At 37.7% G+C, this 283,407-nt stretch overlaps 2 protein-coding genes across 2 annotated transcripts; one reads left to right on the forward strand and one right to left on the reverse strand.

The window, feature by feature from the left end:
• Positions 1-17,894: 17,894 nt before the first annotated feature.
• ACTN2 (actinin alpha 2) lies at positions 17,895-120,329 on the reverse strand. Its single transcript, XM_044001027.1, is given in 22 exon segments — positions 17,895-19,795; positions 22,973-23,131; positions 24,130-24,195; positions 27,526-27,672; positions 29,518-29,697; positions 32,625-32,759; positions 34,196-34,378; positions 37,796-37,936; positions 39,625-39,733; positions 43,123-43,273; positions 48,441-48,588; positions 49,103-49,333; positions 51,198-51,290; positions 54,270-54,355; positions 56,772-56,853; positions 60,816-60,894; positions 62,952-63,039; positions 69,865-69,951; positions 70,768-70,887; positions 72,495-72,609; positions 119,820-119,842; positions 119,845-120,329. Coding segments are annotated over 22 exon segments (2,682 nt in total). The 5' UTR covers positions 119,945-120,329; the 3' UTR covers positions 17,895-19,636.
• A 94,564-nt stretch (positions 120,330-214,893) lies between these two features.
• Positions 214,894-274,133, forward strand: HEATR1 (HEAT repeat containing 1). The gene is made up of 45 exons (XM_043964592.1): positions 214,894-215,205; positions 215,890-216,041; positions 218,243-218,459; positions 219,235-219,376; positions 220,523-220,624; positions 221,932-222,072; positions 223,005-223,216; positions 223,362-223,495; positions 226,264-226,378; positions 226,804-226,914; positions 229,896-230,013; positions 231,209-231,316; positions 232,083-232,178; positions 233,543-233,631; positions 234,397-234,608; positions 235,052-235,173; positions 236,231-236,419; positions 239,416-239,596; positions 239,788-239,924; positions 240,248-240,440; positions 241,462-241,631; positions 242,775-242,933; positions 244,562-244,804; positions 245,636-245,767; positions 248,018-248,121; positions 249,305-249,448; positions 250,538-250,662; positions 250,751-250,872; positions 254,377-254,505; positions 257,246-257,476; positions 259,449-259,578; positions 259,769-259,929; positions 260,257-260,303; positions 260,821-260,944; positions 261,236-261,376; positions 261,540-261,832; positions 262,294-262,444; positions 265,223-265,381; positions 265,589-265,723; positions 266,461-266,565; positions 266,656-266,824; positions 270,047-270,201; positions 271,314-271,472; positions 272,283-272,391; positions 272,947-274,133. The coding sequence occupies exons 2-45, from the start codon at positions 215,900-215,902 to the stop codon at positions 273,033-273,035; spliced, it is 6,447 nt and encodes a 2,148-aa protein (XP_043820527.1). The 5' UTR covers positions 214,894-215,205; positions 215,890-215,899; the 3' UTR covers positions 273,036-274,133.
• Positions 274,134-283,407: the final 9,274 nt, after the last annotated feature.

The following is a 283,407-nucleotide window of genomic DNA, read 5'->3' on the forward strand; positions in this document are numbered from 1 at the left end:
TAAACAATCTAGCAGCTTTCTATCTTGTACTTGTAAATTTGTTTTTAACCTAATTATACTACATTACTTTCATGCCTATTACATTTCATCTTATTAGGTTTAGTCCAACATTAAAGCCTATCAAGGTCATTCTGAATCCTGTCATCAAACTTATTAGTTAGCACTCCTAGCCTTGTGTCATCTGCAAATTTGACAAGCGTAGCCTCTGTGTCTGGTTTTTTTTTCCAGTGCATCAATCAAACAATAAACAAGCATCTACTAAATGCCTGCTATGTGCCAAACCCTGTGCTAAGTGCCGAGGATATAAAGACAAAATGGAAATAGACCCTGCTCTCAAGGGTCTTATATTTTATCAGGAAGTCAGTATGTGTGTATATCACACGCATATATATTTATTATACATTACATATGTTAACACATGACATATGAAATGATTAATATAACACGGTAAAATATAAACAAGGGAATTTGGGGAATGAGAACCGTAGTAGCTTGGGGGATTAGGAAAGGTCTGTAGATGTTCTAGATATATATTAATCATCTCTAATTATATGTAGCACCTAGCACATACTCATTTCATGTTTGAGGACCCAGACTGAGTATGCTCTGTGGATACAAAGCCATTCAAAATCATAGCTCATGAGCTTCCACCAATATGATTACTGTTACTGGTCAACAATTAGTTCAAAACAAAGGCATTTAATTACATCACATAGAAATAAAAGAAGCAATGGAACATTTCCCCCATGAATCTGGGACAGATATATACACCATCAATTGGAAGAATAGCTACACAAAGAGATTATGCACAGGAGCACACACTTAGGGAAGACAGGTGGTTTGAGCAGATGCATGGAAGAGCAACTCAAACTAAGAAAAACTTTCAGCAGCTTTGTATCCATAAGGAGAAACATTTATGATTTCCCAAAATCTAAATTCCAAAAACCAAACTCTTAGAATACAAAACAGACATCCAGCCAATTAGAGTCCATCGGCATGTAATCTGTCTTTGAACCCATTTCTTCCAAGAACAATTTCCTCTCTCCCAAACCTCTATCTGACTTAGAGTCAGAAAGTCCTTTGTAATGCCTGTTTTATTCCTCCTTGCCAATCTGCCTCCTTGAAAATCATTTCAGAGGCTGTTTTCTGATAAACTACATGAGGCTGACTAGGAGTTTGTGGCACTGTGATTTTTGTCAGCTCCCCTAAGTTCCTTTGGATCTCCTATGCTGATTAAGGAGGGAAAGTCAGAACAACAATAACAAAAAAAAAAAGGCAAGCTGCAGCCACTGTGAAGCATTAGCTTTCACCTTCAGTTCTTTTTTTCCAAATTGCTGTTATTTTTTATGTGTGCCCAGCAATGAGTTTCCCAGGCTTTGCGGCATGCTACATGTACAATAGAAACTGATGAAGTTGCGCATAAAAACATTGAAAAATGTGTTTAAGGAGCTATAGGAAAGAAAAGAATTAGTATAGAGAATTCACTTATGGCAGATCAAAGTATTACTTAAAACCAATTAGAACACCATCATGTGATCAAGAGAAGGGTTTTGAAGCAGAATCCATAGCAACCCTTATTCTCTGGATGCAACATTTGTCCCTATGAACATGTTTCTAAAAATAAGTAGGTCCCAAAGATCACCTTGGGAGGGTACTAGATTACAGGAGTCTAGAGCACAATATGGTAAAATGTAAAGAGCACCGGATTTAGAATCATTAGACCTGGTTTTTAGTTCCAACTCATATTTACTAGTGACTTTGAGCTAGTCGTTTAAGTTCTTTCACAGAAACAAGCATTTATTAAGTACCTACTATGTACTAGGCACTGTGTACAATTATTATTTTATTTGATTCTTACAACATCCCTGTGAGATAGTTGCTATAATCATCCCCATTTTATAGTTGAGAAAACTGAGGCAGACAGAAGTTAAGTGACTCACTTAAGGTCACACAACTAGTAATTGTCTGAGGCCAAATTTGAACTCAGAGTGCTGACTCTAGGCCCAGTGCTCTTTCTACTGTACCACCTAGTTATCATTTACTAATACTTAATTATATTTGTACCACATATAACATAAAGGACAGCAAGGTGGTGCAGTGGATAGAGTACTGGGGTTGGAATCAGGAAGACTCATCTTCATGAGTTTAAATCCTGTTTTAGATACTTAATAGCTATGTGACCGTAAATCACTTAACCCTGTTTGCCTTGGTTTCTTCTCAAAGCATTATAGAAATGCAAACTATTGCTGATATAACCTTGGTTATGTCACTTATAGAATCATATAGATCATAGAGGGACTTTATAAGCCAGATTCCTCATTTTACAGATGAGGAAACTAAGGCACAGAAAGGTTAAGTGCTTAAATCACAGAACTAGTCATTGGCTGAGACAGGATTTGAACCCAGATCTTGCTGATTCCAAGTCTTTTGTTCTCTCTATTATTCCACACACTCTCTGGGACTCAGTTTCCTCATGTGGGAAAGGAGGAGGTTGATGTAGTTGAACTTTAATTTTCCTGCAGGCTCTAAAGGCATGTTCCTATGATCCTAATTCCAGTGGATGCTTTTCAAAGTCCGTTGACCAAAATGATTTCTTGGGAAAAAATAATTGTCAAGTTATAAATAATTTATAGACTAAAATAATCATAGATTCAGAACTGGGATCAACCTTACAGGTCATCTATTTCAAGACCTTCATTTTATACATGAGGAACCTGAAGCCCATGCTACTAATCCCTTGACTCACCAAACTTCCATCTTTATTTTTTTTGTGAGGCAATTGGGGTTAAGTGACTTGCCCAGGGTCACACAGCCAGTAAGTGTTAAGTGTCTGAGGCTGGATTTGAACTCAGGTCCTCCTGACACTAGGGCCCATGCTCTATCCACTGTGCCACCTAGCTGCCCCCTCACCAAACTTCCTAAGACCAGGAGAGTTAATCCATTCAGCTTTTGGATATATATCTTTTTACTATTCCTCACACCAGACACTCCATCCCTCAATTCTGACATTTTTGATCTTTGTGTTCCATGCTCTCCGGCTCCTTATCTTCACCTCCTAACTTCCCTGACTTTCTCAGCAAGTCTCACTTTCTGTAAGAAGCCTTTCCCAATCCTGCTTAATGCTAGTGCCTTTCCTGTTATCTCTAATTTATCTTGTATATATTGTCTTTTTTTTTCCTACTTTTTTTGTTTGTTTGTTTGTTTGTTTGCGGGACAATGAGGATTAAGTGACTTGCCCAGGGTCACACAGCTAGTAAGTGTTAAGTGTCTGAGGCCGGATTTGAACTCAGGTACTCTTGAATCCAAGGTCGGTGCTTTATCCTCTGCGCCACCTAGCTGCCCCTCTATATTGTCTTTGTGCTTAGTGGTTTGCATGTTGTCCCCTCCATTAAAGAAAATTCCTTGAGAGCAGGGACTATCTTTTACCTTTCTTTTTATCCCTAGCGATTAAGTACAATGTCCTGCACATAGCAGGTGCTTAATAAATGCTTTTTGACTAACTGACTAATTTTAGAACTACTATCTTGAGGCTGTGTTGTCCTGACTAGTGAGTCAGTTAATGCAAATGTTCATGGTCCCAGAGCCCAGACCATGCTTTGTACCCCATCTGACTATTCACCTTGGCCATCTCCTTACTCTCTACCTTGCCACACTTACCTTCTCATCCCACCTTCTTTTCCTTCCTTTTACCTACCCATCCCTACTTTGCTATGAGAACAGTAATAAAATCAATACTCCCATTGCTTCTGAAAGGATCTATTCATTGACTACCCTAACACTGACTCCAGTCACCATCCCAGTGATTTCTCAAATTAAAATACCCTTACCTGGCCTCTGCCCCCTTAAAGGTTTAGTCTCCCTTTTAATATAAGCTTCTTGAGGGTATTACCAGTACTTAGCACAGTGCTTAGCTCCTAGTGAGTGCTCTTCCTTCATTCCTTTGTTAACAGAGTGCTTTTTATATGGTACTAGAATTCCTAGATTATTCACTCAGATTTGAGAACCTTTCTGAATTACAATTCAATGTCCAAGTTCACATGGGTAAGTTAGTAGAGTAGTGGGATTTGAACTCATGTCCTATGACTTCAAATCTATCGCTCTTTCTATTACACCAAGATAATCTTAGGAATTGTGAAACTACCAAGCCAATAAAGATGGTTTAAAAAAACAGCATCAGAACAAGCAAGAAGGATAGAAATTTAAAGAGAGAGAGAGAGAGAGAGAGAGAGAGAGAGAGAGAGAGAGAGAGAGAGAGAGAGAGAGAGAGAGAGAAGGGTGAGAGAGGACCATAGGATCTTAGATTTTGTTTAGTTCTTAATTTGGGGGCCATTATTTTGTTTTGTTTTGGTGAGGCAATTGGGGTTAAGTGACTTGCCCAGGGTCACACAGCTAGTAAGTGTTAAGTGTCTGAGGTCGGATTTGAACTCAGGTACTCCTGAATCCAGGGCCGGTGCTCTATCCACTGTGCTATCTAGCTGCCCCTAGGGACCATTATTTTAAAAAATATTTTGAAAACTTTATTTCAGCGTATTTGGTTTCCTTTTTAATCCCATTTATTTTATTGAATGCATTTAAAAACATGTTTCTGAGAAGGATCCATTGGCTTTACCAGATTCCATAAATGCCAAAGTCTATGATGTCAGAGGAGTCTATGACACAGAAAAAAAGGATTAAGAATCCTTGAAAATGCCTTAAAACTACAAAGTACTAAGCAAATATAAGCTAGTCTATAACTATAGAACTCAAGGTTTGCTAAATACATACTCATGGCAGAGTTAAGGATAACCCCACAAACTGGCATTCCCTTTCCCTTCCCAATGGTATTAAATCCAATTCAATTCAATTTAATAAATGTCACCTCTGCTGTCAAACCTCTGTTCCACGGGTTGTTAATGTTTTCTCCCTCATTTTACCTGCTGGATCTGTGATTTCTTTGGTGTAGGGTACTACGGGGGGGGGGGGGGGGCGGCAGGGGGGGGATTCCCCCTAGAAAGGCAGCTAAGTGGCACAGTGGATAGAACACTGGGCCTGAGGTCAAGAAGATACTGCCTAGTAGTAAATTAGAAGACACTAACTATTTTGGCCACTAGGTGTTGCTACGGTTTTCTAAATGTCCCCTTATATTTAATATTTCGTTGAATCTGTGATGTCATCCACATAGGTATCCCCTCCATTGGTACTGATTACTGATTACAACCCATCCATATTTTCTTATCCTGTTATTCTTGTCCATGTTCTCACCTGAATCCTCCATGTATGATTTATCCAACCTATTTGAGGCCCCCTTTTGCCCCTGTATTGCCAAGGGAATCAATTTAATTCAGTTTAACAAAGATATATTAAATGCCTACTCATGGAGCCCCCATTCAACTGGAGAAATAGAATAGATACAGATAAGAAAAAGCAAGGCAATATGAGTGACTGGGGACTAAGCAAGTCACTTACCTTCTCAGTGCCCCAGGCAACTCTCAAAAGGCTAGAAGCTGAAAAGAAGCAACTTATATACATTTGGAGAGAAAGGAAGGAAGAACATAAGCATTTATCAAGCCAGGTCCTTTGCTAAGTGCTTTTACAACTATTGTCTCAATGGATCCGTAGGTACTATTATTATCCCCATTTTACATTTGAGGCAGACAGAGGTTAAAGTGGCTTGTCCAGAGTCACATGGCTAGGAAGTTCCCAAGGCCATATTTGAATTCAGATCTTCCTGACTCCAGGCCCAGCGTTCTATCCACTGTGCCACTTAGCTGCCTCTCTAGAGGGAATCCCTGACCGCCCCCCCCCACACACACACACCATGCAGTTCCCTACACCAAAGAAATCACAGATCCAGCAGGAAAAATGAGGGAGAAAACATTAACAACCTGTGGAACAGAGGTTTGACAGCAGAGGTGATATCTAAGCCGAACCTAGAAGGAAGGCCAGGCTTCTGAAAGGCTACAATGAGTAGGTATTACATTCTAGGCATTGGGAATGGCCTATGCAAATACACAGAGGCTGGAGTTGAGGAAACAGTAACTTAGTTTGTCTGAAACCTAGAGTAAATGAAAGGAAGTAAGGTGGTAAGGGTACATTAGAGCCAGCTTGTGGAGGATCTTAAATGCCTCTTAAGTCTGTATTTTTCCTACAGACAGATTTTTTTTTTTAATTAGGTTAGTGACATGATCAGTTCTGTATTTAAGGAAGATTGTTTGGGTGGCTATATAGAAGATAGATTGGAGAGTTCAGAGACTCAGGGCAGAATGCCCAATTAGAAGGCTAATGCAATTGCCCAGGAGAAAGGCGATAAACTAAAATTAATGGTCATGTAAGAAGAGGAGAAGAAAGTGTGGATATGATAAATGTCATTGGGGGTAGATCCAGGCAATTAATTAAATATAGAGAATGTATAAAATGTGGAGGAAAAGCAGGTTTAGAAGAGGAGATCATGAGTTCTATGTTGGACCTTTTGGAATGTCTAATGATTACTCAGGGATTGATATCATCTATACTAGTCTGAAGTTTAAGAGAGAGATTAAGATTGAATGAATATGTAGATGTAAGAGATAATTGAATTGGGCAGGGGTGATGAGATCACCAAAGGAGAATGATCATTGAGAAGAGAATAGTGTTAAATACTCAGACTTGGAATGTGGGAGGTGCATGAAGAACTATCAAAGAAGACTGAAGAGAAGTAGCCAGATATGTAGGAAGAGAACTAGTATCATGGAAGCCAAGGGAAAGAAAAGTATTTGAGATACATGGGTGATAAAGCAGTCAAAGAGGATGATGAACAAAAAAAAAGCTGTTAGGCAATTTCAGTAGAGTGGTAAGGTTAAGAACCCAAATGTAATGAGGAGTGAATGAGAATTTAGGAAATAGAGACAACAAGGATAGATTGTCTTTCTAGAAGTTTGGTTATGAAAGGTTGGAGATATACAGGATAATAGGTTGAGAGAGATGGCAGGATACCTATGCATGTAGAAAAGAGGCCAATAAAGAGGGAGAGAAAGAAGATTAGAGAAAGGGAATAATTGTTGCAACCAGCTCCAAGAAGAGATGAGATCAAAGGTGTGAGCAAAGAGCTTTGCCTAAATAAAGAGATGGCTTTCTTCTTCCACAAACACATGAGCCAAAAAACGAGAATTTGAGTGAAAATGTAGAGGACTTTGGGAGCATAGAAAGGTATGGAATAAAGGAATGAGGGAACTAATGAAGAAAGATCTTAATTTTCTCAGTAAAATATGAAAGACACTATTAAAACAAGGGGATGAAGATGGTGTGAGAAGTTGGTTAGGAGAGAAAGGGTTTGGAAACATCTCAGTGAAGAGCATGATAGAGAGTCATTCATATTCATAGTTGAATGAAAGAATCACCTCAAAGCAATGAAGATCCACTGAATGCAGATACCTCAGAGATAGTGTGGGTTCAGTTCCAAACCACAGCAGTAAAGTGGATATTGCAATAAAATGAGTCAGATGAATTATTTGGTTTCCTAGAGCATATAAAAGTTATGTTGACACTATACTGTAGTGTTTTAAGTGTACAATAATATTATGTCTAAAAAATGTACATACCTTAATTTAAAAATACTTTATTGCTAAAAAATGCGAATCATCACCTGAGCCTTCAGGGAATCATAATCTTTTTGCTGATTGAGGATGTTGTCTCAGTGTTGGTGGCTTCTAGCTGATCTGGGTGGTGGTTGCTGAAAGTTGGAGTGACTATGGCAATTTCTTAAAATAAGACAATAGTGAAGTTTGCCACATCAATTGACTTTTCCTTTCACTTGAGCATGTAGAGGCCATTGTGGGATTATTAACTGGCTCAATTTCAATATTGTTGTGTCTCAGGAATTAATTAGGGAGGCCCAAGAAGAAGGAGAGACCAGTTGGTGGAGCAACGTTTATTTATTGATTAAGTTCACTGTCTTATATGGGTGCAGTTTGTGGTGCCCTGAAACATCTACAATAGTAACATCAAAGATCACTGATCACAGATGACCATAATAAATATAATGATAATGAAAAAGTTTGTGAGAATTACCGAAATGTAGCACAGAGACATGATGTGAGCACGTGCTGTTAGAAAAATGGAGTCAATGCATGAACTGATGATGAGTGAGATGAGCAGAACCAGAAGAACATTATACACAGTATCATCAACATTATGTGTTGATCAGCTGTGATAGACTAGATTCTTCTCACCAATCCAACGGTACAAGAACGTTCCAAAGGACTCATGATGGAAAAGGCTCTCCAAATCCAGGGGGAAAAAAAAGGAACTGTGGAATATGGATGCTGATTGGACCATACTATTTCTTTTGGTTTTGGTGCTGCTGTTTTTCTGTTTTGAGGTTTTTCCTTTTTTGCTCTGATTCTTCTCTTATGACATGACTAATGCAGAAATATGTATAATGTTATTATATATGTATAACCTATATCAGATTACCTGCTGTCTAGGGGAAAGGGAGAGGGAGAAAAATTTTTTTCTTTCTTTTTTTTTTTTTTTTAGTGAGGCAATTGGGCTTAAGTGACTTGCCCAGGGTCACACAGCTAGTAAGTGTTAAGTGTCTGAGGCCGGATTTGAACTCAGGTACTCCTGACTCTACAGACGGTGCTCTATCCACTGCACCATCTAGCTGCCCTTGAGGGAGAAAAATTTGAAATTGGAAATCTTATACAAACAAATGTTGAAAACTATCTTTACATGTAACTGGAAAATAATAAGATACTTTTATTTTTTAAAAGATGGAGTCAACATACTTTGCTCAACAGTGTTGCCACAAACCTTCAATTTTTTTTTTAAATGCACTATCTGCAAAGCATAATAAAGTGAAGTGAAATAAAACAAGGTATGCTTGTATTATGAATGAATTTGTAATAGAACCAATTCATCATGATTAAATAACTTCTTCCAGTGGGGTTTAGCAGCACAGGAGCAATATTATAAAAGGTGGGTGGTACAGGGGATCCAACACTGAAGATTTGCAGGGGATGAATGGCAATAGGACAAGGGAATTAGATTCAAGGGCATAGGACCCTGTGCAGTTATAGTTAACTGTAAGATTAAAGCTGGGAAGGGAAGAACAGAAAGACATCAAAGGACCAGAGGTAGCAGTAAGGAATGAATTACATAGAGGGAAGAGATAGAAGAACAGTGGAATATGATTAAAAAATTGAGTTTCAGAGTTAAAAGTCATGGAAGTGGCACAGTTATGGGTACTGCTGAGGTATGACAACAACTCGGTGGCTGAGCTGGAAGAAGAATGATGCAGGTCATTGGCAAAAGATAAGAATAATCAATATTGGATGGCTTCAAAGAAAGACTGTAATATATACATATACTCATGCATTATTTATGGAGCTATAAACTGGTCCAACCACTCTGGAATGTAATTTAAAATTATGGAAAGTGATGAAAATGTCTATAGCCTTTGATACAAATTCATCTACTAGGCATATACTTCATGGATTTAATGGGGAAAAAGGCATCATATACACCAAAGCATTTATACAGCACTTTTTGTAGAAGCAAATAATTTGAAATGAAGTAAAATGTCCCTTGTCTGGGAAATGTCTAAACAAATTGCTGTACATGAATAATGGAATATTACTATGCTGTAAGAAATTATTATGCTAAATACAAAAATGCACAAGAAAACTTATAGGAACTGACACAAAGTGAAGTATGCAGGACCAGGACTACAACATTATAAATAGAAAGAAAAAAATAACAATAAAACTGATCAAAGCCAAATGTTATAAAATTATAATGACCAAACTTAAACCCAAAGAAAAAAAATAAGAAGGCAGTTCCTCCTGTCTCTGAGGAGGTTGGGAGACTACAGGTATGGAAAACATTGATATATTGGTTAAATCTGCCAAACTGTTTTATTTCCTCTTTTTTATTCTTTGTTATAAGAAGGGCTCTCTGGGAGGAGGAAGGGAAAGAATTCCTTGGGAAATGTAGGTGATGTAAGAACAAAAGATGTTAATGAACATTGTTTTTTAAAAATGACATAGATCATTGGAGGTGAGAAATTGGTGAATTAAAGTTGATGAACAGGAATACATATATACATGCATATGCATATACACAGATGACTATATGTACATATATATACACATTTTGTATATTTATACACACACATAGGAAATTGGAAGGCAGTGGTGGAGAGGAAATGGTGGGGCCAGAAAATAAACTAGAGAAAGGAGGGAGAGTGCTTTGAGAAGGGTAGATTATGAACAGGGTGATCAGGGTGGATAAAATGAACCAAAAAAAGAAAAGAACTTGCAGATGAACGTCATAGGAAAGTAGGGAGCAAGAAATAATTCTAATCCTTTTCTTAGACCAATATTTGGTCGTACAATGAGAGAAGAAACACCATGCACTTGGTGAGGATGACCAGAAATACAATCTTTTCTGGAGGAGCCAAGTTTGATAAAGAGCCAGGATGAAGGGGAGTTTGTTAGTGATAGAGTGGGGATTCCAGAGAGTACAATGGAATTCTAGGGCAGATGAAGATAAGAATAATGGTGGGTGTGGGGCAGCTAGGTGGTGCAGTGGATAAAGCAGGGGCCCTGGATTCAGGAGGACCTGAGTTCAAATCTGATCTCATACACTTGACATGTACTAGCTGTGTGACCTTGGGCAAGTCACTTAACCCTCATTGCTCCCCCAAAAAACCAACCAAACAAACAAAGAATAATGGTGGGTGTGTGGCTGGGGTAGACAGAGATGGGAATGAAGAAAAAAGTGGCAGTGAACATGGAATTTTTGTTTTGGCTGGTGGTAACTGTGAAACACAAGACTAAGGGGGACTATAAGATAAGGGAAGAACCATGTGATATAGTTCTGTATCTATCATGGTGATGAATGATTATAGTGTTGATAGAGGGCCAGTGGCATCAGCTTCCAAGTTTTGTCAGTGTAAACACTAGAGAGCTGGGGGTGAAGACAGGAAGAAGTTATGGCCTTGTATCTTGGTAAGTACTTTGGTAATCTGGGTATCCAGGACCCACAAGAATTCTATTCAGGGCCAGGTCCATAGCCTTCTCCCAAGATGGTGGAGGATGAGGCTCACATCCTTCTTCCCTTATTTACTTGGGCTCTAAGAGAATTTGGATAGATTATCTTGTTTCATACCTGCAGGCTGGGACAATGGAGAGTTTTAGATAAGAATTTAGGAAATGACTATCTAGCTGTGTGACCTCACTCTGGGTCCATTTCCTCATTCTGATATCAGAAAGTTGGACTAGCTAAAATGCTTTTGGCTTAAAAATAACGATTCCTCAAAAAGTTACCCTCTCAATGCATAGTGCCTCACAATCTTCAGTCTTTTGAATGGATTCCCACCCCTAACCCTCGTAAAGTTTCTTTAGTCAGTAAATGTCTCTATTAGGAATAGATGTTTTCTTTGGTTCTTTGGTGGCAGTTGTAGCACTTTGATGGGGCCTCAGAGGGCTCCTCTGGCCAATTTGTTTTAAAAACACTTAGGGGCTAGACAAAATCATGTCTAAACTCTGTTCCAACTCTAAATCCTATTAACTCAGTATTGTACAAGAGTGTGGCATTTTGGTCTTGTCATCTATGACAGTTATCAGGGTTTCCCCCCTCCCAACACTGCCCCCCACAGATGATTAAGAGTAGATTGAGGGGCAGCTAGGTGGCACAGTGGATAAAGCACCGGCCCTGGATTCAGGAGTACCTGAGTTCAAATCCGGCCTCAGACACTTAACACTTACTAGCTGTGTGACCCTGGGCAAGTCACTTAACCCCAATTGCCTTACCAAAAAAAAAAAAAAGAGTAGATTGAGTGTCCCAAGTAATTCCCAGTCTTATGTGTTGGTACTTCAAATCCCCATTGTAGTTACTCCTGTGAGTTAAAGTATAGTCTGTTGACATACACAGACCCAGAAAGAATAATTACTAGAACCCATTAATAAAATTCTTCTTGTATTTGTGTTTCTTATTAGGTAGCTATCATCAAATAGATTCTAGGAACATTAATTGAGAAAAGTCTGAAACACAGGGACTCTCAGAATGGATCTTAGTATGGGGCTGCAAAAGGGTGGTCCTTGGTTATCCAGTGGAGAACAGTGAGACTTTGAGTGTGCTGACAGGAATAAAGAAGAAAAGCAAAAGGGGAGATGAAAGAGTCTATAGATAAATCTCATCTATTTTTTTTTTCTAGAACAGAACTAATCTTTTTTTGTGTGTGTTTTTTTGTTTTTGTTTTTATTTTTATTGCTGGGCAATGAGGGTTAAGTGACTTGTCCAAGGTCACACAGCTAGTAAGTGTCAAGTGTCTGAGGTCAGATTTTTTTTTTTTTTGGTGAGGCAATTGGGGTTAAGTGACTTGCCCAGGGTAAGTGTCAAGTGTCTGAGGCCCGACTTGAACTCAGGTTCTCCTGAATCCAGGGCCAGTGCTTTATCCACTGAACCACCTATCTGCCCCTAGAACTATTTATTATTGGCTGGTTTGCCAGCTAATCTTTATATTAGTCAATTGTAGACCAGTTATGATATAATCTATCGTCATTGCTGATAATCATATGAAAGGCTTACATACCAATCTCTTATAAAATTAAACATCATGATAATTAAACATACAGATATGACCCAAAGGTCAAGATTTTCTGGTTTCAAGACCTATTTTTGACACATAGTAATAATGTTATTGTCATTTAGTCATTTCAGTTGTGTCTGCCTCTTCATGATGACATTTGGGGTTTTCTTGGCAAAGATACTGAAGTGGTTGGCCTTTTCCTTCTCCAGCTCACTTTATATATGAGGAACCTGAGGCAAAAAGGGTTAAGTGACTTGCCCAGGGTCACACAGTGAGGAAATGTCAGGTACTCTAGCCTTTGTACCACCTATCAGCAGATAGGTGAGATACCCTCACTACTGTGACCATAGATATCTGCCTCTAGGACTCCAAAGTAATTCCCCACTTAGAAGTTGTACTTAAATGTCTTTAAAACACTTGTATTTACCCAGCTATGGCAGGAGTGAGTAAGTATCCAATTTGAATGTTGCTATGGAGGGAAGGAAGTTCTGAAAGATCCGCAAGATGTAATTCTTATTTAAGATTTCCTCCCAATGGGCTCAACTCAGGATAATGGCTATTCAGACACTCATTCTCAATTTAAGGAATAAAGTATTTATGTACAACAAAAACATTTCCACCTCCCTTTTATCCAGCTCCCTTATTTAGGCTTGAAAAGTCAAGGGCAAAAATGGCTCAGATAAGATAACACAATCCATTCAGTTTGCTGGCAGTTACTTAAAGCTGAAGATCAAGAAGTTCTACACCAAACATGCTTTCATGACATCATCCTAATAGCTGAAGATTCATTGAAAGTAGGAATGGATGGCTCATAGGATCATAGGTTAGGAATAGGAAGGGGCCCAAGGGGTCAGCTAGACCAGCCCCCTTATCTTGACGATAAGGACATAATTTCTGCCAGTTTTTTAAGTGCTTCATGACAACTGGTAAATGGTTTATATCAGACCAGTTTGTAACCTTAAATTTATATACTTAAAATGTTGTGAGAAGTTCAGCTATGCCTTACTGTTATATGAATTGTGGAATTTTGATCTTAAGAAAATATTACTAATATTGCTTTTAGCATTTTCAGAACTTCATTGCATTAAACTTTGGCTATAGAGTAATTCTTGTTATTTTGTTCAGTTGTTTCAGTCATGTCTGATTCTTCATGATCTCATGTGGGATTTTCTTGGAGTGGTTGGCCATTTCCTTCTCTAGCTCATTTTACAGATTAGGAAACTGAGACAAACAGGGCTAAATGAGTTGCTTAGGATCACACCACTAATAAGTGTCTGAGGCCAGATTTAAATTCAGGTCTTCCCCACTTGCAGCTTAGCACACTCTATGCACTGTGCCACCTACCTGCCTAACTTCCTATAACATTTCTAGGGGAATGAATAACTCTCAAATCTCCTTCAGCAGATTATTGAAGAAACTGTTGCTTTCAAATACAGACCAAATAATTTCCAGTCTTATGTGTTGTGAACATTATCTGTTCACCTCACACATTAAAAAAAACATCCACAACCAGGAATCTCTGTTGATACTTGCTCGGCAGAAGAAAACAAAACATAACAAAACAAAAAAACAAAGGTAGGATTTTAAGCCATAATAATTGCCTCATTTCTTCCCTGGTTGTTCTTCTTTATAACTTTTTTTGGGGGGGAACTTTGCTCTTTCCTCTTACAGACACCTCCATTGCCTCAGGGAGCTTATTATTAGGATAACCAGACTAATCATCCTGGAAGATCTCATCTAGCTTGGATACTTTACCTCATCATTACTCTATTCCTCTCTGATAGGAAGGTGGGGCCATGAACTCCAAACCCCCATTTAAGGAGAGAACTCAGATCAGTTTCATTCCTCACTTGGTTGAATTAATTTGGGACTTGTTTGGGAAGTCATCTGCACCATGACCCCTCAATCCAATACCTCTTTGCCCCAGCTTTTCAGTTTACTTTTTTGTTTTGTCTTCTGTTAGAGTGTAAGCTCCTTGAGGGCAGGGGCTATTATTTATCCCCAGTGCTTTGCACAGGCCTGTACCTAATAGGTGCTTAATAGTTGTTCAGTCTTCTGAGATTTCACAAAGAAGGACACAGCTTAATAAATATTTATTGACTTTTGACATAAACTTGTTCACTTCCATGTTTTAAAAACTGTATCTATCTCTGTCTATACTTGCATAGCAGAAGCTTAAAGTAAAAGACAGGGTTTTAAACCACAATAATTTCCTCCCTGTCTGGGAAAAGAGTTAACCAACAAGTAAAAGAAATCTCCCTGACCCAGAAGTTTTAATGAGAGATGAATTCTAATAGATCAGTGTTCTGTATTCATCTCAGAGGTGGGTGGAATTAAGCAGATAAGCATGATGGAGAAGCTAGGTAGCTTTCTAGATACCTTTGAATCACACCTATGCAGTCTATTTTCATGATTTTATTTGCAGAACCGTGAATTTCTAGAAGATATATCTAATAAATCTAGTTCCAGTCTCTCTCTTGCATCAATCATACATTACCAACTACCGGACATTTCAGTCTGCATGTTCTGATCACAAAGTCAACATTTCAAAACAGAATATATTATTTTACCCACCAAAACTCACCCCTCTTCCAAGCTTCCCGATTTCTGTGGAAGATACCACCATTCTTTCAGTCTAAGTTCATAGCCTGAACTTTACCCATGACTCCTCAACTTTCTCTCACCCCACATATTCAATTAGCTGCCAGATCTTATTTCTCTTTCCACATCTCTTATATCCACCCCCTTTTCCCTACCCAAAGCCACCATTTTACTTTACATTCTTACCACCTCTCTCCTAGACCACTGAAATGGCCTTGTTTTTCCTCACTCTAGTCTATTCTCCATAAAGTGGCCAAAGTGATATTCTTTATGGGTAGATCTGACTGCGTCATTCCATATTGCCTCTAGAATCAAATATACACTCCCTGGTTTAGTGTTTAAAGCTTTTCATAACATAACCCCAAACCATCTTTCTAGCCCTATGGTACCCTACACCCCTTAACAAGAACTCTGATTAAGTCGAATTGGTTTTCAGTTTCTCACACACAATAGTCTATCTCCTTTATCTCCTGTCTCTCAATTGCACATTCATTTTCAAATGTATATAATAAAATAACTTGGAAAACCACATTTACATGTTGTAGAATCAATTTACTGGGGTGTCAATTTTTTAGATAATTGAAATTAAGTTATGAATAAGACTGAACTAAAATTTACTAGTCCTCAGCATTTTAAGTTATTCACTGTTGATTTGGGAAAAGAAAGGCTTTGTGCACAGGTTGGTCAGCAAACATCAATTAAGTGCTTACTATGTGCCAGGCATTGTGCAAAGTGTTAGAGACAGAAAGGCAAAACCAGCCCATTTCTTCAAGGAGTTCACAGTTTAAGGAGAGAGATATCATGTAATAACTAGGTTGTTGTTGATCATTGCTTTCAGAAATGACCAGTGACAACGAAGAGTGATGACTTGCTAGTGAATTTGGATATAAGCGAGGCAGAGTTACATAAAGCTGTCAGTCTCACTTGCTTCTCCAGAGTCATGGAAATCTAGTGGCAAGATAAGAATCAAGACAATTGGCAATGGCCTGGGATGCAGTGAATGACCTTGGCATCTTTGATGTTTGACCAAGCTCTAAGCATTCCACAATACCTGCTTCAGCCACCTTTGTGGCCATTAGAATAAACCATCCTCAATAATAAAATACTTTTTATTTAGAATAAACTATCCTCATCTGCCCATTCTGCTTGGGGCAGTCTTCACATGCTTGGGGCAGATATCCCCCTAACTCAGTGATGGGTTTGAGGCCTGTAAGTTCCTCTCAACTTGGTTTAAACTTCTACTGAGATGGTTTTACCAGGGTGTGACCACAGGTGAGAGTTGGTGACAGGTGGACACCAATGGTGGATAAGCAGCCCTGAAAAGGGCTCAGCAATCTCTCATGCTAGATGTATATCTTCCCTGAGCACCACAAACACTCCATATAACTAGATATATATTAGAGTAAGATGGAAGGTAGTATCAGAGGGGAAGAGAACCAGGAAAGGATACTTTCTTATATATAAGAAGATTCTAACTTATTTTTCCATGAGTGGACAAAATTAAGTCTATTCTCATAAAATTACTATTATTTCAATCTTTGTGATTTGCAATATCTTTATTTCATTCTCTAAGTCCTTGAAATGATGCCAGACACCACAAATTGTAACTTTTTGCTTTTCCTTTTTTGTTAGATAAATACTTTGTTCTTAATTTGTCATGTTAATGCAAACACACTTATTGGCTGTGTGACTCTGAACAAGTTACTCAACCTCTACCTCAGTTTCTTCATCTGTGATAAAGCTTTGATGTTATAAGTCTTTAGACCATCTGAACATATCCAAGTACACAAAGTCCAATTATACCAAGATAGAAGGCAGTTGCTACCAAACATTTCCAAGTGAATAGAACAGGGGTTTCTCCTTGCCATTTATTTATTCCCTGCTGTCCTGCTACTTATCTTACTTCCAGTTTAATTTCAGTGACCACTGTTCACACACAATTTCCAATCAGGAACTATTTCCCCTGTTGCCCCCTAGGTTACTTAACTTGTAGTAGTCACATGTTAAAACATATTAAAGCCATATTAAACATATTAGCCATATTAAAACTAATTTTGATTATTCCTTAAGAATCAAACAGGAATTCTTTTTCCATTATTAAAAAAAAACAATTTTAATACATGATCCAGTTTCAGAAATAAAGAACTTTAAAATGTCCTTATCAAATGCTTTATTTGAATATTCAATCATTTCCTTTTTTTGTTCTTCAGCAAATGCCACGGATCCATCTTCTTGCTTGAATGTTATGATGAAAAAAATAGAACTTTTCTATAAGTTGATTTGACTATATGGATCATAAGCATCACAATATCCTCACAGGTCTGAAGGGAGAGGTTCTTTCTGATTTTCTGAATGTCGATTAACTGGAAGTACAACAACAGTCTCGGAAATGAAGGTAAGTGCTCAACCAAGTGACACAGAAGGAATTTAATGTATGGCATTAAACTAAGTCACCTATTGTTTTTTTGAAATCATGAAAATTTATCTATTTAGTCTCCTGTAGCAAAGGATACAAAGGCCTTCTTAACTGTAACCTTTTCATATCCATGACACAGCTCCATTCACTTAAGCATTCATCAAGCAGTTTTAGAAAGTACTATGACCAAGAGATCAAAAGTACTACGATCAGAAAGATGAAGAGATTGTGTATATAAAGTGCTTTGTTCAGGGCACATCATCTATAAACGGCTTTCTCTCTTTTAACTCTGAAACACTTAATGAAGCAATTTAAAATAAAATTACAAAACTCCCATGAAATTAGAGGAAATAAAATTTGTCTTATGAAATGTTGGTTTTTTTCCTTCAAAAAAGATGACTACTATAGCATGTGTTTAAGATTCAAGAAGTTATGGATAGAAAAACATGTCACATCCTCTAACAAAGAATTTATTTTTAATTGGTGGTGGGACTTTAAAAAAAAAAGATACCTAGACTGTCCATCATAGGCATATACTGTGTTCCTAGCAGCAATGAGGTAGTGTTCATTTTAATTTGCTATTTGTGGCTGTTTTTGTTTGTTTTCCCTTCAATTCTTGATTAAGGACTCAGATGTAAAAAAAAAAAAAAAGTTATTGCTTTATTTCTCTACAAGCTGTCAACAAGATGGAAAACCAGGGGGAAGTCACAGCATACGGTAGCTTAAGGAGTAATAGCTTAATGAACATTCAACAAAAACCAAGACAACTGTTCAGTAAACATATACCATGCCATCTATGGAATATAGCTCTAGATATAACTACATACTGTGCTTGTTCAGATGGATTTTGACATTCCGTTGGGTGAAGGTAGGATGGATGCTACTGTGAATGTAACCGTGTAATTTAGATATGCTACAGGGGACGAGTTAATCCTATGGACATAAAAGTAGGTTCTTCTAGAATAAAGAAACTTGCCATAACCATTTGAGGGAATTCATCTTTTCTTATTTGCTTTCATTCATGTGAAGTAGTCTTCTCCTCCTAAGGGGCTATAAGACTAAGGAAAGCAAATCCTTATAGAATTCCAAGTTTGCCATTTTCTAATTGGTGTCTTGTTAGGAATTAATATAAAGAAAACTGTTGATTTAAAAATACAGACTCTATGTACTTGATTATCTATGCTAATTGCGTCCAAGGAAAAAGCATGACTCACTGAAATCCACAGATAATTTTAAAAGCTTTGTCATAAACTAGCTACATCAGTCACCTTTCTCCTTGCAGATGACCTCATTTATTCGCTCACATCTTGTATTTCAAGTGAAGCAAGGGCTTGCATTGATCCCCTGGTTGAATGATTATCATTAAGAGCAAGCTGAAATCTCTTCCCCTTTCTCTCTCTCTCTCTCTCTCTCTCTCTCTCTCTCTCTCTCTCTCTCTCTCTTTCCCCACATCCTTATCCTTTAAAAAAAAAAAGCTAAAGGACTTTCTGGTTTTTGGCTTGTTTGTTTCTATTCCCTGAAAGTTCCATTTCACACATGTTAAAATTCAACTGCAAAAGCCACAAAAACATGAAAATATCTAGCTACAGCTAATCTTTGGATAAGCAAGAAGAGAAAACACTGACCTCCACAACACATTTCCCTAGGCACAGTCGCATAAGTATAATCAGTCATGAAGGACATTTCTAAAAGGCGGGGTTACGATCCCAAATTGTAATAAAGGATTTTTTTTCTGATTTTGAATATTTTCTATTTTGAGTTTTCACATTCTTAAGCTTCTTTCTCTCCCTGTACCATCCCAATTACTTACTGTTCAAGGAATTCTCTTGCATGAAACCCCTTTAAAAGTGTACTGTACTAGCTAAAAACTAAGAAACCCACAATGAAGACGCCTACTTAGTGCAGCACACTCTGACGCAGACACTATACTTTCTAGCATGTTACACTGAGTGGTAACTACTGGGCTTTAAGAATGCTTAAAAATATTTTCTTTAATTTAAAACAGCCTGTCAAGGTTTCCAGAAAGCAAACCGTTACTCCAACTTTTATTGCATTCCATGAATACAGAATCACAGGTCGCTCTCCCCATAGAGGGCTGATGAGAACGCGGTGTAATCCAGGGCTCCAGGGACGCTGCCTGGCCCAGAATAAGGTGGCATTCTCTTGATGCAGTACTGAGCCTGATCTGGAGGCAGCTCCCGACGTAGCTCATCTGCAAGGATGTATGGCTGGAAAACACATATGCAGCAATTTGCATTTTAGGGGTAAAAAAAGTCATAGAAAATAGTACTTTACAACCTAAGTTGTCTTGGTGCTTATTAAACTTAGTTCAACTTTTCACTTAATTTCTTTTTTTAATCAATATTTTAATAGAAAGAACACAAAGTTGCATCCAAAAAGCTAAGTTCTGCTATTAGTTCTACCACTGATAAACCTATACGCATAAAATAGGGATGTGCTACTGATACTATAGGATCCCAAAGAACTATTCTGGATTGGGGACACAGACAATGTGTTCAAAACATACCTTGACCTATTTGCTGAGGGCAGCAAATATTTTTAAGGGAAGGAGAGGGGATGATGTAACAGAGGACTTGGTCAGTGGGAGACTCAGCCTCAGAGCACACTCTGCCTACTGTCAAATCATATTGGAGGTTTGATATACCTACAATTGAAGGTAGGACTGCTTCCAATCTACTAAATAGGTGATTATTGGCTACTGAGTCTGAACCAAGAGAGAAAACAAAAGACCCCATGGGAAGGGGCCTCAGGCCCTCTCATGCAGTGCCAGTGGCCAATTTTCTACACCCAGCATGACATAGAGCTAATAAGCACATGGCTCAACTTGTTTCTACCCCTGTCATATCTATCCTTTTCTGTCTTAGGTGAAAGAATATTAGAGATGAAATGAGCTGAGCTGTGACCTTGTGAGCTTCGAAAGATCAGGAGAATTCCAGAGGTTCAGGAATGAGAGTTCACACCAGAGGTCATGGACACCCGAGCCCTGTCCATCAGCACAGCTCTGAGAAGTGACTTGGCCCCAGTTCAACTGTATATTAACCCAAAAGCCAAGATTCTAGCTCTTACAAGGAGGACCACTGGGTATGCTACATTTGGAAGTGAACTTGGTGGGGCAAATGCTTTATACCAACTATTTTAAGATAGAAGCCACTTTTTTCAGGGACCAAAGTGATAGAAGGGAGAGTGTACCCCGAGGTGTTGGGGAGGGAAGAGTTTTTAACTTCTTTTCTTGCTATATTTCTCAATTTAAGACGGCTAATTAACTGGTTAAATGGACCTGGGGCACTAATCATCTGTGGGTGTGGGAGTTGGCAGAAAGACCACCAGACCTTATGAAAGCTACATGGGAAGAGAAAGCACTTCATAAAGGACAGATTATGAGCATTCATCAGCAATTTCATGTAGATTCATGATACGGTTGGCAAGTGTTGCTATTGTACTGACAGTTAAAGGGAAGATGAAGGATAGGTCTCAAAACATAAAGTTAATGAGAATATATCATAAAATGGAATAGATATGTTCCTGGACACTTGGCAGTACAATGCATTTCTATGAAATATTTGACCTTTCCCACTGATTTTATAAAAATTAGAGTTCTGTTTCTATGAAAAACGTTTGGATCCAAAACATAATAAAACTCTATTTTTTAAATGACACATTGAAAGAAAACCATTATAATTTTCATACTACTACTACTTATGAATACAAGTACTTATAAACTTAAAATATCATATCAAAAACTCTCCTTTGAGTTGCACAATCTTTCTTGTTTTTGTAACATTTACAAAGGGCTTTCCTCTATCATTAATTATGAATTATAATCTTCACTTAACTGATGAAGACGGAGGCTCAGGAAGTCTCATTAATATACCCTGGGCCACAGAGCTGAGTGGCAATCAGGATCCAAACCCAAGTCTGCCAACTTTTAGTATATTGCTCTTTTAAGCTGCCCAATCTTGTATGTTTAATGTTCATGGGCTTCTTTCTATAGAATAGTCAGTATTCCCTTTTAAAACCCTCACCTTTCAGCCCTTGTTCTAAAAGGATTTATCTTAACTGTCAAGACTTAATTGTTTGTGTAACAATCCTGACTGGAGCTGTTAGGGGCCCTATTGATGTGTCTTAGTATCCTTGGCAAATTCTTTATAGTGAAGGCCACATAATCTTGGATAGGATTCTGGGTAGGAATCCTGATATAGTAGAAGAAAATGCTGGATGTAAAATCAAAAATATTTGGTTTTGGTTTTTGTCTTTTTTTTTTTTTTGGTGAGGCAATTGGGGTTAAGTGACTTGCCCAGGGTCACACAGCTGGTAAGTGTTAAGTGTCTGAGTTAAGTTAAGAGTTTGAGTAAAATCAAAATTGAGTTCAAAATGAGCTGAGTTCCAATCCTAGCTCTGCTTCTTTCTGCTTGCAAGACTGGGAGCTTTATCTTTTGAGGCCTCAGTTTCCCTAAATGTAAAGTGAGTTAGGCTGGATGGCCTCTAAGGACCTATATGTCTCTGAATCCTATCATCCTGTAAGGTTATTTTCTTAAGTTTCAGTTGATAAGATTGTGAAACCCAGAGCATCAAATTCCATCTTCTCTTCAGACTCCAGGCGGAATGGAATCCAGCTCTTTTAGCTCTTAGTAATTTTTTTTTTTTTAATGACTTGGGGATTTCATATACCCATGATCTCATAACCAAGATTCAGAAGCCACTGCCCCTTACCATAAGAGCTGAGGTGCTCATGCCATTTGAGCTTTGTGGTTTTTATCCTCCATTTCAAAAGCTCTGAATTCAGAATGCATAATGTGGTATGGACCAGTTTTGCAGGTTCTTTCCATGAACCTCAATGTGAAGTTCCCACTCCAAGCTCAGGAGCAGAAAGTACTATCATTTTCTGTTATGAGTTTCTGGTCTTTAGATTTGTATATTCTAAAATTTCCCTTCAGGTACAGAATGTAATCGTGGCATTCAAAATGACAGAACCTGAAACTTAATAATGTAAGATCTTTTTTTAAAGTAAAAATAAAATAGTAAGGATAATAATAGTTAACATTTATATATCCCTTTTTTTTTTTTTGCAGGGCAATGAGGGTTAAGTGACTTGCCCATGGTCTCTACATCACTTTTGTATATGCCAAGCACTGTGCTAAGTGCTTTACAATTATTATGTCATTTGATCCTCACAACAACCCTGGAAGGAAGGTGCTATGATCACATCTATTTTACAGATGAGGAAACTGAGGCCAAAAAGGGGTTAAATGACTAGCCTAGGGTAGCTAGTAAATGTCTTAAGGCTGCATTTGAACTCAGGTCTTCTAGGCTTCAGGCCTCACTATCTACTGCACCTGGGCTGGAGGACACTTCAGTAAAATTCAGTCAGGAAGACAGGAACTGACCTTATCTGAAGCTAGGATTCTGAAGGAAGCGATGACCTGCTCAGCTGTGTCTGTGTCAGCAGTCTCTCTTGTCATGAAGTCAATGAAGGACTGGAAGGTGACGGTTCCTTGTCCATTGGGATCTACCAATGTCATAATTCGGGCAAATTCTGCTTCCCCCTGAAATAAGATGCAAAACAAACATTCCCATAATCCACAATTATCAACAATTAGGTATCAGTTCTTCCAACTGAAGACATGAGATTGTTACTGTTCGTATGTTTAACACTAGGAGGACTGGAATTTAAGAATGCCCCAAAAGAACAAACTATCTCGACTGACTTGGTACATTGTTTTAAAAAAACAAACAAACCATAAAGCAAAGAAAATAGTAAAACGAACATTTTTCTTTTCAAACTAAAATTGTAATATTGTTGCATCAACTGACACATGTGGTCCTTATTGCCGTCAGTCTTTTTGTAATGGATTTGGAGCCATCTGCTTAACACTTTGATGCTCCACTGACCTTGTGCTCATCACCACAAATAAAATAGTCATTCAAAGGGCTGCTTTATGAAACCAAGAGCTATTGAGCCCCTGAGTTTTCTACTGGCCAGTTATCCCTGCTGCCTTTACAAGAGAAGCAATGGTTTAAAAGGAAAGATCAAGTATCTTCTCTAAATGGCAACTTGGAAAAGTTGTGCCAATGAATTAGGAACGTGGATGTTAGAATCTAGGTTTAGTGAATTTATTTCAAAGACCTGTATGGCTTTCAAATTAATTAATACATTTATAAATAGACTGATTCGAGAATTTTAAGTTTATTGGAGCTCTCAAAGTCAGAATGAAATGTTAAATCTCAGATTTGTTATTGAGAACTTTCCAACCTAAACAAAGCCTTAAAAATTATGAGAAATCTTTTTTCTCTGAGTAATTTTTGCCAATTGCTCAAAAGGCAAAAATCTGAATGTATTTTGTCACTATTGTGATTTTTTGGTATAATAATGGGGAATATGACTGCAAAAGGCATTTTCTGCTATAGTGTTCAAATTAATGAACCCCAAACATGCATCATAAGAAACACTCTCCAAAGTTCTAGCCATTTATTTCCTACTTTTATTATCAATTTACAAATCAAATTTTGTTAAAATATAAGACAATTTCAACTCGGTTCATACCAGATCATAACCCATAGAAATCAGGCAGGCTCTGAAATCTTCATGATCCATCAGGCCATTCTTCCTCTGTTGATCAATGCAACAACACAGATGGAGAAGTTTGGGGCAAGATTACACCAGTTCCCAAATGTGGACAGTTACACCAACATGGAATCAATCCGATGAGAGGAGTTTGATTTGAAGCATTGCCAATAAGGTCATTGTTAATTTACAGGAGATGAGGCTGACACACAACATAGAGACATACAACAAGTAAAACAATTCCCAAAGACAGATGGGTCAAAATAAAAAATAAAATAAAATAAGAAAGAACCGTGAACATACCATGACCAGACAAAGAGAACACACCCAGAAATGAGACAAAATCAGAAAGAACTATTTAGTGTCATTGAGATAAAACTTGTTGGAAAATCACTATAAATTATTCACTTTTAACAAGTATAAAAACTCTTAACAATTATTTTAAAATAAAGGTTCTAAGAAATTATAATACCTTCTAGCTATGGGCTTATTGAAATGGTTAGTTGATATTTATTTATATTATTAAAGAACACAAAAACTTATAGATAAGTCATAACAGTTTCTATAACATTCAAGCAACGGTAACTCAAAATATCATACTCTGCCTCCTACCATATCTAGGTTATTTTCCTACTGATGCTAGTATCCAAAGACAGAACTTAAATGCTATCAACCTCATTTGGCACATGAAGACTCTTTTTACATGAAGATTATACAAATGGAGAGCACACAACGGAGCCCCAAAATTAAACACACTGAGTTGATAGCTAAAAAGGCAATATTAATAAAAATTATGATGACAATTCTCCTGATAAATGGATTAATATATAGCTCTATTATTCACTTCTAACAAGGGCACAAGTTCTTAACAGTTATTATAATTATATTAATGGATATGTTCACCAACATCCTATTGTCAGAGGGGTTGGCTAATGTTGAATAGTCAGTGTAAATTAAAACACAAGAAAAGTCATGTTGTTTAAACAAGTAAAACAATTGTACATATCAAGTTAAACATGAAATGAAATGAAGGGTACATTTATACTTTGCATAAGTTTTCTAGTGTTTGTTTTACAGAAAAAATTGGCCAGCTCCTCAGACTAATGTGGAATATCCCCGGTTGTAGATGATTATAACAATGCCTTGCACACATAATGAATGTTTAATAAACATTTGTTGGTGGTATTAATTATAACATATACATGTCAAGTTCCATGATACCTCATGCCCATTTGTGCTTTTCTTTATTCTTCCAACTGGAAAAGATAGGGGTTTCTGGGTCAGTAGTTTCTCCTGTCTCTTAGATAGAACAAGGCCCAGATTCCCCACTAAAACTCCTATTCGATCCTAGGTCGGGTTCTATTTGGCACCTTATACTTGGTCAGTGCTTAACAAATAATAGCATATAACTTGGCAGAACAAGAAGACTATTCTGACAATTGTTTTGAATGTTTACAAATGGCTGAACTGTTTTTTCAACACTCAGATAATATTTACCAGTACCAAGAGTCCATTTAAAACTCTAATGATACCTTTGGTCATTCTGTCACTATTCAGTAAACTTAACTTCTTAAAATGGTAGAATGTTATTCCATTATTTGAATATAAAGGAAAATGCTATCATATTTTTTCCTGGAGTGTGTCACAAGCACTTACATGAGGAGATTTTAATGACCTTGGGTTGAATTCAATATGGTCCTGCCTCAAGGAGGGACATAAATGAGTCAACCTCTAAAAGGGCCATAATTCATGCTAGTATCTGAAGCACAGGAATAGTAAGCATCTTTTTTTTGATCTTCACAAAAGTAAATGGACCCTAACTTTAAGAAGAAATAGGTCAGATCTTACAGTGATAATTATCCTTCCCATTATCCTTCAATTCAGTGCCTGGATATAGCTGATAATTCTTTTTCATTTAGTCAATGCCTATCTATTGGACATGCAACACGGGGTAATGGATTAGAGTTCCATTTCTCACTTAAATAGTCAGGAAGTTCTGAGATTGATTGGGTCTTGTTTCAGACACTTATTACCTGTATGACACTGGGCAAATCCCTTAACCTCTTAGAGTCTCATTTCTTCATTTGCAAAACTGGGAAAATAATAGCACCCACTTCACAGGGTTGTTGTGAGGATCAAAGGAGATAATGTGTGTAAAGTGCTTTAGCAATTCTAAAGTGCTATATAAGAGTTTATATTTGTGTATTGGTTCTTATGGACATCTTACCAAAAAATTGGTTTTGTCAAAGGTTTTAGGAGACAGATTAATGTTTTGGAGAAGCACTGAACTTTTATATAGGTTTTCTGTGAAAATTTTCTGTTATTTTACTAAAATGCACTATGAGTTTATTTAGTTATTTTAAAAATATAGAGAAGATAAGGACATCTGAGAACAGACTGAATTTATACAAGGCTCCTCACCTTGACAGAATTACTTATGGAAGGTGCACAGTAGTATTACAAGGTAGAGGAGAACTGAAATTTACCACCCAGGATTGTTAAGGTTTAGCTTCCCAAAGACCTAGTTTTGTTACAAGGAGGTTTAAGTGGGGAAAGCACCAGAGTGCAAATCAGACCTAGGTTCAAGTGTCCAGTCTGACACTTCTTAGCTGTGTGAATTTAGGTGATTCATGAATAATATTTCCCCTGACCATGAGCTGTTTAAAGATGAAATGAGGTCATCCATGTAAAGTACTTTATGCAGTTAGAAAATTTCAGCTTTTATTATCTTCCTCAACTCTTAACAAATACTAAGATGTAAATTCACTGATATGCATACATATAAATGCATATACATATGCATATATATTATATGCCAGCAAATAAAAGTAGAGTTCATGTGGCAGTCTTAGCTAATGTTAAGGGGTAAAATTCTAGCTAAACTGTCTAAAATATCTAATGAGTGGTCGCCAATAAATTATAAGCTTTAGCAAGAGTTAGGTTTTTAAGTATTTATTAAGGAGAATAAGAATTTGGTAAAGAGAGAGAGAAAGGCCTAGATTCCTATCTATTAAAGGGAGAGCACATTTCTAGCTCCCTTCTCCGCCAGCGTCCTCAGGAAAGAGCCCGAGACTGAGCGCCAGTCTCTTCCTTCCTCCTCCCACTAGCCCGCGTCACTTCCTCCCGCCAAGAACTCTTCTACAGTAAGTATCCAGCAGGTGGCGTCATTCCAATCGTTACACTAAGCTATGACTTTAAAGAGTACTTTATTTTTTACTGCTGTTTCCCCTTTGAAGAATATGGCAGTTATTCTGCTTCTCTGTTGTTTTTTCCAAGGCATTAAGGCTTTTGATGAAAGCATACAGATCATTCTACAACCCACCTGACTGTGTAATAACTGGGAGTTATGGTTAGAAAACAGAAAGAGTACTGTACCCTGTCAAAGTGGTTGAAAGATGCTCTGAACTCATTCATTTGTTCCTGGGTAATACCCTTAGCATCTCTGGTAAGGATCTGGGTCTCCACCTCATTGATAGTCCTGGCAATAGTTGTCAACAGCAGTTCCCATCCAACACGAATGTGCTACCAGAGAAAATATGAAATTGTTAGTTCTCCATCTACCAAGTACAATCGCCCTCTGCCTGTTCCTAATCGGAGCCTTACAGTCAATCCAAATGGAGAAGAGCAGAACTAGTTAAAAGATTTCATCTCATTCTTTCCTCATGTTTTACACAGTTGATTCCCTATTAATAAACTGTAAACTCTAGGAGGGCAATTTGTCTTCTCTAAGCATTGTCTCACCCTCTAGCACCTGACATGGGGTTTTATATACAGTGGATGCTGATGTAATAGTTATTGAATTGAACTGGGCTCTCTAGTGAGAACTTTTCAGGACCCCTCCATAGAACTGGAGCTCTAGTAGTGAGATTAGGCAATATTTTGTACACATGATAAAAACCTACTGAAATAGGAGATGCTGACTTTCCCACATTCAATATTTCTTCTGGAGAAATCAAGCAGTCAAAATTTCAGGAAGGAGTTACTATCCAAATGCTACTTGAATAGTGGCACATTCCTCCTACTGCGAAAAAAATCTTAAATCCAGTGTTGTCCTTAAGGGAAAAACACCAATAACACTCAACATCTATACTTACAGAACTTATTGGGAAATAGCCCAGACTAATTTGGGGGCCAAGGGGACTCACCTGCCTGAGAAGATGGAATGGAATTTTACTTGCATCATCTACTTCCCAGGAGGTTGTAAGGATCAAATGAAATAACATGTATACATAGAGCACTTTGTTGAATATAATGTGCTATATGATACATAATGTTCAACAAAGTTCTCTATGGCAAAATTGATAGAGCACTGAACCTAGAGTCAGGAAGACCTGAGTTCCAATCCAGTCTCTGTCACTTAGTAGTTGTAGCTCTCTGGGCAAGTCACTTAACTTCTGCCTACCTCAGTTTCCTCATTTGTAAAATGGGAATAGCAACAGCATTTACTTCTGTTTCATCAAGAAAATACTCTGTGTTCGAATAAACAAAGAGGGGAATGTGGTAAAATAATGGAATTTGGCAGACACCCAGGGGTCCGACTTAATTGACTTAGTAGTGTTTGAATTGGGTGAGAAACTACTAAGTACCCACTTAAAGATGATTAGATTTTAGCTACACCTGGCCTACCCTGTTAGACCTAGCTTAATTTGGCCAACCCTGAGGAGTGTCCTCAGAGGCTGTGGACTACATCATCAACAGGGAACCAGTCTCAGCCACACTACTTGAAGGACCTCCCCTTTGGGGGAGGGAGAAAAAGGCAGAAAAAGGGACCCCAACAAGAAGTGGCTCACTCTGACTCACTGTCTCACTCTGGCCTTGGAGGAGCATTCGGAGCAGACTAGAGACTGGCTGTTGACTCCCATAGAAATTACAGACCCCTGGTGGTGAGTTAAATCCAGCCCTTTGAATTAGCTGAGCTGAAAGCGAGTTTGGGTCTGAGATAGCCCTCGCTAGAGCCAGGGAGATTACCCATTTTCCTTTCTCCCTATTCCCTTGTCCTTGACTTTATTAATTTCACCTTTGCTGTGTATTTTATTCCCATTAAATAAAACCTGATTTGTTTGTGGAAAAGAGGCTGTTAATCTCCTTTCTTATTGACCTGGGAGAAATAACTAAAAAAGGCAGTTCAGAGGGGAGGAAACTTTGGACCTAGAGGTCCCTCATTATTTTCTGAGCCCCAATATTATAGTGAGCCACCCAATTAACTCTCTCCATATTAAATTTGTCCCCTATACTTCCTAGAGTGGTTATGAGAATAAAATGACATGCAAACCTTGAAGTGATATATGTGTATGTGCTAGTTATAATTATTATTCTTATTATAGATATACAACTACTATTATTGTCACAGATTCATGGCTCACATACCTCCATGGTGTAATTAGTGTGCTTGTTGTCAAATACCAGGGCTTCCTGGATAAGCTGATGGTCTCCCTCCAGTTTGTCAATATTATTTTTGTAGTTAATGATGTTATGTTCATACTGCTTCAACTGGTTCATCTGATCTTCTAAAGCTCCAGTGATCTGGATAGAACTGCGAGCAATTTCCTGTTCAATGAACACGAATGGACAAAGATAAGTGGTCACACAGACACAAATGCAAAGGAATCTGGGAAAAATTAGTCAACTTTTAGTACCACAATGTAGAAGTATTACAGAATCTCAGAGTTGGGGAAAAACCTTAGATACCATTTGGTCCAACCTTTCTCTGCACCAGAATTCTCTCTACAATGTGCCAAACAAATGGTCATCTAGACCAAAACTTCTTACACTATGGGTTGTGACCCTTATGGGGTTGTGTAACTAAATGTAGGGGTTGCAAATAAGTTGGCAACAGTAAAAGGTTATGTAGGGGGCAGCTAGGTGGCGCAGTGGATAAAGCACTGGCTCTAGGTTCAGGAGGACCTGAGTTCAAATGTGGCTTCAGACACTTGACACTTACTAACTGTGTGACCCTGGGCAAGTCACACTAACCCTCATTGCCCCCTCCCCCCAAAAAGGTTATGTATACCTAATTTATATGCCTATATACCTGGAGTCACATAAAAATTTCTGGGGCTAAAAGGGATTGCAAGTAGAAAAAGTTTTAAAAGCCCTGATCTAGGCTTTGCATGAAGACTGCCAATGACAGGAACCCCAAATCCAGCCCTCCCTCATCCCTGAGAGAGCCTGCTTTCCCTTGGGCCAGTTTTAATTGTTAGAGTGTTTGCTCTTACATCATGGCTAAACTTGCTTCTTTGTAACTTCCTTCCATTGAGCCCACTTTCTTGGGCTAATTGGAACAAATTTAATCACTCTTGCTCCCAATTCTCCAGACTTCATGAACTTCCCCCCACCTCCCATCTTCCCCACTTCTCAGCTTTCTTTTAGGTGTTGTCTTCTAAAAGAATATAAGCTCCTTGAGGGGGAGGAGCTCCCTCTCTCTGTTTGTCCTTGTATTCCCAGAGCTTAGCACAGTGCCTAGCACACAGCAACCATTTAATAAATGCCAGCTATTGTTGTGGCTATCCTGTCCCCATCAAGCCTTCTATACTCCAAGCTAAAATCCCCAGTTCCCTAAATGTATCCGCATTATGGGAAGGTCTTTCACTATCCTGCTCATTCCTCTCTGGATCTGGAGGAGGCAAACAGCCAGAAGAGTTTTTGGTTTTGTTTGTTGTTTTTATCCTGACTCAGCTACAAGAAGAAGCTGGAAAGAGATAGCCTCATAAGTTACAAGCAGGGACAAAGCACTTGATGGGCTCTGCTTATAGGGCCAAAGGACAGTAAGAGTAAAAGATGAACAGAACCTCAGAGGACAGCAAGTCCAAACTTCCCCACTTTGCAAATGAGGAAACAGAGCCAGAGAGGCTGAGTGAGTTGCCCATGGTCAAACAGCTAATAAGCAGCTAAGGCAAAATTTGAAATGAGATCATTCTGACTCCAAGCCCAATTTCTTCTCCATTTGATGGGGGCTAAAAGGATTGCAGAAAATTAGAGAACAGAAGCAACAGGAATGTAGGAATATCCAGTAGAGAGAAAAGGAAGGAAAGACTGGAGATAAAGCATTTCACTCTCACTGATGGCAGGAATTAAAATATCCCTAGCTAGGAATATACAATGTGGCCTAAAGAATGAGATGTAATGCATGGATACACACTAGCATTTCTGTAGCAGATATATTTGTCAAATACATTAGATTATTTCTATCCTCAAAAATAGTTATTTTACCACTAAAAAGGCTAGGTGGGGGAAAGAAGTGGGGCAATTATGTTGATAAATGTCCTTGTGTTAAGTGCCACAAATGGCATTTACACATTTTCAAAGAATGAGCCTTTACTGCTCTGAAAAGTTTAAAGTTATTCTTGCTGACAACCAGCGTAGCCCACACCAGAGCACAACCACATGGTGAAGAATATGTTCTTCCATAATCATGATTCTAAGTTTAAATTCTAGGCCCTTGTTCAGAAGAAATGTAAAGACCACGCCCCCCCCCCCCACACACACACACACTTTCATTAACTGCCAAGTAAACAGATCTCCAAAGGAAGGTCTTTCCTTCCTCTTTCTTTTGTGGGATGCTAGGTAACGCTTTCTGGTTGGGATTCTTGTCTATGGAAAGTAGCCACACAAATGACTATAATCCCACAGGTTTGGAAAACAGTCTGAAGCAAATAAAAAGGCAAACAGAGGAAACAGCAGAATTGCTACAGCACAGTCTGGGAGTAATTACTGTCACTTCAAGTCCTTTTTTTGGAAATGTGTTGGGATGTAAATCATAATTCCCCCTGAGATTACCCATCACCTATGTTGTAGGCATCCATTTTGAATGTTCATAATTGTTTGTGTAATGATTGGAATGATGCCATCTGCTGGAGACTTACTGTAGGAAAGCTCCAACATGAGGAGAGGGCCTCTGAGGGCAGGACCATGCGTCTTCTTTGGCGTCAGGAAGTGACGTTTGCTTGTGGGAGGAAGAAGGGGGAGGCTGGCATGCTGGCTCACTCGCTTTCGTGTGGACCCTGGCAGAGAGCGGAGCTAGGAATGCTCTCTCCCTTTAATAGACAGATGAATCTAGGCCTTTCTCTTTCTCTTCACCAAATTCTTATTCTCCTTAATAAATGCTTAAAAGTCTAACTCTTGCTAAAGCTTATAATTTATTGGCAACCACTCACTGGATATTTTAGACAGTATAGCTAGAATTTTAGCCCTTATATTTGTAAAGCATCTCCCCATTAGGATGTAAACTCCCAGAGGGCAGGGACCTTGCTTTTGTCCTCTTTTGTATCTCCAATGCTCAGCACAATGCCTGGCACATTGTAAATGCTTAATCAATACTTGATGATGATGAAAAATAAAGCTTACCCCTATTACTCTGATGCCAGTAGATGTGAGAAGGAATAATAACCTTTGTCTAAGTCGGTAAAAGTTTTTAAAAGTAGTCTGATAGACTTTCTGAGGTTCTCTGAACAATAACATCCTATTGCGTGATTTACCTCCATCTTGTTCTGGATCCATGGTCCGACAGCATTAGCTTGGGCAGCAAACTGGCGCCGGAGTCGCTCATTAGCATGCTGGCGAGCCAGCTCCTCTTGCAGGGATTGATCCCGTACTGGCACGAGCTGTTTCACCTGTCATAGGCCACAACAGCAGCAAGTGTTAAAAGGCACCTCTTATATCAACAGGGATGACTACACAGATCAGATGACAGTCCCCAGGGGGAGAAGAGAGAAGGGGACAAGGGGATAAGGAAAAGGAAAGGTGAAGGAAGAGGGCCAGAGATGGGAGGAGAAAGGAAAGTGATAGAAAGAAAGAGTAAAGGTTGAGCAGGATGAGTGATAAGTGGAAACAGCAAGGAAGAAAGAAAAAAAGAGAGGTGGGAAAGGTGTGTGTCTAGGTCAGAGATGGTAGAGAAAGATAGCACCCACCATCTTTTTAAAAAGTCAAAGAAACCAAACCTAAAGGAAAAATTTTCCCTATCTTCAGATAATATGTATACTTGAAAGCACATCTTTCAAAGATTGTGGCTTTGAAAAACCCCTCCAAGGATGAGGACAGTAGGCAGCACACAAGGACAGGTCTCACATAGCTCTACTCTGTGAATCAATCATGACCTACAACACCTACAGAATAGATTTTTTTTCCCCTTTGAGATGAGACATCAGCAAAGTGAGATGACTAATGGTGTCATGTTTTTAATTAGATAACTATATTTTGCCCAAGACTGAGACAGAGATGGCCCAAGTTGTACCATTTAGGGCTCTTCTCTAGAGCTTAATTGCAAGCAAATTAATGAAACATTTCTCTTTATTTCCCCAAACGAGGTACATCTTTCTAAAGAACTTTCCTCCACTTAAGAGAAGCAATATGATAACATGGGAATAACACTGAACGTGCGGTCAAGAGACCTGGACATGTCTCCTGGTACTGATCTGTGTGACCTTGCAAGTTATTTAATTTCCCTGAGCCTCCATCCCTTCACCCATAAAATAAGAATAAAAGTATTACTTGCCACACAGTGCAGCTATGGAGAAAATACTTCATTAACCATAAAGTGCTGTGTAAATATGTTCTCTATTACTGCATTTTAAATTTACATATTTGGGATGCAACATTTGTCCCAAAAAATATACTGCAATTAAGCATTCTAGACATTGATGCCATAAAATTTTTGCCATTTTAAAAATTTCCCTGCCTTTACAATGGTACAACATTAACTATCTTAAATTATCCAATATTTGGAACATTTCCCTACCAATATTCACAAGAGAACAAAGTCTCTACTTTTTTTCCCCTAAACAAGAAATATTTCTCATAAAAAATTTCTAAGGTAGAGTATTGTAATATATTCTATCTTTGGAAGGAGTGTGTGTGCGTGCGTGTGTGCGTGTGTGTGTGAAAGAGACAGACAGACAGACAGACAGACAGATCTGTGACAAGTAGATCATTAGATACTGACCATGGTAAGAAGTCAGGCAATCCTCAAGTATCTTAGCTATTAACTAACCTTGGCACCAATCTCTTTTTGCTATTTCCCTCAACCTCCAGCCCCTGCCCAAACACCTACCTTGTCCCATTTGGCACGAAGTTCATCCATGGTGACTGTGCTATATGGGTTGCTTGAGCTGATTCTGATGTTGTAGCTCTGAATAACCTTCTCCACCTCATTCTGAATGGACATGATGGCCTGTCTTTCACCATCTGCTTCAGGCAGTGTTGCTTTGAATTGCTCATGGGCAGTGATTAAACTCTGCAGGGGAGTAGAAAGGGAGGAAAGTCTGATTTAACTTAGTGTAAGAAACCTTTGCATCCTTCTACATTTGCTTCTGCACCAATCCTTGAGGATCTGCCAGGGGGAAAGCTTGACACTTTAAAAAAAGTTCTTTTATAGGACATACTAAGTGGCCTAGAGTCAGGATACCCGAGTTCAAATGCAGCCTCAGACACTTACTAGTTGTTTGACCCTGGGCAAGTCATTTAGCCTCTGTCTGCCTCAGTTTCCCATCTGTAAAATAGGGATAATAGTTATACCTACCTCCCAGGGATGTTGTAACAATCAAATGAGATAATAATTGTAATGTGCTTACTTTAGTACAGGGCCTGGGACATAGTAAGCACTGTATAATCATTGGCTATCATTACAGACATCCAAGTCAAGTTTTTTCACCATTGACATAACTTGGATTCTAAAGCAAATAAAACAATCCAGCATGTACCTAGATAAAGCCAGAATCATAGAAACTACCTGAAGGCATGAAAAGTTTCTTTTTTTTACCTTTGAATTCTGACACAATATTATCGTATCTACATTGAATATTGAATCATGGCCCAGAACCTTCAAAAAAGGGATGAATTATCAACTTTGCTTTTTATCACTGGTATAGGTAACACAGTAGATAGAGTACCAGGCTTCGAGTCAGGAAGACCTTAGTTTAAATCTGGCCTTAGACACTTACTAGTTGTATGACCCTGGGAAAGTCATTTAACCCTCTTTGCCTCAATTTCCTCATCTGTAAACTGAGGGGGAGAAGGAAATGGTAAACTACTACCGGTATCTTTCCAAAACAAAAACAAATGGGGTCACAAAGAGTCAGATATGACTGAAAGAACTGAACAACAATGTTCCTTGTTCATCTGCATAGAAAAGTGCCCACTTTTGGAGGTAATGAAGTTTCATTTTGCTGTATTTTGTAAGAGTTTTGTATCTCGATTCAACTTACAATGAATTGGTAAACCTAACAATTCAAGAAAAATTCATCCCAACTCCTGGAAAAAGAAAAGCATACAGAGCTATTTCTTTACCCTTCTGGTTTTATAAAAACTACACTTTGCCAAACCTATACTTTGGACCTAAATTACTTGACAGTAGCCCCTTAAGTAAAGCTGCACAAAGGTGTTACTGGCAAATGGATGATAAGCCAGTGAGAAGTTAATGCTAACTCTTGACTCTGCAACATCAACTACTGGCACTTAACCTTTCTCTGAATAAAGAAACAACCTTCAGCTTCAAACTGGGCTTCTTAAAGTACACTCAATGATGCATACAGAAAACATCTATTCCAAAATTAGAAGATTTTAGATTGTCAGCCTGTACTTAAATATAATATATAAGAAAAACCACCAAAACGATTTTGGAACTTATTATCATTGTTCAAAGTAATCATTTCATATAAAAAATAGACTTTGCATTTGAATAGCTCTTTCTACTGTTACCCAAGTGTAAACCTTCTTGGAGATTTCTCCGCATGGGAGCTTAAATTAGACCACTGCCTGACAATCCTGGTCTCCATGGCACCTGGAAATTGAATCATGAAGCCTAGGATTCTGGCACCTTCTTACCCCAAACTACAGAGAAGAACACTTGGTTCTTCTCCACGTAGGTACATTTGAGATTTATTGTCACAGTAATTTGAAGGAAGTCCACAGCATCAGACAACACAACTTGGTGTGGATGCAGTGGAGACAACCTTGGGACTGGGCTTTTTAGCTGCCACCATACCTGCCCAGGTTGGGGTTGTGCTATCTGCACTCATGGGATAGGGGAGGTACAAAAAGACAGACTAGTAGTGTGGGGAGGAAGGGACTGCTGGATAAAGAGGCTATAAACTGTTGTCTAAGATGTGTTTTGTTCTCTCCTTAAGATTTTTTGAGTATTGTTCAAGATTTTTCATTCAACTTTTGAGTTAGGAGAGAAGATTAAGAAAAAATATCCTATAAACAGATTGCCTCAATCTACTCTCCCTTCCCCTCCCATTTCAGTTTTCATTTCCTTAGAAACTAAAATAGTTTACTTGGCTCCTAGGTCCAATTTATAATTTTCAAGCCTTGAGCTAAAATCTTAACATTCAGAGTTTCTTTTATACTTTGTAAAATGTTTGGTGGCGGGCAGCTAGGTGGTGCAGTGGATAAAGCACCAGCCCTGGAGTCAGGAGTACCTGGGTTCAAATCCGGTCTCAGACACTTAACACTTACTATCTGTGTGACCCTGGGCAAGTCACTTAACCCCAATTGCCTCACTAAAGAAAAAAAAATGTTTGGTGGCACTGAGAGTAAAACAACTTATTTTCCTTTCTATGTATTCTATTTGTAAACTATGTTGTATTTATAAACCATGCATAACGCCCTGAAATGGTTTGGACCTTGATCTACTGGAGCAAACTCTTCTTGGATGCTATTGTGGTTTTTAAGAGACAAATCCCAAGTCTCAATGCTATAATTTACTTGGCATTATTTGGTCATTATTGACCTTGGGCATTATAGACCTTAACTGAGAAGCATTTTAATATAGCAAACTCATAGTTATCTAGTAACCAGAACTCTCTGTTAGTCAGTAATATGAAGAATACATTAACTGATGCTCAGAGTAGTGAGTCTGAGGTGTTGCAAGATGCTAACGTGTTTTCCAAGTTAAAGATTAAATTATGTTCACTGTAATTCCAGTGTTAAGTGTATTTTATTACTTGAGAACCTTCCCATTCCTCAGATTATCTTTAAGAACTCTAGTTCTCCTTGTGAAATTCATCAACTACCATTGTGTTGAGCTACAGCTAACTGATCTTCAAAATTAGCATGAATATGGAATTTTTTAAGCTGACCTTCCTTCTCAAAGAAAAAAGTATTTTGAGGGAGCTACTTTAAAAAATATATTTAAAATGTGACTTTTATAATGCTTTGACTATGGAATCAATCAACTATTTTTCTTGTTTCTTTTTTTTTAACTGTGTACTTTTCTTTGAGACTATAGCAAAATTTCACAAATGGCACATTTCCCTAAATCCTAGTCATTACCAATCAAATAAGTGAATAATATGCAGTGATATCTCACCTGCCAACACAATTCATACCTTTTTGTCTATTAGACTAGAATTTCTAATGTAAAATTATGTATTCTAAGACGGAGCTCCTTATGTAGACTGACTTAGAATTTTCCACTTTCTAATTATCCTTATGTTCAAGGTAAATGGCATTCCAACGCTGTATAAGAGAAGGTAATCTTTGGTGCAAACAAATATTTTATTAAAATGGTCACTAAGTACCAATTATATTCAAAGCACCATAGTAGGTGCCGAGAAGACAAAAGTGGTGGCACCCATTTCAGGAGAAAGAGCCTAAATATGCCATATTGTTTTCCCAGTGTGATCAGGAGGCTCTTCTGAAGCTCAGTTACCTGAATTTCCTCAATGCTGTGGACAATAAACATGTCTTGCAGGTCTTCCATAGCACCTTCCATCCAGTTGTTGAAGGGGGCAGCTCTCTTGGCAAACTCCAGGTGAAGCTGATCAATGGTTTCTAGCAATTTCTCAGTCCTCTGAATATACAGTTAATAAAAGAAAGGATATTTAGCAGTAGTAACATCATTGCAAATCTTTAGAAATATAAAAGTTCTTTATAAAATATAAATAACACATTATATTATATGAATAATACAACATTCTATAGAAATAATACAAAATAATATATATAATTATAGGTAGTATTATTATATATTATAATTAATACAATGCATAACAAATCATATCACTATCAAATGCAAATATAAAAAAATAAAAGCTCTCCCGATTTAACTGAGAAGCATTTTTATACAGCAGACTCATTGTTATTTAGTAACCAGAACTTTCTGTTAGTCAGTAATATGCATAGTACATTAACTGATGCTCAGAGTAGTGAGTCTGAGGTGTTGCAAGATGCTAATGTGCTTTCCAAGTTAAGGATTAAATCATGTTCACTGAAATTCCAGTGCTAAATGTAGTTTATTATAGCTAAGTGTATTATCATATACTTATATACACTGTTTATAATAGTTAAGTGTATTTTATGTTAATTCTTTTAAAATGACAATCATCTATAGTATTCATAGTTTGCTTTCAACTAGGATTGAGTAAGAATATTCTTTTCCCCAAATGCTGGCTAGCAGACTATATGGCACCATCCCTAATTTATAAATGTAAGCAGAGGTGCAAAATTAAGTGACTAATCTGAGGTCACCCAGTAGAGCAACTAATAAGAGAAGTAATGAAAACTGGAGTTCTTAACTCCTCATCTAGTGTGAAGTTTGGAGGATTATGCTGCCTTTCAAGACAGAGAGAAGCTGATATTCAAGTACATTCAATCAATAAACATTCATTTCTTTATTACTTACAAGATTTTAATGGATTTTGATTGGCAAATGGAACATTCCTATGAATACTATAGATTTCTCTCAAGTGATGGATGAAGTGGGAAAGAGAGTGAAGTTGGAGGGATCAGATCTAATGTAACGTTAACCCTTCACAATTGGATTCAATATTTCTCCCATTTTGAACAATTTTAACCTATTAATTTTATGTACATAAACTTCATTGTTCTTTAATATACCCTGAAGGGGGGAAACAAAATAATCCTTTAGCTTTTAGGAGAACTGAAGTTACTATTTTAAGTTTCATCAGAGTTAAGGTCAGAAAACTGAAGTACTGCCTATTTTGTGTACATAAAGAAATCATTCCTAGCTAAATATTTATTATGACAGGACACATTATGGAGTGTCACCTACTGGTGACCAAATTCACCCAAATTCTGCTTTATAACAATGTTTCCTTAAATTGCATTTCTTTCCATTTTTTAAAACCACTTGTTGGGTTTCCATTTAATCTCAGCTAGGCATACTTTTTGGGAAATCAAGTTTTGGAATTTCCTCAGCACTACTTGTTATGATAGACTCCAATAAGATTCTATCATAATACTTAGGAATTTGAGATTTTTAAATGTAATTATGTACCACCAACATAGATATGCATTAAATATCCAAAATGTTGATTTATTTGTCCAAATTCTAGTCTTGATTTCTGTAATTTTGCATTTCTTTGATATGGAATCTTCTTTGGTGGTTCCTCCCATCATGCTGGCCTACAATTACAGTTTAGTACTGTATATAATATAAAGCTACAAAAAAACAGTGGAGGAAATGAAAGATTCTCTGCTGAGAGAAGTCATGTTAAATAGTTAACTCCAAAGCTTTACCTCCAGGGCTTCTCTACGTTTTTGAGTAAGAGTTCCCAATCTGTCCCATTGATCACAGATCTTCTGGCATCGGTCATTGACACTCGCAGCATCATGATAATCCAGTTCACTAAAGCAAAGTGGAAATAAATGTTTATTGTTCTGTGAAGATGTGCTAAAATTGTATATAGGCCAACAATTCAAATATACTGGGTTAAAAACTAAAGAAGTTTTTGATCTGGATGATTGCTATTCAATGTCAGATTTTTTTTTTTATCACTTCCTATTGTAATGATTGGAATGACGCCACCTACTGGAGACTTGCTGTGGAGAGCTCCACCATGAGGAAAATGCCTCAGAGGCATTGTGGCTTTTCCTTGGCGTCAGGAAATGACGCTTGCTCATGGGTGCTGTCTATCAAGTCTACCAGCCAATCAACTGGAGGAGCCTCCTATGGTCTAGGAGGAGACAGGAAGGAGGAAAGGGAGCCTGCGCAGAGAGCGCTGGCCTTTTTGGCTTCCGGACTTGATGGTGGTGGTGGCAGAGGACTTCATAGGAAATTTGAGGAAAGATAGGAATGCCAGGCTGTTAGAATTCTGTTCTCAATCTTTTTCTTTCTATTTTCCAATAAACCCTTAAAAACCTAAACTCGTTTTATCAGTGATTTTTAGTCAGTTTCCCCCAAATTGGGGGAACACATTAGAATCCACATTTAGAATCTTAAATTACACACTATACCATATCATTATTACTCCTTGATAAATGTAGAAAATAAGCTTTAAAAATTTCTGGCTATTGGCTTTATAATCTCCCTATATCTATCCTAAATATAATATTTGTGGTTTTGTGAAAAATGTGGTCTGTACTCACTATTTTGGCATAAGGCTACCACTCTCTCAGTTCTATAGGTCAGGCCTCTGGAGATGATTATTTTTAAAGAAGACCTGGCAGTGAATCTGTGACAAAGCCAACACTCCAACCTAGAATTCTGCTGACATCAAAAAGATCTGAGTGGGAATAGCTTCCATTGCATTGTGTCCTTGGCTAACCTCAAAAGACACTGCTTAGCTACTGCGGGTAGAACATCACATGGACAAGAGAGGCTACCTAATATTCAAGTGACTTACCCCATAAGGACAAAGCAAAGCTCTTTTTGCTTACAGACAAATGAAATGGGCAGCTCTACTTGATGCCACCAGTGAGGAAAACAACAACAAAAATTCCAGGAAATATCTACAACCACTTCACAGAAAATAGTTGTGCAGGTTGCATGGACTCTCTGTATATTAAGTGATTTGATGCTAAAGTTCATTGAAAAATATAAATGCTAATAGATTTTTTTGGGGGGTGAGGCAATTGGGGTTAAGTGACTTGCCCAGAGTCACATAGCTAGTAAGTGTCAAGTGTCTGAGGCAGGATTTGAACTCAGGTCCTCCTGAATCCAGGGCCAGTGCTATATCCACTGCTCCACCTAGCTGCCCCTAGTACTAACGGATTTTAAACCCAGATTTCACAGAAGTTAAAGACTAGTTTAGCTACATAAATCCATACCTATGCATGCTCCATTTCCATTTCACTTAAGTGGACACATTCATGGAATCGATCAACTGGAATGGTCGTTGAAATTTCAACTGGCCCATCCTCCTATCTTCAATATGCCACTAAAAACAGATATTTTCATCTCTGGAATGATTCCTAAGGAACTTCACAATCTATCAATAACCTATTCCAGTGCTAGACATCTAAAAGGAAATTCCTCATCTCTTAACTTCCCATTAGTGTAGCTTAAGTTTGTATCCTCTCATCCTGATTAAATAAAATTTTGGTTCTGTTCCTTAAACAATAATTATCTTTCTTCTCTTTTCTCTTCTCTTTCTTCTCCCCCCACCCCCATTCTCATTCTTTCAGCTTATATCTTGCTTATATGAATGAAAAATCAAACCAGTCCCTACCTGGCATACATATAGTCTTAATTTGTAATATTACTTTTGTACTTGGTGTTTATATTTCAATTTAGGTGGAAAGATGTGAAAGTTATTTTTTCTTCCAGTTTGTATGCATCAGGAATTGCTCAAAATCATCAATTTATTATGGGTCAAAAGAAAAGAAATAGAATTTATAACAATGAAATAAGAATAAGATATGTTCTACATACAACCATCTCTTGATTAGCAATACTAATGGTGATTAAGAGATCACACAAATGACTGAAATATACAAATTACCTCAAAAACTTGAGTCAAGGTTGAAACCCACTTGAAACTTTTTATTAGCTATTTTAAAAAACAGCAAAATGGGATGACTTAAATTTCTTCTTTTCTTTCCTGTTTTAAAGCAGGTTCAACAGGAAATGATATGACTCAAAGATGAAAAGGCAAAAGAGAAGGAAAAACAAAAGCCTTGAATAGTTGACAGACTAAATATAAGCTTATAAAGAGTCAAGAATTAACTATTTTATTCAGGGTTTACTGAGGATAAGGGATACATTATAAGAAAAAGCCTCAGATCATTCAGATATTTGTTTTTACCAAGTTCAAGGAAAATTTGAATAATACTTTAAAACCAGTATACTTTATTAGCGAGTACAAAAGTTGCAGTTTTAAAAATGCTATTTGGGGGCAGCTAGGTGGCGCAGTGGATAGAGCACCAGCCCTGGAGTCAGGAGTATCTGAGTTCAAATCCGGCCTCAGACACTTAACACTAGCTGTGTGACCCCGGGCAAGTCACTTAACCTCAATTGCCTCACTAAAAAAAAAAAAAAACAAAATGAAAAAAAACATGCTATTTGGCTGAACAATAGTTAGGCTGAAGCTTCCCATGAAGTTGACCTAAGGTATCCTTTTTGATCAGGAGATTATATCTGGGATTTGTAGAATATGTCAAGGGCAGTGATATAGTGGCATTAGTCTTCTTTTTAAAACCATCCCTGGGTTCACCAGTAGAATAACAAAAATATGACAGTATGATGGAATTCATTTGATGATATAGTGAGATTGAGATCATGAAGTTTTTTCCTTATCATAAGTCAGATTACCTTTTTTGGGGAGCAATATGATATTTAATCTTTCTCAGTCCCAATCATATCTAATAGTTCTATTCCCAACTCCTCAAGAGTAACTTCTTGGCAATATAGTCAACTTCGCTAGGAGCTAGCATTCGTGGGATAGTGATAAGCATAATTTCTACCAGGTGATGATCAATATTAAAGTCAGTTTGTTTAAAATCAATCTCTCTCTCTCTCTCTCTCTCTCTCTCTCTCTCTCTCTCTCTCTGTCTCTGTCTCTGTCTGTCTGTCTGTCTCTCTCTCAATCACCTCTTGCTCTAGAATTCCCCAGCTTGACTCTCTTAACTAAATTTAGCCCAGGAAAAGAGAGGAAGGTCTCCCCTGCTGGACTCTGGATAATCTACTTGAGAAGCTATCCGTGGAATTCTTATGTTGTGCCTACGACATGATCAGGTTCACTGGAAAGAGTATATCAGCTAAATGTCAGCAGCTGCATGGCTTGAAATAGAACCTACTTCAGCTCCTGGGCAATGGCAGCGATCTGTTCCACGCGGTCCTGGTGAGCTGCCAAGTCACTCTCAAAAGCCTCATGTTTCCTTAACAAAGCGCGGACTTCAGTCAGAGAAGCAGACTCATAATCCTTCTGCAGCAGGATCTGTTCTTTGCCTGAAAAGGTTGTGGTAAGAGATTATTAATACTCTGATTTCACGTGTCAGCCTGTTCATAGCTGCAGAGTGCTCTGTAAGCACCATAACTTCAAAGAACCAAGTGAGGGAGGAAGAAGAATGACTATAAAACAGAGGTCCACACCTATTTCAGTTAGAACTGGGGATATCACTCACATCAATACTTTCCCAGGAGCCTTCACATTCAGATAACTAATGTCTATATGATGGGTGGAGGGTGGGTAGCAGGGAAGAGCAATTTGGTTTGCATAAATTTACATACAATTCATTTAAGATGTAACCTAATTTCCTAGGACAATGCAATTTAGTGATGTCTAGCTCAGTGTCACTCTCTCTACCCATGATGATTAGACATGATATTTTGTCCCCCCCCATCCATTTGTTCTACCCTTTCCACAATCTCATGCTGATTTAAATTTTGTAATTCCCATGGATGGATGTGTTCAGATATGACAGAGATTTTTATTCCTAGAACTGTACCTATCTCCCTATGAATACTTATACTTCCTAAATTCTGAGAGTTGTTTGGCATAATCATCACCTCGACCCAAACTTAAGTGCAGACAACTTGCCTCAGGGAGATTTCATTCTTCATTCTAGAGAGCAATTAAAACTGAATGAATTTTTTGAGCTTTATGGTTTTTTTATTATTTTTTTAACTGAATAGAATTTTATTTTCCAAAATATATGTAAAAACAAATTTTAACATCAATTTTTAAAAAAAATTGTGTTCCAACTTCTCTTCCTTCAATCCCACCCCCCACCCACTAGAACTCAAGCATTTCAAAAAAGTCAAAGAAGGAAGGGGAGGCTAGAAAGCAACTATGTTTCATAACAAGAGATTATTAATTGATGAAAAGGAAGCAAAAATAATTTGTAAGAAAAGTAGGAGTAATGAACTCTCTAAGGCAGCCAGGTGATGCAGTGGATAGATCAGTAGAGGATCTGATTTCAAATGTGGCCTCAGAAATACAGCATTCATTCCTATTAAAAACACCAGAGAGCATAGGAATAAGTGGAACTTTCCTTAAAATAATAAGCAGTATCTACCTAAAACCATCAGCAAACATTATATGTAATGGGGATAAGTTGGCGGCATTCTCAATAAGATCGGGGTGAATCAGGGAAGCCCATTATCACCTCTATTATTTAATATTGTACTATAAATGTTAGCTTTAGCAATAAGAGAAGAAAAAGGAATTAAAAGAATTAGAATAGGCAAGAAGGAAATAAAACTATCACTCTTTGAAGATGATATGATTGTGTACTTAGAGAATCCTTGAGAATCAACTAAAAAACTACTTGAAACAATTAACAACTTTAGCAAAGTAGCAGGATATAAAATAAGTCCACATAAATCATCAGCATTTCTATACATGATCAACAAAGCTCAGCAGCAAGAAATAGAAAGAGAAATTCCATTTAAAGTAACTGTAGACAATATAAAATACTTGGGAGTCTACCTGCCAAGATAAACCCAGAAACTCTATGAACACAATTACAAAACACTTTTCACACAAATAAAATCAGATCTAAATAATTGGAAAAATATCAATTGCTCATGGATAGGCAGAGCTAATATAATAAAAATGACAATTCTACCTAAATTAATTTACTTATTCAGTGCCATACCAATCAGACTACCTAAAAATTATTTTATAGAGCTAGAAAAAATAATAAAATTCATCTAGAGGAACAAAAGATCAAGAATATCAAGGGAACTAATGAAAAAATGCACAGAAAAAGAAAAAGAGCTGTAGATATTGCACTTGGGGGCAGCTAGGTGGTGCAGTGGATAAAGCACTGGCCCTGGATTCAGGAGGACCTGAATTCAAATCCAGCCTCTGACACTTAACACTTGCTAGCTGTGTGACCCTGGGCAAGTCACTTAACCCCCATTGCCCTGCAAAAAACAAAACAAAACAAAAAATGCACAGGAAGGTGGGCTGGCTGTACCAAATCTGAAGCTATACTATAAAGTGGCAGTCATTAAGACTTTTTGGTACTGGCTAAGAAATAGAGTGGTGGATCAATGGAATAGTTTAGGCACAGGAGACACAGTAGTAAATGATTTTAGTAATGTTTGATAAACCCAAAGACTCCAGTTTCTGGGACAGGAACTCTGTATTTGACAAAAACTGCTGGAAAACTGGAAGATAGTATGGCAGAAACTAGGCATAGACCAACATCTTACACTGTATACAAAAATAAGATCAAAATGGGTATATGATTTAGCCATAAGGGGTGATACCACAGGTAAATTAGGAAAGGAAGGAATAGTTTACCCCTCAGATCTATGGAGAGGAGAACAATTTATGACCAAACAAGAGATAGAAAATATTATGAAATGCAAAATGGATGAATTTTTTTTTGGTGAGACAGTTGGGGTTAAGTGACTTGCCCAGGGTCACACAGCTAGTAAGTGTTAAGTGTCTGAGGCGGGATTTGAACTCAGGTCCTCCTGAATCCAGGTCCAGTGCTCTATCTACTGTACCTAGCTGCCCCTAAAATGGATGATTTTGATTACATTTAGTTAAAAAGGTTTTGTATAAACAGAAGCAATGTAGTCAAAATTAGAAGAGAAGCAGAAAGCTGGGAAATAATTTTTACAGCCAGTGTTTCTGATAAAGGCTGCATTTCTAAATTACATAGGAAACTAAATCAAATTTATAAGAATGCAAGTCATTCCCCAATTGAGAAATGGTCAAAGGATATGAACAGGCAGTTTTCAAATGAGGAAATCAAAGCTCTCTATTGCCATATGAAAAAATGCTCTAAATCACTATCGATTAGAGAAATGCAAATTAAAACAACTCTGAGGTACCACCTCATACCTATCAGATTGGCTAATATGACAAAAAAGGAAAATAATAAATGTTAGAGAAGCTGTGGAAAAATTGGAACACTAATGCATTGTTGGTGGAGTTGTAAATTGATCCAACCATTGTGGAGAGCACTTTGGAGCTATGCCCAATAGGTTATGGGACTATGAATACCCTTTGACCCAGTAATACCACTACTAGGTCTGTATCCCAAAGAGATCATAGGAAAGGGAAAAGGACCCACATGTACAAAAATATTTATAGCAGCTCTCTTTGTGGTGGCAAAGAATTGGAAATTGAGGGAATGCCCATCAACTGGGGAATGGCTGAACAAGCTGTGGTATATGATTGTGATGGAATATTATTGTGCTGTAAGAAATGACAAGCAGGATGATTTCAGAAAAGCCCGAAAAGACTTAAGTGGACTGATGCTGAATGAAGTGAGCAGAATCAGGAGAACATTGTACATTAGACTTGGCTCTTTCTCAGCAGTGCAATGATCCAAGACAATCCAAAAGCACTCATGATGGAAAATGTTCTCCACATCCAGAAAAAAGAACTGTGGATTCTGAATGCAGATTGAACTGTACTGTTTCTACTTTTTTGTTGTTTTTGTTTCTTTTTTGAGGCTTTTCCCTTTTGATCTGATTCTTCTTTAACAACATGACTAATGCAGAAATATGTTTAATGTAATTGTACATATATAACCTATATCAGATTGCTTTCTGTCTTGGGGAGGAGGGAGGGAAGGGAGGGAGGGAAAAAATTTAGAACTAAAAATCTTATGAAAACAAATGTTGAAAACTTTTTTACATGTTAACTGGGAAATAATAAAATACTTTTATGATTAAAAAAATCTGGCCTCAGACACTTAGTAGCTGTATGATCCTGGGTAAGTCAGTTAACCCTATTGACCTCAGTTTCCTTATATGTAAAATGAGTTGGAGAAGGAAATGGCAAACCACTCCAGCATCTTTGCCAAGAAAACCCTGAATGGAGTCACAGAGTTGGACACAACTGAAAACAACAATTTCCTCTTTATTTTACTATTTCAATAGGAAGGACTTCATCCTCAGTATTACAGAGAAGCAGCATGGTAGACAGGCTAAGTGCACTTGACCAGGAGTTGAGGACCTGATCTGGAATCAGTTATTAGCTGTGTGCGTTTAGGGAAATCACTTTACCTTTCAGTCTCAAGTTTCTACTTCTAAAAAATGGGGATAATATCTGCACTCCCTACCTCAAATAGTTGTTGTGAGGATCAAAGGAGATAATGTACATAAAAGGATTCTTCAGACTTTGAAACACTATGTTTGTGTAAATTATTATTACCATATAGTACACATAGTAGATGATTATAAAATGCCAAAAAATTATTACTACAGCTGCAGAAATAATATGCTCAGGGTCATCTTCATTCCCTTCCAGACTGCACTCCTGACTCTCTTGGTCTTTCTCTACAATGCCTCAGAAACCTCTTCAACCCTGTAAGCTCAATCTACCTCTGGTATCAACCCCTGGTCTCCATACCATGGAAGTATCCTCCACTCCTGTAACTTCTCCCTTTGATTAACTGGTTCCCCCCAGAACCCCCATTTTAAGGAGGATGAAGCCCCTGCTGAATGAATGCTTTCATCAATACCCAACCCCCATTTCAGCTTCCTCATATGTTTTGTCTTCTCCTATTAGAATGTAAGTTCCTTGAGGGCAAGGACTGTCTTTCTGTTTCCCAGCTCTTAATACAGAGCCTGGCACATAGTAAAGGTTTCTTAATAAATGTTTGTTGACTTGACTAGACATGCCCTAAGGTCTGAAGGAAATCAGAATGAATCTGAAATAAAGTAGCAGAATTATAAAAATAAAATAGTCATAGTCATGTTCTTGCTTTGTTGCCTTTTTTTTTTAAAACAGGAAATTGTATTTCATCTAGAATTCAACAAACCTCTACTGGCAGATGCTTAGCCAGATGATAGTCCCTATAACAACTTAGATGGTGTTGGGTACAGCATTGGCGATAAAAAATGCCAATGAAGAATTGAAGTATCTCATTTAAATCGAGAGCCTAGTAAAAGGAGATGCTGCAAAAGCAGCAGCAAGAACTGTAGAAAAGAGCTAAGATAGACTGAATTGGCCAATTGCTATTAGCTGGATGATAAAAATGAATCTTCCAATACACCTCCTGTAGTAATTCCATTCAGAAGCATTTAAAAAAGAGGTGAAAGCATTTTCCCCAAGGTCACACAAGTCAATGGTATTTCCAATTCTTTTGATCACAGCTCAGTTCTAACTAACCTCTCACACCTAATTTGAACCAAATCCACTTACCATATGCCCAACTTTCATGAGTTGAAGCTTTCTGCCTAAATTTCTCAGCCAGATGTTCCAGGCGTTCAAGTCTTCTTATCTCATTTAGCAACCATTCCTCATAACCTTTCTCAGCCTGTTCTAGCCTTTGCCAAGCACCAGCAATATCCTAGGAGAAATTTGGGAACAAAGAAAAGACATTTTCATCTTTCCTATTTTGGCCTTTTTAAAAAAAATCCTATAACGCATGCTTGATAATGGCTTTATTTTTTTCTCCAAATGATTACTAATTTTTTTAAGACAACCAAATATTTTCAATGACTTACAAAATGCTTCATTTAACCAAACTGCTGTTATCAACTACCAACTACCTGATACCCTTCTAAAACAAGACAAAAGATCCCCAGAGGCTTAGTTTTTAATTTGAAGGAGGATAAGCTCCAAACCACTACACCCAAGAAAACAGCTTGTGTGGCCTCATAAACAAGGGAAGATACTCTTATATACTATGAAAGGCTCAGGCTTCATTCTGCTGAGGGGGGAAAAGAGCCCAAAATATCAGAATCATGTGACAATCTGCAGTTACCAAGCAGAGTACTCCATCAGAGGAGGATTTCCAAGTTAAGCATCTTTTAATCAAGTAAGTGTCCCTCAAAGAAAATGGAGGTGTTAAGTTTACGTACTGAAACCATTTTGCCTTCTGATGGCATGAAAGCTGGTCTGTTACTGATCCTCAGCTTAGTCTGCAAGGTGTTGAAGTTAATCTCCAGCTGGCACTTCTCTTGGACTTTGGGGGGCTTGTGCTTCCGACGATAATCTCGGAAGTCTTCCAGCTTCTTCTGCATGGCTTGCATCGTCTTCTCCGGGGTGCGATTCTCTAGCCAGGGGATTGTGCGGCGAATCCATTCCAAAAGCTGTTCCCAAAATAAAAAAATTATTTTCAGAAGGAAAAAGAAAACACTTTCTCCAACAAACTAAATCCCAAATCTAAAACATGGATTTGATAGATAAACATAATAACAATAACAGCTAACATTTATATAGTGCTTTAAGGTTTGCAAAGACCTATATACTAGATACTCACTAAAAGAGAAAAAAAGCATGGGGGGAGAGTACCCATTGGCTGTGGTACGAATGAAGTTCTAGAAATTTCTTATCTCTTCTATCTATATTATATAGTTAAATCCACCCATAACTCCTAGCTATCACCTATCACCCTTTGCCTAGGCAATAGAGAACTTGAGGTACCAAAGCAAGCCATGTGTTACAAATGTGACATTTACAGTAAACTCAGGAACCAGACAATAGCAGACAAATGCTGGATGGAATTTTCAAATAAAAATCCTCACACGGTTGGAGTGCAATTCCATGTAAATTGGCAAAAGTTCATGTTTAATTCAAATTATCATCTGGGACTTGCTCTTCAAATGGGCCCATGCTTATAATGAAATCATTTACCAGAAAGAATTGGAAGTACACCCCTGAGACTAATTCTGCTATGAAATGCATATCAATCTATTCATCTTGGGAAAAAAACCTCTATAGGGTCTGAGTCTCATTATGATAATAAATTTCTGAATATGAAGTACACATTATACCTTGCAAATTAAAAATCTAGATTTTTAGAAGTGAAATGCAGAAAGCACCACTCATAAATTACCTTTCTGCCTACCTATTCAGAGGATGACCACAAATTAAATTTAAAAGGATATTTCCTTAAGAGTGATGCACATATATTTCATGCAGTTGAAGTGAAATAAAAAATAAGAAGAGACATGGTAAAGAGAGAAAAGGACCAAAGGGCTTAGACCCTGCCTAAATTTGGGCCAGAACCATTAGATTAGACATCTAATCAGTTGTCAACACACACACATAACACTATTACATTAGATTGATCTGATGTAGATTTATCTGGGGAGATATTAACTTGTGTCTTGGAATGAATGCAATTTCCTCTAGTACTGACTAGGCTTAGAGGGTGTAATTCAATGCTAAAATTATTTTCCATCTTCAGTTGGTAGCATATCACTAGTGTTCATCTAAGAGGTAATCTGGATATATAAACCTCTTTTCTCCTACCTCAACTTGGAGAAAAATGCTATCTTTAAGTTCATCAAGACTCTTCAATCTTGTGAAAGAAGGGCTATTTTTTACAATCCTAGTTTTAGGGGGAAAAGATTTAGCATATACTATTCTAAACAGGATTCTAGCTAGAGTCATGACCAGTCCCTATTCAAATACTTTGGCAAAGACTCTTGAATACTATTGTGCATCTCACTTTATATATGTGCAAAGGATGGAACTTCTTCCACCCAGCAGGCTAGACAACATTCCATGATGCCAAGCAGTGGATAGTGCTTCAGGGGAGCAGCATGGTTCCTCACCACAGATGACATTGTGGGGTGTATCCCTGAGGGGTGAAGCATACAAGTACCTTGGCATCTAACAGAAGCTACCCTACAGTCAGGGTTCTACCACCTCTTGAGATTGTTTAACTCCAACATAGCTAAGAAGATAATCAAATACTACTCTCATAACCCCTAATGAGCATAATTTAGGTTTGTCTGAAATATCTCTCCAATGACATATTGCCAATAATCGTGTTGCTAAAGGATTAGCAACCTTCAAGATCCATGTCCATTCCTACATTTTACTCCACCTGAGATACAACATAAAAAATAAAAATAAAAAAAACACTAGGAGTCAATTTATCACCATCTGGGCCTCATTATTTGGATTAAGTGTTGACAGCATTGTAGTTCACCAGTCTTTCTTTACCTCACTTGCTAGCCTCTCATATTCTTCCATCAGTTTCTCATTCTCTTGATTCACAGCAAGAACCTTACATATCCTGTTAGCTGCTGTCTCGGCCTGTAAAACACAATAGGTAAACAGGACAGCTCTATTGATACTGATGTGCAGATACAAAGTGAATGTAGTAGGGAGGGGAAATGAAATTGCTGCCAATGGAGCAGATCATGTGTGTTAGTTTAGGGAACAATAAGATCGAATACAAATGTTTCTGAATACTGTAGGTGACTACATCTACACTACAGTTTTCATATAGACTTAAATGGCAAGCCAAGTAGGTTAGAGTAAAAAACAACATATTTTTAAAACATCAGGCAAGTTAGTACCTAGGGGCAAGGGAGAGGAGGGTCCTCCCATGAAACCATCCAAGGATACTATGATCTTAGGCCCTTTAATAGCTATTTTCCAACTGCCTTGACTTTAAGATCATAAGAAGGCTACTGAACAAAAAGCACATCTGTTCTTCCTCTGATAAGAATACTTAGAATTTATGAGATATTGTTCCTTCACAGGGCTCAAAGTGAGTTACCGATGTTGGGGTTTGATTTTATTTCTCACAAGAATTTGCCCAAAGTAGAAGCTTTTCTTTTATGAAAAGGAAGCTGAGGTGATGTGCTATACAGTAATTAATGCCATGATCATATATTGAGTCAATTGGAGATACTTAAATATCCAGGCTTCTAGGTTCATGCCCTATTCCAATCAATGCCTCACCACACAATCCCTAAACTGTGCCACTTTATTGTCTTCAATTCCAAAGTGGCCCTAAGGAACATGCAAGTTCCTGGATGCAAGTAACAAGACACACTTTATCTACCAGAATCTGTCCATCTGGCAGGATTCACAAAGTTCAGATTCATAAAAGTAGCAAGAAGTATTGATAAGTAAATATGCCTAAAACCAAGGGAGACTACCAGAATATCACTCGGAATAAAAATATTTCTTAAGTCAAAATGACCTAACAAAGGGTTATCCCTTTTAAAGAAAAGCCTTCTTTTTATTGGAAATATTAAAGATGTTAGAATAAATCATTCAACATTGGCAGGTTTATAGACAGTGAGGTTTAAGGGCCTTTAAAAGGGCACTTATTTTTACATTTCAAATGTTCCCTTCACTGCTAACGGAAAGTAAAAGTGTCACACCACCTATATTCTTAAGTTATGAGTGAAATGAGAGAAACATCTCAAAATAAGATATGCAAAAACATTTTGGAACTATTAAAGTATTCAACCATAATACTTGCCAATGTTAAAAAAAAGGTTTGGGTTTGTTTTTTTTCAAAATATGTAACTCAGGTAAGATGTGAAGCACAATAAACATATACATACACAACACACAATTAAAAAAAAATCAAGCCAAAAAACAGCATAGCAACCCAGATTGGCCAAGTGTTGATACCTGCTCTGCTCCAGCAAAAGCATGGTAGAAGCAGGAAACGTAAGTCATGATAGCTCTTTCATCAGGTTTGGGAGTATTCACAATGTCTGAAAGGGGAGGAAAGAAAAAAAAAAAAGAACAAAGAAAGACACAAGCACACACACACACACATACACACAAAATGAAGAGTAAAAACCAAAGTAAATAAAAGGAAGAACAAATTGGGTTTTCAATTGACCCAATAACTTTTCTGTGTGTTGAATGGGCATCTGCCCCCAACCCTGAGCTTCATGGAGAATATAGGAAACTGGAATAAATCTCAAATTAGATTTATTGGAACAAACATTAAGAATAAAAATAAAAAGAGACAAAACAAAATTGAAAACAAATCAAACCAATTGTCTGTCTCTTTCCCAGTCTTCTTGTGTTGTTTTTTAAAAAAACCTTTGATTATTTTAAGGTGAGAACTTATTTTGTTGTTTATTAGACATCATAATCATGGGCGCTAGGTGGTACAGTGTTGGGCCTCTAGCCAGGAAGACATCCTCCTGAGTTCAAATCTGGCCTCAGACACTTACTCAATGTGTGACCCTGGGCAAGTTACTTTATCCTGTTTGCCTCAGTTTCCTCATCTGTCAAATGATCTGGGCAAAGAAATGGCAAACCATTTTAGAATCTTCACCAAGAAAACCCCAAATAGAGTCAAGAAGAGTAAGATATGACTGAAATGACTGAACAATAAGACATAATTATTCTCATTGGGCAGTCAAACCCACATGTAGTTGTTTTTTAAACTGGCTAGGCCAGATGAAAATGCAAGGCCTTCTAGTTTTTTCTGAGGAGCACATCAACAAACAGAAGGCTGGCAATATTTGTAATGAGATTAAGTGTTTTATCTTTGCACTCGTCACTATTTTGTTTTCTGCCTTGAAATCTGAATTTGTGCATGGGCTTAGTTACTAGTGTTAACTCTGTTTTACTTACCAGTTCATTTAAAAATTGCCAATAGTAACACAAATCAAACAAGAAAGGTATACAGCTTGTACATTCCCTATGATGCTTACTGTCACATTTGTGAATACTGTATTTCACAAAGGTCCCCTCCAATATCCAGTAAGAGAAAGAAAATAGACCATTTACCGTCCCATTTCTGAATGTGAATATTTCATAAAGGCTCCTCTAATACCCGATAAGAAAAGAGAAAACAGACCCACTTGATTTTCCTCATCTTTTCTTCTCCTACACAAGGCATACTAGCATGCCATATTTTTTTCTTCCAATTTAGAACTTAATTCTTCCTGCACTAGGTTTAGACAAAGGACAGAATTCAATTAGATAGACATGTGGTAATTCTCCAGGCCAGGAGCTGGCCACTGGGTTTCAAAACACTATTGTTAAAAAAAGAATGTGGGATTGTGAAACAGCATGGAAATCTTTTGGAAAATAAAACATAAACTGCTGATGGCTACACAGATGGGGAAAAAAAGAGATTTCAAAGAAAACCAGTCTATAAGAGACAAACACCTGCCTATGAAGCACCAGAAGGGTTTTCTTATTAGAAAGGAAGGAAATAAAAGGAAAAAGGAAAACAAACAATGGAAAAAAATTTAAGATACAGAAGGTGAAGGGTGAGAGGTGGCTGCTCATCATTTACATCCTCACCTTCTGTGCACCAGCAAATGCATGGTAGTAACAGGAAACATAAGTCATTATGGCTCTTTCATCAGGTCTGGCAGTGTATACTAAATCTGTGTAGAAAAAAGAAGGTTAACTGCTTGGACATTCTAGAGACAACAGCCTTCTGCTGACTGACCATCAGGCAGAGAAAGGGAATCAAGGGATTCTCTTCTATTTGGGATGGTGTTATAGATCTGATTGGACCAAGGAAATAGCACCTATAAAAATCCATCACTTCCTACAAAGATTTAAAAGTCACCAAAGAGAAGGGTCTGGCTGTTTTAGGTTGCCATGGAGGAGACCCAGACTAATTGGACATTCTACATCCAGGGCTAAGGCTAGATTTAAAATCTCTAAGATTTATCTAGCTCTAGAGTTCAACAGGAGATAAGCACTGGGACACATGTGCCTAAATCCAGTGGTCATAATATTTCCATATAGTATGGGGGAACAAGAATCATCAAGATTTCTGCTCATATAAGTCATTGTACATGTATATTCATTGCTAATCTAAACCCACTCAACCAAACAAGAGGATAAAAAAGGAGGGGAGAGGTTGTAGTGGATGAGAAGGAACTGGCATCAATGAAGTGGCCTCTCTTTTTTTTCCCCCAGTTGGCTGGTAGATTGGTCAAGATGAGGAAGAATCTCATCAAATGTAAAATTATAATCACATAGTTTCATGGATGGGTCTATTAGGCACGACAGTGTCCCCATTTGGAGCTCTACAACAGACACATGACCAAAAACAGGGCAACCAACAACGTGGGATAGAGAAGAGCTCATTAAATGGGATGAGAGATCTTCAAGGATGAGACTAGCCAGCAACATTACAATGGAAGAATGACAGGTAAGAGACTTAAAGCAGAATGCTACTTTAATAATACAGAGTTTGCCATAAATGAACAGAGAGGACTTATGGGATGAAAAATACATAATACATATTAAAGTGCTTCTATTTCTATACTGGCTATGTTTCTAATCCTCTACCATCACTTTTCTTATAAGATGGTTTTGTAAAAGATAAAACAGCATATGAGTAAAGGAATATGTAAGTCTCCTACATTTGGAAGAAAAGAAGAGAGAAAGAAATATAATAGAATGTGAGACAACAGAGGAAGGGACAGGTGAAATGTTAACTTCTTTGACAAACAGAAAGAATGGAAGTGTTCTTGAACCAGATGTCAGAATTTCAGGAAAGAGTAGGAGTATCAATAATACCAGAAGGAATGGTAGTTAGAGTGATCGAGTGGGGAATGAGTGACTCTCTGAATAAAGGGCTCCACTATGGAAGCTCAATTTTAGGCCATTAGGAAATTACTTCAAAAACTTGAAGAGATTTAGCAACATCCCTCCCCCCCCGCCCCTGAATTACCACAATGAATGATCCCTGAGTCATTACTTCCCATAGGATCAGGGCAAAGGATAGAGTCCATCCACAAGGATAGACAGAGACTGGAAGGAGGAAATATGGGTGAAAAATGAAAAACAAGTATTCTCATGATATTACCTTTGCTATTTTGTGGACTGGCTGTATTTCTTTAAAGTGGTCATACAGAGATCGTAACTAGAACCAGTCACTCAAGTGCTAGCATCCAGCTCACAGTGCTCTGTTTTCAAGAATAGCTCAATAAATGTTGAAAAAAACGAACAAGAAAAAAAATTGAGACATAAAGTAAGACTACCAAAAATGAATAAAGGCAGGGAAATGACGGAAAACAACTGATTTACTGTGTACATAAGACCAAATGAGTGGCAACAAAGAGCCTAGAGGCGTTAATAATAAATACAGGGTAAGACAAGAAACTTGGAGTTATCTATGCTGAAAGTGACTTACACTAGGTGTAAAGGAAATTTTGACTCACCCTGTATTTACAGAAAGTGTATCAAAGCATATGTGTTACAAGACACCATAATAAGTGATACCATTCAACATTAAAGAAAAAGATGAAGGTCTTCCAGATCTTTTGAATAACTGAGACTTGTTCAAAGGAATGTGATGGAGATTTAGTGGTTATCCCTGCTGACCAAATACTTCAAAAATGATGAGAAGTGCTATTGGAAAGGAACAGGTTCAATTCTATAGTTATTCTTTTAGAATTCTCATATCTTACATTCAGGTTCACTAGCTGCACTAGTGTCCACATGATGAAAAAAAAAAGTATTGTTCTGTTAAAATTTCAAGAAGTCATTCTCAAATTAATTTTTAAAGTATATATAAAAATCTATGTTCTTGCTTTCCATTACACAGAAAATGTTCAGTTCTCTTTCCTTACATGTTTTATGATTTAGTTTGAGAAGAGACTTCTTCTCTTTCTCTTTTTGAAAAAGAATCACTTTTGAGTTTCAAGGCAAAAGCTATGCATGAAATTCTGCAATCACTTATTAAGAAATATAATGCTGTAAAATCACACTACACAGAGTTGAAAGATTAGTATAATAATGTCCAGAAATAACAAAAGTCACTAAGTAAAATTCAAATCCCACCTTCTGCATCCAACATCTTGGGGATATCCAAATGCTTTTCTGCTATTTCCATGGCCAAGTTAATATTTCCTACAGGATCATCCTACACAGAAAAAAAAGTAATAACCAATTAAAAGTAATAACAAATAGCTTTTTTAAAAATCCAATACTCGCTAATAATGTTCTTTACATATTTTGCTTTCTGAAGAAAATATCCTTTCTCTTTACCCTACCCAAACACATTTTTCAGTCAGATACAACCCCCACACATTTTTTCACTAAATACATTATAACTTAAGTAGTTTTATTTCCCTTTCTACCAAACCCCAATAAAATGCATTTCAACTTAAATGTTTCGAGAAAAATATAAATAAATACATCACAGTGGAGTTAAATTATTCTGGAAAAACATATACCAATATCATACCAAGACAAACTGTACATGCACAATCTTACAAACAGGAAAATGAATCACAAAGCTCTTAGGGTAAAAACGCTGTGTACTGAAAATGTGTCATTTCATGATTTTAAAGTGTCTGGGACAAACTCTTTGGGTATAGCAGCTTATTTTGAACATTATTTCTGATAATGACAAAAATATCTTCCTCAAAAAAATTCATGAAGGATGAAAGCTGAACTGCTAGGAATTCAAAAGTAGAATTAAGACTAACATTTCTAAGTCTGATTTAATTGATTTTATAGGTTTTACTGACCAAGTATAGAGCTCATATTTTTGAAGGAGCAATAAAAGCAAAAAAAGTCTCCACAAAAAGGGGTCACAAGTCTAGAAACAAATTTAAATGACATTCCTACCATAGTGTTTCATCATTGAAACCATTTTTATATTTCAATAAAAAATTCTACAATATTATGCACTGGTAGCACAGAATAATAAAACCATACACAATGTTTGACAAGCATGGGCATCAAACACTTAATCACAGTGTAATGGTAAAGTGTTGAAGAAAGCAGCTGAATAAAGTTTCCTAGCCTTTTGGGGTATATAATTGTTTTCCTCAATTTTTTTTTTCAACCAAATATTAGTATTAACTTTAGAGAGTGTATAAATCACCTGGTTGAAAAGCAACTTTATTTCATCATTCAAATGGTAATGGTAATCTACTTTTATGCTAACATTTGCAAAACCATATAAGAATTTTTAAGTTAAAAAATTTGGTATTAAACTAATCATTTTAAATAGGTAACCAATATTTAACTTTAAGGAGGCCATTTTGGATTATAAACTTCCAGAGACGAAGTAGACCTTATAGATATACATGCTACCATGTTGACAACATTGGATCGATTTTCAATGCTTTGGCCATTTTAGGTGGCCTTAGGCTACAAAAGAATGACCATGTGATGGGGCGGCTAGGTGGCGCAGTGGATAAAGCACCGGCCCTGGATTCAGGAGGACCTGAGTTCAAATCCAGCCTCAGACACTTGACACTTACTAGGTGTGTGACCCTGGGCAAGTCACTTAACCCCCATTGCCCCGCAAAAAAAAAAAAAAAAACCCAAAAACAAAAAGAATGACCATGTGTTGAGTCATTGTAAGCAGCCCAAAATTCAGAACATCATTTTAAAACTCATTCTTTATTTTCCACCATAAAGATCCAATGTGTGTATTTGTGAACTGCTTTGGATAGAACTGATTAAAGTACATTCAAACATCTGAGTATCTAATAGGAAATGATGATGATATAGATAGCTAAATCTACTATCATTATCTCTACCTCTTGATAGCTATAAAATAAAGAAGAGCTTGTCCTCAATGATCCCACACAAGTATAATGGCACTAAGACATGATTTTTTTAAACCTAGAAGGGGCCTTAGAGAAATATTCCACAATTCTAGAATTTCAGAATTAGAATGGGCTTTGAAGTATAGTACATCTGGGAAGGTATTTCTTCTACAACTTCCCTAACAAGTATTCATCTTGCTTCATTTGAAGTCCTTTAATGGATGGGGAACTTATTACTTAGGCAGCTCATTCCACTTTGGAAAATATTGTTAGGAAATGTTTATTTACATGGAGTTAAAATCTCCTTTTCAGCAGATTTCTGGATGAGAGCTAGAAGGCACCTTATAGGTCATCTAGTCTAACCTCCTGACTTTACAGATTAGGAAATTGAGGCCTAGACATTAGATGACTTTCACAAGGTCACACAGGCAGTAAGTGGCAGTGCCAGGATTTGAACTCAGGTGCTCTGATTCTAAATCCAGACTCTTTCCACTGTACCACACCACCTCCACTTCAAGTTCCATGTCTAACACTTTTATTTACAGATGGGAAAAAAGCATACTGGACAAACTAAGAAACTGTGGTCACTCAATTCTCTCCTGTGTGGTACTTTGTTATTTCAGATGCATTGTCTATACAGTGACTAGTAAATCCTTCATGTGAAACCCATGTCTGTGGTGTCCGGCCTAATGCAGAAATCCAAAGGGAAATTACTCTTCCACTTATTCCCTCAGCCACACAGGTGAAGATGATATAAAGAAGGGACAAACATTGTGCTCAAAGAAAAAATAAAGATATGCACAAAATAGCCAGCTTAGCACAGCAGCAACTAGGCAGAAATTTTGTGTTACTCTACCTTCATCTGATAGATCTGTTTGCCAGTTGTGAGTTATGTTTTATATGTGAGTTATGTTTGGTGTTTTTTGTGGGGTAATGAGGGTCAAGTGACTTGCCCAGGGCCACACAGCCAGTAAGTGTCAAGTGTATGAGGCTGGATCTGAACCCAGCTCCTCCCGAATCCAGGGCCAGTGCTCCATCCACTGAGCCATCCAGTTGCCCCTATGTGAGTTATTTTAAAGTGACATCATTTCCAAGGTAGAATAATAAAACACCCTAAAAGTTTAGGAGGGGTGATGATTTGCTGTAATTTGAAATTAGGTGGACAGAATGCTATAGAAACATAAAATGCTGGACCTGCAAGCAAGAAACCAAAATCTGCGTGCTGGTGCTGATACTTACTACTAGTCACATGTTGTTGTATATGTAATTTAAAATCTCTCAGCCTGTTTTCTCAGCCAAAAAAATGGGGATAGAGTATTTGCACGACCTACTTCACAAGACTATTGCAATCAAGGAATATTATAAACTCTAAATTGCTACATAAATGTGAGTTTCCACATCTACTCCTTGGTTTCCATATCTGTAAAATGGAAATATTTACATCACTGAGTTGTTCAGAAAATGCTCTAGTCTAAACCAGAGATCACTATATGAGTTAATATGGTCTCTACTGTCAAACTAGTAAGAAAAATCTATAATTTGACATTCCTTTTTTTTGGGGGGGGCAGGGCAATGAGGGTTAAGTGACTTGCCCAAGGTCACACAGCTAGTAAGTGTCAAGTGTCTGAGGACAGATTTGAAATCAGGTCCTCCTGAATCCAGGGCCAGTGCTTTATCCACCCTGCCACCTAGCTGCCCTCTTGACATTTCTTAAAGATGGCATCCTTTCTTCTCTAGGATTGTAAACTATGTTTAATACACTGTGCCTGTGTCCTAACATTTGTACCTTCATATTTCATCTGAATTGTGAGAACCAAATTCACCAGCATTAAATATGACTGTGTTTGCAACTAAATGAACCTGAAAAGAAAAAGGAAATTCAATTTCCTCCCAGACAAATGACTTAGATCAGATATTCAAAATTTATGAGGTAAAATCTGCAAGGTTAAATCAAACTAAATCAACCTATCAATTCAGTTTGGATAAAAAAGGAAGGACTTGGTTTTTTTTCCTCTTTTCCTTGTGATATCCAATACAATTTAATCAGACAAACACTTATTAAGCCCTTTGCTAGCAGCTAGGAATGCAAAGACAGAACAATAAAAGACGCACACATGTCTGACCCAGCAGCCATGCTTCTCACTCATGGGAAAGGTTAGCTTTAATAGCACTACTGTTTTTTTTTTAAAGGCCTTTTCTGGAGAGGCAAAAGCATATCCAGAGTTAGTTCAGTGCTGATGTGCTCATTCTTAAGAGAACATGCCAATGGAACCAAAGTCAGGGCCCTGAGGGGTCAGCATGCTGTGTCACCCAGAATGACCTTATTAAGCTTTGAGTAGTCAATGAGGTCAGGTCGATGTCTGTGGATGAGCGCACAGAGTCCAAGGCCGTCTTTCCAGCTTCACAAGGAGTTAAAGAGAATGGGAATACAAGTTAATCAAGTCATTGATTACATTGGCACAGTGCTGCACTTGGTCCCATTCTTCTCTAATTAGGCTCAGGACCATTAACCCCTTATTTTGTGGGGGACAGGGACCATGGTCTCTCATCCCTCCCTCCTCTTCCCCCATACACCCACAGATACAACCCCCATCTTCCCAACCCTTTTACAAAACCTCAGACTTAACAGAGATAAGCCTCTCCTCATTGAACTAAACAGACAATCTATACTGTAGTTCTGATTTTAAGGCTCTAATGGGTTGAGTTTGTTTGGGAACTAATCACCAAGTATAACATTGTTTCTATGGGAAAATACTTTCAGAGTCCTAAACAACCAATTTAGAGATTAACTTTTAGAACACAATCTATTTGTAAATTGGAACCTGATTTATATAACTATTTTAAAGTATGAATCCTATTTCTACCTTCTTTATAGTTAAAGACCCCATACTATGTAACTTTCTATTAATGATAACATTGAATGTAAAGCTCATTATTTTCATTTTAAAAGCCCTGATAGCTTAGCTATGAGCTTACATAGGATGGGGCTAATAAAAATGATTAGAAAAACATTTTTACAATGATGCCAGTAGGGTTTGGAATTAGGGCACTGAGATTCCTAAATTTCAGGGGAATCTCACATAAGTGGAAGTACAAGGAATGCTGGAGTATTGTGAATTGTTGGGGGGGGAAGGAGAAGAGAGGGGAAGGGGGGACAGAGAGAGAGAGCACACAAAGACTGAGATCCAAAGCCTATGTATTATTAGAGAACTATAAAAGGCAATTTATCTTCTCAGGATGTACCCTTATTTTTGCACTCAGAAAATTTTTGCATTCAGAAAATGGAACTGACATTGATTGCTTGTACTAAGCATGTCCTAAGAAGTCAACTCAATTACATAGCCTGTGGGTCTTTCATGACCTTTACATCTTCTGTTCTTTCCTGTAGCCTTTGGACCACTTTGCTACTCATGAGTCCAGTACATAATGTCAAGAAAAAGAGGCAAAATCTCTAAGTTTTTCTTCTGTGTGACCAAAGAAAAAAAGATGAGTGGGGAGAAGACAAACTAATGACTGGCATAAATTTCTTGGATTATGTTTGAACTGCATTGTCCCTATTGTTTATATTCCTTTATTGGGATTAAATCCAAACTCTCTATTTTGATATTCAAGGTCTTCCATTTTGCCTAGCCAATCTTAACTCTCAGATTTTCCATACATACCCCTCTGTTCTAACCAAGCCAATCCCATAGTGGTGCCCCTCCCAATATTCTCCATTTTGTCTCCATGGCTTTGCTCAGGCTGTCTAATCTGTTAAGATTGTCCTTTCCCCTCCTCTCCATCCACTCAAATTCTCATTCAAAAGAATCCTTAATATTTCCTTTTTTCTCTGAAGTATTCTAAAACTGATGCCATAATCTTGCTCCTACTTTATATTCTTCCAGTGGTAGATATCACACTATGCTGCTACACTCCTTCAGAATACTCTATAGGTGTTTTGTGTATCTAAAATGTTGCTTTCTGAACTGGTAGGACCCATGGCTTTTTGTTCTTTTGTGTTGTCTACGGTGCTTGGTTTGAATGTTTAATAAATATCTGTTTAAATAATTACCCATATTATTAACACAGTGTTCTTGTATAGCTATAGTAACCTGACAAAAAGGTTATTATTGAATTTTGAAGAAGTACAGGTTGGGACTCAATTCTTCATGCCCTATCAAAGATCCTATCCTTCTCTTTCCTCCTTTTTGTGCATCTGCTAAAGGCCAAACTAGAAATTTTGATGAATTATTCTAACACTGCACAAATTCTGTTCCAAAAAATAATATTGTTTGATGGGATTTATATCTCTTGCATTCAAAATTTTGCTCCCAGGCAAAACTGGACCTCAGAAATTCTGTATTCATAGAAAATACTTTTCTCATCTCTGGAGAAGAAGAGAATGCTAGTATGAATTTTACTTTTCCCATTACCCACTGATTTAATAGAATTTTTAAAAAGGACATTGATCTCTTACCTGGTGTGGAAATTCTGAATATTAACATTCCTGTAAGGGGCAGTTTTCCTCTGGCACCAGAGAAGCAGACCTTCTTTGGCAGATGTTTCTGTAATGAAAACCAGAAAAGAGTGTCTAGAGGGTTAAAAAACACAACTAGGGGGGTGGCTAGGTGGCGCAGTGGATAAAGCACCGGCCCTGGATTCAGGAGTACCTGAGTTCAAATCCGGCCTCAGACACTTGACACTTACTAGCTGTGTGACCCTGGGCAAGTCACATAACCCCCATTGCCCTGCAAAAAACCAAACAAACAAACAAACAAAAAAAACCACAACTAGGTGCACAAGGCTCACTACTCAACCAAAGGCTTCTGGGGTGCCTAATGACCCAGGCTGCCGAACAATTTTTACAGATAAGGATCGCAAGAACCCTGGACTCAGGCTGTTCATGCCCTTCTGAAAATATTATAATACAACAAAGGAATCATATGAAGGGAATTCAGGATCAGCAGGAGGAGATCCATCATAGGAAACATATAGAACTTAATTGTAGAGAAACCAGTGACTTTCTAGGGCTTTCCAAATAAGTTGACATCAGTAGGTCCGCATTGCTAAGAGATACAAATTAAACTAGAATATTGTTATCCACTCCTATAGGACATTGGGTAATTTGGAAACCTGGTTACAATACCTAGTCCAAGAACAATTGTTTTCAGGGTTCTTAGTGTGTGTTCATCATTGCCCCAACAAGACCAACATGATCATAGGACCATAGATCTCCTGCTGGAAGTGACCTTGGATGTTATTAAATTCAACTCCCTTCATTTACAGATGAGAAATCTGAAGCCCAGAGAAGGGAGACAAATTGCTAAAAGTCACACAATAAGTGGCAGAAGCAGGATTTGAACCCAGATTCTCTGATTCTACATCCAACATTCTTTCCAATATACTATGTACCCTCCATAATACATCAAAGAAGCAACATCTATTTGGGGACAGTTCTCCCTACCCCATATATAATGTTTTCATAAACAGATAGACTTAGCTCTAATTTTTATAATAAGAGGTAAATCTATCTTTCAAATCTTTTTATTTAAAATATCATCTTGTTGAAGGAGAACATATTTTCCAAAATGCTTCAGGCCACATATATTAAAAAAGGAGAAAGAGAGAAAGAGAGAGAGAGAGAGAGAGAGAGAGAGAGAGAGAGAGAGCGAGAGAGAGAGCGCACACATCACTAGGTAATTATATTTGTGAAAAATCTCTTAATTTAAATGGTAAACTCACAGAGGGTTACAGTGAGCTCAATAAAGAATAATGACTCCATAAAAATCTAAATAACCAAGGTAATTTGTTAACCACTGTGCTGAAGACTAAAAAAAGAGTGTCCAAAGAAGAGTTTTATGCTTTGTTTTTTACATTTAATTGTTGGTTAGTTGTTTTGAGGAAAGTCTGTTTAATAAGCATACCCTATAAAAGTGCTTTTAGAAAATGCCAAGTACTAATTTGACAGATTGTACTTAAGCTATTAAGCAAGATCTAGAGTTATAACACTTTTGGCACTCCAATTTTCCTTCAGGACAGCCACATATGGATGATGTCATTAATATGTAATTTTTAAAATGTGGTCAAATCTAATCGACTCATAATATAACTAATTAAAAATTTAGGCTGATGTTTATCTTGTACCATCTAGTTTAATAAAGGTTTGCTAGGTGAGATAATGCAATAATAAAAACAGGATTACAGGTGAAACAGCTGGTATTTTAAGTAAGTGAAAATGTTCACAAAGTTTCTTAAAAGTCCTTTATATATGGAACAATTGATAGAATCACAGTAAATTAGAATTAGAAGGGACCTTGGAGATATTTTACAAATAAGCAAATAGCAGGCCAAAGGAGGGAAAGTGAATTGCCCAAGATCACAGAGCTAACAAATAATAGAGGTGAAAAATGAATCCACATCTTCTAGCCTGTTTTCCTTTAGACCCTATTGCCTCCCCACTTAGAGAATGTATATTGAACTAGATAAATCATCCTTATTTACTTAAGCAGATCTAAAAAGAGGTACTTTTCTAATTTAGTTGGAATTGTTCTATGTCCTTTAAGAAAAAGTTATTTTCTTTAAGGATTTTGTTTAATTTATACTTTTAGCAGTTCATGCTGACCAGTGCAATGCTTAATCTAAATTAACCAGGCTTTAGCATAGTCTCACCTCCTTGGACTGAATGAAGCTAGAGGAAGGCATACAACATGCTGATGGAGATGAACTGATGTTATCTTATGTCAAGGGAGCCTTCACTACAGCATGGTAAATCTTCTAGTCCTCTCTGACTCAAGTCTCCCCCCTTTTCCTTCTCCCTCCCAAACCTCCCAGGGGAGGACTTCACTTCATACCGTAACAAAACCACTAAGGCCATGTAAGGAGAACTATTCTTCTCTCCTCTGTTATCACCATCACCTTCCTTCATTCCCCCCTCTAATGAACGGTTGGCCCTGATTCTTGCCAGAGTCAACCCCCTCTACATGCACCCGGGATCTCATCCCTTCCTGTCTCTTCCATTGTCATTCTTACTCTCTCCCTAATCTTTACTTCTCCCTATCTACTACTTACCAACCTCCACAAAAGTTTAAAAGTAGCTAAAGCAGCAAAACACCTTGAGGGAGAGATGGAAGACAGCTGGTGTGAGGCGAAGCAAGGCTAGCCTACCCCAGCTATATCCACTCAGACCTGGAGGGAGACAGCCCAGGATGCTGAACTAAAGAACCCAACTTTAAGCCCAGTATTCTGCCTCTTCCACAGCTCACATATAGGTGAACAATCCATTTGGAGAAGTGACCTGCCACCTTCACCACCCCCACCCCCACCAGCAGTTACCTCATTGCATATTATGGTCCTTGAGTATTCACTGTATTCCAATACCAAGTCTGAATCACTGGGCTAGTCCAAACTAGGTCTAGCCTAAGGCCAGGTGTTAGTGGGTAGGATTCTATCGCTATAACTTTTGTTTCTCATGGGTGAAGTAGAGAAAGAGAGAGAGTGCCTCAAATGACTGGCTGTCCAGATAAAGAAGTCTGCACCTTTATGGCTTACAGAAGTTTTAGCCATATATGAATATTCTTCTCAGTAGCATCAGTGAAGCAATGGAGAGCCCCTAGGTAAAGACTACAAGAGGCTCCACATGGATGCTGAGGCACCATGTATTGCAACAAGCTTGTCCTTGTGTTGTGTGGCTTGAAGGAAGGAGGAATAGACAACTCTAGCCCTCTTCTCCCCCCACCCTTCTTCAAGGGAGACTTTCATTCCTGCTAGGAGGGGAAGCGGGAAGTTGAGACCAGAAGCCGGTCTGCTCTCCTCTGAGAGTGGGATACTAGAGCAGAGGTATATCTATACCTATGAGCAGATGACTAAATTCCACAGACTGCCAAGTAAATGCAAGTTCCTTAGGAATACACATGCACCCCTTCACCCTCCCTGCCCAGATCACCCTTCCAACCTCTAGCCCAGTTCATATAAAAAAACCATTGTAAAGATGGAATTTGACAACAACTTTAGCAGCTGGGTGGTGCAGTGAATAGAGTGACAGACTTGGAGGTAGGAAGACCAGAATTCATATCCAGCTTCAGCTACTTAACGGTTGTACGATTCTGGACAGGTTACTTAATTTCCATTTGCCTTCATTTCCTCATTTGTAAATGGGGTTAATAATAATCTCAGAGTGTTGTAGTGAGGATCAAATGACATAGCAAGCCTGTGAGGTAGGGCTGTAATATAATAGCTAGCATTTATATACAGATTTAAAGTTTGCCAAGGCACTTTACAAATCTTAAAACACCATATAAATGCTAGCTGTTACCATCATTATCGTCATCCATCTTAAGGTACCACAGTGACTGAAGCCACAAAAAGGAAAGTTTTTCCCAATAAAGACACTATATCAAATGGTTCACATTAGGTGCAAATATGTTTTATCATTGGAAATGGCATTAAAGAATATGTGTTACTCCCTGCTTCACCACTGCACCCTAAGGACCACTGGGCCTTTCCATCTAACTTGTAGCTAAAACTATATATAGGTTGTCTCTCCTATTAAAATGTGAGCTCCTGGAGAACAAGGACAGACTTTCTTTTCTGTGTGTGTACTTAGCATTTAGCACAGTGCTCTGCACACGTTAAGTGCCTAATAAATGATTTTTCATTCATTCATTCATTTATACCCTTGATGCCTAAAAACATAATCATGCTTCCTCTGACTTCAAAACAATTCCTATCATCCTGCTAGCTACTGGGCTCTATACCTCTCTTCTCCTTCTCTCTGCCAAAGTGTTTGAAAAAGTCATCTATACTCAATGACTTGACTTCCTTTCTTTCACTGCCTTCTAAAGTCACTGTAATCTGGCTTCTGACTTCAGCAATAAATGGAAACTACTCTTTCCCAAATAAACAGTGATCTCTTAATTGCCAAATGTAATGGCCTTTTTCTGCTCCTCACTCTTCTTGACCTGTCTGAATTATTTGATACTCTTGATCACCTCCAAATGGATGCATTCTTCTCTTTGGGTCTTCATGACACTGCTTTCCTTTGGTTCTCCTATGTGTCTGATTATATTCCTTCTTAGCCACCTTTGCTGAATCTTCAGACTCTTCCCCTTACTTAACTGTGGGGTTTCTGTAAGACAGCCACCTGTGTCTTTTTTCTCTTTTCTCTCTTTACCATTTTCCTTGGTGGTCTCATCAGTTCCCATGGGTTCAATGATCATATCTATGTTGATAATTCTCAGATCTATACATCCAGCCCTAGTCTCTCTTCTGAATTCTCATCCCACATCTCAAACTGCCAACTAGACATTTCAAACTGGATTTTCTATGGGCACTTCAAACTCAACATATTCAAATTAGAACTCATCTTTCCCACAAAACCTGTTCCCTTAAGGCTACCACCAACCTCTCAGTATCCCAAGTTCAAAGCCTCATCATCCACAGCAACTCCTCACTCTCATACATCCCACATATCCCTAGATATTGTCATTTCTACCTGAACAACACCTCCTGCATGTATCCTCTCCTCTCTACTGACAGAGCCACCAAGCTGGTTCAGGCCCTTAACACCTCAGGCCTGAACTATTAAAATAGACTTCTCAATGGTTTCCCTATCTCAACCTTCTTCCGCTCTCTAATCTATCCTTCACACAGCTGCCAAAATGATCTGACTAAAGTACAGGTCTGCCAATGTAACTCTCTCTGCTCCAAAAACTCCAGACACTCCCTATTAGTTCCAAGATCAACTATAAAGTCCTCTGTTTGGCATTCAAGGCTCCTCATAACTTGGGCCCTTCCTACCTTTCTAGTCTTCTCGCATTTTGCTTTCTTCCAATGACTCTTTGGTCCAATGATGCCAGCCTATTTGCTGTTCTTTGCATGTGACACTACAATTTACCATCTCCATGCATTTGCACTGGCTGTTCCCCTCATGCCTGGAGAGCTTTCCTTTCTTACCTCCATCACTTGTCATTCTTGACTTCTTTTAAGACTCAGTTCAAGTACTACCTTCTGCAAGAGGCTGGCCACCTGAGCCTTCCCTTCTAAGCTGACCTTCCTCCTAATCTGTAGACATTTTATATTTAACTGTTTACATGTTGTCTCCCCATTATTAGGTAAGCTCCCTGAGGGAAGAGATTATTTTTGTGCTTTTGCCTTTCTCCAAGCACAAGTTGCAGGAAAATAGCAAGTGCTTAATAAATGTTTGCTACTTGATTGATCAATATTCCTGTACAAGGGTCTTCTACATCTTGAAGAATAGTCCAACTTGATTGTAAACACTTTGAAAGCAAGGATCATGCCTCATATCCTAAAGTGCCTATTAGACTACCTTGAAGGTACTCAATAAATATTTGATAATTGATTAATAACTAGAAAGGGTTAGCATTAGATGTCCTGAAACTCTGTTAGAATACAAGAGTAAAGAGCTGGAGCTCCAATGTCTAGTTAATGAAGACAGGTCAAGTTAAATCATGGGTGTGGAATAAATAAGACTCTCCTCAAACAGACCTGTAGCCAGATAGATAGTTGGTGATTTGGGGCTAAAGAGGAAATCTATTTTGAGAAAAACCAGCTTAACACCTTTTAGAAATAATGGACATACACATAAATGGAGTGGGAGTAAAAGACTAGTGATTTTCATCTTCACTGGAGATTCAAAGCTTTAAAATGTCCTTACTGTGAATACAGTATACTGTGAATACAGTGATAGCTAGGCAGAGAGTCACCATGAAAAGTTGAGATTCTATTAAGAAAGGAAGACTTGATTTTCAATAAATTCTTTCTGTACCTGAAATTCTTTGTTTCGGTTGTAAGCCCAAATATTTCAACCAGATAGTTATGAATTCATTAAACTTATTTTTAATCCTGTAATAAACATTTCAGAATCTAAATATTTGTACATTTTCCTAGCTACTTGTGCTCTGAAGACACCACTAATCCTTTCTACAAAGATTCCACCCCAAGGAATGACAAAGCATTGCTCAAGCCCAGCCCCAAAACAGTTAGTATTTATATTGCAGTTTAAGGTTTGCATCTACTATCTCATTTGTTCCCCACAACAATTCTACAAGGTAGATGATATTATCATTCCTATTTTACAGAGAAGGAAACTAAGGCTCAGGGAAGATAAGTGAGTAGCCTAGAACCAAAGCTGGATTTGAACACAGGTCTTCCTGACTCCAAGTCCAGCACTCTTTCTACTTTGACACCTACCTGTCCAATGCAAATGTAATTATAAAGTTGAATGGTCACATTCATAACGGGGTCCAATCTCATAACTTACTCTCTTCTGCTTCAGAAAACCCTTTATAGAATTCAGTTTATAGAATACATTTCATTTTCACCACTTTCCACAAATATTTTAACATATTCAGGTTGTCTCTCATACACTTTACCTTCCACTGAAATATCCTGAATAGCAAAGCGAAGGATGATGGTCCAGATCATACCCAATGTCATTTTCACGTTGCCATCAACAATTTCTGTAGGCAAGAAAAATAACATTAAAAACAAACTCTATAAGATTATCTGAACATACTATTGCACTCTTTTAAGAGTGATGCCTACAAGTATATTCAAGAATGAAAAGAATTTTGATTTCTATAGGCCCACCAGTATGCTTATGATCCTTTCGTAATGTCTTCAAATGTGGGAGCAGGGCCCAAATTCCTCATCTCTGGATGAATTCAGAATTGACTCACAAGTACAAATCTTGCAGATACATTTGACTAAAATTAACCAGTTAATTTCCTAACTTCTAAGACTGTTAGGGAAAACTGTCAACAATCAGACATGGACAGTTCAGTCTCAGGAACCATGCTATCTCTACCTAGATTCTACAAGTAGATTCTATTAGGCCTTAACTGTTCAGAGTCAATGACCAACAATGTAAAGCATTCTCAATTTCTGCCAACTTACATGTGTGATTATTAATAAGGGGAAAGCATTTATGGTACCTACTATGTACTAGGTACTATAGTACATTTTACAAATATCATCTTATGTGATACTTACAACAACCCTGCTAGTATTATTATTCCCATTTTACAGTTGAGGAAACTGAATCAAACAGAAATTAAAAGACTTCCCCAGGGTCATATAGCTATTCTAAGGCCAAATTTGAACTCTGGTGGGTCTTTCTGATTCCAGGCCTAGTGCTCACTGGATTCACTGGGCCACCAGCTGCCTACCACACTAGTATTTTACATTTGTACAGAGTTTTATGCTTTTTTAACCCTTTTCATCCTTCTCTCATTTTGCCCTCACAACACCTCCATGACATTAGTGCCTCAGCTTACCTTCAGCACCAATGGATACCAGTTTCACACCCTTACTGGCTATATAATCCAGGGCCTTATTGACATTGGCAATTTTATGGAAGCGCATTTTTCCTCGGTCAGGTTTAGACAGTCTTTCACCTATGAAGAAAAAAAAAATGGTACACATACAGACTGTTGGTTACATCACGTTATAGACCCAAGATGAAAAAATTCAGGATCCAAGTTTTCTTAAAGAAATCTTATTGGCAGTATTCAAATAGCCACTTGGTCATTAGAACCAATTTGTTTTTGTTTCATTGAACCAAACCAGGGGGAGAAAATAACCAGCAACATGAAGTCAATTGTTCTAATCCCAGGAAGCCAATTAATCACTTTCAGATAAAATGGATTTCAAGATGAAGTAAAGTACTATCAACATATAGGCTTTTGAAATCTATTCTTGGGGTTTGATTTGAGATACAGGCTAACACCGAGGCTTTTACAGATGAGTTGAGAGAGACAGGGCCATGCCACTGAATCATTCTAAGTTGCTGGCTAGCCCTTGGGAGAAATCAGAAAAGCATAAATTCAGCTCCCTGAGATGAGTACCAGGAACTGACATTTATTCCAGTGACCTCAGTAGCCAGTATATGGAGACATGTGCACTGAAGGGAAATCTGCCTTAATCTCTCATAGTCACACTTCCTTAACTGTAAAATTTTGAAACCAAAGTCAGATATGAATTATAAGGGGAAAAAATAGATAATATGTAGCTTATGCTCACTTATTCAGCATTGAGCTAACAACTAAATGTGGGCTATGTAAGAAATTTTACCTATTCTATAGGCAAAGCAAACAGATTAAATAGTCAGGCACCTTTCACAAATGTGACAAGGCCATATGTGTTCCTGTATGTTTGCCCCTCCATACATGCACTCTAGCCACACATCTTTCCTGTGTAAAAAATCATTCTATGTGCCCTGGCCATGTGTTCTAATACACATGTCTCTCCATGCACCTCTTAATAATGTGTTTCTCCACACATATTCCCTAAGTATGTTTATTCTTCCCACTGATGACATTTATATTTGTGAGAAAGTATACCCCAGGTCTATGAGAGATATATTCTATTGTTACTTTTCTTATACTCTACTTAATACAATGCCTTTGCTTCAAGGTGGAAAAAGTATGTAAATTTTAGGTACATATATTCTAGTATCATGAAGAACTGAGGGACAAGGAAGCAGGGTGAGTTACAGGGGGCCATGATATCATTTCTTCTTGTTTTTCAAAGTAGGAGAACTTAAAAAATACTTTGAAAAGAGAACACTAGGAAATGAGTTTATGGTAGAATTTAGCTAGTTTTCAGGCTTAGATAAAGATCTCTGAGAAGACAAGAACTTTGCCAAAGAGTAATTTCTAATATTGCAATTACAAAGCTTGAATACCTTCAAAAGAAAACACTCAGTGAATTCATCCTGTAACAGACAGAAAAACTAATTAAACTATATGGTTTACAAAGTGTTTTCCTCAACAAAACCCTCGAAGGCAGAGGAGGAAACCGAGGATCACTGAAGTTATATGACTTCTGCAATCACACAGCTATGGTATGATATGAGCCCAGATCAGAGCCAAGATTTGAACCTATGTCTCAAGGTGGCACATCCAGAACTCTTTTCACTCAAGTGATTACAAACTGAATTAGGTATGTGGAAGACTGCAGAAGCAACAGAGGTTAAAACAATGAAAACTGCTTTATCACCAACCTGAAATGACTTCCAAAAGAAGCATGAGTTTAAGGCCATTTCTGAAATCTTCCTCGATGTTCTCAATCTGAGTACCAGCTTTTCTTAGATGAGAATTGCACCAGGCAGTAAATGTCTGGAAGGTAAAACAAACATTTGTCAAAACAACAATCAGAAATTTTCCTTTTGAAAGACAGCCAATCTAACTCATATTCTGAGGAGTATAAAGAGGTCTTTGGGTCCTGTCCAGTCTTCTAAAGGAAAATGAACATGAAAGAAACAGGTAAAATTGAAACCTTAAGGCAAGTACTTAAGATTTGTTTGTTTGATGAACTATCCAGAAGAACTCCTACCTAAATTTTAGACTATCAACACTGGCTTACTCATATCCTGCCTCAAATAGTCACCCCCATAGTAATTATGGCTTTTTCTGCCTTTAACTTCATAAAGCACTTTGTGCCTTTTAGATATCGGTCCCATATTATTTTAAAACGTATTTATGCATCATATTTACCAGTTAGAGCCTAAGAGCAACATGAGAGCTTTAATGTATCAAACCTATTCCTAACATAATGTTCCGCACTTAATAAATGTTGGATTTTATTGTTTATATTCTCTATTTATAGCTTTATCTCATCAATTAGACTATTATTCTTTTTTTGTTTGTTTGTTTCATTTTTTTTTTTAGTGAGGCAATTGGGGTTAAGTGACTTGCCCAGGGTCACACAGCTAGTTAGTGTTAAGTGTCCGAGGTCGGATTTGAACTCAGGTACTTCTGACTCCAGGGCCAGTGCTCTATTCACTGCACCACCTAGCTGCCCCATGACTATTATTCTTAAGGACAAAGATTTTAAAATCTTCTCTTCCACTCCTAAGTTTCCCTTATAACTTAGTCAGCCAAGCATCATTTTTTAAGTATTTCCTATGTGCCAAGCACTGTGCTAAGTACTGAAGTAAGAAAGGAAGGCAGATCCACCATCCTTGCCCTTAGTGAGCTCACATTCTAATGGGGAGACAACATTCAAACAACTGTTTACAGAGTAGTGGAAAGTAATCCCAGAAAGCCAAGAAAGGCCTCCTGCATAAGGAGAGATTTGAGCTGAGTCTTGAAGAAAACAGGGAAGCCAGCTGGCAGAGGTGAGGAGGGAGAGCATTCCAGACATGGAGGACAGCCAGTGCAAAAGGCACGCACATGGAATGCACATGGAAAATGGAGCGTCAAGTGGGAGGAATAGCAAGCAGGCCCACTGAGTTATAGAGTTAGAGGGAGAGAATAAAAAAAAAAACCCAACTACTGAAGGTAAGAATGGGCCAGCATTATTAATGCAAAGCAGAGGACTTTATATTTTTACCCAGGGATAATGGGGAGCCATTGGAGTTTATTAAGAAGGGAGACCTCTTATGGTCTCCTAGAATGGTCAGATCTATTATGTATGACACAAATAAAATGCTTCTGTACCCTAACTGGTATTATATTCCTCCTCTTCTCCAAATTTCCATATACCTTGTTAGGCACATATTAAGCATGCTTTATAATCATATTTTATTGGGAGGTTTTATTAGATTGACAAATTCCAACGAAACTCTTCCAGATTTGGGGGTGAGAGACTGAGGGGGAAATTTGCCACTACATCAGCAGGGGAAACTCAAAATTATATTTTGTTCATATAAACAATTTTTATACATAGTGATTAGGGTTAAATAGGCTTTTGTGCACTGGCCTGGGAACCAAACACTACATATAATACTGTTTGTATGAGAACAAATAGTGCTCTGAAGCCAAAATATCAACTTATAGTGAATTTCTCAAACACATTAGTTGGTAAATTGAATCCTGCCCACATAACAAAATGAAGATAAACCAATTCATATCACTCTATTCTAGAGAGCAAGAAAAAAAAACATTTTGTGTATGCTCTATGTGGATCTCATCTTAGTGTGGGTGGTCTAAGAGGTGTCTGCAGTGGATAGAGAGCTAGACCTGGAGTCAGGAAGACCAGAGTTCAAATTCAGCTTCAGACACCCATCTAGGGGTGTAACCTTAGGCAAGTCGCTTAATCTTTGCCTATCTCTGTTTCCTCATCTGTGAAAATGAAGGTGGTAATGGTACCTACCTCCTAGGGTGTTATGAGGCTAAAATGAAATAATATTTGTAAAGCACTTAGCACAGTGATTCATAAATGCTTGTTTTCCTTCTTCTCTTCCCTTCTACAAAGAAGCTATTATGACTGTCATAAGTTACTTGTCTACCTGCAAAATACATTTTTGCACTGATTTGAAATTTCTGCAGATCGCATGAATTGAGCAGGCTGCAACATAACACCAAGCATGTCAGCAAATAGTTCCATGTCTAGAAAAGAATGTTGGTGTATATGGTAAAAGGGAGGAATAACTGATGGGCAGGCTGAGTATTATCCTGGTATCTATGCAATGTCAAAAGAACTCTAGGAAAGCCTCCAGCCCTCTGGATGGAGGATGTGTGGAAGGACACGGACAAGAATTACAAAGGATAGAAAGCCACGAAAAAGAGATCAATGATCCAAAGTGCTGAAGGTGAAATCTTCAGAAGAATAGCACTCTATATTATTATTAGGTGGCATCCAAAATTGTTTTGTTTACTTTTTCAAGCTTCCTTTTTACTTGGCTTCCACTTAAGAACCATTTCCTGCCAAAACAGGATTAGAAATACAGCAGGCAGCTGTTGACTGAGAATGTCAACTCCCCCTAGTCTCATAGCAGCTGCTGGTCTCAAGAACAAAGTGCTAACCCAGCATAATAAATGGAAAAAAATAAATAAGATATAGTGTAAAGACTGGACAAGGCAATCAACTTCTCAATAAATATGTTCTTTCCAAGTAAGATATAACAAGACAGAAGCTGAATCTTGTTAAAACAAATTTTTGTATATAGTTGAATAAAATAATGGGATTTCCAAGGCCTGGACAATAGTCCATTAATTTCAGGATGTTAGCAGTTCTTTGGAGTTCATGGCTATTTAACTTTATGAAAAGTAGCTAAACCAATAATACTTCAATGACTTCTTCTGAGGAACACCTAAGAGTTAAACATTGCTTTGGTCTAGGAGGAAGTTTGCAAGCCATTTGCTATAGTCAAGTATGAAATACTCTAAGCCCTTAAAAAACAACTTTAAACTTTAAATACTTTTCTAGTTAATGACATTCATATGGACGGTATTGCCTAGACCCTTCTAACAAAAAATGGATTAAACTGGGGTAGGGGTGGGGGATTTGGAAAAGCATAAGAGTATATAGTTATAACTAGATAGGTATCTATTTTGTTCATTTGGTTTTACTTACAAGAGATGACCTATGCATACACACTTAGTAATTTAAATCTTTTAATGTAACCTTGAAAATAAATACTAGAAACATTACTGAACTCGACTGGCAAAGTTGGCTTCACCAAAAAAATTCATGAAAATAATGTTAGTACACTGAATCCTCAGGGTGAGTCTTTAAGAATCTATTTGAGCCTACTAGAGAAAGATGTCATAATTAAGGTAATTATTTGTTATTTAGTTATTATCCAGGAAGATTAAACTAAAAGGTCAATGTACTTGGCTAAGTTAAGCCTAATGAAGTTTAAATATCTTTAATTAGTATCCTCATGTGTCAATATAACTTTGAGTAACTAGTAACTAACAAAACACAAATATGAGAGAGGACTTTGATAACTCTGTACTACAAAATGAACTTGGGGGAAAAGAGAAGATTATGTGCTAGCACAGGGGTTAATTTCCATTTTACTTAAAGAATGAATTGCCACAGTCCAGGATGGAAAGACTGTTCCCATATATTTTGCCCTGTCCCACCATTTCTACCACTGTTTTAAAAAAATATGTTGAAACTAGAAATCTTATAAAAACAAATGTTGAAAATGATCACTACATGTAACTGGAAAATAATAAAATACTTTTGTGATTAAAAATATGTTTTTTATAATTTACTGTTCTCTGCTAAATGAGCCTAGAAGACATGAGTTAAGAAAAAGGACCTGACCAAACAGACTAAACTCAAGCATTTGGTTCAGTAGACAAATGTTTCTAAGCAAGCTTCTTTGCTTGCAGGCCCTGAAACAGTCTTTGTAGTCATTTGGAATCTAGTTTTGGTCTTTCTAGTCAAATAAAACACAAGGGAGAAGTAGTCATCATTCAAGAGTTTCTCAATAATACAGTTCGGAACCCATGCTTATCTACCATGTTATATGACACTTGTCCATGTTCTCTCAAAAGTTAACCAGACAGGCTACACCCAACATTCTGGAGGCCTTCCCAAATTCCTCCTAACACTCAGAAGAGAGCAGTGGAACACTCTGGCTGTCCACCTGTTATCCCTTGTTCTCCTCATATGACCAGCTCATCTTTCTCTCCCTGCCATACAATTCCTTGATGATACCCTTTACAACTGTTTTTTCTTTTTGTTGTTGGTTCAGAGTTCCTTGCTGATTGTGTATTGAAGCCTGCTCATACCCACACTGTGCCTCTCCACTGCCTTCATATGGTACTTATCTGGTACTCATCTTTAATTCTTCAGAGGCGATGTGGATCCATATCTCTCTTCCATATGGTGAGACCAGTAAAATGTTAGTACTGAAAAGATGGGCCTTTGCTTTCATGGGAAGCTGGGGTGGGGGGAGGTCAGTAAAATAATTTTTTCAATTTTAGAAAATATCTATGCCTTCCTTCTTTTCATCTTGTGGGGGGGGCAACGAAGGTTAAGTGACTTGCTCAGGGTCACACAGCTAGTAAGTATCAAGTGTCTGAGGCCAGATTTGAACTCAGGTTCTCCTGAATCCAGGGTCAGTGCTTTATCCACTGTGCCACCTAGCTGCCCCTCTTTACATCTTTATATCTTCCTTCTTTCAACTCTAGGTACAGCTCATTGTCCATCTAGACTGTCTATCCCAGATACACTTACTATTGGATAAGCTCAAATGCATGCTGAAATCTGGGCAATAGATATTCTTCATCCACTTGGTCTTTCCTGTTTAGATGGACAAAGAAAACTCCTTTGAGAGATTACAGATCTCTTCTTGGAGTTCTTAGACTTTGTGCATTCTATACAATGTCAGCCACAAACAGCAGTATCTAGACCAATAGTGTAAAACTCAAATAGAAAGAGATCCCTGCCGGCCATATAATTGAGCTAGAAAATCAGAAATTAACAGTATCTACTGTATTGTATTTTTAATTTATTTTGTGAAATATTTCCCAGTTACATTTTAGTAAATTCAGGCCCCCTTCAGGAGTTCTAAAGGCCGTGAGGGCCTAGAGTTTGATACTTCTGATCTGCACCATTAACAAAGAATTCCTCTTCAACCTATACTCTAGATCTCCTTCACAGAGGTAAATAACCTTGTTGAGTGTACATCTTCCTATTTTAATGCCTATTTTAATTTATCAGCAGGTAATTAAATAGGGCTATTTTTATAATACCTGCCAAGGAATACTGACACACTTTGATATCTTGATATATGGATGGCAGATACCTTACTTCAAAGAACTTCTAAGGTAGTTTTTGTAAAGTAAGAGTTAATACAGGAGATAATATGTAGCAGGAAAGATGGAAAGGAAACTAATGGTGCTAGCAGATTAGAGTTTACAACTCCAATTTTATCTCTTCATACTCCTAAGAAAGTAGTTAACCAACATACCTTATAGGTCATTCCAATTCTAAAATAGTGATAAGGTTTGCTACCTAATAACTTCACAAGAGAGAACTGCCATGAACGCAGCAGGTATTTAATGAAAATTTGTTAAAATGAATAAATGATATAAACAGGAAAAGACAAGCTAGTTAACAACGCTCCAGAACTTAATGGCTCTTGGAATTCCATCAAGTAAACCTACCTAAAAACATTATTTTCTATTAAATTGCTATTCTAAAAGCTTCAATTTGTGGGGGTTTTTTCAACTGAGAGTCACTGCTACATTCTTTCATTTCACAAATCCTAATTTGCTAAGATTTCTGCAAATAATCTTCCTGGTTCCTTTAAAAAATAACTTAATTTTACATAATCATACATGTATAACCCATATCTGATTGCTTACTACCTAGGGGAGGAAGAAGGGGAGGAAGGGAAAGAGGGATAAAAATTGGAACCCAAAAGTATAAATAAAAATGTTTATTATTAAATTTTTTAAAAATAAAATTAAAAATAACTTAAAATGAATGTAAGGGTCTCCCAGAAGGATGTAGAGCTTTAAAATCCTTGGGGAGGTATGTGGGTGCCAAAATAAATGGGATTTCAGCTTTAGCAATGCAAGGAGACTCTGCCCTATAAAGAGCAGGTGGACTAATCCTTTGGAAGGGTTAAATTTCCCAAGGATCATGTGGCTTACTGACATCAATGGTAAAGATACTGGCTGACTGCACATCTTTGGAGTCCTACAGTATTTCCAAAAGTGCTCAGTATTCTTTTTTGTTGTTGTTGTTGTTGTTTGTGGGGTTTTTTTGTTTGTTTTTGTGGGGCAGTGGGGGTTAAGTGACTTGCCCAGGATCACACAACTAGTAAGTGTCAAGTATCTGAGGCCAGATTTGAACTCAGGTCCTCCTGAATCCAGGGCCAGTGTTTTATCCACTGAGCCACCTAGCTGCCCCCAAAGCTGAGTATTCTAAACAGTTTGAAAGTTACTCTGTCTCTTTCTTTGTTTTTTTTTGGGGGGGGGCACTGGGCAATGAGGGTTAAGTGACTTGCCCAGGGTCACACAGCTAGTAAGCGTCAAGTGTCTGAGGCCACATTTGAACTCAGGTCCTCTTGAATTCAGGGCTGGTGCTTTATCCATTGAGCCACCTAGCTGCCCCGAATGTTACTCTTAAGAATTTCACTGGTAGCTCCTAGGAAGAGAACACTAATACCAAGCTATAAATGATAAGCTAGTCAAATTATACATCTGTAATAGTATCATGGTCAAGTTTCTCATTCAAATTTGAAAGCCAAAAAAAAAAAAACAAAGGTGGTGTTTCTGCTGGAGTTTCTATCTAACCAACATCTAGTACATTGCTTTAAACACAGTAGCAACTCCATAAACATTGTTATTTAACTGTTAATCCCATTTTCTGGACTGTAGGAATAATTTGATTTGGGAAAAAAAATGCAAAACATCGCATAGCAACTACAGAAAACCCAGGGTCCTCCTATGACCCACAAAGAGACTCCGGCAGAGACCGAGACCGAGACCGAGACCAAGACCAAGACCCACACCAAGACCCACAAGTGGAAACAAAGAAAGACAGTAATATAATGTGGTAGTATGGCACGCAGAGAATGGAGTTAAGAAACCTCTGTTTTACTCCCAGCTCAACCACCAATTCATTCATTGCTCAACCTTCTGCAATTTCTTTCACTTCCCTTGTCCACGAGTTTCTTCATCTATAAAACGATAGGGTTAAACAAGAAAAACCTTAAGGTCCTCTCTAGCTCTGACATTCTATGATTCCACAAACCAGCCATTATAAGAGATCACGATAATACTAGTACATACTACGACAAGTTCTTTCTGGAAAGGCTAAATCTATTACCAAAATATCTCACCAGACCATTTGGTGCATTAGGGTTCTCAGAACTTTACATAATAAAACAACCATGGTAATCATACACTTCTGTCTTTCGCCCACAAATCTCAGTCTTTAAAATCCTGTTAGATAATTCAGAGTAAGAAATAGCTCAGCTCCACGTCGTGAACTTTCGGTCCTTCAGTTTTAAGCCTGGCTCTATCAACTGATTGTTATGATTTGCTTAAGCCACTTCAGCTTTCCTGCAGCTTAGTCTCCCTCCCCATCTGTAGGATGGGGTGTTAAGCTAAGTACACGAAGCTTTTGTAAAGCATGACTAATCAAAAGCAACAACAGAAAAACTCTTTTCAAATACAAAGGAATTACAAAAACACAAAATGATGGCCAAAAAAAGAGAACAGCTTTAACAATACGGGTGCAAACTAATTCAAGGTGTTCCTGGGTACAAATTGAAGGGGAAGGAAGAAATCAGTTTTGAACAGCTAAAATGGATCAAGTAGGAAGTTTAAGAAGATAAAGACGATCTTAGTCACGATTTTATGTTAAACCTACTTGAGCACAGGGAAATGTTCCCACCTTCAATAACTATACATAACATGCTGTTGCTTAGCACAAGGCACATAACACTGTTGTACACAGACAAGAGGAATGCATGGGGGACTGGGATCAGAGAACACAAAGAACCTGCTTCTCCACGTTCTACCACCAAGGACTGCACCACTCTTCAATAAATAAACACTTGATCCCTATGCACAGATCTTCCTGCCTCACACCTTTTCCCTATGCCTGGAATGCCCTCTTCAACCCCCTCATTTCTACATGTTGAAACCCAACCCATCCCTCAAAACCCAAATGAAAGGCCATCATCTTCTTGGAGCCACTCCTAATTACCCAAATAGAAATGATCATTCTTTCCTTGGACCTCGGATCTTATTCTGTGCCTCTCTTATGTTTTTAACATATATCTTAAGAGGGATGAAATTGGAGTTTAACAGCCTAGGTTCCTGATATTTATTAGCTGCAAGTCACTTTATTTATATTTATTTATATTTATGCAAGTCACTTTACCTGTATAACCCTAAATTTCCTTATCAATAAGACAGAGATAATATTTATGCTTTCTACCTCATAGACTTGTTATAAAGTGCTTTGTCAACATCAAAATGCTTTAACACATGGTTTATTGTTATCATATTCTATTCAATAATACACTTATTCTCATGTTACATATTTATGTGTATTACACAACCCTACCCTAAAGATACATGGGGATATAGACATTATCATTTCTCTTTATCATATATTTCTTTCAGTGCTTAGCAAACATAAAACGTTGTATACCAGTGGTGTCAACTCAAATAGAAACAGTCTTTACAGGTCACATATTGACTTAGAAATAAGATACTTAAAGGGGACCCTAGTCAAAAAGACTCAGATACAAAAGGAATAAACATATTTAACTCTTTCTCAATATCCACCAGCATAAACATTTTAACTTAGGGGCAATATTGAACTGGGAGATAATAACAATAATGATAGTTGGTATGTATAAATTACTTTCCATATACACACTATCCAAGCTAAACTTCTTAACAACCCTATGAGATAGGTAGCTGAGGTATTATTATTTCTATCTTACAGATGATGAACCTGAGGGCCGGAAAAGTTAAATAAAGTACCTAAGCTTATACAGCCAATAAGTAGTGTCAGTACTGAAACGCAGCTCTTTCCATAAAACTACATCATCTCTACCCTATTTAGAAATAATTATAAGAAGGAATACATGGTCACTTGCCTAAGGCATACACAGGTAAAAATAAATACAGAGAGCTATTCCCCCAAATAGGAAAGTTTATTTAGTTTAGCTTCTCTATCCTTCACCGCCCCGCCCCTCAGGAGTTGATATTTAACTTGCTTTGAGATAGGTAAGATGAAGGGGCAGCTAGATGGAACAATGCATAGAGTGCCAGGCCTGGAGTCCTCTAACACTTACTATCTGTGTGACCCTGGGCAAGTCTCTTAACCCTATTTGCCTCAGTTTCCTCATGTGCAAAATAAGCTGAAGAAAATGGCAAACTACTCTAGTATCTTTGCCAAGAAAACCCCAAAACCAATCATGAAGATTCAGATACAACTGAAAACAAGTAAACATGAATTCATCTATAGTAGCTCTGCTACTTACTACCTGTATAATAACCTGGAGCAAGTCACTTAACATTTCCATGCCTCCATTTCCTCATCTTTAAAATTATGTTGATGGTACTCGATGATCTTGGAGAACCTATCCAGCTTTAAATCCTAAACTTACCAAAACAAATTGGAATTTTCACAGTTATAAAGCCTAACTCAAAACAGGATATTTGACTTATCATTAAGTATTAAAACCTATTTCCCCCATGTCACTCAAATAAGGATTCTACTGATCAATTTTTCTGATTTCTCAATAGTCAGTTCACATAGAAAGAAACCCTCACAGAGAAGAAATTCCCAAAAGTTCATTTCTAACTTAGTTGGTTTGAGTTCGGGTTTGTTTCTGAAAACACAGCCCAATCCAGAAAAGTCTATTTAATAATCAAGGGACCTGAAAGATGGCAAAAAGAATGGTATCAAATTTAACTACAACATATAAAAATACTTCTAGCGGGGAAATGAATTGAGGGTTCCAAATTCCTGAGACTGTAGAAGAGGATAGTAACAGAGGCAGCATAAAGGTTATCAGCCCCACTGGAACAACGGAATCAGAGAATGTCAAAGTAAGAAAAGACTTTTGAGCTCAACCTCATCATTTTACAAATAAGAAAAATAAAATCGAGATAGGTAAAGTAATTTTCCTAAGTTAATGATAGCTCTAGAAGGAGCAGGCCGGCATGTTTTGTTTCCCCATTTGGTACTCCATCCCTACACCAGGTAGGGTTTCTTAACTTGGGGTCCATAAATTTTTTAAAAAGTATTTTGAAAACTGTATTTCGATATAATTAATTGATTTTCTTCTGTAATCCTATATATTTTATTTTGTGCATTTAAAAACACTAGTCCTAAAAAGGGGTCCATAGGCTTGAACAGTCTATGGGGGAGGTTGAAGAACCCCTGTTAAAAGAATTCGTCCTCCCTCTCTCCTGTTTTTCACTTTTCCCTCCTCATTCACTAATACTAAAGAGATCCATACTCCACCCTACCCCTTCCCAAACTAGAGCTGGGATTCAATGAGGATGGGAGCAGTGAGAAGAACTTCCCTCTTTTTTCCCTATCCATGAAGATTGTCACTTCAATACTATAACTCTTTTTTTTTTTTTTTTTGGTGGGGCAATGAGGGTTAAGTGACTTGCCTAGGGTCACACAGCTAGTGTCAAGTGTCTGAGTCCGAATTTGAATTCAGGGCCTCCTGAATCCAGGGCCAGTGCTTTATCCACTGCGCCACCTAGCTGCCCCCAATACTATAACTCTTACAGAAGATCTCCAGATCTTCAACTCCAAGAGGACCAAGCGCTATCTTCCTATGTATAGAAAGTGAATACATGTCATGTCCCGTCTCTCCATATCTTCAGAATACACAGTTTTCTCTCTTCTCTAAGGCCTTCCCTGACTCCTCCAGACGGAAGTGATCACTCCCTACCCTTGACTCCCATATCTTTTTGTTTGACTCTTATGGCCCTTATGATGTTTTTCTTGCATATGTCTTAATTGCTCCCCTAGATGCTAGCTTCTTAAATTGTGGGTTGTGACTCTATATGGGGTCACGTAACTGAATGTGGGGGTAGCGAAAAATGTGCCAACAGTGAAAGGTTATGCATACCCATTTCATATACCTATGTACCCAGGGTCGTGTAAAAATGTCTCAGCCAAAAAGAGATGGAGAGTGGAAAAAGTTGAAAAAGCCCTGCCCTAGATCATATAGCTGGGGAGCAGGAACTGTGTCTTATTCACCTTTTATCTCCCCTTGTGCACTGAGCACAATGCCTTTCATATAGCAGGGACTCCATAAATGCTTGCTCGATGAAGGTGTGTTCATCTGCACATACAATGCAGCAGTCAGTTCAGATTCAAGGTCAGAATTGTTGGCTGACCTGAAATTATTTCAGTTGAAGTGAATCCGAATTCAACAAAAATGCAAATCTGTGTTGAGAGATTACTCACCCCCAGAAGCACAGGAAGACTTTTCCCTAGAGGTAATAAGATGACTGATGATGACAGATAGATTATTCTTTTTTCTCAAGATTGAAGTCTTATTTTGTAATTGAACAGGTTACAGCCAGTTGATGGGGGGAAATTATAGTCCCCTCAGTGACTCCAATAAGTGCAGAGAGAGAAATGCTGATGATAATTATAATAGTAACTTTTGCATAGCCTTTCAAAGTTTTAAAAGTACTTTACATATGTATCTATTATTCACTATTTAGCCTTATAACTGTGGTAAAATGTAGATGCTATTATTATCCTCATTTTACTGATGAAGAAACTGAAGTTGATAATAAGGGCTAATAATAATAAGCTAGCATTTATATAGCACATTTGTAAAACACTTTTTGAATATTGTCTCATTTTATGTTCACAACAACCCTGGTAGGCAGATGCTATTATTATTCTCTTCCAAACAAGGAAACAAAGGCAGTGGAAAGGTGAGTTGCCCAGGGTCACACAGCTAAGCTAGCAAGTGTTTCAGGCAGGATTTGATTCCAGATCTTCCTGATTCCATGTTTAGAACCCCATCCACGATGCCACTTAGCTGCCCTACCTGGATGGTGATAAGCACAGATCTTCACCACTCCACCCACTTAGTTAACAATCTGAAGTTCAAAGGCAGGGGTCACAGACATCTCTCAGAGTATAGAAGTGCAGCCCTGGCAGCAATTACTGCTATCCCAGGTATGACTATTAAACAAAGAAGAGCCCATAAATCTTAGGAATACAGAGGAACTTAAGTAACCATTTCATTTCCATCTTTGACTAGGTCTTCTTCTTGTTGTTTTGTCCTTCATTCTCAAAGAGAGTTGTCATGATTTGCATTGAATTGGATTTAAGTGAGGGAGGGCTGTGCAAGGTCACAAAACTCACTCTCTCCTCCAGCGCCATCACGGTCTAGTGGCAAGATATATATGAGGATGACTGGAGGTGGCCCCAAGTGTTTTAAGGCAATTGAGATTTGGGCAGCTAGATGGCGCAGTGGTTAAGCACCGGCCCTGGATTCAGGAGTACCTGAGTTCAAATCCAGCCTCAGACACTTGACACTTACTAGCTGTGTGACCCTGGGCAAGTCACTTAACCCCCGTTGCCTGCCCAAAAAAAAAAATAAAAATAAAGAGATTAAGTGACTTGCCCATGGTCACACAGCTATTAAGCGTCTGAGGTGAGATTTGAATTCAGGTCCTCCTGACTCCAAGGTCAGTGATCTCTCCACTACACCACCTAGCTGTCCCTTGACCAGGACTAGACACATACTGAATGAAGGATTCATTTTTCAATTTTCATAGTTGTTAACCCTTTCAGCAAAGAAGAGACAGCATCAGCTAAGAATCCTATATGTTAAAAGTTGTGAACTTCATAATATGGTTAATAGATACCATGGAAAACATGAGGTAATTCCACTACCACTTCTATGTATATATAAAGAATAAGGTTGGGTGAATGAGTACTCTTGAGCAGGTGGATACAAGGTGGCTGTCTAAGCACTTAGAAAAACAGTCTGAGTTATGATTCTGAGCAGGAGCTATGGAAGGTGGGTTTCCAACAACATCTTATTTTTCCAGTCTACATCTGCCCCCCCCCATGTAGTCTGTGATCCAGTGACACTAGCCTCCTTGTTGTTCCTGGAATAAGACAGCTCTGGCTGTCCCTCATGTACGTGACTCCCTCCCTCTGCATCCCAGCCACCTGGCTTCTTTCAAGTCCCAAGTAAAATCTCATCCTTTACAGGTCTTTCCTGATCCCCTTTAATGCCTTCCCTCTCTTGATTATTTCTCAATTATCCTGCAGGTAGCTTATTTGTACATAGTTGTCGGTTGTCTCTAACATTAGATCGGAAGGGGCTCTTTCAACTTTGTCTCTCCAGTGCCTAGAACATTGTTTGCTGACCGACATCCCTGAAGCTGCAATGCCTGACTGCCTGATAGTCCTTAGACACATTCAGAAAACTAGATGGTCCCTGCCGAGTTCTGACAGTACTAGGAGAGTTTGTAATCAAGCAGACTGGGCCTGGACTTGTTCTGCAGACATTACCTCCCGGAAGTCGATTTCCCTCCACCCTTTACATACACTCTCCATGTGAGGCATTTGCACATCAACAAGTCCCATACAATTTTCTGTAAGGAGAGGAATGATTCATTATTTGGAGTGTGGGTGGGGGAGTAGTTAATAAGACTTCTTACTGACCTTGGTTCTATATTCTTCTAAAGTGTTCAAAATCCATTATTAAGCAGGTTAAAATTTAAAATATTCTGATCCAAGGGTTTCTAAAGGTGGAAATCAAGGAGCTTACTGCAGGTATGGGTAACATCCTGCACAAATGCACTCAAGGAACGACTAGCTAGTAGTCAAGTTGGCTGGAATGTAAAATGAGTGATGAGTGATGAAAAACAAAGCTCAAATAAAATGTTGGAGCCAGATTGTGAAGGGCCTTGAATGCCAGGCTAAGACATTTACATTTTCTCCTATAATGATGAATGCAAAAGGGAGAGTGGCTATTCAATTCTGAATTGAATTAAATACTGAATATTCAGTGGCTTCTCTTTAAACCAGAGAATGATGTGGACAGACTCAGGGATTAGAGAAAGCTTGGCAATTACATGCAAAGGAAAAATCAGAGTGGTACAAGTAAAAGAGGCTATTATAATAGCTCACCCAAGAGGTGATAGGGACCTAGACAGGTCTGGAAGCAGGAGGACTGAGGGAGTCCCCCTGGAACTTGGGCTAGCTCTGTGCTAAAGTCCAAGGACAAAGAGAGTTGAGTCCCTTTACAAATGCCCCAGTCTAGGCTAGGCAGTCCCCGGGCACCTCTGAACCCACCAATCAGGAGGGGCTAGAGAAGGTGAACCCAAATAAGTGGCATTCCCTTTGTGAGTATAGACTGCACTTGGGGGCTCCTTAGGTATTTTCTCAGTGCCTTTCCCATGGCCATCAGGCTGCATTGGATGAATTCACTGAAACGCTCAAATTCTGGGGACTCCAGAGACTTAAAAGTTTATGAGGACAAAGATAACTATTAAATTAGACAAGTATTTATTAAGCACAGACCATGTTCTAGACACTGTGTTGGCCACAATAGATACAAGAGTTCTTGCCCTTAAGAAGCCTGGAGAGAAATGTGCATGTAAGTATATGCAGAGCAAACACAAAGTAATTATTGCAGGGGGCAACAAGCATTGGGAAAGAGTCAAGAAAGGTGTCACTTAAGGAGGTAACACTGAAGTTGTGCTCTGAGGGTAAGAAGATTTCCAGAGGCAGAGGTTAGAAGGGAGAGTACTTCATGCTTTCAGGCAACCAGTGCAAAGGTAAAAGGGAGAGTAGTTCAGGGAGAGCACTTAATTTCTAGCCAGAAGTTCTGAATACAAATTAGACCTCTAACCAGTTATTGCCGGCGTGACCCTGGGCAAGCCTGTAGCAACTCTGGGGCTCAGTTTCCTCGTCTGTAACATGAGGAAATTAGACCAGATGGTCTATAATGGTCTACATCTATGACCCTATGATCCTAAGTAAAGAAAAAAGTAAATGTACAAAAACATATGTATTTATGTGATAAATATCTGTTTAAATACACAATAATTCTATTTATTTGATAAATATGCAATACATTCAATATCTTTATGAATGTATATGTATGCTTGTGTGTATATATCTATAAATACACAAATATATGTGTGTGTATACATACACACACATACAATATATAAATAAATACATAAAGGTAAGTGGAAAATACTTTCCAGGGGACAATGAGAATACTAACAAGTAAGGGAAATCAGAAAAGGCCTCATATGTTGGGGGTAGTGCCTGAGCTGAGTCTTTCAGAGAGACAGAGACTCTAAGAGGTGGAGGTAAGCGGGGGAGGAGAGGGGAGAACATTCCAGGCATGAGGGACAGGCTGTGCCAAGGCACACGAGACAGGATGTAGAATGCCGTGTATTGGATACAGCAAGGCCAGTTTGGCTGGAACGTAGAATGTGAAAGGGGGAGTCAAGTGGATTTAGCCTGCAAAGTTAGACTGAAGCAGACTCAACTGTACTGATTTGAAAATAAGCTATAATCTTGATAGCCTATGGTATATAATTAATGTTTTTTAATGTTTATGTATATGTATATATGTACGTATATAAAACAAATAGATACACATATGTATGTGTACTTATCTGTATACTACCCATATTCATGTGTTATGTATTAATATATAGGTACTACATATTAATAATAATGCATATTTATATTTATATTACACACATTTTAAAAATCAGTGTGTGTGGTTTGATGGAAAGAACACTGGATCTCGAATCAGATAACATAGGTTTGATTCCTGAACCTAAACCCACTAGCTGTAAGACCTTGTTTTTGACTGTCTGATCCTCAGTTTCTTCAATAAAATGAGGAGGTTGGACTCAATCCCTTCTAGTTTAAAACCTGTATTTCTCAGAATAATATATAGCCTCACAACAGCCCTCTGAGGTAGATGCTATCACTGCCTCCATTTCAGACATGAGTAAACTAAGGTGGACAGAAGTGAAAAGTGACTTGCTCAGTCACACAGGGTAGTGAGTATCGGAGGCTGATTTTAGAACGCAGCTCTTCCTGACTTCAGGACCAGAGTCTATCCACTGTGCAGCATGGCTGCCTCTAGTAAGAAATGCTTTCAACCCCCTAGTCCTCTCTTTCATCCTTCCTGGGACATGCTGTGCTCAGTCGATTCATGGATGCCTCTGTAATAAGCCAACACAACAGCTGGTGGAGAAATCCTTTGGGCCCTTTCTGGTAACCATTCAAACCAATACAACAAACATGTTTAAGTATCTACTCTGTGTAGAACACTGAATAATCTTGTGTGTAATTAATCTCATGCTACATTTCCTAAAGTAATTCTAGGCCCTTGGCTTATGGTAATTATGTGGATAGTATTGGTCAGGGAGGGACAGAGTATGCCACCAGAGCTGATCTTGCAGTCTCTCAATATAGTAACTCAATTGAGGAACATTCCTCTGGAAATATCTACACTTTATCTCAGTTACCTTTCAGAGGGTGATAAACCAGTACATTAGTGCTTCAGTTCAGACACACTCAACTAGGAAGCTCTTATCACTAAATTACAACATTTAAGAGTTGGAAGGGACTTCCGAGGTCTTTTCCCCAACCCAATCCTCAGGATAATATAATAACAGTTATAGCTAACATTTATGTAGTGCTTTAAAGCACTTTCCACCTGTTATTATCTCATTTGATCTTCTCAATGACTTCAAGAGATAGATGCTACTATTGTCTCTATTTTACAGTAAGAATACTGAGGATCAGAGATTTAAGTGACTTGCCCAAGGTCAAACAGCTATTTAGGATCTGAGGCAGGATTCACACTCAGGCCACTTTCTCCACTGAGCCCCCTAGCTGTCTCTGGGTAAACCACTGCTCCATATGCCCAAATAGAACAAGTCTACTCTATCCTGTGTGTGACAACCTTTATGGGTGGAGCGCTGAGATCTGAAGTTCCTGAGGATTAATTCAACTTCTCAGATGAATGTTAAGTTTTTTGCCAGGCTAACCTACAATGGAGTAAAGCTTGGAATAAGGAAGACCTGAGTTTAAATCCATCTTCACTTACCAGCTGTGTGATCCTGGGCAGGTCACTTAATTGTCTGACCCAGTTTCCTTATCTGTAAAGTGAGCTGGAGAAGGAAATGGCAAACCATTCCAGTATCTTTGCCAAGAAAACCCCCAAATGGGGTCATGAGAAGTCAGACACAACAACTAACCAACAACAACAAAAACCTACTATGAGGCCTCTAGCTGCCCCTACCTGAAGAGCAAAATAAATGAAAATAAACATTATTTGAAACAAATTCACCATATTATCAGGGATTCCATAGGTAAATGGCTACCTACAAGGATAGATTAGTGCTTTCATTGAACCTGAGTTTACAATAAACAACAGCTTTTGAGGCACATTTTTGACTGCTGTCCCTGGGGGTTAAGTACAATTCTAACAGTCTCTTCTCCTCTAAGGTTATGGTGACTCATATTTGTACACAGGCAATCCTCTACATATGAAAGTGATATATCCTAGCAGTATTAAAATTTTTTAAAAGGGAGTTGACATTACAATTGCCTTCCCACTCTCTGTGGGGTGGTCCTGAGATGGGGTTCCCAAATCAATTTGCCTGCCTACACCAATGACAGGGTTCCCTCATGCTCCACTGGATTCAATTTGCCTGTTCGTTTACTATAGGGGGCAGTTAGGAACAAAGAGTATTCCCCCCCAAAATGCATGTAATTTGTTAACTTAGAATTACAGCTAGGTTGTACAGTGGATAGAGTTCTGGGCCTAGAATCAGGAAGACTCATCTTCCTGAGTTCAAATCTGGCCTCAGACACTTACTAGCTGTGTGACCCTGGGCAAGTCAAATTGACCTTGTTCGACTCAGATTTCTCATCTATAAAATGAACTAGAGAAGGAAATGGCAAATTACTCTGGTATCTTTGCCAAGAAAACCCCAAATGGGATCCTGAAGAATTAGACATAACTGAAAAACAACTGAAAAATAAAAATCCTTTTCCTTTCTTCTCATTCTCTCATGTAAGTATCTTCACCTTCTAATCCTATCACTCTACCATATCTATGATTTCATTAATATAGTTAAGCCTTCCAATGGGGAAGATGGAAACCCAACGATAATTTATCATTCTGTGCAACTCTTGTCTATGTGCTCCTATAAATCTTCCCCACAGAGGTCTACCCAACAACATATTGATTGAGCATACCTTGTAGTCAATTAAGTGACTGCCATAGGCTATTGATTGTGAAAGCCAGAGTGTTCCCTTTTCATAAATTTACCAAGGAGACATGTTTTCTTGATATATGTGTAGGTTTAGTTTCAAAGATTTTATAGAGACTGAAAAGGAGGTATATGGCAGTTATTTTTGTTACTAATAATGATAGTTATTGATAATTTCCTAATAGCAATTTTGGAGGTAATAATAATGTTCAAGATTTTTCCAGGTGATAGTCTAGTCCAATAGTTCTCAAACTTTTTGATCCACAGTCCCTTCCTACTCTTAATGTATACTGAAGGCTCCCCAGAGCTTTTTGTTCCTGTGGGTTACATCTATTGATGATGACTCTATGAGAAATTAAAAACATCTTAGTATTATCATGAAAATATTTTTTACATCATGGGCTTCCTGAAAATGGTCTAGAGGACTTCCACATTTGGAAAACTGCTGGTCTGGTCTCTGGTCTTTTACATATGTCAGAGAAACCTCTAGATTCCTTAAGTTAATCATTCAACAGAGTGCTTTTTTTTCTTTTTTAAGCTTTTTATTTGCCTTTAAACACACATATTATATTTTAAAACACTCATGAACTAGGAACAGACTGTTAAGGTTCTATGACTATGAGACACAATTCTTTGTAAGTTTTTAATATCTCATTACCAGGATTCTAAATACAGCAATAGAACAGAGTGTCACACACCAGGTATTTGACAGTAATTTCTATGCTTAACTACTGGGTACTTAAAGAGCTAAACCAGAAAACTCTATCTTAAAATTTAAGTACAGACACTGGGGAGAGAGGGAGTTTAAGTCCTAATTTTTAAAAAGTTGTTCTATTATACCAAGATAATGAAAACAGACTAATTCCTAATTTATAAGCATATTTTTTTATGAGTGGATTTTAGTCACACCGGTTTCTTTGTGCCAGAATAATGCTATAAGCAATTCCCTTTAATTGTTCAGAGAGACTTAAGGGTGTGAAAATAATAAATGTGGAGCTTGGAACTGGCTTCAACTCTAAATCCTATGATTTATCTGGTGCAACCCACTTATTTTACAAATTAGGTAACAGGTTGTGATTTTGTCCCAAGGTCACAGAACCAGTTAGTGGCATATTCAAGAACAGAACCTGTCTCCTGATAGAGTCCAGTGCTTTCTTCTATATAAAGCTTATTTGTATGGGGCATGTTTTTTCCCCCCCAAATTAAAAAAAATGCATAAATAGGACTCTTAACAAGGACTCGTAGAGACAGGAAAATAAAATTTAGATGGATAGTTTCATAACATTTAGAACTCAAGGGAGTTTTAGAGATCAACTAGTTTAAATTCTTCATTTTATAGGACAGAAAAATGAAGGCCAGAGTGGTGACCAGCCCAGATCCTGTAAGCGGTAAATAGCAGAGTTGAGACTGAACCTATGTCCTATGTCTCCCCATACAATGCCCTTTCCTCCACATAAGAACCCACAGAATTTAATAAATTTTCACTTAGGCAAGGTCAGACAGCTATCTGATAACTCTTCAAGAAACCCCGGCATTTTTCAGGGTTCACACTAATTGTGTAAGAAGCGAGATAGATAATGTATCAGCTAAGAAAGAATCCAAAGCATGCTCTGTCCCTTATCAGTCTGTGGGCTACCCCTGAAACTTAAGACGCCATGAGGGAGTGAATCTGATGATCCAATCTTCCCCAGAAGCAACATTAGAAGGCTCTTCCCTAAAAATATCCCTGAAACAAGCACTTTTAAAGTCTGTGGGGTGGAGCTGGTCCTGCTCCTTCCTAAGGCTTTATACTGGGGGTGGGGGAGGAAATAAAAATGTAAGAGTAGCATATCTAACATCCTCAGACATTGTGTCCCACCTCCAGTCTCAAATTCAAGAACAACAAGAGAGTAAAGGTCATATTGGTAGGACTATGACTATGCCTCCTAAAGAAGATTTCACAATGAAAGCCGACCAATACAGAATGGATGATCTTGTGGAGTGGTGTGCCCCCTACCACTGGAAGTATTCAGAGAGACTACAGCATCACCTGTCGCAAATGTTGTAGCAGAGCTCTAAGTTTCTTCCAGTTCTATGACGCTGGTTTTTTTTTAGGGCAATGGGGGTTAAGTGACTTGCCCAGGGTCACACAGCTAGTGTCAAGTGTCTGACATCGGATTTGAACTCAGGTCCTCTTGAATCCAGGGCCAGTGCTTTATCCACTGCGCCACCTAGCTGCCCCCTCTATGATGCTGTTCTAAAGAACAACAACAACAAAAATACTTGACACCTTTACAATAGTCTTCGGGACTGTTGCTTGGGACAATGAATCTCTAAGGGAAAAGAAAAATACATTAAACACTCTACCAACTGCCCAGGGAGCATTATTCAAAAGGTTCTGCCAAGATCTGGCCTATCTCAAGATAGCATGAAGTCGCTTCATCCTCCTTTTTCAGCTGGCCTTAAATTCCATAGGGCTCAGATTAAAATACATAAATGTGGCCTTCTTCCATTAAAATGGATTGCTTTATCAGATTAGCTAGTTATTACTTTAAAGAAAGGAGAAACCCATGCATGAATTTCAAAGGAGAAGGAGACAAAAGCAAGAGACAAACCCTTGGCAGTCAAGAATTTGGGGGGTAGGACTTGGGTTGGTATGTGTGGGGCAGGGATTGCAGATTGAGAATAGCTGGCTTGAGGGTGCCAAGGGGAGGAATGCCAACAACGGAAGAACAAGGAAGCCAAAAACACCTGCTTCACAATTTTGTCTCAAGCCAGCCCAGAAGCCCATGTTAAAAGATCATTTCTACTTAGAGTTATAGTTTTCCATTCATTGCCTGTTCTTATTTCCTCAAAGCATGAAAAACTATTTAAAACTATTTCCTTTTACAACTAAATAAACTGCTTTTTTATAAATCTTCAGGATACTGTACGCTCCTTGAGGACAAGAAACTTGTTTTATAAAGTTTTGTCTCTTCCATAGTGTGTAAGCACAGCCCTGCTAACCAAAAGGGTCCTCAAAACAGTAGTTGGTGAATGAAAGTAGAGTGTTTCTTGACTCTCAGCATGTATACACTAACAGAGAGGCAGCTTGGAGTGGTACTTACTAGTAGTCAAGAAAACCTGGATTCAAATTTCACCTCTGCTACTAGGAGAAATTCATCCTCTCTGACCCTGATGCAACTCTAAATGCTACAAAGAGATGGATAGGTTCCAATCTGAAGAAATCAAAGATCAATGCTATATTGATGTGTGTCCACTCATATTCTGCTTGACTAGAAGCAATACAGTTGAGATTGAAAAGTTATTTCCATAAAAGTCCCTGGTGATGGTTTGTTGTTTTTGTTTGTTTGTTTTTGCCTTTGTAGTCATTTTTTAAATGCTAGTTGATTGACTGGCTCTACTTTTCTGAAAAGTTCACTTTGCAAAATTAAATGTGTCCATGATAAGTAATTTTTTCCTCTAACTAATTATTCCCTGACCTGAAAAAATACACATAACCTTGAAGAAATAGTGTTTCCTTGTGACAGATACAGTATGTGTATGGAGAAAGAAAAAATACTTGGCAAAAGGTCAACAAGTCATTTGTTAAAAGCTAAGACAGTTATTTTATTTCATAACTTTTTAAATTAATGAGATGCCCACATTTTTAATGATAATACTTTTTTTTTGGTAGGGGAATGAGGGTTAAGTGACTTGCCCAGGGTCACACAGCTAGTAAGTGTCAAGTGTCTGAGGCCGAATTTGAACTTGGGTCCCTCTGAATCCAGGGTCAGTGCTTTATCCACTTCCACAAAGAAAACTGTTGCTGCAACTTCCTTATCTAAAATTTTTGAATTATGGCAAACAGAAGATGGTTGTAGCAGTTATATAATGCAGCATGGTTTAGTGGATAGAAAGCTGGCCTTGGAGCCAGAAAACCCCAAGTTCAAATTCTCCCTCTGACAAATACTAGCTGTGTGATGCTGGGGAAGTGATTTAATTCTCAGTGTTCTAGTCAACTTTCTAAGTCTCTAAGTTTCCAAGAAGGAGCCAGCCTGCATTTGTAGAGGGAATCTCCACATCCTGGTATTCCTGGTATTTCAATGAAATCATAGGTCTAGTCCCTATCTCTTTTACTCTTTATAAAGTCCTTCTCCAACCCCTGCCCCACCCTTCCCCTTAGAACAATCCTGTGAGGTAGTAGTTCAAGAATTATCATCACCTCTATTTTACAGAAGAAAAAAATAAGGCTTGTCCATATTCTTATGACTCATGATTTGAACCTGACATCAGGTCCACTGATCTTTCTGCTAGGCCATGCTGATCTATAGAACTCTCTGGGTGTTGAACTAAATCGTTTCTTAGGTCCTTACTAGACTAGAAATGCTATCATTCTCAATCTTTGAATCCATGAGAACAACACTTTGGCCAGTGTCAAAGGACATCCATGAAGAGCTATATATTCTTGTATTAGGGTCTCCTTCTATTTTAAAAAAGGAGCTATAAACCACAGAACCATCTTTGGAACACTGGCTCTTTTATGGATATGAGTCAGAGATGGATTCCAACAAAACAGTTTCAAGAGATCTGAGAAGAGGCTCCTAACAGCATGTCCTGTAAAATCTATTGTGAGGTTTAAATTGACTCACCCATAGTCATTTTCCCCTTACAATCATCATGAATGACTGGATGGGTCAACTGTTAAAGGTTGTTTTTATTTTATTTTTTTAATTAAAGTTTTTATTTAAGTTTTGAGTTTCAAATTCTATCCCTCCTTCCCCTCTCCCCTCCTTGAGGCAGTAAACAATCAGATATAGGTTATATATTTTAATAATTACTACTTTATAATACAGTTTGAGATCTAGTACAGCTAGACCACCTTCTTTTATATTTTTCATTGATTCCCTTGATAACCTTGAGTTTTTGTTCTTCTAGTTGAATTTTATTATTATTTTTTCTGGATCTATAAACTAATTTTCTTGATAGTTTGGTTGGTATGGCACTAAATAAATAGATTAATTTAGGTAGGATTGTCACTTATATTGGCTCAGCCTATCCATAAGCAATTAATATTTTTCTAATTGTTTAGATATGACTTTATTTGTATGAGAAATGTTTTACAGTTGTGTTCATATAGTTCCTAGGTTTGTCTTGGCAGGTAGATTCCCAAGTATTTTATATTGCCTACAATTATTTTAAATGAAATTTCTGTTTCTATCTGTTGCTGCTGGACTTTGTTGGAAATATATAAAATGCTGTGATTTATGTGGGTTTATTTTGTATCCTGTGACTTTGCTAAAGTTGTTTCATAATTTCAAGTAGTTTTTTAGTTGGTTCTCTAGGATTCTCTAAGTATACCATCTTATCATCTGCAAAGAATGATAGTTTTGTTTCTTCATTGCCTATTCTAATTCCTTTAATTTCTTTTTCTTCTCTTACTACTATAGCTAACATTTCTAGGACAATATTAAATAACAGAGGTGATAGTGAGCATCCTTGCTTCACCTCTGATTGTGATGGAAAGGCTTCTAGCTTATTTATCCCCATTATACATAAAGCTTGCTGATGGTTTTAGAGAAATAGAACTTATCATTTTAAGGTAAGTTCCATTTATTCCTATGTTCTCTAGTGTTTTCTTTCTTTCTTTCTTTCTTTCTTTCTTTCTTTCTTTCTTTCTTTCTTTCTTTCTCTCTTTCTTTCTTTCTTTCTTTCTTTCTCTCTTTCTCTCTTTCTTTCTCTCTTTCTTTCTTTCTTTCTTTCTCTCTTTCTCTCTTTCTCTCTTTCTTTCTTTCTCTTTCTTTCTTTCTTTCTTTCTTTCTTTCTTTCTTTCTTTCTTTCTGCGGGGCAATGAGAATTAAGTGACTTGCCCAAGGTAACACAGCTAGTAAGTGTCAAGTGTTTGGGGCCAAATTTGAACTCAGGTCCTCCTGAATCCAGGGCTGGTGCTTAATCCACTGTGCCACCTAGCTGCCCCCTTCTCTAGTGTTTTTAACAAGAATGGGTGCCATATTTTATCAAAGGCTTTTTCTGCATCTATTGAAATAATCATATCATTTCTGTTGGTTTTGTTACTGATATGGTCAGTTATGCTGACAGTTTTCCTAATATTGAAACCGTCCTGCATTCCTGGTATAAATTCCACCTGGACATAGTGTAAATCTTGCTTTTAGAGGAACCCTTTTTATAGATTTTCCCCATTATAAATTTTTCTTTATGTAAGCCTCCATTTGGTTCAGAAAAAAACAAACTTTTAAAGCCCTCCTTAAAAGGAGAAAAGTCTTCAATGAATGGAAGACACAAGAACTCTGAAGTAGAAATCCTACCTTAGCATTATGGGTTTAACTATTTTAAAGACTAGAGAATACAACAATATGAGCAGAAATTCTCTGCTTCACCTATTCTGTTAATATATGGTTCAAAAGTTGTGCTATATGAATGTAATTGAATACTATTGTGCTGTAAGAAATGATGAGCAGACAGATTTCAGAAAAACCTGGAAAGACTTAAGTGGACTGATGCTGAGTGAAGTAAGCAAAACCAGGAGAACATTGTACACAGAAACAGCAACATTGTGTGATGACCAACTGTGATAGACAGCTCTTCTCAGCAGTGCAGTGATTCAAGACAATTCCAAAGAACTCATGATGGAAAATATTTTCCACATCCAGAAAAAAGAACTGTGGATTCTGAATGCAGATTGAATCATACTGTTTCTACTTTTGTTTTTTGAGGTTTTTCCCTTTTGTTCTGATTCTTCTTTCACAACATGACTAATGCAGAAATATGTTTGATATGATTGTACATATATAACCTATATCAGATTGCTTTCTGTCTTGGGGAGAGGGGAGGGAAAGGGGGGGAAGGAAAAAAATTTGGAACTAAATATCATATGAAAACAAATATTGAAAACTATATTTATATGTAACTGGAAAATAATAAAATATTTTTATGATTTAAAAAAGAATATATGGTTCAAAATGCCAAGAAATAGGCAATACCAAATTTATTGTTTTCTTGGTCTAATGACAAAAATCAATTTGTTATAAGACTATGTTTATACATTGTTTTGCATCTTTCTAATCTGACTAAAATTTTGATTAAATTTGACTTCCAATGTGATTTAAATTAATTTTAAACAGCTATTTTTAATAATAAGTAATAAAAGAACACTTCACTGTATGAAAAAATATGAAAAGGTCCAAATGTGCTACAAAATGACCCGTCATCCCATGTTTCACAAAATTTCAAAAGGTAGAAATTGACAGTAACAGAAAGAGCCCTAGCTTTGTAGTTAGAGAATCTGGGTTAAAATCCTATCTTTGTTACTTTAGAACTGTGTGACCTTGGGTAAGTAATTTCACATTTGGCCCTCACTGTTTTCATCTATTTAATAAGAGGGTTGGCCTACATGATCTGAGGTCCCTTCCATCTTTAGATTCTAAAACCATAGAAAAGAACTGATTAAATTTGTCTTCAAATTATGCAACATTCACTCTACACTCTTCAATTAAACTTCTTGGTCATTTAACAAAACAAATAACAACAAACTTACTTCAAATTAATTCTAGTACCTATTCAGAGTCTGTTCAAATGAGAAAAGCTCATATTTTTTTTTTTTGCCAGGGGAATAGTAATTTTAAAAACTGCCTCCTACAAGCAATCTTCAAGCTGAGTAGTTTGTATCATAAGCATATCACATCTTTTAATTTGCATTATGATTTCTAGCCTCTCATCCAACAAGCCACCAATTTAAAATAAAGCATGATAAAATCTAAAGTTAGATAATAAATTTCAGTTATATAACTTCATAAATGGTAAACAATGGAAAAACTGTCCTTTGATATTTGTTATGCTTTCATATTTTATATGTTAAATGAAACAAAATCCCATTTCAGTGAATTATTTGGCCATATTAAGGGAAAAATACTCCATCCCTCATATAAAAATCAATATTGGCATTCCTTCAATAATGCCCCATCACTGGACTTCTCGATTGTGGGAAAATCTTTAATGTTCAATTCTTGAGCCAACCTACCTTCAGCTTTCTACTTTCTTTGAAAACACATCTTGTTCCATGGGATAAAAGATACCCTACTGACACTGGATTTCTATTCTAATTGGACCATATTTTCAAAAGGGTATTTAAAGACAAAGCCCCAAAAGATCCATTATCTCCAGATCAAGGTTCAAACTTGAGGAAAAGCCAAAGGAATATTACTGTTTTGACAGCCTACACAATTTCAGGTAGTGCAAAGAACACTAGACTAGAATTAGAAGACCTGAGTTCTAGTCTAGTCAATCAGTAAAAAAGTATTTATTTGATGCTTTCTATGTGCTAGTAACAGAAAGTAGACCGGTGTATCTGTATCATTGAGTGTATGGACACTGAAAAGGAAGGAAGGGAGGGAGGGACCAAGTTATAAAGAACTTCAAAAGGCAAACAAAGAATTCCATATTTGATCCTGGAGATAACTGGGAGCCAATGGAGTTTAATGAGTAAGGGAAGTAACACAGTCAAACCTACACTTTAGAAAAATAACTTTGGCAGCTAAGTAGAAAATGGATTAGAGTGGGAAAAGACTTGAAGCAAGGAGATGAATGAGAAGGCTACTGCAATAGCACACTCAAGAAGTGATGAAGGCCTAAACTATTGTGGTGGTTATGTGAAAGGATAGAAGGGAATGTATAAAATAGATGTTTTTAAGGTAGGAATGACAAGATCGGGCAATGGATGATATATGTAGGCTGAATATACTTGAGAAATCATGGATGATAATAGGATCCCAAGCCTGGGGGAGTAAGAGGATGGTGGTACCATCAGTAGCATTAGAGAAGTTTGGTAGAGAGAAGGGTTGAGAAAGAAGATTAAGTCATTACCTTCAACCTTCTCTGGGTCTTAATTTACTCATCTAAGAAAGGTCCAATCTAGACATTTTTAAAAAGGATCAGATGATATCCCAAGGTCCCCTCTTACTTTTTTTTTTTAATGAGGCAGTTGGGGTTAAGTGACTTGCCCAGGGTCACACAGCTAGTAAGTGTTAAGTGTCTGAGGCCGGATTTGAACTCAGGTACTCCTGACTCCAGGGCCGGTGCTCTATCCACTGCGCCACCTAGCTGCCCCCCTCTTACTTTAAAATAATGATTCTAATAATTCCAAGTGTTTCAGAATTCATACTCCTTATGCCTTAAAAAAGTTTTGGTGATGTTTTAATCCTTAAAAACAATATTTCCATTCTAGACAACATTCAATGGTCTGTCACTCTGGGTGGGGATTAGAGTGGAATGAAAAAGTAAATCAAATTTCCCCAACCCATTAAGAAGCTAGCTCAAACCTACAATATGGAGGACTGAAGGTCTCCATACATACAATGGCAAACACCTAAAAAGGAAATGATTACAAGGACCAAGAAAAGCTTCATAATGAACATATTCTGGCAGACTAACTTCATTCCCTTTGTGGATAATATTAATTAATAACATTATTAATATTAATATTAAGCCAGTGAGGGGAATGCTATGAATATTGTTTACTCAGATTTCAGCTTCTGAGAAAGTAACTCATTCTGTGAAGAAGAGGAAGAGATGGTGATTAGACAATAATACAAACAGATGGCTTTGTAACTAGTTAGATGGCTCAGTGTCAATGTGGGAAGAGGTGTCCTGCGGGGTACCCCATGGATCTGTACTTTGCCCTAGGCTGTTTAACATTTTTTATCGATGATACTGACAAAAGCATAGAAGCATGCTCATCCAATCTGCACCAAAGTTGGGAAAGATAGCTAACACAGTAGATGACAGAGTCAGCATCCAAAAGGATCTCAAAAGAATTGGGCTGAATCTAATAAGATGAAATTCAATAGGGATAAATGTAAAGTTTTGAACTTTGGTACAAAAAGTCACATTCGTAAGTATCACTGAGGGGAAGCATGAATAGGCATCAGTTGTTCTGAAAAAGATCTGGGGACATTAGTGGGCTGCATGCTCAATGAATAAGCAGTGGTAACCAAAATGATTTTGGGCTTCATTAAGAACAGCATAGTGGGGGCAACTAGGTGGCGCAGTGGATAGAGCACCGGCCCTGGAGTCAGGAGTACCTGGGTTCAAATCCAGCCTCAGACACTTAACACTCACTAGCTGTGTGACCCTGGGCAAGTCACTTAACTCCAATTGCCTCACACACAAAAAAAAAAAGAACAGCATAGTGTCTAGCAATAGGCAGGTGACAGTCCCTCTGTGCTCTGACTTTGTCAGACCTCATCTGGAATATTACATTCAGTTCTAGGTATCATGGTTTAAGCAACACAGATAATAAGTCGGAGAGGGTCTGAAAAGGCAACAGGATGGTGAAGGTTCTTGAAGCCATGACAAATAAAGACCAGTTGAGGGAACTGGCCATGTTTAGCCTGGAGAAAAGGTGGCAAGCGCTAGGGGTAGAGGTGGGGGGATGATCACTATCCTCAAGTATTTGAAGAGTTGTCATTTGGAGGAGGGATTAGACATTCTATTTAGCACCAGAGGGCAGAACCAGGAGTAGTGGATGAAAAGGTTCAAAAATGTCAGCTTTCCCTTGATATCAAGAACCACGTCCTGACAATGAGAGCTGCCTAAAAGCAGGATGGGTTGCCTCAAAAGAAGTGGGTTCCCTTCTCTGGATTTCTTCAGGTAGAGGCCACTTTGGAAGTATGTTTAGGAGAGATTTCTTTTTTTTCTTAACCAATGGGACTAGATAGTCACAGATGTCCCTTCCAACTCTCAAATGCCATGGTTCTGTCACGTGTATAATTAACAAGAAAAGGGAGGTGGGTCATTGAGGAAAAGAAAACAAAGTGATGGCCTAATTATCACACTGGTATTAACCAAAAAAGCAAAAGAACCAGAAGAAGGTGTCTCATGCACTAGGTGGATATTCTAGGGAGGTTTTATGGAGGACATGTACAGGAAACATATAGGATGAAGGAGCCTGAATGGGTTATACTGTAAGGGTAGGGAGTAATTACATTACATAGCACTCCATCTTCTGCTTTGGGCCTTTATACTGGCCTCAACCCAGGCCTGGAATGTGCTCCCTCCACACCTCCCCTCAAAAAATGAATCCCCCTTTCCCTACAAAAAGCAGTTCAAACATCACCTTCTATATGAAGCTTTCCCTTTTTCCTTGTCTCTCACTATACTAATGCCCTCTCTAACTACTGTGTATTTAATATTTATAGTTATTCTACAAGGGGCAGTATGGGGTAATAGATAGGGAGCTGCTATTAAAGTTAGAAATATCTGGGCCTAAGTCCTGCCTCTAACACATACTGGTGTTATGACCCTGATTAAGTCACTTAACCTTAAAGTGCTCTAGGCGGGCCTCTTAAGACTATAAATTGCAGAAAGAATACTAAGGGACACTGGTAGAGGGACTTTCCTCACCCAGGAGTTCCCTATAGTAATTAAATAATAGGTCCGAATCATTCATACATGTGCATATGTAAATATACATATGTACACATGGGTGTATATGCATGTGTGTAGGTATATGTGTGTGTATGTATGCCAGCTTCTGGAGTGTAAAGATTGCTTCATTCTTTGTTTTTGTATCCCCACTGCCTAGCACAGTGCCAGAATCATATCCCAGATCTATCAATGCATCAGAACATCTCACTGATACTCATATACCTTGCTCTAGGCAAGGATTTGGGGGTAATTTCTACCTTTCTGATCTAGAGACTGTAGGAGAAGCAAACAAACAAATAAAAAAGTTTCAAGAGAATTGGAGAGAGAATTCAGGATCCTTTTCCCAAGTGCTCAGCAGACCAGATGTTCTCTTCTTGACTAATAGTGATAATAATAAAATTACCTAGCATTTATATAGTCCTTTAAGCTCTGAAATACTTCACAAATATCAACTCATTTTATTTTTACTACAATCCTGGGAAGTAGGTGCTACAATTATGCCCATTTAACAAATGAGAAAACTGAGGGGAGCAGAGGTTAAATGACCTGTCCAAGGTCATAGATAGGGCTGGTAAGTATCTGAGGCCAAATGTGAACTCAGGTCTTCCCGACCCTGAGTGCAGCATTCTATCCACTATATCATCTAGCTGCCTCTAGACAATTGGACTTACTTTAGTCCTCTGAGATATGTAATTTATTCTATGTGGGCACCACTTCCACTGACACAAATTGTTTGCTTCCTATATGCCTTTGTTGTGGCCCTAAACTCAACATTCATTACCTGGATACCAACCTTCTGGAGATGAGTCTCTCCAAATTCAGCTATGTCTGTACTCAGACAGAGTACATCCCTCTCTTGGCATATGCTCAAAGTCTTCCACCAGAGCTTGCCTTTTGCATGGAGGGCTTTAGAGAATCTAAGATCACCTCTACACCACCAGAGTAAGATTTAATGGAAGGTACTGACACCTGTAATAAATTCTCTGGATGGTGCAATGGATAAAGTTCCCCAGTCTGGAGTCAGGAAGACTCCTCTTCCTGAGTTCAAATCTGGATTTTTATTTGCTGTGTGACCCTGGGCAAGTCACTTTACCCTGTTTGCCTCAGTTCCTCATCTGTAAAATGAACTGGAGAAGTAAACAGCACACCACTCCAGAATCTTTGCCAAGAAAAATCCCAAATGGGGTCATGAGGAGTCAGACATAACAGAAAAAAAGACTAAACACCAATAAATGCTCCATCCAACACATGAACTAGTTGCCCAAAAGTAGTTCTTTTCCCAAATGTGTGTACATTAAATTCTCGCTGCTTTTTACTCCCCTTACATTTGGCACTCCTTCGAAATGGCATATTTAAGAAACCCCAATAATTTGCATCTTTTAAATCTACAGAATGAAATGTGTAGCAGAGGAAAATAAAAAACAAACACCTCAAGAAAGGCATTGAGACTTCTCTCCCCAGGGTTACTTAGAAAGACAAAGAGTTCTCACATTAAGAATTTTCTTTCCTTTGAAATTTTCTTAGCACAGTTAGCAGTCCTTCCCCCTAATCTTGCTTTCTGTTCTTTCTGGAAGAATTAGTACCGTTCCCAGGGAAACGCTGCAACAATTCTGACTGTCCTCCAACGTATTCCACATCAACTCCTCTGCTAATCATGGCGGCTACCTCACCCACTCTAGATCTGTGCTTTGCTGTAGGTGTCTTCTCAGCTGCAGTTACTCTGACTGCAATACTTTCTGACAGTTTTCTGAAGCCAAGTTAATTAAGTTTCTCAGCTAAGCCTTAAGATTTCTACTCCCCCACTCATTGAAAATCTTACTTAGATTCTCAAGTTCCTAATGAACTCTGGCTTTCAATTTAATTCAGCAAACATTTATTGAATACCTACTATGTGCAATATTAATAGTTAGCTTGTTTGTAGACAAAACAGTAGGCTAGGCTTTTTGTGATCTCGCCCTGCAGAGGTAGGGCAGAGCCCAGGATCCTATGGTGATTCCAAGAAGAGAATTCCACAATGGGGTGTCTGTCATACCACAAAGAGTAAAGTATCCATGAGTCCTCAAAGCAAAGTCACATCCATATTTAGATCAGCCCCTTAATGACCAGCCTCCTTGGCATTTGTTCACATATGTCCCTCTGTCTTTATGCTTCAACTCTCCCATTTTCTTTCAAGATTAACAGTACTTTCCCTACTTACTGAAATTGACAATGCTTTAAAAACATGTAACCACAATATACAACAAAAATGTGTGCTGCTATCACTGGGTAAGAGAATATGATATAATGAATGCTACAAAAAGGATTGTAATTTAGGTTTGGACCAGACTAGACCACCTCTGAGATCTCTTACAGCTTTGAGATTTTATTAAGACTTTGTGAAAGGAGCCCTAAACGTAGGGACATACCTCAATTTCACTGGTTATTAAACCTGTTATACAAGTGACAATCTTGATGTCCAAATCTATGAAATAAGAAAAATAATACTTGTACCACATACTTTATAGGGTTGCTACTACAATAAAGATTAGATAACTAATAACAATAAAGATGTAGAGCAACTACTTCCTCAACATGAGTCATTAACATCTTGCTTCATAAATCACCTAAAGTCCCAAGTCTTCCACAAAGTTTATTTCGATTAAGTAAGTGGACACACTTTTTCAATTCAAGGCATATAAATACTATTCATATAAATACTATTTTCATATAAATATAACTAGCTTCACATTGTTATAGTAATTGCCTATACATTTTGATCATCCATCTGTTTATTGGTTGTCCATAATACTATTTCAAGTTTATAAAATACATTTTGGAGGCAGAAATTATCTCTTTAATTCAATTCATGCACAAGTTAAACACATACTATAATTATTTTCCCTCTGTGACCAGCTATCCACTCCCTCTTCTCCATTATTTCTAAGAATAATCTCATCCTTCTCTATCTCCCACCTGGATTCCTGCAATGATTTTTTAACTGTCTCCCTTCTGCCCTCTCCAGTTCTTCCTGCACAGAACTACCAGATTAAACAAACACAAAACATTTACCACGTTACTTCAAGGCCTCCCCAGTGCCTTTAGGTGGGACCCTAATTTCCCAGGAAGGCAGCTAAAGCCCTTCAGAATCTGTCCCCTCCTTAGCTAGAATTATTGAAATTTAGAAGAAACGAATCTTGGAAAGGGAGCAAAGACAAGATATTTGTATATCCCAGGGTAAGGTTTGAAAATTGACACGTCCCAAAACCTCAAAAATTTTATTGTCTTTTTGAACTCCCTGATAGAATGTAGGCTCCTTGAAAACAGGTATTCTTGTTTTTCATTTTTATCTCCAGCACCTAATCAGGGCTGGCATATGGGAGGTCTTTAATAATGCTATTGACTGATGCACAGTAGTTAACCACAGGCTTTGCACCTCCACTGTACTATACATGACTTGACTTATCTCCAGTGTGCCATGGAAACCCAAGTTTTCTGGCACTAAAAGTATATTTTTGGGGGCGGCTAGGTGGCGCAGTGGATAAAGCACCGGCCCTGGATTCAGGAGTTCCTGAGTTCAAATCCGGCCTCAGACACTTGACACTTACTAGCTGTGTGACCTTGGGCAAGTCACTTAACCCCCACTGCCCCGCAAAAAAAAAAAAATCAATGTGAAAATTTGTTTAAAAAAAAAAGTATATTTTTAAAAAAATAATAGTAAATATTATCCATCACCGTGTCTTCCATATGCTGCATTGAGGTGGTTCTACTTTGAGGTCCTCTTAAACTTTTTCTACTCACGACCCCTTTTTGTCCAAGAAATTTTAAAGTCACCCCCGGTATATAGTTATATAAAATAGGTATACATAACCTTTTACTGTTGCCAAACTTTTTGTGACCCCCACAATCAGTTACACAACCCCTTATAGGATCTAGACCCACAGTTTAAGAAGCTTTGCTCTAGTCAAAATCTCTAGACCAGTGGTTTTCTTTTTGTTTTGTTTTGTTTTGTTTTGTTTTTGCAGGGCAATGGGGGTTAAGTGACTTGCCCAGGGTCACACAGCTAGTAAGTGTCAAGTGTCTGAGGCCGGATTTGAACTCAGGTACTCCTGACTCCAGGGCGGTGCTTTAACCACTGCGCCACCTAGCCACCCCAGACCAGTGGTTTTCAATGGACACATCTCAAAATTTTCCTCTGTCATGAAACCCCCAGATGAGGTTTACTACTAGGCCTTCCTAAGTTGGTATGAGAAGATCACAAGAGCAGTTCTGTCATCAGAGGGGGAAAGCAGTATCCTCATTCTAACTTCTGGGAAAACAGAGGTGAAAGAATCCCATGGCTGGTGGAATGGTGTGATGGCCCAATTTCCTGGGGATCCTTCTTAGTCAAAAATTTAAACATTTGTGATGATTCCTCCTATGTCAAAAATGTCTGAGCATTGGGGCAGCTAGGTGGTGCAGTGGATAAGACACTGACCCTGGATTCAGGAGGACCTGAGTTCAGGTCCAGCCTCAGACACTTATACTTACTAGCTGTGTGACCCTGGGCAAGTCACTTAACCCTCATTGCCCCACCAAAAAAAGTCTGAGCAGAAGGCATTTAAGAACCGCTGAGAATGGCCATGCATGAATATCTTCATCTCAATCCTATCTACATTCATCCCCAAGATGAAATATCAGCTCTCCTTAGCCAGGTTCTAGCCCTAGTTGTCCCTCAAACACACCATGAGAGACTGGTGAAGTGGAGTGAGCGATGTCAGAACATGGACAAGGAGTTAGTCGTGGTGCTGACTAGAATTCATGTGATCTGGCATTTATCCTCTCAGAGTCACAGGATGTTAAAGCCAAAAGATACCTCAGAGCACTATTTTAATTTCCTTCTTTTATGGAGATGGAAACAGATCCAGAGAACTAAGGCAACTTACTCAAGATCACACAGAAAAAGCCAAGTGTCCTACTTCACAACAACAACACACACACAGAGAATTGGCTGTTTTACGTGGATTTATTTTTGTTAACTCAGCTCCATTTTTAAGCTCTTCAATGGAAGAAGGCATATCTTACAATTCCTTTATAACCCTCTTTGCTCTACTCCCTAACCACCTTCTCATCAATTGTCTTGCTGTCCCTGTTCCCCTTCCCATTCCCACTTCTTTCTAGTTCTAGAATTATAATTAAATGGATACAGGGCAGCTAAATGGCACAGTGAATAAAACACCAGCCCTGGATTCAGGAGTACCTGAGTTCAAATCTGGCCTCAGACACTTGAAACTTACTAGCTGTGTGACCCTGGGCAAGTCACTTAACCTTCATTGCCCCACAAAAAAAAATAATAATAATTAAATGGATACTGTCATTACTGGGAAGGATATATCAATCTAATTGCTTCCATTCAACTCACCATCCCAATAAGTTTCTTTTCTTTTTCTTTTTTTCTTTTTTTTTTTTGTGGGACAATGAAGGTTAAGTGCCTTGCCCAGGGTCACACAGCTAGTGTCAAGTGTCTGAGACTGGATTTCCCAATAAGTTTCAAAAACAAAATATGCCCCTGTGGCCACCATTCCCCTATGTACATGAAGTCCAAAAATCATAGGGTAGTTTTAAGTTTCAATAGCTTAAATTGTTTTAATAGTTTAAAAGTATACTAGGGCGCAGTGGATAAAGCACAGGCCCTAGATTCAGAAGGACCTGAGTTCAAATCCGGCCTCAGACACTTGACACTTACTAGCTGTGTGATCTTGGGCAAGTCACTTAACCCTAATTGCCTCGCCAAAAAAAAAAAAAAAGTATACCAAGACTTTTGAAGTGTTCTTTATATTGCCTCTCCCTATTCTACTGTCTAGGCTGTAGGTACAAGATATAGCTTGCAAAGAGTGCCTAGTGCTCTTCTAGGCATACAGTAAGTGCTCAATAAACACTTGTAATATATTAATTTCCAGACTTTATATTGCCACAATGTCATTGGCATCTCTAATGATCTGAGTCTCGACAAACATTAATTCAATAAGCATTAAGTGCCTACTATGTGCAAGACACTGTGTAATCCACTGGAGATTCAAAACCAAAATTAAATAGTCCCTGTCTTCAAGAAGCTTACATCCTATTGGAGGGAAACAACATGTACACAAATAAGTAAACATAAGGTCATTTAAAGAGAAAGAAACCCCTAAAGGAGTTTGGGAAGGACAGAGAAGGCTTCATATAGGAGCTGGCACCTAAACTGAGCCCTAACCAGAGACAAAGATCCTAAGAGAGATGAGAAGGAAGAGCATTCCAGGCATGGGGAGCTGACTGTGTCAAGGCAAGGAGACAGGAGAAATAGAATTCCAAGTTCAGAGGAGGCCAACTTGGCTGTAACATGGCAGAGAATATGAAGGGGGAAAATGTGAAATAAGACTAAAAAGTAGGTTGGATCCAAATTGTAGAGGACTTTAAATGCCAGGCTGAGGAATTTTGTATTTTATCCAAGGTATAATAGGGAGTCACTGAAGATTTTTGAGTAAAAGAGTGAAATACTCAGACCTATACATTAAAATTATTTTGGCAACTGTAAAGGATGGATGAGAATAGGGAGAAAATGGAAGCAAGGAGACCAATCTGAATGTAAATTCATAGCTCACAGAATCATAATGAACTTTAATTCTACATAAGAGTTGGAAGAGGCCTTAGAAATCAGACAGTCCAGCATCCTTTTCACACAGATGAGGAAACAAAGGCCCTAAATGGTTAAGTGACTTACCCAAGATCACACAGCTAGTAAGTAGCTAAGCCAGGATTCAAACTCGGTTGACCTGATTCCAAATCTAGTGTTCTCTCCACCATACCACACAGTCTGAAAACACAATTAAGTTAAAGAAGGAAGAAAGAAGAAAAGGGAAAAAGGCAAAAAGAAAGCCTGTGAGAAGGGAGGATATGGTTTAATGGACAAACCACAAATAATTTTAATAGCCTGAACCTTACTTTCTTCATTTATGAAATTAGGGGCTGGATCAGATGATTTCTAAGGCTCTCGATCTGTGAGGTGAGAGACAACAACAGCCTGAGCTATGGTAATAATTGTGTGGGTAGAGATTCTAGATATTGTAAAGGTAGAATGGGATAGACTTGGTAACTAGATGAAAATGAAGGATTAAGGAAAATGAAGAGTAGAGGATGAATCCAAGGCTACATTATTATAGCATTCTAATTTCCTCTACTACAACTTTGCTCCTCTTCTTCCTCTCCAAATTCTATCCATCTTTCAGGAACCAACTCAAATCTTACATTCTACAGGAAGTTTTCCTCAATCCCTCTTAATTCTAGTGCCTTTTCTCTGCTCATTATTTCCAATTTATTCTGTATATAGCTTGCTTTGCAAATATTTATTTGCATGTTATCTCCTCCATTAGACTGTAAGTTCCTTGAGGGCAAGGGACTGTACTTTACTTCTTTTTGTATACCCTGCACTTAGCACAGTGCTTGGCACATAGTAGGCACTTAATTATGTTTATTGGTTGATTGATCCTCCCTCCTCATGAACCCTTCCTTTATTACTCCATGCCACATTGATTGCTCTGCCCAACTTTAACATAATAAAAGTCAAAAAACAGGCTGGAAAATTAAGCAAATAATGAAAAAGAACCTGACCAAAAAAAATTACTACAGTGACAGGGAAGATCAAGACACAAACTCAGAAGAAGACAATGATGTCTAAACAGCTTAAAAGCAAAGCCTCAAAGAAAAAAATGTGAATTGGACACAAGCCCAACAAGAATTCTTAGAAGATCTCAAAAAGGAGTTTAAAAATCAAATAAAAGAAGTTGAAGAAAAATTGGGAAAAACAATCAGAATGATGCAAGAAAATTATGAGAAAAGAGTGAATAACTTTGGTAAAAGAGGAGCAAAAGTACTGAAGAAAATAATACCTTGGGAAAGGCAGAAAGCTCTCAGAACTTGCAACATGATTGCTCAAAAAAAACCCTCCAAATAATGCCATAGGACAATTCCTGGAGCAACAGAACCCACAAAAGAACAGGCTGATATTATCTTCCAGCCAAAGACGGCTTAGAAGGTCGGCAGGAAGGGGCTGCTGTGCCAGAGTGGGAGTGGAGCCTAACCCCACGGTCATGCTGACACAGATCTAGTCCCAGGTAGGCCAGAGAAAGAGACCCCTAGAGTCTTTGAATCAGCTGCAGCACCAATGTCATCTGGCACTAAGTTCACAGTCTGGTGAGAGGGCTGAACAGTTGGCCAGGGGGAGATTACAGGGGTCTCTGATGGTGCTGAGGTGGAACTTGGGTGCTTCACCCCTGCTGGGAACCAGGAAGAAGGCTTGAATGGCAGTGACCTGGGGGGGAGAGGGGTACTGGCTCCTCGGAGCTAACAACCACAGCACACAAAGTTTTGTTGCCTGATTAATGAGCAAGTTGAAGTGGGGTTATCTACAGATCAGAGAACAGGCCAGGAGCGTGAAGAACCTGCCCCTCCTTAAATCATACCACCTTAGACCCTCTGAAGCTTGAGACAGTACATGCCGGGAGCAGTGTACCACTTTAAGAAGGAATTAAAAGTCAAGTAAAAGAGGGGCAAGATGAGCAGACAGAGAAAGATGCAGACCATAGAAAGTTTTTTTAGTGACAAGGGAGATTAAAGTACACCCTCAGAAGAAGGTAGCAATGTCCGGACTCCTACATCCAAAACTTCCAAGAAAAATATGAATTGGTCTCAAGCCATAGAAGTGCTCAAAAAGAATTTTGAAGATAAATTAAGAGAGGTAGAGGGAAAAGTAAGAGAGGTAGAGGAAAAAATGGAAAGAGAAATGAGAGTGATGAAGGAAGGTCATGGAAAAAAAAGTCAACAGCTTGAAAAGCCAAATTGGCCAAATGTAAAAAGAGGTACAAAAGCTCTCTGAAGAAAATCATTGCCTAAAAACTAGGATTGGGCAGATAGAAGCAAATGACTTTATGAGAAATCAAGACACAATAAAGCAAATCCAAATGAATAAAAAAAGAGAGTAATGTGAAAGATCTCCTTGGAAAAAAACAGCTAACCTGGAAAATAGATCCAGGGAGATAATTTGAAAATTACTGGACTACCTGAAAACCATGATCAAGAAAAGAGCTTAGACATCATCTTCCAAGAAATTGTCAGGGAAAATTGCCCTGATATTTTAGAAGCAGAAGGTAAAATAGAAATTGAAAGAATCCACCAATCAGAGATCCCAAAAGGAAAACTCCCAAGAATATTATATTCAAATCCAGAACTCCCAGGTCAAGGGAGAAAATATTGCAAGCAGCCAAAAAGAAACAATTCAAGTACTGTGGAGTCACAGTCAGGATAGCACAAAATCTAGCAGCTTCTACTTTAAAGGATTGGAGGGCATGGAATTTGATATTCTAAAGGGCAAAGGAATTGGGATTACAACCAAAAATCACCTACCCAGCAAAACTGAGTATAATCTTTCAGGGGAAAAATGAGATTCCAATAAAAAAGGATTTTCAGATATTTGTGATGAAAAGACCTAAACTGAATGGAAAATTAAGAGGGATGTTAAAAGGTTAAATTGCTTACATTCCTACATGGGAAGATGATACATCTAACTCATAAGAACCTTCTCAGTATTAGGGCAGATGATAGAAATAAATTTAGACAGGGGGCACAGGTGGGAATTGATAATGAAGGGAGGTTATCTGTAAAGCATTTATTTTTTGTTTATCTTTTTTTTGTGGGGTGGTCAGAGTTGGGTGACATGCCTGGGGTCGAGCAGTGGGTGAGTGTCTTGTGACTGGGGCCAGATTTGAGCTCAGGTCCTCCTGGGTCCAGGGTGGGTGCTTTGTCCACTGTGTCACCTAGCTGCTCCATGACATCTTTAGGGTAAAATTGAGGGGTGAGAGGATTGCTCTAGGGGAGGGGGAAGGAGAGAGGTAGAATGGGGTAAAATCCCACATGAAAGAAACAGGAAAGGACTTACGGAGTGGGGAGATTGATGGGGAAGGAGTGGGACAGTACCATACACTAATCAGAATTGGTTCAAAGACCTTAATCTCATCAGAGTTGGCTCAAGGAGGGAATAACACACACTCAATAGGGTGGAGTAATCTATCTAACTCTGAAGGAAAGTAGGAGGAGAAGGGGATAAGGAGGGGTGAAAGAAGGAAGGGCAGATTGGGGAAGGGGCAGTCAGAAGCAAATCCCCTTTGAGGAGGGATAGAGTGAAAGAAGATAGATAATAGAGTAAATAGCATGGGGAAGGGAATAGGATGTAGGGAAACAGTTAACAATAATAATTGTGAAAAAGAGAAAAGGAAAAAAATTGTACAAAAATATTTATAACAACTCTTTGTGGTGGCTAAGAATTGGAAATCAAAGGAATTCCCATCAAATGGGGAATGACTAAACATGCTATGGTATATGATTGTAATGGAATATTACTGTGCTATAAGAAATAACAAGCAGGATGATTTCAGAAAAACCTGGAAAGACTTATATGATCTGTTGTATAGTGAAGTGAGCACAACCAGGAGAACATTGTGCATAGTGACAACATTATTGTTCTATGAGCAATTATGAATGACTTAACTACTGTCGGCAATACAATGATCCAAGACAATCTCAAAGGACTTATCATAAAGCATACTATCCGCCTCCAGAGAAAGAACTGATATTGTTTGAACACAGACTGAAGCATGCTATTTTGCATTTTCTTTCTTTTTTTGGTTCTGTTTTTTACTTGTCTTTTTATATAAAATAATTAATATGGTAATATTTTACACAATTGCACATGTATAACCTATATCTGATTGCTTACCACATCAGGGAGGGGGGAGGGGAGGGAGGGAGGGAATGAGACAGGGATAGAATTTGGAACTCAAAACTTTAAATAAATAATTTTTTTAAAAAATATTTTTTAAAGGAAAAGAAAATAATACATTAAAAAAGAACTGGCCAATTAGAAAAAAGAGATATAAAAATTCACTGAAGAAAAGAATTAAAGAGCAGGATTGGCCAATAGGAAAAAGAGATAGAAAAGTTTGCTGGGAAAAAAAATCCCTTAAAAATGAGAAAAGGGCAAGTAGAAGCTAATGACTCCATGGAACACCCCCCCCCCTAAAAAAGGAATTAAAACAAAGTCAGGGGGCAGCTAGGTGGCGCAGTGGATAAAGCACTGGCCCTGGAGTCAGGAGTACCTGAGTTCAAATCTGGCCTCAGACACTTAACACTTACTAGCTGTGTGACCCTTGGCAAGTCACTTAACCCCAATTGCCTCACTAAAAAAAAAACAAAAAACTCAAAGTCAGAAGGAAAACTGACTTGGAAAATAGATCAAGGAGAGATAATTTAAGAATTTCTGGACTAGAGGGCAGCTAGGTGGCACAGTGGATAAAGCACTGGATCTGGATCAGGAAGACCTGAGTTTCAAATCTGGGGTCAGACACTTGATACTTACTAGCTTGTGTGACCCCTGGGCAAGTAACTTGACCCTCATTGCCCCCCCCCAAATTACTGGACTACCTAAAAGCTATGATCATAAAATAAGCCTAGACATCATCTTTCAAGAAATTATTGGAGGGGAGAGGAGAAAGAAAGGGAAGGAGGGACAGAATTTGAAACTCAAAACTTTAAATAAAAATGTTTATTATTATTTTATAAAAATTATCAAGAAAACTGCCCTGATGTCCTAGAACCGGAGGTCAAAATAAAATTTGAAATATCGACCATATCACCTCCTAAAAGAGATGCCAAAATGAAAACTCCTAGGAATATTATAGCCAAATTTCAGAGCTCCAAGATCAAGGAGAAATATTGTAAGCAGCCAGAAAGAAGCAATTCAAATATCCTGAATTCACATTCAGGATTTACACAAGACTTAAACAGCTTTTACATTAAAGAAGCAGAGGCTTGGAATATGATATTTCAGAAGGCAAAGGAGCTGGGATTAAAATCAAGAATAATCTAACCAGAAAAATGAAGTATAATCCTTCAGGGGAAAAAAGGACATTGAATGAAATAGAGAACTTTCAAGCATTTCTGATGAAATTCTGACTTTTAGCTACCAGATTCAATAGAAGTATAAAAAGGTAAACATGAAAGAGAAATCATTAGTGACTCGATAAGGTTTATATTCCTATATAAAAATATATATGCATACATACACACATTTATATGGAGAGCAATTAAAAGAAGTATATATAGAGAGTTGATTATTATGGGATGATTTCCAAAAAATAAAATTAAGGTGAGAAAGAAGGATGCACTAGGAGAAGGGGGGAAGGGAGAGGCACATTGACATAAATTATCTCACATAAAAGAGGCATGAAAGAAAGAGCTTTTATAGTGGAGAGGAATATGGGGCATAGCAGGCAACAACTGAGCCTTATTCTCACTGGAATTTGTTGCCTGCTATGCCCCATCTTCCTCTCTTATGTGAGGAATTAATTTTGCCCATTATATGCCAATAAATCTAAAATCTAAGTGAAGTGGATCAATAGCTACAAAAATATAAATTGCCCAGATTAACAGAGGAGAAATAGATACTTAAATAAGGGGATAGGATAGGGGCTGTAAAAAAGATGACCCTTGAAATTGAGTAATGTCAAGGGCATTACATGAAAGGCTTTATTGCCAATAAGAACTTTTGCTTGAACAAGTTAGGTCAATTCAAATGCAATTTAATAAATATTTACTAAATTCAAACCATTATTTAGTTTAAACATTTCTTTTTCCTCAGAGAACACAATGTGGTATAGTGAATGAGCTTTGGTCTCCTCTTTCCTTCAAAAGAGTATATCATGCAGGGCCTAACCTGAAGTTACTATCTATACAGCACAATATGTTTTGAGAAATATGTAGCAAAAAATATGCTAAGTACATCAGACCTATTAGGCTTGCTATCTATTGAATCCTGAGCTCTCTGGCAGCTGGCTCTGAATAAGTAATCTTCCATACAGCCAATGTTATTTGGCAATGTTTTAGCATGGAGATGACAAACTGATAGATGTGTACTCCTGTGGAAATCAATCTTGCCTAAATTGTGAGCTGTGAGGGGAAAATTCTATTGTATCTAATTTATCTAGCTTTTCCTTGAATTTTTTCTGTTTAAAAAAAAAAAAAACCCCCAGAGTTCTCAATATGATAAATAAATTTTCCTTTCCTCCCTCCTCCAACACCCCACACCAAGTTTCTTTAAGAACAGTGAACTGAATACATGAGCACACTCTATATACATGGACACTTATATAACATACCCATTATTGCATATAGGGACTGGACTGGTGTCTACAAGATAAGCATTAAATACAGAGTTCTGTCTCTACTGAGAGAACAAACATTTTCAGCATTGCTGGTTTGACAAGTCACCTGATGATTAGGTTTCAGTTAATAGCTAAACATATATTAAAAGCATGTCCTTGGTTACAGAAGTGGCTTGCTTCCAATATGAGCTACAAAAATACTCAACAGTACACTGTAAGGAACTGTATTTAGCTTGAAAAGGAAGACATCCCAACACTGTAGCAGTTATAATTAAATAATAGGTGGGTACACTGTAATGAACGCAAATGAGCAAATGACCTTATCTTCTCAGTCCTTTCAACATTACTGTTTCAAACCTTAAAATCAACACTATTGCTTATTTTTCTATCCAGAAGGGTGATCATTCATTTTGATAATTACCTTTTTTTACAGAATATACTCACTTCTTTCCTCACTAAAGTCCTATTCCAATATTTCATGGGCATTGTGGAGGCAATTCTAAGGTTCCCAAAACTATGCTAAGATTATCTCACTCAAACAGGTCTTACCAAGCTGGAAAGACATCTAGTAAGGGCTCAGGGTTGATGCTATTTATCAACTGAGCATTAGCCTAGCTAAATTTGGAGAGCTGCATTATCAGAAGATGTAGTCACCAGGTGATCAAACTCCCCTATCAAAAAAAAAAAAACCACCTATCAAAGGCATACAGGCATCTGTGTCAATTGAGAAAAAATATCACACTGATAAAATTCACATGTATCATGATGTATGTCCCTATCCCTAGTAATAAAAGCACACCTGAAAGATAGTTAGAATTTATATCTTATCATTTATATTCATAATAAATCTACCAGAACTTGCATAGAGATAAGCATGGGAACCTAGACCTGTTACTTCACTGGTATAGGGAACTCTCAGGTGAGGAAAATTCTTTCATACATGCAGGTCAGAACCTTCTCTGCAATTTATAGTCTTAAAACTGCCTAAAGTCATAAGAGGGCAAGTGAGAGATGCACTGGAATCCAAGTCTTCCTGGCTTCAAGGCCAGCTATCTATACTCAATGCTACACTGCCTACCATATTTGCTTTTTTTTTTTTTTTTTTTTTTTTGCAAAAAGGACATCACACTTATTAAGTCCTTCTGCAGAAGGAAATTCTAAACCAAAGAGCCTGGATTAAGGTAAACCATGAAACCCTCTGAACTGTAGTTTATTATTAGGCACAGCATCCATTGTAACCCTATAGACGTCATCATGTGTTACCGGCATCTGTTGACAGATCTCATACCAGGCATATCACTAAAATGGCAAGTGTGAAGAGGGTAGCCCATATAGAAACAATGGCATTTTATTTTTGGCCTGATCCAACAGATCGTCTCATAGGACATAATGTAGTCTGCTGTCAGGGCTACACTGAGATCACAAGTTCAACATTACATTACTAACGAGCAAATCTGAGAGTTTGTGTATTTTCTTTAGGCAAGAGTAGAATAATGTTTTTAAAAGCTTATTTAGCACTTTTTAAAAAAAAAAACATTGATTCACTTAGATCTAGTTCTCATAGTATATTATTTCCTATGTTTTTACAGACAGACTAAAAGAAACAGAATCCTCACTATAAATTCTTTATCTATATTTAAGCTCCTTGAATACCCAAGTATGTTCTTTAATGTATACCCCAAGTGTTTTAAAGTTGAGATTACAACTAACAAACCAATTCAAGCAGTAAACTAGCCCAAGTTTTTTTTTTTAATTTCGAACATGTTTGAGTCATTACATTGGAAAATATTATAAATGGGATTTTTAAAAATTCAATGTTCCGGAAAATATGTCAATGTGCGTTCAGAAATTCACACCAACTCTATCTGTTATGGTTTTCTAATAAAAAATAAACATGTATCACTTGATTGAATTAATAATTTCCCAAAATATTTCAAATAATTTCTAAAAATAATGGATCTTATACATATTTTCTTAGGCATATGACTTTTCCTCTGGGGGGAAAAGCAAGTTTGAAACAAAGATTTACTGACCTAAATAAACAAAATTTCATATCAATAACATTTTTAAAAGAAGAAAACACTTAAATAATACAAATCAAGACTAAAAGATTGGAGGAAGAAAAGGAGTTTGTTATCTTTGAGGGGTAGGATACCACTCAACACAAATTCAATGTCTAAAAAAATAAGTCTAACTTCAGCTATTTCTTTGGTTATCCAGATTACATTCTGGATTTAGCATGTGAACTTGCTTTATTATTAATTTGGAGAGCTGATTTTTAAAAACAGAATTCATTAGATTCTGCTGATCCATGATATTTTAATCAAAAAAGGTACACCAATTAACATTTTTAAGTGTTTGTATTTCCCTCATTATAATTAGTGAAAAATCTTCTCATAGTTTTGAAATCTTATAGTTTTTCTTCTTAAATTCGACTTCCAATTTAACCAAGTATATCTCACATTTTAAAAATGGAAAAAATGGTCTATAATTTGGGAATTAGGAATAGGAACTTGAGAGGTAATAATTGTTTAATAAAAAAAGATCCCCTAAGAAAAATCTTACAGAAGAAGATCTCTCAAAGTAAAAAAAAAGGAAATATTTATGGTACTTTCTTACTTAATTGAAAAAAAAATGTGTCAGTGTTCTAAAGTGGAGAACCCTTTAATATAGTTATTTGGGAGTAGAGAAATGTGAGTGTAGTGTGTTCTCTATTCTCATTCAATTTAATCTCACAAACATTATGTCTCTAACATATGCAAAGCACTGTGGATACTGAAGAGGGGGTACTCATAATAACTTCCTTCAAGGAGATATGGACAAGTTAGAATGACAAAGGAGTTCTAGACAAAGGGCTATTAAAGTTTTGAGATGGGAAAATCATTTTCAAATGGATATGGACATATATAGAGGGAGGCTTCATGAAGGATCTGACCTAAGCATTTCAACACACAGAGATGGTGACAGAGGGAGTAAGTTCCAGGCTTGAGGGGGATAGGTGATTTGTATTTTTCATGCATACATATATATGCATATACAATCACATCATCCATTGAGAGTTTAAGTTGGTGGATAAATGGATGAATTAGTGAGAAGGACATACACGGCTGAACACATATGTCATTCACACATGCTAAAGTCAATCCTTAGAAGGGGAGGTTCCTGTTGCTCCACCCTCAGAAGGAAGGAAAACCATAAAGCCATATTACTTTTATCAGGACAACGTGACCAGAGGATTTGGGTTAAGAGGTCTCTATTGGCTTGCCTGAGGAGTCTTCTTGCCCAATAAAAGGGCCACAGCTTTTAACCTCCTGGTGAACATTCCCTATTTGTTCCAACCAAGAGGATCAAGAAACAGTGGAATGTTCCACTGGATCAAACAACAGCCAACCAAAATGGAGAGGCAGAGAGTGTTTTTAGAACCTGGCTGACTCCTCTGTCCCCAGTGCTTACCTCAATGAACTATATTTAAAGAGTGTAATAAAATGTCTTTTCAGCGAATAATACTACCTGGTATTCATATAGAATCTCTCTCCAAGGAGTGTAATGCACTCAACAGACATCCTTTAATTAACTCATGAGAGTATCTCTCAGAAATAGAGATGAAGCAGAGTCCTGTTCCCCTAATTATTGGTATTAATAATAAATAACTTATTCATGATTCCAGCTCACCTTATATAGTGATTAGAGCTTTCCTCACAATAACCCTGTAAGATCATTATTTACTGGAAAGGAGGGAGACTGATAAAACTTCTCTATAAGGGGTGAACATAATTCTTCTGCTAAGGTCATAGTACTAGTTTTAGGGTCAGTATAAAATCTAGGGTTGGGGTTTTCCCCCCTTTATAAGATTTAGACATCTTAATATTACTCCAAGTACCCAGCAACCCTCTTTTCCATGATCCCTACATACATAAGCTATTAAAGCTTAAATACCATAAGACTTTGGGGACACACTGTATTTTTTTATGTGTAGATTATTTTTCAAATTTCAATAAGATTTGATTTGCTGTAAAAGCCTGTGTTGCATACGTACACACAAGCCTACACAATACACAATAATGTTTCCATCTCTGAAAATGGATTCCTTCCGAAGCATCCCCCAGAGATGGGGAATAAGAAAGGTCGTGCCAGTGCCTAACCCTGAGGTAGCTGATCCCGGGGCTCATCTATTGGGGGTTGCGCCCTAGCCTAGATACAAGGGACACCGTAAGACCACGGGGGCGCCCAATTCCTTTTGCTGACCTTTCTCTGCTGCTTCTCCCACGCGGGTCCAGGAGCAGGTCCCGGTCCCATTCTTCCTCCTGGATCATGTACTCGTCATCTTCGTAGACGTAGTTGTACTGCACACCTGGCTCTATCTGGTTCATGTCGCTCAGGTTGGCTCAGCTTCTCCGCAACGACAAACAGGCTCTGGGGCGGTTCTGAAAGCGACTCAGCCGGAGGGCAGGCGAGGGAGGCGGCAGGGCTCTCTCCCTTCTCGGAAGGCGCAGCTTACTTCGGGATCCGAGTTCTTGGGGGGCAGGGAGTTGGTGGCACTGAGAAGCCCCAGGTGCGCTGGACGTCGGGCTGGCTGGGCAGGTGAAGGTGGCGGGGGTCAGTGAGCAGGCTACCTGTGCGCAAGTTGACCTTCGCGCTCGCCCCTCTCGAGGATGTAGGAGCCTCGCCTCGGTGGATGAGTCTGCAGCGAGCACCAGCTCAGGCTCAGAGCCTGGGCCGCTGCTGCTTAATATCCCCGCCACCTGTCACGTGTGTCAGTCCAGGCCGCGCCTGTTCCCCCTCCCCACCCCAAACACCCCCCCTTCATCCCACCCCTTTGCTCTCAGTCCCTCCAGAGCTCCAGCGCTGTCCTCCTTCCCCACACGAAGAAGTCCCACCTCCGCTGCTCCCTTTCCTTCTCCCTAGCTACCCACGCTAGGATCTTTGTGTGTCACTTGCAAAGTAAAGCTTTTTCAGCAGCTCCCTTCCCATCCCTCAATCCTTATCTATCCTCTCCACTCCCACCCCACCTCCCCCTTGGTTTTCAGGAACTGGGTGCAGGGGTGGAAGCTCAGGACATTAGTGGTCGGCTGTGTGATTTTACAACTCCTCTGTCCCCGTCCCCTACAGCTGCTGCTTCCTTGGGAACTTTATTTCTCGTGAAGAGAAGCCAAGCCTTCCCACACCACCTTTAAAATCCCTGTTTTTTGCTGGCCTCCAACTCGATGTTTTCGGACCCTGGAGTGAAGACCAGCCTTTTCTAAAGGTGTGGCACATTTTCTTTCTGTGGAGCTGATCCATCTGCTTCTGTATCTGCTACTACCTAAGGCAGAGCTGTGCCCGAAGGTCCCAGTTCTCAATAACCTATCCACTAGGCTTCCATTTCTTTCATTATTCTAAAGACTCCTACAGCCAACTGTTTAGACTCAAACAAACAAACTTATACTGGCCTCAGTGACTTGGGAGTTCCCAAAGATACAACCACAAAATGGCATTTCCAGTATCTGATTAACCTTTTGTATTTGAATTTCCAAATCAAGACTGTAGATTAACAGAAGTAGACACTCAGTGGAACTGGGCTTGGGTCCCGGCTCTTCTACTTCTGTTATGATGTTCACCAAGCTATTTTACATTTCTAGTCTTCAGTTTCCTCATTTGTAAAATGAAGTAACTGGATTAGATGAGCTCTGAGATCTCTTCCAACTCTAAATGCTATGATCCTATGGAGACAGGAAGAGTGATATGTGACCTGCCAGTCATATATATATTCCAGTGACTGACAAGAAAGGAGCTAACAACGAGATTCCTGCTGAATCTCCCTATTGGAAATGTTTGATCCCTTATGTGCCGTAATAGACTATCTTTGCAGCTGTCATTGAAGTACTAACTCTGTCCTGCCTTTTAAACACATAAAAAAGACTAGTAGGAACGGACCAGGAACAATCACTGAATCTGCTTGGAGCTCTGAACAAATGTTCTAGGTTTACCTCAGAGCACAATTATCTCATTGGTATAGTCCAAGTACCAGGAAGCTAAAATGACTTGTTTTATTGAGTCTGCACAATTAAACCTAAAAACATGGTAACTGTTGTTTTTTCTTTTCTTTTAAAGAAGTAGTTAGATTTTTAAATCAATTGTATTTGCTAAAGAGATTAAAAAACACACAACAGCTTCTAATCAGCAAATGCTTCATTATGATGTGTATCAACATATAATCCTAGGAATCAGTGACTAATATTTACTTGGGAAGATATTTTTAAATCAATGATGATATTTTAAATTTAAATAATTTTCTTTTTAAACATTTCATCCATATTCCATTTTTTTGTATTTACTTGAATAAGAAAATTATGTTTACTGTGAGGACCAATTTTTAATTGGGGAGTGCTAGCTAAGCGGCTCACTGCAATATTGGGGCAAGGAAGGAGACCAGCAGCCTCCCTCAAAACAGAACAAGATTTATTTTAACAAGAACTAACTTAAAAAACAAAAACAAACACAGGGCATCTAGGTGGCGCAGTGGATAGAGCACTGGCCCTGGAGTCAGGAGTACCTGAGTTCAAATCCGGCCTCAGACACTTAACACTTACTAGCTGTGTGACCCTGGGCAAGTCACTTAACCCCAATTGCCTCACTAAAAAATAAAAAACAAAAACAAAAACACAAACAGGATCAGTAGGATCAAGGGAAAGGAAATACAATGGGGAAAGGGAAATTATAATACCTGAAAAAATACCACTGCCCAGGAATCAGCTGAAAATACGCAGCAGAATGCCTGCTTTCCAGCTTCCACCTAGAATGCCCAATTCTCCTTCCCCAAACCTAGAAACACCCCACACAGCCCCAGCCAATGGGATGGCCGCTCTGACAGTCACATGACTGCCCTCACTAGACTTCCAATCATTATAATTTTGCCAGGCCCATGTAGGCATTGGGTGAGTGGTGATGATGTGAGGTGCCAGAGCCCTGGCAACGGCTACAACCAGTACCATGTGGTTTGCGGAGCCCCAGGCCAGTGCATGCCGAGGCATAAAAACCTCAAATAACAATTAATTCTTTACATTACCTACCACAACACACTTCACATTTTTATTGATATTTTGTTTTCATATTACCTTCATTCCTCTACTCAGAGAACCAATGGCTATATCAAAGAATAAAAAAGAGAGGAAAAAAGCAGTTCACCACAACTACCGACTTATACATTTAGGAGTCTGGCAGGATATTCACTGTTCTACACCCATAGTTCTCCACCTCTGCAAAGAAGAGCAGGTTATACATATTCTCTTTCTTCTTCATGGTCAAGCTTAACTATTATAATTATATAATACTGAGTTTGTTGTTCTTTTCATTTCCATTGTTGTCATCATTGTATATATATTTAATTACCGATTCTGCTTATATTACTTTATATCAGTTCATATGTCTTCCCATGTATGCTTCATATTTAAATCACCTATTTTAATAAAATATTTTTGAGTAACTTTCTTTAACTGATTGAAGGCCAAGACTATACTACTGACTCCCTAACAATCTGGGAAGATTCTAGACTTTAAGATTATGTCATTTAGATTTGCCTCAATGTTCCCAATTATTGATATTCTGTCCATTCTTCAAGACTCAACTCTGCCTTCCCAGGTCACATTCCAGAAGAGATCTCTTCCCTTTTGCCCTCTTTTGTGTTTAAATGGAACCATTCATACAACACTGTTCTCGTTTGTCCTCACATTTTAAATATTTAGAACAGTCCTTGCCCCTTTTTTTATTATAAGCTCCTGGACAGAAGGGACTAGGGAAATAGCACAATGGAAAGGCTGCTGGTTCTGGAATCAGAGCAGCTGGATTCAACTCCCACCTTGAATCTTCACTACCTATGTATCCAAGTACAGTCATTTAACTTCCCTGGGTCTCAGTTTCCTCATTTGTAAAATGTGAGGTTTGGACTAGATTATTAAAAAATCTATGAGATCGCTTTCAACTAGATCTAGGAGCCTGTGTTTTGTACAGTTTTGGACCTTGGTACAGTACCTTTTATAAAGTAGTCACTCAATAAATATTTATTAAATGAAATAATGGATGAATAAATGAAAAAACACAATAGAGTTGTGCAGCCAGGTTAGCAATGCAGACTAATGTGTAGCACCCTTTGACTGCACTGACAAACACAAATAAAAAGTTTCAGGAGCCTAGATGTTATTGGCATTCTAAGGGATTAGGTGATTCAGTTGAGGTCACCTAAACCAAGCAGTGACGGAGCTAAAAATAGAAGCCAGCCCTGCACATATACAGGCTCTTCTGACCTTCCTACAACTCAATTTCCCATAAGTTTCCTCCCTAAAACTATATATCATCATTGCTTACCACAAAAAGGAGAAAGGGTTTTGCCTCTAAGAAATAGAGATTCTAGGAGTCAGGCCCTAGAACTTCTCATTTAAAAATTTTTGAAATGTCATCATGTGTTAGTCTTCCTGACTTTGAAATAGAATTAAGTGTTGTCTACAAAATGTTCATTTGTAAGTTGTTTAGATCTCAGAGCCACTGGTATGGGGGCTGGGGCATAGGGGCAGGAAGATAAAGAAAGGGAACAGGGGAAAGAGAAAATGATGGGGACTCTCTCATGAGGATTTCGAAGGAAACTGATTTTAGAGGGGGTAGTGGTGAAAGGTAAATTACTGGATCAAAACTCCAGGGGGTTCAGATAAAGAGCTGTAAGTATGTGCTTCCTGTCACTGTAAGTTTTCAGGGCCCTTTCATGGATCTGGACTGGATTGCCAGTCGCCCCCTTTTTTGACTTCATGGGGCCCCAGGGACTAGTCCACCTGTTTCCCTTTTCTCTTTTACCACCTGTTACTTTCGACCAAAGTTTCTATCTTAGCTCACTGAAGAAAAAGAAGCACAGATTTACTCCTACTTAAATATGAAGGAAGCACATAGTCCTTTTGAAAATTTTTTTTGAGGCTTAAAATAATGAAACAGAGTTTTTGTTTTGTTTTGTTTTTTAACTTGGATTTTGTATTCAAAGTTGCCCATGGCTATCTATGAAAGGGGCTTTAAGGAGCACAAAGGATTGAAGTAATATTCATCCAATAAACATTTATTAAATGTTTATACTATGTGCCAGGCATTGTGCTAAGCATTAGAAATACCAAAAAAAAAAAAAAAAAAAAAAAGGGAAATGACAGTCCCTGCCTTCAAGGAGCTTACAATCTAATGGGAGAGACAACATGAAAATATATGTGTGTGTGTATACATGTACATATATACACATACGTATGTACATGCATACATATATATATAACAAGCTATATACAGAATAAATAAGAAATATTTAACAGAGAGAAGGCACTGGAATAAAAGGGGTTGGGGAAGGCTTCCTGTAGAAGGTGGGATTTTAGTTGGGACTTAAAGGAAACCAGGGAGGTCACCCAGTAGTCAGAGTGAAGGAGGGAGAGGTAGAAAGAACCTGAAAGAACACCTATCTATTCCACCCATCTCACTTTGCAGAAGACAAAACTGAGGCCCAAAGAAGTTACCCAGCTAGTTAGGAGCAGAGTCAGGATTGGTTTACATTTTGAAGGAAAAGGTAGATGCTTCTTGTACAAAGAAATAACATTGGTCAGATGTATGTACTTTAGGAATGTCTATTTGTAAGCTCTATAGAAATTGGACGGTAGAGAAGAGAGATTTCATCCCTCTCCAGGCTACACTCCTGTCTCTCCAGCCTCTTCTACCATGCCATAGAAATCTCTTCATCCTGGAAGTTCACTCTTCCCCTGGACTTTGCACAAAGGATGTACCATCTAAGAGTTATAGCTTCACTCCTCTCCAGGCTCCACTCCTGAGTCTTAGGACTTTCTCAACCTAGCCACTTCTATTACCCAATATACCCTTCTTGTTCCTTTCTGTTGCAGGTTGCTTTTACACGATTTCTTCCCCTATCAGAATGGAAGTTCACTGAGGTTAGGAACTGCCTTTTTTGCTCTTTTTGTATTCCCATTGCTTAACACAGTGCCTGCAATATAGTAAGTGCTTAATAAATGCTCATTGATGTTACTTTAGGCAAAGAAATAAATTCAGAAAGCTATTAATAATAGTTCAGGCAAAAAATCATAAAAAAAGGTCAGAATCAGAGTGGTGGCCACATGTGTGGAGAGAAAGGGAATCCAGTAGTCAGTTGTTGGTAGTGAGGGGAGCTCAGGAAAGAAATTAGGGTTTTATATGCAGATTTTGGAGTCATTTACATATAACTAACAACTGAAACCTTGGGAGTAGATCAGGTCAGCAAATGAGCCTATAAAGAAAAAAGAGAAGAGGGCCCACAGGACAGAGCCTTGGGGTATACCTACATTTAGTGGGTGTGACATACCATACGGTACAATAAACATTTACTAAACAACTACTATGTGCCAGGCACTGTGCTAAGCACTGGGGGATACCAGTAAGAAAAAGAAAGACATCCCCTGCGCTTAAGTAGCTTAGAGTCTAAGGGAAGACAACACACAAAAGAAAGTAGAAAAAATGGGCACAGAGGCCCCACCACCTGGGCATGATGATGGTAGAGCTGATGCCAAGCAGAGTAACTGATAAAGAAGGAAGAATTAGCTATGCTTCCGAGGCCTCTTTAAGGAGATGGTTGGGGGGGGGGAGCAGCTAGGTGGCTCAGTGGATAAAGCACCGGCCCAGGATTCAGGAGGACCTGAGTTCAAATCCAGCCTCAGACACTTGACACTTATTAGCTGTGTGACCCTGGGCGAGTCACTTGACCCTCATTGCCCTGCAAAAAAAAAAGAGAGATGTTTTGGGAGGAGTTTTTGCTCTGCTGATCAATTAGAGGGGCAGAAATAACAGGGTACTGAAGAGGTTTGAGTACTAAAGCTGAAAGCTGAAACAGTCTCCCAATTGATGAGTTTTCTAGATGCGGATCCAACAAAGGAGTCTGAAGATATGTCAGATAGCAAGGAGAATGAAGAAAGAGCAGGACCATGAAAATCCGGGGAGATGGCAGTATGTAAGAGGAGAGGGTGGTCATTAGTATCAAATGTTTCAGGGAGGTCAAGGAGGATGAGGATTGAGAAAAGGGCATTAGATTTGACAACTGAGATCACTGGTAAGACTTCCAGGTCACATGACTAAGAGGATGGAGAACTAGACATTTTCTCTGATCCTCAAAACCTCCCAAACCTCTCCAGGATAGAAATTATATGCCAGAGAGAAAGCAAGTGTAATTGTCTTCATGGTCTAGGATACAAAGAACCCAAACAAGGTAAAAACTCCATGAACTAATGCCTAACTCTTGCTCACTAAGCAACCTAGACCCCATCACTGACCATGCTGATAAGCCTACAAAACTCAATCCATAGGCTTACAGTAGAACTCAATTTCACACCCTACCCTTACCCACCCTTCTCTTCCCAGCACCATGGAAATTCAAACTCCAAACAGCAAAAATTTGCTCAAGCTGCGATAGCCACATGGCAGCATTCTGTGCTGCAGCAGAACTTAAAGCAGAGGATCAAAGGGGTTGAGGTAGGATATATGTCTAGACTCAACTCTCCATCCCAACCTACCCCTCTTCTTCCCAGTACTATGGAAATCCAAACTCCAAATGTCAGAAATCTGCCCAGGTAGCAATACCAGCGTGGCAGTGTTAGCACTGCTGAGCCAAACAACTGAGAATAGAGGGAACAAAGCAGGGAACTTTGGTGTGGGGAGAGAGCCTTAGGTGGCACTCCATTAAGCCTGAGGGAAAGAACCCAGCATCCATCTAGGGTCATCATTGTCCTTAAGAAGTGACTTGAGGCAGAGACCTAGGCTGATGAACCATAAATTGCCCAATGTAGGAGGAAGCTGAGATGCTTTGAGATCTAGCCCCAGGGTAATCACCATCAGAGGGAAGGGATTCAGAATGTGAGAAATAAGGGGAAATAAAGGGGAAAAGAGAGACTGAAATTACCAAAGATCTCAGAGGGAAGAAAACTCAAAGACCTTGAGCATAAGCAGAAGGAAATATAGTCTTCAGATCTAGTAAACAAATCCAAGCATCTATGAATAAATACTGCAAAACAAAGGAAAATGATTAAATATCCGATGTAGCAGAGAACCCTCTGGATTTTGAGGAGTACATGGAAATACAGAATACTATTCTTGAATGGTTTAAAAGAGAAATAGGAAAAAAGAAACCAAATAAAAAAGAGAGAGCAATAGGAATTATGAAAGCAGAATAATGGCCTGCACAGTAGAAATAATTGACAGAATAGGAAAACTTGAATCTTCTGTGGCAAGTCTCAACACAGAAATAAAGAGAGGATAATTGATTAGGAATGAAAATACAATCTGGAAGAAGATAAGCAAAAAGTAATTACATTAAAAGAAAGTATGAATGATGTGGGATGGATTTAGGGTCATACTGATCATGAGTCATCCCAAAAGAATTACAAAACTCAGTGACTCAGTTTCCCAAGTTTTATTGCAATACTGTGAGTGAACACAGGAAGAGAACCAAAAAAGTGGAAAGGTATCTCTCGAATAGGGAAAGAAAAGATAGTTATATATATAGTATGGATAAATTGATTATCAGTCTCATTATAATAATCTCCACTTTAGGGAAGTACAGGTTTATCCTAATTTGGAGTTCCTGGGGGCCTAAACCAACCCCTGAAGTAGGTACCTTTTTCAATGGAGGTATGTTTTGGGAGTTTACATGTCACATGGTGAATCTAGGGACAAATTTGGCCTTTTCTGTGCATGTCACCTTTTCATTCCCATGTCTAGTTTCAAAATATTTTCATTTATCAGTTAGAATTTCTATACCCTGTCTGTGTATCATTGTTATAGTTAAGATCTCTATGACCTGCCTCTTTATGTTCTTGTTATGAGTGGTGATTAATGTGAGTAACAAGAGCCTAGGCCCTGACTTGTATTAATGAAGGCCCAAATCTAAAGTTATCCATTAACTGGGGTCTGAATCCCTTTTAGAGCTCATATCTAAATTAGAGCTTGAGTCTTAGGTTTTTTCTGTTATCCCTTTCTTTGCCTCCTACATCACAATCTCCATATAAACACAGGATAATAATGTTAAAGAAAAGATTTATAGAGACAACTTAAAGATTATAGGACTCCCAGAAGAATATAAGGCAAAAAGCATGAACACTATAATGCAAGAAATAATGGAATAAAATTACCCAGAATCTTTTGAACACAGAAATCAAACAACTGATCAGAAATAAATTTAACAATCTCATTGAGAAACAACAAATTCTGCAAGGAACAGGAGAAAGACATTCAAATACAAAGAAAAGGAAATTCAAATCACAAAAGACTATTCTGTACCCACCAGAAAACTCAGGAAGCAATGGAATAATGTGTTCCAAAGAATAATAGAGCTCAAGATGAAGCCCAAGGTGACCTACCCTTCAAATCTCAGCCTAATTACAAACAGGGGGGAAAAGGATGGATATTCAGTAATAAAGAGATATTCAAAACACTCTTCAAAAGAAAACCATACCTAAAGAGATTATTTATCAAATACCCCAGACAGAAGAAACACAAGATGTGGCAACAAATACAATAAATAACCAAGGACAACTACAACAACAAAATAATGACAGACTATTAAGAGATTTTTTTTTTCTAAATGTATAAAACAAAGCAAGAGTGAGAGCAAAGTCAAATAGGTTGAAGAAACATGCCTGAAACATTATGAACTATACCCCACAATACTCTGCCCATAGGAAAATGAATGGGTTTTTTTTGTGGGACTGAATTTCAAAATTAGAGGATACATAAAAATGGGGAGAAGAGTAAGAAAATAGAGGGGAATCTGTGATACACCTTAATCAAAGGCTAAAAATGAAAGGAAAATAACACCTGTAGACTCTCAGGAAGAAGAATGAACAAGGAGGTAAAAGGGAAATTGAAAAAGGGAGTAAGGGAGAAAACTTGTTTCAGTAGTGGAGGAGTTACCATTGATGTATATTACCATGGGGGAGGAGAGATACTGTATAAAGGAAAATGGGGAACTTACAAACAATATTCTCTACAGAGATTTGGTATTTATTTGCTTGTTTTTGTTTTGTTTTGTGGGGCAATAAGGGTTAAGTGACTTGCCCAAGGTCACACAGCTAGTAAGTGTCAAGTGTCTAAAGTCAGATTTGAACTCAGGTCCTCTTGAATCCAGGGCTGGTGCTTTATCCACTGTGCCACCTAGCTGCCCCTGAGATTTGGTATTTAAAGAGATAACATCCTTCCTCAGGAGAAGGGGAATCAGAGTTCCCAAGAACAACTGATAGCAAAAGGGTGGAAGGGCATAGACCTAGTAAGGGGATTTTCAGATAAATGGAGGGAAAATGACCAAGGAGAGGACAAAAGTCAATAATTAACAGCATGATCAAAAAACATAGGAAGAATCCTACCATAGGGCAATAACCTGTTTATCACTTGCACAACAGAAAAAAATGGACCTGGGCCCTCAGGGTTTTTCTCTGTGTAAGCAGAGCTACCCCTCCCCCTCAGCTTCAGTGGCTGAGCTGAGAAGTCCTGTGGGCCTTAGGAAACACAGGCCAGGCTGATGGAGATCCTGGGCTTGCCCTGCCAGTCCAGGTGTGCAGCAGGGGGCATGGGCTCCTCAAGCCCTGGGTGTGGTACGCACGGCACCCTTGAGCACCGTCCCCCCAGCCGTGGCATTAGGGTGGCCAGCAAATTAGCTTGGCGTGTGTGGGGGCACAGGGAGCCCAAGGTTTGAGGGGAGATTTGAGGATATAACCCCGGAGGTAGAGATGCCAGGAGGGAGGTCGGTGAGAAAAGAGATGCTAGAGATGCCAGGGGGTTTGCAACAGTATGGAGTGAGAGATGCTGAAAGGGGGTCCGTGAGAGAAGAAGCACAAGGGGGGTCACAGAGTATGGAGTAAGGGGCTTTTCAGGGTTCATCACTATGGCTGACAAGAGTTGGAGAAAGCTAGCAAGAAGAAAGAGAGATGACAGAGGTACAAGGATGCTAAAGGGCTTTTCGGGGTAGGGGGTCAACAAAGTGAAGAAGGCTTGGAGTTAGAAGAAAGGAGCAGAGCAGTGAAAGTGAGACAGGGGAGCTGGAGTGAAGGAAAAAAATGGTTGTATAACTTTGCATTTCTTTACCCTTATCTCTTATTTATTTTTATAAATAAACCCCATATTTGCTTTAATTAAAAAAAAATGGGCCTGGGGGTAAGCTTTACAAAGCAACAATATAAACTGTTTAGAAGAGATTGCACAAAATAACTACTTCACAAGTTTTAATTCCATGAGGAATACAGAAATGACTAAAGAATGACTAAATATAACAGATATGTAATAAAGAATAAAAGTATAGATAGGGAAGAGAAATAATGCAGAGAGCAAGAGAAATAAATTCTAGAAAAAAGATGCAGAAAATGAAAATTTAAAAACTAAGGAAACAACACTATCCTTATCCACTAATAATGTGATAGTATGCTTGGAAAATCAAAGAGATGTGGCAAAGATATTAATTGAAACAACAGCTTCAGCAAAGTTGCAAGCTCCAAAATAAACCCTCAAAAATCAGCAGCATAGGAGCAGCTAGGTAGCACAGTGGATAGAGCACTGGCCCTGGAGTCAGGAGTACCTGAGTTCAAATCTGGCCTCAGACACTTAACACTTACTAGCTGTGTGACCCTGGGCAAGTCACTTAACCCCAATTGCCTCACTAAAAAAAAAAAATCAGCAGCATTTCTACATAATAAAATCTAAGAGACAATAATATAAAGAGAAAACCCACTCCAAATAACTGTATAATCTGGGGATCAATCTACCAAAGCACATGAAAGACTTGCATAGATTCAACTAGAAAGTACTCCTTAAAGAAATAATGTTCTTTTCTCATGGCTGAGCTGTATTAATTTAATAAAAATGATAACCTAACAAAGTTGATGTATAATTCCAATGCTATAACAACTAAATTATCAAAGAGATACTTTATAAAATAATACTTGATAAAATAATAACAAAATTCATTTGGAAAAATAAAGATATCTAGAATATTCATATAAATGATGAAAAGAAGTAGGGATGAAGGGAGAACAGTACCTCAAACTATATTGTAAAGCAACAGTCATCAAAACCATCTGATATTGTTTAAAATAGAGGTAGATCAATGGAATAGACTAGATGAGGAAGAATCAAAAACAATGGAATTCAATAATCTAGTGTTCAATAAAACAGAAAACATAAATTACTTAGAAAAGAATTCCTATTTATTTTTTTTAACTGTTGAAAAAACTAGAAAGCAGTTTGGTAAAAATTAGGCTTAGAACTTCCACAAGCCTTTCTAAATGGACATGTGACCTTAATAATAAAGATGATACTATAAAAAATTTGAATAGAAATAGATCACATAACTCTCATAGCTATGGATAGGAGATATGTTCTTAAACAAGATAAAGGAGCAATCATAAGCAATAAAATAAATAACTCTAACTACATTAAACTGAAAAGTTTCTGCAGAGACAAAATTAATGTACTTAGTACAAGAAAAGAAGCAATTGAATGAGAAAAATATTCAAATTTTTCTGATAAAGGTTTGGTATCAAAGATATGTAAATACTTAACAAATTCATGTAAGACCAATATATTTCCTCATTAGGTAAGTGATCAAAGGATATAAACAAATAATTCTCAAAAGAAAAATTGCAAAGTATACACATCTACATGAAAGAATTATCCAAATCATAAATAATAAGGGAAATGTAAATCAAAACAACCCTGAGGTTTTACCTCACACCCTGCAAATTGGCAAAAATGACAAAAGATGGCAATAGTCAATGTTGGAGGAGTTGGGGGAAGATAGGCACACTAGTTAATTGCTAGTGGAGTTGTGAATTAGTATAACCATTTTGGAAAGCAATTTGGTTATACATCTTTGACCCAGATATTCTATTACTCATGTTATACCCCAAGGAGGCAACTCATAAAAAAAAAAATTCGCATATACAACAAAATATTTATACCAGCACTTTTTGTGATAGCCAAGAACTAGAAACTAAGTTGATGTCCATTATTGGATGTAGGGAATGGATAATCAAATGGTGATGAAATGTAATGGAATATGTAAGAAATGATGGATACAGAGTGATGTGAGCAGGACCAAAAAAACAATTTTCACAAAGACTACAACAATATAAACAGAAAAAAAAATCCACAACACACACCCACAAAAAAAATCAAAAGTGAATGGCACAAAATTATAAAGATGAAGCATAACTAAAAAAATGAGATATGACAGGACACTCTCTTTGCAGAGATGGGAGGTCCGCAGGTATTACACATTGCATATTTTCTATCTTTTTCAATGTATTGTTTGGTTTTGCTCATTTTTTCCTTTTCTTTTTCTTTTTTTTTCATCTTAAAAATACTATTTTGAGGGCAGCTAGGTGGCACAGTGGATGGAGTACCCGCCCTGGAGTCAGGAGGACCTGAGTCCAAATCCAGCCTCAGATACTTGACACTTACTAGCTGTGTGACCCTGGGTAAGTCACTTAACCCCAATTGCCTCACCAAAAAAATAGTATTTTTTATATAGGATGGCTTTCTGAGAGAAGAAGGAAAACTGGGAAACTATGATGAATTAAAAACAAGACATTTTTCAAGTTCTTGGTAACTTTGGAGAGAGCAGTTTCTGCTGAGTGATAAAGTTGGAAGACAGATTACAGAGAATTTAGAAGAGAGTAAGAGCAAAGGTATTGAGTGCTGCTTGCTTTTTAAAGGAGTTTAGCTAAGAAGAGGAGAAAACATGATTATAGCTAGTGGGGATGGTAGCATCTAGTAAGGGTTGTTTTTTGTTTTTTGTTTTAAGATGACGGAAACAGGCATATTTGAAGAGAGTAGAGAAGGAACTAGTAATTGCGGAGAGAATGAAGATCGGTAGGGGGAAGGATGACAGTGGGAAAAATTTGCCAATCTGCTACAGAAGACAGAAGATGATGGGGTCACATATATACAAGAAGGCATTAGCCTTTTTTCTTCTCCTGGAGATGGAAGAAGGGAGATTTCCTGTGTTTCAGTAGATTAACAGTCACTAGAATCTGGTTTAGGTGCTATATTTGGATAGAGTGAACCTCAAAGGAAAAGTGACTGAGTAATATCTCCAGAGTGAGAATCTGAGACTGGCAATAGGGAATAAAGACTATTCAGATAACCCCAGTGACTCAGGGAGAATGAGAAAAGATGCCACTAATAATGGAAAAGATGGTCAGGGATGCAATATCATCCCAGAGTCAAGTCTGAAGTCAAATCAAGGGAGAGTCAAGTGTCAATGCCGAAAGATGGTAGGAGCATGAGTGGAAGAAGTCTAAAATGAAATTTGTTCATTATAAAACAGCAGGGCACAGTGGAGGGTACAGGCCAATCTGAGTCTGGTTTTTTTTTTCCTTCAGACAAATTGTTATCTTACCATGCCTCCCCCCCATCTTAAGCTTCCAAGTAAATTTTTTTCAACACAAGTGAGATGCTGCATTTATCATTAATGAATTTCACCTTAATAGGTTCAACAATACTCTAGGTTGTAAAGATATTTTTCGATCCTGACTCATGTCATCAAATATGTAAACTATCCTTCCCAGCTTTGTATCTTTTGAAAATTTGATAAGCAAGACACCTATCCCTTTGCCCAAGTAACTGATAAAATTGTTACATAGGACAAGGCTAAACACAGATCCCTAGGATGCTGTACTGGAGATGTCCTGCCAGGCAGATAGTACACAATTAATGGCTACTCTTTGAGTCTGAGAAGGTAACTAGTTCTAGTTAGCTGCATTATCATCTAGTCTACATCTCTCCATCCTCTTTTTTTTTTTTACAAACATAATATAAGCTTCTTTATCAAATGTTTTGCTGAAGGCCAGGTAATCTCTATCTTGAACAATATTCTTCTAATCTTTCAGTTTGACAACCCAGTAAAAATAATAATAAGATTAGTCTGACATACCTAATAAGTGACAGAGTCTATGGAGCCAAGATGGCAGAGAAAAGGAAGCAATTCACCTGAGCTTTCCCCCAGTCCCCTCCAAATACTTTAAATAATACCATAAAATAATTCCTGGAGCATCAGAAACCACAAAAGGACAGGGTGAAATTAATTTCCAGCCAAAAACAACTTGGATAGTTGGCAGGAAAGGTCTGCTGTACCAATGTGAGAGTGGAGCCCAATCCGGCACAGGCCATTCCAGCATAGAACAGGCCCCAGCAAACTAGGGCCAGGCCTTGGGAGTCACTGAATCAGCAGTGCTTCTGGAGCTCTCAGCCCACAGACAATAAGAGGAAAAACTGATCAGAAGCATATCACAGGGGTCTCTTTGCTGGCACTAGGGACAGGACTCTGTTGCTTTGCCCATACTCAGGGGTTGTGGTCCTGGATGGCAGCCCTTGGGTGAGAAGAAGCACTAGGACACCAGAGCTTGCAGTAGGGGAGGGACCCTCTTCACAGTTCCAAGGCAGAAAAGAGTACTTGTGGTTAGGAAAGTAGTAAACACAACTCTCCTTAGATCATACCACCTTGGAAGCACTAAAAACTGACAGGTCCCTAGAAGTACCTCTGAAAATATCTGTACAAAACCCCTTGTGAGAATCAGGGTGCCACCCCCCTGCTGAGAAAGATATTGTGAGAACCAGGGCAGCACCCCCCTGAGAAGAAAACATGCTCCATCTGGAGCAGGAGACTTGAGTCTCCTCAATGGCAGCTCGGGATTCTCTATCTCCTTACTTATCTTGGGCATCATTAACTAGTTATCCATTTGGGGTCTGTCAATTCCAGTACAAAGTTCTTTCTCCCTGGCAGAGAAAACAGAAGCAATATAAGAATCAAGCAGCATTACCTTCTTTCTCTTGTTGGTTGTCATCATCTCAATCTTCACAATGATTCTGTCCTTTCTTTGATCCTCTTTTTTCTTTCCCTTTAGTTTCAAAAGCCCCTTTTTATTGTCCTCAGCTTCTCTTTCCAGCTTCAACTAATTTTGAGATTTACCACTCCTGAGAAAATTTTTAACAGGACAGGGTCTTTCTGTTACTCTCTTCACCCTCTGTTACCTGCCCTCGTTTTCATTACCTTTTAAAATAAAATTTGATTGGCAAGTTCCTAGCATATCTATATTGGTCTGAAGACATCTGCCATTTTTTCTTGTCATTAGATTTTTTTCTAATTAGAATTTTTGTGTCTTCAGAATTTTATTCCTGTGAACTTTCCATCCCACCTGAGCAGATTTCCCCTATAGGATTTTAATTCATGACACTACCTAGCTTCCTATAGAACCCTTTGAATTCTCCTCCCCCTAAATTTAGAGTGAATGCCAAAATATGCCAAGTTTTCTTTTCTTTCTCTATATCAAATCTAGGAGAGAGAAAGCTCACTACCCACTAAGGTTCACATCATTTCTGCCTTCCTAATTAACAGTGATGAGCTCCTCCCTAGAATAAAACTCCCTCCCTCCTTTTTTGGTTTCAACACCTGTGAAGGATGGAATTATCATTAAGGCAATGAAAAAGTTTGATATATTGCAAGAATGACCAAAATGTGACACAGAGACATGATGTGAGCACATGCTGTTGGAAAAATGGCACCAACAGACTTGCTTAACTGAGGGTTTCCATAAACCTTAAATTTGTTTCTTTTTTTTTTTTTTTTAGTGTGGCAATTGGGGTTAAGTGACTTGCCCAGGGTCACACAGCTAGTAAGTGTTAAGTGTCTGAGGCCGGATTTGAACTCAGGTACTCCTGACTCCAGGGCCGATGCTCTATCCACTGTGCCACCTGGCTGCCCCAAACCTTAAATTTGTAAAGCAAAACAAAACAAAACAAAAACCCCCCACACACAGGAAAAAAAACCAAGAGTATCTGTGAAGTACAATAAAGAGAAGTTCAATAAAAACAGAGTATAACTGTACCTTCTTATTTTAGAAAGCTTTCCTTATCCCTTTTACCTCCTATTTCTTTTGATTAAAATATACCCATCTAGAGCCATATTCTAGTCATGGGTTTCACCTTGCTAAATCTGTGTTGTCTCTAAGGCCAAATTTTCCTTGTTGCATCAGGGACTCTAGTTACTCTTACTTTTGCCTAAACTTTGACCATTTATATAATAGTAATAACAATAGTGCCCACTATGTGCCAGGCATTAGGTTAAGTGCTTTATAAGTATTATCTCATTTTAACCTCACAACAACCCTCAGTGACAGATGCTTTTATTATCTCCATTTTATAGTTGAGGAAATTAAATCAAAGAGAGGTTAAGTGATGTGTTCCAAGTCACACAGCTACTAAGTCTCTGGGTTGAAATTTGAAGTCAGGTCTTCCTGACTCCAGGACCAGTGCTCTATCCACGTGCCACCTAGCTGCCTCTGTAGACATTTGAAGTCATTGGTTTTACTCTGTTGTTGGATTTTTGTCTCCAGTGAATTTCTGGGTATTGTTCTTCACTGTTAAGTACTTTTTATTGTATCTAGCTTGGTGGATATATATAGAGATGTTTCTCCCTCCCCCATATTTTTTTTATTTTGAAGATATTTTGATTAGAATTGCAAGACAACAAGCAAATGCATTCTTACCAGCATTTTATGTGCATGCCATTCCTGGCCAAGAGTCTCTCATTCCTTTATTTTAAGCTCTGGTGCAAAAATCCAAATCCCATTCTCAGATATCCATCTTCTTAACCAGCTGTTCATTTCCCAAATCAAGTTTTCTTTTCTGTATCTCTTGCTTTCACAGGGTGACAGCAAAGACCATACAACCTATGTCTCTCTGGTCTAGTTATCTGCCCAAGATGTCATGATCTTGGGGCAATACTTCCTTCTGGCAATATTATTTATGCTCACCTGAATCAACAAAGATGAGTAGTAGTCATCTATTTTTTCAGAATCTTGGGAGGTTATCTGTTATGTCTTGGATACATAGTACAGAAAGACAATAGACTTCTCTTTTTTGTTATCAGGCTGGTGAATAGCTTCCTTGGTCCCCCTGAACAAGGAATCACCAGTGATAAATACTCTTTTCTTCTTCTGCCCCTTACTCAATGAACTTACCTCATACATGGTGACTCCATTTCATCATTCCTTGGGAACAAGCAGCTGCTTTCTTTCAAAGCACCCAACTTGCACCTCTTCTGAAAAAGCTTCAAATTTCATGGCTTTTTTGTTTTAGCTCCAGTTTTACAGTTGTCCTTTCATGTACCTTTTTCCTCCGTGCAACATTCTTCTATTCTCCAATGTTCTGAAAAAAGATCATTTGTCCTCTGCCACTTCAAATTCTTGTCCCCCCATTAAAGCTCTGCTTCCATTTTGTTTTTAAGGAACACTTCATTGTCCCATTATAACCTGGAGCATGGAGAGTCCCTTTACCTTCTAGGAAAGAGTTCAGCACACAGTTGAAACACCTCTAGCAAACAAATTCAGTTCAAGTCACTGCAAAACTGGTTTCCATGCTCATTGAGATTCTCTGCTTTATTTTTTAAATTATTTATGGCTATTTACAGCTCACCTCTTAAGAAACTTCCTATAGACCTTTACTACCTTTTATCAACTCTAACTTTACAGACACACTTCCTTTCCCTTTTCTCACTAACTTCTTGTTTCACCAATTATTTTACTTACAAATTTTTTTAACTTACTTTTTCTTACCTTGCTTTATAAACTACTTTCAGCTTTTCTTTTTTCTAGCAGTTAGGTGGACCAGTGTATAGAGTGTTAAACCTGGAGTCAAAAAGGCCTGAGTTTAAATCTAAACTCAGATACTTACTAGCTGTGTGACCCTGAGCAAGTCACTTGCCTCTATCTGCCTCAACTTCATCATTTGTAAAATGATGTTTATAATAGAACCTACCTCTTTGGGTTGTTGTAAGGATAAAAAGGATATAATACATGTAAAGTGCATTACAACCTTAAAGTGCCAGGGGCAGCTAGGTGGCACAGTGGATAAAGTACTGGCCCTGGGTTCAGGAGGACCTGAGTTCAGATCCAGTCTCAGACACTTGACACTTACTAACTGTGTGACCTTGGGCAAGTCACTTAACCCTCATTGCCCCACCAAAAAAAATTCAAGTAAATATACATGATGTAAAAACAACCTTAAAGTGTCATATAGATGATAGTTGTTATTATTATTTATAATAAATCCTTTTTTTTCCTTCAAGGCTTAGAACAGTGCCTGGCACATAAGCATTTTATAAATGATTGATGACTAACTGATTGCTTCTTGACTGACTTCAAATTAAGCTTTTTCAATTCCAATTGTTCTTCAGTTCTCAAGTTCTTCCAAATGTTTTGTCCCTTACTTTTAAGCTCTGGCCTTTTTATGAGTCCAAACTCCTCAAAATCATTTATACAATCTTTCTACTTCTCTTGTTCAGATTTCATTTTAAACTGTTTCAGAAGGAACATGAAGGGAAACAAGAATTGTTCCTTCCCCTGCAAATGTCTCCTAAAAAAACTGAAAACAGGGAAGGAGGAGTATCTAATACCCTACTTTAATAATCCCAGAGAGCCCAGAGCCATGAACTAGGTGTGAACAAGGTCTAAATGTTAAAGAATGAAACAATCCCAACTCTGAAGGAATTTGTGTTCTACCTGCACGAATAGAAGAACAAGTCAGGGCTAACAGTGAATTTGTTATCCACATTTAAGAGATTAAGAAATTGAACCTCTGAGAGATTGAGGGATTTGCCAAAAGGCACAAATACACGCATAATTTATAAGTGGTAGAGTCAAGATTTGAGACCAGGTCTTTTGATTTTTAAGTCCATTACATAGTACTGCACACTTTAATTTGTGCTTTATAGATGTTTTAAACTTTACTCATTGACATATGATATGATGATATGATGGGCCTCACCTGACAGGAGATGATCTTTGAATCTGCTGATGATAACGCAAACAGCTTTTGTTTTATACATAGGATTGATGTTACCCTGAGATGACATAGACATCTAGATATAATTTGAGCAGTTCTGGGAAATCTTCTGGCTTCAGAAAGTATCGCTCAACTATTTGTCACTGAGACCTAACTAAAATGCTTCTATTAGAGACCCAGTCCTATGGGCTATTGAGAAATTGTTTCCTATTCATACACAAAGAAAATTATCGTGTCATGGGAGATACAGTGTTGTATTTGGAAAACCTGAATTTAAGTCTCACCTCTGATATTAGCTGTGTGACCCTGCATAAGTTATTTAACCTCTGTTGCCTCAGGCAAATCTCTAAAATGTATCTACTAAGTCATAGATTGGTTGTTAGCATAGTTAGAGGAGAGAGAGAGATTGGGTTCAGGGCAAGGTAAATGGTCCAATTTGGTTGGAGTATAGATTATATAAAGGTAGTTATGGGAGATAAGGTTGGAAAGGTAGACTACAGTCAGTTTATGCCTGAGCCTTAAATGGCATGCTCAGGAGGTTAGGACTTTATTTAGTTCCCAATGGGGAGCTATCTAAGGTTTTTAAGCAGGGAAGTACAATGATCAGTACAATCAATTAAAAAGGCTAACCTGGCAATAGTGTGGAGATTGGATTGTCAGAAGTTCTATTTTATTATCCATGAATCGTGTAGGGCTATGGGAACCTCATAAAATAAGCATTTTCCTGCTCAACTCAAATCAAAACACACAGTTAAAATCCTGATGGTTAGCATGGAATAACTGAACAAAGCCAGACACTCTAAATGAGCTTGGGTTAGTGGCATACTACAAATGAATCTACCCTCAGCATTTGCAGCCTAGCACATTATGGCAACAGGTGTTGGAACTACAAATAGCATTGGCATAAGAATGGAAAAAATGGTGAGCTGCAGCCAAGCCTTTAAAGTGACTCAATGACAGGAATGTGAGGGGCAGGCCTAGTGATAGAGAATAACCTATTCCAGGCTTTCCTAAGAGCCTCTCTGTGTATAGAAGACACTGGCCCTTTGCCTCTTGCTGTGGGCTCAGGTTTATTATGCCCACACACCAAACTGGACAGAAGTTAGTTCACTTTACTGATCAAATCTACGCCTACCTCCTGCAGCATGGTTGTGGGAATATTAAATTCAGAAGCACAGTGTCACTGCAGAAAGTCATGATTTGAACTGCATGTTTTCAGAGAAGATCCAATATCATGTTAGTGTTGGCTTGAGATACTATTGAAAAAGAGTAAAGCAGCCCACCTGTCAGCTATCTCCTATTTATAACCAAAAGACTGAGGTAGTGTAGCCCTGTGGGCAATAACCGGGGGATTTAGAGGCGCTGGCTTCTATGGCCAGCTTTGCCCATCAACTCATTTAACATTTTTAGCATATCAGTTTCTTCATCTTTAAAACTGGAATATGAGCTGACAACTCATAAGGTGACTGTGAGCAAATGACTAATCAAAGATTTTGTTTAGGGTTCAGAAAATGTTGTAGTGGAAAAACTACTGGTCTATGAGTCAGGAGCCCTGGTTTCTTGCCCTGGCTCTCTGTGACTGTAGGCAAATTACTTAACCTCTCGAGGACTCAGTCTCTTTAACACTGAAATGAGAGAATTGCATTAGATCTCTAAAGCCTCTCCTGCCTCTAGCATTCCATAATTTCTAGTCATTCCCTGATTGCTGATGCTATTCAAGAATTGGCCACATAAGCCTAAAACGGAACTAATTTGGGTTGTGATGATGGACCATGACTGAAGTTGATTCATTGTTTTGATTTTTCAATAAAATTTTTGTTACTTAGGCAATTTTTTTTTGAGACTTAGTCTCCCTATCTTTCCCAGGCTGAAAGGTAACAGCCCCTCATTGGCCCACTCTTGGTAATGATTATTAGCACAAGAGCGTTGACCTGCTCCATTTCTGAGTTTCCCTTTCAACATGATTTTCATCTGCCTATTTTCCTCTCATCCTCTTTCTTGTCAGCTTGAGAATCTCTATCTCATATATCTCATATTTCTTCATTGATTTTTGCTGTTTCTGCTCCAATTATCTTTTTTGTTTTAAAGACTAGGTCTCCCTACCTTGCCTCTACTAGACGTACAGTATATATTCATAGGCCTGGTCCCATTCTGATGAGCAAGGGAGCCAGTTCACCTCTCCTTAGGCAAACCAGTGACTTTATACTCTTAGGGCCTCATTATAATAATGCTAAACTTAATGTGGTCATCCAGTTCAGTTAGCCCACTACAACTCAGAACTCCCAAGCTCAAGAAATCCATCAGTTTGGGGCAGCTAGGTGGCGCAGTGGATAGAGCACTGGCCCTGGAGTCAGGAGTACCTGAGTTCAAATCTGGACTCAGACACTTACTAACTGTGTGACCCTGGGCAAGTCACTTAACCCCAATTGTCTCACTAAAAAAAAAAAAAAAAAGAAATCCATCAGTCTCAGCTTCCCTAGTGGTGGGGACTATAGGTGTATTCTACCATATTTAGCTAAATTACTTTTTTTACTAGGCAGTTTTAGTAATTACTAAGCCACAACTCCATGCATTTTGCCATTCCAAAATGAAAAGGAGATTCAAAAATTCATTCTAATGCATGTGACCTTATATCCTTAAAGTTTACTCATTGATTCATTTGAAAAATTTATTTAATCAAGATAACATGTGTGTATATAGACACCTCTGCCCACAATTAGGAAGTAATTAGTAATTAGCAAGTAATTAGGAAGTAATTAGAAAGTCTACTAGTACCACTCACTTTCCTCATAGCCCTGATTCCTCCACAGACCTTCCTCTTTTTCATGCTATTTTCCCCATCTTTACAGCATTTCTCCTTTACCAAAATCAGGTAGGTTGCTCTTTGAGGAAGGGCAAAGAATCACATAAAATTCAATAAATTTCAGAAACATTTATTAAGTGTTTACTATGAGAAAATTGAGAGGCATTGAGCTGGTCTCCAAGCCAGGAAGGCCTGAATTAAAGGCCCACCTAAGACACATATTGGCTAGTTACCGTAGATGAATTACTTAACTTCTCAATACCATTGTCAAATCTTCTGGTCTGTAAAGTGAAGAACAGGATTGGTAAAGGGAGTTTCTCACTGGGAGTTCTCCGTACCAATTAACTATTTTTTTAATGTGCAAAGGCCTATACTGGGTAATAGGAATAGGGGCTGGAATGTGTGTGTGTGTGTGCATGCACGTGCGTTTGTGCATGTGTGCATGTGTGCATGTGTGCATGTGTGTATGTAATACCATGCTAAGCATGCTAAGTATTTTTACATTACAAATTCATCTAATTTAACATGTCTATGATTAAATGTGACATGCCTTTATCAGGATTAGTTGCATTTTAATAGAAGACCTCCAAAATATATAATAGAATGAAACAATAATGGTGGAATTTCAGTTATCTCAGTGGGGAGAATGTTTGGGATGGTGGGGCCTTGGGACTTTGAACCACATCACTGCTCAGCCTACATATAAGGCTGTCCATGTGAGGATGTGTACATGCTTATAGATTCAAGGAGAAGATACTTTTGTGCTTAGCCCAAAAACAGAACTTGGGCTGACTCCAAGGACATAGTTTATTTAGACTATAGCCAAAAGCAAGGTTATTTGTGGGAACTCTCACCAAAAAATCAAGGCATAATATGTCTTATTTTGGTAGGAATGTCTTAGCTTGTCATGGCTTGGATTGCTTTACTAGTGGTCAGAGCTAATTATAGTATTTAGTCTCCATAAAAGGCCTATAGACATTAATGTTAGTAGAAACTGTGAAAAATGAGGACTTGAAAATCCCTTCCTTTGATATATTAATGTAATGATCTTTTAATGTCAAGAAATAGGCAAAATAAAAAAATTGCTCCACTAAGATCAATCAGACATGTCACCCAGCAAATAATGCCTTAAAGGGGGTTTGATACTTCAATCCCCTAAATTTAGGACTACCCCAGAAGAGAGTTAGGTGATCAAAACTTTGAGCAGCAAAACTGCTTGTAGGTGTTGATGGGATCATGCCACATGCTAATGCAGTTCTTCTGTAGGTGTTTCCATTCCTTTCTTCAGTAAATGACTAATGAATTGAATTGCATTGAATCAAACCCTTAAGAAGCAAAATCATGTGGTGGAATAACACTAGACAAACAGGATGATTTTTGTTACTACCTTATGAAATCCGGGGGCAGCTAGGTGGTGCAGTGGATAAAGCACCGGCCCTGGATTCAGGAGTACCTGAGTTCAAATCCAGCCTCAGACACTTGACACTTTACTAGCTGTGTGACCCTGGGCAAGTCACTTAACCCTCATTGCCCAACCAAAACAAAAATAAAAAAAAACCACCTTATGAAATCCAACATATATATATTAAAAATTTTTTTTGGTGATGCAGTTGGGGTTAAGTGACTTGCCCAGGGTCACACAGCTAGTGTCAAGTGTCTGAGACCGAATTTGAACTTGGATCCTCCTGAATCCAGGGCCGGTGCTTTATCCACTGCGACAGCTAGCTGCCCCCAACATACACTTTTGAAAATTATGTAATAAAAGTTCAAAATTTCCCTTCTTGTTTTTGGTTCTTTGTATATTGAAATGACCCCTCCTGGATCACTTTCTTGTGACAGAGGGGCTTGTGTAGCTCATCAAAAGCCAGAAATAAGATTACTGAGAGAAATATCAACAATCCCAGGTAGGCAGACAATACCACTCTGATAGCAAAAAGTGAAGAAGAATAAAGAAGCCTCTTGATGAGGGTGAAAGGGGAGAATGTAAAAGTTGGTTTGAAGTTTAACATCAAAAAAACTAAGATCATGGCAACTGGTCCCATCACTTTCTGGCAAATAGAGGGAGAAGAATTACAAGAATTGTAAAAAATTACAGTGTCAGATTTTATATTTTTGGGCTCAAAAATCACTACAGATGGCAAGTGCAGCCATGAAATTAAAAGACGCTTGCTCCTTGGAAGGAAAACTAGGACAAATCTAGACAGCATACTAAAAAACAGAGATATCACCTTACCAACAAAGACCTGTACAGTCAAAACTATGGTTTTCCAAGTAGTAATGAATGGTTGTGAAAATTGGACTACAAGGAAAGCTAAGTGCCCCAGAATCGACACTTTTGGATTGTGGTGCTAGAGAAGACTTTTGAGAATCCCTGGACAGAAAGGAAATCAAATCAGTCAATAATTAAAGAAATTAATTCAGCTCAGATACCTTGGGGTGGAGCCAAGATAGCAGAGAAAAACCAAGAAGTTGTCTGAGCTCTCCCAAACTTCCCTCAGAAACAATATTAAATTAATCTTCTAAACAGATTCTAGAGCTACAGAACCTACAAAAAGGCAGTGAAATAATCTTGTGATTCAAGATAACCGAGAAGTACTTCAGGAAAGTTCTGTCTCACCTGGGTAAAAAGGGAGCATAGCTCAGCACAGAGGGCATCTGGGCAAGTCAGCAGAAGGCTCTTATACACAAGGAAGATTAGCAACTGAGGACCCTCAGTCCTAGCTCAGCAAGGTAGTGTCACAGAAGGCCAGTTGTGAGACCCCCAGTTTCAAAACGGAAGGCAATCGACCATCTGGGGTATTCCCTACACAACAAGCATAACTTGGCAGGGCCTCCCCAGTGTAGTGAGCCAGCTACAAGCTGCTGAGGCCTCAGAACAGAGAGCCAGTGTGCAGGCCACTGGCCCCCCAGCAAAAGAAGCTTGGAACAGTGCATCCTGTACCCCAGGAGCAGAGATCAACTTTAAAAGGCACAAAATAGGCTAAAATATAACTAAGAAATAGAAAAAACCCTCACCATAGGTTAGATCAAACCACAAACTCAGAAGAGGACAATGATGTCAAAATGCCTATACTGGAAGCTTCAAAGGGGAAGAGGAATTGGTTTCAAGACCAAAAAGCCCTCTTGGAAGAGCTCAAAAAAGATATTATAAATCAAATAAGAGAGGTTGAAGAAAAATTGGGAAAAGAAATGAGAATTATGCAAGAGAAAATCAATAGCTTGGAAAAAGAAAATAACTCCTTAAAAAATTTGAGAGAAACACAGAGTAAAGGTAAAAGGCTAGAGCAAAATATATTATGCTTCAACTGAAGTAAAAAAAAAAAAAAGCAGGGGTAGCAATCCTGATCTCAGACAAAGCAAAAGCAAAAAAAAACAAACCCTAATTAAAAGAGTTAGGGAAGGAAACTACATCTTGCTAAAAGGTAATACCAAACATATATGCACCAAGTGGTATAACATCCAAATTCTTAGAGAAGTTAAGTGAGTTATAGGAATAAATAGACAGCAAAAGTATACTAGTGGGAGACCTTAACCTCCCCCTCTTAGAACTATATAAATCTGTCCACAAAATTAATAAGAAATTAAAGAGGTGAGTAAAATTTTAGAAAAATTTAATTTGATAGACCTCTGGAGAAAACTGAATGAGGATAGAAAGGAATATACCTTTTTCCCAGTGGTACATGGTACCTACACAAAAACTGACTATTATGGCCCCAAAACCTCAGAGTCAAATGCAGAAGGTAAAATTAATAAATGCATCTTTTTCAGATCATGATGCAATAAAAATTATGTGTAATTAAGAGACATGGAAGGATAGGCCAAAAATTAATTGGAAATTAAATAATCTCATCCTAAAGAAAGAGGGGGTGAAACAACAAATCATAGAAACAATCAATAATTTCATCAGAGAGAATGACAATAATGAAACAACATACCAAAACTTATGGGATGCATTCAAAGCAGTTCTTAGGGAATATTTTATATCTCTAAATGCCTACTTGAATAAAATAGAGAAAAAGGAAATCAATGAATTGAATATGCAAATAAAAAAGCTAGAAAAAGAACAAATTAAAAATCTCCAATTAAATATCAAATTAGAAATTCTGAAAAACAAAGGAGAGATTAATAAAATTGAAAGTAAGAAAACTATAAAATTAATAAATAAAACTAAAAGCTGGCTTTATGGTGGAAAACAATAAAACAGACAAACCTTTGGTTAATTTGATTTAAAAAAAAGAAAGAAGAAAACCAAATTACCAGTATCAAAAATGAAAAGGGTGAATTCACCACCAATGAGAAGGAAATTAAAGCAATAATTAGGAGATATTTTGCAACTATGTGCCAATAAATTTGACAATCTAAATAAAAGGGATGAGTATTTACAAAAAATAAACTGCTTAGATTAACAGATGAGGAAATAAAATTCTTAAATAAGCCCATTTTAGAAAAAGAAATTGAACAAGCCATTAATGAACTCCCTAAGAAAAAATCTCCGGTGCCAGATGGGTTTACAAGTGAATACTACCAAACATTTAAAGAACAATTAATTCCAATACTATACAAACTGTTTGGAAAAATAGGTGAAGAAGGAATCCTACCAAATTCCTTTTATGAGACAAATATGGTGCTGACACCTAAACGAGGAAAAGCAAAGTCAAAGAAAGAAAATTATAGACCTATTTCCCTAATGAATATTGATATAAAAATTCTAAATAGAATCTTGGCAAAAATATTATAGCAATTTATCACCAGGATAATACACTAAGACCAGGTGGGATTTATACCAGGAATGCAGGGTACATTCAATATTAAGAAAATTATCGAATAATTGACCACATCAATAATAAAACTAACCAAAATCATATGATTATGTCAATAGATGCATAGAAATCTTTTGACAAAATACAGCACTCATTCCTATTAAAAACCCTGGAGAGCATAGGAAGAAATGGAGCCTTCCTTTGATAAACAGAATCTACCTAAAACCATCATCAAGCACTATATGTAATGGGGATAAATTAGAAACATTCACAATAAGATCAGGGGTGAAACAAGGATGTCCATTATCACCAGTATTTTTCAATATTGTACTAGAAATGTTAACTTTAGCAATAAGAAAAGAAAAAGACATTGAAGGAATTAGAATAGGTAAGGAAGAAATAAAACTATCACTCTTTGCAGATGATATGATGGTATACTTAGAAAACCCTAAAAAGTCAATTAAAAACTACTTGAAACAATTAACTTTAGGTAAGTTGCAGGATATAAAATAAACCCACACAAATCATCAGCACTTCTATATATGAACAACAAAGTGCATCAGCAAGAAATAGAAAGAGAAATTCCATTTAAAATAACTGTAGCCAATGTATAATATTTGGGAGTCTACCTGCCAAGGCAACCCCAGGAACGATATGAACACAATTACAAAACACTTTACACACAAATAAAATCAGATCTAAACAAATGGAAAAATATCAATTGCTCATGGATAGGCTGAGCTAATATAATAAAAATGACAATTCTACCTAAATTAATTTACTTATTCAGTGCCATACCAAACTACCAAAAATTATTTCATAGAGCTAGAAAAAATAATAACAAAATTCATCTGGAAGAACAAAAGTTCAAGAATATCAAAGGAATTAATGGGGAAAAAAGCAAAAGAAGGTGGCCTAGCTGTACCAGATCTAAAACTATAAAGTGGCAACCATCAAAACTATTTCATATTGGCTGAGAAATAGAGTGGTGAATCAGTGGAATAGATTAGGCATACAAAACAGAGTAGCAATTTAACATAGCAATCTCCTGTTTGATAAACTCAAAGACTCTAGACTCCAGGATAAGACCTCACTATTTGACAAAAACTTCTGGTACAAATGGAAAATGGTATGGCAGAAACTAAGCATAGACCAACATCTTACACCATATACCAAAGTATAGTCAAAATGGGTATATAATGTAGACATAAAGGATGATATCATAAGCAAATTAGAAGAGGAAAGAATAGTCTACCTGTCAGATCTATGGAGAGGGGAAGAGTTTATGACCAAAGATGAGATAGAGAACATTATGAAATGCAAAATGGATCATTTTGATTACATTAAATTAAAAAGGTTTTACACAAATAAAACCAATGCAACCAAGATTAGAAGAAAAGCAGAGGGGTGGCTAGGTGGCGCAGTGGATAAAGCACCAGCCCTGGATTCAGGAGTTCCTGAGTTCAAATCCGGCCTCAGACACTTGACACTTACTAGCTGTGTGACCTTAGGCAAGTCACTTAACCCCCATTGCCCCGGAAAAAAAAAAAAAGAAGAAGAAGAAGAAAAGCAGAAAGTTGGGAAACCAGCTTGTAGCCAGTGTTTCAGATAAAAGCCTCATTTCTAAAATATATAGAAAACTGAATCAAATATATGAGAATACAAGTCATTCCCCAATTGATAAATGGTCAAAGGATATGAACAAGCAGTTTTCAGATGAAAAAATTAAAAATATCTATAGCCATATGAAAAATTATTCTAAATCATTATTGATTAGAGAAATGCATATTTAAACAACTCTGAGGTACCACCTCACACCTATCAGATTTCTAATATGACAAAAAAAGAAAAATGATAAATGTTGGAGAAGATATGGAAAAATTGGAACACTAATGCATTGTTGGTGGAGTTGTGAACTGATCCAACCATTCTGGAGGTCAATTTCAAACTTTGCCCAAAAGGGCTATAAAACTGTGCATGCCCTTTGACCCAGCAATTGTAAAAGAGGAAAAAGGACCCACATGTACAAAAATAATTATAGCTGCTCTTTTTGTGGTGGTAAAGAATTAGAAATTAAGAGGATGCCCATCAATTGGGAAATGGCTAAACAAGTTGTAGCATATAAATGTAATGGAATACTATTGTGCTACAAGAAATGATGAGCAGATAGATTTCAGAAATTGATGAATTGATGCTGAGTGAAATTAGCAGAACCAAGAGAATATTGTATGTAGTATCAAAAACATTGCGTGATGATCAACTCTGATAGATTTAGCTCTTCTCAACAATGCAATGATCCAAGACAATGACAAAAGACTCATGATGGAAAATGCTCTCCACATCCAGGAAAAGAACTATGGAATCTGAATGCAGATTGAAACGTACTATTGTCACTTTTGTTATTTTGTTGTTGTTATTGTTGTTTCTTCTTTCTTGTGGGTTTTTTTCCTTTTGTTCTGATTCTTCTCTCACAAGACTAATGTGAAAATATGTTTAACATGATTGTAATGTATAACCTATATCAGATTGCTTGAAGACTTCAGGAGGGGGGAAGGAAGAAAGGGAGAGAGAAAAATTTGGAACTCAAAATCTTACAAAAATGAATGTTGAAAACTGTCTTTACATGTAATTGGAAAAATAAAATACTATTAAAAAAAAGAAAAGAAATTAATTCAGACTATTCTTTGGAATGACAAATACCAAAGCTGAAGCTTAAATGGTTTGGTCACATAATGAGAAGATCAGACTCATCACAAAAGACCCTGATGTTGGGAAAGACTGAAAGCAAAAGGTGAAGAGAACAGCAGAGGATGAGATGGATAGTGTCATGGAAGCAATGAATATAGGCTTGGATGGACTTTGGGAGAGAGTGGAGGACAGAAGGGCCTGGAGCATGAAGAGTTGGACACAACTGAACAATTGAACAATAACATATTGAAATGTTCATGTATGTTGATTACATTCAGGATAAAAATAACAAATAAAGTAATTTAAAACATTTAAAAATTTATTTTATTTATAATTTATAGACTAAAACAAGCAGTTCAATATAATAGTATAATAAAAAGAGAATTGCACATGAAACTGAAAATCTATTATGTATAACTTGCTATTCCTTTTAAATATATAATAAAGTTATCATGTAAATTTCCTCTCTCCCTTCCCACCCTGCCCTAGAAATGGCTACCATTAGACACAAATAAGTATATATATATGTATATATGTAAAATTATTTGATACATACTTCTATTTATCAGTTCTTTCTCTGGATATAGATAGTGTCTTCCCTGTCCTTTAATTTTAATTTGTATATTTATAATAGTTAAAATGACTTAGTTGCTCCAAGTAGTTCTTAAAACAATATTGCTGTTACTGTATGCAATATTCTTCTCTTGATTCTGCTCACTTTGCTCTTCATCATTTTATGCAAGTCTTTCCATGATTTTCTAAGATCATTGTGCTGATCCTTTCTTAGAGTACAGTAGTATTTTGCCACAACTTATACAGGCATTCCCCAATTGATAAGGATCCCTGCAATTTCCAGTTTTTTGCCACCACAAAGAGAGCTGCTTTATACATCCCATTCACATTCAAAGTTACAATTATTATTTGTGAATTTCCCTCCATCTTATTTTTACTCACTATTTTCTTTCTTAGCCTCTCTTTTTACCCTTTCCTTATTTACCCTATCTTCTCCCCCTATCCTCCCACTCCTCATCCTACCCACCCTTCCAAGTTTCCCCCTAACCTCTCCCCTCATCTTTCCAATCCCCACACACCCCTCCAAAAGTCCCCCCTATCTTCTCCCCCACTTTCCCAAATACCAATCTACAGACTCCTCTAAAAGTCCCCCTGTGCCCCAGTTTCTTTTTTACCTCTCTACATGTTTAGAAGACTTCTACACCCTTCCAGATTTACATGTTTCCTCTTCACCCAAGATGAAAATAAGGTTCCAACATTACCAGGCTTCCACCCCCACCTGCTTCCTTTGTATTAATTCTGCCTTTCATGCCGCATTTTTATTTGGGGGGGGGTGTTTTTTTTTAATTTAAAGTATTTTATTATTTCCAGTTACATATAAGGATAGTTTTCAACATTTGTTTTCACAGGATTTTTAGTTCCAAATTATTTTCTCCCACCCTCCCTTCCTTCCCTCCTCCCCAAGACAGAAAGCAGTCTGATATAGGTTGTATATGTACAATCACATTAAACATATTTCTATATTAGTCATCATGTGAAAGAAGAATCAGAGAACAAGGGGAAAACCTGAAAAAAGAAGGAAAAAAACAGTCCAAAAGTAGAAACAGTATGGTTCAATCTGCATTCATAATTCACTGTTCTTTTTCTGGATTTTGAGAATATTTTCTTTCATGAGTTCTTTGAAACTGTTTTGGATTGTTACACTGCTGAGAAGAGCCAAGTCCATCACCTTAGTTCATCACACAATGTTGCTGTTACTGTGTACAATGTTCTCCTGGTTCTGCTCCTCTCAGTCAGCATCAGTTCATGTAAAGTCCTTCCAGGTTTCTCTGAACTCCTCCTGCTCATTGCTTCTTACAGCACAATAGTATTCCATTACATTCATATATCACAACTTGTTTAGCCATTCCCCTATTGATGGGCATTCCCTCAATTTCCAATTCTTTGCCACCACAAAGAGAGCTGCTATAAATATTTTTGTACATGTAGGTCCTTTTCCCTTTTCTATGGTCTCTTTGGGATACAGACCTAGCAGTGGTACCACTGGGTCAAAGGGTATGAACAGTCCCACAGCCCTTTGTCATGCCTCATTTTTATAATAAAATTGTTCCCTGTCACCTTTTCCTACCCAATTTTGTTTTTTAAAATTATCTCATCATATAGAACTCAGCCCTAACCTTTCTTTCAAACTACCTTAGTAATGACAGTTTTAAGAATACTGACATTTTCATTCATATATATATATATATACATACATACATACACACACATATATACATACATACACATACATACATATAAAATAAGTAAGAAGTTTTACCATAATGAATGCCTTGGAATTAATATTTAATGTTTTCCTTATATTTCTTCTGGATCTTTTATATCACATTTTCCATTGAGTTCTGGTCTTTTTGTTACAAATACCTGAAAGTCTTTTATTTCATGAAATATCCAATATTTTTTCATTCAGGATTAAACTCAACTTTCCTGGGTAAGTTATTCTTGAACACAACCCCAACTCTTTTGCTCTTTGAAAGATAATGTTGCAAGACCTATGGTCTTTTAGAATAGAAGTTGCTAGGTCTTGTGAAATTCTGACTGTATTCCTGAAATATTAAAACTTTTTTTTCTTGTTGCTTGTAATATTTTCTCCTTAACCTGAGAGTTTTGAAATTTGACTATGATATTCTGTAAATTTTCCTCTTGGGATCTTTGGTATATTTTTTCTATTTCTACTTTAACCTCTTATTCTAGAACTTCAGGGCAATTTTAATAATTTCTTTTAATGATCATAACTTTCAGGTAGTCTAATAAATCTCATAGTGTCTCTCCCTTTTTTTTGCATGGCAATGAGGGTCAAGTGACTTGCCCGGGGTCACCCAGCTAGTAAGTGTCAAGTGTTTGAGGCCAGATTTGAACTCAGGTCCTCATGAATCCAGGGCCGGTGCCTTATATACCATGCCAACTAGCTGCCACCTAGAGTATTTCTCTTTGATCAGTTCTCCAGATCAGTTGTTTTTTCTATTAGATGTTTAAGATTCTCTTCTAGTTTTTCTAGTTTTATTATTTCTTGGTGTCTTGTAACATGATTTAATTCTCTTGCCCAATTCTAGATTTCAAGGAGTTATTTTCTTCCTTAAGATTTTGTATCTCTTTTTACAATTGGTTAACTTTCTTTTCATAATTTTCTTGGATTGCTTCTAATTTTTTCCTAATTTTTCCTTGATCTCTCTTATTTGGCTTTTTAATTCCTTTTAAAATGCTTCCAAGACCTCTTTTGGGGGCAAGTAACCATTTTATGCTATTCTTTGGGGTACGAGTATTATGGGTTTTTTTAACCTCACTATCTTCCTCTGAGTATGAACCCAGATCTTTTTCACAAAAGTAGCTGTCTATGGGTGGGTTCTTTTTCTTTTGCTTACTCATTTTAATTTTAATTTTGTTTTCTTTTATTTTTAGTAGTTTATTATTATTATTATTATCAAGTTTTAATCCTATAAGCCTCAGGTCCTCCTTACTATTATTTTCTGAATTCTGTCTGGGGGCTCAAACTCAGGGACTCCTCTACTTCTCTCCTAAGTCACAGTTAGGTCCCCCCACTTACCCTGTCCCCAAAATGTTCTTTCTCCCTGCAGTACTGCACTCACAGGGTGTGTGTTCACTGTTCCTCAATCACAGCTACAGCCTAGGATCATATCCGGTCAGCATTTCTAGGCCTGGTATCCAGAAATAGTGGAGTAGGAGTTAGGGGGACTATAATTTTCCTCCCACTTAGCCACCTGCTGTTCCTTAGATGAATGTTTGTGAGGTAAAAGTTCATGAGATGATAGTTCCTGAAGTGAACTTTCTTTAGTCAGTAAAGTCAGGTGAAAGTTGAGGTGAAATTTCTAGAGACCTAGTTTGCTTCTTGACAAAGCTGCCCTCTGGGTTTGCTGTTTGTTGATTCAATGGAGTTGGGCTGGAGGTATCCATACTTCACTCATGCTAAACCTCAGCCCCTAAAGGTTCATCTTTTCAGAGGCCCTTTCAAGTTATCTTAGGAGGACAACTGCTTTACCCCTTTCATTTTTCCTGCTCTATATTCATTTGGTGGTGATTTTCTGACTGTTTGGGGAAGAAAACTGGAGAACCTGGAAATTTCTGACCTACTTCACCATCTTTCCAGAATACAATATATATATATATTTTAAAGACTACCAGATTTGGAGCCAGAAGACTGCATTTGCATTTCTGCTCTGCTACCTGGGTAACCTTAGGCAAACCACTTATTCTCTGCTCCTCAATTTATTCATTTGAAAAATGAGAGGGGGGGGCAGCTAGGTGGCACAGTGGATAGAGCACCGGCCCTGGATTCAGAAGGACCTGAGTTCAAATCTGACCTCAGACACTTAACACTTACTAGCTGTGTGACCCTGGGCAAGCCACTTAACCCCAATTGCCTCACCAAAAAAAAGAAAAGAAAAGAAAAAATGAGAAGACTGGTCTAGATGATCTCCAATGTCTTTTTTAGCTCAAAATTGATGATTCTATTTGTGCCCACAGGCCAGAAGAGCCCTTCTACCCATAAGAGACTCTGGTTTTTCTGTACTATTGACCACATGGGGCAGCTAGGTGGCACAGTGGAGAAAGCACTGGCCCTGGATTCAGGAGGACCCGAGTTCAAATCCGGCCTCAGATACTTGACACTTACTAGCTGTGTGACCTTGGGCAAGTCACTTAACCCTCACTGCCCCACAAAAACAAAAAACAAACAAACAAAACCCAAATGTTAAAAATGTACTATTGACCACACTACAGAGTTTGGGGATGGGGATCCCACCCAAAGTTTCAGTATATTTCATGTCTATAGCATATCCAAAAGGAATTAATACTATACCTTCTAGAAAAGAGACTAAGTAGATAAGTAGAAAAAGTTATTAATTATTGAAAGAAGTTATTAAAATAAAAATTACTCAAATGAGAATTAACACAAAGTTAAAACATAAAATAATAAATAGTCTATCAGACATATCATATTGTCCTGGAACATAAAGGCATTTGTAATTTGTAAATTGCCAAACAAAATATTTCACTTTTGCCTTTGACTATAGCTGTCTGCACAACACACAATACCATATATATATCTTGGCAAGAGAGAACATGACCTAGGTTTTCATAATCTTTTCAGCTAAAGCATCCTCCTGGAAGCTTCTCCTGGTTCTGGTGCAGCTTCTTCTTTAAAAGATAACCAGCATCAAATCAGATGATCCCTACCCCCTGAATTTCTGAGGTTGCCACTAGAGCTAAAAAATCCATTTATCAGAACCATTGTTTATTTAATTTTATTTATTTATTTATTTTTAGTGAGGCAATTGGGGTTACGTGACTTGCCCAGGGTCACACAGCTAGTAAGTGCTAAGTGTCTGAGGTCAACTCAGGTACTTCTGAATCCAGGGCCGGTGCTCTATCCACTGCACCACCTAGCTGCCCCCCAGAACCATTGTTTATGACCTGGTATCAGGGAAGAAAACATAAAACAAAAGTGGTCGTCAGGAACTTGAGGTACATTTTCAGACTCACCTGGGAAAGCACACATTCTTGCTACCATTTTTATGTATCTGCTATAGCTACAGATGGTAGAATGGGGAAAGAAATCTCATCTTCTCCGTCCCCTCTCCCTGCCATCAGTAGAAGTCACGGGGAGAGCTGCCAGAATCCCAATTGATGAGAGACAAATAGACAGACAGACAAAGGGAGGAGGAGGAGGAAGAGGAGGAGGAGAAGAAGAAGAAGAAGATGATGATGATGATGATGATGATGATGATGATGATGATGATGACATGGCAAAGAAATTTAAACTTTAGGCAATAGAATATCACTAAAGATTTTGAGTAAAGTAACATGAGGAAGAGTCCTGATAATAGTATGAAGGCTGGATTAGAAGGAAGAATGAAATAAGAAAGAATTTAAGTTGTTCAGTTGTGTCTGACTCTTCATGACCCCATGGACTATATTGTTCATGGAGTTTTCTTGGCAAAGATACTAGAATGGTTTGTCATTTTCTTTTCTAGTGGATTAAGGCAAACAAAGGTTAATTGACTTGCCCAGGTCACCCAGCTGGTAAGCATCTGAGGCCAAATTTGAACTCAGGTCTTCTTGATTACAGGTCCAGCACTCTATCCACTATGCCACCTAGCTGCCTTCAAAAATTTTTAAAGCTATTTCAATGGTCCAGGTGAGTGGTAATGATGGTTAGTGTTAGGTAGTGTCAGTAGAACATGTTCAAATGACATTGCAAAGGTAAAATCAGTAGTCCTATACGATATTTGTGTGAGGTATAAGATATTGTTCAGAAGAAGATGATCAAAAATAGAAATGATAGACAAAATTTAAACAATCTCAAATTTCATGGGTATTCAAACTATGTAACCCAGTGCTAGCCCATGGGTGGATTTTAGGTAATCGTAAGGCTAATGAGGAATAGCTTTAGTTTTTCCATAGTGAAGGCACTTATTCTTTGGTGTAGGATATATTAGGCATAGCCCCAATTCCCCTGAAATGTTTTACTTTTCAAAGTCACATCTAAACATATTGATGAGTATAAGGGAATCACTTGCAATAGGATGTAAGACATTTAAAATATTTTGATATTTTTAACATTATCATTTCTCAATAACTTTCCACCACCACCACACACGATAGAACCCTTCTTTAAAATGAAATAGGATTAAGAAAAATGAACTACATATCATCGTTTTATTTTGGTTTTTTTTTTGAGAGGCAATGGGGGTTAAGTGACTTGCCCAGGGTCACACAGCTAGTAAGTGTTGAGTGTCTGAGGCTGGCTTTGAACTCAGGTACTCCTGAATCCAGTGCCAGCACTTTAACCACTGTGCCATCTAGCTGCCCCCACTGAATTTGTATTTTAAGAAAGAAATGTATAGAATGAAAACAAAACCAAGTAACAGAAAATTAATATAAGAGTATGGCATGGATGGTGCTGTAAAAATGGAAAAGGGCAGTGTCCTGGTTTTCAAAAAAGGAAAGAGGGGGGCAGCTAGGTGGAGCAGTGGATAAAGCACTGACCCTGGATTCAGGAGTACCTGAGTTCAAATCTGGCCTCGGACACTTGACACTTACTAGCTGTGTGACCCTGGGCAAGTCACTTAACCCCCATTGCCCCCCAAAAAAGAAAAAAAAAAAGGAAAGAAGACAGAGACTACAAACTACAGGCCAGTGATCTTAACTTTAAAAACAAACAAAAAAACACCTAGGAAATTTCTAGAACACTAAAGAGACAGCTCTTTGTTACAAGAGAGGGCTTTTATTGTACTTTGGTGAGTAAGGAGAAGGTTAGTTTTAGGGTCATAATGGTAGTGACATCGAAGAAAATGAATCATTCAAAAATAAACAGATGTAAGCAGAAGAAAGTTCAGAGGGGGATACAGACAAGTAGGGCAGTGTTGGTACTGCCCTGATAAATTTGAATTATTTTTTTTAAAACCTCAAAATGTATATAAAGGAAAAAAACAAACTGTATGTAACAGTAGTTCAGTTTTATATATAATCTCTTTTTTGTTTTTCTTTGTGTATTGAAATATTTATGTTCATTGTTGTAATTATCATACTAAAACAAGAAAATTTAAAAACAATTAAATATTCTTTGCTTTACTATAATGACAATTGATTTTGTCTAGCTTTGATAGCAAAGTCAGTGGAAATAGAGTCTTATGAGCTATAGATTATGTTAGCCAATTACCTGTTGAGTACTATGAACCCAAGAGCCAGAAGAAAGACAGGTTAGGGGGCCAATATAACATTCATAGAGCACTTTGTAAGGTTTGAAAAGAGCTTCAGATACACTTTTCAAATTTGATCAAAGATTAAATATCGTCATCTGCCTATATTCGGAGACCTGAAAGAGGTAGGAGAACTAGCAAAAGGGTCAGCAGGAGTGACCAGAGAGGTCAAAGGAGGAAGGAGATAGCACAGAATGACAGAAACAAAGAGAGGGGAGAGTGCTAGGAAGGAGGCAATTGATCAGCAGTGTTAAATGGTCAAGGAGAAGACTACTTGTTTTGATGATTAGAGATTCATTGGTGATTTTTTTTTTCCGGGCAATGGGGGTTAAGTGACTTGCCCAGGATGACCCAGCTAGTAAGTGTCAAGTGTCTGAGACCGGATTTGCACTCAGGTCCTCCTGAATCCAGGGCCGGTGCTTTATCCACTGCGCCACCTAGCTGCCCCCATTGGTGATTTTTGAGAGAGCAGCTTCAAGAGAGGATAGGGATGCCTAATTTCAAATGTTTAAGGAGTGAGTGGGTGGTGGGCAGAAGAAACAGAGTCAGGAAGTGCAGACCACTCTCTTGAGAAATCTGGCAGCAGAAAGGAGAGAGATGGAGTAGTTTCAGCGAAGAGAACAAGGTCGATTTTACTAAAGCCTAAAATTTAATAAATAAAATGTAAAAAATTTTCAAATGCTCAGAGGAGCAATTTCATTGATGTCTAAAACACATCTCCTCTACCTTTTCTTCAGATCAGACTTTTAATAAGACTGACATAATCTGGGCTCTTTATGGATTCTTTGTTCCTGCTCTGATATTTCTGGGCTTCTTTACTGATATTTCTTTCAGGAACTGGTAGCATCTCATATGCCATCCAATATAGCTGGTGGCATCCAACAGAAGGCCATGACCTCAAGGAATGGCACCAGCTAAGCCATTTTCTGTTATTACTTCATTCTACAGCAGAGGACAAACAAGTGAGCCCTAGGAAAAACAAAGACAAACACTACATAGTTAACTCTCACTTACCTACCCAATAGACATGAACAGTGGCACCTTTGTGCCAAAACAATGACAAGCAGATTGTGTAGACATATAAATGTCATTTATATTTGGTTATGGAAACACTGCAGGGGTTTTTACTTTTGCCTTTTAAGTGGCCAAAGTTTTACCACTAAAATTATGTTTGGCCAAGGCTAATATTAAAATTGGTTCACACTCCTTAAATATGCAAGAAATCAGTGGGAGAGGAAGACAGTTGAGATTGTACTGGGTGGCAAGAGGGAAACTACCTCAGGCTTAAAAGTATGCCGCGAGGTCCCTCTACAGGCAGATGATTGAGAGTTGACCTTGGCCACGTTTACCAAATCTTTTCTCCTTCTTTAGCTCTGACTCCCTCTCTCTCCCCCACTGTTTTCAGACTCCTATTCCCAAATCTAAATATAGATGTGCTATTCCTATACTGTTGCATAGATCTTTAATTAAACAGAAGAGGAAGAGATGATTGAACTTGGCAATTACATTACTCCAACACACAGTTAGTGTTGTGCTTAGTTCTAGGTGCCATATTTTAGCAATGGCATCAACAATCTGTAGCATGGAGGCAGCTAGGTGGCGCAGTAGATAAAGCACTGGCCCCGGATTCAGAAGGACCTGAGTTCAAATCCGGCCTCAAACACTTGACACTTACTAGCTGTGTGACCCTGGGCAAGTCACTTAACCCCAATTGCCTCACCAAAAAAAAAAGTAAAAAAAAAAAAATAAAGAAAGTCTCATGGAACAATCTGTAGCATGTCCTGAAGAGGAAGACCAGAAAGTCAAGAAGGTTAGAGACTATGAAGATCCCCTGAAGGAACTAGGGATGTTTAATCTGGAGAAAAGAAGATTTGAGAAGGACATCATAGTTGTTTTCAAGTGTTTGGAGGGTGTTCTGGACCAGGTTTCACTCAGGCTTCAGATTAGAACAAGAGACAGTCTTGGATATATAACCTTAAAAAAAGTGTACTCAATAATAGCATGAAATGAATATTTTCTAAAAACACACCATTAATTCAATTGGGCACAGCTCCCCTCACTTCCATACTTCAAACTGTGGTGCATTCAGGCAAAGGAGTGTTTTGACTCTAAAAGCAGAAGGAAATCCATCAAGCCTAAGGACAACTTATTACTAATGCAAAAGACTTTTGTATCTTAGTATACTGGAGAGCTATGTCAATAGTTTGAACCTTAGTTCCTGGGAGCAATGAAATCTTGAAGATGGTTCCATTAATTTTTAGGGAAAAAATTAGCCAAAGTGGATGGAATCTTCCAGTTTTACTGCTATGGGTCCTGTGGTAAAAATTATTTGTGGTAAAGATTAATATCACAGTTTTAGCTGAATCATTTGGGAGGGACCACACCTGGCCCACCCTGAGGTTACATATGCTACTGAGGTCAGAAGGAGAACTCTCCATAGGCAGCTTTTGAAGGACCTCCGCTTTTGGGGGAGGGAAGATTGAAAGCTCCCTGAAGGGAGACAGGCTGCTTCCAGAATGCGAGGTGTCTTCCAGAACTTGGTCCTTTTTCCTTCTTGGCCCTTGTGCTGGTGGCATGTTCATTCTCTGTCTGGTGACTCCCCTTGAGGTGGTGTGTTAGCTGTTCTGGTGGTGCGAGCAACTGTAGACTTTCAGGTTTGGTGAGCTAATTATGGAAAACCCTAAATTCCTTTGAACTAGCATAATTGGGAACGGTCTGGACATTGAATAGGTTAAGCTTAGAGTTAAGAATATTTATCTGTATTTCTATTTTCCTATTTCCTTATCTTTGATTTTTATTATTTTCACCTTTGTTGTTTAATTAATTCCCAAGTAATAAAATTCAATCCATTTGTGAATTAAAGTTTAAAGGCTCCTTTCTTATTGGGAGAAATATCTAAAAAGGGCAATTCAGAGGGGAGGATAAACCTAAAAGGTCCTTCATATTTCTGGGACCCCAATAATAAGGTGAGTCACCCAAATAACACTCCATATATCAAATTTTGACCCTCACAGTCCCAAACAGTAGATGTCGAATAGAAACAAGAGTAGATGTTGCCCATACTGCAGAGGGATATGATGTAGAAATGGAATTAAAGGAGGGACAAAGTCAAAATGGCTAAGAGGAAGCAGTTTTGCCTAGTTTGCCCAGTACATTTCTATAGTAACCTAGAAAAGGCACCAGACTAAATTCTAATGGGAAAACCAAGGAAAAGTTACAGTGAGTCACTTTTACAGTTCAGGGCAGCTTAGAGAGACAGAAAAAAAGATGAGGGGGTTGGGGGTGGAGTCTGCAGACACTGGAGATGGGACCTGTTAAGGAACACCAGCAGCAACACTGGGAAGCATTCCAGAAAGGAGACAGAAACAGGGCACCAGGCAGGAAGTATCATAGCAGAAAGAGATCTCAGGGAATCCCTGAACTAGCCACAGGTACAGGAATAGGTGCCATTTGGCAGCTCTATCTCCCATTATCCAGTTCTAGGTCACAAATTCAGGGTAGAGAGGAGAGGTCACAATTGAGTATGGTTCCTAGCTGGGCACTGAGCAAGGAGCAAGTAACTGTGTGGCTTAATCCAAGAGTAGAGTGGGAAAGCAATTATGGCCTTTAGCCCAGCACATAAAGCTGTAGTTGAATAACCATGGCAGAAGTCCTAGACCAAAGGAGATCCAGCAGTTCAGTCATTCTGAATCTGCAGAAACTCTCACTGGACTAACAGTTACTTAGTCCAATAGCAGCCTACTGAAACTTTACCACTTACAAGCAAACAAGCCTAATGATATAAAAGGCTATATGTTCAGGCCAGACAACTCCCACCCCCCCACTCCCAAGAAGTGTTTAGAGCCTAGCCATAAAGTAAAGTCCAAAAATCAAGAAGTAGGCTAGAAAAAGAAGCAAGAAAAAGAAAAGAAAAAAAGAAAAAGAAAAAATAACCCAACCATAAAGGGTTCCTATGGTGACAAAGAAGCTCAAGACAGAAACACAGAAGACAATGACTTAAAGATATCTAAAAGCAAAGCCTCAAAGAAAAATGCAAATTGGATACGAGCACAACAAGATTTCCTAAAAAAGTTAAAGAAAAAACCTTTTAAGAGCAAAAAAAAAAAAGATTTTAAAAACCAAATGAGAGTGGTAAAGGAAAAAATGGGGAAAGAAATGAGACCCATGGAAGAAAGATATGAAAAAAAGAATTAACAACTTTATTTTTTTTAAATGTATAAAACCTTACTTAAGAAAATGACACCTTGAAAATTAGAATTAGTCAAATGGAAGATAATGATTCCACGAGATATGAAGAAATAATAAAACAAAGTCAAAAGATTAAAAGAAAATAAGAGAATGCAAAATATTTCATATGAAAAACAACTGACCTAGAAAACAGATCAAGGATAGATAAGGATCATTGAACTACCTGAAAGCCATGGCTAAAAAAAAAAAAGATCCTACACATAATATTTCAAGAGATCATAAAGGAAAACTGGCTAAATAGCTTGGAACCAGAGGACAAAGTAGAAATCAAAAGAATTCACTGGTTACCCCCTGAAAAAAACCTTAAAATGAAAACTCCCAGGAATATTATAGCTTAAATTCAGAGCTCCCAGGTGAAGGAAAAAATACTTCAAGTATCCAAATTGGAAGGAATTCCAAGTACTGTAGAGCCATAGTCACGGTCAAAGAAGATTTAGAAACCACCACCAAAAGAAATGAAGAGCTTAGAATATGATATTACAGAAAGCAAAGGAGGTAGGATCAAAATTAAGAATAACCTACCCAGCAGAATTTAGAATAATCCTTAGAATTTAGAAAAATATGGGGGGAATGGAATAGTGAGTAAAATTAATTTAATGAAATAGAAAATTTTCAAGCATTCCTGATTTTAAAAAAATAGAACTGAGTAGAAAATTTGAAATTAAAACTAAGAGCTCAAGAGAAGCATAAAAAGGTAAACATGACTAAGGTAAGGAACTAAACAAGGTTAAGCTGTTTACATTATCATTACCGGGATCGGAGGAGTGTAAATAGATAGAGGACCAGGGTGTGATTCTATTATGTTTTTATATTTTTTTAAAAAGAATGGAGGGGTGGGGAAAGGAATGAACTGGGAAAGGGAAAAAGGGAGAGGTAGTATGGGGAAAATTATCTCACATAAGTGGGGTGCACAAGGAAGAGCTTACACAATAGAGTAGGTAGTGTGTGGGGAGCTGGTAACACTTGAACTTCACTCTCATCTGACCTGGTTAAAGGATGAAAGACTACACACACAAACACACAAACACACACACACATTGGTTACAGAAATTTATCTTACCCAACAGGGAAGTAAGAAGGAAAGGGGTTAAGGGAAAGGAGTGGGGGTAGGGAGTGAAGATAGAAGAAATGGTAGGTTAAGGGAGGCAGTAGTCAGAATCAAAATAGACTTTTAAAGAGAAGGAAAGGAAAAAAAGAGGAGGAAAAGTATAAGATAATAGAATAGAGGGAAACACACAGCAATCATAATTGTGACTATGAATGGATGAATGCACCCATGAAATGAAAGAGGATAACAAAATGGATTAGAAACCAGACTCAAACAATAAGTTGTTTACAAGAAACATATTTGAAACACAGAGATACACAGAGTTAAAATAAGGAGTTGGAGCAAAATCTATTATGCTTCAGCTGAAGTTAAAAAAAAGAGAGATAAAGGTAGCAATCATGATCTTAGACAAAAGAAAACCAAAATAGACCTAATTAAAAGAGAAAAACAGGGAAACTACATTTTGCTAAAATGTACCATAGACAATGAATTTGTAACAATATTGAACATATATGCACCAAAGAGAAATAATTTGAGAACACTGGACCCCCTGAAAACCATGACCATATAAAAACCCTGGATATCATATTTCAAGAAATCATATAGGAAAACTAACTAAAACAATTAGAATCAAAAGGCAAAGTGAAGTTACAGCTAGATCCCAATTAGTATGAATAATGAATCATATGAAATGGTCACATGTATTTGAATTGCCACTCTTCAAAGTTATTATGTAAAATATTGTAATTAGTTCCAGCCCAATGAAATATGCAATGATAATTTGATAATTTGACCACTTCAAAGGACTCATTTGCACTCATCAGGACTTGGCTGGAGAAAGAATTTATAGATCAGCACCTGAAAAACCCCCACAAATCTGATGTATTCAGAAATGCCATAGCCAAAATCCAGAGCTTCCAAGTCAAACAAAAAATTCTGCAAACAGTCTAGAAGAAAATCAAGTACCAAGGAAGTGCAATGAGGATCGTTCATGATCACTGTAATGTTATTATAAAGGAAAGAAAATCTTAGAATATGATATTTCACAAGCCAAGAGAAACTTATAGACAAAAGTAACTTATCCTGAAAAAAATTATTTTAATCTTGGCAGGGAGGAGAAAGGAGTGTGAGGAAAGGTAATAGATATTTAGTAGACTAAATGTCTTTCAAGAATTATTATTGAGAAGATCATACTTGGATACCATCTTTGAACCTAAAATACAGGAGATAAGAGAAACGTAGAAAGGTTGATACATTTTAGCAACTTGAAAAAGTTAAAAAATATATCAAGTGCCTATATCCTAAGAGGAAGTTAAGAGACCATTCAAATATTTTCCAGGGTGAAAGGAAGAATACAGAAAAATTCGGTTGCAGTTTTGTTCTATGTCATTAGTTTTTTTAAAAACTAAAAAAGGAATAAATAACAGAAGAAATTCAAAAGAAGAGGTAGGAACTATATATTATTTCTCATAATTGGGGTATACTGGAAGAAGAACATACAAACATAGAAGTGGGGTGGGGAAAGTAAGTGTCTCATGAGCCTCACTAATCTGAACTTCACGAAGGAAGATTGTTTAGTGTATAAAGTGCATTAAATGGGGAAATAGGGAAGAACAGGGAGCAGAAAACCAAATTACTTAAAAAGTCAAAAGTATAAAAAGGGAATTCACAAGAGATGATGAAGAAATAACGAAAATCACTAAAAACGATTTTATCTCCATCTAGTCTGGTCCCAGACCCACCACGATGAATTCTATATTTCTTAGATACACCTTCCATTTCAGACCCAGCACTCCAGTTCCAATCCTGGGACACTAAGCTCCCAGGATTACTATATCTATATACCTCCAAATGCACTCCAATGCATTCTGGCTGTCTACCTAATTGCTCCCATTCCCTTCAATACTTTTTCAAAGCAACATTGTCTCCCCTTAATTGGCTCAAAGAATACTTTCCAGAAAATAAGAAAGTAAATGGTTTTAGATTAGGATATTTAATATGCCATCTAATTTTTTCCAGTTGTACATATTGGACCACATTTAAGCAAACATATATAAATAAATAAGACTTATTTATTGTTTCAATTAAACTTCACAGTAGATTCCTCTCTTCTTAGGGGAAGTTTGTTCATCCTTCAAGGTTGAGTTCAAGTTCAACCTGGTCTATGAAGTCTTCTCTGAAAACCATAGTCTGCACTATTCTCTTTCTAACTCCAACTACATTTTTTGCCTTCAATGACCATTTTTTCTTTGTTAAAAAAGAAATGTATTTAGTGATGTTTTGTTTTTACATATATTCATTTTTCTGTTGCCTTGTTCTCCCATTGTTTTGATATAACAAGAAATAGTATATGTATGTAGTTTCCCCAAATATATTATCTTGGGACCATGGCTTAATGTTTCCATTCTATCCCCTTCATATTCCTAGTAGACTACTAGAAATACAGAAAAATGATATAGTAATAGGTACTCAAAAATACTCATGAACTATCTAATGACATTGTACACTAAATTTCAAGCAAATCTGAAGGATAAACTACTCAGTTTGTTTATCCATCAGATAACTTATTTTATTTTAGAAATTGAAACTGAAAGAAGAGCCTGTTATAATTATGTTTTACTAATTATATAAACACAGCATTGCATTTAGTACTTATATACATATAATTATATACATATAACTGCTTTTGCTAATTTTATGCATATAGCAATAACTATATATTTGCTAATTAGCTATATGGCAATTTATTTGCTAATGGCATATAGAATTACATACTAATTATACACATGTAATTATCCAACTACTAATTATGATTTTAAAATATGAATAGCACTAATAAAATAATAATTGCAAATTACACTGCTTCTTCTTATCAAAGAAAAGCAAATGAGCAAATTCTAAAAAATAGAACCACAACATGGAGACTTATAGTTGAAATGGACCTAAAAAATGGTCTAGTTTACTCCCCTTCCTCAAGCAATACTCTTCTCAACAACATCATGGAAAAGTAGTCATTCAGCCTCTGACTAGACAACTCCAGCAATGGGGAACTCATCTCCTTTTAAAGCACCTCATTACATTTAGAAATAGTCTTAAATGTTAGAAAGTTTTTCCTTATATTCAGGGGATACATGATGCTTTATAACTTCCACTCATTGGTCGTAGTTATTCTCTTTATAATGGAACAGAATTTTAGGATAAATATGATCTCTTCCAGATGAAAACCTTCAAATATCTGGGCACAAACAATATATTCCACTTTTATTCCCATTTCAATAGTAATATCGAGTAGATAGATCTTCTTAAATATGGAATCAACTTTTAACCTGTGGAACAAAATTTCATGTGTTTTGGGATAGTGCAGGGGTTAGACTATATGACCTCTCATGTCCCTTCCAGCTCTAAATCTAGAACAATATAATTCTTTTTTTTTTTTTTTTTAGTGAGGCAATTGGGGTTAAGTGACTTGCCCAGGGTCACATAGCTAGTAAGTGTTAAGTGTCTGAGGCCGGATTTGAACTCAGGTACTCCTAACTCCAGGGCCGGTGCTCTATCCACTGCGCCACCTAGCTGCCCCTAATTCTTCTTTTAATAGTGCATTTTGTCCCTTGGTATATTCAAAATTCATATAAACTATCTCCCGCTCCCAATGCCCAAGTCATTACTTTATTCTTTAATTCAATAAATATTTATTGAATACCTATTATTTGAAAGGCACTATAATAGGTGTTGTAGGAATACAAAGGTTGGTAATAGTCCCTAAGAATTAAGATGAGGCTACCTGAGGCTACTCTCCTAGCTCTCATATTAGTTTTTCCAGACAAGCCTCTATGTGTTAATGAACCTCCACCTCCATGTCAATGCTTACTAATGAGCCAGAGGACACAAGCTTAAGAAAAGTAGCAGTTGAACATTTTGCTCTTAAAGCTGTCCTCTCTCAAATACACCTTCAGTGGTAAGAGTTCATATGTGTTGAATAAATATGTAGGGAAGTCATAGTCTAATGTGCATATGTGAAGGTATATTAACATAGGGAATACATGTGGCTAGTACATATATGTGGAAGGGTATATGTATAGAGAATATATGAGGTCATGGCATGTGCATGGAAGGGCAACTCAAAACTTTAATGCTACAGAGCTGTAGTGTTTTCAGATGATGTCATCCCATTGCTCCTGCTGGGCCTACCATCTGGTCTCATGTGACATTAGATGCTGATTACTGCTCCCATCTAGTCTCATGGTATTGGTACTGGATGATCCTTCACTGGCAACATGGTTCCTACTAGATGCTGCCAGGTATCTGGGCATGAGGCTATGGAACTTTTTATTGCTTCTAATTTCTGGCTTCAACTAGAGTACTTAGCTGAGGTGCTACCTTTTCCCGATATAAGAAGGGATGGACTCAGTCATTTCTTTTTTCATTTAAAGCCTAGAGGCTTAAACTACAACTAATTTATAAATTCATGGGCTTTATATACTCCATCATCGGACTGGAGAAAAACCCTCAGTTTATTGATTCCCCGCCCCTCCCTCCCCAATAAACAGAGACGATTAGTTCTCAGAGTCTTGGCTATAATAGGCTTTTTCTCTCCCAAGGTGGAAGTGGTTCATCTCAGGAGCCAAGTGCATTAGTACATGGAACAATTAGCTAGCTAGCTAAAGATTGCCTCCAGATTCTAAATCTATTGTTTAATAGTTATTTCCACCTCACCAGGGGTTGGTTCTCTATCTGCAGCTGCCATGTGACTTAGGGTTGGAAAGTCCCTACAGCTCCTGCTTAATGTTTGATTATTAAACTATACCCATTAAGTTTCATTTTAGAGATTGCCCTTCTAACAAACTGTCAAAAGTTCTCTGGGACTTAGTTGCCCTCCAGTTTTCTTTTTTCTTTTTGTTAAAAAGAAATGCATTTTAATTGATAAGTTTTGTTTTTTACATATATTCATTTCCAAAGATACCCCCTCCCACCTCACTTACCCACCTAATCATCTCTTGAAACAGGCATCAATAAACTACAACCTAAGGGTCAAATCTAGCTCACTGCCCATTCTTGTACAGATCACAAGCTAAAAATCATTTTTATATTTTTAAATATGATTAAAGCTTTATTTTAAAATGTAAAAATCATTCTTGGCTCACAGTGTACAAAAACAAGTAGCTGGCTGGATTTGGCTAGCAGTCTGTAATTTGCCATTCCCTGAAACAAAGATTAATGAGTAAGTAATAAAGCATTTTAAAAACACTTAATATAGGGGCAGCTAGGTGGCGCAGTGGACAGAGCACCAGCCCTGGATTCAGGAGTACCTGAGTTCAAATCTGGCCTCAGACCCTTGACACTTACCAGCTGTGTGACCCTGGGGAAGTCACTTAACCCCAATTGCCTCACCAAAAAAAAAAAAACCAAAAAAAACCCCATTTAATATACATTAGGCCTAGTGCTACGGTCTGAGGATACAAATCAAAAAAGAAGCCTTCAAAGAACTTCTATTCTAATAGGAGAAAGCAACACATAAAGGTGAGCTAAAAGTGTAGAGAGAGTTCATATGTATTGGCATGGTTTGGAAATTGTTGGCAAATGATGTGGAGGCATGGTTCTAGGCAAGATGAGGTTAAAGCTCATTTATTAGAGTCCAGTGAAGCACAAGTTTATCAAGATTAACCAACAAATTGTCAGTATTTATAATATTCAACACTCAGTATCATCATCATTGTGAGTCTGAGGGGAAAATACTAATAATTTAAACAGAAGGTAATGCATGGGAGCAAGTTCCATTTGAAAAAACCAAACCTTTGGATTCATTAAAAGAAAGAAATGAGGCATCCATATTGAAACGAAACATGAACTTTGGAGAAAGAAACAAAAAGGGTTGCTGCCCCCAGAAATTCAGGGATGCTGCCTCGAAAAGATTAAATAGAGAGAAAAAGAAGAAAGTGAGGGAGGAACATTTTTCAGACCTCACCTAGAGCAGAGAAGCTAGGTGATTAAGTAGATAGAATTCTCTCCCTGGAGTTAGGAAGACATGATTTCAAATCTAGCCTCACATACTTGCTAACCATATAACCCCATTTTCATTATTTAACCTTTATTTGCCTCTGTTTCTTCATATGTACAATGAAGATAATAATAGTACCTAACTTTGTAGGGTGGCTATGAGGTTTAAATAAGATAATAATCACAAAGTGCAAAGCACATTTTAAAAAATGCTTGTTTTCTTCCCTTTCCCAATCCTCCTTCAAAATTGGTAATTACAATTGTCCCGCAGTCATTTTTTCTCTTTCTATTTATTCTGTTGTAGTCTTTGGGCATATTGTTTGCATGATTTTGCTTCCTTCACTCTAAGTCAGTTCATATAAATCTTCCCATGCTTCTATGTATTTTTCATAGTCATTGTTTTGTGGGTTGAAGTAATATCCAATTACATTCATGTTCCCTAATTTGCTTAGCCATTTCCAATCAGTGAGTATCTGCTTGTTTTCTAATTCTTTGCTACCACAAAAAAAATGTTGTTATAAATACTTTATAGCTGTGTGACCCTGGGCAAGTCATTTAACCCCAGGTGCCTCGCCATAAACAAACAAACAAACAAACAAACAAATAAATAAATACTTTGGTGCATAGGGAACTTTTCTTTTTGTCTTTGATTTCCTTGAGATATGTACCTAGCAATGTAAAATCTGGATGAAACCATATAAATGCTTTAGTTACATAATTACAAATTGCCTTTTACCAATGTTTGGATCAATTCACAACTCCATAAATAGTATATCAGTGGTCCTTCTTTCCCACAACTGTGGGAAACTAATTGGGTTCTTTGTCAATTTTCTAAGTGTGAGATATTTTGATTTACATTTATCTTATTGTTAAAAGTTTGGAGCAATCTTTCATGTGACTAGTAATAGTCTTCAATTCTTTTAAGAATTGTTTGTTTAGGGGCAGCTAGGTGGCACAGTATGATAAAGCACCGGCCCTGGATTCAGGAGGACCTGAGTTCAAATCCGACCTCAGACACTTGACACTTACTAGTTGTGTGACCCTGGGGAAGTCACTTAACCCTCATTGCCCCACTTAAAAAAAAATTAATTGTTTGTTTATATCCTTTGATCACACAACATATCTCTCATGTATTTGTGTTAATTCCTAATATTCCACAGATATAAGAGCCTTAATCAGACATATTTGAGACATTGATTTTTTTCCCCTAGTTAATCATTTCTCTTTTGATTTTGTTTGTAGAACTAGTTGGGGCCAGTATGGTCTAGCTTTGCAAAAGAGAAGGGCCAAATTAAACAGGGTTAAAAAGGGGAAAGAAACCACCATATGGACTAGGCTAGGGTATGGTTTCAGGAGCCAGTCTCCTTCCTACCTAGTAACATTTTATTACACATTTTGTGATCAAAGTCAGGAAAGTACCCCTTAAAAATATAATAGTGACTTCCTTCTCATCAATTTAGTTTAGCTGATTAGAACATGTAGCTAATAAGATGTGTACTGTATTTTGGATCCCAATATGAGTCAGTTTATTTCACTATATTCCATGGCCATGGCTATATTCTTGAACATAGTCAGTCCTTTCATGAATGCACACATGGGAAAATGTGATTAGATCAGCACAGATTCGTTCTTAGTATGTAATAATAATAATAAATATATACCAACCCTTATATAATTATGAAGATGATAGAATTCTGATCATTACTAGCAAAGTCACCATTTCCAATAATATAGAGCTTTTTATCTTTGATGCTGAGAGTCAATGTGGGATAATAATAATAATAATAACAACAATAATAATGACAATAATGTTGTTGTTTGTCCATTTCCCAAGAGGACAGAGGACATCACAACGATGTCTTGGTTTGTCCATGAATTGGATTTAAGTAAAGCAGAACTATACAAAGTCATCAGCCTCATTTTCTCTTTCCAGAGTCATTGAGGTCCAATGGTAAGACAAAAGTCAAGATAACTGGTGATGGCCTGGAATGACATTGGCATCTTTGATGTCTGACCAAGCTCTATGAGCTCCAAAGCAGCCTTCAAGGAACCAACTGGAAAAAATGCTTTCATCCACCCATTTCACCATTGGAAGTCTTCACATGTTTAGGGTAGACATCCCCCTAACTCACTGACAGTTTTGAGGCCTGTTACCCTTAACCTAGTTTAGGCTATCTGCTGCAATGGTTTACCAGGGTGTGGACGCTAAGCATGTTATGCATTCTTGGAGCCACAGGTGGGAGTTGAATGCTAGAAACCAAAGGTGGATAAGCAGCCCTGAAAAGGCCTCAGCTAGCCCTCACACCAGAGGTGCTAATCCTCCTTGAACTTCAATGACAATAATAGCTAACATTTATATAGTCCTATAAGGTTTGCAAAGTGCTTTATATATATCATCTCATTTGATAGTAATGAAAAGAGTGCTAAACTTAAAGTCAATATCTGGGTTTGAATCTTGATTCTGACACTCAGACATCCGATCATGGACAAGTCATTTAATCAGTCAAGCAATTAGTCAGTAAAAATTTGTTAAACACCTTCTATGTGCTAGGTACTGTGCTAAGCTCTGGGTATACAAAAAGAGGAAAAGATAGTCCTTGCCCTTAAGGAGCTCACAATCTAATAAAGGAGCTCACAGTCTACTGAATTATAATCAGATGATACAGGTAAAGTGATTTGCAAATGTTAAAGAACTGGCTGTATAAACATTATCTATTATTATTCTCCCCTAAATCTGCACTTCCTTCTAACTTTACTTTTTGTCTGTGACACCACTTGTCTGTATGTTTCCAGTGTTCAGAACCTTGGAATTATATGTGGATCCTTCTTCTCCCAAGACCTTGAGTGGTGGTGGCAACTCATCTAGAAAATATTATTTTCTTAACAGGAATCACCTTCAGGACAAGAAGCCTGACTTTCAGTTTCATGACTCCATTGTGTGAGCAAGCACTCTCTAGGTTGAACTAGGCATAATAGTGACACCCAAATTCACACCAAATCATTGGTAGCATTAGGATTCCTGACTTGAAGTCTATTACCCTTCTAAACAGAAGCAGAGGCAGCTTAGTGGTACAGTGAATAGAGAATCAGGAAAACCTGAATTCAAATCTGCCTGTAGGCATTTATTAGCTATAAAGCCATCTCTGGATTCTTCATTTTACAAATGAAAACCTCATCTGTAAAATGAAGATTACACATAATAATAGCACCAACCTCCCAGCGATGTTGTGAAGATAAAATGAGATGACATTTGTAAAGTATTTTGCAAACCTTAAAGTACTATATAATGTCAGTATTATTATTAGTCCAAATCATACTAAAAGCTAATCAACTTCTTTGGATAGTCCCTAAAAGAGACCATTAGGGAGCATGACCAAAAACTAATGATATATTCCCATGTGGCCTTCCCAAGACTATTCATCTATTTCCTCCTTAAAATATCCGCTAGTACAGATCATTGCAGAGACTAGGGCAAATGGCAGCGGAAGAAATGTGAGTGGCCCTAGATCAGACCTACAGGCTGCAAGGAAAAGGCTTTACTTAAATTTAGCATGTGTCATTGTGGATAACCCTATCTCTGTTTCTGAGAAACAACTGTTTGATGTTCTAACCCTTCAAAAACCTGGCAACTGGTTAAGCGGCTGGCTGGCATATGCAAGCTCACAAAGCTATGTTTAAGAACCCAGGCAGCTGGATCATTATGGACCCTGAAGCCTGAGCTGCTAAAACTCCTGTCCTATTTGGATATTCATATCAGAGGATTTCACATATCATGTGAAACACCTCAAATTGGTATATAAAGTAAGAGTTGTTTTATGTACGTGTTAAGATGGTCTTAACTATAGAGAGAGGAAATCTGCATTTCCTTAAAAAGATTCAGTTTCACTGTTTTCTCTTATTTTGTTTTAACACTTTCTTCTCATTTACCTCCCTCCCCTCATCACCTGTGCCCTGCACTGAAAGCAAACAGAAAATGAAGCCCTCGTGGGGGCACTGCTGGGTTGATAAAAAAAAGGCGGGGTAGCCAAATGCAGTCTCCATTCTTTCAGTAACAATCTGACTGATACTGCATGAGGATTTGCACTATCATTTCACCTTTGATGTGAATAGAGGAAAATCCTGTTGTTATCAGTAATTCCTGAGAAAATTCTTGAGTAACACAGATTAAAGCCACACATGAAATCTTGGCCAGATTTGTTACTGTCCTGTAGAAAACTGCCAGATTTATATTATTGTGTTTGATTCGATTGCTGTAATCAAAGCTCTTCTTGGCCTTCTCACACTGAAATCACATGCATGACACATGATACCTGGTGCTAGAGTGAGGTCACAGAACAGTAGGGAGGAAGAAAACGGTAATGGTATTTCAACAAGTGACATTACAGGCAGGCATGCCTACCACGTGGTACTAAATGCTAAAAGGAGAAGCAATAGGGAATGGAAAGTGCTTGAGTAAGATAGTAACCCCAGATTACTGCCAAGCAGGGCTATATAAATTGAATGGAAGAGCCTTCAGGTTTAAGTACTATCTCCTGTTATATCATTATGATGCCAACATGTCCAGAGAATAATATGCAACTTTGCTTCAGTAGCTACTTGCAGATATCATTGATCTGGAGCAAAATGGACAAGAAATGCTTTCAAGTTTAATCAGAAATGATCATTTCACCTGTAGGGGTGTCTTTTAGGAACTTTTAACAACCATTTTGGGGAACTGTTTACAACACGGCATATAGGCTAGTTTCTATATGTAAATAAAAATCAGGACTAGTGTTGCCAACTAATTATGCCCTTAAATATGTTAGCATGAATTTAAAGAGTAAGTTACATTTAGGAAAACTTGTTCAAATCCATTCTTTTTGTGGTATTCCACTTAGAATTACATACAACATATTGGAGAAAGGTGTCATTATTTACTGTTACCACAGTATTTTGTCCATAGCAGGTGTTCCCAGAACCATAACCAGCAGTTTGGGTACATGGGGTAAGCTTCACAAAACATAACTAGAGCAAACAACATGAAAGGTACCCTCAAATCAACTTTTTAACAAAAATTCAGTTGGCAAGGGGAGAAAGTCTAGGATATGATCCCTCATGGATAGAGAGACCTTAGGATACTGGGAGGCCTCCATATAGGAGTAGTGGCAAGACCAGTCTGGGTTGAGAGGCAGTTTACCAGGAAGAGGAAGCATGCTATCTAACGGATTCTTATTTTAATTAAATATCTTTTTGATCTGGGCCCATTAGAGAAAGAAAAAAATACTTAGTTTGCTCTTATTTAATTGTGTGTTTTACTTTGTAGATTGAGAGATGAGTATTTTCTTCAGGGCTTGACTGAATCCTTTGTGGTAAGTGAAGGTGACAGATAATTGTTTTTTAATGTCCAAAGAATTTCAGGCCATCCCATCCCTAATCATCTCTCCCTCCCAACCTATCATTCAAAACAATACAAAATCTTTTCCTTATGAAGAATGACTTTTATATAGACAAGAACAACATAACAGCAAACCCTGCATTGGTTCAAATATAGGACACACCTTCCCCTCCCCCACGTCCTTCACCCCCACCCCCAACTCACATCCACACATCCACCAGGACTCCAGCTCAAACAAAACTTGAGTGTGACTTATTACTGGGTTCTTAGCATCATAGGTAGAAATGTTGTGATTTAAAATAACAATAACTATTCCCAGAATATGTGTCTGGTTAAACTACTCTATTCTTTCCAAAGTATAGACAGGATAATAGGCACCTTGTTTAGAGGATACGGGCTGCTCTGAAATGATTGGCTACCTGGAATTCAGGACAGATACTGAAGGAGTCATTTCTCTCCAAGATCCATAAAAAGCAAACCCAGACTATCTCAGGCTTTTTGTGTTCCCTTTCCGCCTTTGCATTTGTATCTAGTTTCTAGTGGGAGTAGTGATAGAGAGAATGAGGAGAAATAATTTTCTGTTTTCTTTCCCCCAGAAGAAATTAATAGCAATTGTTGGCAAAAGCACAGGACAGAGGTAGGCATATATTTGTATGTATAAATCAGTAAATACTTATTAAGCACTAGTGAGTGCCAAGAACAGTGCTAAGCTCTGGGTACACAAAAAGAGGCAAAAGTTTGCCCTCTCAGAATCTTAATCTAATAGAGGAGACAACAAGTAAATATGTACAAACAAGTTATATAAAGGCTAAATAATGAAAAGAAGGAAAACACTAGAATTAAAAGGGATTGGGAAAGGCATCTTGTAGAAGGTGGGATCTTAAAAGAAGTCAGGGATGGGGTGGCTAGGTGGCGCAGTGGATAAAGCACCAGCCCTGGAATCAGGAGTACCTGAGTTCAAATCTGGCCTCAGACACTTAACACTTACTAGCTGTGTGACCCTGGGCAAGTCACTTAACCCCAATTGCCTCGCTAAAAAAAAGAAGTCAGGGAAGCCAGGGCATTAACATTTTCTCAACCAAGTGGATTCATATTTTATCCTCAAGTTCTCACTTTCCCTCACTCCCCAAATCCAATGACCAAATCTCATTTCTATCTCTACAAGGTCTCTTGAATTTATCTCCTCTCTACTCACTCAGCCCATACCTATTATCTGAATGATTGTATTATCATCCTAATTAGTCTCCCTATCACAAGCCTTTTTTTCATTCCAATATATCCTTCACAAATCTGATAAAAATTATTTTCTTTCTCTTTTAATACATTACATATATGCACATATGTATGATTTTTATTCAGTCATTTCAGTCACATCTGACTTTTCATGATCCCATTTGGGGTTTTCTTGAAGATACTGGACTGGTTTGCCATTTCCTTCTCCAGGTCATCTTAAAGATCAGGAACTGAGGCAAACAGGGTTAACTGACTTGCCTAGGGTCACACAGCTAGTAAGTATCTGAGGCCAGATTTAAACTGAAGAAAATTAGTTTTCCTTACTCCAGGCCCAGTAATCTATCACACTGTACAACCTAGCTACCCACGTACCTATATATGTGTGTGTGTGTGTATGTATATATATACATATCTATTTATATATGTGAAATCTCTCCCTCTCATTGCCTCCCCCATTGAACAAAAAATAAAATAAAATAAAAAATATGTATAGTCAAGCAAAACAAATTCCCACAATTGCCATGCCCAAAAATGTATGTCTCTGCAGTTTGTTTATCATTTCTCTGACCCAAAGTAAGTAGTGTGTTTCATCTTCAGTCTTCTGGACTCCCAGTTTATCATTGCACTGATCAGAGATCCAAAGGCTTTAAACATTGTTTTTCTCTAAAATGTTGTTACTATATAAATTTTTCTGCTAGTTATGATCATTTTGCTCTTCATCAGGTCACAGTGGTCTTCCCAGTTTCCTCTTAACTGTCCATTTCTTATGACATAAAATATTCCATTACATTCATATGCCATATGTGCTGCCTTTCCCCAATTGATGTGTACTCGCTTAGTTTCCAGTTCTTGGCCACTACAAAAAAGAACAGCTATAAATATTTTTGTACATATGGGTCCTCTTCCTCTTATTTTGATCTCTTTGGAGTACAGACCTAGTGATAGTACAACTGGGTCAAAGTGATTTTGGGGGCAAAGTTCCAAACTGTTTTCCTGAATGGCCTGACCAATTCATAGGTCTAACAGTACACTATTGTGTTTATCTTCAGGTAACCCTTCTAACATTCATCCTTTTCCTCTTTTATCATCTTTGCCAGTCTAGTGCTTGTGAGGTGGAACTTTGAAGCTGGTTTTCTCTGTTAGTGATTTAAAACATTTTTTTTCATATGGTTGAATTATATTTCTTTATAGCAAGAAAAATAATTATTTTTCCCATTTACTCATCTTATAATTTTAACTTCATAAGATTTGTTTATGTTAAAAGTTCTTAATTTTACATAATAAAAATTGTCTATTTTATCTTATGTGATCCTCTCTGTCATTTGTTTAATCATAAACTCTTCCTTTATCTATAGATCTAAAAGGTAATTTTGTCTTTTTTTCTCTACTTTGTCTATGATGTGATCTTTTTTACTTATTTTTATTTATTTTGAAATTTTTAAAATTCTGAACTTACACAAAAAAAGCAATCCTATATATAGAGTGGAACACAGAAGAGGGTTCTATATTAAACCATGAATTTCCATTTCAGAACATTGCTTTTTTTAAAGTACATAATAAATTTTACATGTCATTTTCAAAGCTGTCTTGCTTGTCTGTGTTTCCTTCTGAACTTCCTTCTATTATCTTCTGTGTATATTTATTTATTGTTGCTTGGTTAACTTTAGCTTTTCTTTTAAAATTTTTATTGATATTTTATGTTCCCATGTGTTTTTCCTCCTTCCCCTTCCAAAGAGCCATCCCATATGACAGATAGTATATTTTTAGAGAGGAAAAAAAATGTCAGCACAACTGATTGACAAATTAAGAAAGTCTAAAATTGTGCAATGTCTTCCATGTCTCCCTCCCTCTTTTCATTCCCTCTTTCCCTCCCTTCTCTCCCTTCCTTTTTCCCTCCCTCCTTTCTTTCCTCCCTCCCTCCCCTTCCTTTCTTCACTCCCTTTTGTCTTTTATGCCTTCTTTCATCTTTCCCCTCTTCTCTATCTTTATCATAGACAAAATATTCTTTTCCTTGACCAAACCCTATATACTCTATAATAGCAAGTGCACATATACAAGTTTCTTTAGTGAACACATGTACTTTCTTCCAAGTGTGTTTCAGCAAATTTAAAAATTTGTGTGTTCAAAATGAGTAGAAAGAATGACAAAATTTGCAGAGAATTGTTTGAGACCAAATTGATCTTTATCATGTCAAATGATTCTTGATGTTTTCTTGCCATTTGGAAAATAAGACAACCACAACCAGTCAACAAGCTCTATGTTTGTGGTCATTCTCCAAATGGTGAAAATCTACACTTTAAACAATACAGACCTTGTGGACTCTTTAGTTCCTGAAATTTAATAAAAAACCAAGCACTGGGGGAGTGGGGCAGTGAAGAGGAGCTCAACTTAGAAAAATGTTGTATTGCTATATAATTTATTTCATATTTAAATATTAAATTCATGTAGTTTACTGCTTTTAATAAATCAGAAAAGCACTCTATTATGAGCATAAAAATGCAGTTATAAATAGCCAACCTATAGTTGAGTAAGAGGATATTCAAAGAACAGATGAGGAAACATGATAGCAAAGTGGTCAGTAGTTTTTGAAATGTTTGCTATGTTGGAAAAGTACATGGCTTCGCTCAACTAAGAAATAAGAACTAAGGTTTTATTTCACTTCTCTTGTTTCTTTGTGGATTAGCAACAAAGAAGTAATCAGAATTGTTCTTTCTGAGTTCCTTTCTGGGCCCCACTCCTGAATACTGTAGGACTATATGAACTTGGGCAAGTTTTTTTGTTTTTTCTGTTCCAGAATACTTGCCACCTATAGTAAAACTTAACTGGGATCAAAGCAAGGAATGAGTAGCACCTCACAAAACTCTCCTCTGATATCTCACTGTGGTATGCAGGCAACACCAGGGTCTCAAAGGCCATTCTAGAAAATTATAAGCTCTTTCAGGTTCTACCATATTGGGGCAGCTAGGTGGCACAGTGAATAGAATGCTGGGCCTGGAGGCAGGAAGACTCATCTTCCCGAGTTCAAATCTAGCCTCAGCCATTTACTAGCTGTGTAACCCTGGGCAAATCATCTAACTCAGTTTCCTCAGCTGTAAAAATGAGCTAGAGAAGGAAATGGCAAACCACTCCAGTTATCTTTGTCAAGAGTTATATATGACTGAAACAACTGAACAACAACCACCATATTGGAAAAGTTTTGAATACAGTCCCAGAGACAGATTGTGCCTGCTATCTTAGAAACAACCTACCTAGGTATAAAAAGGCCTATTGTCTGTGATAACCGGTGAAACAAAGAAAATTTTTAAATGACCTTTAGTCCTGTATAGCCCCTTTCTACTTCTTCAGTCCTGTCAGTGGGGGTATTGAAAATAAGACAACAATAACAATAATAATTCTGCATTCATTAATGAATTTATGATAGACTGGGCCAATCAATGTGATAGGCATTGGGTATACTAAGACAAGAATGGAATATCCCTTGCCCTTAATTCCTTTAAGGAATCTACATTCTTTGGGGGAAAACAACACACACACTTACATACATATACACACACACACACACACACATATATATATACATATATATACACACATACACACACAAAACATATACAAAGAAAATACAAGGTAGTTTTGGAGGCAGAGGAACTAGCAGCTGGGGGATCAGGAAAGGCTTTATGTAGGAAAAAGCACTTAATCTGAGCTTTGAAAGATACTAGGGATAAGACACAGAGATGAGAAAGGAGTACATTACAGAAGGGAAAAAAAAGTTTCAACTAAATGGAAGACATAAGTTCTCCTTGGAGAAGCATAGTAGTTGGCAAAGCTGATTTCAATGTGCTCCCAAAGGCAATAAGAAATATATACCTTCATGGGGTATCTGGTAATATTGCTTTGCAATACTCATGATAACAAGCAAAAGTAGTACCATGAAGATAACTGAAATAATAGACCAACTGAAAGGAAATATGGCTAGTGGAGCTTTGACAATGAAGTAAGAAAAACTTGAATTCAAGTCCTGCCTATCATACTTACTCCGTTGATCCATGCAACTCTGTAAGATCAAGAGTTGCCTAGCACTCTATCTACTAAACTATACTGTAGGCAGGATAGAGTCAGCCTTTGGCATAAGGAAAACCTGAGTTTTGACAGCTATGTGACCCTAGGCAAATCAGTGCCTCTCAGTGCCCAATGCATTTTTTCTAAGATTATAAGTTGTAAAACAGTTTTTACTTAACCTTTTTAAGTAAAGTTTTAATCTTCATTGGTAGAAGTTTGTTTGCTGGAGCTCCCTATAGTGATGAAAACCACAGGTCCAGATTTTAAAAAATTACTCACTGTTTCTCAAAGACCATAAAAAACTTAAATTTATTGGGTAGTCAACAATCTTGCTTTGCAGTACCCATGATGAGTACAAGCAAAAGGACAATTGTGGTAGTCATGAGGACTGCAAAGCAAAATTAATAAGTGTCCTATTAGTCTTTGTGTTGTAACAAACAACTGGAAACTCAGAGAACATAATTATATTAAACATAATCCAGCCCAACCCTTCATTTTACAAACAAGGAAACTAAGAGTTTAGGATATAATGTGACTTGCTTAAAGTCACACAGGCATCAGGGATGACTTTTGTACCCACACTCTATAATTTTATTTTAATAAACTTTTTTATTTAACATTTTGAGTTCCATTGATGGGATGATAATATTTTAAAGTCTTAATAACTTTATTATAATACTAATTAGAAGGAGTATATGTAGACAGAGGGTATGGCTATGAAGTTCCATTGATGGGATGACACCCCAAAAACAAAATAAAGGAGTAAGAAAGAAATTGCCTGGAAGTAGGAGGGGGAAAATCGAATGGGGTAAACTGTCCCACAAAAAAGAGACATGAAAGAACTATTATAATGGAGAGGAAGATGGGGATGTGGGGGTGGCCGGAAAAGATTAAACCTTACTCTCATCAAAGTTGGCTCAAGGAGGGAATAACATACACACTCAGATATAGAAATTTATCTTAACCTATAAGGAAGTTTTAAAAATGGATAGTGATAATAGAAGGAAGAGGGGACTGATACAAGGGAGGGGATATTGGGGGAGGTGATGATCATAAGTAAGACACTTGTGAGGAGGGAAAGGGTGTGTGGGGGTAAAAGTGGGGGGATAAGCAAGTGAAAATAGCATAGAGGGCAATAAAGTTAGTCATCATAACTATAAATGAATGGGATGAACTCACCCATTAAATGGAAGTGGATAGCAGAATGGATTAAAAACCCCAAACCTACAACATGTTGTTTATAAGAAACATATTTGAAGCAGAGAGATACACACAGGGTGAACATAAAGGGCTAGAACAGAATCCATTATGCTTCAACTAAAGCAAAGAAAGCATGGGGAGCAATCATGATTTCAGACAAGGCAAAAGCAAAAATAGATTTAGTTAGAAGAGATAAAGAAAGAAACTATATCTTGCTAAAAGGTACCATAAACAATGAAGTCATATGCACAAAATGGTATAGCATCTAAATTTTTGAAGGAGAAGTTGAATGAGTTACAGGAAGAAATAGATAATAAAACTATACTAGTGGGAGACCTTAACCTTCCCCTCTCAAAACTGGATAAATCTAACCAAAAAATAAACAAGAAAGAAGTGGTTTTTCAGCTTCTGCTTGGAAACCTTCAAGGAAAGAGACCCCACCACCTCTCTTTCCCTTTCTATTTTTGTAAATTGGAATGATGCCAAAGGGATCCATCATGAGGATCCTCTGAGCTCTCCAAAAGGAAGAGGCTATCTCAAACTTCCTTTAAGTAATCAAATTTGGTTTAAGAAATACTAAATTTGAGCATTATTTGCAATGGGGATAAATTAGAAGCCTTTCCAATACAATCAGGATGCCTATCATCAACTCTATTATTTAACACTGTACTAGAAATGTTAGCTATAGCAATAAGAGAAAAAAGAAATTAATGAAATTAGAATAGGTAATGAGGAACCAAAACTATCACTCTTTGCAGATGATATGTTATACTGAGAGAGTCCTAGAGAATCAACTAAAGAACTACTTGGAAATAATTAACAATTTGGGCAAAGTTGCAGGATAAAAAATAAACCCACATATATCATCAGCATTTCTATATATTACCAACAAAGTCTAGCAACAACAGATGGAAAGAAAAATTCCATTTAAAATAACTGTAGGGGCAGCTAGATGGTGCAGTGAATAAAGCACTGACCCTGGATGAGTTCAAATCAGGCCTCAGACACTTAACACTTACTAGCTGTGTGACCATGGGCAAGTCACTTAACCCCAATTGCCTCACACACACACACATACACACACACACACACACACACACACACACACACACAAATTCCTTTAAACTAACTGTAGACAATATAAAATACTTGGAAGTCTACTTGCCAAGACATGTATGACCAGAACTATAAAACACAAAAAAGTCACACAAAAAAGTCAGATCTAAACAATTGGAAAAATATTAATTGCTCATAGGTAGGCTAAGCCAATAAAAATGACAATCCTACCTAAGTTAATTTATTTATTGAGTACTATACCATACTAATCAAAAATATTTTATAGATTTAGAAAAAATAATAACAAAATTCATCTGGAAAAACAAAAGCTCAAGCATATCAAGGGAATCAATGAAAAAAAGCACAAAAGAAGGTGGTTTAGCAGAAACAGGTCTCAAACTGTATTATAAAGAAGTAATTATCAGGATTAATGCAGAAATAGGATTAATGTTATTATGTGTATATATATATATGTGTGTGTGTGTGTATATATATATCAATATGTATATGTATATATATATATATAAAACCTATATCAGATTACCTGCTGTCTAGGGGAGGGGGGGAGGGAGGGGAGGGAGGGAGAAAAATCTGAAATTGTAAAGCATGTATAAACAAAAGTTGAGAACTATCTTTACGTGTAACGGAAAAAATAAAATACCTCATACATTAAAAAAAAAGAAGTAATTATCAAAACAATCTGGTACTGGCTAAGAAATAGAAAGGTGGATCAGTGGAATAGAATAGATAGAAATTACACTATAGTAAATTACTATAGTAATGTAGTATATGATAAATACAAAGATCTAAGCTTTTAGAACAAAAACTCATTATTTGACAAAAACTGCTGGGAAAACTAGAAAACAGTATGGCAAAAACTAGGTATAGACCAACATCTCATACCATGTACTAAAATAATGTCAAAAAAAATCTGTCAGATTTATGGACAGAGGAAGGATTTAGGACCAAAGAAGATATAGAGAGCAAAACAAAATGTAAAATAAATAATTTTGATTATATAAAATTTAAAAGGTTTTACACAAACAAAACTAGTGATTATAAGAGAAGCAGAAAACTGGGAAAGAATTTTTGAAACAAGTATCTCTGATAAAGGCCTCATTTCTCAATTATAACAAGAACTGAGTCAAATTTATAAAAATATAAGTCACTCCCCAGTTGATAAATGGTCAAAGGATATGAATAGGCAGTTTTCAGACAAAGAAATAAAAGCTATCTATAATCATATGAAAAAATGCTCTAGATCAGTATTGATGAGAGAAATGTAAACTAAAATAACTCTGAGGTATCACCTCACACCTATCAGAGTGACAAATATAACCAAAAAAAGGAAAATGTAGGATGTTAGAGGGGATGTGGGAAAACTGGGACGCTAATCCATTGTTTGTGGAGTTGTGAAAAAATCCAACCATTCTGGAGAGAAATTTGGAACTATGCTCAAAGGGTTATAGAACTATGCATACCCTTTGATCCACCAATACCACTTCTAGGTCTATATCCCAAAGACATCCCAAAAAAGAGAAAAAAAGACCAATTTGCACGAAAATATTTATAGCAGCTCTTTTTATAGTGGCTAAGAATTGGAAATCAAAGGAATGTCCATCAACTGAGGAATGGCTAAACAAGCTATGGTATATGATGGTGATGGAATATTATTGTTCTATAAGAAATTACAAGCAGGATGATTTCATAAAGGCCTGGAAAGACTTGTATGAACTGATATATAGTGAAGTGAGTAGAACCAAGAGAATGTTGTGCACAAAGACAGCAATATTGTTTGATGAAGAACTGTGAAATGACAACTATTCTCAGCAATACAATGATCCAAGACAATCCCAAAGAACTAATGATGAAACATACTATCTACCACCAAAGAAAGCACTGGAATTCAAAACTATAAATAAAATGTTTATTATTAATTTTTTAAAGCCAAAAAAATGTTTTGAGTTGCAAATTCTATCCCTCCTTCACTCCCTCACCCTTCCCTCTCCCTGAGGTGGTAAGCAATCAGATATAGGTTATACACATGCAATTATGTAAAACATTACCATGTTAGTAATTTTATACAAGAAAACTCAAATAAAAGAAAAAAATTAAAGAAAGTGAAAAATAGCATGCTTCAGTCTGTGTTCAATCAATATCGGTTTCTTCTTTAGAAGTGGATAATATGCTTCATCATTAAACCTTTGGGATTGTCTTGGATTCTTGCATTGCTAAGAATAGTTGTCATTCACAGTTCATCAAACAATATTGCTGTCACTGTGCACAACATTCTAGTTCTGCTCACTACAGCATAGATCAGTTCATATAAGTCTTTCCAAGATTTTCTGAAATAATCCTGCTTGTCATTTCTTGTAGTACAATAATATTCCATTACAATCATATACCACAGCTTGTTAAGTCATTCACCAAATGATGGGCATTCCATTGTTTTCCAATTCTTAGCCACCATAAAAAGAGCTGCTATAAATATTTTTGTGCAAATTGGTCTTTTTCTCTTTTTTGGGATGTCTTTGGGATATAGACCTAGCAGTGGTATTGCTGGATCAAAGGTTATGCACAGTTCTATAGCCCTTTGGGCTTAGTTCCAAATTGCTCTCCAGAATGTTTGAATCAGTTCACAACTCCACCAACAGTGGATTAGTGTCCGTTTCCTCACATTCCCTCCAACATCCAACATTTTCTTTTTTTGTTATATTTGCTGATAAGCATGAGCTAATACCTCAGAGTTGTTTTAATTTGCATTTCTCTCATCAATAGTGATTTACAGCATTTTTTTATATGACTATAGATATCTTTTATTTCTTCCTCTGAAAACTGCCTGTTCATATCCTTTGACCATTTATCATTAGGGAATGACTTGTATTTTTATAAATTTGATTCAGTTCTTTATATATTTGAGAAATGAGGCCTTTATCAGTGATGCCTGAACCCATATTCTTTAATTCCAAAATAAATGCTCTTTAAGCCACTTTATGTATAGAACTCTACTTGGTCCTCCCTCTCCCACACACAATGCTATAAGTTCTCTTAATGAAAAGATTACATGCGCAATTTTATAGCTACTTATCTCTCTGTTTTATCTCTCCAGCTAGATTTTGACTCTCTTATGAATGACTAATTGAAATGAACTAAAAAACAAGTATTTACTATATGCTAAACACTGAACTAAGGGTTGGAGATACAAATACAAAAGCAAAGATAATCCCTGCCTCAAGGAACTTACACTTCATTTTATTTTAAAAAGTATTTATTTTTATAAGCATTTACTATTTCTTCCTCTCACTTGCCTCCTACCAACTGAACAATTAAAAAAAGAAAGAAAGAAAAAGAAAACCCTCAAAACAAATATGTATAGTGCAGCAAAACAGATTCCTATATTGGTCATGTTAAAAAATATATGTCTCATTTTGCATTTTTTCCATCACCTCTCTGATAGAGGGTGCATAGTGAGCTTGTATTCTAACCAGCACAAATGGAGAATGGTGGTCTGTTTCATTCATCTTTGTCTCTTTCCACAGTGCCTACCACAGTATCTTGCATACAGTCCTTTTTGAAAATGGGTTTATTTGAATTGCTGAAAAGAGAGAAAGACTTACTATTCTCAGAAAGACTTAGGGGACAAGAATATGACCATAAAAGATGCAGAGGAGTAAATAATTTAAAGTGTCAAATCATTGCCCTCAAAGCTAACTCACACAAAATGAAAAGTTCAGCATGAATTGCCCAAGCATTTTGTCTTTTCAGTGCTTAGTATGTGACAGAAGCTCAATAAATATTAGAGACAGGGATTATATTGTTGAAACTGTCCCTGCTCATGTCTTTTCTCTGGCTAAATTCTCGGTCACATGCAGATATTGTGCCAGTAAAGTTTTATGTTTCTCACAAAGCATAAAGGAGAGAGAAGAGAAAAAAAGATGATGAAAGAAAAAAAAAATACCAGAGGGAAGTAAACTTGACCGATGTTCCCTTTTTCCTTTAGCTTTCAATTGTGACTCAGTTAAGAGTTGCCATTGCTTTTTATTAGTAGCCAGGAGATATACCTAGAATCAAGACAATACACAGGCAAGAACTAACAATTTTTTTTTTTGGCTAAATTACTTCTCTGTAAAGAGATTCCTGCTTTTGACCTGGATTGCAGCTAAAACATGTTAGAGAAGACATTGTTCAAGAGGATTACAGAACATTAAACTTAGAAGGGACCTCAGAGACCACCTAGCCCAACCCTGTAATTTTGGACATAGAGAAACCAAGACACACAGAGATAATGCAATTTGTCCAAGGTCACGCAATTAATAAGTGGTAGAACTTGGGACAGTACTAAAGTGTTCTTGCTAATAGGAACTACTTTAAAGTTTAACATATAAATACACAACAGATATGCCCCACCTTTGACAGAGTCAGCTCTAAGCCCAAGACTAGAGGAGCACATAGATGCTTAAAGCTATTGGTTATATTGAATTGGTTATATTGGCTTATATTGAATGTGTGAAGATATGCTCTTGTCATTGGTATTTGTAAGAAATATGAGGGGCAGCTAGATGGCACAGTGGATAGAGTATTGGTTCTGGAATCAGGACTTGTGTTCAAATCCAGCCTCAGACATTTGACACTCACTAGCTGTGTGACCCTGGGCAAGTCACTTAACCCTGATTGCCTCAGAGAGATAGAGAGACAGAGACAGAGAGATAGTAACTAGTTTTGGGTGTATTGAAGGAAAATTGAGAGTCAGAGTCAATGAGTCTGTGTGGAGATAAGTAATGTGAATGAATGGAAAAAGAGAACTATAGTTAGTTTGGAATTTGTAAGGTGGTTCTTGTAGTTGTTAGTTATGTCCTGGGCTCATTGAATACATATTAAGAGTCTGAGAGCCCCAATAGGTTGTATACAGGGAGTCATTTATAAGAAGTGTCTATGCACAGGATGGCAAGAGCAAAGAAGTATCTGGAAACATAGAGCACATTGATCATATAGGAAGGTCCCAGTATGCGAAGTCTGGGGTCAGCAGCCCTAGTGAATACATGATGACTCTGTGTGAGAGTGACTTCGTGTTTCTGGGGTTAGGTGACATTCTTGTTCCTGGAATTCCCCACATAGTGATACAAATTTGGAAAAGTAATGATGAAAGGCTATTAGATTTGATCTCAAATGGTTTAATGAATCAGTTTCTGACAGTTCTGTATTCTCCAAAAAGGATTAAAGGAGGCCTAGGGAGGGTATAAGTGAAAGCCAAATTCAAGGTATGAGTAGATCCCATCAAAATGAAGGCACCAAACTATTTAAGTAAAAATAGAAAAAATCAAAGCAATGATAGACTATAAAGGAGAGAGAAGAGAAGTGAAGAGCTGATTAAAAAGATAGTATCTGGGGCAGCTAGGTGGTGTAGTGGATAGAGCACCCGCCCTGGAGTCAGGAGGACCTGAGTTCAAATCCAGCCTCAGACACTTGACACTTTACTAGCTGTGTGACCTTAGGCAAGTCACTTAACCCCAATTGCCTCACATACACAAGAAAGAAAATAGTATCTGAGATTGCATTTTGGATTTCTGGACCATGGCTTAAAATGTCGTAGTAATGGACCCTTGACAAGGGATTGAGTGCACCTAACAAGAGCTGATAAAAATATACTGGAGAGAGATGAGGTTGTGATGTATTATTGAAATCACCAGCCTTGTTTGACTTTTCTACCATTCAAAGTCATTGATATTTGCATGAGTATGATGGTATGAGATTAAAAGAATTTCCTTGCCAGAGCAGCTCACCATTATAGATGACAGTTGATTTCAGAGAGCAGAAGAGACAACAGGGAAAAAAAAAGCAATTAACAGAAATGTAAAAATAGAAGAGTTCTGAGAACAAATGAAGAACAGACCTAATATCTTATCTTAGCCTTGTTATAGTCATAATTTTTTCTAGTACAATATAATCCCATTGTATTTACATATCATAATTTCTTCAGTTATTCCCCAAAAGATTCATTTTCTCATAGAAAAACTTATAAATGGCAGTTGGGTTCCTAGGCCAGACTATGAAAGTGTACCTAATTCATAACATAGTTTTTGAAAATTAACAATTAACATGTATGTATAGCACTTAAAGATTTGCAAAGTGGGGGGCGGCTAGGTGGCGCAGTGGATAAAGCACCGGCCCTGGATTCAGAAGGACCTGCGTTGAAATCTGGTCTCAGACACTTGACACTTACTAGCTGTGTGACCCTGGGCAAGTCACTTAATCCCCACTGCCCTGCAAAAAAAAAAAAAAAAAAAAAAAAAAAAGATTTGCAAAGCAATTTCCAGGGGTGGAGTCAAGATGGTGGAGAGAAGCCCAGAAACTGCCTGAGCTTTCCCATGTTTCCCTCAAAAAACACATTAAATCAAGCCTCTAAACAGCTTCTGGAACTATAGAACCTACAAAAAGACAGAGATACACAATCCTGCTACTTGAGATAATTTAGAAGACTTCAGGAAAGGTCTGTCTCACCTGGGCAAAAGGGGAAGGCGGCTCAGCCCACTCACCTACAGCTTGACACAGCTGCAGCTTGATACTACTGAGAATGGGGCAGCTGAGAGTGGTGCAGCTGAGAGTGGTAAGAAGCTTGCAACAGTGACCCCTGTGCCCCAGGAGCCAACTTCATCTTTATAAGTTTAAAAATAGGCTACAATATGAGTAAGAAACAAAAAAAAAGGACCTTTACCATTGACAGCTTCTGTGGCAAAAGGGAAGACCAAAATTCAAACTCAGATGAGTTCGTCAAAATGCTTGCAAGTGAAGACTCAAGTGGGAAAATGGTCTTGTCTCAAGACCAAAAAACCTTCTTTGAAGAGCTCAAAAATAGATCTAATTAAAAGAGATAAGGAAGGAAACTACATCTTGCTAAAAGGTACAATAGATAATGAAGTAATATCAATACTAAACATGTATGCACCAAGTCATTTAGCATCCAAATTCTTAGAAAAGAAATTAAATGAGCTACAAGAGGAAATAGCATAACTATACTAGTGGAGGATCTGAACCTTCCCTTCTCAGAATTAGATAAATCTAACCACAAAATAAATAAGAAAGAAGTTAAAGAGGTGAATAGAATGTTAGAAAAGTTAGATATGATAGATGTCTGGAGAAAATTGAATGGGGATAGAAAGGAATATACCTTTTTCTCAGTGGTACATGGCACATATTCAAAAATTGACCATGTATTAGGGCACAAAAACCTCATAGTCAAATGTAGAAAGGCAAAAATAGTAAATGCCTACTTCTCAGATTATGCGATAAAAATTACATGTAATAAAGAGTCATGGAAAGGTAGACTGAAAATTAATCAGAAACTAAATAATCTCATCCTAAAGAATGAGTGGGTTAAACAACAAACCATAGAAATAATCAATAACTTCGTCCAAGAGAATGACAATAATGAGACAACATACCAAAATCTATGGGATGCAGCCAAAGCAGTACTTAGGGGAAATTTTATATCTCTAAATGCTTACATGAATAAAAAAGAGAAAGAGAACATCAATGAATGGGCATGCAACTAAAAAAACTAGACAAGAACAAATTAAGTATCCCCAACTAAATACTAAATTGGACATCCTGTAAATCAAAGGTGAAATTAATAAAATTGAAAGCAAAAAAAACTATAGAATTAATCAATAAATCTAAGAGCTGGTTTTATGAAAAAAAAATAAAATAGATAAACCATTGGTTAATTTGATTTAAAAAAAGAAAGAAGAAAACCAAATTGCCAGTATCAAAAATGAAAGGGGCGATTTCACCACTAATGAAGTAGAAACTAAAGCAATAATTAGGAACTATTTTGCCAAACTGTATGCCAATAAATTTGACAACCTAAAAAATTTGCAAAGCACTTTTACATACATAATTTCATTTGCTCTTCAGAAAAAACTTATGAAATAAGTTCTATAGTATTATTATCTCCATTTTACAGATGAGAAAACTAAGTTTGACAGCCATTAAGTGACTTTTTCAAGGCCAGATGACTAGTGTCACTTAAACCAAGATTCTTCCGAATCCAAGTCCAACACTCTATTCACCATATCATATTATATTTCTATACATTTGCAATGAAAGAAGCAGGAAATGTTATTGCAATTAATTCAAATGTGACCAGTGGGGGACCCTGTATACCTCTTAATTGGTCTTCTCCTAGTCCCCCCAATGTACTTTTATCTTATATAATGTGTACTATCCAACACATGAGGGTACTCTTGGCTATAAACCAAAGCTATTTATGCTTTCTCTCTCCTCTTCTATGAACTGACAGCTAAGTAGTGCAGTGTAATGAACCCGGGGTCAGGAAAACCTGAGTTCAAATCCTGCCTTAGACACTTGCTGTGTGACTCTGGTCAAGTCATTATTTACCTCAGTTTCCTTAACTGTAAAGTACTTAACTTGCAGGATGGTTGTGAGGACTAAATGAGACATTTGTAAAGCACCTTAGCATAGTGCATGACTATGCAAATGCTTATTCCTTTCTCTTCCTGCCCACCCATGTACTCCTGGATTATTTCACCAATCACTTTTGAGTGGCCATAAATCTCACTGAGGAAATTGTATACTATTCCACATCTTGACACAATAAGCAAAATGTCATCTACAAACAGGAATACCTGGAGGATCTAACCACCTCTAGAAAATCCTTATTTCATTTGGATTCTACAAACCTATTTCAACCAACCCTATGATTGCATGAGCACAATTCTCCCTCTTTTATGCCTTTTTTTGACATGGATGATTAGAATGCTAATACAACTAGGTCCTGATTGGTGTGATTAACAAATCCCATGAAGTAGTTGCATTATTCAAATCTCCACTTGTAGTGAGAATAAGTTTTAGTACCTTAATAAGATAATAGGAATAAGTTTGTCAACTTAGCATAACTAATTCTATTCTTTTTTAAGCCTCTATTTTGTGACTGAGCTGTTTCGAATAAGTTGTTTTTTCATTAGCAGGATAAGTACTTGTACAGCAGACCTTTCCGGCCAAACTTCTAAGCTGTCTTTGGCTGAAAAATGATCTCATGCAGTCCTTTTTGTGGGTTCTGCTGCTCCAGAAATTGTCTTATGACATTATTTGGAGGCTTTTGGTGTGATTGTGTGGGGAGGTCCAAGAGGTTACTGCCTTTCCTCCACCATCTTGGCTCTGCCCCTGGAAGTCATAAACAACATTCTTAAACAACTGATAAACATACACGGACCCTCTAATAAGATAGACCATCAAGGGAAAAATATTACAAGCATTTTTATGATTTTGAAGTAAACTACTAATCAATTTATGTAGTAAACAACTTCAGGACACTCATAGCTAAATGGATAAAAACCTACCTGAGGACCACCCCCCCACACACATATACATACACACACCCTGAGCGATTAATGCAGCCTTGCCACATGACCATCTTGGAGGGAGGCATACAATTTCTGGCTAGGGAGAGAAGGAACCTTGTCTTGAGCCCAGTGTGAATACACCTTTAAGCACTAGCAGAATTGGCGAGAGCAAGAGAAATGAGAGCTCCACTCTCTTTTAACTGTCTTAGAATCTCTTCAGGTCCTTCCAGCACTACAGTGCTTAAGCCATTTCTGGCTTCCAGCTTGAAGAGAAGATGAACACAATGCCAACACTATTTCAGATTGCTGAAGGGAGAATAAGACTCTGAGAAGAAGCAGACAAGACATGACAAGAGCTAATAGTTTCCATCATGTCCCTAACTCTGCTTGCTACACTAGAGACTGGTATATCTCACCTTGGGTAAGATCTGGCACGCTCACTCTTAATTGGACTGAATTATCTTGCTCTCAATTAAGATCTCTTTTATTCTGTATCGTGTGGTATATATTGTCCTATGCATACTTTCTCTGATATCTGTTTTGCTATCAACTTGGATAAATGGTTTTCTTTGCTTTAAAAAAATGAGGTTGATGGTTTGTTCTTAGAAGGGGTATTGTTTAGAGGGCAGCTAGGTGGCACAGTGGATAAAGCACTGACCCTGGATTAAAATCTGGCCTCAGACACTTGATACTTATTAGCTGTGTGACCTTGGGTAAGTCACTTAACCCTCATTGCCCTGCAAAAAAACAAACAAAAGAAGAAGAGGGTATTGTTTGAATGTTTTGATTAATACAATTTGCAATTTTTGAAAATGTTTCCTTCACAGTAGTTAGCATAGGTAACAGCAAATTTGTTAACACATGCACCCATACTTTACAACACTGCATAGTTCCATTGCACAGGAACCAATTACCATAGTTTACATAATTTTAACCTCTAATAGTGAAAATTAGAATCACGTGGCCACTTCATAAGATTTATTATTCATACTAATATGAACATAGCTGTAAAGTTACCTCAATGGTTTTATTTACTGAGCAATCTTACCATATGTTCTCCTGAGCAATTTTTTTTGGTGAACAATAAAGAATAGACACACTATGATATATATTTATCACATTTCATTTGAGTGACTTAAAATTGTTGGAAGAGACAGTGTAGCATAGGTAAAGAGCCTTGGAATAATGAAAACCTGAGTTCAAGGTCCACCTCTGATTCTTATTGGCTTTGCCACTCTGGGAAGGTCATTTAACTTCTTAGGCCTTTAATTCTCAGAGGCTATAAGTTGCAGAGAAGGTGCTGGCCTGTTAGAGTCAAAGGAGTTTCCCCATCTGGAGAATTCCCTATATGCCAACTACATCACCAATTTAGTTCTTATAGTCTAAAGATGTGTTGTTTTTCTTTTATTTGTAATCCATAAACACTTTAGATTCAGGTTGTCTGAGTTCAATTGAGGTGAGTGCTGATTGATGTGGCTTTCCTGTTTCTCATGAAAACTTCCCCATTCCCTTCTTATATTTTCATCAAAGATACCCTTGATACATCTGTAGGTCATTTTTCTAAAAAAATTATAAATATTAAAAAGGAGGTATTAGAGTCAGTGGTTACTGATGTACTCTTTATTGCCTTTTCGGAGCAATAAATATGGCCATGATTTTTTCTAATCATTTGCTCTCTTCCCCCTTTTTAGATTTTGTAAAAATCAGTCTTTTGATGGTTTCAAAATTGTAACACCCTCAAAATACATTTTTTCCATGTGAACTTGATTGTGTTTAATTGCTCTTCTCAACTTTGTCTTTTTACTTCTACTTCCTCATTTTAACACATTAGACACTGGAAATATTAGAATGCAAACACAGTAGCTGTCCTATCATTGATAATGAGTACAGAACACTACAGAAATGTTGACAAAATTGTTCCATTTTCTATACCTGTTACTCTGTCCAACTTCATCCATAAATACTCTTTGGATGATCGGCTTACTGGTGTTCATGCAAAGCTTTCTGCTGAAATTTCCCCCCGTCTATTACTTTTTATTATTTTATGAGGCATCATTGTTCATAACCTTCCACAGCTCTTTGTAATTTTTCACATGAGTCTCATATTCAGCCTTTGGCTATAACATCTTTCTGTTTGCCGAAGACATAAAGTATTTTTGGACTATGGTAATTTCCGAGTTCTTTTGTTTGTTTTGTTTTGTTGGTTTTTTTGTGAGGCAATTGGGGTTAAGTGACTTGCCCAGGGTCACACAGCTAGCAAGTGTCAAGTGTCTGAGGCCGGATTTGAAGTCAGGTCCTCCTGAATCCAGGGCCCGCGCTCTAACCACTGCGCCATCTAGCTGCCCCCATTTCTGAGTTCTTTTGACCTCTTTATTGTGGTGATAGCTTTACATTTATATCCAGTACTTAGCATGGTGTCAGGCACATATTAGGCAACTAATAAATTCTTACTAACAAACATTTCTTTTTAATAACATTTTATTTTTCCCCAATTACATGTAAAAACAATTTTTAAACATTTTTTGTTTTGTTTTGAGTTCCAAATTCTATCTTTCTCTCTCCTTCCCCCTCCCTGAAATGGTAAGCAATCTGATATAGGTTAGTACAATTATATAAAACATTTCTATATGAGTCATTTTGTGGAATAAAACTCAAACAAAACAAGGGGGAAAAAGAAAGAAAGTGAAAAATAGTATGCTTGGTCTATACTCAGATGCTATCTGTTCTTTCTCTGGAGGCGGATAGCATTTTTCATCATGAGTCTTTTGGGGCTGTCCTGGATTATTGTCTTCCTGAGAATAGGTAAATCATTCATAGTTCTTCAATCATACAATATTGCTGTTACTTTGTACAGTGTTCTCCTGCTTCTGCTCACTTCACTCCGTATCAGTTCATGTAACACAGACTAACATTTCAAGGTTAAACCAAGAGGCTAGAAAGTCAGGAGAATACAGGGAAGGAGTAAAACCCATGAGGGTTAGAGCAAAGTGAAGTCGAAATAGTAAATTGAAAACAGAAAAAGATAATATTTTATTAGTCACTATTTTTCTACGTGAGTTTAAGTAGCAAGTTACAAAAGACCTGGGGCAACAGATATATACACTTGTTCTCTTTGCACTCCTTCAATACTTTTTTTTCTTCCCCATCCCACCACCTTTGACAAAAGAGTGAATTTTTTATTCTAAGGTAGTTTTCTATTTGGCATCTTAAGTAGTAGAAAATGCACTGAAGGACCTGTTTTTGCATTTCATCCTTTTTTATTTATTCACTGTATGGTGTTAGACAAGTCTCTATAACCTCTAAGCTATTGTTACGGTATAGTTCAATATGCTGATTGAGAAATGGACTTAGGTGTTCTCAATAAACATATTTTCATAAGTAGATTTTCCCCAACTTTTCTTCTATAAAAATGGAATTTATTTCATAATTTTGGAACCTTTTTTAAGAGTGGTCATTGGGCACAGCAGACATTTACATTGAGGAATAACACATTCTAACTACCAGCAATACAATTTCATAGTCAACACTCTTTAAATCTTTCAGATGGCAACAGTCTGCTACTAGCAGCTTGTTTGCATCTGGTTTGTCAATTAATTGGAATGCCCTCCTCTCTAATCTCTAAGGTATTGTTCAAATGACATTTTTTCATAACCTTTTCTAATATCTTTAGAAAGAAATGACATCCTTCCCTAAAGCTAACACAGTACCTCCTATCTCTTTTATGTACTTTTATTCTGCTTTCTATATTAATTCAGTTAGGTGGCACAGTGGATAGAGCACTGACTCTAAAGTTGGATTTACTAGGTCTTACTAGGTAGTCACTTACACTCTGTGTGACCCTGGGCAAGTCACTTAACCCCAATTGCCTTTAATATCCAGGACCATCTCCAGTTGTGTTGATATCTATCTTGCCACTGGACTCATGTGGCTCTGGAGGAGACAGTGAGGTTGGTGACTTTGCACAGCCCCCCTCGCTTAAATCTAATTCACTATAAGTCATGACATCATCTACCAGATGTCATGGTCCTTTTTAAGAATGAGGGACAGGGGCAGCTAGATGGCACAGTGGATAGAGCACCGGCCCTGGATTCAGGAGTACCCGAGTTCAAATCCAGTATCAGACACTTAACACTTACTAGCTGTGTGACCCTGGGCAAATCACTTAACCCCAATTGCCCCGCAAAAAAAAAAAAAAAAAGAATGAGGGACAAAACAACAACAACAACAATGTTAATTATGCATCTATCTTATCTTATCTACTAAATTATGAACTCTTTGAATGCAAGGATTATTTGTTATTCTATGTTTCTAACACAGCACTTGGCACCATGTTTACTTAGAGTAGGCACCAATAAGTATTATTCATTGACTATGAGAATAGACAAATTTATACAATGCCTTAAGGCTCACAAAATGTCTGCAAACATATTCTTTCATCACATATTGTTATATCAGCCTTGTACTTTTTATTTTTGGTGGGGCAATGAGGGTTAAGTGACTTGCCCAGGGTCACACAGCTAGTAAGTGTCAAGTGTCTAAGGCCAGATTTGAACTCAGGTCTTCCTGAATTCAGGACCAGTGCTCTATCCACTGTGCCACCTAGCTGCCCCCAACCTTTTTAGATAAATAGTACAGGTATTATTAGCCTCATTTTTGCAAATGAGGAAACTGAGTCTTGGAGCAGTTCAGTGACTCCCCCACTGTTACACAGCTTGTAAGCGAATAAGTTCAGGAGTCTTTCTATTACATGACACTTTTCTGTAAACACATAAACGTTGACTGAATAAACAGGCTGTGAAAACACAAACATTGCCTGGAGCAACCTCACTTACAAAGGATAAATATGGCCATTCTTGTCACAATTTTCATCAGAAAAATAAGATTAACCAGAGGGAGGTACAGTTTAACTAGAGAACATTCTTTCTATATGAACTTATCAACTTAGGTAGTTAGGTCTCAAGTAAATTTGATAATGAAACTACAGATAACAGAATAATTTGTTTAATTTCATTTCAAAGGATATATACTAATATCTAACTTTGCTATCCCACGCATTTTGTCATTCAGTTATGTCAGTATAATCTCACAATCAAATTAAGGTGTGACTTTTGGCAACCTCTCTATACCTCAGTTTCTTCATCTATAAAATAAAGGAATTCGATTAGAAAATATCTAAGTTCCCTTGTAGCTCTAAAGTCTATGCTTATAGTGTGCTATATTGCTTAAACTTCCTAAAAATAGACATAATAAAAGTCAGCATCTTTACCCTTATCCATTTTCCACTTTTCCAGGTCAAAGCTTGTTTGAATAGATCAGGTTGGATTTATTTTAACTTCAGCTTCTTCTCATTGTCATTCTTTCACTAGGTTCTATGAGGAATAAAATACAAGTATAAAGCAGTAATCAGAAGCCTACAATAAATGAAAAGCCATTTATTAAATGCTTCCTATGCTCCAGACTCTGTGCAAACCACTGGGGATATAAAAATTGGGGGGAAAAAGTGTCCTCCTGCATTATATTCTAATAGGGAAGATAACATGTGTAGGGCAAAGAAGTCCTAAGGTGGTCGGGGAGGATTGGTGGATGATTAGATGAGATGTGAAGCCAAAGCATGAGAAAAGAGCAATAAGTGAAACAATAGAGAGTACTAATAACATGATAGGATATTAGAATTGAAAGGCACCCAAGAGGTCACCCAAGCCACTTCTCTCACCTTCTAAATAAGGAAACTGAGGCCTAGTGTCAAATCAACAAGTATTTATCAAAATGCTTACTATAGGGGGCAGCTAGGTGGCGCAGTGGATAAAGCACTGGCCCTGGATTCAGGAGGACCTGAGTTCAAAGCCAGCTTCAAACACTTGATACTTACTAGTTCTGTGACCCTAGGCAAGTCACTTAACCCTCATTGCCCTGCAAAAAAAAAAAAAAAAAAAAGAATATAAAATGCTTACTATGGGGGGCAGCTAGGTGGCACAGTGGATAAAGCACCAGCCCTGGATTCAGGAGGACCTGAGTTCAAATCCGGCCTCAGATGCTTTACACTTACTAGCTGTGTGACCTTGGGCAAGTCACTTAACCCTCATTGCCCCACCAAAAAAATAAAAATTTTTTAAAAAATGCTTACTATGTGTGAAACACTGTGCTAAGTACTGAGGACAGAAAAAAAGAAAACATTCCTTCAAGGAATTCACATTCTAGTGAAGGAAACAACACATAAACAACCATGTGCAAACAAGATAGGTGCAGAATAAGTCAGAGATTGTTGTTATTTGTCCTTCTTTTTCAAAGAGGACCATGATATCTGGGTGATGTCATGACTTGCAGTGAATTGGATTAAAGTGAGGAAGAGCTGTGCAAGGCCACCAACCTCACTCTCTCCTCCAGAGCCATCTGGTTCCAGTGGCACAATCTACATCAGGGCAGCTAGAGATGATCCTGGATATTTTTTAAGGCAATTGGGGTTAAGTGACTTGGCCAAGGTCACAGAACTAGTAAGTGTCTGAGGTGAAATTTGAAATCAGAGGCTCCCAACTACAAGGTCAGTGCTCTATTCACTGCACCATCTAAGCTCAGAGGGAAGGCACTAGTATTAAAAGGAATTAGGAAAGACCTCTGGCAGAAGGTGGGATTTTAGCTGAGATTTGAAGGAAGCCAGGTGACAGAGTTAAGGAGGAAGAGAGTTCCAAGCAAGGGGAATTGCCAGTGACAATGAAAAGAATCAAGAGATGCAACATCTTGTATTGATGGAACAGTGAGAAGGCCAGTGTCACTATATTGCAGAGTAAGTGGAAGGGAGTAAAGTATAAGAAGACTGAACAGTAAGAAGGGACCAAGTTATGAAAGATTTTAAAATCCAAGCAGAGTATTTTACATTTGATCCTCATGGTAAATAGGGATCACTGAGGTTTACAGAAGGGGGATGGGATGGTGATACGGTCAGACCTCTGCTTTAGGAAGATCAATTTGTCAGCTGAGGGGTGGATGAAATAGAACAGGGTGAAACATGAGGCAGGGAGGCCAACCAACAGGCCATTACATTGTTCCAAGCATGATCATGGTAATTAAGACCCACACCCAGCTGGTCATAGAAGAGAAAGGAGGGAATAGGAGAGATATTGCAAAGGCAGAAACACAGAACCTGACAACTGATTGTATATGGGAGGTGAGAGAGATTGAAGAGTCAAGGACAACATGTAGGTTTTCAACCTAAGTGACTAGAAGGATGGTGATTCACTTAACAATGTACTGAGCACTTAGCACAGACCCTGACACCCAGTAGGCACTTAGTAAATGCTTCCTGATTTCTTGACTTTGAAATACACGCAACAAAGAAGTAAATAATACATGCTCTATCATCTATCTGACTGTCTGTCTGTCTATCTTTTATCATATTCTTCCTGCCACAGTATGATAGTGAGCTGTTAGTCACTTATTGTTAGAAGGCAGGCAGCAAAAAGGAAAATAGAATTAATTATCTATATCATTGGCAAGACTTGTTTCTCCATAGCTCATTTCACAGTACCAAAGCCAAGAATTCCTTCCTTAGCAATAGATAGGCAAAATCGGACAATCTTTCAAAAGCTATTTGTTTAAAAAAAAGAATAGCCCAACTAGAAGAGTAAGAAGGATGGCATTGTACATGAACAAGATATTCACCTGTGTGGAAATGCACCAACCAAACAGGAGGAGCATGGTGGTAAGCATTTGGGTGAGAGTCAAAGAAGAGAAAAAAACAGAGGTGATATCCTGGTGGGAGTATACAGGCTTCCAGGACATCTGGTGTTCCTGACGCAGATCACAAAACTGGTACAGGGACAAGATATAATTGTGATGAGGGACTTCAACTATCTGGACATCTGGCAGCAATCTCTTTCTCTGCTAAAAGCAGAGCAGCTGATGAATTCTTGACTTGCCTTGCTGATGATTTCATCTTTCAGAAGGTGAAAGACTAAGGAAATTGTTATTCCAAGACTAATTTTGACCAATAAAGAAGTGTTTGCCTACAGAAGACTGGAACGTTGGAAGGCAATGACCACAACCTTTCAGAGTTGATGGGAGATGAGATTTCTGGCTATTATCTGACATATACTGTAGACTTGAGGAGAGCAGATTTCAGAGTTCAAAGAAAGAAGAGGTAGGATGTCATGGCTTGAGGTGCCAAAAGTAAAGCTGACTCAGAAAAGATGGAGACTCAAGAACAAAATGACATTACAATCCAGTTACTGTTAATTTTCATAAGGAAGAAAAGGGGAAATGTGTAAAGAGACTGATATGAATGATGTAGGAACCAATTGACAAACTCAGATTTTAGAAGGACCATTAGAAGAAATACTAATAAGGGTAGGTAACTGAAAACAAATACAAAAGAGAGGCAAGATCCTATAATAGTGTCAACAAGGTTAAAACTAGATAGGAGTTCAGGGTTGCATTAGATAGGCAGCTAAAAGGGTTTTTTAAATCTCTCTTGGGAACAAGAGGAAGATAATGGAAAGAAAAACACCATTTGGCATGAATGGGAAGACAAAACTTCATTTCTGTTTTGTTTCTGTTTTTTGTCAAGAAGACTGATCTTCATGCTAAAGGACAGAACAGAAAACCCAGGAGACTCTTCTTTGAATTCCAGCTTTCATCTCTAAAAATGAGGGGATCGAACAAAGTGATCCATAGGATTTCTTCCAACTCTAAAAGTTCATGAATCTATAAATCTACTAACTGTAGTATCTACTAATAGTAATGAAATGATGTTATCTGGCAAGAATTGCTGCAGGTAAAATACCCAGAAATTCACAGGAGAAAAAAATTTAAGAAAGGAGCCTATAATAAAACACATGGCCTCAAACGTCTATTCTCAAGTGACCCAAGTTTAGGCAACAAATAAGAGGAACTAAAGTATCTGATTCAAAGAAGACAAAAATTGAATTCACAGATATCACTTTAACATAATGGGATAGTCTATGTCTCTGGATGGGCATACTTTACTGAAAAGAAACAGTCAAGGGTGGAGTGGCATTCTAGGTTGTAAACAAGGTAAACTCATGAGAGGAAATCCAGGAATCAGAGAGGGAAACTATAAGAGAGAGTATTTAGATGAAGGCCAAAATAAGGAGAAACAGAAATGATTTTGTCATTGGAATATACTACTGATCACCTGGACAGAAAGATAAAATAGCTGAGTGGTTTGAGGGAATGATATAATAGTGGTGGGAGACTTCAATTATCTAGACATCTACAGATCTATCTCTGTCTCTCTGTCTCTCTGTCTCTCTCTCTCTCTCTCTCACACACACACACACACACACACACACACACACACACACAAAATGCATAGTTTGAATGCTATTGCCTTCCTTAAACCCATAGAAAGACAGTGTCACTCTATTAATTATCCAGCAAAGAAGCTTAATTAAATAGTTGTAATATCTAAATTCCTTATGTGGCACACTACTTGAGTCACCAGTCCAAAGCTTGTAAGTTATTCTCTCTTCCTTAGTCAATTCTTTCTTAAGGAGATGCAGTGCTAACCATTCCCCCATGGCCAAGCAGTGCTAAACCCTTACTTCAAGTCCAAATTTAATCTAGGGAATTGAATAGAATATTTCTAAAAATAGTAAAATATTAAACCTGCTGTATACACTGAACTTAGAGCCCCCACTCTACAATACATTCCATTTTCAGTGGTAATTCCCAAATGCATTAATAGATTCAGAGACAGTATGCTGTGATCACAATAATATATTATGTACATTGTAAAAGAAACTAGAACAAATACTCTTTTGTGGAAACATTTGCCACCCATTATTTCCTAACTCTGCTCTCATTTTCCTCTTTGAAGAAAATCCAGACACCCCCCCCCCACACACACACACACCCACAGCTTATGGAAAACTAACAGGAAGAGGGGTATTCTCTTCCCACCTCAGGATTATGGATTTTTCTAAAGAGAAAGCATCAGAATTTCTCTAAAGAAAAAGAAGAGGGAATGACGATGAGCTTCTACTCTTGTCTCAGACTCATGGATTAAATAAGAAACCATGGTCCACAATTTTCCAGCTGAATAATATTCACAAAAGCTCAGTCTCAGCAACTCTTGATCTTTTTTTTTTTCTTTTAGGCACTTTTTATTTTTCAAAAAAAATTGTCATAATATATAAACATTTCATTCTCTCAAAAAAAATTCTACAACTATACAGCTGTTTGCTCCAGTATTTGCATAGGAAATACTACAATACAAAAATAAGGGGGGGGGGAGAAGCAAAACAGCAACCAATTTATGCTTTGTATGTACATTTCCATGTATAAACATATTAAGCCTCTTACAAAATTATTTACACCATGTGTCAACTATTTACATTTCTTTTTAAGAGCAACTTTTCTAACAAACAAAAGTATAATTTATCAAGTTTATGTAAAATTGTCTTCTAAAAAAAGTTACTATATTGACCTTTTTTTTTTTTTACTTCTGTTACTGATTCTGCCCCAAGCTTGGAAACTTTCTTCATGGTATTATTTCTTTTGGTTGCCTGTGGTCATGGTATCTGCACCCCTCCATTTGTTCCTTAGTCACACCAAATGCTCCCTTCTCTCTCTTGTCCCAGAAATAGAAATCCTAAGGTCAGAAGAAGGAAATGAAGGGTAAAAAAGAGGAGGCTCTAACACTTATACACTTGAGGCAAGGTAGCTTCCATCATCCTCTCTCTGTCATACAAAGAGTTAGAGTGGCTTCATTTCTGGTAATGTCTCACAAATCCTGCTCCATCTGTGAAAGATTTCCACAGGGCCTAGGATCTCCCCAGAGATGAAAAAGGCAATACAAAAATATTTGCTACAATTATATAATTGTAATTATTATTGAATAGGATGAAGTGAGGAGAAATCTGGTGAGACCATCTTGAATTCCTTTTGTAATTCTTCAGTAATGTGTTAATCCTTCAAGCTCTTTGATAAGAAATGACTTGCCTAACCCCGGCCATTCCCCTACATTTGTGTATGTGTCTGCGTATGTGCTTGTGGCTGGGGAGCAGGGAGAACTTACATAGGCTGAGGGGGGAAGGTTCAAATGTTTCCACCTGGACATCAGGAAACATGTGTGGGCAACTAGGAGATAAATTTGGTAGGAACATATGATCCATGAAGGGAGAAAGTGAAAGGTAAGATAGTGTAAGTAGTAAGACTCAGAAAGCCAAGGGCTTTGAATGCCAGTCTAAGAAGGACCTGAAAGGCATTAGGAGATCACTTAGATTTGGGGGGGGGGCAATTGGGGTTAAGTGACTTGCCCAGGGTCACACAGCTAGTAAGTGTTAAGTGTCTGAGGCCGGATTTGAACTCAGGTACTCCTGACTCCAGGGCGGGTGCTCTATCCACTGCGCCACCTAGCTGCCCCAGATCACTTAGATTTTTAAGTAAAGGAAGAGTGTGAATCAAAGTCATTTGTTAGGAACATTATTTTTGGCAGACTGTGGTGAAGGAGAGAGTGAGAAAGACTGGATCTAAACATACTGTATACGTGTGTGTTTAGAAGAATGAAAAAATGTTGTATTTGGAATAAGTGAATCTAGATTTCTAATCTCAGACCTGCTACTTATTAGTCATGTGATTTTTGGCAAGTCACTTACCTGCTCGGGGCCTCAGTTAACTAATTTATAAAATGAGAGAGGTTGGACTAAATAGCCCCTTCACACTCCAAATGTATGACCTTAAGAAATTAAGAATGACTTATTAATTCATGGCCAGTTCATACATCTCAGCTACATTACTGTACTTATCTTTTTTTTTTATACTTTTTTTTTTTTGCGGGGCAATGGGGGTTAAGTGACTTGCCCAGGGTCACACAGCTAGTAAGTGCTAAGTGTCTGAGGCCAGATTTGAACTCAGGTCCTCCTGAATCCAGGGCCAATGCTTTAACCACTGCGCCATCTAGCTGCCCCTGTACTTATCTTTTAAAAGAGAAGCCATATATAGATGGAGACAGAAAGAACCAAATCTGAGACAAAGAAAAGCTCATTGGACATATGTATGTGTAAGGAATTAGTTATTATTTGAGGTTTTTATGACCCCATCTTTTGGCTAGAATTTAAAAAAACAACAACCCAGCGTGCACTGGCCTCTGGGGCTCCGCAAACGGCACGGTGCTCCACCTACTGGTTGTAGCCATCGCCATGGCCCTGGCACCTCATGTCATCACCACTCGCCGATGCCTACAAGGGCCTGGCAAAATTATGATTGGAAGCCCAGTGAGGGCAGTCATGTAACTGTCAGAGTGGCCAGCTAATTGGCTGGGGGCTGTGTGTGGTCAGCCTTGGGTCTGCTGGGAAGAAGGGAGGTTTTTTCGCCATTCTAGCTTAAAGCTGGAAGGCGACAGGACGCTGCTGTGTGTTCTCAGCTGATTCCTGGATGGTGGTGTTCAAGTTATATAATTTCCCTTTCCCCGTTTTATTTCCTTTCCCTTGATCCTACTGATCCTGTTTGTGTTTTTTTAAGTTCCTTCTTGTTAAATAAATCCTGCTCTGTTTTGAGGGAGGCTGTCTGTCTCCTTCCTTGCCCCAATATGGTGGCGAGCCGCTTAGCTAACACTCCCCAATTAAAAATTGGTCCCCAGGGGCAGCTAGGTGGCGCAGTGGATAGAGCACCGGTCCTGGAGTCAGGAGTACCTGAGTTCAAATCCGGCCTCAGACACTTAACACTTACTAGCTGTGTGACCCTGGGCAGGTCACTTAACCCCAATTGCCTCACTAAAAAAAAAAAATGGTCCCCACATATGACTCCCATTCCCCCTCGTGGGAGCCATGTGGTTTCAGAAGAATAACATGGCCCCAGAGGTGGCCACAGGTAGAAGCAGCAGTGGAGCATTGAGGAATTACTTGGCCAAACTGGGATTGATAGAAAAGAAAGTCAGTAGTAGGGAGCAGTAGGGACAGAGTGAGTTTCAGGAGCATGAACCAGACATACTGGACTAAATGGAAACCAGAACCAAGGTATAAGAGAAGGAGCCATAATACTGAAGAGCAAGCCTGGACCATGACCTTCATGGATACTTTGAGTTCTATGAACTGAACAAATCTGGGAGCAGGGTTAATTTTTTTAGTCCACAAGTGCTTTTCTCTTATGGGAAGAGGACCCCAACTCCAGGCTAGTACTAATAGTTTGGAGCAGAGGCATCAAAAACAAGGCCAGTAATACTGTCCAAGTGCAACCTGAACCAGATTAAATATAAATGGGAAATATTTAATAAAATAAAATACAATAAAACATACATAATATTACCTTTTAAAACTAAGTCATTATGTAGTGGCCTTATTAACAGATTAGTGACCTCAGTTCTATTTTTGTTTGTCAGGACTGGTTTAGAGGATAGCATATGACTCCAGGGAAAGTGAGATTCACTGGAGGAATAGTTGACTTGACTTTCCAGCAATGGCAAGTATTTTTTCCTATTTGGGAGAAGGCTCAATGCCAGGATAAGATAGGAATGAAGAGTAGACATGTGAGGAAATTCCCTCTACCAATGCAGGACAGGACCTTCTGTGAAATTTACAATTGCCTAGAGCAGTGAAAGGTTAGGTGATTGTCTAAGAATCACACAGCCAGTATGTATCAGAAGTGACTTAAACCAAAAAAAAAAAAAAAAAGTTTAGGGGCAGCTAGGTGGCGCAGTGGATAGAGCGCCGGCCCTGGAGTCAGGAGTACCTGAGTTCAAATCTGGCCTCAGACACTTGACACTTACTAGCTGTGTGATCCTGGGCAAGTCACTTAGCCCCAATTGCCTCACTAAAATAAAAAAAAAAAAAGTGACAAACCCAGATCTTCCTAGTTTGAAGGCCATCTCCCTATCCACTACTTCCTGTTGCCTCATAATAAATCTGAAGAACTGTATAGGTCCCTGGGGAGACATAGGGCTTACTAGAGAGTGAAGGAGAGTTTTTTGACTATATTTTGAGTTTGGGTGTGAGTCTTTCCCTTTTTGATCAGTCTTAATAAAGCCTGCTATACTATTAGCTTGAGTACTTGAAGTCCCTTTTCCTTTTCTTGACAGACCTACACATAAGCCAAATACTGATATTCCTAAGGGGGAATGGTTGAGGGCATGAGTGGAAAAAAAATTGTAGTGTTAGGTTATATCATCATTCTCATCACAGGTTTAGAAATGGAAGGAATTTCAGAGATCATTGAGTTGAACCCTCTTGATTTACAAATGAAGAAACTGAGACCCACAGAGGTGAAATAACTTATTTGAGTCACAAAGACAGTAAGAGACAGAAGTGAGATTCGAACCCAGATCTTCCTACTCCAAACAGCACTCTTTCCATTACACCATGAAATAAAATCTATAGAAGATATATATGAGAAAACAACCTAATAATTTTTTCTTGGACCTGTCATTTCATTAGCCAGAGTATTTCCTCTGTCCAAATAGATTACAAACCCTTTACATCTTAGCCAATTAGACTACTTCGTCCAAAAACCAATCACAAGTAAGACATTAGTTGAGGCATATATTGTGCAAAGTTGTGAATTTACTACAAAGAAAAGACTTGGTTTTAAACAAAAATATAAAATTTTTGACATTCTAGGGTAACAACTTTCCAACAGCGGAGACTAGAGAGCCTTCTAAATCCTAGACATATCTACCATAATCTTAGTGTCTATAACCATTGAATTCCTTGAAGAATGTTTATTTTTGGTTGTCCTATATAGAAACCTAAAATTTTTTTTTCTGTTGGGTTAACAGTCAGATAAAATGACAATCAAATTGTGCAGAAAATCTTGTAATACCAATGAATCCTTTCCTGGCCAACAACTTTTTTTTTTTTTGGCAGGGCAATTAGGGTTAAGTGACTTGCCCAGGGTCACACAGCTAGTAAGTGTCAAGTGTCTGAGGCCGAATTTGAACTAAGGTCCTCCAGAATCCAGGGCCACTGCACCACCTAGCTTCCTCCCTGGCCAACAACTTTTGGGTTTTTTTGTGGGGGGTTTTTGGTGAGGCAGTTGGGGTTAAGTGACCTGCCCAGGGTCACACAGCTAGTAAGTGTCAAGTGTCTGATGTCGGATTTGAACTCAGGTCCTCCTGACTCCAGGGCCAGTGCTCTATCTACTGCGCCACCTAGCTGCCCCAGGCCAACAACTTTTGAGCTGGGCCAGATTCAAATTTTACTCCAGGTCTCATAGGTTTTAAATCCCATTTATGATAAAATTAATGGGAAACTCCAAACACTCAGCAATAAGAAAAGAAAGCCAGAACTAGTGGTCAAATAAGGGTTCTTCTGCCATCTGGTGGTTATTAGCTCTAGAAGTGGCAGAATAATAAAGATAAAGGCATTGAAGGATCCTATTGCAAGGATATTGGCAGAATAGATGCACATTTTCCTAATGATCTTCAAAGTGGGTTTTTTTTTTGGGGGGGGTGTTTTGTTTTGTTTTCACTAAAACCATTTGCCAAAACATCTCAATGCAACAACTAATTTTAATATCTACACTTGCATATGTACACGAAGTACTTTGTAAACCTTAAGATGTTATAAAATGTCAACTATTATTATTCTGACTTGCTCAAATTCACATAAGGTCATAATGGGACAGGGCTGAGATTTGGAGCCAAGTTTTCTGACTCCAAATTGAAAGCATTTTCTACCACATAATGCTGCTAGGACCATTTATATATGTAACTAAAAGAAGGGCAACAAAGGATGCAAAATAGAACTGATCTGCCAGGGTTTTTGTAGTGATCTATATTCATTGGGGAAGATAATGGAAGCACCACATTTGAATGTTTCTCCTCAGGACCAGCTGTACTGTATGGGCAATGATAATACGAAAAATGGCATAAATGGAAATTGTGCCAGGACCTGAAAACACATACAGAAGTCAATATTGAGATAGTCTACCTAAAGGCATAAATCCTCAAGATATCTCAAAGAGTGAGGGGGAAGGGGAGACAGGGACCATAGCACCTACTCCATGCCAGGCACTATGCTAAGTAAGCACCTTACAAATATTATCTCATTTGATCCTCACAACAATCCTGCAAGGTAAGTGTTAGTATTATCCACATTTTACAGATGTAAACTGAGGCAAACAGAAACTAAGTGACTTTCCTAGTCACACAACCAGCATGTGTCTAGGCCATATTTGAATTCAATTTTTCCTGTCTCCAGACCCAGCACTCTATCCACTGCGCCACCTAGTGGCCAAAGAGGGGAAGTTTTCAAGAGAATAGAAAAAAATGTTATTTTTACCTCTCCCTATTCCCCCTCAAAAGGAGGGGGGATGGCAACTCTGAAGACCTCAACAACTATATAGCCATATGCCTAATCTTTCACCCATACAAACTCTTGGCTTGGAGGTGATACTGGGCTATCAAAGTTAATAAAAAAGAAAGGCAAATTCTGGCAGGTCCTAGAAATTAGAAAGGCTGTATGACCTGGAGAGAGATGGTATTATGTTAAGTATCTGACAACCAGCCTAGCTAAATTTGAAGAGGGTAAGTATGGCTAAGTTTGAAGAAGGCCATCCTGACTAAAGTTGGAGAGGGTTGGCCTAGCTAAATTTAGAGAGGACCAACTTGGGTTAAGTTTGAAGAGGAGAAGCCTGACTAAATTTGGATAGATTAATTGCAAGGAAATATACTTTTTTGACCAAACTCATAGAGCCCATATACTAAGTCACAGAGGTGTTGTGATCTGCCTTGGAGGAGGTAGAATCCATACTAATAAAATTATTGATCCTTGATATCTCATAGTATAGTATCTTTATGAAAAGGATCTATGTACACATAGACATTACCTTTGATGAAGAGATACCAGAACACTTTTCAGTCATTTTTTATAGCAGACAAAATACATCTTTATAGTTACACAACTTACTGAGAGGTGTATCTAGTAGAAATTCCTGCTGTGTCCTTTGCTTATTGATGATCAAAAATAATTGATTCTTTCTAAAGCATAGAGCAAAATGTAACTTTGAGACTGTCTCCAAACAAGTTGACTCTCACACAACCATTGAAACCATACAAGATTGTATGGCAGATATGATTAAGATAACTTTATTTTAAAACATGAAGATTATTAAGGTCAAGATTAAGAGTTATGAAGGAGGAAAATGATTGCTTGCTTAAGGTATTTGCCTATGTGATAAGCAATATCCTGTGCAGAGTCCAAAAGTAAGATTGATTCCCTATCTCTAGTAACATTCTGTGAGTAAAGGTATTCACAGATGACATGATACGAATTGCATTGGGCCTTGGAACACTATCAAGCCTTCTCAGAAAAATCTATAATAATATGAAAAAGATTAATTTGACCATCTGCTCTGGAAAAATAAAGTAATTTAAAAACACATATTACCAAGATCATGATATGTCGTGGGGCCTGTTACATTATGACTGCTTTGATTTGTTTTATAGTGTCTGGTTTGTGGTTTCTATTACTGTTTTATGATATATATAAAGATATGTATGCTTCTTAGAATTTTGTAACTACAAGTGAACCCTTCCTCATTAGGGAACATAAATTAATTGGCATTGTTTACTAGAATAAAAATAAGCAAGTATTCTACAAAATAGTATTTACAATTAAAGCCTTTCTCCTTTTGCTAGGATTTTTGTGCAATTGTGAGTTTATTCCACCCAACCCAATGCCATCCTCCTGGTAATGGCCAGGTAATATAAAATAGCCTGCTATCAAATGAAAACAACTTTGAGGTACCATGTCACATCTATCAGATTGGCTAATATGACAAAAAAGGAAAATATTGGGTATTGGAGGGAATGTGGGAAAACTGTGAAACTAATGCACTACTGGAGTTGTGAAAAAATCCAACCATTCTGGAGAACAATTTGGAACTATGGCCAAAGAGCTATAAACCTGTGCATACCCTTTGATCCAGCAATACCACTGCTAGATCCGTATCCCAAATACATCAAAAAAGGGATCTATTTGTACAAAAATATTTATAGCAGCTCTTTTTGTGATGGTTAAGAATTGGACATCAAGGGCAGCTAGATGGTGGAGTGGATAAAGCACTGGCCTTGGATTCAGGAGGACCTGAGTTCAAATCCAGCCTCAGACACTTGATACTTAACTAGCTGTGTGACCCTGGGCAAGTCACTTAACCCTCATTGCCCTGCAAAAAAAATAATAATAATAATTGGACATCAAGGGGCAGCTAGGTGGCACAGTGGATAAAGCACCAGTCCTGGATTCAGGAGGACCTGAGTTCAAATCTGGCCTCAGACACTTAACACTTATTAGCTGTGTGACCCTGGGCAAGTCACTTAACCCCAATTGCCTCACACACACAAAAAAAGAATTGGAAATCAGAAGGATGCCCATCAATTGGGGAATGGCTAAACAAATTGTGGTATATGATTGTAATGGAATATTATTGTGCTATAAGAAATGACAAGGAGCATGATTTCAGAAAAACCTGGAAAGACTTATATGAACCAATGCACAGTGAAGTGAACAGAACTAGGAGAACATTGTACACAGCAATAGCGATATTGAACAGATGAAAAACAATGAATGACTTGGCTATTCTCAGCAATACAGTGACCCAAGACAATCCTAAAAGACTAAAGATGAAGAATACTATCTGCCTACAGAGAAAGAATTGATATTGATTGAACACAGATTGAATCATGCTATTTTAAACTTTCTTTTATTCTTTTTTCTTTTAATTGAGTCTTCTTACATAAAATGACTAATATGGAAATTATATAACTGCAAAAAAATTGCCTATGTAGTTTTAACTGTTTATTGCTTTCTTTTGCTTTTGCCCATGATACCAGCAGACACGGTTTCCTCCTTTTCCCCCAATTATAACTTGATAGATAAATTTTCATCTGGTCCCAAATGGCCCATAACACCTGGAATCATAGACCAAGACCTCCACTGCTATCCTTTATTAGCCAGCCTTGAGTAAGTGAAACATTCCAGTTCCATATTTTCATATCCCTCAACCAATTACTAGGGTTTCTAAGTGGCACAGTAGATAGAGTGCCAGGCCTGGAGTCAGGAAGGCTCGTCTTCCTGAATTCAAATCTGCCCTCAGATACTTAGTACCTCTGTGACCTTGGGCAAGTTATTTAACCCAGTTTGCTTCAGCTTACCATCTATAAAATGAGCTAGAGAAGCTCTAACACATACCAGAGGTAAAACTTCCTCTACAAAAGAAGGAAAGCTCAGAAGCCCTGTTTGGAAAACAGTGCTACATCATCACGTCAATCTGGTCGCAGATTTTGAGGATCATATCATTTCTTTCTTATCTCTAGCTGACTTCTAATAATTCTCATTTGGATTCTTAAATCCTTTGCAGGGGTGTTCTTTCTCCCCTCACTAGTATGGATGCTAGGTTGCCATGTAATCATCTATTCAGAGAGGCATTTGCTGGCCGATGTTCAAAGAGAAATGGATAGAAGAAACTGATTATTTCTTTCAAATTAAAATTTCTCCATCTTACACAGGGAGCTCTCATTTGAAATGATGCCCTCAATTTAATTGTATTACATGTGGCTGTTTGCTGCAGCAAAATCTCTATCTGTGAAGCTAATATTCTTCCAGTGATATTTTATAACTGTAAATCATGTAATCAAAATTTCAAGTGACTCAAAAGACAACGGAACCATACATTAAAGTCAATGATTATTCCAAAGAGATCCACCTAAGAATTTGTAATGGAAAAATCAAATGGATAAAAAATAATGATGGTCCAGACTATGATATTCAGATGGAAGGATAGCCTATCAGCCTAATAGATCAGTTTATTTCTAGGGAGTGGATTGCTTGAGGTTGTTTCCTATTAATTTGAATAGTTTTTTAAGTTGGTAAAGTATATTTCATCCATCATATCTTGTCTGAGACCTTTTTTGTTTTCATTTTCCTATGAAGGTCATGTAACAGTAGCCTAATATCCCAGATCTGAGTTTACCTGTACTAGATCCAATCTTAAAGGCTATTCCTAAAATCACTCTCCCTTTGGCTCATTATGCCCTCATCATACCCAGAGTTTGCCCTGGGAAAATCTTTCAAAATGTTCTTGTCAAGGTATCCACATATGGGGAACAGTTCCCCAGATCTCATAGCTCTTTCTCTTTGCAAAATGTTTGAATGTTATTTCATTTTTATCCTCTTGGCAATCTTGTGAAGTAGGTGCCATTTTCAATTCCATCTTACAAATGAGGAAACTGAGAATGAGAGAGATTAAGTGACTTATCTAGAGTCACACATTGAGGATGTATGTAAGATTTGAATCCAAATCTTTCAGACTCTGAGGCCAGCACTCAATCCATTACATCTCTCAAAGTGATGATGCATATATCAGGTGCAGGAAGTCTTTATTCCATGTAAAAAAACCCATAAAAACGCACAATGGATTCCCAGGATTCTATAAAGAATACAATTCTTCCTGTCTTTTGGGTCTTCTTTTCTAGCAGATCCTAAAGTTCCTCAGGATCATGGTACTACCCTGTGATTTGGAGTTTTCTCAGAGGAGAAAAACACTAAGGGCTTGTAGAAAGACAACACCTCTTTCCATCAGATCTAGTCCACCTGAGTAACTCTCAGAAATGGCAGAATACAAAGTCTAGGGTCTTGTTTCCACCAATTGTAGCTTTAGACTTTTGCTACCACTCCTCTTGACACTAAGAACTATAGGTATGATTTTCTTTTATCAAGAAAGCCACTGCCCAGGTAATATCCCTTCTCTTCATAGAAAGCCAGATCTCCAAATTCTCAAATTTGGGGTTGCCAAGAATCCAACCACTAAAGCTAGTATTGCATAGGAAATTTACCTTTTCTCAAAAAAAAAAGTCTAGGTGCTAGGACTGTGCAGCTGAGCAAATCATCCTTCCTTGCTTTAGGAAAATAGGTACATTAATGCACTGTTGGTGGGGTTGCGAATTGATCTGGCCATTCAGAAAAAAAAAAAAAACCCACACAGTTATGTCAACTACAAAGACTCTACTGCAAAAATTTCAAAGAAAGAGTAAAAGGATGAACAAAAATATTTATAGCAGCTCTCTTTATGGTAGCCCAAAATGGGAAACTAAGAGGATATGTTCCTATTAAGAAATGGCTAAACAAATTGTATCATATGAATGTAATGGATTATTATTGTGCCATAAGAAATGATAAAATGGAAAATTTCAGAGGAAACTGAGAAGACCTTTATGAACTGATTCAGAGTTCAGTGAACAGAACCTTTTATACAATGACAACAACATTATAGAAAAAAGAAATTTGAAAGGTTTTAGAACTCTGATCAACACAATGGTAAACCAGGACTCCAAAAGAATGAAGATGAAACATGCCACTCAGCTCCTGAGAGATGATGAACATATGTCTTCAGGCATGGCTAATGTGGCAACGTTTTTTTTCCAAACCAACAATTCTCAAAGTATAGACTGAAGACCCCTAGGGGTTCCTGAAACCCTTTCAGGGAATTCATGAGGTAAAAACTATTTTCATAATAACATTAAAACTTAATCAATGATAACTATCTCAATAGATAACTCCCACAAAATAGGTCCTCAGTAATTTTGAAGAGTATAATGAGTTCTGAGACCCAAAAGATTGAGAATTGCTGTACCAGTCTACATAGCTATGTATTAAGGATTTTATTATTTTTTTAACTTGCTCAATAATGGAAGAGGCAAATTAATTTCTAAAATGCTTGTTAGTTAAAAAAAATTAAAATTTATTTCTCCACAAAGTTGTGGTTTAGTAACTTTCATTGCTCAGAATAAGTAGTTCCCCTCTCCATGGCTGCCACATGGTTGAAAGGTTATTCCAGGAAGTCTCTTCCTGAGCCATGCGGAAAAGACCATTTCTGTCCCAGCCTAGTTTCCCATTAAGCACCTTCCCCCAAGGCAACCATTAATGACTCCTTAGGAACAAAGCCTTCATTCTCCCCACCTAGAACTGAGTTCTATTGCAAAGTCTTCAAAAGATTTACCTTTTCTTTAAAAGAAAGGCAAAAGATTAAAAGATGGTCTGTTGGATCTTTTTATAGGTAAGCATAAATGAATGACTTCTTTCATAGCTCATGTCATAATACTTGGAACCAACCAATTTAGTACCAGCACAAAGAGATGTCCTCTTCCATAGCATCTATCTGGAGAGAGTCTGAACAAACCAATTCATTTTAAAGGCTATCCCCATCAGTGAAACCGACAGGAATGTTGATACCTTCCATAGGGAAACATAACCAAGAGTTCCAAATTGAAGCTTAAGATCCTATAAACTTTTCAATTAAATCAGTTGATAAGTATTTATTAAGCTCTTCCTATGTGCTATGCATCTTGCTAGATACTGAGAATACAAAGACCTCTACTTTCCCATCTCCAACTGCCCACTGGGTATCTCAAAATAGCTGTCTCATAAACATCCTAAACTCGTGTCAAAAATTGAACTTATCGGGGCAGCTAGGTGGCACAGTGGATAGAGCACTGGCCCTGGAGTCAGGAGTACCTGAGTTCAAATCCGGCCTCAGACATTTAACACTTACTAGCTGTGTGACCTTGGGCAAGTCACTTAACCCCAATTGCCTCACTAAAAAAAAAAAAATTTTGAACTTATCAGCTTTCCTGCCAAACCTTCCCCTCTTTCTAACTTTCCTATTAATATCAAGGGTACCACTGTCCTCTCTGGTACCCAGGCTAACAAGCTAGACATCATCCTTGGCTCCTCAATATCTCTCATGTCCAATCAATTGCCAAGATCTTACCTTCCAATCTTTGCAACATCTCTCATATATGTCTCCTCTTTTCTCAGACACTGCTACCACCCCGGTGCTGGCCCTCATCACCTACTATTATAATATGCTTTCTGATTGCCTCCTCTCACCTCACTCCAATCCATTCTCCACTCAACTGCCAAAGTGATATTTCTAAAATATAGTTCTGACATATGTACTCCATTCAATAAACCCTAGCAACTCCATATTACTTCCAAGATAAAATGTAAAATACTCTATCTTTTGAAACCCTTTACATGTTTCCTTCTCTCTCCAGGCTACTTACACTTCATTCACCTCCATGTCTATGATAGAATAAAAAGGTTCTATGTTGCTGTTCTTCACACAAGACGCCCCATCTCTGCACCTGATGCATTTCTCATGTCCAGAATTCTGTCCAATATCTTGCCTTCGGTCTTCCCTGGCTTCCTTTAAGTCCTAGCCCTCATCCTACTTTCCTGAGTACCCCTGCGACCTTTCTCTATTCCCCTCAATACTAAAGTCTTTCCTCTGGGAATGCCTCCAATTTACGTTGTATGTATTTATGTATATGAATAGTTGTTTTCATGGGGGGGGGGGGCGTTGTTCAATCGTTTCTGTTATGTCTGACTCTTCACTACCGCATTTGGGGTTTTCTTGACAAAGATACTGGAGTGGTTGGCCCCTTCCTTCTGGATTCATTTTACAGATGAGAAAAGTGAGGCAAAAAGGGTTAAATGCCTTGCCCAGGGTCACACAACTAGCCTTTTCACCTTTCTTCTACCATTAAAATGTGAGCACCTTCAGGTAAAAGGGAGGAGCTAACTCCCTCTCTAAAACCTGTGCATTCACAAGACTCCAAAGGTAGATGGGGCAAAGGAAAAGACTGGAAGCAGAAAATTCAATTCCAAAGCTAGTACAAACTACTGGGACCTCACACTTCGGGGAGGAGGAAAAGGCGGGAGCAATAGGTCACGTGGACATCTAAACACCGCCTTCGGAAGAGTGAGGGGGCGGGGCTACTCCGAGGGAGGCGGGACATTTACCGCTCAGGCGGGCTCTAGGAGTTGCTCGTATTCTCTCGCGAGAGCAAACCCGGAATTGCTCTTGTGCACCACTCTTTGCTTCCGGGTCAGAGTTCCGGCTCACAGTTCCCATGTGGGAGAACCTTACAGAAAAGTAACTTATCTCCGGGGAGCGGCGCACGAAGCCGGTGAGGGAGCTACGCGGGAGTAAGCAGGGAGCGGGGTGAGGAGCGTGTGCGCGTGACTTCCTGCCACGCTGGTGCCGGCTCCACTTCGTGGCTAAAGAAGGGCGGGGAGCCGGGGTTCTCTGGACTCGGGGGGCCGGAGGCAAACCCAGCCCCAGCCAGTGTATTGCGGAGACCACGGTCCGGAGCGGATCTGCTCTTGCGGTCCCTCGGAGCCCCGGCCCAACTCGGGCCGCCTCGGTGCGGGTGAGCCCCGGGGGGGGGCGTGTCTTCTCGCACGTGTTCGTCACTCTAGTGTCTGCCCCGCCGGGGCGGACTCCAGCCTCCTCTCCCAGACCCGGGGCAAAACAGGTCATTGGTCAGCCTTCTCCTCTTCTACCGCGCCTCCCCAAACCCCTGAACATCAATCCTCATTCTTTCCTCCTTTTCTCCTGTCTCTAGTGAAGAGGTTGTTCTTCCCACCAAGACCAGCCATCTCAGTGTTGACAAACTAATTTCTTGTTACTCACTATTTCCCATCTTTGTGTCGCACAATTATTCCTATGCCTGAAGTGTACTCTTCTCACCTCTTTCCTTTAAAATTTCTAATTATGGTCCCTACAAGAGATCTTTTCCGAGTTCCCCAGTTTTTAGTCACTCTTCCTCTAGATGACTTTGTATTTATTTTGCCTATATTGTGCATACACATATACACAACATGCCACCTTACCTGTTAGAGCTTAACAGTCCGAAGCTGCATCAGTCTTGTCTCTGGGTGTCTCCAGCCCTTAGCAGTGTTGGACACAAAGTAGGTGCTTAATAAATGTTTTTTGTTGATTGATTGGTTGAATGGTCTGCTGTTTCATACTGTAGTGGTGTTTGCTTATGGTCTTCATACCTATTGCATAAGTTCCTAGGATTACTCATTATCATTATCGTCCTTTTTTTAAGGTGGTAAAAGATGACGTCTTTATCGCAACAACTGCAACGTCTTGCACTACCTCAGAATGATCCTAGTCTCTTGGCCAGGCATGAGGTTGCATCCTTGCTGTTTGATTGTAAGGAAGCAGCCAGCATTGATAGAGATACCATCTTTGCCATAGGTAAGCATATCACATTTTTTAAAAAGATTTTTAATGTTTATTTTTTTGCTTTGTCACATAATGTAAAAGCTTTTCTTTCCTTCTTTGGTATTTATTTAACATTCTCTTCTATGCTTTTTGTGGTTTTTAGGAGTTGTTTTATGTGACATCTGAATTAAAGGGTTGAGAACCAAAACTTGCTGCATTAAACTAGGTCTCTGCCCCAGGCTTTGTGGGCTTTTTTTTTTAAATAGTATTTTATTTTTCCCCCAATTGTATGTCAAGACAACTTTTAGCATTCTTTTGTTTTTTTTAAAGCATTCATTTTTACAAGATTTTGAGTTTCATATTATTTTCCCTCTCTCCATCCCCTCCTGTCTTCCTAAAATGGTAAGCAATATAATAGAGGTTAAATATGTGCAATTATGTAGAATATTTCCATGTTAGTTACAGTAGTGAAAGAAGAAACAAATTAAAAGGGGAAAAAACCCTTTGTGGGCTTTAAAAAAATCAGCTTATATTTATTAGACATCTGCTGTGACCCTGATTGTATCATATACACCAATGGTATTGAACTCAAATAGAAATACATCCCTTTCGACTACATGTTGATTTAGAAAACCACGAATTAACATTATCTATATCGTATTGTATTTTAAATTTATTTCCTTAAATATTTCTCAATAATATTTTCATCGCGTTTTAATTTGGCTACGTTCTAGGAGGTCCATGAGTTTGATACCTTTGCTTTATAGTAGGAAGGCTTCAAAAAATAGTCATTGTGGCACATAAAGAGCCTCTAGCTTTAGAATTGGGATGCTGAATTTGAATTCCCACCTCTACTTCTTAATAATTTCAGTAATCTTAATTAGGCAATTCACCTATTCCCTTTGGTTCTCAGTTTCCTCATTTTTAAAATGAGAGAATTAGACTGGGTGGCCTATAAAGTCCCTTCTAGGTCTAGCTCTATAGAGTAGGAGTTTTAAGCTCTGCCTGAAAGGAGGAGTTTCTCTGATAAATAAAAAGCTCAAGAATAAAAGGCAGTACAGACTACAAGTACTATATGAATCCATAGACTTTCTGGATACCACAAATTAGGAAGGGCATTGCCAAACCAGAGTGTGATCAGAGGAGTTCAGCAGAGCTGGTGAGGAAATGGGATATGTATAGCTTAGAAAAGAGGGTATTGTGGAGGGAGCATGGTTATCTTCATATACTTGAAGGGCTGTTGGGTTTAGAGGGTTTAGATTTGTTTTGTTTGACCACAACAAACAGAATTAGTGGCAATGGATGGATGCTCAGCATAGGCATATTTGACTCCATATGAGGGAGTCAAATTCTTAACAATTAGAGCTGTTCAAAAGCAGTGACCTGCTTTTTAGAAGGTGATGGGCTCCCTATCATGGGATTTCTCCAGGGTTGGGGGGTGGGAGTGCCTCTATCAGGGGATGAAAACCACTTGTTGTAGGGATGTTGTAAAACAGATTTCTGTTCAGGAATAAGTTGGACCTCTGGCATTTCTTCCATTTATAAGATTCTTTCAATATTATTTGGAATTAAGAAAAGTTTTCTTGGTGTAAGAGTGAGAATGGCATGTAGTAATAAGATTAGTCAAACCTGATTGGACTGTTTGTGTCTTAGTGTTTTAGATGGAAATAAATTCTGTGTAAAATAGTTTGTAGTCCTTAATATTTAACTCAAGAATCCATAGGGTAAATACTATGGTTTACATTAATAATTTTATAGTATTTAGAGCTGAAAGAGAACTTAGACATCATCTAATCTTACCCACTCATTTTACAGAAAGGGAAATTAAGACCCAAAGTAGTAAGGCTACTTGCCTTTGAATTCATATCCTGTCACTTGGAAGTCATTGCTCTGTGTGGTGATTTCTTTTAAGGATATTCAAATGCTTGTTAGACCTTAATGGATGATAAGTATTTCTCCAAATTTAGCCAAATGGTTTTCAAATCACACAGCAAATTGCTAGTAAGATCAGAATTGGGAAAGAGTTTATGACTGCAGCATTTCCCAGACCTCTAGACATTGTGTCACTGGGGTGTTTTAAATAGTGCATGTTGAATTGCATGTGTTTAAATGTTTATTATATATTTGAATTAAGAATAATTTAGTGGTGACATTTCATTTTGGTATTTCTAGATCTTGGCAATAAGAAATGTCTTAATTTTTATACAAAACTACTCCCCACTTTTTTTTCTTAGGATGTACTGGCCTTGAAGAGCTTATCGGGATTGATCCTTCATTTCAGAAGTTTGAATCTTCTTTGTTCAGCCAATTGGCAAAAAGCTTGGAAAGGAGTGTTCAGACAAAGGCAGTGAACAAACAACTGGATGAAAATATTTCACTATTTCTTATACACTTGTCTCCTTATTTCATGCTTAAGCCAGCACAGAAATGCCTGGAGTGGTTGATTCACAGGTAGTTGGAAAGAACTTTCATATCCATTTCAGCCAGACTATACTATACTGCCAGCTGTTTCTTGATCTTATCCTGTCCTTTCCCAACTTTGCTCATCCTCAGCAGGCCAGCCTCTGAGCCTAGCATACTCAGCTTAACCAGTGGAAATCCTTTTTTAAAAAATTCCTTTTCTTTAAAAAAAAATAGTTTTTTAGACATTCTTTTCTTTTTAAATTTGAGTTGCAAATTCTCTCTCTTTCAACTTCTCTCCCCACTCAGAAGGTAAGCAATATGATGTCAATTATACATGTGAAATCATGAAAAACATATTTTTGTATTAGCCATACTGCCCCAAAAGGTGAAAAAATTATACTTCATTTTATAGTCAGAGTTCATCAGTTCTCTCTCTGGAGGTAGATTGCATTTTTTCATCATTAGTCCTTTGGAAATGTTTTGGATCATTGAAGATATAGGAAACTTTAAAGATAATTCAGTTCCGTACTTTTAGTTTACTAAAAATAAATTTGAAGCCCAAAGAGGTTCATTGACTTACTCAAGGGTACCCCATGGCAGAACCAGATTGAATAGGTGCTAAAATGTCCACCTATTATATTTCAAAATAAAGTACTTAAATATCAATTGATGGGTCTTATAACAGGCCATATAGTTGTATGTGACACATTTTTCTAGAATTGAGTACACCTGGTTTAGAAAATGTGGCGTTTTAAATTATCTATTGAAAAAAGATGTACTGGTAATGTATTTTATAAGTTTAACTTGTTTATTTTCTTCCTAGATTTCATATCCATCTTTATAATCAAGATAGCCTCATTGGTTGCGTTCTTCCATATCATGAGACAAAAATATTTGTACGTGTTATACAGCTTCTGAAAATTAGTAATCCAACACATAAGTGGAATTGGTTGGAACCTGTTAAGGTATGTTTATTAAATGACACTTGTCAGGGCATGAGTGTCTAGTTGCTATGTTTAAAAATCTTGGTAAAGGGAAAATTTTTTTGAAAAAAATATCTAGTTCATTTGACTTTTTAAATTTTTGTACTCCATTGTTTATCATAAGTACCAAGGAAAGAAAAAAATCCAATTGGGAAATTGTAAAAATTTAGTTCCATATAAGAACAGTTTTTTGGCAGGAACAAAAATGGCACAATGTGTTAGGAAATTGTGCATGTTACTCAGTTTTTAGCTAAAAACCTTGTTACAGAGAAATTAGAGGGATATTCAGTTTAATAGTGAGGTAGGCTATATGCAAAAATAATTGTTTAATACTTGATAATTTGCAGTGATAATGGTAGATGAAAATTAGAGAAATTGGTTATATGTCTTTTGAGTACTAAATAATCAAAGAGATACAGAACTAACTTGTAAGATTAAGAAATCAAGATTTTTTTTCAAATAGTGGAGAAAATGGAGCAGGGAACAAATAGACAGTTTATGATTTACACGTGCCCCTTTATGACTTTTTACCTTACCTCTACTGCTCTGGACTGGGATTGGAGGTCAGTCAGGGTATGAGTCAGAAGGACAGGGGTGCCAATTCCTTAGTCTATTTTAATACGTTTATTACCTCCCTATTTTATGGTACATAAAATCTAAAACTCTGCCCCCACCATCTCACATGTCCAACCTTATTTCCCGCTACTTTACAATGTGCATACCCCATTATAGTAGTTTCCTCAAGACACCACACACTATATATTCTCACCATCATGTTTTCCTTTATGTTGTTTCCTGTATTCAGAATTCTCCTCTGCCTATCCAAATCCTACCCATCCTTTAAGTCCTATCTCTCCCTAAGCCTTTATGATTTATCTCTAAATGATTTCCACAAAATTTCTATAGCCTGTAGCACTTAGCATTTAATTTTATATTTTTTGTTTATTGTTTCGTATATTATTTATATCTCCCTAACTAGGTTCAGAACCTCTGAAACCAAAAATTATCTCCATATTTTTTATCAATATCATCTAATCCAGGGCAGGGCACTCAGTCAGTGTTTGTTTAGCTTGTTTATGGTAGATCTTAGAACCTTTTAAATTTGTTTTGACTTTCTTTCAATAACAGGTGTCTGGTGTTCATTTGGCCAAAGGAACTTTGGTTACACATTGCTACAAAGACCTTGGTTTCATGGATTTTATATGCAGTCTGGTGACCAAATCTGTAAAGGTTAGTATATATTGTTTCACCCTGTATGTATAATATCCATTAAAGTCCTATTCTGGTACTTCATCAAGGCGGCCCTCTTGTTTTTCAAAATTTTGCCAGTAGAATGTACACTTTGTTAGGAGAGGCTTCAATTCAAATAGGAGCCTGATGATATACTACTATCTGTTTGGAAAGGCCTGTCATCAGGCTTGTGGCCATATCAACTCTCAGAGACTGGCCACTAAGAGAGAGTTATTCACCCAGACACAGTGGGGATGCCTTACTTTTGATCATTACATAAAACAATTTTCTTTTGCTATGGAATCTGTGTCAGTAAGTGACCAGTTTGATAATTATATTTACATGATATAAAAATGCTTTTCTTTAAAAGTAAATTGTTTGATTTTTTTTTAGTACAGGTTGAATTAAAGTTGCCTCAAAAAACAGATTGAGAAATATTCACATATCTATAAACATATAAACGTATATGTAAATGCTGAATCACTTTCACAATCATTAACCTATTAATAGTTGAATTTGGTCATCTAGTCATCTGATTTTAGAGAAGAAAAAGTTAAAATGCCAAAAATGGTTGAGTGCTCCAATTTCTGGCATTAATTAGTAAGAGAGCTTAGATCCTTGTGAGATCATCAATGCTATTGTGTTAAATCAAAAATGTATTTAATTGTCTACTTGTAAATGGAGCCCCTGTGTGTCCCTCTGAATTTCCAGAGCCTTACAATTCTCTAAATGCTTAGGTGATCCTATTTTAATACCATAAGACCTGTGTTTGGAAATGGCAACCTGCAAAAGATGTAATACTGCCACACCTCCCTGAAACTGGAATTGTCTTTGTTGGCCCTGTCATTTACTGGTTTCCAAATGAAGTGGCAAAAAGCAACCTTTGTTATGTTGATGGGGTGTTAGAACCTGAATTATTATCTTAGACTCAAGTATACTAAATATTATCCCTTGAAACAACTGCGTAGAGGAAAAGCCTGATAATAGAACAAAACATTATTACTTTAGAAGGTAGCTTGATACATCATACTAAGCGTTGACTTTAAAATATTTAGCTACATTGGTACAATGACAAGACAGCTGCTATTGCTGCGTTTCTCTTATACCAAATAGGTCATCATCACAGTGTCCCAGTTTAGCAGACACCCTGTGAGATGTATAATCTGGAATCAGTTATGTTCCATTAAAATAAGATGATGCCAAAAAAATAAAGTATTTAGAAATCTGAAAAAAAAAAATTTTGATTCTTATACTTATGTTTAGTTAGTGTCTTCCTATTCTAATTCTTTGTTATTTTTCCTTTCTAGGTTTTTTCAGAGTATCCTGGAAGTTCAGCTCAGTTGAGAGTCCTACTGAGTTTTTATGCATCCACAATTGTGTCAGCTCTAGTGGCTGCTAATGATATATCAGACAATTTAGTTGCTAAGCTTTTCCCTTATATTCAAAAGGTTTGTTTTCTTTATATGTGAAACGGATTATTTTGAGCACCCAACTACTCAGTATGTTTTATTTAAATTTATAGAAAAATTTTAAAAATCACATTGTCAAAAAAAATATAATTGTTGAGGTAATAATTTCTAGACAAAGAACTTTCCCTCTCCAAAGCTGCCATCTTGGCAATTATTAGGAAATCTCAAAGGACAAATTTTCTGACCATTTGAAGCACTCAGCCAGAAAAAAGTAGACTAGTTCAATCCAGGCATCCCAAACTTTCCCTTTCTCTTTATGTATCTCCTTCCCATATTAATGCCAATACTTCTACCTCCTTCCATGGGTCTTACTTAATGTCTTCATGTTTCCCTCTGTCAGTAGTCAACTTGGTGGCATTCATCTCTTATGCCTCAAAATTTCTCCCTAATTAAAGCTCTCAGTCTCTCAGGGGACTTAGCTAAATATTAGGAGGAAAGAAACCTAACAAAAATAAGTTAATTATCTTTAGAGGGGGTGGAATAGAGGTAGTGGGTGGATTCTATTTTAAAAGAGGAATGTGTTTTAAGGATGTCTTCAGCCAGCATTAAACATCTGCTCTGTGGCAGTACTGTACTTGGTATTAGGGATACACAGACCAAAAAAAAAGTCTTGCCCTCAAGGAGCTGGTAGTTTGTTGACATGTGCCTTTTGTCATTCCTTGATTCCTGGCATCTTCCCACCTGCCCAGTGTCAGCAAGTACCTATGATGCACTCTGGTTCTGTAATACTGTGTTCTAATCATCGTAGCGCATTTTGAAGCTTTTAAGTAGCTTTAAATTGCACTAAGATTTTTGAGTCATGTATAAGTGGAAAAACTAAAGTTCTTTTTATTTGTCCCAGGGTAATAGTGTATCTGTAAGATGAAGTATAGTTTCTAACTTTCTCCTCTCTTTTGAAAAAAATTTTTTAGGGACTAAAGTCATCTTTACCTGATTATAGAGCTGCAACCTACATGATAATTTGTCAAGTCTCAGTAAAAGTGACAATGGAAGATAGTTTCGTTCATTCATTGGCCTCACAGATTGGCAAAACCTTGACCAAAATCCCCTCTTTGATCAAGGATGGATTAGGTTGCCTGATCGTGCTCTTGCAGAGACAGAAAGTTGAGGGCCTTGGGAAAAAGTAAGTATAGGATAATAAAGAATCAAATTCTTGTTCTTTAAACAGCTGAACAAACTTGTTTTGAGTGAAATGGTGCATACTTTAAACTTACAATTGCCCTATGTTGACTACCACTAGCAAATAATATGGACTTGATTCTTTATAGGCTGTTCGCTCACCTGTGTAATGTTCCTGACCTTGTTTCCTTACTACATGAAATTTCAATGGCATATGATATCAGTCCTCTTCTGCATTACATGCTTCCCCATCTTGTTGTCACCATCATTCATCATGTTACAGGTATGTGATTTTATATTGTGCTAAGTGGTTGTGTCTCAAACTCATTTATTCTTTTGTAATAGTGAGAGACCTTGGTTTTTCGAATGTCCTTTCACATCTAGAACTTCTTATGTATTAAATATTGCAATTTCCCATTAATCTTAACTGAGAGAATGTTTCTTAAAGTGTGTTAATCGAAACTTTATAAAATAAAAAAATGAGGTGTGTCTGTTTAGCATGTGCTTTTTTTTTTTTTGGTGAGGCAAGTGGGGTTAAGTGACTTGCCCAGGGTCACACAGCTAGTAAGTGTTAAGTGTCTGAGGCCAGATTTGAACTCAGGTACTCCTGACTCCAGGGCCGGTGCTCTATCCACTGTGCCACCTAGCTGCCCCTAGCATGTGCTTTTTTAAAAAACTAATTAAATACTTGAGAGAGGGCCTCTAAGAAGAAACACAAACTAAAGTTGCTAACACTAAAAAGGAATCAGAAGCTACTATAGAACATCTCTGGTATTATCAAACAGTGGGAAAGAAGACTTTCCATACTAAAGTTTGATTTCCAAGCAACTTTTCAGAAAGAAGTCTCTTTGATAATGAGCCCCATTATATTTGGAATCCAGCAACTGGCAGTATTAGGCCTGATGCTGATGATTCATTTAGTAAGGACTATGAAAACTCCTGGTCAAAGAAGGGGATTATTGAAGTCGATTTTTAGCTCTTTACTGGATTCAGGTTTTTTAAGTTTTTAAGAGATTTTTAGAATTCCTTGTGCTACTGGACTGAGCCAGGAATTAAGAGCCCTGAATTCTTGTCACAGGTGGTGTGTCTTGACAAGTTATTTGATTTCTCTGTCTTTCTTTTCTCATCTATAAAATGGAGATAATACTGACTAAATAGTATTTTCATTTATAAGAAAATCTGAGATTTTTCATATGTGAAAGTAGTTTGTAAACTATAAATCACTACAAAATCTTAATGTATTTAAAGTCTTATCCCTTCGAATAACAGTGAAAGATAGGATAAAGTATGTCTTGGATCCATCCTGACTTTAAAAATTTGTCCACCATCAGTGAATCGAATACAGTTAGTATTTTTGAATGCTTCAGTATTTCACAAGCTCTATGATTTCATCCCTCCACTGATGTAGATTGCAACCTTTCCAGCCTTATTGGATAGATGATATTCTTTGGTTGCTGTGGCCAAAAGAGATTTATCTCCCAGTGACCTAGCTTTCTGGCACCAAACCTTCTGTATTTAGCTTGGTTGGTCCCTGGATGACAGATACAAGTATTGTTAGGTCTGTACTTGGATCTTTTTTAACTTGATTGATCTGATAGAACTTTTTCTATGCTGAAAGAGCTGTTGAGTTTGGAACTATGCCCAAAGGACTACAAAACTGCATACCGATCCAGCAATACCTCTGCTAGGTTTATATTCCAAAGACATCCCCCAAAAGAGAAAAAGACCTATTTGTTCAAGAAAAATTTATAGCAACTCTTTTTGTGGTGTCTAAGAATTGGAAATCAAGGGAATGCCCATCAATTGGGGAATGGCTAAACAAGCTGTGGTATATTATAGTGATGGAATATTATTGTGCTATAAGAAATGACAGGCAGGATGATTTCAGAAAGACCTAAGCGGGCAGCTAGGTGGCGCGTGGATAAAGCACTGGCCCTGGATTCAGGAGGACCTGAGTTCAAAGCCAGCCTCAGACACTTGACACTTACTAGCTGTGTGACCCTGGGCAAGTCACTTAACCCTCATTGCCCTGCAAAAAACAAAAACAAAAAAACCCAGAAAGACCTGAAAAGAGACTCGTGTGAACTGATGTATATAGTGAAGTTAGCAGAACCAGGAGAATGTTATGCACAGTGACATCAATCTTGCTTGACGAAGAACTCTGAATGTTAATCATTCTCAGTAATACAATGATCCAAGACAATCCCAAAGGACTAATGATGAAACATACTATCCACCTCCAAAGAAAGAACTGATATTGATTGAACACAGACTGAAGCATGCTGTTTTTCACTTGCTTTCATTTGTTTTTCTTTTATTTGAGTCTTATACAAAATGACTATTATGGAAATGTTTTACATAGTTGTACATGTATAACCTATATCTGATTGTTTACCTCCTCAGGGATGGGGGAAGGCAGGGAAGGAAGGAGAAATAAAATTTGAAACTCAAAACTTTAAATAAAAGTGTTTATTATTTTAAAAAGAAACAAAGAAAGAGCTGTTGAGGAAGCAGATTCTCTTTCATGATGAGATGTTGAAGTGTAAGACATGATTTTACCAATGACTCCAGCTTCTGGGTTAAGAACTCACTATTTGACAAAAACTGCTGGGAAACCTAGAAGATAGTATGGCAGAAACTAGGCATGGACCAACATCTTACACCATATACCAAAATAAGGTCAAAATGGGTACATGATTTAGACATAAAAGGTGATACCATAGACAGATTAGAAGAGGAAGGAATAGTTTACCTGTCAGATCTATGGAGAGGGCAAGAATTTATGACCAAAGAGGATATAGAGAAAATTAGGAAATGCAAAAAGGATTTTTAAAAATTACATTAAATGAAAAAGGTTTTGCACAAATAAAACCAATGCAACCAAGAAGGAAAGCAGAAAGCTGGGAAACAATTTTTGCAGGCAATGTTTCTGATAAAGGCCTTATTTCTCAAATATATAGAGAACTGAATTAAATTTATAAGAAGAGAATAGTTTAAAAATAATTGAGATTTCCTCCTATAATCCTTGTTTCCATGCTATTGTTTACTAAGAACAAGAACAAGAAGAAGAAACTGAGGAGCTGGACAGTCACATATATGCTAGACTCTTAGAAGATATACTTAAAGATATATCATTGGAAAACAACTTAGACCATTTGTTGGCTAGGTAAGATACCACTTTTAAATTTTGTATGTGTGTGGTTGATTCAGGGATGGGTTCCCATCCTTCCCCTGCTCCCTTGCTTTTCTACACCTTGTTTTGATGCAAACCATTTTATCATTCACAGATACTATATTTCTACAAGACTAGTCAGTGAAAACATACTGATTATTTTGTCTTATTAAATTCAGTTTGCCTTCTGAAACATTGCTTCATTGTATTGTTGGCTCTGGATTCAGAGGTTTTCAGGATACATTAATAGGAAACTAAAACTGAGTACAGTTTGATATCACTCAGTAAATGCTAACAAAAGAAAGCTTTAATTATAGGGAAGAAATGGTATTTCTAATCCCTGGTTAAAGGTACTTGCATATATGATAAGGAGACTATATATTATTGACCTATGTTCCATTAATTATTTTGTTTCTTAGCATTCTTCTTGAAGAATATATTTCATACAGTTCACAGAAAGAAAGAGATTCTAAGGAGGTATCACTACTCAATGAACAACTTCTTCCTCTCATTAGACTTTTGGAAAGCAAGTAAGTTACTTTTTCCTTATATGTACTTCTTTATGAGTTATGTAGTTCTTCCCTGTTCTAATCAATTTTATACATTAAAAATCAAATTTTATTGTGTTGAATTATTTGCAGTATGTAGTGGCTATCAGTAAGAAGATAAAGTGTTGGGAATATTTTTGTTTAACAGGGATTTTATTAGAGAAACATTCATTTTAATAATATTTAGTCTCTCCCTTTTGGTTTTGAAGATGTGCATTTAATCCTCAGTCAGTAAGCATTTATTAAGTGCTTACTGTTTCTCAGGAACTATATATACTAAAGGGTTACAAAAAGGCAGAAGATAGTCTTCTCTTATGGAGCTCACAATCCAGATTTTGGGACTATTAATATGTATCTGAACCCTGATTACTACCTGCCTACCTACAGTGAAATCGGAGAATTGTCATTTTAAAAAAACAATTAGGGGCGGCTAGGTGGCACAGTGGATAAAGCACCGCCCTGGATTCAGGACTACCTGAGTTCAAATACGGCCTCAGACACTTGACACTTGCTAGCTGTGTGACCCTGGGTAAGTCACTTAAGCCCCATTGCCCCACCAGGAAAAAAAAATAATTAGAATAGTTGTATTGATTGGTTACATTCATGACAAATTTAGTTTTAAGATTGAAAATCCCCAATACTTGACTTGAGTGCCTCAAATAATTTATAAAAGTCTTGTGTGGGTCCCACAAAAACTGACGTCTAAGTCATTGATAGAGAAGGAATGCTTTAACAGTGATTCCCAGACTTGGGCTCTTTAGTCTATGTTTATTTTTCCTGATCCACCTCTACGCTCTTTTTTCTTTAATGAGGGAAAGAGGAGAGGGAATGGAAAAGCATTATAGACAGTGGAACTTAGGGAGATTCTCAGGAAGTTGCTAAATGAAAAAATTTTTAAACTGCTTTAGAAGAAGTCTGTAAAGCTATTTCCATGCATTTAACTTTTCTTTTAGGTAAATCACATATTTTATAAGAGTCAAGCATATATTTGACCAGTTTCCTTAAAGTGGAGAATACCATCCTTGTTTGGGAAAGGGAGGTTCTAAGGATGCCTAGGAAAAGACATCCCTACGCAGTACTTTGCACAGTTCCCCATTTTTTCTACAAAGTGCCTTCATTCCTAGTACCCATTCCAGCTTTATTAGGAGTTGATAGATTTTATTTTTAATATTATTTACATTTTGTGATTTTATTTTCTCCTTCCCCCGCTCCTGGTTTCCTCTTTCTTGAGTGAAATGCTTTTTTCTTTACACCTTTGTCTGAACTTAAAAGTTTCTACACAGCTCTAGTCTTTTCATTAATAATTTTTCTGCTTCATTAAAGACCCATTTTTCCCCACTGTACTCAGGTTTGCTGGGTAAGTTATTCGAGGCTATAAGCCTGTATCCTTTGCCTTCCGGAATATGGCAGTACATATATCTCCATCACAGTGTTGCCTAATATAGCATGTGTGATCCTGACTGTAGAGCCTCAGTACTTGAATTCTTTCTGGCTGCTTGCAATATTTTTTTTTTCTTAAACCTGTAATTTTATCTTTAATATTCCTGGGAGTTTTCATTTTGGATTTTCTTTGAGGAAGTGGCCATTAGATTCTTTCTATTTCCATTTTTACCCCTCTGGTTCTCAGAGATTTGGATAGTTTCCTTTTAATTTTCTAGAAATAATATAGCTAGTCTTTTTTTACATCGTAGCATTCAGGTAGGTAATCCAATGATTATTATATTTTCCCCTCTCAATCTGTTTTCTAGGTTATTTCTTTTTGCTGTGAGACAACCTTACATTTTCTTCTTTTTAAGTCTTTTGACTTTTGCTTCAATCTACACTAGGTGTTTATCAGTTCTCTGTTTTGAGGTGGATAGCTTTTTTCTTTGTAGATCATTTGGAATTGTCCTTTTCTTTGATCCCTTTGGGATACAGACCTACTATTGCTGGCTAAAAGAGTATGCACAATTTGATAGTCCTTTGGGCTTACTTCCAAATTGTTTTCCAGAATGATTGGACCAGTTCACAATTCTACCAGCAGTTTATTAGTAACCCAATTTTTCCACATCCCTACCAGCATTTGTCATTTTCTTTTTCCATCATGTTATCCAGTGTGATAAGTATGTGGTGGTATCTCAGGGTTGTTTTAAATTGTAGTTCTCTAATAAGTAGTGATTTAGAGCATTTTTTATGTGACATTTGATAACTTTGATTTCTGTGAAAATTGTTCCTATCCTTTGACCATTTGTCAATTGGCGGGTGACTCATTTTTACAAATTTGACTCCGTTCTTTATATATTTGAGAAATGAGGCCTTTCTCGGAGAAATTTGCTATAAAACTTCTCTTCTCCCCTTCTCCCTGCCCCCCCCCCCAGTTTTCTGCTTTCTTTCTAATTTTGTCTGCCTTAGTTTTGTTTGTGCAAAAACTTTTTTTCATGTAATCAACATTATCCATTTTACTTCCCATGATCTTCTCTATCTCTTGTTTGGTTATAAACTCTTCCCTCATCCCTAGATCTGATAGGTAGAATTTTCATGCTTCTCTAATATACTTATATCAACCGTCTATGTATAAATAATTTGTCCATATCTTGGTATATGGTGCGAGATGTTGGTCTGTGCATAGTTTCTGCCAAACTGCTTTCCATTTTTCCCAGAAATTTTTTCAGATAGTGAGTTATTGTTCCCAAACCTTGGATCTTTGAATTTATCAAATTCTAGATTACTATGATCATGTGTACTTAATCAATTCCACTGATCCACCACTCTATTTCTTAGCCAGGACCAGATTGTTTTGATGATAACCACTTTGTAATACAGTTTGAAATCTGTTAGTTCTTAAAGCTGCCTTACTTCACATTTTTTAATTGATTCCTTTGACATTGTTGACCTTTTGTTTTACCAGATACATTTTTAAAAATTTTTTCTTGCTCTGTAACAATTCTTTGGTGGTTTGATTGGTTGCTTTTTGTTTCTTACAGATACCCTAAGACATTAGATTTAGTATTGGAGGACCATCTAAAGGACGTTACAGATCCCCAAAAGCAAGAATTTTTCCATCAGTTTATTTCTCTCTCCACAAGTGGAGGAAAGTTTCAGGTAGGCTCTGGTTACTACTGAGGGTTAAGGGAAAGAAGCACTTATAAAAATTGTATGATTAGGGGCAGCTAGGTGGTGCAGTGGATAGAGCACCGGCCCTGGATTCAGAAGGACCTGAGTTCAAATCTGGCCTCAGACACTTCTTACTAGCTGTGTGACCCTGGGCAAGTCATTTAACCCCAACTGCCTCACCAAAAATTTTTTTTAAATTATATGATTAGATAGGGAGGGGAAAAGGGAAATTTGTTCTATTTCTCTTGTTAGCTTCGAAAAGTCTTGGGGAGACTCAGATTTCAGTAAAAGAGTAAAGAAGGGAGCCTTTGAGTCTGCCAAGGAGTATGTTTTGGTTTTGGGGTGCAGCATGAGGAAAGGCTTTGACAATGCAAGTTTCTAATGAGCCATGCCTTTCTTTCATCCTTTCCTGTCACTGTCCTTCTACCCACCCCTTTTTTCTTCAGTTAAGGGGTAAAGAAAGATGAAATAACTTTGATAATACAGCGTTTATTTGTACATTTGCCCTTTGGGTTTTTGGTATTTGCATTTTCATAGACATGTTGGATTTTTAAAAGTTTTCTGAGAATCCATGCCTGACCAACATTTTCTTGTGCTAGTACAATCTCTGGCAAAAGACCTAGTCTTGAGACTAGTTATATAAAGAGGCTCATAAATAATTAGTTTGTGAGTTATTCCCTGCTACAAACATTAGCCTCATAACTTTAGTTATAACATGTGTATGAATTCTAAGGCAATACAGATAACATGCATATCTCCCTAATTTGTTCAGTGATAAATTTTTAATGCTATTAAATAGCCATTAAGTTGTATTCTAATCTTTGTTGTCAGTTCATTCAAATCAGTTTACTTTTCATTCAGGGACCATTCACATCCATGTTTTTGTTTGTTTGTTTCCTAGTGTTGTTGCTTATATTTGGAGTAAAAAAATTTAGGAATATAAAATTAAGCTTATATCAGTACATGTCAGTATAGATTCTTGGTCTCATGTGAGCTAATACATGGAGAGTTACTATATAAGGAAGACGGGAAGTGTTGTGTTTTGACTCTAGTGTCTAAAATTGGGTTCTGGCAGTTAGGTGAGCCATTATGTTAAAACTGATCTTCCTCAACTTTTTTTCTGAATAAAATAATGGTGATCTTTCCTGTGAACTCATTCATTGATTGTAAACATATCCTATAGTTCTTGGCAGATTCTGATACTTGCCTCATGCTTAGCTTGAACCATCCACTGGCTCCAGTGAGACTTTTGGCAGTTAACCATCTGAAGAATATTGTGGAAACATCCAAGGTGAGTGACAGATTACTTTTATGTGTTTGTATGTAATTCTTATATATGATGCCATAATGATATGCTAGAATAAGAAATTGGAATTACATCATGTACAATTGGATGATGTGTAATTGTAGTGGCTGTGGTACTTTGGATGTAGAGACAAGCTTCTGTATGCTGTACTTCCTAGAGGTACAGATTCTAACAGCCATTATTTTTCTTCCCCTTTTAATTATAAACCGAATTTTTTAGTAAAATCATTCAGTACCAGTGATAAACTCAATGATTAAAAGTTAAATTAGCTCAGAGGATTTAGGGGGAAAAAATGAAATTAGTATGGAGGTGGCTTTATCCCTGCTGACTATTCCTGGGAGTGCTGCTCCATCGTTTTATTACACAAAATGTTTTAGTGTAGTCTAGCTTTTCTATATTCTTTTTCCATTCCCTTTGATGTGGAATTTCCCCCCGATTGATTGATAAATTGATTAATGGTTAAATTATACTTACTCGAGTTCTAAGTTTTTAATTGAATGTTCAGTGAAAAATGAGAACAACTGAATTTTCCATCTAGAAGGACACATGCAGTCTGCCTCTTTTGTTGTACACTCTAGGCCCAGAGATGTGAGTTGTGCAAGGTCTAGCAGAGTAGGACCATAACCTAGGTCTCTTGAGTGAAGTGGTCCCTCACTACCCTGATGCCTCATGTTTGCAGTGAAGACTAGTGAGATCTTTTAACAGCTAGAAAATCAATTTTTTTGTTTTTCTTTTTTGTTCTGTTATCCAGGAGAATATTGATGATTCTTTCATAAAAGAAGCTATTATAATGCGTCTTGGTGATGATAATTTAGATGTTGTTCTGTCAGCTGTGAAAGCTTTTGAAGTAAGTATGTTCTTGATATTAAAATACAAATATATTTAATTAATGTACCTTTTGTCTTCTCTCCTCACATCGGTTGGATGTTCCCAAAATTTCCTCTGTCAGGGTTATATCTGGAAGTTAATTTCTTCATGTAAATCATTTTCATAGGATCAGGGGTTTTAAACAGGTGAGAACCTTGGAGGTCATTAGTCTTTCTCCCTTAATCCTTCATGGAAAGCTAAGGAAGCTGAAGCCCAGAAAGTTTAAGTGGCTTCACAGGCTTTTAGCGATCAAAGGAGCCCCAGCAACTCTAGTCTAACCCAGTCCTAGAAGGAATCTCCATTATCACATCACCAAGTGTAGGGAATACCCAGGTAAGAAAACACCCTCTTCTACTTGAGAAATTCCAAGAGAGGGAACTCACTACTTCTCAAGATAACCCATTCTACTTTTGGACAGTTCTAATGGTTAGGAAATTTCTGACCTCAAGCCTGAATTGGCCTCCTTGCAGTTTCCACCCATTGCTCCACACAGAACACACGTGATCCTTGAAGACACTATCAAGTTCCCCTGAGTCTTCTCTTTTGCAGGACAAACAAACCCAGTTCCTTCAGCTTATGCTCATATGACATGGACCCAAGCCATCCTGATTTCTCTCCCTTGTCCCCTTTACAGATTAGCAATCTCGTTCTTAAATTGTGGCACCTAAAAGCTGAACACAGTCCTTGAGATGAGGGCAGGGGTAGTAGGCTCTAGAAGTTGTGCTTCTCAGATAAGCTTTTTGGCTACCACAGTGTAATGCTGACCCTAATGAAATTGGAGATCACTAAAGCCCCACTTTTGGGGAGGGGGGGGACTACTTTCTAAAGATGCCTATCCCCGCTGTATATGTGAAGTTGATTTTCATTTTATACACAAGTCCAAGACTTTATTTTTACCTTAATTTATTCATCCCAGGGCTTTTGCCTGCAAGATCCTCGCGTATCCTGTCATCTACTGCATTAGCCATCTTTCCAAGTTCTTTGTGTCATTTGCATATTGATGAGCATCCTCTTCCCCATTTTCCCCTACCTTAATCCAAGTCATTGATAAAAATTTTAATCAGCACAGGGCCAATTGAACCTTCACAGGGTGAGGGGGTTTTCCATGGCAGTACTTTGAAAAGTATAAAGCATTACATAATTCAAGGCACAATGCTCTTGATGAGCATTTGGAAAAAATTGTTCCTTATTAAAATGGCCTGTTATAATTGCCTTTCAGGAATATTGGAGTGATAAAAATAGAAATTTGCTTCAAGGTTCTTAGGGGTGGGTATTGGGTAAATATTTTCTCTTTCGAATTCAAAGAGGCAAGAAACATTTGAATTGGTGATTTCCTGTTTATAGATTTTCAAAAAAGAGTTTAGCCCAGAAGAAACCGTTTCAAGTTTTTTGAGTCTTTTTCAAAGAGCAGAACTTTCACAGGATGGGGCATGGTATGTATTTACTTTTCTTTATAGTATTAAGGATTGCTTTGTAGCAATATCAGAATGATCTGACACTAGAGATCTGGTATTTTCATTCCGTAGACCAGGGGTTCTTAATTTTATGTGTGTGTCATATATTCTTTGGCAGTCTGGTGGGTCCCCTGTTCCCCTTGTCAGAATAATGTTTGTAAGTGCATAAAGTATAATACATAGACTTAAAAAGAAAATCGGTTATATTGAAATACGGTTATCAAATTATTTTTAAAACAAGGTCATGGACCCCAGGTTAAAAACCCTTGATATAGGGGCGGCTAGGTGGCGCAGTGGATAAAGCACCGGCCCTGGATTCAGGAGTTCCTGAGTTCAAATCCGGCCTCAGACACTTGACACTTACTAGCTGTGTGACCCTGGGCAAGTCACTTAACCCCCATTGCCCTGCAAAAAAAAAAAAAAAAACCCTTGATATAGACTGTTGCAAAGTGTTCTTTTAATATTGAAAATTTTAATTCTTATATGGGAACTTTGGAATGCTATACATTTTGAATAATATAGATTCTCTGGTAATTATCTCATTTAGCTCTTTTAGAAATCAGAATCAGCTTTTAATTAGGAAACAAAGTAAATTGCAATCATTTGTACTGGAACCTTAAAATGAAAAATATACACCTCCTCTGGGAGGGATGTATGATAGCTTTTATCTCACTTTATAATTAGTAACTGTTTGTAGGTCTGTACCATATTTCTTAACTTGTTCTTTAAAAATAAACATTTTAGGTACAAGATACTTGAATTAGCAGCCAACATTCTAATTAAAGAAGAGATTCTGAGTGGAAATGATCAGTTACTAAATCAAGTGGTTGTACATTTGCTGCCATTTATGGTTGTTACCAGTGACAGTTCAAAATCCCAAGAGATGAAAATGGCAATTTATCTGTCAAAATCAGGAATTTGCTCTTTGCACCCTATACTGAAAGGATGGAAAGAAGGTAAGATGTGTAATTTTGTTCTCATAAACTAAAAAAAGATAAGCAGAGTGTTAATTCCAGAAGAAAATTATAAAAGACAAAAAATCCTTTGCTTTAAAAAGGAATTGTCAGGGCAGCTGGGTAGCACAATGGATAAAGCACCGGCCCTGAATTCAGGAGAACCTGATTTCAAATCTGATCTCAGACACTTGACACTTACTAGCTGTGTGACCCTGGGCAAGTCACTTAACCTTCATTGCCCTGCCCCCCCCAAAAAAAGGGAATTGTCATGTTTGTGACTAGTTGAAATCTTTTTTTTTCCTAAGACAAATAGTAAAGTAAACATTTTAAGGGATAATGAAGTTAACAAAAACTTAATATACTTAGAATTAGATTTAAGTAGTAAAAGTTTTCATGTGATTTTCTTCAGTGATTTGTAAACTTACATTCACCATTTTTCACAGCTCTTGAAAAAGTGATTAAAACCACAAAGCCAACAGACTTGATTGGTGTAGCAAATCAAAAAATGGTTCAGTTGTTGGCTGACAACATAAGTTCAGGGAATCCTTCTTCAATGTTAAAGATGGTAAGTGTGTTATCAAAATGCCCGTTTAAAATATTTCTTGCCAAAACTTGATTTTGATTCTTGGATTTTGAAAGTTCTTCATAAATGTTTGTGGTTTCTGAATGCTATAAGTATTGCTTTTAAAAATAAAAAGTGGGGGCAGCTAGATGGCGCAATGAATAGAGCACCAGCCCTGGAGTCAGGAGTACCTGAGTTCAAATCCGGCCTCAGACACTTAACACTTACTAGCTGTGTGACCCTGGGCAAGTCACTTAACCCCAATTGCCTCACTAAAAATAAAAATAAAAAAATAAAAAGTGCTATATCAAATAATTTTACAGAATAAAAAGTGTCACTTTATCAACACATACAGAGAGAATATACACTAGATTCTAAATCTTACATTATACTTAAAAGTGTATCCTCTTCATCTTTTTAAGCGAGCCTAGCACTATCTCACTTCCCTTTTTTTCTTGGGTTCAGTAGTGTAAGTACTATAATAATTTTTAACTAAGAAAATATAGTCCAATGGCTGAGTAAATGAATTAAAACTTTAAGTCATAAGTCTTCCAGAAGAAGAGATACAAGAAAACAGTGCCACCCTCCTTTGCAGAGGAGGGGGGTGTCCACGGGTGTAGAAGAGCTTTTGATATTATCTTTTTTGTGTATTACTAAACTGGTAATTTTTTCCTTTTATTTGAAAATTATTATTATAATTGAGTTGGAGGGGCACAAGAAAACCTAGGTGATAGCAAAACAAAAGCTATCAAAAATCTTGTTTTTAAAAAATATGACCTTAAATACTCAGTTTAATTAGTAACTATTTCCAGTATCTGAATGTACCTTTTGCTCAGATTATTTTGGACTGTTATTATTAGAACTTGTAATTTCTCTCTCTTTATTTTTTTTTGTACTTAGAGCATAGGCATTTCATTTTAAACATTTAGTTATATTTTACAACCAACATAAATTTTAGAATACTGTATGATATATAGAGCTATAAGCATTTCCCTGCAAGGAGTATGATCTAATGAAGCACAGAATAGGCAATGATGAATTTGTCTGTTTGTTTTTGAAGGTGGAGGACTTGATAGCTGTTGGTGAAAAGGAAAGCTACACATTGAAGCAGAAAGTGACTTCCCAAGTGGTCATTGCGGTTCTTGTCTTTTGCTGCTCTTCATTAAAGGAAACTCACTTTCCATTTGCATTAAGAGTATTCAATTTGCTGGAAAGAAAAATAAAAGAAAGTGAAGTTATTACTTCTTTGGTAAGGACAAGGAAGCCTCTGGAAGTTCATGATTGATTAAATGGCAGTCTAACATTCTTTAAGACCTAGAGTAAAAATGGAAGGGGGGGGGGGGCTCAGGTGAGAAATGTTTTAATTAAGTAGGTATAAGTCAGATATGAGGTAGAATTCTCTAACAACCTTTCCCAGAGTGGTAGATTTAGGGTTATTGTACCAGTCCTTTAGAAGTAGCTCACATTTATATATCACTTTTTGGTTTGAAAACTCTACCTCATAACAAACGTATGAAGTAGGCAGTACATGTAACATTTCTGTTTTACAGATCTTAGAGAAGTTATATAACCTACACAAGGTCACATAATTAATTGGGGTTGAATCTAGACTCAGACCCAGTTCTTGAGATGCCAAGTCCAACACTATTGCCACAGTGCCTTTCTTTAGTTCTATTAATGATTAAGCATGATGCTTTCTTTCTCTTCTTATATTTATAAGAAATAGGGATACCTTGTCTTAAGTAGAATGTTAAACTAGAACAGAGCTTAAACTTTTTCTACTCAGTCCTTTTTTGCTTGAGAAATTTTTGTGTGACCCCAGGTATACAGAATGGATGTACATAACCTTTTACTGTTGTCAAATTTTTTAGACCCCCATATGGGGGTCGTGAACCACAGTTTAAGAAGCTTTGAGCGAGATCCAAGGTCCACACAGCTTAATTCAGCAAGAAATTCTGTTTCTGGACTATAGATTCTCTGAAGGCAAAATAGCCTCTGGCTTATTTAAGCTTTTTCTCTCTCCTTCATAGAACCTATAGTCCAGGAACAGAATATGATACATTTATGTTTCAGTTGTGTCTGACTCTTCATGACCCCATTTGAGGTTTTCTTGGCAAAGATATTAGAATTCTCGATGCAGCTAGATGGTGCAGTGGATAGAGCACCGGCCCTGGATTCAGGAGGACCTGAGTTCAAATGTGACCTCAGACACTTGACACTTCCTAACTGTGCAACCCTGGGCAAGTCACATAACCCCAATTGCCTCACCAAAAAAAAAAAAAAAAAAAAAGGGAATAAATATTCTCAGGTCCAGAAAAATTGAATATCAGGACACAAAGGATCCAGGACTAGTAGCTAGTAGTTAGGGAAACTTCAAAGTGTCTTGCTCTTTGGATAAACTACATTATAATGGGAAACAAAGCCAGAGTGGAAGAGATAGATTGGGAGAATAGAAATGAATCATTGGATCAGAGGGCACAATAAGGATAAAAATCAGGATTAGGGGTAAATCTGAGAGTGAGAGAAGGTAGAAGGGTATGAAATTGTGGTCTAAATGGAATTTCAAATGAAATGTAGAGTCTTAATCTTTGTTCATATTATGAAGCTGAAATGGGGTAGAGAAAATCATTAGATTTTAAGAGATGAGGAATTAAGAAACTTGTGAGTGAATTCACCAACCTGAGTAGGAAGTAGCTGAGCTAATAATAAAATGGTTGGAAGGGTGTGGAGAGAGAACTCTAAGGCAGGGGTTAAGGAGAAAGTTGGGAGAAACACTTAGAGGTCTGTAGATAAAGACAATAAGAATTAAGGACAGGTGATGTAGATTGCATGGTCCTTAAAAATATTCCTCAAAAAAGGAAATGTCATTGAGTGATAATAAGTAGTACAAGGTATGCTTGGCCATATAACGTAGCAGAAGAAGGACATCCTTAAATGCATCCAAAATCTTCTTTACCCACCATGAATCTATCACCTAAAAATTTGCCTTAACCCCTTAAAAAAAAAACTATTTCCACTACTTACTTAGCTCATCTTGGAGTACCAAAGTCTGGCTTACCTCCCCTTCTTTGTATAAAGTAGTACATTCTTTGATTTGTCTGTCCTTGTGCCCTTTCATTCACAAATTCCAGAATTTGGTGATTGTCCATGTTCTTCTTGTCCATACTTATTTTTAACAATTGAACAAACTAATCATAGCCACTCAGCAATTCTCTTTGCTGTCTATTCTATCTCTGCCTTCTCTTATGCATTGTTTACTTAAGATGCTCTTTTCTAAACTTTTTTATCTTTTATTTCTCTTGAGATGTGGTAACACTACCACATAGTATTTCAGGTATGGAAAACCCCCAAGTTTTAGACATGGAAAACAGTTTTCTATTTTTTTTTTTCCAGTATGCTTCCTGATGTTCATTTTTTTTTGTCTTATCCTTCTCCCCATAACCCCTCCCCCCCTCCCCATTCCACAGTTCACATTAGGCCAGTATTTTCAGGGAATAATCTGTCCTTTTCTGAGGTCATAATAGTTTCTAGTTCACCATTTTATTAAGGGTTTGGATTTTTTTCTCTCCACATATGCCTAAATTGATTATGTGTCATTTTCTTTCCTTCACTTTCTAGAGTCACCTTCTAGAGCTACTGTTTCATTGTCTCAAAAATGTTAGCATTATATCCAAAAAAGATATTTGAATGTACATTCCTTCTTCTATGTAAATTTTTTAAAATGTTGAATGAGGCTGCATCCTCTTAAGAATCTTCGGGAAACCCTATTCTTTTGTTGTTGTTGTTGTTGTTGTTGTTGTTGTTGTTGTTGTTGTTGTTGTTGTTGTTGTTGTTGTTGTTGTTGCTGCTGCTGCTGCTGCTGCGGGGCAGTGAGGGTTAAGTGACTTGCCCCAGGTCACACAGCTAGTAAGTGTCAAGTGTCTGAGGCCAGACTTGAACTCAGGTCCTTCCGAATCCAGGGCCAGTGCTTTATCCACCTACCTGCCCCGAAACCCTATTCTTTTTACTTCATGTAGAGGAGATTTTGTTCCTTCTTTCCATTTTCTAATCACCACTTCCCTTATTCAAATAAAATTATAAATTCTAGAAAAAAAGATTATTTTCCTCTTGTCATTTCTAGGAAAATAAGGAAACTCTGGCTTTGTTACTTTTTTTGTCCCACCATGTAAATAATAAATGACTCTAGGATGCAATTTATATTTAAGATAATACTGGATTATTTTTCCATTCATTTTACCAATTCAGGAAATCTCTTTCGATTGTCATTCTGAACTGTCAGACAAAGGAATACCGATGGAGATATGGATTCAGTATGTAGAAAAGCTCAACAGAGGTCAGATGATTGCAATGGAAGATGCAGTTATGCTTGCATTTTCTTTGAAAAATTTTATTCATGTCTTGAAGGCACCTAAATCTTTTCTTAAAGGTAAATAATTTTGAATGTTTTTAGATATGATTGTTTATGATATGATCTTAGAAACCAAATGTGCCATTTATTTTGTGTTAAAATTAGAAAAATGTTTTATTTCTTGGATGAAAAATTACTTGGCATCATCAGGCTCATGCTCTTAGATTTGTGGCTTATTTTCATACCTCACATATTTTCATGCCCATTAGATGATAAGTGGTGGAATCCTGAACATATGAAAGAAGACAGCCGAGATTATCTGCGATTATTGATCCAGATATTTGAGGTCATTGTTGGTGGTGCTGATGCCCCTCACTTCAAATTTCTGATGAGACTTTTCTTAAAGGTAATTCATTGTTTTTCTGAAACCTTTCAACTAAAGTAATTTTAAATACTATGGAAAACAAAAGTAGTACAATTAAATTGTCTTCTACAATTTTAGTCATTTCTCATTTCAGTATCTATTTTCTAGGAAAAGGATTTTAGCCAAGCTTTTTTTTTTTTTTTAGTTTTATTTGTTCCATAATTCAGAAATGACAGTTCTGCTCAAATTTAGACATTTTTAAAGATTTTTTTTTACTAACATGTATTTTCCAATGAAAACGGTATTTGAGAATGTTGGCTAGTAATTTGAAGAAAACTAATCTTAACTTCCTTCTATTTTGATAGGTGCATTTAGAAGATGTTTTTGACTTATTTAAGTTCTTTTCACTTTTATGGACCTATAACTATAGTTTTTCAAATCCACTTAACTATAATGTGAAAACAGTACTACAGACTCAAGCTCTTTACATAGGACGTGCAATGCTATCAGACCAGGCTGCACAGAAGAAAAAATGCCTGGCATCAGCATCTTCTCCAGGTATTAAAATTATCATTTTTCTTAACCATGTTTATATATTTTCCCCTTCGCTACTTAGTGTAAGATGTAGTTGTTATTGGAGTTCATAAAGTTTCAAATTTATACATGCATGCTTATAATACACTTGTATACTTACTGCTGCTACAATTGGGCCTTAGTTTTTCAGCAATCCCCTCTCACTCCCCACCCCCTTTTCTGGGCAAAAGGGAGAGTATTTTGGTTCCACTAGAGTGTTGGGGACAGGGAATCCCTTCAAAATTTTGAAAAATAATCTTCCTGTATAATGCTATAATATTAAAGAAACAAAATATGTCAGGAAATTCTTTTAAAAAAGAATAACAGGGGCAGCTGGGTGGCACAGTGAATAAAGCATCAGCCTTGGATTCAGGAGAACCTGAGTTCAAATCCAGCCTCAGACACTTGACACTAGCTGTGTGATCCTGGGCAAGTCACTTAATCCCAATTGCCTCACCAAAAAAAATTTTAAAAAGAATAACAGTTTTGGGGGCAGCTAGGTGGCACAGTGGATAAAGCACCAGCCCTGGATTCAGGAATACTTGAGTTCAAATCCAGCCTCAGGCACTTGACACTTACTAGCTGTGTGACCCTGGGCAAGTCACTTAACCTTCATTGCCTGCCGCCCTCTCCCCCCAAAAAAAGGATAACAGTTTTATAAATGGAAAGAAGTCAGCTAAAGATAAATTGTCACTGTTAAATATGACTTTGTGTTGGGAACTAACTTATTTGAAGAGAGCTAATAACCTTGGAAGTTTCTATTCAGAATAAGTGGAACAGGGCAGCTAGGTGGCTCAGTGGATAAAGCACCAGCCCTGGATTCAGGAGGACCTGAGTTCAAATCCAGCCTCAGGCACTTGACACTTACTAGCTGTATGACCCTGAGCAAGTCACTTAACCCCAATTGCCTCACCAAAAAAAAAAATCAGAGTAAGTGGAGCTCTTTTGCTTGGTTTTATAAGTTAATTTGATGTAGAAAAACTTGGATGTTATTTTTTTTCTTCAGTGGTGACATGTTTACTTATCAATTTGGGAAGTCCTGTAAGAGAAGTACGAAGAGCTGCCATTCTCTGCCTCCAGGCCTTACAGGAAATAGAGTCTCCATTTTATCCAGTAATACAACATCTAGTCCAAAAAGAAGAAGAGATTATTTCAGATGCTACCTATGTATCACAGGTAATCTTCCCATTAGCAATGTATAAGGGGGCAGCTAGGTGGCGCAGTGGATAGAGCACCAACCCTGGAGTCAGGAGTACCTGATTTCAAATCCAGCCTCAGATACTTAACACTTACTAGCTGTGTGACCCTGGGTAAGTCACTTAACCCCAATTGCCTCACTAAAAAAAAAAGGCAATATATAAGCAGATAGAGAGCAATAGAGAGAGAATGAGAATGATTTTATATACATATATGAAATCAGATCTGTTCCTCTTACCTGCTAGTTAACAGCTATTCCAGTGATTTTCATATTATTTCATGAGAAATTTGGTCGTTTCACAGAAATGTATATAATAGAAAATACAATTTAAAAAAAATTTCTTCTTAACATGAATAAATGGGGAGATATAATTGGAAATTTAAAGAAACACCAAGGGGCAGCTAGGTGGTGTGGTGGATAGCGCACCATCCTTGGAGTCAGGAGGACCTGAGTTCAAATATGGCTTCAGACACTTGACACTTGTGAGCTGTGTGACCCTGGGCAAGTCACTTAACTCTGATGGGCCCACAGCAAATAAATGAGTGAACAAGCTAAGGAAATAAATAAATGGATGGGTGAGCAAATAAATAAATAAATGGGTAGGTAAGTGAAATGGGTGTTGTGAAGATACACCAGAAGGCATTATTAAGAAGCCATTTGGGGGGCAGCTAGGTGGCGCAGTGGATAGAGCACCGGTCCTGGAGTCAGGAGTACCTGAGTTCAAATCCGGCCTCAGACACTTAACACTTACTAGCTGTGTGACCCTGGGCAAGTCACTTAACCCCAATTGCCTCACCAAAAAAAAAAAAAAGAAGAAGCCATTTGGGGGAAAAAAATTAAAAGCTACTCTGTAAAATCTATGGAAAAAATTTGAATTTTTTGAAATATTTATTATTGAGATTATTAAACTGTTATTGAATGAGATAAGTTTACCCCCTGGGTAAAATAATTGGGAAACAATCATTAGTATCACCTATGAGCCAACTACACAAAAAAAATGGCAAATTATTAGTGAAATAATGTTAAATTGTTGTTTGGTTGATCAGTTTTAGACATTAATACTTCTACCATTTGAAGACCCTCCATAAAGTATTTTTGTGTTTTATCTTTTAATCTTCTAGGATTTGAATAGTTTATTTGAGGAACTACAACCAGGAAAAAAGCCGAAATCTCACCACAAGTTGACTGAAACCATAAAACATATGCTCTATTGTGTACATAGTTGTCCATCCTATATTGCAAAGAACTTAATGAAAATTCTTCAGGAAGTCAGTAGTGAGGTGTGTATATTTTAATGAGAAATCTATTTTTTTAGTCTAGTGTTAGCAAAATATTGTGATAACTGATGTGTAGAAGGGAAATTTTATTTTAATTAGCTTGAGGGGTAACAGAAAGGGGATACTGAATGCAGAGAGAGAAAGCTTGAATGTTGTTTTGGAAGAGGCCAGGAGGGATTGTTTTAAACAAGCATATTACTCCTGTGTATTGGAGATATATGTGTATGCCTGTATATATGCCTATCTGTCTGTGTATGTGTGTATTCATGTTTTAAAATCACACTGAGATGTGACTAATGGTAGAACTTCCTTTCGAGTTTTTATAACATTTTCCTATGAAAATTATGTTCTGCACATCTTCTGAATTAGTTTCCTAAGTTAGAAATGGCAAATTTTCCTGAAAGTGATTATAATAGTGGATGGAGTGTCAAATTTGGATACTTGTGTTTGAATCTTACCTCAAATGTTTACTAGCTGTATGACTCTAGGCAATTAACTTTAATTCCCAGTTTCATTTTGGTGATTATACTTGTACTGCCAGCCCATGATGTTATGAAGAAAATGCTTTGCAAACCTTAAAGTATTTTATAAATATACATTATTATTACTATTACAGCATCAGTTTTATATTCTAAAACCTTTTTCATGACCTTTACTAATAGTTTTAACAGGAAATATAACAGAGACAATGAAGAGAATTACATACTGGTATTAATATTAGGTTAAAACCCCCTTTTACTACCTATTATTTTAATCTTACAAGTTTGAACAGACACATGAAGTATAAATCAAATTAAATGTTCTATCTAGAAAGAGTAATCTAATTATAGTGTTTTAATGTGTTCTGTATGTCATTTTTTAATTGTACACTTGGTGACAGAAGTAAATTTAACTTAATACTCTAGTTGAATAAAAATTTCTAAAATTTAACAGTTGTCTTGAACTTAATTAACAGCATTCTATATTTTCTAGATAAAATAGAAGTTTTTGAATTATAGTTAAATCCTGAGAGAATAATGGATAACAAAAAAGTTAGTGTCACTTATTCAGCTAATCGAAAAAGTGTATTAGCATCTTTTAAACCAGAGCATACAGCATAATTTTAACACGTTCTGATGCCCTCTTCTTAACCCTAACCTGAGGAACAAAAACCAGCCCTATTCTTCAGGATTATTAGGATCATCTTGGCTCTGGAGATTACTCTGTTCACCTGAAGCACTTACAGACATTTCAGAAGATGATCAGTTAGGACCTCAAAGCTTCCTAGTGAGATTTATTCTCGGGTTCTCTCAAAACATTCCCAATACTCTTCAGCTCTTTATTTTTTGAAGATCCTATCACTTCTGGGGGCAGCTAGGTGGCACAGTGGATAAAGCACAGGCCCTGGATTCAGGAGGACCTGAATTCAAATCCAGGCTCAGACACTTGACACTTATTGTGTTACCCTGGGCAAGTCACTTAACCCTCATTACCCAGCAAAAAAAAAAGAAAAGAGAAAAAAAGATCTTATCACTTCCCTGAGATCTCCTGGGCTGCTTCCCTTATCACATTTTTCTTATTATTGATAAGGTTCTTGTATAACAAGTAGAGGTATATGTCAGTTAATGTTATAGCTTTTCCCCACTTTTTAGATGGTGCTATCTCAGCTGTTGCCCACGATTGATCAGTTACTGGATAAAATCCTAAAGGAACCCCCTACAATACTGAAGGATGAAGCTATTGTTTTGCACCTTGCCCTTGGGAAGTACAACGAGCATTCAGCTTCTCTCTTACACAAGGACCCTCGAAGTTTAGATATATTCATAAAAGCTGTGCACACAACAAAAGAAATCTTCACAGCGATACCAACATTCCAGATCCTTGCACTTAGAAAGGTTGGTGTTTTCTAATTAGACTCTAGATTTTGAATTTGCTTTTCCCTAGGAGTGATAACACTCCTAGTACTGAAGCACAATGCATTTGCATATTTCAGGAATGGGATAATATATATGTTGTAGGTTAAATGGCTGAATGAACAAATCGAGTTCTTGAATGGTGTTAAGTGTTTTAAAATATGGAATGGATCTTATTTAGTGATCACTATGATGGACAAGTTCTAAAGAAATATGCAGAGTTTAAGACTTCATTTAACTTGAAAAACTTTATAACCATCCATTAAAATCCTTCTCTAATGCCTCATCTTAACAAGGAGATTACTTAGTTCTTAAAGGGTAACAAAAAAAGAGAAGCAAAATCTCTGACAACAAGCTCATCCAAGGTGGAAAGGCTTCAGGTATAGCCCTAGTAAGGGACAGTGTGTGTGTTGTTAAAGTACCAGCCTCGCTCAGTTTGGTGAAGTTTCTCATCAAGTTGATTCTCGACTTGCTGTTAAGTTGAAGAGGAGTTACAGCTTGTGTCAGTGGAATGAGGACTGCTTGTACTGAAAAACTACAGATCCTTAAATTGTTGGTATTCTGTAGAATTCCCTCATGTGAAGGACCTGAGACTATACAGACACAAACATGTATAAAAAAAAAGATTTCTGATTCATAAAATCAAGTTGAGTACAAGTCAGCTGCAGTTATGCCATTAGCAAGAATTGGATTTTAACTCAAGTTGAGGTTTAAGACATGGAATGGGCATATGTTATTTTTCTAAAATATGACAAAGCTATAAGAAGCCTTCTTAGGAATTTGCTTTCATGTGATTCTTTTTATTATTTTTAGATTACAAAACCATTCTTTGCTGCTATATCAGATGAAAAGGTTCAACAGAAGCTTTTGGGAATGCTGTTTGATTTACTTTTGAATTGCAAAAATCCACTCTGTGCCCAGACTGTCAACAGTGTTTTTAAAACAGTAAGTTATGACCTTTTTAGAGCCTCATTACCGACTATTAATTGTCATAGTTTAGAACATTTTTGAGCATTCTTCATTTGCTCTTCTTTGGTTGGACCTCTTCCCAATCTCAGTCTTCATTGTATTGTGGTAATTATTATGGTAATCTTTGGGGCAACAAAACGAAGAATTATAGGAGATAGGGAAATGTATTGATTATCTATGGAAACAAAATGTAGGCCTTTCTAATTAGTTTCTGATACTTTTTCCATTTATAGTTTAACCATTTGGTAGTATTTAGTCTGGATCAGACTTCTCTTAAGTAGTACATAATAGACTCTATAGTCTATTGCATGCCAAAAATAGCAATCAGTAGTTTACGGTTGACCTGGGTTCCCCACTATGACACTGAAAGGGCCAGGCTTGTCACTTATGTGATGAAATGAATAATGGAATGGAGAAGGTGTTCATTGATACTGTAGATGATCATTGAATGTAATTGTTAATCAGCTGTGGATGTGGAAATAGAATTAAGTAACACAAACCAGATGGGAGAGAGAGTGAGTATGCCAGAAAGATACCATGCTTTATTAGGGGCAAGTACAAGCTAGTATTTGGGATTGGAATATCTATAGAAAGAGGGATATTGTTAAATATTGCAAGGAACCAAACTTTTCCTTAAAATTCATTTCCTTAATATGTCCATAAATACTCATTTCATTAACTTCATCCTTTACAGTGCCCTAAATACTTCTAGACAGCTTCTCCCCCACTCCTTCCTTGGGATTGAACAGATGTTAAGCAAAAACAGAAGACCATTTGTTTGGTATACTGTAGAATTCCCTTACATGAAGGACCTGAGACTAACAAACATGGTGTATATTTAAAAAAAAAAAGATTTCTAATTCATAAAATCAAGTTGACTACAAGTCAACAAATTAAGTTCTAGTTTATTTAATCTTTTTTTATAAGTGATAGAAATGTGACATGGAAAAAAATCAGGAAATTGTCCTGAAGTATTATTGAATATTCATATTGCTGTGTCTAGTTTTAGTTTTCAAGCTCTTAGGGGAGAATAAAAAGACAGTTCCTCTTGCCATGTCTATCCCTTTTCCCGTGCAAAAAATAAAAAGAGAGAGAGAGTAATAGGAACATGAAAGAAAAGGCTAAAGGATTTGGGATTATTTGCTAGACTGATGGGGAACTTAATTTTCTTTTCTCCTGTTCTTTTTTTATTATTATTAAAGTCCATCTTCTCTCCCCCTTCTTCCTTCCCCACCAAAAGGAAACCATATTTGTTATAAGGGTTTTGTGTTGAAGTATTTGAAAGATTTTATAATATTGGAACTACTTTGCCAGGGAAGAGTGCATTAATGATTGAAGAAATCACTATATAAATGTGAGCTTAAATTTTATTATCAATAATAGTAATGTTAGTGTAAAAGGAATAGTATACATTTAGCTTATGAATTTTGCCTGTTATGCTGAAAGAATCCACATCAACATGATGCAGGTAGGTAATCTTTGCCTGTTAATATATTTTGTCTAAATATGATTTTGCCTTTAGTGAGTTTTATTATAGTATTTTTGTCTCATACATGTACACACACACATAAAATGTACATATGTTATTATTTACCCAGGTGTTATAAGTTAAACTTGTGCATGTATATGCACGTGCAACTTTGTGTGTGTGTATGTGTAACATGAGGCTTAAATTAATCTGGTTTAAGGCATGTAAACAGAAAGTAATATTAGTCTAAAACATTTTCTTCATGTGCCAGGTGGTTTGGCACCAGAGAAAATCTTTAGCAAAAGTTTGATTGCTTACTATATGCCTCCCGCTCTTAGGTGGTAGTTGCTGGTAGTTCAATGAATCAAACTCAAACCTATCAGTGTGGTATTTTCTCTCTACCTATGCAATTTTGCAAACTCTTATTCTTACCTTTATTTCATAAGTCCCCCATAGATGAGTTAACCAGTACACAGTTTGAAATTCCCATGATAAAGAACTGAGTACTTATCATTCTTTTTGTATAGCTTTAATCCCTTTAAACAAGTTAATAATTTTCCTTTAAGCATAAGTCAGTCTGATTTAAATTCAAAATAACTTGATAGCATTAGCTTTCCTTATTTTGAAATTAATGAATGGATGAAGGCAATTAAAAGTAACTATTGTTTGTGGGCTTTTAAAATATGTATATTCATTGTGCTTTATTTATCCTAGAAGTGAAAATATTACAGGTAATTCTTACTTTAACATGATTTCAGATTTCTGTTGATGCTGAACAGATACGATTAGAACTAGAACCACCAGAGAAAGCCAAGTCTCTCGGTACAATTCAGCAAACAAGAAGACAAAAAATGCAACAGAAGTAAGAACTGTGAACTCATTAAGAAAAATCCTTTTGTTCTAGTTTTTGTATGTTACCTAGCCTTTTCATCTATGTGATTATAGTTTTATTGATAACTTCTGTTTTTACATTAGTCTTTTTCCAATATACCTTCCCTCCACCATTGAACCCATTCTGGTAACAAAGAAAAATGCTTAAAACAAGGTAGCCAGCCAATACAATGACTGCATCTGGCAGCGTATACCACATTCAGTGTCAGTAGTCTCCACTCTCACCCCTGCCTTTTTTACTAAGAGGAGAAAGTTAACTTAGTCATTCTAATTAATCAAAGTTTGTTTGCCTTTCATATTATTTTCATTTATTTTATTGAAGTCATTGTACATATTCTGGTTCTGTTTACTTCTCTATGCATAAGTTCTTAAAAATCTCTGATTTATCTATAAATTCCTCACATAGTTGATAGTCATAGTAGGATAATAATTCCATTCATTATATGCCACTATAGTTGTTCAGTCATTCTCCAGTCAATAGCACCAATAATTATATTTTTTTCACAAAGTAACTGCTATTAACATTTTTGTTTGTATGTGCCTTTCTGACTTTGGCCTCTTTGGGATATATTCTGGGTCAAAGGGTATCAAATTTAAGTTCAGATAAGTTTCTCATGTACTTCCAAATTTCTTTCCAGAAAGGTTGGCATTTCTAACAGCATTGTATTAATGTGTTTGTTTTTATACAACCCCTGTAATTTACTGGAACTGTCTTTTATCATCAGTTCCTCAGAAATATTTTAATTTCTTTTCCTCTTCTCATTTGGAGCAATTTTTCATATAGGTGTTATCTTTTGGGGGGGGGCAGGACAATGGGGGTTAAGTGACTTGCCCAGGGTCACACAGCTAGTAAGTGTCAAGTGTCTGAGGCCGGATTTGAACTCAGGTTCTCCTGAATCTGGGGCCGGTGCTTTATCCACTGTGCCACCTAGCTGCCCCTAGGTGTTATCTTTTTTTTTTTATTCTTATTGTCTCTTTCATATATAAGTATATGTGTAATCAACCAGATATTTCATGCAACCATTTTCCCTCACTAAAAAGTTTCTCTTATTCTAGATATCTGGGGCTTTTTCTGGTCAATTTTTATCTGGTATTTACATGTTTGCTTATCTTCTTTTTTTTCTCCTAAGAATAATGTTTTACTCTCATTGCAGAAAACTACAAGATACAGAACCTGTACAAGATGTTGGAAATGCTTACTGGCAGAGAGTAACCCTCATCTTAGAATTACTACAACACAAAAAGAAACTCAAAAATCCACAGTTATTAGTGCCATGTCTTTTTAATTTGCTCTCCAGGTAAATCATTCTTTAAATGGCTTTTAATTAGTTATTTGTAGTCCTTTAGAGAGCAGAATTCTAACTTTTACCTGCCTGAGAATTGTCATTATTCTCTTGTTCTTACTTGCCTCCAAACATGATATGAGGCTTCACTTTGTTTTGCTACCAGAAGTGACTGTTTGTACAGATAAAATAATTGGAAAACAAAAAGAATGTATCCAAATGGGTGATGTTGGGAAGTCCTTGGCAAAGAATCCTTAGAAAGTTCAAATTTACTTTAGTTTTGGATAAAGTGAATGGCCGTTGAACATTATCCATTCTGCTTTCCATTGGGCATTCTATTGGATGAACCTAGAGCATGTGCTAGTCAGTTCTTTAGGCTTTATTGCCTGAATATAAAAGTTTGGGTGGACGTTGGGTATGAGAGACAGGTATAGTTATTACTGTTTATATTCTCCTAGATATAGGATTTTTTCTTTCTTTTGTGGGGCAGCGAGAGTTAAGTGAGTTGCCCAGGGTCACTTAAGGGTACATGTCAAGTGTCTGAGGTCAGATTTGAACTCAGGTCCTCCTGAATCCAGGGCTGGTGCTTTATCCACTACGCCACTTAGCTGCCCCCAATATAGGATCTTGAATGGATAGTTTTTAAAACTTAAATGAATCATGAGTATCAACACAATGCACCTCCCATGTTTCCCTCTACAGAGCTAGATAGATGGAGATTCTCATTTTCTTTGCAGTGTGATAAGAGTAGTTAATTTGCCATTAAACACCTTGGAAGAATTTAGAGAAGATTATAGTAAACTTGGCATTATGTTAAAAGTGCTAAATTTGTTATTTTAGTCATTTATGTATTTTTTTTTAAGTGAGGCAGTTGGGGTTAAGTGACTTGCCCAGGGTCACACAGCTAATAAGTGTTAAGTGTCTGAGGCCGGATTTGAACTCGGGTACTCCTGACTCCAGGGCCGGTGCTCTATCCACTGCGCCACCTAGCTGCCCCGCATTTATGTATTATTTATGTTATGATTTATGACTTTTCATGGACGTTGACAACAAAAATTGTACAACTTTTTTATTCCTCATCATCACCTGGACTAAAATCTGAAGGTGTCTTGAAACTTTGCCACCACTACCAGAGCAGGGAAATCTGGAATATACCAAACAACTGATTCTTAGCTGTCTGCTCAATATCTGCCAAAAGCTGTCCCCTGATGGTTCTAAGATCCCTAAAGGTATGTACAGCATTTTAAGGGTGGGATCTACTCTGAGGACACATCTGCCTGTCGGTCCATTTAAAGCTTTTATCTCCTCTATCTCTAGGTATTCTTGATGAAGAAAAGTTCAATGTAGAATTGTTAGTTCAGTGTGTGCGGGTTTCAGAGATGCCTCAAACACATCACCATGCCCTCTTGCTTTTGGGTGCTGTTGCTGGAATATTTCCTGTAAGTGATTTTTAAATTTTTTTCCCCGTAATAATAACTCATCTACATAGTACTTTACAATTTTTAAAATGCTTTGCTCACTGTGTGACCCTGGGCAAGTCACTTAACCCCCATTGCCCGGCCCCCCCAAAAAAATGCTTTGCTCATTTGTAATTGAGGCAAGAGACTCAGAGAGGTTGACTGTTGGACATGATCCCATGAATGTGTGTCAGACCCAGGTTGCAAGTCCAGCCCTCTCTCCCCTACTACTACCACCTCATACTCTCTACTGTGAAGAATTTCCACAAAAATTCTAAGATAACTGAAATACAGAAATATTATGGGGAAAGTAGATATCCTTTTAATCTTATAGCTAGCGTGACATCTTATAGCTGGAATTATTTTAGCTCAAGGGCAGTTTTGATTTGAGGGTAATTTGATAGTTTTTTACATAATGAAGCATTTAGGTGCCTTTTATCCCAGGCAGACATAGTTCTGGGTGCTGAGATTACAAATACAAAAGTGACGTATAGCTTCTGCTCTTGAGAAGTTTACATTCAAATAATATAAATGTGTTCTTTGGGGGCAGCTAGGTGGCACAGTGGATAGAGCACCAGCCCTGGATTCAGGAGGACCTGAGTTCAAATACGGCCTCAGACACTTGACACTAACTAGCTGTGTGACCATGGGCAAGTCACTTAACCCTCATTGCCCCACCCAAAAAACAAAAACAAAAAAAGAAGGGAAAAAAGTGTTCTTTGGTAATATAGGTACTTAGTGATTTGGTTAGATCAGTATCTTGTTTCATATTATATTTTAGGAATAGTGTAAGCTTTCTTATGGCTTTGCAACAGAATCATTACTTTCCTATTTATTAAAGTATTTCTACAGCAAATAGCCTAAATTCTAAAAAGAGGACCGGTTTTTGCAGAATTTTAGTTTATGTATATCATGTGATATACTTAGTCTCTTTACAGAAGCCCTGAGAAACAAGCTAGCATTACTTTGACCACTTTTATAGCTGAGGGAGACAAAACCCATTTGGTTTGATGAGTTACGTCCATGTGTATATTTATAATATGCTTTTAAAAATATACATCTAACTGGCTTTTTCAACAAGTAAATGAAAAAGTAAAGCTTTCTACTGAATTCATTCATTTTAGTGACATATATTCTGCAATGTAATTTTGTTTACAAAAATATTATGCATTTAACTTAAATTAATAGGCCTTTATCAAAGAGTGAACTGTATTTTTCTTAAATAGCCTTTTTTTCCAGTAATGTCTGCTAGGTACCCATTTCCCAAACTTAGTTCCATGGGACCCCATTGTTTGGCATGATGTGAATAAGGAGTTTGTAACGATTGGAATGACGCCACCTGCTGGAGACTTACTGTAGAAGAGTTTCGCCCATGAAGCGAAGGTCTTTGAGGGCAAGACCAGGAGTCTTTTCTTTGGCGTCAGGAAGTGACACGGGCTAGTGGGAGGAGGAAGGAAGAGACTGGTGCTCAGTCTCACTCTTTTTTCCTGAGGACTCTGGTGGAGAGCGGGGCTAGAAATATGCTCTCCCTTTAATAGATAGGAATCTAGGCCTTTCTCTCTCTTTACCAAATTCTTATTCTCCTTAATAAATGCTTAAAAGTCTAACTCTTGCTAAAGCTTATAATTTATTGGCAACCACTCATTAGATATTTTAGACAGTTTAGCTAGAATTTTAGCCCTTAACAAGTTCATGGAAACTTTTTAGGGCTAGTGAAGTTATATGTTATATGAAGTATAGTATTCTCCAGACTTTTTTTGATCATGCATCCCTATCAGTAAAAACTTTTTGAGCACATTCCTTGTATATGTTTAATTATAAATTTTGTACATGGGAGACTATAATAAGATAAAAATATATTCCATTTGGAAAATGCTGGGCTAAATTTATTTTTCACATGCAAAGGTATTTTGTAGTTCTATAGATAAGTGAATAAAGGTTTAAATGAGGAACTTCTAGAGGTGCAACTTATACAACGGTGAGCCTGGAGTTAGGAAGGCCTGAGTTCAAATTAGGCCTTAGACAGTTACTAATTTTGTGACCTGGGGCAACACTTATTAGCACAGCGCCTGCACATACTAGTGCTGTCTCAATGTTTATTTCCTTCCCCAACTGGAAGGAAATACAAATGTAGATTTTATTCATGTATATCATTTGTGGTTAGAAAATCAGCAGCAAGGGAAATGTAGGCATTTTGTTTATTATCAGTGCATATATGTGATTGTGATGTTAGCTTTGTAATTTAAGGTTACAGATTGAAACTTTAAAAAGGGCTCATTATGGGGCAGCTAGGTGGCACAGTGGATAGAGCACCGGTCCTGGAGTCAGGAGTACCTGGGTTCAAATCCGGCCTCAGACACTTAACACTTAGTAGCTGTGTGATCCTGGGCAAGTCACTTAACCCCAATTGCCTCACTAAAAAAAAACAAAAAAAAGGGCTCATTATGTCTCCAAAAAAGGTGCCAGATTACATTTTAGGTATACTGCCAGAAAACAGTAGGAGGTTTTGGTCATGTGCCTTAATCTGAAGTTCAGATTGTGTGCTTTGCTTCAGATGTAGGTGTGGGTCTCTTGTGTATACACCCATAGCTTCATAACTATACATTTTCTTTATCAAAAGTCTAACTTGTTATTCAAAGTAGTGACCAGCTACTGATTGTAAATATGTTGTGGAACAAGCTTAAAATGAGTAAGTGCCTAAGGTACAAACCGTTTGCTTTTCTTGCTGATGTTTAACTTTTGGATTAGTGGCAGGTGGGAAGAGGGGGAGGATGCATGGTAATGGGATGTACATTGCACATCCCATCCATCTTCCTCTCCTGTAGCTATATAAGCTCCAAACCTCTCCCCTTTTCTGAGACTGTGACCTGAGTACCCATACCCCTCTACAGCTGTAGCTCATTAGCTCACATTGAATTTGGCTCGAATCTTAGTTTCAGTCTTCAATTTGGCATCATACCAGGGTGTTCAGGGTATTTTTCTCTTAGTAACTGCCTATATTCTTTTTGTGAAAGCCAAAAGTTAACTATTCACACCAAATCTCATAAACACACTGGTTTAAGTTATTTTATGTTGAATAGTTAAAGTATAAATTATGGGGCAGCTAGGTGGCGCAGTGGATAGAGCACTGGCCCTGGAGTCAGGAGGACCTGAGTTCAAATCCGGCCTCAGATACTTAACACTTACTAGCTGTGTGACCCTAGGTAAGTCACTTTCCCCAATTGCCTCACCAAAAAAAAAAAGTATAAATTACTTTGAATAGCTGATCCCTTTTCAACCCATGAGTAATGACTTAAGATAGTGAGTATTAATTACAAATGGCATTAGTTAGAGGTACCTGAATAGACCATTTAAATGTTTTTTTCTTAATGAGGTTTTTGAATAGAGAGACTGCATCATGGTAGTGACTTGTCTTGAAGTATTTGAATGTATTTCATAGTTTAAGATTTTTAAAGGTGACTGTTCTGATGGTCTGTTTCCTTTCAGGATAAAGTTTTACACAACATTATGCCCATTTTTACATTCATGGGAGCCAATGTTATGCGCCTTGATGACACTTACAGTTTTCAAGTTATCAACAAGACAGTGAAAATGGTCATTCCTGCTCTTATCCAGGTATGTTATCTCCATAGCATTATCATTTCCTTTAAAGGTATAACACAAAAAACTCAGGTTAGGAAAAGATACAAGCAAACCTTTAGGCTAATAAAACTATTTGTGTCATTTAATGTCTAAGGAAGGCTAAGATTAGTTTCAGTCTATATGGGTTGAGGAAATACTCACTGGTGAAGCCTTAAAGAAATAGTATATGTCAGGGGCAGCTAGGTGGCACAGTGGATAAAGCGCCGGCCCTGGATTCAGGAGGACCTGAGTTCATATCCAGCCTCAGACACTTGACACTTACCAGCTGTGTGACCCTGGGCAAGTCACTTAATCCTCATTGCCCTGCCCAAAAATAAAAAAAAGAAATCGTATATGTCTAGAAAAGCAAGTAGTAGTTACAAAATGCCAACATAGCTTCATCAAGAATAAATCGTGGGGGGCGGCTAGGTGGTGTAGTGGATAAAGCACTGGCCCTGGATTCAGGAGTACCTGAGTTCAAATCCAACCTCAGACACTTGACACTTACTAGCTGTGTGACCCTGGGCAAGTCACTTAACCTCCATTGCCCCGCCAAAAAAAAAAAAAAAAAAAGAATGGGCAGCTAGGTGGCACAGTGGATAAAGCACCAGACCTGGATTCAGGAGGACCTGAGTTCAAATTTGGCCCCAGACACTTAATAGCTAGGTGACCCAAAGGTAAGTCACTTAACCCCAATTGCCTTACCAAAAAAAAAAAAAAAAAGAATAAATCATGCTACATGGAAATTACTTTCTTTTTTGGCAGGATTTTTAAACTGGTAGATCAGCAAAATGCTGTGGATATGCAAACTGTTGAAAAGTATCTTATAGTGTTCTTGTAGAAAAAGTAGAAATACATGTGCTAGCAGCAACTTAGTAAGCATTTATTAGGTACGTACAGTGTGTCTGATGTTTTGCTAAACTCTGGGATAGGAGGACAATAAACAGTCTCTGCTCTCCAGGAGGCTACATGCTATTGAAGGGGGAACCAGCATGTATATAGAAAATTAAAGGCAAAATATATACAAAGTAATTTCTGACAGAAGAATGCTAGCAAGTTAGTGAATTAAGATAGGTTTCTCCAGCAGGTGACACTTGAATTGATCTCCAAAGTAAACTATGGATTTTATTAGGCAGAAATAAGGGTGAGTATACATACCAGGAATGGGGGACAACCCGAATGGAGCCAAAGAGGTGGGAGATGGAATATTGCATACTGATAACGGTAAGCAGTCCAGTTTGGGGGGAACCTAGGATGACGAAGCGGGGTAATACTTAGTCATGTAGGGGATAGAACATAGGGTTTTTAGGAAGATCTGAGTTCAAATCCTATTTTAGATACTAGCTCCATGCCGTGGACAAGTCACTTAATTGCACTTGGCTTTAATTTTTTCATGTGTAAAGTGGTGATAATAGTACTTACTTCACAGGGTTGTTTTGAGAATACAGTAAGATTACATATATAAAGTGCTGTAATTAATGCTAACCAATGTTATTAATATGTAGTAAGATACAGTCCTCTTTCTGTGAAGACCTTTAAAAGCCAAACAGGTAGTTATACTTTATCCTAAAGGTAAAAGGTATCCACTTGACCGACCTCCCTTCCTCTTTCCCATCCATCCATCCATCAGGGTTAAGTGACTTGTCTGTGATCACACAGCTAGTAAGTGTCTGAGGTCAGATTTGAACTCAGATCCTCCTGACTCCAAGGCCAGTGCTCTATCCTGTGCTACCTAATGGCTACCTTTTTTTTTTAACTTGACTCTTTTTGAGCAGGTGAGTAATATGTTCAGACCTTTATTTTGTGTATATCAGTTTTGTAGCTTTGTGAAGGGTATTTTAGAGAGGGGACTGACTGGAGGCAAGGAAATTAGAGGAATCTTTTGCAGTAGTCTTGTCAAGAAATGAGGAGGTCCTGATCTTGGGTGATTGTGGTTTGTAGGGATAAGAGAATGTATACAAATTATATTATGGAGATAGAAGCAACTGGTCTTATCGGTTCATTGGTTGAGAGCAGTGAGGGAGGGGAGAATTGTGGGTGACTCTAAAGTTGTGAATCTGGGTAACTGATGGTAGTATTTTTTTTTTTTTGGCAAGGTAGTTGGGTTCAAGTGACTTGCCCAGAGTCACACATCTAGTAAGTATCAAGTGTCTGAGGTCAGATTTGAACTCAGGTCCTCCTGAATCCAGGGCTGGTGCTTTATCCATTGCGCCACCTAGCTGCCCCCGATGATAATACCTTCAACAGAAATAGAAGGGAAAGAATGGGAGAGAATCTGTTTTGGACAGATAGATGGTACTGTGAAAGGGGTTGGTTCAGTTATTATCCACATTTTACATAGAAAACAACCCAGAGTTTTAAATTAAATGATCTGCCTGTCTATGGTCCTGTATCTAGTAACTGTTTGAAGTCATGCTTCTCCTGACTGCAAGTTCAGGGCTCATTCCATTTCATTTTAAATGTTTGTTATCTTTCCTTTCTGTGTATTTTTAATATAAATTGTAGAGTTCTTGATAGACGACGCATAACTTGTACTTCTTGTGTCCTCAGGCAATGCCTTGCCACATACTAGGCAGTTCCGATGTATGACTTAGTCATTCAATTTCCTTGTGTGTTTATTTTTAGGAGGTTTTAGGACTTTGTTTTCTTTTGACTAATAACTCAAGAGAAGCAGTTTGCTTCATTAGGCAGAAATTTGCTTATTCTGACTCTTCACTTGTTGGTTGGTTTACAGGCAGACAGTGGTAACTCTGCAGATGTCACAAGAAACATAGAAGAAGTTGTGGTTAAAATTATAAATGTGTTTGTGGATGCTCTGCCTCATGTCCCCGAGCACAGGCGCCTGCCCATCCTTGTACAACTTATTGATACTCTTGGTGCAGAGAAATTCCTCTGGATTCTCCTGCTGTTGCTTTTTGAACAGTATGTCACTAAAACAGTGCTGGCCACTGCCCATGGAGAAAAGGTCAGAATACTGGGTGGGGAGGTGAGAAAAAGATGATAATGTTTCACAGAGAATCTCTGGTTTTTTCCTAATGTGTTTTACATTCTAACAGTGTTGCTCTTGATTGAGATTATATCAACTTTAAATAGGTCTATTGTTATTTCTATAGCTTAAAATATTTAACAATGAACTTTTAAAAAACTGAAAATAGCTTTAAATGTTCTTATTTCACTGCTTTAAGGTGTTGGTATCACAAAATTTCTCTCAACCTTGTTTCCCTTCCCTAGACTGAATGCATCATTGCTATAATACAGTACTGAGATGGAAACAAATTGAAATGACAGAACCCACTCTGTAGTCAGTTCTGTGGGAGTGGGGGGCAGGGGGGGAGAGAATAACATAACAGAATGTTCCAGAACTTAAACATTCAAATGTGTTGTCCTTTTAAAGTAGTACCCTAAGAGGACTATCCATCTATTCAGCTGATGCTTCCATTGCTCAAAAAGTTTTTAGGACTCCTTTGTAGCATGGGCTTCAGAACTTAGGGCATTTTCCTTTTACACATAAGGGGCAAATCTTTATCCTTTGAGCATGGTTTTGTTTAGAAAGCAATGAAAAGTCATCTAGTGAATAAGGGCTTAATGCAATTTTATTATCAATAGTTATATAGGAAAGTAAAAAAATGATTTCACTTTATTAGACTATTGTCTTTAAATTAATGTTGTTCAGAAGTGAAAGTTGCAGTGCTAGGATGGGATAAAAACCAAATAGGTATATGAATGGTCATATCCTGTGAGATTGGGTAACCTTAGTGTTTGGATCAGATTATGGGAGTTTTAGACTCTGGTTGGACACACAATTTTAGACCCTGGTTGGGATTTTCAAACAAGGTTGTACATATTTAGGATACTCTTCCCTTTTTTTAATATGGTATTTTACTTTTTCCCAATTACATGTAAAGACCATTTTTAAAATTCATTTTTATCTTTTTTGGGGGGGGTGGGGCAGGGCAGTGAGGGTTGTGACTTGCCCAGGGTCACACAGGTAGTGTCAAGTGTCCAGTGCTTTATCCACCGCACCACCTAGCTGCCCCCTTTAACATTCTTTTTTTTAATTTTATTTTTTTGGTGGGGCAGTGAGGGTTAAGTGGCTTGCCCAGGGTTACACAACTAGTAAATGTAAAGTGTCTGAGGCCAGATTTGAATTCAGGTCCTCCTGAATCCAGGGCCCTTGCTTTATCCACTGCACCACCTAGCTGCCCCTTTAACTTGTTTTTGTGTTTGGGGGTTAATTGGGGTTAAGTGACTTGCCCAGGGTCACACAGCTAGTAAGTGTTAAGTGTCTGAGGTTGGATTTGAACTCAGGCCCTCCTGAATCCTGGGCCAGTATTCTATCCACTTCGCCACCTAGCTTCCCCATAACATTCATTTTTAAGAATTTTTGAGTTCAAAATTTTCATCCTCCCTAAGACAGTAAGTGATTTGCTGTAGGTTATATATGTGCCATCATGCAAAACATAGTTCTGTATTAGTCATGTTGTAAAAAAAGAAACAGACGAAAAGGAAAAAACACAAAAATAATAAAGTGAAGATAGTATGCTTCCATCTACATTCAGACTCTCTCAGTTCATTCTCTGAATGTCGATAGCATTTTTTGTTATGAGTCCTTTGGAACTGTCTTGGGTCATTGTATTGATGAGACTAGCTAAGTCATTCATAGCTGATTGTTGTATAATGTCTCTGTTAACTGTGTACAGTGTTCTTCTAGTTCTGCTCACTTTACTTTGCATCAATTCTTGTAAGTTTTTCCAGGTTTTTCAGTTCCAGTTATATACCACAACTTGTTCAGCTATTCCCCAATCGATGTCCATCCCCTTAATTTCTAATTCTTAGCCAACACAAAAAGAAGTGTTCTAAATATTTTTGTACAAATAGATCCCTCTCTCTTTTGTTGACTTGCAAGTTCTTTCAGCTTTTACCTCTTCTTTAAACAGGATTCTGTCTTAGAGACTGATACTGAATTTTGGATTTCAGTCTCTTGTGAATTTACTGTGCAGCAGCAGCTCCAAAGTTTGATGAATATACTCAGATACTTAACCAGACTTCCAGAGAAAAGAGAGGGAGGTGAGTAGAAATCACTCTAATGCAGCCTTTTGTATGTGTTTGTGAATGGCATGAAAGTTTCTCAGTAAATATTCGCTATTCCCTCTTTCCCATAATATCCTGTGCACATACTGAAGCCCATCATATCCATTTTGGTACTGACAGTTCAGTTTGAAATTTAGTGAGATCAGTTGTGTTGCCTTTTCTCCAGAAGAAACTCCCAAAACAGTATCTTACAACACCAAGACACAAGAACAGATGGTTCAGATTTTCAATGTGGACACACACACCAGCAAGCAGCTACGGCATTTTACATTTTTGTCGGTGTCCTTCATGTCTCAACTCTTGGCTTCCCATAATTTTATCAAAAAGGTAATGCTTTCATTTCATTCTTGTTTGTAGAAAGTATTTTATTTTTCCTATGAAAACTCTTCCTTGAATGAGTCATAGTCACTAATTTAGAAAATTTGCTTAAGCATAAATGTCTTAAATTTTGAAGTCTTTGGAATTGCAAGGAAAACCAAAATATTTGGGAGGTGGGAAGAGTGGATTGACTTCAAACTGAATGAAGTCTGTAACCTCTGAAAACAATTGTAGTGGAAAGTAAAGCACCTTCAACTTGAGTTTCAGGGACCCCTTTTAAGTAATTTCAGTTTGAGCTTAAATGCTTTTGTAATAATCTTCTTTTTAAAAACTTAGGTCATGGAAGGTGGTGGTGCTGTGGCTTTACATGGTCTTGAACAGAGGTATGTACATTGTTTTGGGGGTTTTATTTTTAATAATATTTCCCCCCGGGGGCAGCTAGGTGGCGCAGTGGATAGAGCACCCGCCCTGGAGTCAGGAGGACCTGAGTTCAAATCCGGCCTCAGACACTTAACACTTACTAGCTGTGTGACCCTGGGCAAGTCACTTAACCCCAATTGCCTCACTAAAAAAAATAAAATAAAAAAATATATATTTCCCCCCTTTTTCTTAATATTTCAACATCAAGCAAATGTACTTCTCCCTATCTGCTCCCTCAACCTTTTTGCCCATCTAAGAATATTTAGTAAGTCTCATTATTTATGGAAATACTAAGCAGTTGGTTTTTTTTTAATTTCAATAAAGAGAAAGAAAAGACAGAAATGTGTGTGTAAGCAGAAGTCATTGATTTAATTGCTTTCTGCCTCAGAAGGATCAAAATGTGAAGTGCTTTTTTGTTTCTTTTTTTTAAATGTTTTCATAATCACTGTTTTTACTGAGCAATTTCTCCGTTGTTTTTAGATTACTTGAAACTGTTCTTGGGTACATAAATTCTGTAGCACAATCAGTGGAGGAAAATGCAGACAAATTAACTGCAAAATTTTGGCGAGCTCTCTTGAGTAAAGCATATGATATGCTAGATAAGGTGAGTGTTAATTTTCCTTCTTGTTTATAGTGTTTTGTTCTGTTTTATTGTTTAGCTTAGTCTACCTTTTTTACAGCAGTGAGGGATCCTTATTTTTTTTTTTCAATTAGATAGTAAAGAACCTCAGTGACTGAAAAAGAGGCATGTCTAATGACTGCAAAGGGGATACAGTGGAGCATTCCCCAGTCATATACCTGTCCTTGTGTTTCCAGAAATAAGATGTTTTATATATTTGTCATAGACTATGGTTTAATGATTCAAATAGAACTCTCTCCCTTTTGTGCTTCACAGGTCAATTCCTTATTGCCTACGGAAACCTTTATTCCTGTGATTAGAGGATTGCTGACAAACCAACTCCCTTCTGTCCGTCGTAAAGCTATGGACCTCTTAAACAATAAACTACATCAGTATGCAAAATGGAAAAAGGGACAGGTATGGGAAAGGTCTAACTTTATTCCACCTGAGTACAGAAGCCTCTAGTGTCTGATGTGCATTGCAACTTACTAATTCTTTTTGGTATGGAAAAGTGGAATAAAGATCTGTTTTGTTTGTTTTGTACTTTAATTATGTTGAATTTTTGGTTTTTTGTCCTTAGGTGGCTCTTTTCTTGAAACTAGTTCCAGATCTCTTGACCATTGCACAGCATAAGATAAAGGAGAAAGAAGAAGAGCAGGCCATCAACAGACAGACTGCCCTGTACAGTTTGAAGTTACTGTGCAAAAATTTTGGCACTGAAAATTCAGAGACTTTTATCCCTGTGTTGAGTGCAGCCATTAACTTGATCAATCCAGAAATAAAGGATGATAAGAATGTATTGGGAAGTGCTTTGTTATGTATAGCTGAGGTCAGCTGTGTCCTGGGAGCACTGGCAATACCTCATCTTCCCAGGTATTCTTATAGGGCAAAATTGCATACAGAAGCTGCTAAAGTCTTTGCTTTAGGGTTAATACAAATACAGTTAGTAAAGAATTATTTGCTATTTCAGTCTTACAAATTCAGAATACTTTATAATTCATAAGTCCCATTATTTAACTGTTAAGAATGGAGAGGTGGGAGGGGCAGCTAGGTGGCACAGTGGATAGAGCATCGGCCCTGTAGTCAGGAGGACCTGAGTTCAAATTTGGCCTCAGATACTTGACACTTACTAGCTGTGTGACCCTGGACAAGTCACTTAACCCCAATTGCCTCCCCTCCCCCCCCCCCCAAAAAAATACATTATGTATAGTCCTGTAATGGGTAGAATTTGGTGTTGGGGTTTCTTAATTATTCCTTCTGTTTTGCATTTTCCCCTTTTCTGATGGAGTTGTTCAACCTACTGGGTGTTCTAATGTTGTGCCCACTATTTTTAGGCTTATGCCTGCATTATTGACTACGCTGGAGAATACCAATGAGCTGGTCTCAAGTGAGGTTTACTTGCTTAGTGCATTGGCAGCCCTTCAGAAGGTTGTTGAAACTCTTCCACATTTTCTCAGTCCGTATCTCCAGGGTATTTTGATGCAGGTAGGTCACAATTTGGAGTGGGGTTGGAAAATCTTTGCTCTTAGTATTAAAATCCAGGCACAGCAAAATTTGTGAATTAATCATGTTATCCTGATTGTGTAACACTGGGCAAGTCCCTGAGCCTCTCAGTGCCCTGGGGTGCTCACCAAGTTTAAGAGTAGGTGCTGCAGGGGCAGCTAGATGGCACAGTGGATAAAGCACTGGCCCTGGATTCAGGAGGACCTGAGTTCAAATCCGACCTCAGACACTTAACACTTACTAGCTGTGTGACCCTTGGCAAGTCACTTAACCACAATTGCCTCACCAAAAAAAAAAAAAAGAGTAGGTGCTACTCTGCAAGTTCCTTACCAGGTACTTCCTGCAGTGATGCGTGGGTAATGTTTCAAATAGAAACATTCATCTCTACCTCCTGTCCTTTCTTTTCTCCCCTGCCCCCCATTCCTCCACTACTAGATCCTTCTGTTTGAGATTACTTTACATTTACACTGTATATATCTTTATTATATAGTTATTGACATGCTGTCTCCCTCATTCAAAAATTATTTCCTTGGGACCAGGAACCATATTTTTGCCTTTTCTTTGTATACCAGGGCTAAGCACAGTACTTAATAACTGCTTATTGAATGATTGAGAAAATGACAATCTGGATCTTAAAATGTGATCTTTAAATTTTATTTCTGTGGGGAGAAATTATTGTGATTTCAGTTATCACCTTCTAGACTTGGATGATTTGTTTCTTGATCAAATGTGTACCTATTTCTCCTCTTCTCCCTATTCTCGATTTAATAACAAAATTAACGTGGAAACACCAAAAGTCTTGATCTGATCATCACTCCTTTTTTCATTCTACACGTAGGTCACTGTGTGGGAATTTTAGTGTGCTTCATTTCTTCCCATTATAGAAGGTTGTATATCCCCTATCTTAAACTGTAGGTCACAACCCCATATGGGGTTGTGTAACTGAATGTTGGGATCACAAAAAATTTGGCAACAGTAAAAGGTTATGTATAATCTATTTTATATACCTATATACCAGTGGTCACATAAAAGTTTCTCAGGTGAAAAGGGCTTTGAAGTGGAAAAAGTTTAAGACGGCCTGGTATATCCCATAGTGTCCTTCCCCCCCCCCCCCTTTTTTGGGGGGGGCAGTGAGGGTTAAGTGACTTGCCCAGGGTCACCCAGCTAGTAAGTGTCAAGTGTCTGAGGCTGGGTTTGAACTCAGGTCCTCCTGAATCCAGGGCTGGTGCTTTATTCACTGCGCCACCTAGCTGCCCCCCATAGTGTCTATGAAAGCAGAATGCCTTACATTATGGTGTTATGTATGACTGCTAACATTAATATGTAGCTGAAATCTCTACTTTTAAAATGCAAGGGGGCAGCTAGGTGGCACAGTGGATAGAGCACCAGCCCTGAAGTCAGGAGGACCTGAGTTCAAATCCAGCCTCAAACACTTGACACTTACTAGCTGTGTGACCCTAGGCAAGTCACTTAACCCTAATTGTCTCACCAGACAAACAGACAACAACAAAAAAAATAAAATAAAATGCAAGATGATTTTTCCTGGGGAGTTCCTCCTCTGGTTGAATCATTCCATTATGTTTGATCATTTGACTTTTGTAGGGGCCAAATTTAGTAAGGGGAGAGTTAATTGGGTGGCTCGCCATAATATTGGGGTTCAGAAAATAATGAGGGACCTCTAGGTCTAAAGTTCCCTCCCTTCCAAACTGCCTTTTTTAGTTATTTCTCCCAGGCCAATAAGAAAAGAGATTAACAGCCTCTTTTCCACAAACAAATCAGGTTTTATTCACGGGAATAAAATATATAACAAAGGTGAAATTAATAAAGCCAATAACAAGGGAATAGGGAAAGAGAAAAATGGATAAGCTCCCTGGCTCTAGCAAAGACTGACACAATCCCCAAACCTGCTTCCAGCTCAGCTAATTCAAAGAGCTGGCCTCATTTCTATTAACTCACTACCTGGGGTCTGTAGTTTCTATGGGAGTCAGCTGTGCAGCCCTTCTCCATCCCACTCTTGGAAGCTCACCAACAGGAAAGAGAGCTCCCCTCAGCAAGCGTTCCCTTTTCTACTTTTTCTCTACCTCCCCCAAAAGGGAAGTCCTTCAAGCTGGATATTGGAGAGTGGTTCCCCTGCTGACATCAGCAGTGTATACAGCACTCAGGACAGGACAGGTGTGGCCCATATCTAATTATGTGGAGTAGGTACTTAGTTGGTTTCTCAAGCAATACTGGATCAATCAGGTGTCTGCCAAATTCCATTATTTTATCACACTTTTAAAGTCAAGCTTTTACCTTACTGCAATAACAAAGTGGTTCAAATACAGCTGAATCATGTGTGGTCATACAGTTAAGTCAGACTTCTTGCAGAGAAACATTTACTCTGGGGGATGTATCTAAATGCTCCAAGATGAGCATTTTGTACTTCAGATTTTCTTATTTTCAAATCCAAGTATCCTTGTGTTCTTCCTGTTTGACACCCTTCTTCTTCTAATGCCATTGCCCCTCTGCTGCCAGAGTGAGGGAGATGAGTACAATATCCTGCTCAGGCTTAACTATAAAGGTATAGTAAATTTCTGCTTAGCATCGAATTTTTATTTATGCAAAACTAAAAATATTCAGTCTGAACTGTACTCTAATTGTTGCAAACACAGACATACTAGTATCATATAATTTGATTTCTTGATTTGTCATTGAGAATTTCCTATGCAGGTGCTTTATGCTGTCCAAGGTGGCCCTAGTAATGCACTTGTATCTTTATAGGCGATTCGTTGGGAGACAATTGCTAAGGAGATGGGTCCTGCTTCACAGGCAGCTCTGCGAGTGACATCCCTGAAGGCAACACTGGCTACCACACTTTCTCCACGAGTCTTATTGTCAGCACTCAACACAGTTTACAAGCAAATTGGGAAGAACTGGAAGGTTAGAATAATTTTCAAGGGTTGAATTTTGAAAAAGAAGTGGTTAATTTTCTTGATTTTTTTTTTCAGAGAAACTATGTCCAAAAGCTTTTATCTTTGAATATTAGGGGCCTAGCTATAATACACATCTGAATTTTTTGTGAATGATTTGACAATAATATAGCTCAACAGGAAACCTGAACTTAGAGCTCTTCTTTTATTTTTGTAGAATCGAACAGGTCCATTTATGAGCATCCTTCAAGAGCACATTGCAGTGATGGAGAAGGAGGACCTCAACTCCCATCAGTCTGAGTTAACAGCATTTTTCTTGGAAGCCCTAAATTTCAGAGCAGACCACTCAGAGGTGAGAGATTTCTGGTTATTGTGTTCTGGTTTCTATCCAAGTTTCTCCTTCTTAATTTTAATAGATTGGGGATTTTTTTTGGGGGGGGGCGGTAATTTTTAGTTGATTTCTCCATAAAGCTTATCAATTTGTAGGTTATATAGTGATAGAAAGAAAAGGTGAAATCTCAAGGTGAAATTTAGAGACTGTCACACTTCCTATATTATTTGGCGCCATAATAAAGAACCAGATGTCAGGTTCTCTTTGAAGAAAAGGCAGTGTTGGCTAAATATTGATCATGTTCTGCAGTGGTATCAAACTCATATAGAAACGGATTCCTGTAGGCCACATATTGGCTTAGAAAACCCCAAATTAACATTATCCATGTTGTGTTTTTATTCTATTTTGCTAAATATTTTCCAGTTTCACATTTTTATCTGCTGTGGGCGTTCACTCAGGAGTTTTGCAGGCCACAAGTTTTGGCTCCTCTGTTGCCCTGGACTTGGATAGCAAATCCCTGAATGCAAATCCTTTTTCTTACATTTAAGATTTGTGTAACCCTGGGCAAGGCACTGATCCTTTGAGCCTTGATTTTCTCATCTGTAAAATGGGGATAATGATACCTATAGTAATTACACCTTGGGAATATAGGAAAGTTGAGATGACGTAGTATAAACAAAGTCCTTTGCAAGCCATAAATTAGTGCTTTATTAATATTATTATGGCTGATGAACTAAAAACTTCTCTTTCACATTCAGGATAACCTAGAGGAAGTTGGTCAAACTGAAGGTTGTGTAATTAACTGTTTAGTGAGCATGGTTATGAAGCTTTCTGAAGTTACTTTCAGACCCCTCTTCTTTAAGGTAAGACTGTTATTCATCCTGTCCTGTATTGTCCCAGACAGCTATTATAGCAAAGTATGAAATGGAAATGGCTCTTTTTTTCTCCTTTAGCTGTTTGATTGGGCCAGAACAGAAGATGCACCAAAGGACAGGCTACTGACATTCTGCAGCTTGGCAAATTGCATTGCTGAAAAACTGAAAGGCCTTTTCACCTTATTTGCAGGCCATTTAGTGAAACCTTTTGCTGATACTTTGAACCAAATCAATATCTCCAAAACAGGTATATTTATTATCTCACTTGGACATTTCTACTCTTGCCATGTACGGTACTTGTAGCACTTTGTGAGATGTAATGGAGAGGGTGCAGGGAATGGATGCTCTGCTCTTAGGAAACAGAAGAATAAGAAGACTCCTGCCTTTAAAGAGCTTACTTACAGGCTTGAGGGAAGATAATGCAAGGACACAGAAAGTAGTCATGAAAACCAGAAACTGAAAAGGGAAGCACAAAGTGCTGTGAGGAGTCTGGAGGAGGAAAGCTCTGGTTTTGGGTGCTGGGGGTTGGCAGGAAGGGGGCTTCTTGCAGCAAATGATCCGTGACCTGGACTTTGGGTGGGGACTTCTGGGTAGACTTGGTCCATTGCATAAAGCTAAAATGGAGCGGTTGGGGTGAAGGGCAGGACAAAGTTGGGGAATGACAGGTATTTGTCTTTTGTTGGAGTTTAGATCAGAGGGAAAGGAGTTGTGTGAAATAAGATTGAGCAGGACCACTGATGGTAGGCTGCAGGGATTAAACTTTCTTGACAGGTGGTGGGAATGCAAAAAAGGTTGTAGATCAAGGGAATGACCAGGATCGAACATTAGGAAGATTCCTTTGGCAGTGGTAGGTTTAGTTGGAGCCAAAATCAGCAGAGGCAGTTCCTTTGGGAAGCTTTTGAAAAGTCCAGACAAAAGAAACATAACTGGAGTAGGATCCAGAGAAGTGGCAGTGAGTAGAAGGGAGGTAATAGATGGAAGAAATGTTGTGGAGACAAGGCTTTACAACTGATTTGATTTGGGGCGGGGCGGGGGGGGGGTGACATGGTGGATGAAAGATTCAAAGACAGTTCCCATAATTGCGGCCTCAATAACTGCAGAGGAAACTAGGGGTTTTTTGGGGGGGGGGGGTGGTATGAGTTCTGTTTTAGACATGTTGAGCCTGAGGTGCAGGTAGATGGAGATGCTTAGCAAGCAGGTAGAAACAGAAGTTTTAGAAAGAGTTTGGGTCTGGAGATGGATCATAGAATCATAGTGCTGGAATAGACTTAGGAATTGTCTACAGAGAGTGATAATTGAATTTCTGAGAATGAAATTACAAGTAGAAATGGTGTTGAGAGATAAGAGGAAATGACAGGATGGAGGCTTATGGGTGGCATCCCTGCATATAGGGGGCAGGAAGAAAAATCATGAAAAGAAGTGCTTTGAAATGGCAAGGAATGAGGAAGTATTGGTGATCCCATAGCAATTCACTTTCCTTTTTTTTTAGTGAGGCAATCTGGGGTTAAGTGACTTGCCCAGGGTCACACAGCTAGTATGTATTAAGTGTCTAAGGCCGGATTTGAACTCAGGTACTCCTGACTCCAGGGCCGGTGCTCTATCCACTGTGCCACCTAACTGCCCCAGCAATTCACTTTTTTTTTTTTTTTAAGTGAGGCAATTGGGGTTAAGTGACTTGCCCAGGGTCACACAGCTAGTAAGTGTGAAGTGTCTGAGGCCGGATTTGAACTCAGGTCCTCCTGACTCCAGGGCCAGTGCTCAGCAATTCACTTTCAATCAAACAAGAGGAACTAGCAAAAATTTTAGGAAAGATTCAATCCAGTTCAACAAACATTTAACTTTTCTATATGTAAGCCACTGTGATAGATTGAGAACAAGACAACTCCTCCCCTTGAGTTTACAATCTCATAAGGAACTGGTAGGATATGTGGTCTTAACCAGTAAGTGTAGTACAGTAGAATGTAATAGAGGCAAAGGGAAGTTAAGCCCAGAAAGTGCTAGAAGACATTTGGTGAGGAAGAGTTCACTTATATTAAGGTGGGGAGGGGGCGTATCAGGGAAGGGCTAGGAGAGGGAACCAGGGAAATAAGGGGAAAGTCCGAGGGTGAAGAGCAGACCACTGTTTCTGAAAGGAGTAATAGTGTGAGAGCAAGTTGGAGCTGAGTTATGGAGCTCCTTGAATACTGCCAGAGTCGCTTGCTTATGCTTTATTCAGTAGACAAGAAGGAGCCGTTTGCTTCTCAGGGAGCAGCAAGGTCATAGCAGTACATTAAGATATAGATGGACTGGAAAGGGAGTAAACTAAAAGCAGGATCACAATTAACGGTCTCTATTCTAATAGATGATTAGTAAAGAAGAGATGAGGGCTGAACTAGAAGGGTTTCAGTAGCAGCAGAAAGCAGGGTTAGAATTTAAAGGCTGTCACAGAAAGAGAAACGACAGGTTTAGGGAACTGACTGCGCATGCAAAGGAGAGGAAGGGTTGAACACGACTCTGGAAACTGGGATGATACTAGTACCGTTAATAGACATAGGGACGTTAGGAGGAAGAGCTGGCTTAAAGACAAAGACTGTAAGTGCGGTTTGAGATTGAGTCTGGGATATTCGCCTAACATCCAACCAATTGGAAATCAAGCACCTGTTCCTGCGAGGACGCCGGGAGTGTTGGTTTGGGAATTCGGTGCTTGTCGTTTGTCCTTGGTTCTCAGAGAGAACCGCGACAGAAGTCATGACTTGCAGTGAATTGGATTTAAGTGAGGCAGGTTTGTGCAAAGTCACCAGCCTCCCTTCCTCCTCCAGAGCCATCTGGGTCCAGTGACATGATAAACATCAGGATGGCTGGAAATGGCCCTGTCTATTTAAGGCAATTGGAGTGAAGTGACTTGCCTAGGGTCACAGAACTAGTAAATATCTGAGGTCAGATTTGAACTCAGGTCCTTCCACTCAGTGCTCTATCCACTGCACCAACCTAGCTGCCCCTAAAAAGGGTTTAGAGAATTTTTTTTTTTGGTGGGGCAGTGAGGTTTAAGTGACTTGCCCAGGGTCACACAGCTAGTAAGTGTCCAATGTCTGAGGCCAGATTTGAACTCAGCTCCTCCTGAATCCAGGACCGGTGCTTTATCTACTGTACCACCTACCTGCCCCCTAGAGAACATTTTTGAAGCCAAGAGACTGTGAATGGGACTATAAAGGGAAGAAGAAGGTTTATGATAGAACTTTGGGGGCTCACACCTACATGTAAGAAGAGGAAAGAAGATGAAAAGCCAGCAAGGTAAAGTTTAGAGAAAGAGAAGAACCACAAGGGTACAAATCGGGAGAATACATGCTTATTTTCTTTTTATGTGTGATTTATTAAGTAGATTAAATATGTGGGTTTTACATAAAAATGAATATTCTTGGACTGAGTGGAAGTCAGACACTATAGAGATTCACATAAACTTTTCTTTTTCCAAATTTTTACTCATTTGCAGATGAAGCCTTTTTTGACTCCGAAAATGAACCTGAAAAGAGCTGTTTATTACTGCAATTTATATTGGATTGTCTGCACAAAATATTTCTTTTTGACACTCAGCATTTTGTAAGCAAAGAGAGAGCTGAAGCCTTGATGATGCCTCTGGTGGATCAGGTATTAGAACTGAATTTTCTCTTTCATAAGGAATAGAACCTCAGTCTTTCACAGATAAATTTTGATTTATTTTATAGCTATTAAAATTGTAGATGATACTCAGTTTTGTGGGTGTGTGGTCTTAATCATAGGGGTTTGTGCCTAAGGGGTTAATAATTTCCTTGAGGAATGAATATAAGGACTTTCCCTTCTTAGAACCAAGCATTTCTTTAGTTTTCAAAGCTTATGCTTTATAAAGACAACTCCTTTGTGTACCCCTACATGCCCCTCGGAATCATAGTATTCTTAAGTTTCCTTTGAACTTTTGGGAATATTTCCTATAATTCTGTATGAGGCTAGGTTTAGTGGTACATCCCTGATGTCAGGAAGGAATGATGCGGCTGGTGGAGGGCTTGAGCTCAGGAGTAATGAGCTGTATGAGACTAAACTGATCAGGTGACTGCACGAAGACCACTGTCAGTATAGGAGGGCCACCTGGAAGGGACCAGTAGGCTGCACAGGCCTGAAGCAGGTAAGAGCTTCCATGTGAAATATTAGTAAGATCAAGTGTGTGAATGGCCGGTGTCCCTCCAGCCAGGGCAAGATTGAGAGGTCTATTCCCCAAACCATCTTTATTCATTCTTTTGTAATTCAGTGTATATCTATAACACTCATGAGGCTGAGCAAGAAATCCTGATGAGCTTTTATATCTCTCGACTGGATTTTTATTCTCACAGTACCTACTTCTATTACATTCCTTCTGGTGTGAAAAGGCAGGTTAGGCCAAGTACGTGATGCATGTTTTATGTAAGGTTTTTATCTGGTGGGATCCTTAATGAGAAGAGGGAATGGTAAATGATGACAGTGTCACCTATGTCTTGTATAGATTACATTTGATCGAGGTTCTTGAAAGGTTAATAAATTGGCTAAGAAAATCATTTAATCTCCCTGCAGATTTTATCCCTATAATATTTACTTTATCATATTGCTAAATGTAACAATTCGTGGAGTGTTAGAATATTAGAGTGATTTCATTCTCCTGATCTTTGAGTAATTGAAACGTGCAAATAAGGACGTTTGTTCCAAATGAGCATCTGAACAGTTTATAAAAGTACTGGTTTTGCTCCTAATAGCTTGAAAACATGCTTGGAGGAGAAGAGACGTTCCAGCAAAGAGTGACGAAGCACCTGATACCGTGTATTGCTCAGTTTTCTGTGGCCATGGCAGATGACTCTCTTTGGAAACCATTGAACTACCAAATTCTCCTTAAGATGCGGCACTCATCACCTAAGGTAGGAGCTAGCTACTTGAGTATCTGCTGCTGCATGTCTGTCTATGGTATCCCTTCACTTTAAATGCTATGGCATTGGTGCATGCCATAGCAAAGAGTTGTTTTGGGGATTGTTGAGTAGTAAAGTTTTAGTGGCCTGGCAGTTTTTTAGTATTTTGCCATAAGGTTTTTAGAAATTTTTATACCCTTGTTATAACAGATGATACCATGTACAGGCAGTAAAATACGAGAAATGGTGGTCCATTTCTTGTTTTCCTCTGGTGCTTTCCTGATTTTAACATATCACTTTATCTTCTGCAACTATATGAGACAAGTAGGGTGGTGTGAATACCTCTTTTATATAGTTACTTATGATTTCTTCCTCTTGTTGTAATGATTAAAGGTGCTCTCCAACCCCAGCATGGTATAGTAGGGCATTTGACTTGGATCAGAGAGACCCAGGTTCAGATACTGGTTGTGTGACTCTGTTCTCTGTGCCTCAGTTTCCTTATTTGTAAAATAAGGGGTTTTGACTCAAAAGCTCCCTAAGGTCCTTTCCAACTTTAAATCTGGGATCAGATAAACTGGCATTAAATGGACATTCACATGTCGTTCTGAGTAAAATAAGTGGTTAATTGTCGCCTAATCATTGCCCATACTACCCTACATTGTTTAAGCTATAGGCCCTCTGAGGTAAAAAGATGGAGGCATGTACCAGTGGCGCTCCCTTCAGCTAAGAAACACTTTGATTCCAAGGTTGGAAGCCCTTTCATCTGTCGGGACTTTACGGAGGGATGTATGTGTCAATCTGTAGCTTTTTTCTTCATTTTAGGTTCGATTCGCTGCCTTGATTACTGTCTTAGAGCTGGCAGAAAAGCTGAGGGAGAACTACATCGTGCTGCTGCCTGAATCCATTCCTTTCTTGGCAGAGCTGATGGAAGGTAATCCTCTTACCCTGTTTGAGGGTGTTCTTAGATTCAGCCGACACATGTAGGCCAGTCACAGACACCGGACTGACCCTGGCATGTCACCCACACTTTCTGAGTCTGGTTTCTCATCTGTAAAATAGGATCATGAGAGTACCCACCTTACCGTGGCTCTTGTGATGACCAAATGAAGTCATGTATGTAAAGTGCTTTATAGACAAAGGCAGAAATTAGGTAGTGGGTGGATTTAGCAATCCATGTGATCTGGTCACAGCTATTCCACTGTGCACCTGAAGAAGGACCAGTGCTCTCTGCCTTGCTTCTCTAGACTTGAGAGCACTTTGGAGTCTATGAAGAGAACAGTACAGATGAGTTTATAGATGGCTTTGCCCTGTGACAACAAGGGTGTCCCTCTTCATTGTGTCCATCTGGAGTCTTACCCTGCAGTGCTTCCTACACTGTTGCTGTGCAGTATCTGGCTTCTTTTCAGGGAGTGCTGGGGCAGATGAGGGAACGTGAGGGCAAATGGAAGGAGCAGGAAGACTGACTTCAAGGTTTCTCTTCTTTCAGATGAATGTGAAGAAGTGGAAAATCAGTGCCAGAAGACTATTCAGCAACTGGAAATCATCCTTGGAGAGCCGCTCCAGAGCTACTTCTAAGAAACTTTTTGAGCAGTTCTGGCCTCTTTGTTTAGAGTTTAGGACTCCTCTTTTATGGCTGTATTGGAATATCTGAATTCCATGTTATTGGTGCCTTAACCAGCTACTTGAAATTAGAAAATTTCATGAGCTGTTTTTTTTTTTTTTGATGGAAGTATTTCTTTCAATTCTTCTGATTTGTATTAATATGTAATAGCCATCTTCTAAATGTATATATTTGCATAAAGAGTAAATGAAACATGTTTTTATATCAAATGGCCTAGCTTTTTTATTATGTGTAAATGTTAACTTTTTTTCATTTGGACTATAGCTTTTTATCGAAAATTAGCTACAGTAATAATAAAGACAATTTAATTTTAGTACTGAAGGCTAGAAAACACCTAACTACTACAATCCATAATGTTTGGTGCATGCATTGTAAACTAATTTGTAAGAGAAGCATTGCATTTGGTTTTGTAATGAATAGCATGCTAGGGATGGATTGTGGAATACCTGGTTTCAAATTCTCTTCTAACCCTTACTAGATGGGTAACCGTGGATAATAAGCCACTTAGCCACTCATGTTTTAGGCAACTCTCTAAGACCAAACCTCCTAAGGAATAAATCATTTGCTATCCATGTTAATAAAGGGAGTTCCCACATGGAGTTAACTACCCTGATAAGATCATAGAGCCTTCACATATGAATGTATATACACTTTAGTGTTCACTGGAAGTTTCATTCAAAAAAAAGAAAGTTTTTTGCACAAACCATTGGAATATATATTTATAATTTTTTAAACCATACGGTCATCTTTTACTTGTTCATACTAGTAGGAGGCCAGTGTGGTAGAAGTAATGAAAAAAAACAGTGATTTGAAGAGGGGAGGGGTTATCAATAAGGCTGCTAAAAAAAGACAAAAGAAAAGAGGAAAACAGAAGGAATCAGACAAGCAAAGACCGAAAAATTAAAGGTTGAATTTATTACATACTTAAAAGGAAAAGCAAATTGTATGTAATAAGAGATTCTGTTTCATGTACAATCCTTTTTCTATTCTACTTTGTGTACTGAAATGTTCATTTAATTTGATACAAAGGTCAAAATAAAAAAAGAAAATGAAATGGCCAACAATTTTTTTTTCTGTTTAGCTTAAGGATGGGTTTTATTTTTCTTTGTTCTGTGCTCTTTTCCCCTCTTCCTCATTTCAAATCACTCATATGCCTCCTGCCGCTGTCTCTTCCTTCACCCATCTCACATGATGAAATTACTTTACTCCTTCCCAAGGCTAACCCTGCTTCTGCAGAAGCAACCCCATTCAATCCCATCTCCTCCAACAGTCGGATAGAGATGTGCTCCACTGTTGAAAACATGCTTGTTCCCTACTAATACCTTCAATCAAGGATGCTTTCAAATGATATAGAGATGACTGATTAAGATTTTATATAGATGAGAGAATAAGCATGTAGGTCAGGAGTTGATATTTTCTGGGTCACCTTTTCTTTTTTTGGAATCTGTAAGGCCTGAGATTTTTTTCCTACACTTCTGATATCTTCCATTCATTTCCTCACGATTGTATCAAACTAACTGCAGCATGGATTTCCCCATATAATAATGGCTAACATTTATATAGTGCTTATTGTGTGCCAGGCACTATGCTAAGTACTTTACAATTATTGTCTCATTTGGTCTTCACAACAACCCTGGGAGGTGGGTGCTGTTTTTATTCCCATTTTACAGGTGAGGAAACAAGTAAATAGGGTTAAGTGACTTGCCCCGGGTCACAGCTAGTAAGTGGCTGGATTTGAACTCATATCTTGACTCCAGGCCCAGCACTCTATTCACTGAACTACCCACCTGCTCCCTTAATTACTTAATCCAATCTTTCTGCTTTTCCCATGTTTATTCTCTTTAGTACCATTTCTTCCTCTCTATATACACTTAAGGGACTGTGATGGTCCAAGTGTGGTGGCTTTACTCTCCTTCATGGAAAAAATAATTTATTGTCATAATCTTTGCAAATCTTTTCCATTTTTCTTTTGTGTAGTTATCTTTCCGTTTTTATCCTAAATGGCTTTTTATTTTGAAGGATTATTTTGCTAAACTTTCATTAGACTAGTTTTAGCCTCTTTTTATGAGATAAGGGCAGCTAGGTGGCAAAGTGGATAGAACACCGGCCCTGGAGTCAGGAGGACCTGAGTTCAGATCCTGTCTCAGATACTTGACACTAGCTGTGTGACCCTGGGCAAGTCACTTAACCCCCATTTCCCTGCCCCCCCCCCAAAAAAGAGGCAAAAAAAAAGTATACAAGATCTTTTTTATGAGATAGTACTGCTCACAATCATCTATCATTCTTCATAAGATTTTTATGAAGAACTCTTAATAAAATGAGTTTATATTCTAACCCAGTGTTGCTTTTGGCAGCTATCTGCCTATTTGCAAATATATCAAATGTTTGCTTGACTAAGATGCTTTCTGGGCTCTTTGGTCTTCTTGTAGCAATTAATTTATGTTGCTTTCACTTCAAAATCTCATCATATCAGACCTCATTATAAAGAAAATATCTCCATGGCCCAGCAGATGGCCCATTTCAGCAATATTTAAGACAACAAAATGGACACCTTGAAATAAAGGCACTACATGATTTAACTTGTAATTTACTTACATTGAATTTCTGCCAACTAGCTTTGAGGGATAGTACAGAAGTTAGAGAAATGTAAAAGTTTTGGACTTGCTTATACAGGCTTTATTTTAATCACATTAGGTAGAGTAGTGTTTTGATCTCAGTTACTAATGACAATAGGGTGAAATTTTCAATAGTGAGAGAGAAATGCTGGTTTGAATGTAGACAAGCCAACCATTTCTATAGCACCATCTTTTCTCAAAATTCAGTACTACATTTCCTGAAAGTATCATCAAAATTGTATCTATGAGGGGCAGCTAGGTGGCGCAGTGGATAAAGCACCAGCCCTGGATTCAGGAGTTCCTGAGTTCAAATCTGGCCTCAGATACTTGACACTTACTAGCTGTGTGACCTTGGGCAAGTCACTTAACCCCCATTGCCCCACAAAAAAAAAAAAATGTATCTATGCTTAAGACACAGAAAGTCATCTTGATGATGCATCCGAATTTCTAATCTTTTGCCACCACAAAAAGTTGCTATAAATATTTTTTGTACATATAGTTTGTTTTCTCTTTTTCTTTGATCTTTGGTATACAGACCTAGTAGTGATATTGCTGGGTCACAGGGTATGCAGTTTTATAGCTCTTTGTACATAGTTCCAAATTCTTTTCCAGAATGGTTCACAACTCTACCAACAGTGAATTAGTTTCCCAATTTTTCCACAGCCCCTCCAGCATTTGTCATTTTCTGTTATATTAGTCTGATAGATGAGCTGGTACCTCAGTTGTTTTAATTTTCATTCCTCTAATCAGTAGTGATTTAGAGCACTTTTTCATGTGACCATTGATAACTTTGATTTCTTCTGAAAACTATCTGTTCATATCCTCTGACCATTTATCAATAGGGGAATGGTGAGGGTAGCTAGGTGGCACAGTGGATAGAGCACCGGCCTTGGATTCAGGAGGACCTGAGTTCAAATCCAGCCTCAGACACTTACTAGCTGGGTGATCCTGGGCAAGTCACTTAACCCTAATTGCCCTACACTCCCCCCCCCCCAGAAAAAATAGGGGAATACCAAGAAGCAAACATTCTAATGGAGGAGACACACATACATATACATACATATGTTTATACTGTTTACATATGGAAGGGGTGGGGAGAGTTGGTGATGGAAGGGTAATCTGAAAGGTGAAAGCAATAGAAGCTGGGAGAATGAGTCTTGAAGGAAGCCAAGGAAACTAAACAGTGAGTGAGGATTAGAGAGCATTTACCAAGGGCTTAGTATTGTCCAAAGTCCTGTGCTGTGGTTAGGGATTCCAATAGAAAAATAAGACAGTCCTTGCTCTGTGGTTCTAGTGGGGATAGCACTCTATGGAAAGTTTAAGCGGTGAGTCAGATGGCACGTCCTCAGGATGCTGCAGCAGAGGCAGATAATAGTCATTACTGACAGAGCACCTACAGTATGCTAGGCACTGTACTAAGCATTTTACAAATACCACCTCATTTGATCCTCTCAATGACTCTGAGAAGGAGGCAATACAATTATCCTTGTTTTATAGATGAGGAAACTGAGGCAGATAGAGGTTAAGTGATTTGCCCAGGGTCACACTGCTAGTAAGTAGTCAAGGTTACATTGAACTCATTTCTTCCTGCCTCCAGGCCCTGCATTCTATCCAATTGCCCCACCTCTTTGTAAAACACTATAATCCCTCTTCAATGTAATTTCTTTCTTTTTTTCCTTTTTTTTGGTTTTTGGTTTTTGGGTGACGCAGTTGGGGTTAAGTGACTTGCCTAGGGTCACACAGCTAGTAAGTGTCAAGTGTCTGAGGCCGGATTTGAACTCATGTCCTCCTGACTCCAGGGCCAGTGCTCTATCCACTGCGCCACCTAGCTGCCCCAATGTAATTTCTACTGATAAAAAATCTATCAGTTTCCTGGTGTTGAACCATTTGACAGTGCCAAGAGCTTTGGCAACAATATTCTTTGCTAGGTCTACAATAGATGTGGATGTGGCACCTACAGGAGTAGTTGCCAGGCTGCAGCTCCCCAGGGTGGATCTTCCCAGGATGATGGCTACAGACACTGGGCTGAAAGAATTGCTATTTCAAAGACTCGGGTTCAGGGTCCTGGGCTGTCTCCAACAGGGTCTGAAGGGAAGATAGCGGGTCAAAGTGGGGGTGGTAGTTTGACTTGCCTGGTAAGACAAATACTGCCTCCCATTCTCCCTCAGGATTTCCTGCTGCTTCAGTAAAGCTAACTTGCACGCCTTGTGGATAGTAATTGTTTGGTGTTTGGGGATGGCTGGCCTCTTCTCCACAGCAACCACCTCCCCAGATGATCACTGAAGCAAGATTGTTGATCTAGAGAGTGTTGCCACTTCTAGGACTCCTGTATCCATCAGCTTGTCAATGGAAGTCAGACTGTCAGCAATGTTGCTGGTGGTGAGGATGGCAGGCCCTCCCCAACAATGATTTCTCCCTCAATTATGGTGGAAGAGTAGGGCTGGGGAAGCCAACAAGGTCAGATGGAAGGAGTTCACAGGGCAGGTGCCAGATGTCTGTTCAGGTGCTGCTAAACGTGGTTTTGCTATTGTTGTTGTCAAAGGTGAAGTATATTTTTCCTAAACAGTTTATCTTTCAATAATATCTGCCAAATCAGCATTTCTGAAATCAGGGTCCTATAAGACCCTGATGTTTAGCATAAATGAGTATGAGTTCCATGAGAAAATTTAATGCTAGTGATTATTTTCCTCTAAAATACATATAGGAAAATGATACATAAAGTGCTTTTTTTTTTTTACATATGGTCATTTTTCAGTGTAAAAATAGGCTTAATCCCTTGCCTTATTCCAAAATTTCCTCCCCTTTCTTTGCATCCCAGGGTTATTCCAGATACCTCTTACCCCCTTCCATTCCTACAACCAGCATTTCTGTTTTCTACCATTAGATTTCAAGCCCCCAAATATTCATTCCATTTGGGAAATACTGAGCTAAATAATACTTCACAACCACAGACTTTTTGTAGTGGGCTCCCTAGATACGCAAATGGATTTTCATTAGCTTTAGGCAGCCAGCAATACAACCAAAAGAAAGAACATGCAAATGTGGGGTATAAACATATTATCGATGGTAAAAAGGAAAAACAACAGTGAAAACTCTGGTCTGTTTTACACATAAACATTTTCTGTACATTATATGATATATAATCACCCATAAAGGTGATTGTGCCATTTGCTGTGAGTCCATAATTTAAGATTGCAAAGGACTATTTACATCTCAAAAAAGACCCAAATTGCATTTTAGGTATACTGCTTCTGGGAGTCAGTGAGGTACCTTGGTCCCTGTACCTTGAGCTGATTACAAATTGTGCACTTTGCCTAATATTCAGGTGGTAGCTTGCTTATGCATACACCCTTGGATTTATAATAACACATTTTCTTTTTGTCAATAATATACTCATATTCGTTGACCAACTATTAATTATAAGGATTATATTTTGGAACAACCTTAAAAAATTAAGTGCCTAAGGTATAACTGGTTGCTCCACCCCCTCACCCCCTCCACCCCCGATATTAATCTTCCTTTATCAACTCACTTGGAATTTTGGCTTGAAATCAGACAGACACCCTGGTAGCCTCAACCTTTGGGTTGGCATGACATCAGAGTATTCGAGGCTATTTTTTCTCAGTGGCAGCTTATCTTTTCTCCCCTTTGGCCACAGTTGAGCTCTACACACCAAATCTGGTGAATATACTGGTTTTGAATATTTGCTATGGTATGGAATAATCAAATTACAAGCTACTCTAAGGTGTTTATCGCTTTAGCCATGCACTAGAAGTGGCTTGAGACAGTATTAATTACATATTACCTCTTCTTTTTTACATTTTTATTTATTTATTTAGTGAGTTAGTTATCTTGCGGGGCAAAGAGGATTAAGTGACTTGCCCAGGGTCACACAGCTAGTAAATGTCAAGTGTTCTGAGGCCAGATTTTGAATTCAGGTCCTCCTGAATTCAGGACCAGTGCTTTATCCACTGTGCCACCTAGCTGCCTCTTGACAGTATTAATTACAACTAAAAACGCTTGATCCTCTCCTTACAGAATAGACCTTCATAGGGGGTAAAATTTTGAATGGGTGTTTTATATTTTATTCATTTCATGACAGTGATTTGACATGAAGCATAAGGTAGGACAATGGCTTATGCAGGCCCGTTCTGCTATATGCTATACATAAAGGTGAGAATTCCTCGTGAACTACTTTTTCAAGAAGCAGCTAATTATAGTGGGTAGAATCAGTACTCTCATGAGACAAGTGGCCTGGTGGCCACCTAGAGAATGATAGATCTGGAGGCAAGAAGACCTAAGTTCAAGTCTAGTCTTAGATATTTATTAGCTGTGTGACTGTCTACCTTAGTTTCCTTGTCTTTAAAATAGGGCTAATAATAGCAGCTACCTCCTAGGATCAAATTACATAATATATATAAAGTACTTTAAAACTTTAAAAATACAAGGGCATGGAGCAGCTAGGTGGCACAGTGGATAGAGCACTGGCCCTGGAGTCAGGAGGAACTGAGTTCAAATATGACCTCAGACACTTAGCTGTGTGACCCTGGGCAAGTCACTTAACCTCCATTGCCCCACAAAAACAAAAACAAAAAACCCCTTTTAAAATACATTAATGCTATTATTATATATAGGATAAAATACTGAACAAAATTATGCCTGTTTTTATATTCCTGGATGCCAATGTTATACACCTTGCTGATACTTAAGCTTCCAAGTTTTTCACAAAACAGTCAAACTGGTCATTTCCTTCTTATTTAGATATAATATCTGTATAACCACTGTGTTTTTCTTTAAAGATCTAATGGCAAAATTTGGGTGAGTAGAAAACAAAAGAAAATCTTCAAGCAATCATTGTCATATCACTGAATATCTTGTTGTGATTACTAAATGGCAGAATGGCGAAGCTATTACAGGCAATTGGGAAAAGTGACAATGGGTAAGAACTGGAGAGATAAATAGATTCTGCTGCAGGTTTTTGCTACAAGGTCAGAAAGTTTGGTAAGAATATTTTGAACCCATATTGACAAAATAAACATATATTTTTATGGGGGCAGCTAAGTGGTGCAATGGATAAAGCACCAGCCCTGGATTAAGGGAGGACCTGAGTTCAAATCCGGCCTCAGACACTTGACTCTTACTGTGTAATACTGGGCAAGTCACTTAACCGTCATTGCCCCACCAAAAAACCAAAACAACAACAACAAAATATATACATTTTAGAAGATTATTGTATATAGTCAAAATGTTTGAGAGAGCCCAGCTGTAAACTCAAGTTAGGACTCAGAGGGTGGCAGAATTTTTGTTCAGGGTCTGTTCTTCAGTCTTGATATCCAAAGAACTGAATTTTATCAGTCTAATCCAGGGTTAAGAAAACTATGACCCGAGAGCCAAATCCAGCTCAATATCTGTTTTGTATGGCCCCACGAGCCGAGAGTAATTTTTACATTTTAAAATACACTTAAAAAGCTCATGAGCTAAGAAAGGTTTTATGTTTTGAGAAATGTATTGACAAATGTATGGCTGTCAGACTATACAAAAACAGGCTGCGGGCTCTAGTTAAGTCAGAGGTGATAGGCTCCAGTTAGATTGATTTAATGCTAACTACATTCAAGAGAGACTGATTTATAAAACAGGCCAACTTTTCAATTTATAATTAGGAGATTCTCCCACTAAATTTCTGCTCTGGACCAGGAGAACAATGACACAGTAACAGTAACATTGTGTGATGATCGGCTGTGACAGACTTTGCTTTTCTCAGCTATACATTGATCCAAGACATTTCCAAAGAAGGCATGATGGAATTGCTCTCCACTTCCAGAAAAAGAACTATGTAATCTGAATGCAGATTGAACCATACTGGTTTTACTTTTTCTTTTGTTTTTCTTTCTTGAGGGTTTCCCCCTTTTGTTCTGAGTCTTCTTTCCATGACTAATGTGGAAATGTGTTTAATGTGATTGTACTGGGGGCAGCTAGGTGGCGCAGTGAGTGGATAGAGTACCAGCCCTGGAGTCAGGAGTATCTGAGTTCAAATTGACCTCAGACACTTAACACTTACTAGCTGTGTGACCCTGGGCAAGTCACTTAACCCCAATTGCCTCACAAAAAAAAAAAAAAAAAGAGCTCTAGGTAACTCTAAGATTAATGTGATTGTATATATAACCCTATATCAGGGTTGCTTGCTGTTTTAGGGAGGGGGGAGGGAAGGAGAAAAATTTGAAAACTATCCTTACATGTAATTGGGAAAAAAAAATACTATTCAGGAAAAAAAAATTTAAATAAAAATAAAATAAAATCCTGCTCTGATATTTGTTGTTGTTCATCCTGTGTTCTTGCAGAGAACTAATGATATCATGGGGACACAAGGCTCTGCCACTGGAGTTTACAACCCAATGTGGAGTTGGTAAGGCATGCAGACAGGTACGAATGACGCACTTTGTAAAGGGCTCAATGATCATCTGTTTTGTTCTTCAGGATGATGCTGTTGGGTAGGTGTGTTATCCTATTTTACAGATAATGCAACTGTGGTTCAGAGATGAAGTGACTTGACTGGGTTACTTGATGTAGTTAGAAGATGGTGCAGAATCTGACTCGGGTCTTCCAGACTTCAAATCTAGCACTCCATCCATTGTATCACCTAGCTGCCTTTAAATGCCTTGTAATGATTAAAGTATTAGGGTCGAAGGAGTTTTAGTATTTAGCCTTGTTTTTGTAGATCCATCCCTTTTATAGGTGTGGGATAAGGTATGTACATTCCAGTAAAATAGAAGCATGGACTAAGGAGGTTAAACATATCTTATATTCTCTATTTCTTACTGGTTTCAAGGTACAGCCATATTCAATAAACATTAAGCTCCATTGGTGTACCAGGTACCATCCCAAGCACCGTCCCTTACATCTCACAGCTACCCCCATGAGACAGGCAGGGCAGTGTTCCTACTTCCATTTTTTTTTTTTAAGTGAGGCAATTGGGGTTAAGTGACTTGCCCAGGGTCACACAGCTAGTCCTACTTCCATTTTTAAAGTGGTTTATGATTTCTGCCTTATTCTGGTAATGTTTAAAGATATTGGTTGTTCTGATAGTCCAAAAGGTGCACAACCTACTGCTTGCAAATATCCATGGAGTTCCCAGGTTAGGAACTCTGGGGTATGAAGAACAACAGGATTAAGTGTTCCTACAGCTAGAGAAATGTTTCGATTCCAAGATCGGACACTTCCTCTTTCAGGACTGTGCATGGGGACGTGTGTGTGTGTGTGTGTGTGTGGTGTGTGTGTGTGTGTGTGTGTGTGTGTGTGTGAAACTAGCTTTTTGGGGTTTAATTCACTGTCTTGAATACTATCTTAGAGATGGCTGAAAAAAAAGCTAAGGAAAACTACATCATGCTCCTCCCTGAACCCACTCCTTTGTTAGCAGAGCTGATAGAAGGTTTTCCTATTACATCATTTGAGAGCAGGCCCAGATTCATCAGACATATGTAGGCCAGTCACAGACACAGAATGTGGGACTTGAAAGGAAAAAAGGAAACAAGCATTTGTTAAGCACCTACTATGTGCCAGCCACTGAGCTAAAGAAATTAACAAATATTATCTCATTTGAACCCAGAACAACCCTGGGAGGCAGGTGCTATTATTATCACCTTTTACAGTTGAGGAAACTGAGGCAGAGGCTAAGTGACTTGTCCAGGGTCATACAGTTAGTAAGTGTCTGAGG

Source organism: Dromiciops gliroides, chromosome 4 (genome assembly GCF_019393635.1).
Source record: "Dromiciops gliroides isolate mDroGli1 chromosome 4, mDroGli1.pri, whole genome shotgun sequence".
NCBI classification, from domain to species: domain Eukaryota; kingdom Metazoa; phylum Chordata; class Mammalia; order Microbiotheria; family Microbiotheriidae; genus Dromiciops; species Dromiciops gliroides.

Coding starts and splice junctions, on each gene's coding strand:
- HEATR1 (XM_043964592.1), top strand. CDS start 215,900: ATGACGTCTTTATCGCAACAACTGCAACGTCTTGCACTACCTCAGAAT. Junction 266,566..266,655: donor TCAGACCCCTCTTCTTTAAG/GTAAGACTGTTA, acceptor TTTCTCCTTTAG/CTGTTTGATTGGGCCAGAAC. Junction 271,473..272,282: donor TGCGGCACTCATCACCTAAG/GTAGGAGCTAGC, acceptor TCTTCATTTTAG/GTTCGATTCGCTGCCTTGAT.